The 265,374-nt window shown below is 51.7% G+C and overlaps 77 protein-coding genes and 5 non-coding genes across 82 annotated transcripts; 35 read left to right on the forward strand and 47 right to left on the reverse strand.

The window, feature by feature from the left end:
• Window positions 1-879: 879 nt before the first annotated feature.
• On the reverse strand, window positions 880-1,960 carry BDP81DRAFT_411674 (Chloroperoxidase; the record flags this gene model as incomplete). The annotated part of the gene is made up of 4 exons (XM_060589167.1): window positions 880-1,022; window positions 1,090-1,423; window positions 1,532-1,713; window positions 1,774-1,960. 4 exons carry the CDS (start codon window positions 1,958-1,960, stop codon window positions 880-882), a joined length of 846 nt encoding a protein of 281 aa, XP_060437901.1.
• A 1,574-nt stretch (window positions 1,961-3,534) lies between these two features.
• Window positions 3,535-5,749, forward strand: BDP81DRAFT_442459 (peptidase family M28). The gene is made up of 2 exons (XM_060591674.1): window positions 3,535-4,609; window positions 4,675-5,749. The coding sequence occupies exons 1-2, from the start codon at window positions 3,831-3,833 to the stop codon at window positions 5,384-5,386; spliced, it is 1,491 nt and encodes a 496-aa protein (XP_060437902.1). The 5' UTR covers window positions 3,535-3,830; the 3' UTR covers window positions 5,387-5,749.
• A 1,089-nt stretch (window positions 5,750-6,838) lies between these two features.
• BDP81DRAFT_411676 (uncharacterized protein) lies at window positions 6,839-8,564 on the forward strand. Its single transcript, XM_060589168.1, has 2 exons — window positions 6,839-7,238; window positions 7,325-8,564. Exons 1-2 carry the CDS (start codon window positions 7,092-7,094, stop codon window positions 8,201-8,203), a joined length of 1,026 nt encoding a protein of 341 aa, XP_060437903.1. The 5' UTR covers window positions 6,839-7,091; the 3' UTR covers window positions 8,204-8,564.
• Window positions 8,565-8,801: 237 nt separating this feature from the next.
• Window positions 8,802-10,688, reverse strand: BDP81DRAFT_442463 (uncharacterized protein). The gene is made up of 6 exons (XM_060591675.1): window positions 10,319-10,688; window positions 10,163-10,258; window positions 10,067-10,103; window positions 9,943-10,010; window positions 9,476-9,876; window positions 8,802-9,397 (listed from the first exon to the last, which is right to left on the reverse strand). Exons 1-6 carry the CDS (start codon window positions 10,427-10,429, stop codon window positions 8,923-8,925), a joined length of 1,188 nt encoding a protein of 395 aa, XP_060437904.1. The 5' UTR covers window positions 10,430-10,688; the 3' UTR covers window positions 8,802-8,922.
• Window positions 10,689-16,278: 5,590 nt separating this feature from the next.
• BDP81DRAFT_400696 (uncharacterized protein) lies at window positions 16,279-21,969 on the reverse strand (the record flags this gene model as incomplete). Its single annotated transcript, XM_060588725.1, has 2 exons — window positions 16,279-19,880; window positions 19,935-21,969. The coding sequence occupies 2 exons, from the start codon at window positions 21,967-21,969 to the stop codon at window positions 16,279-16,281; spliced, it is 5,637 nt and encodes a 1,878-aa protein (XP_060437905.1).
• Window positions 21,970-25,007: 3,038 nt separating this feature from the next.
• On the forward strand, window positions 25,008-25,331 carry BDP81DRAFT_169113 (uncharacterized protein). Its single transcript, XM_060582143.1, has one exon. The coding sequence runs from the start codon at window positions 25,055-25,057 to the stop codon at window positions 25,271-25,273; it is 219 nt and encodes a 72-aa protein (XP_060437906.1). The 5' UTR covers window positions 25,008-25,054; the 3' UTR covers window positions 25,274-25,331.
• A 1,111-nt stretch (window positions 25,332-26,442) lies between these two features.
• Window positions 26,443-27,511, forward strand: BDP81DRAFT_335593 (quinone oxidoreductase; the record flags this gene model as incomplete). Its single annotated transcript, XM_060585860.1, has 2 exons — window positions 26,443-27,189; window positions 27,257-27,511. 2 exons carry the CDS (start codon window positions 26,443-26,445, stop codon window positions 27,509-27,511), a joined length of 1,002 nt encoding a protein of 333 aa, XP_060437907.1.
• BDP81DRAFT_169137 (UDP-glucose 4-epimerase) lies at window positions 27,495-29,429 on the reverse strand. Its single transcript, XM_060582144.1, has 4 exons — window positions 29,089-29,429; window positions 28,706-28,940; window positions 28,194-28,644; window positions 27,495-28,144 (listed from the first exon to the last, which is right to left on the reverse strand). Exons 1-4 carry the CDS (start codon window positions 29,115-29,117, stop codon window positions 27,741-27,743), a joined length of 1,119 nt encoding a protein of 372 aa, XP_060437908.1. The 5' UTR covers window positions 29,118-29,429; the 3' UTR covers window positions 27,495-27,740.
• Window positions 29,430-31,848: 2,419 nt separating this feature from the next.
• BDP81DRAFT_400699 (uncharacterized protein) lies at window positions 31,849-35,613 on the forward strand (the record flags this gene model as incomplete). Its single annotated transcript, XM_060588726.1, has 2 exons — window positions 31,849-32,398; window positions 32,474-35,613. The coding sequence occupies 2 exons, from the start codon at window positions 31,849-31,851 to the stop codon at window positions 35,611-35,613; spliced, it is 3,690 nt and encodes a 1,229-aa protein (XP_060437909.1).
• Window positions 35,614-35,979: 366 nt separating this feature from the next.
• On the reverse strand, window positions 35,980-38,541 carry BDP81DRAFT_335585 (DEAD/DEAH box helicase; the record flags this gene model as incomplete). The annotated part of the gene is made up of 2 exons (XM_060585858.1): window positions 35,980-38,298; window positions 38,401-38,541. The coding sequence occupies 2 exons, from the start codon at window positions 38,539-38,541 to the stop codon at window positions 35,980-35,982; spliced, it is 2,460 nt and encodes an 819-aa protein (XP_060437910.1).
• A 1,326-nt stretch (window positions 38,542-39,867) lies between these two features.
• On the forward strand, window positions 39,868-41,392 carry BDP81DRAFT_510485 (beta-lactamase/transpeptidase-like protein; the record flags this gene model as incomplete). The annotated part of the gene is made up of 4 exons (XM_060595746.1): window positions 39,868-39,952; window positions 40,249-40,844; window positions 40,944-41,204; window positions 41,258-41,392. The coding sequence occupies 4 exons, from the start codon at window positions 39,868-39,870 to the stop codon at window positions 41,390-41,392; spliced, it is 1,077 nt and encodes a 358-aa protein (XP_060437911.1).
• Window positions 41,393-41,927: 535 nt separating this feature from the next.
• Window positions 41,928-42,552, reverse strand: BDP81DRAFT_169161 (uncharacterized protein). The gene is made up of 3 exons (XM_060582145.1): window positions 42,116-42,552; window positions 42,000-42,055; window position 41,928 (listed from the first exon to the last, which is right to left on the reverse strand). Coding segments are annotated over exons 1-2 (357 nt in total). The 5' UTR covers window positions 42,472-42,552; the 3' UTR covers window position 41,928; window positions 42,000-42,054.
• Window positions 42,553-47,247: 4,695 nt separating this feature from the next.
• BDP81DRAFT_485803 (glycoside hydrolase family 28 protein) lies at window positions 47,248-48,852 on the forward strand (the record flags this gene model as incomplete). Its single annotated transcript, XM_060595178.1, has 3 exons — window positions 47,248-48,028; window positions 48,129-48,733; window positions 48,766-48,852. The coding sequence occupies exons 1-3, from the start codon at window positions 47,401-47,403 to the stop codon at window positions 48,850-48,852; spliced, it is 1,320 nt and encodes a 439-aa protein (XP_060437913.1). The 5' UTR covers window positions 47,248-47,400.
• A 195-nt stretch (window positions 48,853-49,047) lies between these two features.
• On the reverse strand, window positions 49,048-49,601 carry BDP81DRAFT_455762 (uncharacterized protein; the record flags this gene model as incomplete). The annotated part of the gene is made up of 3 exons (XM_060593093.1): window positions 49,048-49,319; window positions 49,372-49,438; window positions 49,500-49,601. 3 exons carry the CDS (start codon window positions 49,599-49,601, stop codon window positions 49,048-49,050), a joined length of 441 nt encoding a protein of 146 aa, XP_060437914.1.
• A 2,744-nt stretch (window positions 49,602-52,345) lies between these two features.
• BDP81DRAFT_266599 (uncharacterized protein) lies at window positions 52,346-53,032 on the forward strand (the record flags this gene model as incomplete). Its single annotated transcript, XM_060582895.1, has 1 exon — window positions 52,346-53,032. A coding segment is annotated over one exon (687 nt), but the record flags the coding sequence as incomplete, so codon positions are not given.
• A 659-nt stretch (window positions 53,033-53,691) lies between these two features.
• Window positions 53,692-55,359, forward strand: BDP81DRAFT_387111 (GPI anchored protein-like protein). Its single transcript, XM_060587021.1, has 2 exons — window positions 53,692-54,725; window positions 54,784-55,359. Exons 1-2 carry the CDS (start codon window positions 53,785-53,787, stop codon window positions 55,094-55,096), a joined length of 1,254 nt encoding a protein of 417 aa, XP_060437916.1. The 5' UTR covers window positions 53,692-53,784; the 3' UTR covers window positions 55,097-55,359.
• Window positions 55,360-55,599: 240 nt separating this feature from the next.
• On the reverse strand, window positions 55,600-57,468 carry BDP81DRAFT_387114 (Reticulon-domain-containing protein). The gene is made up of 6 exons (XM_060587022.1): window positions 57,112-57,468; window positions 56,974-57,054; window positions 56,877-56,908; window positions 56,707-56,824; window positions 56,446-56,642; window positions 55,600-56,392 (listed from the first exon to the last, which is right to left on the reverse strand). Exons 1-6 carry the CDS (start codon window positions 57,185-57,187, stop codon window positions 55,703-55,705), a joined length of 1,194 nt encoding a protein of 397 aa, XP_060437917.1. The 5' UTR covers window positions 57,188-57,468; the 3' UTR covers window positions 55,600-55,702.
• A 1,393-nt stretch (window positions 57,469-58,861) lies between these two features.
• Window positions 58,862-59,812, reverse strand: BDP81DRAFT_285229 (uncharacterized protein; the record flags this gene model as incomplete). The annotated part of the gene is made up of 3 exons (XM_060583023.1): window positions 58,862-58,942; window positions 59,279-59,400; window positions 59,512-59,812. Coding segments are annotated over 3 exons (504 nt in total), but the record flags the coding sequence as incomplete, so codon positions are not given.
• A 4,895-nt stretch (window positions 59,813-64,707) lies between these two features.
• Window positions 64,708-66,235, reverse strand: BDP81DRAFT_411686 (uncharacterized protein). The gene is made up of 2 exons (XM_060589169.1): window positions 65,535-66,235; window positions 64,708-65,352 (listed from the first exon to the last, which is right to left on the reverse strand). The coding sequence occupies exons 1-2, from the start codon at window positions 66,062-66,064 to the stop codon at window positions 64,905-64,907; spliced, it is 978 nt and encodes a 325-aa protein (XP_060437919.1). The 5' UTR covers window positions 66,065-66,235; the 3' UTR covers window positions 64,708-64,904.
• A 1,557-nt stretch (window positions 66,236-67,792) lies between these two features.
• Window positions 67,793-71,449, reverse strand: BDP81DRAFT_476705 (helicase associated domain-containing protein; the record flags this gene model as incomplete). Its single annotated transcript, XM_060594787.1, has 1 exon — window positions 67,793-71,449. Exon 1 carries the CDS (start codon window positions 71,390-71,392, stop codon window positions 67,793-67,795), a length of 3,600 nt encoding a protein of 1,199 aa, XP_060437920.1. The 5' UTR covers window positions 71,393-71,449.
• Window positions 71,450-72,881: 1,432 nt separating this feature from the next.
• On the reverse strand, window positions 72,882-74,176 carry BDP81DRAFT_335621 (inositol polyphosphate kinase; the record flags this gene model as incomplete). The annotated part of the gene is made up of 2 exons (XM_060585863.1): window positions 72,882-73,992; window positions 74,103-74,176. 2 exons carry the CDS (start codon window positions 74,174-74,176, stop codon window positions 72,882-72,884), a joined length of 1,185 nt encoding a protein of 394 aa, XP_060437921.1.
• A 3,354-nt stretch (window positions 74,177-77,530) lies between these two features.
• Window positions 77,531-79,350, forward strand: BDP81DRAFT_169260 (argonaute siRNA chaperone complex subunit Arb1). The gene is made up of 4 exons (XM_060582147.1): window positions 77,531-77,715; window positions 77,774-77,840; window positions 77,899-77,916; window positions 77,971-79,350. The coding sequence occupies exons 1-4, from the start codon at window positions 77,640-77,642 to the stop codon at window positions 79,085-79,087; spliced, it is 1,278 nt and encodes a 425-aa protein (XP_060437922.1). The 5' UTR covers window positions 77,531-77,639; the 3' UTR covers window positions 79,088-79,350.
• A 294-nt stretch (window positions 79,351-79,644) lies between these two features.
• On the reverse strand, window positions 79,645-80,261 carry BDP81DRAFT_335514 (uncharacterized protein; the record flags this gene model as incomplete). Its single annotated transcript, XM_060585855.1, has 2 exons — window positions 79,645-80,111; window positions 80,204-80,261. 2 exons carry the CDS (start codon window positions 80,259-80,261, stop codon window positions 79,645-79,647), a joined length of 525 nt encoding a protein of 174 aa, XP_060437923.1.
• Window positions 80,262-80,849: 588 nt separating this feature from the next.
• On the forward strand, window positions 80,850-82,825 carry BDP81DRAFT_442489 (pre-mRNA cleavage complex II protein Clp1). Its single transcript, XM_060591676.1, has 4 exons — window positions 80,850-81,225; window positions 81,306-82,101; window positions 82,161-82,427; window positions 82,522-82,825. The coding sequence occupies exons 1-4, from the start codon at window positions 81,190-81,192 to the stop codon at window positions 82,791-82,793; spliced, it is 1,371 nt and encodes a 456-aa protein (XP_060437924.1). The 5' UTR covers window positions 80,850-81,189; the 3' UTR covers window positions 82,794-82,825.
• A 1,276-nt stretch (window positions 82,826-84,101) lies between these two features.
• Window positions 84,102-86,349, forward strand: BDP81DRAFT_476709 (uncharacterized protein; the record flags this gene model as incomplete). The annotated part of the gene is made up of 3 exons (XM_060594788.1): window positions 84,102-84,146; window positions 84,199-85,421; window positions 85,533-86,349. The coding sequence occupies 3 exons, from the start codon at window positions 84,102-84,104 to the stop codon at window positions 85,852-85,854; spliced, it is 1,590 nt and encodes a 529-aa protein (XP_060437925.1). The 3' UTR covers window positions 85,855-86,349.
• BDP81DRAFT_t375 lies at window positions 86,282-86,354 on the reverse strand. Its single transcript has one exon. It is a non-coding gene; the product is annotated as a tRNA-Lys (tRNA).
• On the reverse strand, window positions 86,303-88,453 carry BDP81DRAFT_442493 (S-adenosyl-L-methionine-dependent methyltransferase). Its single transcript, XM_060591677.1, has 8 exons — window positions 87,959-88,453; window positions 87,813-87,903; window positions 87,718-87,759; window positions 87,504-87,658; window positions 87,413-87,450; window positions 87,222-87,359; window positions 86,750-87,166; window positions 86,303-86,680 (listed from the first exon to the last, which is right to left on the reverse strand). Exons 1-8 carry the CDS (start codon window positions 88,037-88,039, stop codon window positions 86,644-86,646), a joined length of 999 nt encoding a protein of 332 aa, XP_060437926.1. The 5' UTR covers window positions 88,040-88,453; the 3' UTR covers window positions 86,303-86,643.
• A 1,849-nt stretch (window positions 88,454-90,302) lies between these two features.
• Window positions 90,303-91,170, forward strand: BDP81DRAFT_400715 (uncharacterized protein; the record flags this gene model as incomplete). Its single annotated transcript, XM_060588727.1, has 2 exons — window positions 90,303-90,333; window positions 90,410-91,170. The coding sequence occupies 2 exons, from the start codon at window positions 90,303-90,305 to the stop codon at window positions 91,168-91,170; spliced, it is 792 nt and encodes a 263-aa protein (XP_060437927.1).
• Window positions 91,171-91,494: 324 nt separating this feature from the next.
• Window positions 91,495-93,386, reverse strand: BDP81DRAFT_455775 (acyltransferase family-domain-containing protein; the record flags this gene model as incomplete). The annotated part of the gene is made up of 2 exons (XM_060593094.1): window positions 91,495-92,616; window positions 92,691-93,386. The coding sequence occupies 2 exons, from the start codon at window positions 93,384-93,386 to the stop codon at window positions 91,495-91,497; spliced, it is 1,818 nt and encodes a 605-aa protein (XP_060437928.1).
• A 2,571-nt stretch (window positions 93,387-95,957) lies between these two features.
• On the reverse strand, window positions 95,958-98,657 carry BDP81DRAFT_335567 (uncharacterized protein; the record flags this gene model as incomplete). The annotated part of the gene is made up of 2 exons (XM_060585857.1): window positions 95,958-96,649; window positions 96,791-98,657. The coding sequence occupies 2 exons, from the start codon at window positions 98,655-98,657 to the stop codon at window positions 95,958-95,960; spliced, it is 2,559 nt and encodes an 852-aa protein (XP_060437929.1).
• A 3,215-nt stretch (window positions 98,658-101,872) lies between these two features.
• BDP81DRAFT_387143 (kinase-like domain-containing protein) lies at window positions 101,873-103,912 on the reverse strand (the record flags this gene model as incomplete). The annotated part of the gene is made up of 2 exons (XM_060587023.1): window positions 101,873-103,284; window positions 103,346-103,912. The coding sequence occupies 2 exons, from the start codon at window positions 103,910-103,912 to the stop codon at window positions 102,313-102,315; spliced, it is 1,539 nt and encodes a 512-aa protein (XP_060437930.1). The 3' UTR covers window positions 101,873-102,312.
• Window positions 103,913-113,200: 9,288 nt separating this feature from the next.
• Window positions 113,201-113,971, forward strand: BDP81DRAFT_270763 (kinase-like domain-containing protein; the record flags this gene model as incomplete). The annotated part of the gene is made up of 1 exon (XM_060582929.1): window positions 113,201-113,971. A coding segment is annotated over one exon (771 nt), but the record flags the coding sequence as incomplete, so codon positions are not given.
• A 1,223-nt stretch (window positions 113,972-115,194) lies between these two features.
• Window positions 115,195-116,708, forward strand: BDP81DRAFT_335508 (heterokaryon incompatibility protein-domain-containing protein; the record flags this gene model as incomplete). Its single annotated transcript, XM_060585854.1, has 2 exons — window positions 115,195-115,931; window positions 115,988-116,708. The coding sequence occupies 2 exons, from the start codon at window positions 115,195-115,197 to the stop codon at window positions 116,706-116,708; spliced, it is 1,458 nt and encodes a 485-aa protein (XP_060437932.1).
• Window positions 116,709-118,254: 1,546 nt separating this feature from the next.
• On the reverse strand, window positions 118,255-121,187 carry BDP81DRAFT_169418 (uncharacterized protein). The gene has a single exon (XM_060582148.1). The coding sequence runs from the start codon at window positions 121,018-121,020 to the stop codon at window positions 118,288-118,290; it is 2,733 nt and encodes a 910-aa protein (XP_060437933.1). The 5' UTR covers window positions 121,021-121,187; the 3' UTR covers window positions 118,255-118,287.
• Window positions 121,188-124,707: 3,520 nt separating this feature from the next.
• On the forward strand, window positions 124,708-127,318 carry BDP81DRAFT_442510 (uncharacterized protein). Its single transcript, XM_060591678.1, has one exon. The coding sequence runs from the start codon at window positions 124,909-124,911 to the stop codon at window positions 126,913-126,915; it is 2,007 nt and encodes a 668-aa protein (XP_060437934.1). The 5' UTR covers window positions 124,708-124,908; the 3' UTR covers window positions 126,916-127,318.
• A 1,855-nt stretch (window positions 127,319-129,173) lies between these two features.
• Window positions 129,174-131,345, forward strand: BDP81DRAFT_442513 (aromatic and neutral aliphatic amino acid permease). Its single transcript, XM_060591679.1, has 3 exons — window positions 129,174-129,761; window positions 129,821-130,254; window positions 130,314-131,345. The coding sequence occupies exons 1-3, from the start codon at window positions 129,577-129,579 to the stop codon at window positions 131,108-131,110; spliced, it is 1,416 nt and encodes a 471-aa protein (XP_060437935.1). The 5' UTR covers window positions 129,174-129,576; the 3' UTR covers window positions 131,111-131,345.
• A 132-nt stretch (window positions 131,346-131,477) lies between these two features.
• BDP81DRAFT_169453 (threonyl and alanyl tRNA synthetase second additional domain-containing protein) lies at window positions 131,478-133,092 on the forward strand. Its single transcript, XM_060582149.1, has 3 exons — window positions 131,478-131,820; window positions 131,887-132,364; window positions 132,431-133,092. Exons 1-3 carry the CDS (start codon window positions 131,598-131,600, stop codon window positions 133,053-133,055), a joined length of 1,326 nt encoding a protein of 441 aa, XP_060437936.1. The 5' UTR covers window positions 131,478-131,597; the 3' UTR covers window positions 133,056-133,092.
• Window positions 133,093-133,128: 36 nt separating this feature from the next.
• On the reverse strand, window positions 133,129-134,588 carry BDP81DRAFT_335535 (putative serine dehydratase domain-containing protein; the record flags this gene model as incomplete). Its single annotated transcript, XM_060585856.1, has 2 exons — window positions 133,129-134,319; window positions 134,397-134,588. The coding sequence occupies 2 exons, from the start codon at window positions 134,586-134,588 to the stop codon at window positions 133,129-133,131; spliced, it is 1,383 nt and encodes a 460-aa protein (XP_060437937.1).
• A 1,104-nt stretch (window positions 134,589-135,692) lies between these two features.
• Window positions 135,693-137,950, forward strand: BDP81DRAFT_335646 (heterokaryon incompatibility protein-domain-containing protein; the record flags this gene model as incomplete). Its single annotated transcript, XM_060585865.1, has 2 exons — window positions 135,693-136,439; window positions 136,496-137,950. 2 exons carry the CDS (start codon window positions 135,693-135,695, stop codon window positions 137,948-137,950), a joined length of 2,202 nt encoding a protein of 733 aa, XP_060437938.1.
• Window positions 137,951-138,061: 111 nt separating this feature from the next.
• Window positions 138,062-140,814, reverse strand: BDP81DRAFT_335506 (glycosyl hydrolase family 3 N terminal domain-containing protein; the record flags this gene model as incomplete). The annotated part of the gene is made up of 2 exons (XM_060585852.1): window positions 138,062-140,009; window positions 140,066-140,814. The coding sequence occupies 2 exons, from the start codon at window positions 140,812-140,814 to the stop codon at window positions 138,062-138,064; spliced, it is 2,697 nt and encodes an 898-aa protein (XP_060437939.1).
• A 1,163-nt stretch (window positions 140,815-141,977) lies between these two features.
• On the forward strand, window positions 141,978-142,072 carry BDP81DRAFT_t371. Its single transcript has one exon. It is a non-coding gene; the product is annotated as a tRNA-Ile (tRNA).
• A 2,794-nt stretch (window positions 142,073-144,866) lies between these two features.
• Window positions 144,867-145,817, forward strand: BDP81DRAFT_400726 (Caleosin related protein-domain-containing protein; the record flags this gene model as incomplete). Its single annotated transcript, XM_060588728.1, has 4 exons — window positions 144,867-145,050; window positions 145,105-145,226; window positions 145,277-145,640; window positions 145,699-145,817. The coding sequence occupies 4 exons, from the start codon at window positions 144,867-144,869 to the stop codon at window positions 145,815-145,817; spliced, it is 789 nt and encodes a 262-aa protein (XP_060437940.1).
• A 566-nt stretch (window positions 145,818-146,383) lies between these two features.
• Window positions 146,384-147,500, reverse strand: BDP81DRAFT_387170 (uncharacterized protein; the record flags this gene model as incomplete). Its single annotated transcript, XM_060587024.1, has 1 exon — window positions 146,384-147,500. Exon 1 carries the CDS (start codon window positions 147,494-147,496, stop codon window positions 146,384-146,386), a length of 1,113 nt encoding a protein of 370 aa, XP_060437941.1. The 5' UTR covers window positions 147,497-147,500.
• A 3,871-nt stretch (window positions 147,501-151,371) lies between these two features.
• Window positions 151,372-151,878, forward strand: BDP81DRAFT_400728 (uncharacterized protein; the record flags this gene model as incomplete). Its single annotated transcript, XM_060588729.1, has 2 exons — window positions 151,372-151,413; window positions 151,471-151,878. 2 exons carry the CDS (start codon window positions 151,372-151,374, stop codon window positions 151,876-151,878), a joined length of 450 nt encoding a protein of 149 aa, XP_060437942.1.
• A 444-nt stretch (window positions 151,879-152,322) lies between these two features.
• Window positions 152,323-154,320, reverse strand: BDP81DRAFT_510595 (uncharacterized protein; the record flags this gene model as incomplete). Its single annotated transcript, XM_060595747.1, has 5 exons — window positions 152,323-152,786; window positions 152,846-153,420; window positions 153,572-153,894; window positions 153,959-154,243; window positions 154,306-154,320. The coding sequence occupies 5 exons, from the start codon at window positions 154,318-154,320 to the stop codon at window positions 152,323-152,325; spliced, it is 1,662 nt and encodes a 553-aa protein (XP_060437943.1).
• A 12,069-nt stretch (window positions 154,321-166,389) lies between these two features.
• On the reverse strand, window positions 166,390-168,200 carry BDP81DRAFT_442527 (5'/3'-nucleotidase sure). Its single transcript, XM_060591680.1, has 2 exons — window positions 167,606-168,200; window positions 166,390-167,534 (listed from the first exon to the last, which is right to left on the reverse strand). Exons 1-2 carry the CDS (start codon window positions 167,784-167,786, stop codon window positions 166,810-166,812), a joined length of 906 nt encoding a protein of 301 aa, XP_060437944.1. The 5' UTR covers window positions 167,787-168,200; the 3' UTR covers window positions 166,390-166,809.
• Window positions 168,201-169,330: 1,130 nt separating this feature from the next.
• Window positions 169,331-170,521, reverse strand: BDP81DRAFT_455790 (glyoxalase; the record flags this gene model as incomplete). Its single annotated transcript, XM_060593095.1, has 5 exons — window positions 169,331-169,362; window positions 169,417-169,526; window positions 169,600-169,850; window positions 169,903-170,055; window positions 170,108-170,521. 5 exons carry the CDS (start codon window positions 170,519-170,521, stop codon window positions 169,331-169,333), a joined length of 960 nt encoding a protein of 319 aa, XP_060437945.1.
• Window positions 170,522-171,693: 1,172 nt separating this feature from the next.
• On the forward strand, window positions 171,694-171,775 carry BDP81DRAFT_t372. The gene has a single exon. It is a non-coding gene; the product is annotated as a tRNA-Ser (tRNA).
• Window positions 171,776-172,084: 309 nt separating this feature from the next.
• On the forward strand, window positions 172,085-173,072 carry BDP81DRAFT_455791 (acid phosphatase-domain-containing protein; the record flags this gene model as incomplete). The annotated part of the gene is made up of 2 exons (XM_060593096.1): window positions 172,085-172,104; window positions 172,244-173,072. 2 exons carry the CDS (start codon window positions 172,085-172,087, stop codon window positions 173,070-173,072), a joined length of 849 nt encoding a protein of 282 aa, XP_060437946.1.
• Window positions 173,073-173,472: 400 nt separating this feature from the next.
• BDP81DRAFT_335605 (CRAL/TRIO domain-containing protein) lies at window positions 173,473-174,965 on the reverse strand (the record flags this gene model as incomplete). Its single annotated transcript, XM_060585861.1, has 3 exons — window positions 173,473-174,080; window positions 174,133-174,647; window positions 174,760-174,965. 3 exons carry the CDS (start codon window positions 174,963-174,965, stop codon window positions 173,473-173,475), a joined length of 1,329 nt encoding a protein of 442 aa, XP_060437947.1.
• A 3,119-nt stretch (window positions 174,966-178,084) lies between these two features.
• BDP81DRAFT_510620 (uncharacterized protein) lies at window positions 178,085-179,401 on the reverse strand (the record flags this gene model as incomplete). The annotated part of the gene is made up of 1 exon (XM_060595748.1): window positions 178,085-179,401. One exon carries the CDS (start codon window positions 179,399-179,401, stop codon window positions 178,109-178,111), a length of 1,293 nt encoding a protein of 430 aa, XP_060437948.1. The 3' UTR covers window positions 178,085-178,108.
• A 7,303-nt stretch (window positions 179,402-186,704) lies between these two features.
• On the forward strand, window positions 186,705-188,008 carry BDP81DRAFT_400736 (uncharacterized protein; the record flags this gene model as incomplete). The annotated part of the gene is made up of 3 exons (XM_060588730.1): window positions 186,705-186,861; window positions 186,916-187,331; window positions 187,397-188,008. The coding sequence occupies 3 exons, from the start codon at window positions 186,705-186,707 to the stop codon at window positions 188,006-188,008; spliced, it is 1,185 nt and encodes a 394-aa protein (XP_060437949.1).
• Window positions 188,009-189,059: 1,051 nt separating this feature from the next.
• On the forward strand, window positions 189,060-190,352 carry BDP81DRAFT_169667 (uncharacterized protein). Its single transcript, XM_060582150.1, has one exon. It carries the CDS (start codon window positions 189,500-189,502, stop codon window positions 190,196-190,198), a length of 699 nt encoding a protein of 232 aa, XP_060437950.1. The 5' UTR covers window positions 189,060-189,499; the 3' UTR covers window positions 190,199-190,352.
• A 3,154-nt stretch (window positions 190,353-193,506) lies between these two features.
• BDP81DRAFT_455796 (uncharacterized protein) lies at window positions 193,507-193,842 on the forward strand (the record flags this gene model as incomplete). The annotated part of the gene is made up of 1 exon (XM_060593097.1): window positions 193,507-193,842. The coding sequence occupies one exon, from the start codon at window positions 193,507-193,509 to the stop codon at window positions 193,840-193,842; it is 336 nt and encodes a 111-aa protein (XP_060437951.1).
• Window positions 193,843-194,906: 1,064 nt separating this feature from the next.
• Window positions 194,907-196,149, forward strand: BDP81DRAFT_335503 (R3H-associated N-terminal domain-containing protein; the record flags this gene model as incomplete). The annotated part of the gene is made up of 3 exons (XM_060585851.1): window positions 194,907-195,306; window positions 195,413-195,905; window positions 195,981-196,149. The coding sequence occupies 3 exons, from the start codon at window positions 194,907-194,909 to the stop codon at window positions 196,147-196,149; spliced, it is 1,062 nt and encodes a 353-aa protein (XP_060437952.1).
• A 1,270-nt stretch (window positions 196,150-197,419) lies between these two features.
• On the reverse strand, window positions 197,420-198,581 carry BDP81DRAFT_335609 (ATP synthase F0; the record flags this gene model as incomplete). Its single annotated transcript, XM_060585862.1, has 3 exons — window positions 197,420-198,125; window positions 198,186-198,443; window positions 198,508-198,581. The coding sequence occupies 3 exons, from the start codon at window positions 198,579-198,581 to the stop codon at window positions 197,420-197,422; spliced, it is 1,038 nt and encodes a 345-aa protein (XP_060437953.1).
• Window positions 198,582-200,516: 1,935 nt separating this feature from the next.
• Window positions 200,517-201,893, forward strand: BDP81DRAFT_466442 (WD repeat domain-containing protein; the record flags this gene model as incomplete). Its single annotated transcript, XM_060594392.1, has 1 exon — window positions 200,517-201,893. One exon carries the CDS (start codon window positions 200,517-200,519, stop codon window positions 201,891-201,893), a length of 1,377 nt encoding a protein of 458 aa, XP_060437954.1.
• A 1,800-nt stretch (window positions 201,894-203,693) lies between these two features.
• Window positions 203,694-204,981, forward strand: BDP81DRAFT_455800 (peroxidase; the record flags this gene model as incomplete). Its single annotated transcript, XM_060593098.1, has 2 exons — window positions 203,694-204,692; window positions 204,769-204,981. 2 exons carry the CDS (start codon window positions 203,694-203,696, stop codon window positions 204,979-204,981), a joined length of 1,212 nt encoding a protein of 403 aa, XP_060437955.1.
• A 749-nt stretch (window positions 204,982-205,730) lies between these two features.
• Window positions 205,731-208,558, reverse strand: BDP81DRAFT_400741 (uncharacterized protein; the record flags this gene model as incomplete). The annotated part of the gene is made up of 2 exons (XM_060588731.1): window positions 205,731-207,851; window positions 207,908-208,558. The coding sequence occupies 2 exons, from the start codon at window positions 208,556-208,558 to the stop codon at window positions 205,731-205,733; spliced, it is 2,772 nt and encodes a 923-aa protein (XP_060437956.1).
• A 1,190-nt stretch (window positions 208,559-209,748) lies between these two features.
• Window positions 209,749-210,506, forward strand: BDP81DRAFT_335590 (DJ-1/PfpI family protein; the record flags this gene model as incomplete). The annotated part of the gene is made up of 2 exons (XM_060585859.1): window positions 209,749-210,322; window positions 210,382-210,506. 2 exons carry the CDS (start codon window positions 209,749-209,751, stop codon window positions 210,504-210,506), a joined length of 699 nt encoding a protein of 232 aa, XP_060437957.1.
• BDP81DRAFT_169711 (subtilase) lies at window positions 210,497-213,106 on the reverse strand. Its single transcript, XM_060582151.1, has 3 exons — window positions 212,869-213,106; window positions 211,748-212,815; window positions 210,497-211,677 (listed from the first exon to the last, which is right to left on the reverse strand). The coding sequence occupies exons 1-3, from the start codon at window positions 213,013-213,015 to the stop codon at window positions 210,619-210,621; spliced, it is 2,274 nt and encodes a 757-aa protein (XP_060437958.1). The 5' UTR covers window positions 213,016-213,106; the 3' UTR covers window positions 210,497-210,618.
• A 611-nt stretch (window positions 213,107-213,717) lies between these two features.
• Window positions 213,718-215,007, reverse strand: BDP81DRAFT_442550 (inosine/uridine-preferring nucleoside hydrolase). Its single transcript, XM_060591681.1, has 3 exons — window positions 214,810-215,007; window positions 214,314-214,749; window positions 213,718-214,278 (listed from the first exon to the last, which is right to left on the reverse strand). Exons 1-3 carry the CDS (start codon window positions 214,917-214,919, stop codon window positions 213,850-213,852), a joined length of 975 nt encoding a protein of 324 aa, XP_060437959.1. The 5' UTR covers window positions 214,920-215,007; the 3' UTR covers window positions 213,718-213,849.
• A 232-nt stretch (window positions 215,008-215,239) lies between these two features.
• BDP81DRAFT_387201 (cytochrome P450) lies at window positions 215,240-217,389 on the reverse strand. The gene is made up of 3 exons (XM_060587025.1): window positions 217,135-217,389; window positions 216,291-217,073; window positions 215,240-216,227 (listed from the first exon to the last, which is right to left on the reverse strand). The coding sequence occupies exons 1-3, from the start codon at window positions 217,350-217,352 to the stop codon at window positions 215,486-215,488; spliced, it is 1,743 nt and encodes a 580-aa protein (XP_060437960.1). The 5' UTR covers window positions 217,353-217,389; the 3' UTR covers window positions 215,240-215,485.
• Window positions 217,390-219,455: 2,066 nt separating this feature from the next.
• On the forward strand, window positions 219,456-221,548 carry BDP81DRAFT_455806 (amidase; the record flags this gene model as incomplete). The annotated part of the gene is made up of 2 exons (XM_060593099.1): window positions 219,456-219,486; window positions 219,825-221,548. The coding sequence occupies 2 exons, from the start codon at window positions 219,456-219,458 to the stop codon at window positions 221,546-221,548; spliced, it is 1,755 nt and encodes a 584-aa protein (XP_060437961.1).
• A 39-nt stretch (window positions 221,549-221,587) lies between these two features.
• Window positions 221,588-224,277, reverse strand: BDP81DRAFT_169769 (uncharacterized protein). Its single transcript, XM_060582152.1, has 7 exons — window positions 223,958-224,277; window positions 223,870-223,893; window positions 222,943-223,788; window positions 222,620-222,885; window positions 222,412-222,568; window positions 222,116-222,360; window positions 221,588-222,059 (listed from the first exon to the last, which is right to left on the reverse strand). Exons 1-7 carry the CDS (start codon window positions 223,994-223,996, stop codon window positions 221,627-221,629), a joined length of 2,010 nt encoding a protein of 669 aa, XP_060437962.1. The 5' UTR covers window positions 223,997-224,277; the 3' UTR covers window positions 221,588-221,626.
• A 4,939-nt stretch (window positions 224,278-229,216) lies between these two features.
• On the reverse strand, window positions 229,217-229,927 carry BDP81DRAFT_455808 (uncharacterized protein; the record flags this gene model as incomplete). Its single annotated transcript, XM_060593100.1, has 1 exon — window positions 229,217-229,927. One exon carries the CDS (start codon window positions 229,925-229,927, stop codon window positions 229,217-229,219), a length of 711 nt encoding a protein of 236 aa, XP_060437963.1.
• Window positions 229,928-230,239: 312 nt separating this feature from the next.
• Window positions 230,240-231,331, reverse strand: BDP81DRAFT_361820 (trimeric LpxA-like protein). Its single transcript, XM_060586429.1, has 2 exons — window positions 230,822-231,331; window positions 230,240-230,739 (listed from the first exon to the last, which is right to left on the reverse strand). Exons 1-2 carry the CDS (start codon window positions 231,160-231,162, stop codon window positions 230,394-230,396), a joined length of 687 nt encoding a protein of 228 aa, XP_060437964.1. The 5' UTR covers window positions 231,163-231,331; the 3' UTR covers window positions 230,240-230,393.
• A 342-nt stretch (window positions 231,332-231,673) lies between these two features.
• On the reverse strand, window positions 231,674-233,704 carry BDP81DRAFT_442565 (defects in morphology protein 1). The gene is made up of 2 exons (XM_060591682.1): window positions 233,275-233,704; window positions 231,674-233,214 (listed from the first exon to the last, which is right to left on the reverse strand). Exons 1-2 carry the CDS (start codon window positions 233,624-233,626, stop codon window positions 231,953-231,955), a joined length of 1,614 nt encoding a protein of 537 aa, XP_060437965.1. The 5' UTR covers window positions 233,627-233,704; the 3' UTR covers window positions 231,674-231,952.
• Window positions 233,705-234,435: 731 nt separating this feature from the next.
• On the reverse strand, window positions 234,436-235,988 carry BDP81DRAFT_411719 (uncharacterized protein; the record flags this gene model as incomplete). Its single annotated transcript, XM_060589170.1, has 3 exons — window positions 234,436-235,011; window positions 235,070-235,566; window positions 235,625-235,988. 3 exons carry the CDS (start codon window positions 235,986-235,988, stop codon window positions 234,436-234,438), a joined length of 1,437 nt encoding a protein of 478 aa, XP_060437966.1.
• A 981-nt stretch (window positions 235,989-236,969) lies between these two features.
• On the reverse strand, window positions 236,970-238,604 carry BDP81DRAFT_455811 (uncharacterized protein; the record flags this gene model as incomplete). Its single annotated transcript, XM_060593101.1, has 1 exon — window positions 236,970-238,604. One exon carries the CDS (start codon window positions 238,602-238,604, stop codon window positions 236,970-236,972), a length of 1,635 nt encoding a protein of 544 aa, XP_060437967.1.
• Window positions 238,605-239,470: 866 nt separating this feature from the next.
• Window positions 239,471-239,542, reverse strand: BDP81DRAFT_t374. Its single transcript has one exon. It is a non-coding gene; the product is annotated as a tRNA-Arg (tRNA).
• A 265-nt stretch (window positions 239,543-239,807) lies between these two features.
• On the forward strand, window positions 239,808-240,335 carry BDP81DRAFT_466453 (uncharacterized protein; the record flags this gene model as incomplete). The annotated part of the gene is made up of 1 exon (XM_060594393.1): window positions 239,808-240,335. The coding sequence occupies one exon, from the start codon at window positions 239,808-239,810 to the stop codon at window positions 240,333-240,335; it is 528 nt and encodes a 175-aa protein (XP_060437968.1).
• A 209-nt stretch (window positions 240,336-240,544) lies between these two features.
• BDP81DRAFT_400754 (major facilitator superfamily transporter) lies at window positions 240,545-242,165 on the reverse strand (the record flags this gene model as incomplete). The annotated part of the gene is made up of 2 exons (XM_060588732.1): window positions 240,545-241,885; window positions 241,959-242,165. The coding sequence occupies 2 exons, from the start codon at window positions 242,163-242,165 to the stop codon at window positions 240,545-240,547; spliced, it is 1,548 nt and encodes a 515-aa protein (XP_060437969.1).
• A 1,271-nt stretch (window positions 242,166-243,436) lies between these two features.
• BDP81DRAFT_442570 (adenosine deaminase) lies at window positions 243,437-244,900 on the forward strand (the record flags this gene model as incomplete). Its single annotated transcript, XM_060591683.1, has 1 exon — window positions 243,437-244,900. One exon carries the CDS (start codon window positions 243,440-243,442, stop codon window positions 244,532-244,534), a length of 1,095 nt encoding a protein of 364 aa, XP_060437970.1. The 3' UTR covers window positions 244,535-244,900.
• Window positions 244,812-246,418, reverse strand: BDP81DRAFT_466456 (major facilitator superfamily transporter; the record flags this gene model as incomplete). Its single annotated transcript, XM_060594394.1, has 4 exons — window positions 244,812-245,204; window positions 245,258-245,924; window positions 245,991-246,122; window positions 246,180-246,418. 4 exons carry the CDS (start codon window positions 246,416-246,418, stop codon window positions 244,812-244,814), a joined length of 1,431 nt encoding a protein of 476 aa, XP_060437971.1.
• A 1,247-nt stretch (window positions 246,419-247,665) lies between these two features.
• On the forward strand, window positions 247,666-249,208 carry BDP81DRAFT_476741 (TfdA family taurine catabolism dioxygenase TauD). Its single transcript, XM_060594789.1, has 3 exons — window positions 247,666-248,187; window positions 248,247-248,788; window positions 248,846-249,208. Exons 1-3 carry the CDS (start codon window positions 247,744-247,746, stop codon window positions 249,045-249,047), a joined length of 1,188 nt encoding a protein of 395 aa, XP_060437972.1. The 5' UTR covers window positions 247,666-247,743; the 3' UTR covers window positions 249,048-249,208.
• A 5-nt stretch (window positions 249,209-249,213) lies between these two features.
• Window positions 249,214-250,272, reverse strand: BDP81DRAFT_335636 (cytochrome P450; the record flags this gene model as incomplete). Its single annotated transcript, XM_060585864.1, has 2 exons — window positions 249,214-249,549; window positions 250,102-250,272. Coding segments are annotated over 2 exons (507 nt in total), but the record flags the coding sequence as incomplete, so codon positions are not given.
• Window positions 250,035-250,112, reverse strand: BDP81DRAFT_t373. Its single transcript has one exon. It is a non-coding gene; the product is annotated as a tRNA-Gln (tRNA).
• Window positions 250,273-250,766: 494 nt separating the features above from the next.
• BDP81DRAFT_335507 (benzoate 4-monooxygenase cytochrome P450) lies at window positions 250,767-251,204 on the reverse strand (the record flags this gene model as incomplete). Its single annotated transcript, XM_060585853.1, has 1 exon — window positions 250,767-251,204. A coding segment is annotated over one exon (438 nt), but the record flags the coding sequence as incomplete, so codon positions are not given.
• Window positions 251,205-254,489: 3,285 nt separating this feature from the next.
• BDP81DRAFT_510689 (uncharacterized protein) lies at window positions 254,490-256,085 on the reverse strand (the record flags this gene model as incomplete). Its single annotated transcript, XM_060595749.1, has 1 exon — window positions 254,490-256,085. One exon carries the CDS (start codon window positions 256,083-256,085, stop codon window positions 254,490-254,492), a length of 1,596 nt encoding a protein of 531 aa, XP_060437975.1.
• Window positions 256,086-256,461: 376 nt separating this feature from the next.
• On the reverse strand, window positions 256,462-257,112 carry BDP81DRAFT_400759 (uncharacterized protein; the record flags this gene model as incomplete). The annotated part of the gene is made up of 1 exon (XM_060588733.1): window positions 256,462-257,112. One exon carries the CDS (start codon window positions 257,110-257,112, stop codon window positions 256,462-256,464), a length of 651 nt encoding a protein of 216 aa, XP_060437976.1.
• Window positions 257,113-257,234: 122 nt separating this feature from the next.
• Window positions 257,235-258,298, reverse strand: BDP81DRAFT_455820 (polyketide synthase dehydratase-domain-containing protein; the record flags this gene model as incomplete). The annotated part of the gene is made up of 2 exons (XM_060593102.1): window positions 257,235-258,105; window positions 258,156-258,298. 2 exons carry the CDS (start codon window positions 258,296-258,298, stop codon window positions 257,235-257,237), a joined length of 1,014 nt encoding a protein of 337 aa, XP_060437977.1.
• Between the last annotated feature and the right edge of the window lie 7,076 nt (window positions 258,299-265,374).

The raw sequence follows: 265,374 nt of genomic DNA on the forward strand, positions 1-265,374 counted from the left end.
GTTGCCTCGGGCTAATGTTGCCAACTACATCGCGTTCAAGTTCAGCTCGGAGGAAGTAATTCATTGACATTGAACGGCCAGAATCAAGCAATGATCGGGAAATGACCGGAAAATTTCTATGTAAAAGGTTGTTCCAAGTCGAGCCGCCATTTGATAGATCACATGTAAACTTACTGCTACATCCATCTCTTCACTTCAGTTGTCAAAGGTTCCACAGCATGCGCGAACGTCATAGACACAGTCTCAAATGCCCTCAGTCTCAGGGTTACTGAATGCAGCTGACCTCCGTACTATTATCATTTCCTATCACACGTAACGTTGCAGCTAGCAGACGAGCGCAATTCCCGGTCTCTTTTGTTTGGAGGCTCCATTGCATTGCCTGACATTCTCGGTCTCTGTGGATTTTACTTAGTAAAGTATAACATTTAACGCGATTCAAGAACTGAATATGTGACAGAGGCCATGCTTGAGAGTTGCCCAAGGAGCCAATTGTACAGAAAGGTACTACGCAGACGGCCGGCGTCTTGCATAATGTAAGGTAGACAGACGTACGCTACGACAGGTAACAATGGTGATTAAAGAGATCAGATATATGCAGTATGAAGGCACTTGGAGCATGTGAGATATAAATAATTGCAGACATAGGTGTACTTTGTGATTTTCAGAAGCTCGAGGCCTACGTGAAACTTTTGTGTATTTATACTGTCAAAGGCTCTAACGCTTTGGTATCCTTGATTTAGTCCCCCTTTTTCCTCGGCGCGCAGAACTCATTTATCCGTGCAAGCATCTCTGACACACAGATATTGTACATCTATTCCCAGGCACGATGGCCATCCGATTTTGTGACACATAAAATCATCGCATATTTCCACATATTGCTTAAGAATGCTGTGCCGTATAAGTTAGAGGGACATCAGAAGGTGTCTGCGTGGCGATATCGTTGGCGATCTGTGAGATGATGGCTGAAGTGATGGGGGTATCGTTTGGAACCCAACCGAGTACTACTGGTAGTCTCTCGTTTCCTATTCGGTTTTAGCGCCTGGGCGATGAATGTAGGTTCTGACTTTTGAAAGGATAACTAAGTCTTACTAAAAAAGTATTCGAGGAACGACCTATTGGCCACTGGCTTATTCGGAGAGCCCCAGACAGCCAACATCAGGGCTGACTCGCCCAGGAATAAGGGTGCGGATGACTCAGGAAGAGTGAATGTCGGGTTCATCTGACTCATGGCCAGAGCGTGTCTTGCTCTGGCGTTGGCCATGATGGTAGTGCTGATCGTCGTTCCATCGCCGAAGTAGGCAACGAAAGCGTCGAAGGTCCCCTTATCGAAACGGTTGGAAGGGTCAAAGTACATGTCTCGGCGTGATAAGCTGCCATCGTGTTCGATGACGTTGTGCTTATTCAGCATGTCCAGGTCGATATACTGGATTACACAAGATATCAGTACAAGGTTCACCAAGTTCATGGCAACGACCAATGATCGTCGCCGAGGCTTTGATAGAACATCTTCAGCAAAGGTATGGCATCTCACATTTGCGTTGGATATTGAGTTCAGTTGCAATGCTGGTGTGAAGGCAGCCGTTGCTAGTGCTTCTTCAATATTCATCGCATCTTTGAGACCTTTTATGACAATATCGAGAGTAATATTTCGACCATCGTGAGGCAGAAAGCCGTGGTTGGCGAGAGTATTCAACGTCGGACAGGGTGCGCGCACTGGGTAACTTCAATGTCAGTAAGGGAGACTTATGGCAGACTGATTCAAGCTTAACTCACCGTCTCCAGGATCCGGTGGTGTCCAGGTAAAATGATTTGGCTTGAGCCGGCATGCTGCATCAAATCCCGGCGTTGACGTTGACGGCGGTAACATCGACTGGAACGGGCACCCACTGCCGGCGCCCGGGAAAGTAGGAAGTGCGAATGCAACGGGCAGTGAGCCCAGTACCTTCAAAGAAATCTGCATCTTTGGCAACTTCTTCTTAGTTACCCAGAGATTAGTCGAGGACACAACGAGACTACCCGTGTGAAGCAAATGTTTAATACAGGTGTGCGTAAAGTCTCGATGGATCAACGGTTGGAGCAACAACTTCAGACCATTGAAAAATTTCTTCTTTGCAAGTTCTCGACGGTTCAGGATGTTTAATATACCAGCAGCAGCTGGATAGCGAAGACCTACCGCTCTTTCCGTTCATTCTGGCAATGATGAAAACCCAATCTTAGTCGAGAGTCCGTTGCAACGGCTCTCTTCCGGTGCCCTTGTTCAAATGCCGATCTTCAACGTTAGTCCATTTTGTGGCTTGAACCCCTGGTTTCTATGGTCTCTTACATGAACTACTTTCCCGGATCCTCCACGAGCCGCAGTTCGCGACTAGCTTAGCGGCTCCTCAAGTTCCCAAGGTCGTAGCTTCTTGCAGATGAAAGCTTGCAAGCCCATCGTTGGGTTCGCAGGTTTTTGTAATTATTCCAACGGGCCCTTTGTTCTCCTTTCCCGGTTGAATATTCCTTGATCGAATTTCATGTTACCCTTGAGTCAACAATGCCGCGCAGTCCTCAAGTCATGACAAAGCAGCCGCCAAGGTCGGAGGACGGTAGGCTTGGCGCATTGATCTCCAACTCAATCTGAATGATGCCACCTGGAGAAGCTCAACCTTATTTTCGTAGGCCTAAAGATCAATCGCATCGGGAATTTTTTTCCACTCAAGTTCAAGGATACAGTAGCTCACCTGCCACATCAAACTCAATGTGTATTTCTCCATAAGCCCTCAGTGCTGTGTTCGAGAGCTACGAGATAGCGCCCCTCATATGGTGTTGTCAAACGTGATGGTCTACATGGACTCAGACGGGGTAATTAGCAATTTGAAAAAGGCAAAAAAACACATCGAAATCGTGATGGTTGACGGTTGATGTAAGTCAGACATTCACGCTAACTCACGTGATGCTGATGGCGTGTTGCATTGACACTTTCCCTAACATCAGATGGCAGATGGCCCCAAGACTTTGGAGACACGGACCTATGGCCGCTGCCTACCATTTCCCAATTGTTCACTTTTTGTGCCTTGAGAAACCAAACCGCCTTTATCCATGCAGCCGTTTCTACAAGATTGGCTAATTAAAGAAACATCCATGCACTCCGTGACTGGAGTCGTGGCCTAAAAGGGGACTTGTGTATCCATACTGACTTCTTTCTGAAGACTCAGCCACGAGGTCACATATGCCAACCAGGAGTCAAATCTCTCACGACGAGCGAAAGCGAGCTTTCACGACCTTCGATGACTTACTGAACGAGGAATGAATCATGGAAAATTGTGGCTGGAACTTTGTGTTATTGTCATTGGCGCACCGGCGGCTCAACCTTATTGGGTTGCAATGCCAAGAAGTTCCACGGCGTAACCGAGCTGCGCAATCGCATTGGCGCGTCAGGCCGTTCCTGTATCGGGCAGGTCGCGATACAGTCGCAATGGAGCAGAAGAAAATATTGGCTCTGGGCTTCCTCATTAAGTCCCTCGTCCCCGCGTTTCTGGGGAGTCTAGTACGCGTCGAGGTTAATTGACAGTGGCTCCGGTCGGTGAGTTGCCAGCAACATCACCAGCTTCCTTATCTATCGCCTTGGCGGTGATCACGCGAGCGGAGAGATGCATGCGTCGCTTCCAATTCCGTGGTTCAGGGAAGTCTAAAAAACCATCGAGCCGCTGCTTTCCGGCCAGTTTATTTGGAGCACCTCCTCGCTCGCTAGCTCACCGACTAGGTTCTTGTCTTCAGTCAACACACGACGGTCTTCTGCCACCTACAATCTTGTCCAAGGCCCAGCCAGTCGTGTAGCAACAGCCCACAAGATGAGGACGGCCGCTCTCGCATTGGCCCTGCCGGCGCTGACCAGCGCTGTCAAGTGCAAGCCCTACGTCGAGTCCGAGAAGCTCCAGGAGCTCATCAACATCGAAGACCTCCTGGCCGGCTCTCAGAAGCTCCAGGACATTGCGGACGCCCACGAGGGAAACCGCGCCTTCGGTGGCGGCGGTCACAATGCGACTGTAGACTGGCTAGTCGAGGAGCTTGAGAAACTCGACTACTACGACGTCTACAAGCAGCCCTTCACCGAGGCATTCGCCGGCGCCAAGGCGACTCTCACCGTCGCAGGTGATGCCATTGACGCCCGCCCTCTGACATACACACCCGGCGGATCCCTGACCGGCGCTATCTTGGTTAACGTCGCCAACCTTGGGTGTGAGGCGTCCGACTACCCCGCCGAAGTCTCTGGTGCTGTTGCGCTCGTGTCGAGAGGCACCTGCAATTTCGCAGTGAAGGCCACCCTCGCCAAGTCTGCCGGCGCTGTTGGAGCTATCATCTACAACAACGATGTCGGCGCGCTTTCCGGTACCCTAGGCGCGGCATCAGATGGTTATGCCCCGACCGTGGGCATTACCCGTGAGGAGGGACAGGCTCTCGTTGCGTCCCTCGCAGCTGGCCAGGAGCTCACTCTCGATCTCAATGTCATTTCCATCATTGAGAACCGTGTCAACTACAACGTCATTGCTGAGACAAGGGGCGGAGACCATGACAATGTCCTGATGATTGGAGGCCACTCCGATTCAGTTTTCGCTGGACCTGGAATCAAGTAAGTCAACATTAATTACCCTCAAATCCGATCACAGAAAGAAACTAACCAACCTTCTCTTCCAGCGACGACGGATCCGGTACCGTTGGTGTTCTCACCGTCGCCAAGGCCCTCACCGAGTTCACCACCAAGAACGCCGTTCGACTTGGATTCTGGGGTGCGGAGGAGTACGGCAAGCTCGGCTCCTACTTCTACGTCAAGTCTCTCAACAGCTCCGAAGAGGAAATCTCAAAGATCCGCGCATACCTCAACTTCGACATGATCGCCAGCCCCAATCCCAAGCTCGCCATCTACGACGGTGACGGCAGTGCCTTCAACTTCACTGGTCCCGCCGGCTCCGACGTTATTGAGAAAGACTTTGAGCAGTTCTTCGAGTCCAAGGGTCTGGGCCACGTTCCTACCGAATTCAACGGCCGCTCCGACTACGCAGGGTTCATCGAGAACGGTATCCCGTCTGGTGGATTGTTCACTGGTGCCGAGGGCCTCAAGACGGATGCCGAGGCCGCGCTGTTTGGTGGCGAGGTTGGTGTTGCCTACGATGTCAACTACCATTTGATCGGCGACGACATTACCAACCTGGACAACGATGCTTACCTTGTCAACACCAAGGCTATTGCTCACAGTGTCGCCAAGTACGCCATGAGCTGGGAAACTCTTCCTGCTGTTGAGTTGAAGAAGCGCAGGTGGGCTGCAGACACGGCCCAGCACCTCAAGCGTGCTGCTGAATTGACCGGTCACTCCCACGATGGACCTTGCGGTGGCGGCTCGCACTTCTAAGAAAGATGCACGCATCCGACCTACTGACTCCCATTAGGGGTATCACTCAAGCCGTGGGTGTTTAGGTCATCCTCGGAGTAAAAATAGACGAGAAATGAATGGATGACAGACTTCATGATATTTCCCCTCTCGTTGCGTGACTGAATGCAGTGTGATACTGTTACAGGCTTGACAGGATCCTAGTTAACCGAATCCTTCGCCTGTCAGCATCGAACGACACTTTGGAAGCCGTAATCGTCGATTAGGCACTCCCTCCGACCAATGGGAACACTCAGACTTCCTAGTCTTTTCGTAGAGTAAGTAACAAACGGTACTTTTGTGGTACTTTTGCACAACCAACTCTCTATCACCAATTGACATAGAATGAGTCAAAATATGGCAGACACAGACAATTGTGGCAGGCCAAGATGTTGGAGCCTTGATCAACATGTCGGAGGGTGCCTTCAACGTCCGCGACAAGACATGGACAGTCTAACCTCATGCATATCTCGGCTATCGCACAAAGTCATGTGGGCACCACTTTCGAGCTGTTGGAACTTGTCATGCAGCTGTCCAGCAGCCCACTCAGGGTTCTCCTCTACTCAGTGTGCCCCATCTTGTCAGGCAACAACTTACTGTCTCCTAAACGAGATAGCCTTGTTCAATCAGCCCAAGACGTGACTGTATCATCGTGATCTTACTAACGGAGGCGAAGCAGTGTGGCACAGACTTGCCCGAGGTCTAGGCAAGGAGCAATTGAGAATAAGACCGCACCGGATAAGTAGACTCATCACATTCCTACACCAATCACGCCCTCGAATTGGCAACATCCTTCAGCGTCGCTACGGCCCTTCCCACGGCCGCAAGTCAGCCGCCCCCCTTGTTTCCTGTTGGGGGCCGTTTCTCCCCAAGAAACCCTAGGAACACCGTTGGTTGACCCCTGGAACGGGCGCGAACCCTGGTTTTCCAGGACCCCCAAAGAAGGTTAAGGTCCTTTCCGCTGACAAGGAATCGGAACACCAGGCAGGCTCGCACTCCGTCTTCTTCGCCGGGCATCTCCGGCCGATGATGGCGAGGCCAAATCCTTCAGCATTGGCAGCACTGCAACAGGCTGTAGGGCGACCTATGAGGCTCGGGCTTGGCACCTAGTCGGGCACCGGTCACCACAGACTTGAACAGGGTACGGCGAACACAACCGCTTCCGCGATCACACCGGGCGGCTTCGTGGGGGCCGAGTCTGAATCTTGTTTCCACTTTAGTTTAGGCAACCCTTCAGTTTCTCACGAGGAACCGGATCAAGACCAGTCGCACTGCATGTCTCAACTTGAGAGATCATGGCAACTTGCATAGGGCTGCAGCGGCTGTGTCGTATTGCTATCCGGGCTGAGAGGGCCGGTGGCCGTGTATCTTCGTACTTGGTGTCTGTGCCTCCTACGCCTCAACTTTTGAGTGTCTTCGTTCTGGTTTGCCTTCCAAGAGAAAACTGTTTAGTCGTCTATTTATACTAGTGTTTCTCGTTTCTTTGTTCCATTGTACTCTAACTTCATAAGCTTCAAACGACTCCTTACTTGATATCTTGGTCATTCATCTTGCCTAAGTCTCTATTATTACTTGAGAACCAGCTCAAAGCTCTATATCGCGCCTTGTCTACCTCATTCATACTGTATCCTGCGCAGCGAGCTTTGCTACCCTCACCAAGCATAATTTGCTGAAATCTTTATTCAAAATGAAACAAGACACCATCCTGCCGATCCATGGGCCTATTCCCAATGCTCGTCCTGTCCGGCGCCCAGCTGGACGTATCCTCATAGTTGCTCTCTATGCCACCACCTTAGTCTTGTCTTTCCTTAAGGGCGAAACCATTTTGTCAGCAGTAAGTTCCATGTAGCCCTTCCAAAGACCTCTGAGCTTGCATCATCTCTCCAGCTTAGCGACTTCATAACGCTGACTTTACACCAGATCACAGAAAAAGTCAACAGCTGTGAACGTCGAGCTCACGGAGCAACAAATACCGCTACACCTCGGATCCGAGACGTCAATCTCCTGCAGGAAGACACGGTTATCTCTACAGATGGGCGCTCTGGGTACAACCGCCGGGATGAGAGCACCGCTATTACCACAGATGGACGCTCCGGTTACAACCGTCGTGATGACACTGTTATTACTATGGACGGTCGCTCTGGCTACAACCGTCGTAACGAAGAGGCGACTGTTAGTACCGATGGACGTTCCGGATATAATCGCCGCAGCGAAGACTCAGTCGTGACCACAGACGGTAGATCCGGATACAACAAGCGCGAAGAAGAGACGGCTATCACGACCGATGGTCGCTCTGGGTATAACCGACGCAACGGCAAGGGGACGTCAGATGTTACCACGGATGGTCGTTCTGGATACAACCGCCGCGAACAAAACACGGCTATAACTACGGACGGACGATCTGGGTACAACCGTCGCGAACAGACTACTGATGCCACTACCGACGGACGGACCGGATACAACAGACGTGGAGAGGAGCTGACTTCTACTACTGATGGGCGTTCTGGATATAATAAGCGTGAGGAAGTCTCTGCTATTACAACCGATGGACGGTCGGGCTACAACAAGCGAGAGGAAGAGGACGGCCGCTCTGGTTATAACGGAGTGGAAGACGGAGCTTCCGGAATCACCCGTCGCGAGGAAGTCGCCGACGCATCCACTGATGGGCGTTCTGGATATAACAAGCGCGAGGACACCTCTGCTGTTGGTACCGATGGGCGCTCAGGTTACAACAAGCGCGGTGAGGAGGCCTCTGACATCAATACCGACGGTCGTTCTGGCTACAATCGTGGAATTTGAATTTGGGGGAAATGGCATACCGCAACGCGCGATATGCCCAAATTAGATACAACGAGCTCAGGCTCCAGCATCAACTTTCACTAGCTGCTTAGACTTAGACTGGTAGCAGACTTTACATACTTTACTTAATTTCATAACAATAATTTCTCTGTTCGACTCCTTGCGTAATACACTGTTTATCTTTGAACGATACAACTGTCTGCTCACGCTCATTCGTCTGGGTGACCTCATGACTTGTAAGCCACAGCCCCGGACGCTGCACACCGTTGAGAAGGTCCTGAAATAGATCACCTGGACTTGTGGTGTAACACGGCCGGACTCCCCCATCTGCTATGCCTGAGTACTTGGAATACTGTCGAAATCAACGATAATGAAAGGTCTGACCGTGTATGACATAATAGAGGGATCCTCCCATAGATCCTTCTGTCTCTAGAATCATGCGCCCCCTATCAGAGACCACGAGCGCCAAAAGACGCCAAGAAAGGCCAACGGGATTTCTCTCACACAAAGTCACGGAGCCACTCTTGGCCAAGGGACGCGGCCGCAAAGTCACCGAAGGAGAATGGACCATGCTTAGTAGAATGGAAGCCACATCATACCGCCAGCGGTGGATCTGCTCTGGACCAGAGAAGTCCCTGTGGATGTTACTGTTTTCATTCCGAACAAGCTGGTGTGTAACCAATCTGCCATGAGCAAAGCCTGCAGTCCCCTCACGTTCATCACCCAAACCGACCCTTCTGCCACCAGCTCCCCTGAACCTCCTCACCGGCCTTAACCTCGGTCACCGTACTCTTGGCCTTCCTCAGTGGATCAACCTGGTTCGCGATGAATTCGTCCATGTATCGCCCGCCCGCCCCTCCGCCCTGATTCACGTTCTCTTGCCGAAGACTCGCTTCGCTGCCGACCCGCGACCGCCGATCCGGCTCCATCTCCATGTCGTCCTCGAGTTCCACGCTCTCCAGTCTCCGGACCTCCCTCGTGACCTCGACCTCCTTGGTGACAAAGATACCGGGGAATCGCTGCCGCAATTCGGGCCAGAATATCGGGACGCTACTGGCTATCATGGCCAGGTCGACTTCGACGGCGGATAGAACGATGCTGAGGGGGCCGTACCACATCGGGTCCAGGGTCGGGCGCGTGGCAGATCGATGCTGGATAAGGGAGTATACTCGGACGACAGAGACGCCGTTGACTCTGCAACCTGTGTTAGCGTTCTTGAGATCTTCAGAGTAAGGTGTCTCCATAGGTGGACCAATCGGGGTCAAGACGTACGCAATGCCAATGACCAGCAGCGCAAGCAGTCTCAACTTCGACCTAAGCGACTGCTGAGGTCTGAAGTAGAGGGGAACCGGGATAGCGAGGACGAGAACATCCAGTACGAAGTTGACTGAAGAATGGCTCTCGTACGTTCCCGAGAAAATGTCGGAGTTGAGCGAGCCGTAAGCCCAGCGCTTGGCCGGGATGAGCCAGTTCCAGTACGCCGCAACCGGCACGCAGGGGACCCATCCCAAGAACGAGTAGGCGGTGGCCCATAGGCCGATGAAGACAATCAGGTAGATGCAGAGTGATCGTATGAAGGATGGTCGGTCGAATATGCGGAGGTACTGAAATAGGAGAGAGATTTTGATAAAGGCGGTTGACATTTGGTAGGATGCGTTTGCGACATAGAAGGTCTAAGAGGGGCGGTCTTTGTTAGCACATCGAGGTCGTTGGCGACTATCGGCTGGTTTATTTCGTACTCGGAGGTAGTTTTGGATCTCTATCGCAGAGAGGGTATAGATATGTCTTCCCATTCCATACTTGGTAGCTATGCACCGAAACATTAGTTTCACAATGAAGAAAGGGGAGATTGAGTGGTCTTACCAACGCAGATTCCCACGGATCCAGTCGTTGTGGTCAACTATGTTGAAATCGTGTGACATTATTCGTCATTAAAAGGGGTCAAACGAGGTTACGCACCAACGACATTATCACGAAGCAATCATCCCACCCTAATGACTGGACCAATTTGGCCCGTACGTACATCCGGAAGGCGACACACATCCATGAGATAATCTAGGAAATATCGTCAGTAGCGGTTTCTTTGGAAATGCTTCCATATAGCTAGGACCTTACCGCAAAGGCGATGACAACGCCCAGAATAGTAGAGGGCTTGTTCATCAAGGGCTGCGGCTCGCCCGAGTTGTCGGCCGTCCCATACAGCGCATGAATAGTTGCTCCGTCCATGGCGATCACCACGGACGCAAACCAGACATTAGCTTAGGTTGAGATTGACGAAAAAGGGGCTGGAACACCACCTAGACAAGGCAAGACGTCAAAATGGAAGCGAATGAGATGTCAGAATCGAAGCAAGCTCCATTCATATCTCGAGATTGTGGGAAGAAGGGGGAAAAGAAAAGATAAACGCCGGGTTCCAAAAAGAGAGATCGACTCTAGAACGATTTGACCCGTTCCACGGACGTGGTAATATATTCTGCTCACAGGAATGAGAAAATGGGCCTGGGTCATCGTTTCTTCGTCGTGCCCACTTTGACATATGCCAAATGCACAGATAAGACCGGGGAAGGCAAGGCGTAGACTTGGAAAAGGGTCCTGTCTCTCATGTTCCTTTCCACAGTCGAAACCATGCCCCCTTTTCCCACTACGCCAGGAAGATTGCTACAATAAAGACTTACACAACTGTTGTTGGTGGGCGAAGAAAGCTGGACAAGCATCATGGGCTCTCAAGCCCCGGCGGCCCACGATGCCGTGCTGATCTCTCTGTCTGGTCCTGCTTGAAGGCGTCCGTGCGAATACAACCCCAACCCTCCCCCCTAGTTGAACTAGTTCCCACCAAGAGCGACGTTCGCAAACCGCCTCCTCGAGTCGTCCTCCCATGTCCCCGGTCGTCGTCCGAATGAGTCTTAAAGGGCCAGAGAAACAGTTGGCCCCGGCAGGCAAGAGCTTGGACAGCCACGTTGTCACCATTCCACACCTTTTCTTTTGCGCCAAAGTTGCAGGCTAGTTCCTCTTCTGTAGTACGATCAACCTTTTGCAAGCATTGCATCCAGGTCCAAACCTGGTCTCACATGCAACTAAGACATGCAGAGCGCGCCTGTGAGGCGCCTAACCTCGAAACAGCGAAACATGGCAAGACATCCCACGAGGCACGTCTTTCTCCCCGATGCGCCACGGATTTGCCGCCGGGGAAAAGAACAAGTACTGGATCAAAGCCTGTGATCGCTGACACGCACAACTACAACGCTGAAGCCTGGAAAGGAGAGTGGGAGGAAAGGAAAAAGAGGAGATTGCAACCCCACGATCTCGAGATTTCGCGTTGGCGTTGCTGAAGTGAGAGGCGCCAACATCCCGGTTCCTTGCTCTGCGACGAGAGCTCGAGTCAGTGTAGCGCACATCATTGGGGGCGAACCGTGTGTTTCAGCGAGTTTTTGCGCCGTAAGCTTTTTCTTTTCTTAAACACTGACTGGCGATTAACAGAAAGAATTAATAACTAAGAAGCGCTTCGTGCGACGATTGTGACAAAAGCCCCCCTTCCTATGTGACGGAGCCAAGATGCCATCGAGTCGTCCCAACTCGCCAATGAGGCAATAGTGGTGGCCTGTCAAGCCAAGAAACGTCAAGTCGCATTGTTCAATGCATCCCAATCCTCACATCACTCTCGCCAGTCACCACGAGGTTGCGCTCGCATCGGCTACTATCTTGTCTGCTCAATCGCAGCGAGTCACGTCCCCGAAACGGTTATAATTCTCGGTCTAAATGCCTTCAATAGCGGCAGAGATATTCTGCCTCCCAAGCCTCATAAGCAACCATCATTGGCTTCAAATGGCCTATAATTCCGCCGTTCTAAGACCGAAAGCAAGATCTCAGCTGGCTATCGCGGATGCATCCCACGGTTCCCGGTTTGAAAAAGGAAGCCGCATCGCCGCACCATGTCTTTGTGTAACGATTCAGATCATGACAAGTGACGTCCTCGGGTGATTGGCAGTTTCTAGTGAGGTGATATCAGCACACAGACCTCGGTCCAAATCACCCACGTGGACTGTGATGTAGTTTTCGCGTTGCAACGAGACGATGTGAACGAGGGGAAGATTTGCCGGCTGATGCGGAAGTGAAGGTTCGAGTTTCCTGGACGTTGAGACTTTCGTGAGCCTCCAAGTTGCGAGGCTCGACCTTAGTGGTCGAGTTCTCAATCCCCACCATCTTGAGATATAGTATTAATCGCCGGCCGACTTATGACGTGCAATTACTATATCTAGGTAAGTTTTCAACGTCTGCCTGCTGAGAGCGAACTATTGCCGATAGCCAGCATTGTTCGATGAACCAGCAATTCTAACGGCCACTCTTGTTGAAACGGAGACATTTAATGGAGTACGAGCTTCCTGTATCCTCATTGCCGCTGCAATCTCAAGACTTGGCGTGTTGGTCCCCGCCGTAAATCAGACTAATATTGAGATCCCCGGTGTGCTCGGACATCTTATATTAGACTCCTCTCTGAAGTCCCTCAAAAACATGCATTATCCGGATCACGGCGTCTCCAAGTACCTTATTATTAAAGAAAAGATTTTATATAAGTCATAGATACGAGAATACAGTTTTAATAAAATAAAATAATACTTGCTTATATTACGGCCAGCTAGTCGTAGTGAGGTATGTTTGCAGAAGTTAAGGCTACGGAACTGTCACGGGCTGGAGCCCTGTGTGGGCTTAGGCTACGCCGTAAGCCTTACGAGCCGTGCACACGTACTTAAGTGCAGCAGAATGAACAGAGAGGGATCTGTTCATTACGTACCTTTTGGCTGAATAAGCCCGGGTGCGCATTTAGCGCAATGGTTTGTTGTGTCTGCTGCCGCATTTGCCCTTGTGGGGCCCACACCGTTACAGGAACTACTAAATAGTATCGTAGGCGTAAATAGCTTTAAGAAAGCTATATTTATAAGTCTTAAGGTAAAGAAGGCTTGAATAATTAATTATAGTCTTATTAATGAGGTTTTTAAAGAAAAGAATTCGAAGCGATTATAAGATCTAATACAAAGTTAATTATTAAGAAAGCTATAAGAAGTCTATTCAAAGCCCAGCTTAAATCTATTTTATATATGAGTCCTAACACTAAATGTATCTTTTACTTACTTATTTGCTATATTCATTAATAATTATCAAGTAGATACTGGTAAGCGCCTACTTAAGATAATTATTATAATTACTTTATTATTGTTGGAAAGATAAATCTTTTACCTTAGTATTTGCCTTATTATTCATATTACGTAAGCATATTATATATCATATTAATCTATAAGAGTTATAGATTAATATAGATATTAATTACGTAAGCAAGATTGGTTATGTAAGCTTACGTGAGCGAAAGAAGGCACTGGAAGGTAATAGAATGCACTGGAATTTACTTGAAAGGTATTACGTATTACGATTACGCATTCACTTACGTATATGCTTATTAATTATGATATAATTAATAAGCAATGAAATATTCTAGTCGGAGGATCTTATGCCTATATAAGGGCATCTTTTTACCTACTTAGACCTTTCGTTAAGCAAGCAACTTCTCATATAGTAATCTAACTATATACTCTCTTTACATTTATCAACCTCTTTTATATACGCTTAACTACCCCTATATTCATATATTCTTGCTTCTATATGAATATTTACCATTTAATACTTTTGTATAAGAGTCTTATCACTTACTTCTTAAAGCTATCGTGCCAGAATTATATATTTACTTTCTTTGTTATTATATAACTTATATTATTGTTCATTTGTTTTATAATTTAAGAATTAATAACTACTTTAAATAATATTAAAAGTTTATTTTAAAGCTTATTTGAATATTCTAATAAATTTATTATTATCTCTATGATAATAAGAGTTTTAATATTTTATAAATAAAATTAGATTAACTTATTTATTTTTAAATAATAGTTAATATTAATTTATTAATAAAGTATTGAAACTGTAATTTTAGCAATTTTTTAATAAATGAAGAGGGTAAAAAGAAGAAAAGAAAGGTTAATTTATAAAAAAGGCTAAGGTTAAATAGTACGGAAACCTAGGGGTAGGGTCACGCCTATATATACTGTAATAATCTTGTAGTAATGCAAAACAATAGTGTTAAATAGTGGGATCACGCCGTCTCGTACCTGACATGATGAGCCTATCTGACCAGTGACAACCACTTCATGAATCGTTGCAGTATTGGGTGCAGGTTATGTGTAAAATGGGCTTAAATTGGAGCAGTAATTCTCCGAGCGCTTGACTCAGGTTACAGTGGATAAAACTCTCCCTGACAGCTGTCAACACAGGTTTGTCGCAAATTGCAATCAAAATTCTAGGTGCTTACACCATGTCAATCACCGGCCCGGCGGCAAAAGCGTCGTGTCTCTGATGACCAGATCGTGCCCGTGCCAAATGTTCATGAAAAACGAGGCGGCTAGTTTGGGAGAGCAAAACGACGAAACAAATTTGCCGAGCGCGCCAAGTGGGAAATCTGATCACAAAAACGGCGTCAGCCCTCTGAAGGCTATCTAGTTTAAGTTTAAAAGCACGCTGTTACACGCGAACTGTGCCATCCAAACGAAGCTACCAGACAAAAGAGTCTAGCTTCTTCAAAGAAGCTTTGTGTTACGAGCAGGTCAAGGCAACCACCAGTCAGAACAGTTGCAGAGAACCAGCGTCACTCGGAAACCGGGAGGCATGCCCACGAGTAAGTCATCACTTTCTTTCGCGCCCCCAGTCCGTGATCCAGAAAAAAGGAGGCCCGAGCAACGACCAGGTAGGGTATCATTATTCCCATGCAGCCTCTGGAATAAAATGTCCTAACAATGCCCCCATCCTGCATCCTACAGTTACATCCGCAGCATCGCAGCGGCGCAGGTTCCGTCCAGATACCGCGAGGTGATCGTCATGTCAACCGCACCCCGCCGCAGTGGCCACATCAGAGACAGGAGGTCTCCAAGTCCGTGGTCGATGTATCGGTGGTTCAACGGTCCTGATCGATTCCCACTCTGTCGTGCGAAGAATGCAATCTTGAATTCACAACCCGTTGAAGAATAATGTCCCATTTTCTCCACTGAAAGGATCATCAAAGTCTCAGGATGCAAGACACTGGCTTGCTCTGGAATCCGCCCAAACTACAACCATGAGCCTTTTTAAACATTCTCCACGAGCGAGACAGAGACACGCGAATTGAAAACGCTGACTGGTTCCCTCCCTCGAGTTCCTCCCATACACCCTTTCCTCCCCGATGCGTGTCACGGTGTCACGCCCCCCATCTCGCCAGCGACCCTGACAGAAAATCCGACGATCGGCGTTGAAGAAAGAAGCCAAGACCCGGGAGTTGTGAAGGGGGGATCCATATCGGATGGCACCCGACTCCATTCTCGTCTCGCGCCTCTGCCACCGACTCTGATCCCGAACTCCCCGTTCGTCGAAATCGCCTGGCACTCTTGGCTCCTGTCTACTGCGCAGTATTCTTTCCCCCCTGCCCAGTGTCTGGCCCCCCCAGCTGACTTCTACACACCAAGCATCGGGAGTTCACTCCGTTCGTAGCAAAGGGGCCGAAAGAGGCAACAGGGTCTTGGAGGGGGCCAGGAAACAATTCGCAAGCTAGGCACCTTTTGGGACAATTGCGAGTCTTGTCCACTCTGTATCCGTCCTTATCCAAGTCTATCAGTCTTCACAGCCTCAAAGGTCGTGAACTCCTTCAAGATATGGGACCATGAACCTGATTTTCATTAACTCGCTTCAATGCGTTCAAATTCTCAAAATGAATCCTATGTTGAATCAAGAGAGAGCCCCATTTGGATCCCCACCTATGCGCCCGTCCCGTGAAAGTATGGGAAAACCATCAAACGCCGATTCCTGTCCGACCCGTATCCCCCTCTAACTTTTTTGTTCTGCGGAAAGCCAGTTGCCAGAAATATCACAGTACTTGGTTAGTCGCAGTTGTAAGTCGAAGTTGTGACTGTGCCCACCAACAAGCACGTTCATCCCCCGAGCCCAGAACCTCCATATCTCGAAGGCATGGAGGCGGCCAAGCGCGAAGATCCATCTCCCACCCTCGATTAATCTCTAATCTCCCCCGTGATGTACCCAATCTGCCTCCTCCCATTAACCCCCGCGTTGGTAAGCTGGCTCGCAAGGTTCGTCTGCCCATCAACAAGCCTCCTCTGCTCCGCCAACCGCGCCCGGAACCTCTCCTCCTGCTCCCGGTCCAGACGATCCACGTCCTCTCTCTCCGCGACGCGAATCGCGCTCAGCGTCTTGGCCTGGTCGACCTTCTCCGTCGCAATCTGCTTCTCCCACTCGAGCATCATGCTCTGCCGCGCCATCGTCAGGTCCGACTCGGCCAGCTCCACGGCCCGCGCCCGCGTGATGCTCGCCTCCGTCAGCGCGGCCTGATGCTCCAAGTCCGCGCTGCGCTCGTTGCGCTTGCGACACATTGCGGCAACAAAGTGGTCCTCCTCAATGCGTGCGCGCTCGTTGAGCGCGACCAGCTCGTCCTGCACCACACGCTGCCGTCTCGAGTCCTCGAGTTCCGCTTGCGCAGAGTAGATCTGTGCCTGTACCGTCGCCAGCTCGCGGTTCCGCGCGATGGAGAGGGCGTGGTCTTCCTGCTCGAGGTTGATGCGATCGAGACGGGCGCGGCGAGTGCGTTCTTGGGCTTCAATGTCCTCGGGCATGCCGACGGCGCCTTCGGGCTGGGGCCCCATGTTGGCGTAGTAGACGTCCTCGGCGCGGTTGGCGCGGAGGAGCTTGATGAGGGCGTCTTGCTGGTCTGATTTGGGGAGGACGTGCATGACGTACATTGTTGGGGAGTAGGTCATCTTGCCGTCCGAGTAGTGGTTGAACTTTTTGTTGATGTATTTCCACATGCCCGCTTTGAGGAGCGTCCTACAGGTAACGAGGGCGTCCCGGGACTCTAGTGCGAGGAGGAGGATAGACTTGCCCTCTGATCTCAGGGTCGTGTCAGATCCAGCCTCGATGAGGAAGTTGATTACTCTTTCCATCAGCTTTTGTCGCGCGGCAGTGAGTTCACCGCTGTCCGCACAATGTCGAGCGAGCTCTCCTAACGCACTGCGGCCTCCGTGAAGAGTACTCGGGAAATCGGGCTCGTGTCCATACTGTACGAGGACCTGGCAGGCTGGGAGGTTCAATTCGCGAGCAGAGTTGTGAAGAGATCCGTCGTTGCGTGAAGCGCCAGCTGCTAACAGGTTGGACATCATCTTGATGGCGGTGTCCCCTCCAACTTCAGTTGACAGTGTAAGGGGCGTGTTTCCCTTGATGTCGCACACGTCCACTTCCGCGCCTTCCAATAGCAGCATCTTGACAACGTCAGGTCGACGATTTCGGATAGATAGCATGAGTGGCGTAGATTGGGAAACCCGTGATTCGAAGTTGACCTTGGCGCCGGTCTCGATTAGCATCTGCACGATGCCACTGCTAACCTTCTTCTGCGGCTGAAGTAGTGCCCACATCATGAGCGTGATAGGTTCTTCGTCAAGGTCTTCCATAATCTTGCAAGGCATCATCTGATCGTAGTAATATCCGGCGTCAAGGAGGGCCTTGGTAATCCGGATTGAGCGCGGGTGCTGCTGCAGGGCGAGAAACATCAGGGGCAATGAGTTCGGCGGCGTGTACATAACGTCCAGCCTCGTCTCTCCGTCAGCGTATTCAGTAAACATTGTAATTAATTCCAGGGCGTCGTCTTCCGAGGCCGGGTTGTCAAAGATGCGGTAAAATGATCGGGATATGGACTCGGTGTTTGGCTTTTTCTCTAGTAGCCTCTTGACCAAGAACGAGTTGCAGGCAGCGGCGGCAGACTGCAGTAGCTTGCCGTCGGCGTAGTTCACGTCGACTTTGTGATCTAGGAGGATGTCGACGAAGCCATTGGCGAGTGCTAGGCTATCGGGCTCGCTCTCAGTTAATGGTAGATCGACGACCTGGGTGAGGACGGAGCTGAGACCGTCGCCGTGGGCTCCCTTTTTCAGGAAGCTGTGTAGAATGGTGAAGCCGGCTTCTGAGAACCAAGCGTCCGTGTTCTCTCTGGTGAATCCTTCTCTAATGGCTAAATTGAGATCTGCTGACAAGATTTTGGACTCGAGCATGAACGCAAGCGGCTTCACCAGGGCTCTCCTCGTAGCATCGACTAGGGTCTGGCAATCGTTCGCGATCGGCGAAGCACCATATCGGAGCAGAGACCGGATGATCTTAAGGTCGAGCTCCTCTTCGTTAATCGCGTTATTAAGCACTACGTGCAAGTCGTCGGAAACGGGCAAACCGGCTCGGAACAACATATCGATCGCGGCGGCACGGGGTTCACGGCTAAGTTTCCAAGCAGCCCTCAACGCCCTATTAAGCGTGGCGTGCGAGGGCTTGTGTTGCTTCCTTTTGTTAGACCCCTTGAAGGAAGCGTGGGATTTGGCGGAGGCAATAGATCTCAGCGACGCGCTCGATGGTTTACTCCCTAGCCGCGACCCGAGGTCGACCAGCCCCAGCATCATTTTCAGACTGCTCAGGTAGGCACTCCTCATGGCCGCCCAGATGGCTTCGCCCTTATTGTGGTTCGGGTCCGCGCCAGCTTCCAGTAGGATCTTGACCAGGTCGTCGCCTTCTTCGCCGAATCGGACCGCGGATGCGAGCTGCGCGTCGAGTGCTTCTCCTTCTACGCCGTGGACCAGGAGAGGTTCGAGGATGGCGGCTCGCGTCTTAAGGTTGCCGACTTCGGTGGCGGCTTGGAAGCCCCTTTCGATCGTCGATCGCTTGGGTGTCGTGGTACCGCTGAGGAGCATGTTGAGGACATCGGCGGCGCCCGAGCGACATGCTTCTACGATGGCATCTTCGTCAATCTGCGCCCCGTGGCTAACGAGGAGATTGCCCAAGACCAGATCGCCGTCCGCCGCTGCCGCAAGCAGAGCATCTGAAAGTACGGTGCCAGATGCGCCATGCTGCAGCAAGACCTCGCATATCGCCGCCCTTGCTTCTCGATTCGATAACAAAGCAGCCTCGGCGAATGCATCATTGAGCACAGGGAGCGGGTGCTTCTGAGCTAAGACCAATTGAACGATATCAGGGCGCTCCTTCTTCACGGCCGAGACTAGAGCTTCTCCGTCGCTCGTGTTAGCCTTGGCGGAAAGGGTTCGGAGCAGCGGTATATCGTTCGTGTACGTGTTGATGGCGAATCCGAGAGCCCTGTTCGCCTCGGCACTCGGTGCGCCAGCTTCCAGAAGCTTCTCCGAGAACTCGAGACGGTCCATCGGGTCGGCAATCCGCAGAGCGTGGGGCAAGGCCGATGCTAGGGACGCCGGGTTCGGGCGGGCCGCGAAGAGGAGGTCAGTAATCTGCGTATCGCTAGCGGCTACGGCGTGGCAAAGAGCGGCGGCGTTGTGAGAGTTGACGTCGGCACCGGCACTGAGGAGGACCTTGACGATGGATAGTTGTCGATGCTCGGGGAGGGTTTGAAGCAGGGCGTGGACTTCCTTCACGAGGACGTCATTGAAGGGAGCCCTGTCTTTTGTCTTTTGCAAGAGGATCTCCAGCTTGGCAGCCTTAGTATCTGAGAAGATTAGTTGTCCAAACTCGCTGACGGCCCTGCTGACTGTCGCGTGTGAAGGTTTGCCGTGCATCAGCAGCGTCTCTAGAACCGGTGGATCATGGCTGTGGATTGCTGTCATAAACAGTTAGCACTTCCTTCCACTCCCCTCAGCTGACGATGACTTACCAGAAGCCATGGCAATGCCGTTGTCGACGTTGACATCGGCATGGCCCTGCACCAACAACACTTGCAGAAGCTTCAGATCAGCTGGCCGGTAGTTCAACGCGTTGAGCATCGCCTGGGAGACCTTGACGGGGTCCAAGTCCGGCACTGACGTCAACAACAACGTTGCCATATCCAACCTCGCCTTGGGGTCCTGGGTCGCAATGATCCTGGGCAATACACCGGCAGCAGTATGTGGTGTCACGTTCTTTTTGAGCAGGGCATTGAGTAACCTCACGTCCTTTTGAGACACAGCAGCCACTAGTGCCGAACCCTCGTTCGTGTTGATGTCGGTATTGTACTTGAGGAAGAGTCCGATCAGGTCCTCGTCGCGGTGTGGTGGCTCCTCGTCGATGGCTTCTTGTAACGCGTCGTGAACAATGGGCCCAGCAAGACCGCTCGTGAGAAAGCATTCCACCATGCGATACCTGTTTTTCCGTGATAATGTCTTGGTGAGAGGGAAGATCTGAGCCAACGTTTCGCTGGATGGCTTGCTCATGAGAAGCTCCTTCGCCATCGCCGCATCACTCCTCATGACCGCGATCTGTAGAGCCAGGCCGCCCTTGTGGTCGACAGATGCCGTCTGGTGGCGGTCATACACCATTGATCTCGGTCCTTTCTTCACGTCATGTTCGGCAATGGGTCGGCCTCCCGGGAAGACTGCTGTGAGAAGCAGCTTTGCCGAGTCAACGTCGCCAGCCTCCGCCGCCTCGATGAGCATGTCGTGTAGCGCAGTCCCGTTTGCCCCTCTCCGTAGTAGAAGATCTAAAAGTAACCGACGACTCTCTACACCCATATTTTTCGGTATTAGCTCGACGCACTCCGAGGCATGTGTTGCGCTGAGTTCTGCGGTGCCGGTGAGGATGATGTGCGCGACGTCTACCCGTCCATTCTGAATGGCTTTCCGGATAGCCATTGCGTCCTGGTACTCTATTGAGACCCCGTACTTGACCAAAAGACTGACCATGTCTTGGAATTCTGCTGCTGCAGCGTGAATGAGTGCCATGGCGGGTGCATCGCCGTCTGTGCCAGCGCACAGTAACAACTCAGCAACGGCAAGCTTGTCTCTTGGGTTCATGGAAGGGTGGTCCAACAGATTTGAGAAAGCCTCATCCAGTCCCGGACGTTTCGGCGGGTGGTTTCCCATCAGAATCGCAAGAGCAATGTCGTGACGCCCCTGGCTAATTGCTACTTTGAGCGCCTCCGCCTGGTTGTAGTCGCCGTCAACATTGGATCGACTCAGTTGAAGCACCGTTTCCAGACACCCTGCCTTGGTCGCGTCCACCATGCACTGTGAGAGCCATGAGGTTGGTGGCCGGCTTTCCGATCGGAGAACGATTCCCACCAAATCCGCCTGTCCACCCGCCGCGCACGCCTGGCGGAACGATTCCTGAGCCTCAGGGCTATGCGCCACACCGGCGCCGTACCGAAGAAGTAGCTCGACGACCTCTACATTTTCAGACTGCATGGCTACCGGTAATGAGGCGTCCAGGGCAAATGTGTCGGCGTGTGGTAATAGGACCTGAATCATGTCGATCTGGCCATTGTGAACGGCATGCTGTAACAACTTACTCCGCTCACCAAAGCTGTCGAGACTTTTCCGGCGAGGCAGGATACTCGTCTTTGCCTTTTGCGCCATGTTGACATCTCCACCGGATGAGACGAGCAGTGTGATGAGAGCCTCCGCCACACCGGGCGATCCGCGGTCGGCGACATGCTTGTCGAGGGTGTCAAAGACGAGCTTGTAGTCCCACGACTTCTTCTTCCCCGTGAAGGCGCGCCGCAGGTTGGTGGTGGACTCTGTGCGGCCGTGTGACATTTGCTTGCGCTTGAGCAGCTCCTCCGCCTTGAAGTTGTCCTCCGGGGTCCGGAAGCTGGGGGGGCTGGAAGGCCGCGTCAGGGGCGTCGGCGACGGCGACGGCGGGGGCTCGAGACCCCATTCCTCCGTAAACTGGATGATCCGCCGCTGGCGGTCATCTTCTGTCGGCGGAGTCGGCATCGGGGGTGAGCCGGGGGGAGAAGATAGGAATGGAGACAGTTTGGCGATTTGTTATACGGCGGTGAGCTGGCCGTATGATGCGAGGGAAAAGGGGGAGGGGGAGGAAAGGAAGAGGAAGGGATGAGAAACAGCTATGAGCGAGTAGCTCCCGTGAGAATGAGGTTGAGTGAGGCGGAGTGCTACGTGAGGTGAGCTGAGAGGAAAGAGAGAGAGAGAGGAGACGTGCGGCGCAAAGTTTCGTTTTCGTCCCAAGATGATGTTGCACGCTCAACGGCAGAGGGACGGCGGAAAAGACGGCCTAGGGCCCGGTAGCAGCGGTAGGCGGAATAGCATGAACGGAGGAGGTGAGAACAAGCATCCAGGATCGATGGTAGGCTGACATAAAAAAGATACAAAGTGTGGTGGTAATGGCGATTGGTGGTGGTGGTGGTGGTGGAAGAAGAGACGTTGGATGAATGGACGGATCGTTCGTTTGGGGGCCTGGGAAGGGCTTCTGTCTGGGGTTCGCGGATGTTCGGCCCAGAACGACTCGTATCGTATCAGCTACACTCTCAACCCGCTCAGGAAAAGGCCAGACGGGAGATGGCAGACACATGGGTTGACCGCGGAACTGAACTCAAAGGAGAGTGAGGGAGAGAAAGGTAGAATGATGCAAGCTGAGGTGAGGGTGAGCGCACAGTTCCCTAACGGCCAGCCGCAGCAGCAAGCAGTAACACTATCCAAAGCCCGTGTCCTTCTGCAGAGGTTGTCGAAGACGCGGGTGTGGTGACCTTGTGAGTCTACGGACAGAAACTCGAGGCGAAAAGCACCACGAAAGACGTCGGCGAAGAAAGATCGAAGCTGCAACGGGCAGAGGACAGGGGTCGCGGGTTGAGTTGAGTTGAGGTATCCCGAGGTCCTAAGCCTTGTGGCGACAATGCGTCGCGTTTCAGCAGGGTGGAGTTCAGGTTTTTCGTCTGTTCGTCCTTTTCTCTTTTTCTCTCGGAGACTTGGAGGACTTTGGCCACTTTTGGTCCCCTAGTCTTTTTCAGATACGAGTGTCACAATAGAAAAACGGTTAGGGTGGCCGGGACCTTGCGAGACTGGGGGCTCGGGAGACAAGCGTGACAAGCGTATCCGTAGGCTAGGCGGTTAGCGGACAGGTCGAAGGAAAGGGTGTGGCTGGGGCTTTATGAGGTCGGACGACGGCAGGCCCCTTGAAGAAGCTACACCAAGGGACAGTGACGTCGATCAGGTTGATGAATGATACCGTCGGCCTTGTCCTTGGATATCGTCGTGATGAAGCTCCGGGCTGAATGATTAAAGGGGATATCGCAGTCGACTGAAGCTTGGATAGCTGGGGACATCCCCCCCCCTGAGAGTGGAGATGATTGACAATTAGAGGCAAATAAGTCAATGAAGAAAATGGAGATTCGACAGCAGGGCATAGGTACAGGATAAACGGCAGAACAAGTCCAAGTATGAATAGTCATCCGCCCAAAGCCAGTTATGCAAACAAGCCTCGAGAGACCGGCCATTCCTCGTTTAAGCTTGCTGAGTGACCCGGGGGGAACAGCTGCCGCCTGCGCCGGCGCGTGTGAGTGGTGAGGATAAATGGGCTCGGTGAGCAGTCGACGCGAACGTGGCAGGGCATACGCGGACACGTCGACGATCCCTGGGCCGCTGAAGGTCCCCGTACGAAGCGTGGAGGCGTATGGAGTGGGGAGGTTAGAGAAGCAGGAAAAGGCGGAGGAGACGGCACAGAAGTGGAGAAGATGAAGGAGTCGAGCTACGAAGGGGACCGAAGGGTCCGTTGGAGTACCCGAATGTCTTTTAAACCTCAACTTGAACAGCGAGTCCTGGGCCAAGATTTGCCCAGAGAGAATATAATCCCTCACACGTTGAACACCAACCAAGCTTCATCTTTCTTCACTTGAACACCTATGCAGACCGCAACTCAATGGGCGATAGTCTCCGTACCTAGTGGAAGGGTAGCATGTGCTTCTGCCAAACATCTCTCGGGGCCGAGGGCAGAAAGACTCCAGAGCCAAGGAATGCATGGTCACCAAGCGGCTCTTCGTTTGGCCCGAGTAGGTATCCATCCATACAGGTGGTCTTGAAAATTCACCCTAAACTCTCCAAGATTCTGGGGCAAGATGAACCCCGATTGTTTGAAGGACGAGAAGGGAGAACACAGGCGCCGCGACAATCCCTGACCCTAGAACGTGTGTATGGCTACCAGTCAGTCCATCAGAAAAAGAGGCACGAAGCATTCTGAACGGATAGGAAATGTACGTATCCGTAAATTACCTTGCAAACTGCCTTACCGTTCCGGCCGCTCGCTGTGCGTTCCCGCTTTGGCTTCACTCGACTGCCTCTGCTGTGTGGCGCCCGACGGACGCATCAACCCACGCGCAAGAGAAGGCTAAGAAGGTTCTTCTGCCACCCTTCTTACGTGGCGTGCATGGCTGAGGGGGTACACTCCCGCAAGCTCATTCGTCTTACCGAAACATTCCACCGTAGAAACGAATGCACGCTACTACGCTGCCGTACCTTAGCAGTTAGACCAAGGTACACACAGAAGCCAAGGCGGGCTGAGCCTCATTGGAGACGCCATCGATTGCGTCCATGATGTTCCCTTTTTTGACATGTCTGAAGATCGATTGGGGAGAAGGAAATGTAACCCACACGTTGGGACAGATGTGTTAACAGCTTTCGATATAGCCATGCGTGCCATGCTGCTAAGAAGAAGCCAAGTGATCAAGACCGGCACTATAGAATGGATGAGATCATTAAGAAAGGGACTGACGAGTCTGAAATGGGTCACATCTACAATGTCACTGCGGGAAGAAATATGAACCCCAGGCAGAACCGATTGGCGATCATCCGGGTGCCCCGACGCATTGCTGTCCGCACTCAATCCGAGTCTTGGCAACTGACTAGCTTCACAGATTCCCCGACTTTGGGAGGGAACATGCTGGTTCACCGATTGATGCTTGACGACTAACTGATCCAGCAACCCGTTTCTTCCCCATGATGTATCCGCACTAGCAAGCCCATGTTGGACCGCATCAACCCAACGACCATGAATGAACAACGATAGATAATGCCGCGATTACCGGCCCAGTGGCGGCGTATCGTCCAGATCCGGGCGCCTGTCATCTCTGCTCTAGCAGCTTCGCTGCCCGCCCCGCTGCTACGACCAGCGGTTCATGCCAAGGGTGTTGAGGTGACGCTCAATCCATCATCAGACTTTCAAGGTTTGCAATGCCATGCCGTGGGTGGAAGCGCCCGAGCACCGCTACGGTGTAAAGTGGGTGAGTAAAACATTCGCCGCTCGATACCTATCTTGCAAATCTACGTATACCTTTACCACTAACTAGTCATCTTTATTCAAGATATTGAATCTTTTAACGTGTGTATGATTTTCAAAACTACACTCAGAATGTCAGTTTTACGTTGATCAGCAACATGTTTTGTCACCTACCTCAGTATTATGGCAAGTCTTATGCTCAAAATAATCACACTGCCCTCCAATTTCCCTTCTCCATCAAATAACCAACTAAGAGCACAGCGCTTAAGTGGTTGCCTTTGCTGTTTCCCACTCAATGCCAGCTAGGGAGCTTTCACTTTGAAGCGAGTAAACTGTCTCACTCTCTCAAGCCATAAGTAGTGATGTTTCCCAAACTCGATTAACCATCAGGCACATCAAGACTAGATCTTTCGAGATGACAATAATAGTGATCATCGTCATCACATTGCTCGGTTCTTGAATGCGTCACCATGAAAGTGGAGCAATGAGATGAGTGAGCATGTAGTGTGAAGCCATACCATCTCTCAGCCTCATTCTTACCCTCCAATGCTTTGAATCTCATACTCATACTCACTCTCACTCCTAATCTCACTCACACCCCAAGACCGGCAAAGAACTCACCCACCTCACAATGACGGCTCCCATCGGCAAGCCGACCCCTCCTCTCACCCGTCACCCGAAAAGGGGCAGCCCCGCCTCCGGGTCCCCCGCCCGCCCCTCATAGCCGATCTGAGAACGAGAAGCAACCCCGCCATCGTCTCTCTCAGAGCTCATAGCTCCCGCGCGCGAATGGCTGAAGCATTTCCAATCACGTCTTTTGAGAAGAAAGCCCCTCACCTCATCGGAACGCTGACTAAACCACAATTGTGACCTCAAGCGCAATCGGAAGCTATTCCAATAACGCCCCTCCATCGTCCCATAGGTTCAGACCAAATAAGAAAAGAGACTGAGACCCTTAACCGCCTTTCCCATCGCAAATGTCCCAATTCCTCCTCTCGCGACCCTCCACATCCATCCGCATCCTCACCAGAAGCTCCAACCTAACATCCGCCCTCACCACAATCACCAAGTCCACCCAAATCCTCCCCTCGCAACCCTTCAAACATCCTCACCACCATACCCGCCCCTTCACCCCATCACCATCCCATCGCACATCCCTCTCCCCAGCCCCGCACTTCACAATGGCCTCCTCCTCCTCCCTCCCCCAAACAATGACGGGAATCCAAATCCCCCGCACAGGCGGCACAGAAGTCCTAACCCACCACACCGACCTGCCCCTTCCCCCCCTCGGCGAGAACCAAGTCCTCGTCCGCAACGAATACGCAGGCATAAACTACATCGACACCTACTTCCGCACCGGCCTCTACGCCGCGCCCCTCCCCATCACACCCGGCCGCGAAGGCGCCGGCACGGTCGTCGAATCCCACCCTTCCGTCTCCGGCTTCAAGGAGGGCGATCGGGTGGTCTACATGGGCCCCTTTGGGTCGTACTCGGGCTACTCGGCCGTCAACGCCGCACAGCTCCTGCACATCCCGGACGCGCTTCCTACGGATAAGGCTGCTGCTGCGCTGTTGCAGGGACTTACGGCGTGGACTTTTATCCGCGAGGCGGGCGAGGTGCAGAAGGGGGATTGGGTTCTTGTTCACGCTGCTGCTGGCGGTGTTGGATTGCAGCTTGTGCAGATGCTGCGGGCTGTGGGGGCAAAGGTGATTGGTACGACGAGCAGCGATGAGAAGTGTGCTCTGGCGAAGAAGAATGGCGCAGAGTATATTGTCAACTCGCGCTCGCAGGATCTCGTGGAGGAGGTGAAGAAGATTACGGGCGGGCATGGCGTTGATGTCATATTCGATGGTGTTGGTAAGGCTACGTTTGATAGTGATATTGAGATGGCGGCGCGGAAGGGGAGATTGGTTGTTTTTGGCAACGCGGTAAGTTCTACCCTGAGACGCAAACGATGTCTTCAAACTTGCCGTCAAGCGCTAACATAGTTGCCAGTCCGGAGCTGTTCCTCCCTTTGACATCCTCAAGCTGGGTCCCAAGAACTTGAAGGTTATGCGACCCATTGTCAACGGCTACACCGCGACCAGGGAGGAGCTGGAAAAGTACAGCACGGAGCTGTTTGACATGATCACCTCGGGCAAGGTGGAGGTAGCCATCCACAAGGCGTACCCGCTCAAGGACGTCAAGCAGGCTCACGAGGACCTTGAAAGCCGCAACACGACGGGCAAGCTCATCCTCAAGCTCGATTGACTGAGGGCACCTCTGTGACAATATCGAAAGCGGGCCAACTAGGGTCGCTGCAAGGGAATGTTATCTTGAACTTTTTTTTTTTAATTAAATCCTCTCTATGGCGGACGTCGTATCATGGCTCTCTCGCTGCGAATAGCACTAATTCTATCATCTATGATAAGCAACCAAACTTTTTTCTTTTTCTTTACAAGATGTGGCTGATGCTCCGATACATTTCGTCCTCCCTTGCTTAACCGCTCGTGGGCTTGGCGTTGGCAAGGAGCTCAGGGGGGGGATCCTGGCGGTAACCCTTGGGGTTGTTGCTGACCCAGCGCCAGAGGTCCTCGCAAGCCTTCTCCAGCGTCTCCTCAGTCTTCCAGTTGAGCTCCTTGTTGGCCAGAGACGGGTTGGCAGTCAGGTCGAGGACGTCGCCCTGGCGCCTGGGGACAACATCGTAGGGCAGATCGCGGCCGACGACGTGGCTGAAGGCCTTGATCATCTCGAAGACGGTGCTGCCACGGCCGGAACCGAGATTCCAGACCTTGACACCGGGCTTGTTCTCGCGGAGGTAGTTGAGGGCGCTCAGGTGACCCTTAGCCAAGTCGACAACGTGAATGTAGTCGCGAATGGCGGTACCGTCTCTTGAAGAGTAGTCTACTTATGGTCAGCGAGGCCTCTGCATCATGTCATCGTGTGTACATACCGTCGCCGAAGACGAGGAGCTTGTCGCGGTCACCGGTAGCGACCTTGCCGAGCAGAGGCAGCAGGTTGTAGGGGACGCCCTGGGGGTCCTCGCCCATGAGGCCAGAGGGGTGGGCACCGCAGGGGTTGAAGTATCTCAGAAGAGCACCGTTGAACTGCTCGTAGGACTTGCCGGCCTTCTTCAGCTTGTTGCGCTCGGCGTTGATGTGATCGGTGATGACCTGTTCGACAAAGGCCTTGGTGTGGCCGTAGGTGTTGGTGGGGCCAATCGGGCAGCGCTCGGGGATGGGAATCATGTTCTCGAAACGGGTGGCATCACCGTAGACGGTCGCCGAGGAAGAGAAGACGATGTTGGGCACATCGTTATCCGTCATGGCCTGGAGGAGGGAGACGGTGCCGGCAACGTTGACGCGGTAGTACTCGAGAGGAATCTCGCCAGACTCGCCGACAGCCTGGAATCGATCATGTTAGTTATTCTGGTGGAATACGTCGCAAAGGAGGAAAAGAGCTGACCTTGAGCGCGGCGAAGTGGATAACACTGTCAATCTCGGGGTGCTTCTTGAAGACCTCATCGAGGCCGGCCTTGTCGGTGACATCGACCTGGTAGAAGTGGGGTCGCTTGCCGCTCAGCAGCTCAATGCGGTCGACGGCAACCTTGGAGGAGTTGTACAAGCTGTCGACAATGACCACATCGTAGCCGTTCTGGAGAAGGGTGAGGGAGGTGAAGGAGCCAATGTAGCCGGTACCACTGCAAGCCACCAAATCGCGCGGTTAGCCTTTGTTCCGTACTCGGACTTGCGCCAACGAACAGCGCCACGGCAGCGGGTGTCAACGGTGCCAAGAGCAATCGGATTGCAATGGACTTGTCAGTCAGGTGGTAGGAAGAGGTAGCTTACCCGGTAACCAAGACAGTTCCAATGGCCATCGTGAAGAAATTTGCGGGCGTCGATCGCAACTAGATGCGGTGAGGGGTAATTTGGAGGTGGAGGGGGTAGAGCAGAGTGAAGGAGAGTAGTGAGAGATGCGCGGTCCGTCGGGGTATCAAGTCGTTAGGGTATGAAGGAGAGCGCAAGTCTGTCGTGTGTTTTGAGTTGGAGGAATGACGAAAGAGGAGAGTTGTAAAGGATTACGGGAGGAGGCGAGAGATATATCTGGTGGTTGATGTGAGGGGTGGGAATAATGAGGCGACGGTCGCAATAACAGAAAAAGTAAACGGGGTCGTCTGTCTGTAACGTCCAGGCTGAGTGATGATGTGGGAGAGAAATTGGCTCGGCCTTGAGTGCCACCGTCCACGCCAACGCCCACGCCCACGCCCACGCCCACGCTCACGCCCATGGACGCCCATGGACGCCCACCAGTGAGACCAAAGCAGTGAGTGCATTTGGGGCCATTTGGGGCCATCCAATGTTCCATTTGCAACGGCCAATCTGGCGCGCCAAATTGGAGGCGATGGCGGGGTCTTGCAGGCGGGGGTGGCACCAATCTCAATCGTTGTGGCTGGCTGCGGAGCCTAGTAATTTCTTCCTCGATGTTCAAGCGGCGCAATTGTTGGCACGCTGAAACTTGCAATGACCGGGGATCGCGGTGCCGTGGAGACTGATCTTCATGGACGGTGGACGGGCCGACAAGGTCCCTGATGATTGATCATGTTGACTGCGTTTCCATGACTGTCACGCTATCGCCGGTCTGTGGTTCTTCTCTTCCAAGACGGACTCGGTGTATATGTTCAGGTAGACTGTGCCTGACAAGCTGACACGAGAGTCAAGAGACAGATCGGATGACGGATCAAGAGGTGGATGATCTGGTGGGGTGTCTCCCCGGCGCATGTTCCCCGTATCCGTGTTATTTAACCCTTCCCGGATGTCTCTTTGCTGTTTGTTGGAGCGGCTGGGTGGTTGGCAACTTGACCGGCCTAGCCTCGCCGAGTAGGTGCTTTACAGCCTGAGTTCCTCATCTGCACATTTGCGGGATCCAATCTGGCACTGCAGGTTTTCCATTCTGTCCGGTTGTTCACCCGAAAGGACGAAGGTGAGGGTCCGGCGGGTTCCCGTGTTTGTAGACGGCAGCGGAATCAAAGTCAAGTCTGGGCCTAGGCTCATTGGTTTAGCGCAGACGATACGAATACCATGGCTCGAGGTTAGTCATGGCATGTCTGCTGTGCTAGCTGGCTCATGTCTTGAACTGGGTCTAAGACTCTGAGTGCCCTGCATAACCTCGAACTTTTGCGCGATATTCCAATGGCAGGGCGCAGAGTGAGGTGGAAAAAGCACGTGTCGACAATCGCACTTCGATGGATCTCTCCAGGATGAACCAGCAATTCGGGGTGGAGTACTCAAGGTTGTGGGAAGGGCGTGGAGCAATCGGTGACGTACTGCGTGGTCTGGATTAATGAGCTTTTGCAGCCTCAGGTTGAAAGCCTTATCTGGTAAACAATCTTATCAGACTTATCGATATCGGTGCTTGCCTTATCACATCCTCACGCGGTCGCAAACTTCGATTGCTTACCTAAGGCCAGCAAGGTTCTCGCTTATGTAAGGTTATCAACTCGGCGCGCGTAGCACTGGCGGACCACCGTGGCGGGGACCGTCCTGAGGACCACAGCGCGTGCGCGGGCAACGGACACGCTGCAAGGGTCTGAGCTTTCTCTGCGCCCGACCCCCGGTTGCTGGCTGGCGGTTGGCGGTGGGCGGCTGTCCGTCGCGAAAACATTCCCATGCCCGGTGTGTGTGTGTGTGCGTGTGTGTGTGAAGCTCCTCAAGTGAACGCTCCAAGACAGCACAAAGAAACTCAACGAACCCTCGGGACATCCCTTGCCTTGCATCGCCGCTGTCGCAAAACTCATTCTACTCGACCGACAACTCATTGACCCGCTCAAACCGCAACGGCAGCCGCATTCCTTCCAGCTCGTCTATCTGGTCCTCCACACCGACGATCCGACGCGCGCGTGGTTTGGCGCGACTTGTGCCTGGGAAAGATGGTCGTTGCGACCAGGGACCGCTCCTCCTCTCTTTGTTGACAACCCGCCTCCCTCCCTTCCCGATCCGGCGGGCCTGTCCCTCTGGAATAGCTTCACTTTGGGATTCTTCTCCCAGTCCAAGCTCCCGTAACCGTCTCCCTGCAGCCTTCACAAAGGCTCATTCACATACGACCTCCAACCTCTCTCCAATTCTTCTCGAGGCTTTCCTTTGGTTGCCGCCTCCCTTGTAGCTCAACATAGATCTCATGCTTCATTGCGCCTGCCATTGTTGATGAGACAAAAGAGACCTCGACTTACGACAAACTGCTTTTCAGAGACTCGTTGACAACTGCAGTGCATGTTTACCCAAACAATAATAATGTGAGTTGCGTCTTTGCAATCTTTCATTCAGTCTACTCCTCCCGTTGCTTCTTTCCTTCAACGGACTTTCTTCTCGCGCTTGCCGTCTGTGAATTTGGCCATATCGTCACTTCCTACTTCGACATTTTTCACTACTCTCTTGGCCTTTTCATTCTATTCCTCCTCATACACCGTATCTCTCCTCATCTTCACCAACTCAACACGATCTGTCTCATCTCACTATTACGTGGTGTTGAGTGACCACATTCTGATACACAACCCGCCATTTCACCTCATACTCATCACCTTCGCAGACTTTCGCCCGTCACACTGCACCAAGATGCCCCCCAAACGAAGGGTCCGTGACGATAACGGTGAGACACCGACCACCCTGGCCGGGGGTGCTGCCGTCAGTCGAGAGCTGCCTCCGTTGGCATCACGACTCGACACATCTTACGGATCTGCGCCTTCCACGATTTTGCGAAACACTCGCCGCGGTCAAAAGCGCAATCTGCAAGACATTATCAAGGAAACTCTTCACGACAGCGACGATCCTGATGACCCGGACGACCCGGACGATGGCAACAACAGCGATGATGGCGATGCCAGTGCGAGCAGTAGTGAGAGCAGCAACAGCAAACAGCCGCAACCGCATCCTTCGCGACACACAAGGCAAACAAAGTCGCCAACTCCCAAACCGGCGCCAAAGCCGAATCCACCGCGCAGAGTGCAACCAAGTCCTGATCGAGGCCCTGACCCTGACCCGGACTTCGACCAAGACTTCGGTCCCTATCGAGAGTCGTCAGAATCCCCTGATCCATTAAGGGATGCAACGCCAGACCCGACCCCCGTCCGCCGCTCACCGCGACGACAATCGCCAGCCAAAATTGGTAAGTGCTACCACGTGCGCGACACCGGGTCTTGCATTGCCGCGGTCTCACTTCCCTTGCTAAACATCGTCTCAGCTCCCTCTGTCGAACCTCCTTCATTCCAGCAAGGCGCTCTCGTTCCACCACAGCAATTCTTGCCAGGAGCTGCACCGCCGAGAGGGCAGTTCTCAACTTATTCACAGTCCATGGCCAGGAGAGCCAGCTCGGAAGACCCTGCTCAAGGTTTAACACCTGCTAGACGATCCCTTCCTGCTGCAAGCTGGAATTCCGTCTTCGCTCGAGCCATATCCGAAGAGCCTTATTCCCAGTCTCGCTCTCAATTCGCTCAACAACAAGGCCCTCCGGAGCCGACTCCGACGCCAGACTCAGTCCGCACCTTTGGCCAGGAAAGCTCACTCTTTGGGGGTGCCGATATTGGTTCGACCCCGTCGCAGTCAATTTCTTCAGAGCGTGGTGGTCGCATGCGGTCCATAGAGGAGACCGAGGAGCCCTCTCCACCGAAGGAAGAGACGAGGGGCATAAATCTCCTCAGTCCATTGAGGCGTTTGGCACGCGATCCCCGGCACAATCTCAACCGAAATTTGAACCAGGCGGTCACTCACCAAGGTGTGATACAAGCCCCGATCACCAAGGTTTCTGATAGGCCTCCTCCCGAGCTGCTGCCTTTGCTGCCCTCCCAAGGTACCTTCCGTCCACCTCAACAGGAGCCACCAAGCACACCGCCCTCAGATCGATTTCGACCGCGCAGCAGTAAATCTCCTTACCAGGTTTCGCCTGCTCGTCCTGTCAACCAGTCTCCTGCTAAGAGAGACCCACCAGGGTCAGTAGCAAGCTCGCGTCAGCTCGCAGCTAACAAAGCTTCGGTGTCACCTTCTCCTGCTGCAAGGTCGAGCTCGACACGTCTATCAAGTCGTGTCAGCGAAGAGCCAATACTTAATAATCAATCTCCTCAAGTCTCAGCCCGTCACTCTTCACCTCGCAAGCCAATGCAGGCCACCAACTTCAGTCCTGCTCGGAGAGGGCCCCTGGCTGGAGAACAGAACCCAGCACCTCCTCGCCCCCTGTTTGGTAAACCTCTACCCGTAAATGGTAACTCAGCATCGTCTCGCTCCTCTACCAACGCTCCGCCAGCCATCAGAGTAGAAGCACCACCGTCCACAGCGGGCGGAGCCGCTTCAACAAGGGTCTCCAGTACAAGTGGTCTTTCTGGCAACAGAGACGGTCGGCCGGCACTTGCCCAAGGCGGGGCCGGTATGTTCACTCCTGAAATGCGAGCAAGGATACAACAAGAGCATCGGCAGGAAAGAGTTAAACAAGAAGCCCTTCGAAAGGAGCGCAATGCACGATTGCAGGCATGGCCGCGGGTCTACAACACAGTGTACGAATGGTCCAATGTCCCTCGACCGGATAGCCCTGAGACAGACGACGGTTTTGAATCCGACTCGGACGGTCACATGAATTCAATCACGACTTCGCGACAGGTCCCCTTGAGCGAGTTCTCGTGGGCAAATTGGATCTTGTTCAAGATCGCCGATTCGTTTGTGGACTTGCTCAACCTTGTCTTTTCCCTGAACTCATGGATCTTCAAGGCTTCGCTCGGCGCTCTGCTTCTTTCACTCTTAACGTGGGGCGCCTTAACAGGACTGAACTCGACGCCGGCTCTTGGGCTAGGCGGCATCCAATGGTACGGTCTGTCCGACTTTTCACACAATCTTGGACAATTTGTGCCACTCTGGATGTCGCGGCCGGCAACGCTCTTCGGCGATAATGACGCTAGAGAATACGTCCGCCAGCAACGCAACCACGAATACGAAATCACCAAGTTGACGACGGCCAGCAAACTTCACGAGGGGTCGCTGTCGCGCTTGACGGAGATTGTGCCCAAGGTTGTACACATGAAGTTGGACAAGAAAGGACGGCCCGTCGTGGGAGAAGAATTTTACCACTCGCTGCGTGATCTCATGAAGAGCGATGCCGAAATCTTGACGCTGAGCCGGGGTCATGGTGGCTACCACTTCATCTCCGATGAGAACTGGCTGGCGATCAAGAGCAGACTCCAGAAGGATCCCGTGTATCAGAAAGCTGCCGAGCCGCCTGCGCCGGGACTTTCTACTACGGACGTCGAGAACATCTCACAGTCCAAGTTTGACAAGACCTGGGAGAAGTGGCTCGTCAATAATAACAAGAAGGTCGCCAAGATACTCGAACCTCAGTTCAGCACGTCCATTCCGGACAAGATTGGCAAAGACCTCGAGTCCAAGATTGAGAAGTTTGTCAAGAACCAGTTCAAGAACAAGGACACCAAGGATGTGGTGGTGACGCGCGATGAGTTCATTCGCCATCTCAAGGGCGAGTTCGCTACCCACCGGAACGAGGTCAAAGCTGAGGCGCAAGAACTACAGAAGAAGCTGGAGCAGTACATCAACAATTCAGTTGAGGGTATTTTGAAGAAGAGTCCGCCAAAGGGCGTCACCCGGACCGAAATGATAACAGTTGTTGATGGCATGATCCGCCAGGCGATTGCGAATGCTGGACTGGAAGCGCTTGCACAAGGCCAGATTGGAGCGGTTTGGGACAAAGAACTCCGCCATCAGGTCAATTACTTGGCCCGTGGCAGTGGTGCTATTGTGGATGGGGATGATGGGACGCCGGATTATGTGCCTCTCATCAATGCCAGACCTGGCACCCTGCTTTATAAGAGAGAAACATCGCGGGGTCCTAATATCCAATCCAAGGCTGCAACGCAGGTTGGCTGGGAGGACGAAGGAGACTGCTGGTGCGGCATGGCTGTCGTGGACAGAGACGGGAAAGAAGGCGGTGTCCGCATCGGCTACATTCTCAGTCGAGAGATTGTCCCCCAGCATCTCGTCGTCGAGCACATTCTACCTGGGGCTACGCTCAATCCCGACGCCAGGCCAAAGGACATTGACATTCTGGCATACATCCCCGATCTTCACACGCGCAACCGCGTTGCCGACTTCGCTGCAGCCCACTTCCCAGGAAGTAGACTCGAGGATGGCTGGGTCAAGATTGGTCAATTCACTTACGAAAGTAAGGACACGCTCAACGGAGCACACGTACATAAGCTCAGCTCAGAGCTGCTTTCCCTGGGAGCCTATACGGATCACATTGTGCTCCACGTTACTAGTAACTATGGTTCCGACCATACTTGCTTGTACAGAGTGCGCCTCTATGGCGTAGAGAGCGAGGCGTGAGGGGGGACCGAAGCACAGGCGAGGAGGATACAGTCTTTTGGTCGTCGCACATCCGGCGTTTATACGATTGGGTCTCGCTATATATGAGCGTAAGACACTGGTTTATGGGTGGCTTTTTGCAAGACACGACGTTTTTCAGGCATTCAGGGAACGAGGGGTTAAAAAGGTCACTTGGCGTTGGGGGTTGACGATACCCCTTGGGCTTCTTTTTGATGCAGTCCTTAGAGAGAGTATTTAATGCATAACGTTTTAAAATTACATTTTTGCTGATGAATGATGCTCGCACTCTACATAATCAAGTGCTTTAAGTATGGCATACTAACTTTTGTCCTTCCGATTCAATCCTCACAACGGGGTATATATCTTTTAGTTCAACAAGCCCGAAGCCAGCGCCTCGAGGTCCTCCAACGTCTCGGGCTCGCGGTCAATCTCGAGCACCTTGCCGCCCTTCTTAGCCTTCTTCTTCTTCTCCCTCTCCTCGTCAGAGTCGTCCTGGAACCACTTCTTGGTCTTCTTCTTTGGCCTCTCGTCCTCGCTGCCGCTGTACTCGTCGCCGCCTTCACCCGCAATCGGCAACGACCGCAACAGCGCCAACGGATCTTCATCACCGTCATCTCCGCCCGCAATCTGAGGTCCCTCGGCACTCTTCGAAACAACCTCCCCGCGCTCCTCAGCCTCCCTCTGCTTCCTCTTCAGCCTCTTCTCCTTACGCCGTCCCTTGGCTGTAAGCTTATCATCCACATCGGCCTCCTTGACGCGCGCCGCCTCGCCGGCAACGAACTTTTGCCGCAGCTCCTCCGCGGGTCCTTCCCTCTCGAAATCGTCCTCGTTCTGCAGCTCGTAGATCTGGTGCGCGTTACCTTCCTCGTCGAACACGAGCTTCTCGCCGCGGCCCTTGAACTTGAGCATCTTCTTCTTGGACTGGAGGGCCTTTTCGCGGCGCTTGGAGTCGACGATGAAGTCTTGGCCGCCGTAGGATAGTACCTTTGGCTTGGCGCCGGGGGCGAGGGCGGATTCGGCATCGAGGTCGGCGTCGCCGAGGACTCGTTTTACGGAGAGGAAGTCTTCTTCGTCGTCGGCGGCGGCGGCGGTTCCGGTGGCTGCTGCGGTGGGATCGGTTGTGTCGCCGGTGACTTCGTCGCCGTTGGCTACGAGTTTGGTGTAGTGGCCTGAGAGGACGTCCTGGTTCGTGCGCTCGAACATGCGGTCGTATTTTGTCCTGACTTCGGGCTTCTTGGGCTTCTTGGGTCCTGCGGCGTCGTCCGAGTCCTCTTCGTGTTCGTCGGAGGACATGCCCTTGCGGGGCGCGTTCTTGACCTTTTTGATGTCCTCACCCTTGCGCATCTTGATTTGCGGCGCACCGGGGAGTCCGAGGCTGGCGGCGAAGGCGTCGAGGTCGAGCTTGTTGAACTTGAATACTTCCTTATCCTTTTGCAGGTAGATGGAGCGGACGTAACTGATGAAAGCTTTTTGACCGAGGTATTTCAGGTCCGGGTTGGAGAAACACATGCTCTGGAGCTGATCCTTGATGCTCTTCTTCTTGCTTTCCTTGACGGTGATCTTGTTGATGGGCACCTTCTTCAGCTCGAGGCGCTTGAGCATGCCGGCCTCTTCGCTGGGCTCGAGGAAGAGGACGGCCTTTCCGTCGCGCTCGTAACGGGCGGTACGCCCGACGCGGTGAATGTAGGTGTCGACGTCTTCGGGACAGTCGACCTGAACGACCCAGTCGACGGCGGGGAAATCGACACCGCGGGCGACGACATCGGTGGCGAAGAGAACTGAGGCGTTTGCGTCGGCGAAACGCTTTGTGATCTCCATGCGCTGGAGTTGTTTCTGCTTGCCGAGGAGGTGGAGGAGCGGGACACCGGGTTGGAGGTGCCGCATGCCTTCGTAAGCGAAACGGACTTGCTTGCCCGAGGAGAAGAATACGATGATCTTGCTCTTGAGGTTGGCCTTGATGAAGCCGAAGAGGGTGTCGAGCTTCTCGTGGAGGGGGGTGACGATGTAATGCTGTTGCAGGTTCTTGGGCGTGGATTCCTCGTGGACGGCGACGTATTCGGGGTCCTTGAGACTCAGGCGCGCGAGGTCGGAGATCTTCTTGCTTTGCGTCGCACTGAAGAGGAGAGTTTGTCTCGTGGAGGGCAGGTGGTCTACCAGGGCGTCGACGGCGTGCTGGAAGCCCATGTCCATGATTCGGTCCGCCTCGTCGAGCACCAGGATCTGTAGGTTGTCGACGTCGAAGCCGGCGGTCTGGTCGAGGTGCTGCAGCATGCGCCCGGGCGTACAGACGAGGATGTTCATCTTTGACAGACGCTCGGCCTCCTCCTTCAGACTCTTGCCGCCAATGACGAGGCCGGCAGAGAAGTTATGGTAGCGGCCGACCTTGCGGAGGACCTCAAAGATTTGGGCGGCGAGCTCGCGGGTCGGGGAGATGATGAGGGCGCCAAGGCCGTCGAACTCTGTCCATTGCGCGCGGTAGAGCTTCTCGAGTACGGGGATGATGAAGGCGAGGGTCTTGCCGCTGCCCGTCTTGGCGGCACCGAGGATATCGTTACCCTTGAGGGCGAGGGGCACGGCGCGGGACTGGATGTCGGTGAGGGTCTCGAAGTGGGATTTCTCGAGGCCCTTTCGGGTTGTTTCGCAGAGGGGGAGGTCGGAGAAGTTGGTGTATTCGCTCTTGAGATCCTATTATTCGCGCAGACGCAGGGTCTTGGGTTAGTCTTGGTCCAAAGGTTCGCCAATGTCGTGTGCTTGGTGTGGCGGGCGGGCGCGCAAAAAGAGACTTACAAAGTCGGCTACGGCTTTCTCGAGCTGCTCAATTGTTTCCAGCTGTTGCTTTCTCTTTTCGAGGCGCGAGTCTCTCTTCATGACCTTGGGCTGCTGTTTCTTCCCCGATCCCTTTGCGGGAGCCTTCGTGGGAGTCGCCATTGTCGTTCGTCTGGGTTTTGTCGAGATCTTGCACTGCGGAGGATCTTCGCCCAGAAAGAAGTAAAAAAAAGTTCCGACAATACTTTGGAGGAAGCGCCTGGAAATTTTTTGGCGTCGGGTTGCTGCGGTGGAGTGAAAAGTTCGGCATTCGGCGACAGGGGATGCCGGGCGTGGGGTTGAGAGTGGCAGCCACTAGCAAGCCCCTCCACACCTGGCACCATCTGGCCACTCACTAGCATTGAAAATCCTCTCTTTCTGAGTGCCATTGGCATCAAAGAAACACTCCCATTCTCTGCGTAATTGTCTGGATAAGATAGATCCATGTCTGTGCGTCAACCTATGTTTGAGAATGATTTGTATTGGGTTACTGTGAGCTCTTGGGGTTTCTAGAGTGTTTGGGTCACATCAGATTATCATCGCTGAATTGCAACTTGTATGATAGACTTTGAGAGTGAGTTGCTCGAACTCTGAGTTGAATAAATGTTTTTCTGACATCACCTCAAATCTGTCTTTCAACCTGAATATAATTACTGAACTGACATATGCGGTTTCATTTTAAACGATGTGGAAACATGATCAACGTGAGAAAGTGCAAAAACGCAAATGACGACCGTGGCTGACATTGTCACATCATTCCTCTTTGAACCTGTCGTGGTCAATGGTCGCGAAGGAAGCTCAAAGGAAGACTTACTGGGGAGGCCCGTCGAAATGACCCCCAACCAAAGCTCAACAGCAATCACAGACTTGAGTCGACCGACTTTGAAAGTCTGACCCCCACAGATGCGAAAACGAGCTTGGGAAGCTTCCATTGCTGGCATTTCTCACATCTTTCAACCACGCTAATACGCCCCGTTTCCGGTGCAGATTGGCGATGCGAACACCACAGAGCTACCCTCGTATTGCAATTTGACTTTCTCTTTCTCAGATATCCTATTCAACAATCTGCATTGCGGAACGTCCGGGCAAACCAGATGCCCCCCACTCAAGTGATCACTTATCTAAGGTAGGCAGGTATTTTACCTGATGTGATGGTGAATATTGGACTCCATACTAGTACGTGATCAAATCCGCTCAATGAGGCAGTCCTGATGAATCTAGAGCTACTTACCCAGATCCACTACACCGATTGTTCTTTCTCGCGCACCCTTTCGGAGTTTCTCACATTGAAACCGTTACATTGAGTTTTTGAACGCGAGTTTAAGGCGTCTCAGTCTCCCTCCCATTCCGATATAAAATGGTCGATCTTCGTGAGATAATAGCCAATGTAAATAACCGCCCAGCGCTACTTAATCAGTCTTTCTATATCTGGGGTATAGCCTTGCCTAAATGAGACCATTCGAGAAATTGCTGCGTGATTCTTTGCAGGATGACGTGTTCTCTTCGTTAGTACTCTTCGCCAAACGTCTTGATGGTTAAATAATCTCAATCAGACCTCCCCTCCACAGACCACAGCTAAACCAAAGACGGGATCTGTTGGATCTCTGAGCAGTCGGCAGAAAAGATGGATCCGGAAGGCAGTATGGGCACTTACAAACGGCCCTTTCACTTATATACCACTTCTGGGAGATCGTGGGCTCTGCCCACAATCTCCTCCTTCCACCTCTAGACGCAGCAATAATAGACCATTATTGACACTTCGTTCCAACCGTACGGTTGCCCTGCTGACGTGTATACCAACAGGATCCGATATCGTATCCGAATGTTTAGGCGGCCCATCACAATCATGGCTTGAACAAGCCCCCGTCGACAAGCAAACAGTCTTCACGCTAGCTTCCAGCTCAAAGCTTCCAACCACAGTAGCTGTGCTGCAGTTCGTAGACAGAAGGCTCCTTACCCTAGACACCGACGTGAGCACTTTGCTTTCTGCTCTGAGCCGCCAGAAAGTCTTGGTGGGCTGGCGTCCAGACGGCTCACCTATCCTCAATGAGCATCGCAACCCGATCACCCTCCGCCATCTCTTGACTCATTCCGCGGGTACTAGCTATTACTTCCAAAACAAAAGCCTTAGACGACTTCGAAGTCTCCAAGGAAGACTCCCGGAAATTCTGGGGTCTACTATTGAAGATCGTTTTGACGACCCGCTCCTATTCGAACCGAGGGAAGGCTGGGAGTATGGATGCGGACTTGATTGGGCGGGCAAGCTGGTAGAGCAGCTTACCAGCATGTCGCTGGAAACTTACCTGAGACTATATTTATGGGCACCCTTGGAAGCATCTAGCGTCAATTTCTGGCCACACGCCAAGGGGAGACATCACAAGGTCGCCAGCCTCACGGAAAGAATTGAAAATACTGGGAGACTTGAGGTACATCCCGAAATACTATTTTTGAACCAGGGAGTCGATAGGGAGTGTTTCGGGGGTCATGGGGCTTATTGCAGCGGAGGAGACTACATGCAACTCTAGTTTTCCATCTTCAGCAATGATACGCGTGTACTCCAGCCCGACTCTGTGGAACTGATGTTTCAGGGCAACTTGTCAGATCAAAGTCGAGCAGCTCTTCAAGCGTGGTTCGAAGGTCGGAAATTGACCATCGGCGACTTTTACCGCGGCGAGCTCTACGATTGGGGATTGGGAGGGATGTTGATCGACGGTCGTCGCTCAGAGGCGCAGTGCCCTCGGGGTCAAAAGACTTTGGCGTGGGGTGGTGGAACAAATCAATTTTGGGTTAGATGTCTGTCATGTCTCTCTAAATTGCACTTGCTAACCGTCAGCTACAGTTCATTGATCGAAGCAACGGCGTCTGTGGTCTTATTATGTCTCACGTCATCCCACCTCAAGACCCTCAGATCGAGGAAATCATCGGCGCATTTCAGAGGCACGTTTACCGTCACGTTTTCCCAAGCTTTTTGTAGTATGATTATGTCATCGCAATGCTCCAATGCTGGTCGATGCTTTTAGTAAGGAGTGATGAGACGGGACTGGGTTTGAGACACTTAGAGTTCTTGTGGGCAGTACACACTGCTCATCTGGATCAACGAGGCAAGCAATGAGGCAATACGACTGGTATTGTTGGTTGGTTGGTGATGTCGTCAAGAAGGTGAAAGGTGGCTACGGTGGGCTAGATCAACCAGGAGGTGGATCGGGCAGCTAGTGCCTGGGGCACCAGCTGCTGCCTCAGGTATCTACAGTCCCACAGTTCTTCAAGAGAGTTCGACGGGAATCGGCGAGGGTCACAAAACGGCGAATTCGAACCATTCTTGGGTTTTCAACATTGACCTCATGGTCTAAGCTCATAATTCATTGTTCCAAAACAATAGTGCCATCTTGCGTTGTCAAAGTCGGATCTCAGGCCCTCTCAGTGAATCAAAACTGGTTCCTCTTTCGCCCATAGCAGTACTTTCCAACGTTCGGGTTGGTGTTACTGCAAGCACAGGTGCCGGCGGGAGCGCTGAAAGCTTGTTAGCTCTTGTTCCAAGCACCTTAATACTTGGCAGACACCAATGCCCTAGAAGAACCTACGCATGTGTCAGGCCCATCCCAGTACACTCGTTACAACGATTGTCAAACAATATGGTCTTACACAAGCATGACTAAGTTTGCCAAGGATATGCCAGTATAAAGGGTCTTCCACTCACTATATAGATAGTCGGGATATTCCCATAGCCACTCGTTCTTCATACTCATCAATACATCCCATTGACCCCCTACCTGATAATCGCTGCCCAACAGCATGCTTTTGGAACTTGTAGACGAATCCATCCGGAGTCTTCACAGATGCAGTTGGGCACTGCTCGTTGCAAGTCTCGTCAATGGGGACAGAGTTCTTGGGGTTGTTGACGCAGATGGCCGCGTTGGTCCAGATGCAAGCGTCGGCACCTTGCTCGTGGCAAGCCTTCAGCTGAGCGATGCAGCAAGAGCCGGTTCCGACTTCATAGGCGAATGCGGGCACAACCGCAGCCAGGAGAGCAGCCATAAAGAAAGAAGTTTGCATTTTGAAAAAGAGAGAATGGTCAAGTTGAAAACTTTCAAAAAAGAATGTAAAGAGTGTTTAATGATTGTGATAGAATGAGTGTAAGAGCTGTTATTCAGATGATTCAACAAATCTTAGACTCGGTGCAGCTGGTAAGTTAGTCATATTTAAGGTAGTTCGTGACTGCAACAGTATCGGATGAACTCCTACCACGGCACGCGCGCGTAATCACAACAGGGGAGCATCTCCAGGCTCCGAGCCTTGGCATGACTGGCTTGCAGAATCACCATCGAAGCTTTCTACTCTTTTGGAAGAAAACGGGGCAAGTGGGAGCCGGCGAAGCAGTCGAAGCCGAACTAAGCACCGGCGAGTATGTCCCACTGTAAAGTCGAGATCGTCTCATGGTTCAAGATTAAAGTTTTGGTTGCACTCTGAATGGGCCTAGCGGCTGAAGTCTAAGTTCCTGACAGTCGGGATCACCGAAGAACGCCTTACGGATACGCAGTAAAGTAAATAACAACGGGAATCAGATCACGCCGAGTACGATCATTTTTATGGAGGTAGCAATATCCAGTTTGATTGATCCTATGATATCTTCTAGTGATTCTGATACCTCTATTACATCTAATACTTCTATTACTTCTATACGCAACTATGTAGTAGTTGAGTGTTACGGCCAGCTAGTCGTAGGGGTAGTTTGCAGAAGTTGAGGCTGCGGAACTGGTAACAGTAATCGTAGTCGGGGATAGCTTCAGGGAAGCTATGTCTGTCAATCGTAAGGGTAGGTGAAGGCTGCGGTGATCAATCGTAGTCTTATCAAAGAGGTTCTCAGGAAAGATAGCTGAAAGCGATCATAAGATCTGATACGAAGTTAATTGCTGAAGAGCTATGGAAGTCTGTCCTAGAGTCCAGCTCAAGTCCATCCTTATATACAAGTCCTGATCCTGAACATGTCCCTTGTCCCTTGGGTCGTCTTGGGTCATTCTGATCCAGAATGATCGTTTAGCCCCCAATGATGATGATGATGATGTATTTAACGTCTGGTAACAAAAGGACGTGCCGGGCGCTAAGTTTAGCCCCCAAGTCGTGTTGGATCATATTGATCCCAAATGATCCTTATCTTATCATCACGTGACTTGTACCATAGTTCTTCCGTTCCGTGAGAGGGTGCCTTGTGTCCCCTTGTCCTGTGCATGTATGGCGTATCGTAACCGTCGTAAGCCTGCGGGGCAGGCCCTGTTCTTGGTCGTGCATGTTGGGTCGTAACATTGAGGTCCTTCCAGAAGACCTTACTACTACCTGTAATATAGATTATACGCCCGAGCGCTATAACGTAGCGATAGTCCGGCCCCGCGAACCTCCGGCTACTAAGTATGGTCTTCCGGGCTCCTTCCGGCCCTTCGACGTACCGGCCCGGGCCCAAGAGGTATAGGGGCTGCGGGTAAGCCCGCTTAAACTATTTCTTTAATACGTTCCGCAGAGCCTCGTAGAGCAGTAGGCATAATAGATAAATACGGCGCCCTTATCTAAGGAGGGCCCTAGGGCTAGAACCTCTAGAGCAAATAAATAGAGGAAGACTTTAGCCAATAAGATCTACCTCTTTTTAAGGATCTTATTATATATAGGGATCTATAGGGAATCTAAATTATTAACCTACTGGTTAACCTAGCAGGAGAGGGAGGATCCCATCCACCTATTTACGCAGTTTATATCCCGGGACCGTTTTCAGCTACTACTCCAGCAACTACGGATATTTAACACTGCTGAATTCCGGCCCAGCCAGCCAGCCCAGCCTAGCCAGCCCAGCCAGGGCCGGGGCCGGGGCCGGGGCCAAGATCAAATGCCAGATGTATACCGGAAGGTTAACCAGTAGCTAGCCTATATCCAAGAGACTAGGGATTCTCTTTATATACCTAGTTTAGACCTTATAATCGACGAGGCTATAGTCCGATTTACAAGTCGATCTCTTGAGATAACAACGATTCCAACGAAAACTATCCTAACTAGCTATAAGATCTAGATCCTTGCCCAGTCTGGCTACTATATACGGTGGCTGTGGCACGTACATGGAAAGGGCCCATACTCATTAGTCCCCCAGGCCCAGCCTGCCCAGCCCAGCCCAGGCCGGTTGGCTAGGCCTGCTGGGCTAGCTGCTGGAAAGCTGGCTCTGTTGACACCAACGCAGCAGGTAGTAACTACCCTTATTTCCCTACTTCCAGCTGCAACCTACCACGTATTTCTTAACAACCTCTTCGCCTCTATACGTCTCTTTCGTACCCTAAGGAATTAATAGATTAGAGCTTCTAGTACCTACCGGAAGAATAGTAGGATAGATATGATCTTAATTACTAAGAAAGAGACTAAAGGACGGGGTATCCCCTAGGGCGAAATATACTATATCCCTATTTTAGATAGGGAGGTAAGCTACCAGCCCGCCCAGCCCTACTCAGCCTAGTGTTACGAGCAGGACAAGGCAACCAACTGTGGCACAAAGCAAAAGCTTCGATAATGATGACTCCGGCATCATTGTCCCTTGTTCTGCATTATATAGCTACGCGCCCACAGTGACAAGTTGCGGCGGGCGTCACACCTAGCTAACTAGGAACTAGGTCAACCAATTCACCTCGAAGGATAATGCCCTCGTACTCTTCCTATCAACTGTCTTCCAGGACGGCTAGGAAGTTATTTGTAACCGCCGCCGCCCAGCGGGGGATACTATTACTAAAAAGGCTAACTACCCGGCAAGTGTTTAGCCTAGACGTCCGCAAGGACCTTCTAGTGCCTAGGGCAATCGATGAGTATAATCACAAGATGAATGGGGTTGATATGAGTAACTAGATAAGGTCCTACTATCAATACAGCCACCCTATTCGACAAGGAGGTTACTCGAAGTACTAGTTATAAATAGCTTTTTACTACAGCTCTAGGGCAGCCCTAGGTAGTAGAAGGTAAAGACCTATTACCGCTAGTAGTAACTAATTACAGCACAGCTTATCTAGTAGTTTAGACCATTCGCATAAGGGCGGCAGAGGTCACGGCCTAGACAGGCTATAGATAAAAGGAATACCTCCATCCCATAGGAACACCATATAAAGGGGTTATGGAAGGTTAACTCCCCTTATTCTTATTATAGTAATATAAAGGTATTAAGGGCCCGCTAGATGCTAGGTAAAATATCTAGGAATAGCATCATATAACCGCATAGATACACGAGGAAGGGCTGTTTAGACTGTAACGTACCCTTATATATTCAAGGGGATTATTGGTACCTCTGGCATACGCAGAATATATAGGCCATTTAGGTACTATAACTCTATTGGTTAACTCAATAGATTCACAACCCCTGATTGGGTCTACCCCGCCCTTGGCAAAAATGGAGCTATTCCGCACCCGATGGGATAAGTTAAGTGATGTACAATCATCGATGACAAGGCCTTTGCTTGTACCTCAAGGCTTTCTACGACTTGACTTACTCATTCATCACTTACTTATCTGCTTTGGCCGACCTATTTCACAATCCAATAATGAAGGGAGGCATTTTCTTCACGATCATATCTCTGGTGGCGGCGGCTGCCGCTCTGGTGGCAGAAGACCCTTCGAAGGTTACCCGGGATCACCCCCATTCAGTTCGCGCTGCTTCCGAACAGTGTTGCTCGATGAGTATGGCAGGATGTGTACGCTCCTTCTGCCTCCATACTACCATGTTTCAACCGCTAATGGATTGTCGTTACAGACCTGTGTCGCGTACACTGTTGAGGTTCGTAGATGAGGACGCAGTCACTTTGCCAATGCGATGCTAATAGTTTTGTAGCAATGCAGAAAAGGACAATGTTACTGAGGTCACATCCAAGTCTCGACGCCACAAGGCCATTTTTGCCGTTGAAATCCCGCTCGTCGAATTACAAGTTCGCGAGAGACCCAACTGCATGAAAAAGATCAGGTTGAATGTGCAGTCCGTCTACTCTGGCGCTAAGCATATGAATATGGGACAGTTAATTAGTACGCTAGGAGAATAGCAGAACCATTTTTTGCAAGTTTAGGAGATCTGGAACTGAACGTTTGCTTCCAGAAGTGCGGGAGAGAAAGATTTCCTTCTCGATAAATCCGCCATGGGAATGATGCACGTGATTATCAGCTACTTGTACGTGAAACCAAGCCAAAGTAAGATTTGTGCATTGCGGTAAACCGTACGAGTCGTCTCGTATGTGACCCAAACCCAGTAAAGCCCTAGGGACCTTTTCGGAAGGCCTTGTTCCTGTGCTTCTAGTGTCGTGGCGAAGAAGACTTCTAGTTGTGGTGTGACCAACATTCTGAGTTGGGACAAGCATCGTAGCAGATGATTTCGAATTTGGCTCAGGATCTGCTGCTGTTTGACAATCTTTCTCCATGGCTATTCTTTCTTGCAAGAGTATTACTCCGTTGGAGATGGCTCCAGTGGGACCCTAGACATTTCATACACCTTTGGCGAAACGAACCGCCGGGGAAAACATCGGGGAAAGCTACGAGACTTGACTTAACATGTGGCCCAATGAGAATTAATCGCCGCCGTTTCATTTCATACTCGGCGTTGACATTTCCGAAGAACCTCACTGACACGCAGACCAAATCTGTTCCACGACATCTCATTAGCGGGGCTTGAGAGCAATTCACGGAGCTATTCCGAGAGATGGCCCGGCTTCAGAAGCCTGAGAAAGAGACCTGCATTAGCTCAAGAACCCTTGTTCCATCCCCAAGTCTTTTAGCGACCACCTTTGAAGAACACCTCCATTCCACAGATTCCCCTGCAGAAGCAGATTCAATATCATCTTGAAGTGATTGAAGCGTTGCGATTGCGGGAACAGCATACTCTCTCTCGCTCTTTTACCTCAACTCTACAGACTCACGCTGTTTCATCGACATCTTCCCACACTATTCTCGGACAGACTAAAATACTGTCCGTATTCTACCAAGATGGCATCGGAATCAATCGAAATTTACGAGGCGCCTTCTGGTCTCCCCTTAAACCGAGACTTCATCGTTGAAGCTCGCCCGTTAGTAGAATCGAGAGATGATCCTCAACAATGGCGCTCGGTTCCGGCATATGCAGTCGACGTCGCAAACGCCAACACCACGAGAAATGCATTCGACAGACACACGGTGGCTCTGGCTTCCTTCGATTCAAGCGCACCGACAACAGTCAGGGTGAAATATAAGGCGAGTGCCATTGAGACGGTTGCCATACGGCCTCTTTCTCTGGGCATTACAGCGCAAGTCGAAAACGACACGATTGTCTTCAATCTTGATCAGCCACGGGATGTAATGATAGAGCTCAACGGAGACAAGTGGAAAGCACTTCATCTCTTGACCAATCAGATCGACAAAGATGCGCCAACGGCTGATTCCGAGGACATCTGGTACTTCGGACCGGGCATCAATCAGGGTTCGGCATATTCTAAAGTCACCGACGGGGTCAACTTGATGGTGCCTTCAGGCAAGACAGTGTATCTGGCCGGCGGCGCTTTCATCACTTGTCGACTGAACTTCATTGACGTATTCAACTCTTCTGTAAAAGGTCACGGCTTTATCCTCGGGCCAGAGGGTTGATACGTCTACCGAGAGCATGGCGGCGCCATCCACATGAGCCGAGCAAGCAACATTCAGGTTGAAGGGGTTACTTCTCTTGGAGCCAATGGCTTCAGGAGAGTGTAAGAACGTTCTTGTCAACAGGTATCGATCCTTTTCGTTTGCAGGCAATGGCGATGGAGTTGACTTCTTCTGCTCTTCGGACATCACTATCGAGAACTGTTTCTTACGAAACTCGGATGATACTATCGCGCTGTACTCTCATCGTTGGGACTGGTATGGCGACTCAAAGAACATCACGATCCGCAATTGTGTGTTATTGCCGGACATTGCTCATGCCATCAACATGGGTACACACGGCAACCCAACAAAGCCAGAAACCACCAGCCATGTTCACATAAGCAACATCGATATCTTGGACCACGAAGAGAATCAGTTGTGGTACCAGGGGTGTATCGCTATCAACGCTGCTGACGAGAATCTTCTCCATGATATCCACATCCAGGATGTCAGAGTTGAGAAAATCACAAAGGGACAGCTCATCAATATTCGCGTTATGAAAAACGCGATGTGGACCACTGCTTCGGGTCGCGTCGTTCATGACGTTCACGTCAAGAACATGTCGGTCAAGCTACAAGGCTCGAAGGTTGTCAATCCATCGATGATTATGGGATATAACCAAGATCGGATGGTGAAGAACGTCACGTTCGAGAACTTGAGGGTCGGGGACGAGATCATGAAGAAATGCCGAAGCCTAAGTGTTACATGGTGGAAGACTTTGTACCCCTTTTCGTCAATGAACACGTTGAAGGGGTGAAATTCAGTAAGTCAGCAGAGTAGGAGATGTATTATCAATTGGTTTTGATAATAATCGCTCGGCTAGTGCACTTCCAGGTTTCAGAATACTTCGAACTTGTGTTGGTAAACTTTGAATGGTTACAGTTGTCCTCCTTGTAACGTAGTAAACCCTGACAGGAATCTGACGAAGTTTTGGAGTGAATATGACCCCTGAGAAAACGTATCCCTGAGATAGTCCTACATAATCAATGCCAAGGCAGCCAAAATTCCCGACAGCCAGGACACAGGGTTGAACTTCTCAGAACCGGCCGTGGGAGCCTGGACGATTGTAGTTCCAGAAGGTGAGGCTCTCGTAGTCGATGAAGTACGGATAGTCTCGGAACCTTCCGAAGCAGAACCTTGGCTTCCCGGTAGGACTGCTGGTCCTGAAGTCGGCACCACAATTATTCCTGACGCTGTCGAAACATTGTCAGACGCTGTGACTGTAGCTCCAGGATTGTTTGATGGCCCTATTTGACGATTAAAAATACGGAAAAATGGGGCATCCATTCAGTCGCTTACCGTTGATAGCAGAAGTTCCGATTTGGCTGACTGTCGCCGTTGGAAGATTGTTTTGAGGGGACATGGACTAGGAGTTATGTAATCAGAATGAAGAAGAAATCCGGGATTCAAGCAAGACCAAGACTCACAGAGCAATCAGCTGTCTTAGTTGATAAGGTCCTAGCTTCTGTGCTCAAGGTCACAGACGTTGCTGCAAAGATTGCAACGGCGTACGTAAATTCTTTCTTCATGGTGTCTCCGAGGATATGATCTTCGTGAAGATATCAAGAAGTTTACAGAATTAACGATTATGGAAGACCAAACGTGTGGAAGAGGCAAGAGTACTATGGAGAGGAAGACGATGGCAAGCTCTTTGTTGGACTTATGTACCTTCTTGCTAGTCGGCCTTGAATCTCAGACATATGCATTTGCATCAGCAAAGATCGAATAGCTGACAGTGAGATTCAATCTTGGTTTGGGTCCTTGGCACAAACTTCGAGCGGAATCTAGAATCCGGAAACCTCATTACAGAGAAGGTGTATCCGGAGTACTCACCGAGTAACAACCGACATGAAGGTTTGACTCGTTATCCGCATCCGTCTTGCAGCTAATCAGGAAGAGTATTTCATCGGCATTACCCAGTCTCGGTGAGTCATGCAAAAGTTCGTCCGGTGAAATTTGCCTGACTCACGAGAGAATAACATTTTGGAACTCATGTCTGAAAATTGCGTAGCTATGAAAATGTCAGTGGGGAATGGAGTACATCGAATGACGTCCGACCACGAAGCATTAGAGTCTGAGACGCAGCTGCGATGTGCCCTCACTAACTCTGTTGTCTTTAGCAGCTCGTGTGTTCTCTTGGGTACTAAGACATAGGCAATTCTTGAAGCCAAGCTCATGTCTAACAGACGCCGCTTTCAGACATGAAATGAGATGGAAAAGTATTGTCAAGACCGGCTGGGACTGTTCATTCCATTTCTCGTACGACTTCTTTCCCCTTGCGAGTCCAGCGGCCTGCCCTCGAAACCAAGGTTAGGTAGTTTTCGTCAGCCTCAGCTCAACGCCAAGAACGATCTCTTTCCGACCTTGAACTAGCCCAGAGCTCGGGTTATACTTTACCGCATAACAATCGCGAGATGCAAGTGATATCTGATAGTCATGGGGGGTGACTCTTGGTACGAGTGCATATGAGGTATTACCTACTAAGTAAAGTACCTGTAGGGATATTGTCACTGAAAAGTCTGCATCAACTGGATGCAAGACCTACTCCACTCCTCAAGAAGAGTGATTAAAGCTTAGCCAGTCCAGTCAATTGACTAGATGGTGTGGCGATATTCTAGCCGAAAAAGAGCATACTGCCCTGTTAAATTCCTTCACGGAGCCTTAACTTTGAACACAAGACACAATGACACCTAACTAGGAGAGACATCGCAGTCCATAATAGCCATATTCATCATCATTCTACCTTGGCTGAGTATCCCAGTTCTCCTTTTCGAAGTCCCTGAAGTCTCCGCATAGGAGTATAATCCTAATCTCCAGATGGACACGCGTTATACCAAAACACCTTAGATACACCTTATCGGCATCCTTATTACTCTTGATTGATAGATACATCTAGTATGTTCCTGCCTGGGTCTAATGGAGGGCCTCCTACTGTTGTCACTTACCTGACAAGCCCTCCGCCGGTAAAGTTCACCTCTACCGCCAGTACAACGGGCTTGACCACTCTTCCTGGAGATCCCGGTGGCCCTCCTACGGTCATCACATACGTGACAAGCCCCCCACCAGTCACCCTGACCTCAATCGCCAGCACTACCGGCCTAACCACAATTCCTCCTGGAAGCTCTGGTGGTCCACCCACCGTCCTCACCTTCGTTACCGGTCCTCCGCCTGTGACCTTGACATCCACCGCTAGCACCACCGGTCTGACAACACTACCCGGAGACCCCGGTGGCCCTCCTACAGTTCTCACTTTCGTTACAAGCCCCCACCAGCCACTCTCACATCTACGGCGAGCACCACTGGCTTGACAACTTTTCCTGGCGGCCCTGGAGGACCCCCAACAATTGTGACCTTCGTTACTGGCCCTCCGCCTGTGACGTTAACTTCGACAGCTAGCACTACTGGCTTGACGACTTTACCTCCTGGCCCTAGTGGAGGCCCCGCAACTCTAATCACATTTGTCACTGGTCCTCCACCAGCAACAGTAACGCTCACATCTACGGAATCTACTACTGGTCTAACAACTCTCCCACCTGGCCCGAGTGGTGGCCCTCCTACCATTGTTACGTTTGTCACTGGCCCGCCTCCAGCTACCGTTACGTCGACTGCCAGTACGACGGGACTGACAACAGTTCCACCCGGCACCGGTGGGGGACCTACTACCGTCATTACGTTCGTACCTCCGCCCACCGGGTTCGTCACAACTCTCACTTCCACAGCTACCCGGATCGGAGTGACAACGATAATCCCGAGTGACCCGGCCGGCACAACGAGTGTCATCACATTTATACCTCCTCCAACGGGTTTCCTGACAACCCTCACTTCTACGGCCACTCAAACGGGGGCAACTACGATTGTCCCGTCTGACCCTGCTGGAACCACAAGCGTTATTACTTTTGTACCTCCTCCCACCGGATTCTTAACAACTCTGACGTCGACGGCCACCCAGACAGGGGAAACTACAATCATTCCAAGTGACCCAGCGGGCACTACGAGTGTCATAACCTTCGTTCCTCCTCCCACTGGCTTCCTAACAACTAAAACTTCCACCGCCACTCAGACGGGAGTAACGACAATAGTTCCATCTAAACCTGCCGGGACTACGAGTATCATTACATTTATGCCCCCTCCAACTGGGTTCCTCACGACTTTCACCTCCACGGCTTCCCAGACGGGCTTGACAACAATCGTTCCGAGCGATCCAGCTGGAACCACGAGCGTCATTACACTCGTCACACCCAGCGCCACAAGCACATCATCCAGCTCGAGTACGAGCTCTGTGCCATCTGGTGCTTGCGCTACACCGCCGGTAAACTGTGCCACATCTGGACTGACTCTCAGGGCCTATGCCAACTCTGTTCAGGTTGCCAGTGGATACGGAGTGTCCGATGGTCGATCAGGTGTTGGTCCTGACTACTACCTATCTCAAGCACCCTTGGCTCAGGGCAGCACAAATTCACTTGGGGTTCCTTCTAAGGGATCAGCTGGCTCGACCGCAACGCCATATAACCCGCAGACACCGGGCTCGTCGGCGACGTTCCAGTACTACGATGGCTTGACCCAAACCTACGGAGGAATCACGTACAACGCGAACAACTTTACCCTCGTTTTTACAGGTTATTTCCGTCCTGACCAGACCGGAACATACACGTTCTGCTACGCACCTAACGCCGACAACCGCGACGTTCTGTATCTCGGCAGCATCAGCGCGTTTCCTTGTGGCCAGCCCTCCAAAGGAGCAACCCCTCGAGGAGCCACTCCACTGGCTCAGTACTGGTTCGCTGCGTCCGGGAACACTGGTTGTGTCAGCACTAACCTCGTTGCCGGGTTCTTCTACCCAATTCGATCAGTCTTTGGGAACTGGGGTACTCCTTCGTCACTTTCTCTTGTGTTTTCGGGGCCTGGGCGAACGACAAACTCGTCCGATATATCGGGGCTTGCCTACGCTGAATCATGCTAAACAGCCATTCCAATCGCTTCTCCTACTTCTTATTTGTCAATGCTAAAAAATACGGCAGCTTCACCTTCTCACTCATCAACCCGGCCGGACGTGTTGTTATCTCGAACTCTCAAGCTGTTGTTGGCGACCAACTCATCGCTAGTTGCTCCAAGGACGCGAATGCGGCGCCGTTCGGTTTCTGCTGTGCTTTTTCTTTGTTTTCTCTTTGTAAAGCTCACTTTTAATCTTATTATTATCTTCTATGTAGACTTAACTGATGCGATCCTAATACAGAACGTGAATGTTCTTCAACTCTTGCCCGCGATTCTATGACATCTTTACATCAAATCGGAGACGTGAAGCGGCTGAGCGTACATGTACTGTGTATGTTGACTAAGATGTGTGTTGCGACTTAGGAAATACTAGGCTTCAACCGAGGGGCTCAGCTTTGTCTACCTTCAACTGAATATTGCTCCCCGGAAATCCGGGAGAGATCTCGGTGTCGCCCGCGCCGATCGTAAAAGACGGCCACGCAACGCAGCGGGCCGGGTCGTGTCATCCCGCGTTTGTGGGGTAGAGCAAGGATCGACTGTCAACCGGGGGAGATCGCGCCGGTGCTGTGAACGGGTATGCACTCCTGTTGACTGCAAGGTTATTGATGATGCACCTTCAGGTTTTTTATGTTGCTTAAAAGCCGTCAATGGTTATACTCGATGTATCAAACATCTGGTCACTCTTAAACGATCAGAGTTCTTCGGTCTCAGGCAGTCACCATGCATTTCAAGGTCGTTTTTCTCCTCCCTCTGTTATCATGGAGCGCGGCAGCTTCACCCCTTGAGCAGCTGCATAGCCTTAATGGCACATCATTCGCTCATCCTGGCGCCTTACATTCCTCCAAAGACATCGCAAGAATCAAGAGCCATGTCCAAGCCCAAGATCAGCCCTGGTACCGAGCTTGGCAGCATCTGGAATCTGGGAAATTAGCTCAAACATCTTGGAAGCCAACACCGCAGTCAACTCTTATTCGCGGCACAAACGCAACATTTGCGCCCACCAACAACTACGGCTATGCTTATCGCGATGCCCACTCGGCTTACCAGTTGGCCATTCGGTGGCTGGTCGGAGGCAACACTTCCTACGCAGACCACGCAGCCAAGATTCTCGACGGCTGGAGCTCTTCTCTCGTCGATATCAACGGCACCGAAGACAAGTATCTCGCGGCAGGACTTTACGGCTACCAGTTCGCCAACGCCGCCGAGCTTCTCCGTGGATACTCCGGCTGGCCCAAGAAGAACCAGACAGCCTTTGGCAGTATGCTGAACGGCGTCTTTGCGGTGTATAACCGCGACTTCCTCGAGCACCACAACAACAAGCCAGACTTCTACTACGCCAATTGGGATCTCTGTAACATCGCATCGTTGATGGCCATTGGTATCTTCAACGACAATAGAACCATGTACGACTACGCCGTCAACTACTTCAAGAATGGGCTTCCGGGCCAGCCCGAGGTTGTAGCCAATGGTGCCCTGCCCTATCTCTCAATCGCAAACTTTACGGAGGAAGCCAGCAGAAAGACTCTAATGCAGATTCAAGAATCTGGCCGTGACCAGGGGCATGCTCTGCTCTGCATCGCGCTCATAGGAGTTATCGGACAACAGGGATGGAACCAGGGAGCTGATCTTTATGACACCTTTGGCCGCCAGATCCTGAACGCGTGAGTCCTTATCCTTTCTCAATCTGAGACTTCCAGCAGGTCACTAACTTCAAGATAGCGCCGAGTATGTTGCCAAGTACAACACCAACCACACTGTTCCTTACACGCCCTATCGCAGCTGGGAGGGCGTGCTGGAAGTCGTCGCTCCCAAAGCTCGTTTCGATGTGCGGCCTGGCTATGAAACAATCTACTCACACTATGCGGAAGTCAAGGGTCTCAACGCTTCGTGGTCCATGGAGTTCCGTGACTTTGTCAATGGCAACTTAACCGCCAATATTGAGGGCGGTGGTGGTGACTACAGCCCCAACTCGGGCGGCTATGATTCATTCGGACATGGCACTTTGCTGTATCGTATCGAGAAAGACAGCTGAACTCCAACCCTATTGCAAAATGAAAGCAAGACTCGAGAAAGCGAACCAACTAGCTTGAGATTGGAGTACCTTTGGTCACCAAAAAAAGGTGCAAGACTCATCGAGAAATGAGTTTGTCGCTAATTTACATAAAATTAATTTGCGGAGGAATCTTTGTATAGAACACGCGGTTACAGCTTAGTTTAGGGACTGAGAAATTGAACCCTTACCTCTAAACTTTTAGTAATTATCGCGCAGTGAGAAACTTCATTAGCAGTAGAGGAACGTACGATAGTGATCATTTCTAGACACTAATTCGTCCTAGACCATCCTACATCGAGTTTCAATCTAGACTTTCCCCTATGCCTTAGCACCATAAATCTCTCTAAGGGAGTTGCGAGTCCGTCGATATATTGAGAAGCTCGTCAATCTTGGTTTTGGCCATTGCATTATAAATATTCAAGCTTCTTCCCATGTCAGGCCTTCAACAACTATAGTGCACAACGTTGTCAATCATGTGAAGAGGTAAACATTAAGCTTCTATTTTATAATCGATCTTCGTGAAACTAACTAAGACCATTCCTCTCTTCTTCCAATCATGACCGAGAATTGACCTGATGCAGTCATCTATCTGAGAATCGTAGCCGTTCCACTCCCCAAATTTTCGATGTCAGACTTGACAGGCAGAGATCTGGGAAGCGTGGGAAGACTAGATTGCTCGGCAGACAGCTGATCCTCAAGATCCAAGGGCGCACGTCTCGGGATCTCAGTCTCGTTGATTGACGAACGAGATAGTCCATCTGTTCCAGTGCTAGTAACGTATCCAGAAGGCTGCTGACGAGAGCGCTCATCTGCGGGGCGGTTGTTGTTGTTGTTGCTTGCCGACAAACCATTAGCGCTGTGGTTTTCGTCTCCCAAGATCGATGTAAGGGAGCCAGGGGCCTTGTTGAGAGCATGTGTGGCTGACTGCGGCAAGTTCCTAGCCTGTTCGGTAGCTGTGCTGGTCACATCGGACGCCGTCTGTTGACCACTTCGAGCAGCGTTGCCGAGAGTTGTGCTGGCATCAGAAGTCGCTTGTTGGGCCTTGGAGGACAGTTCAGCCGCCTTTGCTTGTCCATCGCGAGCAAGCTCTGCGCTCTTTTGAGCGGTCACGTTGGCCGCGTTTTGAGCCTGTATAGACGCGTCTTGGGCAACCTTTCGTCCCTGAGGCGAGGCAGCGAGAGGAGCGACGAAGATGGCAGTCACTCCAACCACGGCTAGCCAAAACGGAGAAAGGACTTTGATGAGCGCATACAAAGATGCAAAGCCGACAAAAGCCTGAAGATGTGTCAGCCAGGACGTCCTGTATCAGATGATGCATCTGTACTCACGCCAAATGTCTTGCCCAGGTCTTCGCCGTAGATAACCCGCTGAGCTTCTACCACTGCATATTGAATCAAGTCGTGAACATCTCTAAGAGTGTTATTGAGGGCGGACTCTGGCAGTCTTCTGTACTGCCTCGGTCGCAGACGGGTGGATAAGGAGTCGGAACCGAATGACCGGCTGGCATATTCGGCAGCCGAGACAACTAGCGAAGTTCAGCATTCAATGCGCCTGAGAGCATTACTGGGTTGGTGTGCTTGAGATCTTACCTCCGAGAGTCGTTACTGCGGCCTTCAATGCCAATTGAGTGAGAGGCAAGTAGTGTGCCCCGAACAAAACGCTCAAGGCGCCGATGTACACGCCGAGTGTACGAAGAGGGTCTTCCCACTAAAGTTGTGAGTTAGCAAAGCTCGAGTAACAGTACTAAGTGAACACGCACATTGATATACTTGTAGAAGCTATCTTGTTGAGCTATATTAAGACCTTTGTTAGAATGTTTGCTAGTTATCGTCGACAAAGTAGGATACACTAAATACCTAGAACTTGCCGCAATGGGCCATCTTGTGCCGATCTTGGCGACTGTCCTTCACTCAAGGCATTCTGGATCTTCAATGCAACTAAAGAAATGTGAGTCTTCCAGCTTACCAATGTTGATTGGTGCCTACCAAACTTACTCTGCGATCTTTCTTGATCAGTGTGATGGGAGCCATCAGCCGCGCCGGGCAAAACGATGACAGTTGGGTCAGCCATGACAATGACGTCGATTTGTGGATGACGAGAATTGGGCGGGTAAATGTGGATAGGATCGCGAACTCCACACAAGAGGAGGATTATGAGCTTTTACTTTGCGTTGATGAGAGAGCAAGAACTGCAAATGTCCCGTCCAGCAGCTGAAGCAGCGCTTTATGACAAAAGTCAATGTTTGAAACCCTCCTAGGCCGCTCGTGGCACGAAGGCGCAATCTGGTGTATTGCACCACCGGTACGCGGTAACACGGTGAGGGGAGGGGGGTTACGACACCCAGCGTTTGTGACGTACGTAGCTGGTCATCGCGTATACGCTAAACTGCGGTAGGATTCCCCAAATGTCAAGAATACGGCTCGCATACCCGCTGGAATCGAGATACCGTACGCCGCGCTGTCATAAAGTTGACCGAGGTGAGGGGGAAACCTTTGATGTTCGAGGTCGATTGACGTCGTTCGGCGGTCATTTGGAGTCCGTTCCACTTGCAGCCCTGACGCGCTTTGATGACGAGGAGATGGGGTGTCTCACCAAGAGATCACGGCACTGGCATTCCGCTAGGCTGGCTAGAGCCAAGATGCTATTCAAGGGATGATATACACACATACTTACGCCAAAATAAGTGCCCAGACTACCGGTAGTTTATGGCATTGCAGAAATTGAAGTAATTAGATGACAGCAGAGACTTATGCTCCTAGCCGGAGAGTCGGCGAAGCCAGCCTCAACAGACCTTCCACCTACTTTACCCAAGCACGCGGGTGACAAAAAAAAGGACACACCTTAAGGCACTTAGTATCATCAGCTCCCGTACTTCCAGCACACTCTATACTACTTTAATACCTTAAATTAAATACATAAAAATACTGAAATACTTTCGAGGTAAATAATAACTATATGAAAATTTTATTATATTTAATTCACTAGTTACTTGATGCTGTAATAAGGTAGTCTACATGAGAGGAATATGTTATGTCCCTTTTTTTGTCACCCGCGTGCCAAGGTACATACATGAATGATTCGCACGCTACCATTCTAGACAGGCTACATATGGAGGCGTTCGGTCTCACGGTACGGCCCGCTTCCTAGTGTGTGTGAGGTACCCATCTGCCCAATAACTCGTTGAGTTGTTCGGATGCAACCCTCCAAACCAGTGCATAAAAGATGTACACATTCGGACTCAAGGCCGATTTCGTTCCATAATTAGGATCTTCACCATTCGCTTCAACAGTAGGGAGGCATTTGCATGAATAGACATGCTGTATGAACAGTTGAAAAATACATTGGTAGGCGCTTTTCCAACGCTTCCCATGCTAACCGAAGGGTATATGCACTCTATGAGAACCATATAGTATACAAATAAGACAGAAGGAAACATTCTCTACATGAAATGGCAGATTACATCCCACATTAGATGACCAGAACAGCCAACGCCGCTGCAGCCGCAATCAGGCCGCCGGAGCTAAGCTTACCAGCACCGGCCTGAACGGGACCAGTGGTGGTCGCCGGGCACGCGGCGCCCACACAGGGAGAGGTAGACCCAGTTCCAACAGGGATCACGGCGGTAGTAAGAGTGCCGTTGAACCCAACCGACGGTGCAACGACCAAGGTCGTAGGAATAGGGGGAGGACCGCTAGGGGTGCCGGAGGCTCCCGGGGTCTCGAGGACGGGCTTCTCGGCGGAGACGGTGCTGCTGGAGGCAGGGACACCGACAGTAGGGACACCGGCGCCAGGGGCGGTTGAAGCTCCGGAAGTTGCGGGGACAGGCTTCTCAGACACGGCGGTGCCGCCGACAACGGGGGTGGTGACAGGCTTGGGGACTGTGGTGGAGATGAGCTCGCTGGTGACGATGGTCGAGGTCCTGGCCGGGCAGTTTGTGACCTCTGCGGCGCAGGAGGTAATCGTGACGAGGTTGGTCTTGTAGGTGGTCAAGACGATGGGGACGTCAGTGGTAAGGACGGGCTTCTGGCCTGCCTCGGTGGTAGGCTTAGGGACGACGGCGCTAGTGATAATGGTGGAGGTTCTCGCGGGGCAGTTGGTCACTTCTGCGGCGCAGGAAGTAATGGTGACGATGTTGGTGAGATAGGTGGTGATTTGCTCGACGGGCTCGGTGACGACGGGCTTCGCGGACTCGGCGGTGGTGGGGACGGCGGGAGCACCGGGGATTGTGGTGGGGATGACCTTGCTTGTGACGATAGTGGACGTCCTGGCCGGGCAGTTTGTGACTTCTGCAGCGCAAGAGGTGATTGTGACAATATTGGTCTTGTAGGTTGTGATGGCGGTGGTGATGTCAGCGACGGGCTCTTGGGAGCTGACAGTGATTGGGGCATCGCCACCGGCTGGCTTTCCAGGGGTGTAGCTCTCGACGGGGATGGCCACAGTCGTCGGGATGACGGCCTGGCTGGTGACGGTGGTCTGTCTGGCCGGGCAGTTGGTGACCTCAGGGGCGCAGGAGGTGATGGTGTGGACCTCAGTCTTGATGACGGTCAACTGCGTAGGGACGTCGACGACGGGGCAGATGGTGGTAGTAATGGGGACGACCTCGGTAACAACCTGAGGGGTCTCGCGGGCCGGGCAGTTAGTGACTTCGGCGGCGCAAGAGGTGATGGTCTTGATGTTGGTAGCGTAAACGGTGGACGTCGCTAGGCGGGTGGTCAAGCTCTCGACGGCGGCGGCAGAAGTCGCAACGGGCTTCTCGGAGGCCACGGCGGTGGAGAGAACGGAGCTGACGACGGCGGTCTGCGCAACAGTAGAAGCGGCAACCTGGCTGGAGATAACGGAGGCAGTCGCGTTACCATCCTTGAGGTTGTAGTACTTGATGGAGCTGATCTTGAAGAAGACATCGGCAAAGGCAGTCGGGTTGGCAGCAACATATTCCTTGCAGGTCATGCCAGTCTTCGCCTCACAAGTCTGGGTCCAGATACCATCGTTGCCGGCCACACCGCAGAAATCAATGTTGGCCACGAGCTTCTGTTCCTCGAAGAGCTTATCGGCAGCGCAGGTGCTGGTGGTGAAGCTGGGCGTACCCCACGCGTCGGGGTTGGGGTTGGCGCTCGCGATGTCGGCGGGAACGTTGGCGTGGGTGAAGCCCCAAACGCGGATAGCGGTATCGGTCCACTGCATAGCGTAGACTCCTCCCTCGGCGGATCCAAAGGGGGCTGCGGCGTCGAGACCGGCGCAGCCCTCGTTGTCGGACTGTCCCGCGGCGTAGTTTGCGCAATTGGGCTTGCTGATGGTGCCGGTCATGTTGGTGCCGTCGATGCGGCACTCGGCGATGGTGCCGTCGGTGTGAAGGACAACCTTGTTGACATTGTCTTCGTTCCAGGTCTCGACGATGTCGATTTCGCCGGCGGCGGGCCAGGGGTTGCCGACGGTCCAGCTATGAATATCTCATAAGCATTATGAAGGGAGAGGGGAACATGAGATGAAGCAACTTACACCGCAGGCCAGGCACCGCAGACAGGCTTAGGAAGATGAGAAAAGTTGATGACGAAGAGTCCCTGGCCATACTTGGCTGTACTCTCGATTCTTACACTGCTTCTGCCGATACCAGCGGCATCGAGGGTAGATGTAGAGTCGACACCGAGGTAAAGGTCACCACCCTCAGTCTTCACGAGACCCATGCTCTGAGCATCCGCTGCCGACTTGTAGCTGACATATCCACCGGTGGGGTCAACATCGTTGTAGTTTCCGGTAGAGTGATCGCTCTAAAGAAACAAGGTCAGTCAAAGATCTTGCGCCTCGCCCATTGATTTGGTACATGCCGTGAAGAAACCAAACTTCTCAAGAAAGTTGGTCGAGTCGTAGCTGTCGGCGAGTTGGTAGGTCTGCAAGGCGGTCGCGGATGACGTGAGGAGGAGGGCGGAAGAGAGCGTGGAGAAAAGCGAAGGCGCCATTATGGGCTAAAGATTGATATGAGAAACAGAGAACGGGGTTTAAACTAGAATAAGACGACAGAAACTAGAAACATAAAACACGGTCAAGAAACGACAGAAATGGGTCTTCGAACTGTAAAGGGAGTGAACAGAATAGAATGAAGGATCACAAAGGCTTTGTTTTGAACAAAAGAATGACTTAAGAGACCAGAACAGGAATCTTGAAAGAAGGTGAGAGGGAGGACCTAGACGCGCAAGGCGTCTGCTGCCATGGGGTTACCGTGAGTCTTATACCGAACCGAAAAAGACGATCGACCCAGATTTGCTCCTGGCCATTCGATTCACCCGCGGAACGACGGGCTGAGATGTCCAGGGGGGCCTATGGCCTACCTGTTTCTCCAGCAATCTCATTGTCATTGGGTCTCCTCATACCGACTGAGGCTTGGTGAGAAGTCCGGGAAGCAGTGGTTCGTTCAGGGGCTCTGGATGGAGAACGAACTAGAACATACATAGCCCGCTCCTCTTCTCGACCCCTTGACAGAGTCTGCAGGTTCTGGAGATATCTCAAGGGTTCTTGTGCATCGTCTGCCAACATACGTAAGTAATCGTGGTTCCACCCCATGTCTCTATGCCACTTGTGCATTGACATATGCGCTTGTGAGTGGACACAAGAACATGTTTCCTGCAGGCCCAGAGAACCTCAAACACACGAACGCATGCACTAAGTCCGCATTTGTTCATGGGACGCCAGGAACGGCACGGCGGTTGGCTGGCGGCTCAGGCACAGTCCGCGCAAAGGTGTGGTTGTCCCGAGGCCAATGAAGCGGAGGGCGCATGTAAGCCCACCCCCTGCTTGACATCCAGGAACAGATCCTTGATCGGGACAGGTTGTACTCGAAGTGGATTGCAACGGGGGCCGGATGGTGGTCTGAGTGGATGCCGTGAACATGGTGGATTGTTTTTCTTTGAACTGACGGGCAGGATTCCGCCGTTCCCCTATTTTATTCTCCATTGACCATTCGAGCCATTGTCCCGCGCTAGACAGCGCCAGACAGGGGTTGTCTCACTCAAGCCGCCGAGATCTTGATGGCGCTGGTCGCTCTTGGGGGCGTGATTGGCAAAGATCTTCTGCACCATTGCATCGAATCCTCTAGACCAGCGGCTTTTCTTCAAGTCGTTTTCTCTACTTCACTTTCAGTGTCTTGGTGTATGTTTCAAGTCATGACAACTCATGAACAGTCCTAAGTGCCGCCGGTCTTCTTTTAGTTCCGTTACATCAGAGCGACGGACTGTCTTTGGCCACTTGGCCACGCGGCGCGTTAAACCCGTCAAGTTCCCACACCCGTATACACACATCTTTCGGGATTGGAGGGCTCCAACTCCCAACTTCCAAGGGCAGAAAATACGTGTCGCCTTGATTGCTCCCGCTCAGGGGCTGAGCCTCCCGCTTCGGAAGTCAACGACCAATCCAGACGTTCGCAGGGCTGGTTTCTGCGGCGTAGCGCCCGGCCGTCGTATTCGAATATGTATTAGCGAAGGGGTTCGCCCCGGTGGAGTTATCAGAAAACCCGGCACGGATTTTGGATGTGGATTCCCTGTCTTGTTAACTTGTGCTACCCGGGTTATGGTTTTCGGAGCATTCCACAAGGCGAAGCTGCACAGAAATAAATATTAAATTGCAACCCATACTCTTGGGAATGCAGACTGGATAATTCGAATCGAGAGCTATTTTGTCGACGCACGACTTTTTGTGGTTTTCTCGTCTCTCGAATATGGGATGGCAGCCCTCGCTTGATGGCTGCTTTGATCCGCTTTTGCCTCGGCTACGTGCCCCTTGCAGTTTGGCCTTTCAGCTTTGGCTAAGACCGTGAAGACAAGTGGACCGTAGGATGATATCAAGGAATATTTCCCGATCCCTGGGCCCGCGTACTAAATAAGGCGTCCCTTCATCTCCTTCACCTTGGTTGACCGTTGACCGACTTTCTTCTTGAGCTGGGTGTCCTCTAGCATCTTGAAATTCGATATTGGACATGCGCCTCAAACTAAATTGAACCAAACATTGGTGTGTCAAGACGGGAATAGAAACTCAAATATCCATATCGTCAATCATTCTCGTAACAACCATCTACTCTTCGGGCTCTTCTTTTCTTCCATGAGAATAATTTTCGTACTCCATGCGGCATCGCCCAATTTCTATGTGCTCAACGTGAACAGTCCATCCCTCGAGGTTGTACACGATTATGCAGGTTAGATAGTAACCCTGCGCCAGATCGAACACCGGCAATGAGTACGGAGTATGGGTACTCTCAGCCGTTCGCGATCCACAACAGATTTCTGCATCTGGTGGTCCCATCCACTGGAGAGCACTCGCTAACGATCTTGCGGTCATGCTAGACTCCCACATGCCCGGGTGAAGTCTGTTGATCCAACGACCCAGGTCTTCAACCCAAGTTTTCCCAGTCCCTCTGTACGAACAATCAAGTATCCGAACATCGACTCTGCCGTGTCTGCTTGCTTGCATTGATCCATCCGCTTGACTTCACATCTGGACTGCAGGGCTTGGTGGAGTCTGCCTTCTCGCCTGCGAATACATCCCCTTGCACTGTAACGGCACTGCTTCGGAAGTGCCACTATTCGGGCTATGATCGGCCCTTGCCTTGATTTCAGCTTGGCTGACGTTGCATTCCATAACCTTGTGGATTCTCTCTTGTCCAAGGCAGTGGCATGAACGAGCATACCGGTGTGGCTGTGAGAGTGACCACAGCAATCCTTAGGTTTATACTGTATTTTAGCAAGAAACAGGGAGCAAGAACGTTGCGCAATCGTGTCCCTCGACTTATTTCTCATAGAATCGATTAAGATGCAAGTCCATTGTCTACAATTGTTTCGTCGTCAATACAATGTTTCCAGGTTGTTCTCTAAGAGTGTAGCCATATAGTATTTCCTCTTCCCCTTAGCACACTGAAATGCAACAACCATTAGATGTGTATATTCAAAGACTATCATGCTCATGAGTATAAGGAATAAATCTTCCAATGGCACCTAGTTATTCCACTCGGTCTGTGGAAAGTTCAAATCTGAATAGAGTTTTTCTAGACAGCGGATATTTCTTTGGATTTCGTCAGGGCGGTCTAACAATTTCCTCCTCGATAATAGGCTAGGAATAGGTCAGACATATGCCAAATGACGTATGGCATCGAGCTGTTGGTTGTTAATAAATCGATTGCACGGGCTGAGTTACTTTCCTCTAAGGTAAGTAGGTTCCATACGATTCAAGTCCTTCAATTCCCTTCACAGCTTGGAGCATGTCGAAGCTCGTTACTCGAGATTGACAAAGTCCGGAGAGTTTCTTGGCAATATTGTAGAGACAATGAACGACCAGAAGGAACCATGAAACGAGAGCTGAGAATATCCTCCTGTTCAACGCAATACTCAGTAATATCAAATATCTTACTTCAAGTACTCACCACTCTGGTAGCACGTGGTAGGATGTCATCGTGTATGATGATATTCAGGTCAACTGGACTTTTTCACTTCAGATTCGGGACTGAACGTGGAATCACGTGTTGACATGGATCTTTCAATCAGGGCATGTTAAGTTTGAAGGAAGAATGGAAGAGTCTTTTGATCAGTACGTCATGTCTAGACGAAGCCGTTCCTGTGACCACCGTTCATATAGTGATAAGTTCAGACCTTCCCATCAAGATCATCTTAGTCTTCAACTCAGAAGAACAAAAGCCAGAACAATCACCCACGCACCTCCCTTCTCCCACCACCGAAGCATCCCAAACCCTCCCATCGCACCACTCATCTGGTTCCCATTCGCATCAGGCAAAGCAGGCACGTCGCGGAAATCATTCGGAGGCACAATGGACGGCAACGTCTGGAAATTCGGCGGAACAAACACCGTCACAGGTGTGATGGACCCCGAAGACGGCGTCGAGGACGCCACATTGACGGGCGGTACGGAGGGCGGCGGCGGGGGAGTTGACAGAGGGGAAGTATGTACTGCCGATGGGAAAGTCGGCGGCGGTGGAGTTGTTGAGGTGGACGTTTGAATGGCCGGTGGTATGACTGGTGCTGGTGGTAGGGGTATCGATGACGAGGATGAGAGCGTAGACGAAGATGGGAAAGGCTGGATGGGCGCCAAGTTTGCGGGTAATGTTGTTGTTACTGCCGGATTCAACACCGGTGGCGGCACTATCGGCGGAGAGGTAGTCGTAGTCGTAGAGGTGGTGACCGGCGGCGCCGGCGCGGCCGGCGCGGCAACGAAGCCGCATTCTCCAATGATCTCCCTGATATCTATCCCTCGCCGTCAGCAAACCCTACTCCATCCATAAACCGAGTCTCTTCAATACCATCGACTCTCGAGAAAGGTAAACTCACCCTCATTGGCCTCCACAGCCGTAACATTCCGCGAAACACACGACAAACACCCAAACGCAGCCCCAGCAACATCGAACCCCCTCTCCCCACAAACACACACCCTCGAAGCATTCTTCGTCGCCGCCTCAGCAGCCTCCTTAGCAGCCGATTCGCTCGCCGAGCGTCCGACGCCCAACGTAGGCGCCGCTACAAGCCCCGACCCGGGAGTCAGGTTCGCTGTCTCCTCTTCCTCGTCGCTGCTATCGCCGTCAGACTCCAGTTCCTGTCTGCTGCTGAGTCTCCGCCCCAGCATCCTCTGCAAATCCCTTCGTGTTCTTCTCTTCCCAGACCCTCGCCTCAGATTTCTTTCTTCCACATCTCTGGTGTCCAAGATATCTTGATTTTGTCGAGTCGATAGATCCCGCTTGTCCGTCCCAAATTGCGCCTTCACTTGTGCCTCGCACCGGGCCGTGAGCTGTACGATGGGCGCGCAAAACTGCGCGCACTCTGGCGGAACGTCCTCGGCCTCCAGATCCTCTATCGCCGCTACGCCAGTCACGAACATCTGGCCGGGCAGGTTCGTCGTGGCGGAGAGTAGCGCGAGTACGGCGGCGAGGTGCAGCGCCGCGGGCCGGTGGTGGCGTGTCATCGCGGCGTCGGCTTCGTCGAATGCATGCAAGGCGTGTAAGCAGATATCTCGTTAGTTGCTGGTGGCGCTTCTTCGTCTTGCTGGAAGAGTTTATCCAGTTCCCTATTGTCGTCGTCGGATCTGTCGGTCTTCGTCTCGTCTCATGACACCTGGAAACAGCACTGCAATTCTGACAGATGCCATCCAAACTTTGGGTCGAGTATCTGCAACTTGTCCCAACTCTAACTTCGAGACCCGCCCTCCATCCATCAAAGAGAACTAAGACTCCAGACCGGTCTTTTCCAAACGCAGGATGGTGGAGGGGGGAAAATCAACCTTATTGTAAAAACAGCAACCCTTCGTTTCCCTTCTCCCCCACTATCCGACCAACTCATACTAGAATCCCTCAGGTCTTAATGTAACTGTAATACCTTCTACATGATCTACCCCTCGGAAACATCAGGCCAAACGCCGAAACCCAACCCCTTAGACCACTGCCGGATAAAGCACTCGCAAACGACTGCTGAACGGCATCCCATCCCGAAACGTCTTGGCGGTATCACCGGAAGACGGTGCGGAACCACGAAAATCAGAGGAAACCCACATTTCCGATGGACGCTGCCGTAGGCTTTATGCGCGCGGCTCTTGTGATTTTGTAGAGTTCACGCTCGCAGCGGGAAGCATCGACAGTTAATATACAGGAATTAACCACTAAATTTGGCAAAAGAGGGTTCATTTGATTGATCGCCTGCCAGGATGAGTTCCTTACCTAAGGCAAGGAGAGTGAAGACTAGAGAATGGAAGAAAAAGAACACTGAGAGAACCCCGCTGCGAGTCATTCCGATCGTATCATTTCCCATCTCTTACCGATAAAGTCTAAATAACCGACCTCTCCATCGCCAGATCCTTAAGGAACTGGAGTTAAGTACCCGTAGGACTGAATCTCAAGCTAGATCTCCCCGTCTCTACGGATTATGCATATCCGACACCCTGCCAAGTTTTCCGTTCTAGAATCCTTACCAACCACTTACATCGCCGAGTCGGGTGCAAAGAACGGCTCCGACTTACCTCTCCGGTTCCCCTTGTGCATATTATCGGCCGAGTCAAGACGAGTCAAGACGAGTCATTCCAGTCTCCATCGATATGAGACCCAAGAGTCTTGGACACAGCCTACAAATACGCAACACGGCGTCAATCTGCTCCCGGAAAGGGCCACCCTCGGACTTCAGTTCGAGACAACGCCAAGGTTCAGTCATCACGAAAGCCAAGTCCTCCTCAGTTCGGCGAATGCTTATCGATGCTTGACCATTTCTACCGATCCATTTCCTACGCTCCCGACGTCTTGACTATAGAACTGACTTGAACCCCCCGCGTACCACATGGGTTCAGTCCTCGGCGGGTTGTCTCTCCCGGCAGTTCCGAACTAGTTCCGAAGAGGCTCTCGCTGAGTCTGTAACTCTGTGCTCCAGTCTTGGCTACCATTCTTCGCAACATCAAGAAGAAGATAAACATCAAGCTGACAAATGCCGGACACCCCTCGTCGTCAGTCTTGCGGATCACGGATGACGCGTTCGCTATCCCAGAACACGTACGGATACCGTAGATGTGTGCATCAGATCTCTCTTCTTGGGTATATTCACTGAGCTATAACAACCTGAATCCTCACCACCCTCGCCATCCACATATCCATACACCCGCCCTGCTCTTCCCTTGGCCTCCCCTCCCCATAGACCATGCCCGCCGGGGAGTTTAACCCCACGTCCCGCCACCACCACCCCCACGACCGCCCTTCCTCTGCGCACTAAGCCTCCAATCGTCCTCTCCAGCATACTTATTATGCAGCGGCTGGATCCTCTCCGCCTGCTTCCTCTTGGACAACCGATCCGTCGGCGCAACCTTGAAGAACGTCGGCGCCGCATCCACGAGCCACTTGGGCTCGATGCTCGTCGTGCAGTGCATGTACTCCTTCGTCGTCAGCACGAGCGTGTGGTAAATGACCCACTCGGCCTGCTTCCCAAACAGCGCCGAGCTCGGGTGCAGGTACACCGGCGTCCCCTCGATGAGCGTCTTGTACCCTTCCTGCGGATCCTTGCGCGCCGCGTTGCGGAAGAAGCCAGAGCACAGCGCCTGCCGCACAATCTGCGTGTGCCGCCCGCAGCTGACGACGGGATGCCGGTACCGGTCCATGATCTTGACGAGCTGGTCGTGTACGTCCTTGGCGCGCTTCATGGACCTGGCCTGGATAAAGTTTTCGAAACACCACGGGCTCGAGTAGCTGCTCTGCTTCCACGAGTTGTAGACGTTGAGCAGAGTGAGATGGTCGCCGTGCGGGTCGTGGAATTTGGCCTTCTTCTGATCCGCTTGCGATTGCTTCTCCTTGGGGCGGTAAAAGACGTTGGGCAGGTTGAGCATGGCGACGATGATGAGCATTTCGGCTGAGCACTTCATGTCGATGGAGATGATGAGCACCTTGGCCAGCGACGGTTCCATGGGGAAGTCTGCCATCTTTCGTCCCAGACGCGTCAGCAGGCCCTCGTCGTCTAGAGCACTGAGCGCGTATAGCTCTTCTAATGCCGTAAGCATAGTATTGATAGGCGGAGGGTCCATAAAGTCAAAGTGCAACAGGTCGTTGATGCCCATGGCCTTAAGCATGAGAATGACGTGGGACAAGTTCTGTCTTTGAATCTCAGGAATGGTCGTGGGCAACATCTCTGACTGGTACGCTGCTTCGGTGTACAGGCGGAAACACTTTCCAGGTCCGGTACGTCCGGCACGGCCAGCACGTTGATTTGCCTGAGCTTGAGAAATCGGGGTGACGACCAATGAGTCCATGCCCAACTTGGGATCGTAGGCGTTCTGTTTGACGAAACCAGGGTCAACGACGAAGTAGATGTTATCGATTGTGATGGAAGTTTCGGCAATATTGGTTGCAATGACCACCTTTCGGCAGCCGGGGGGCGCGGGATCGAAAATACGACTCTGCATCTCGTTGGGGAGTGCAGAGTACACCGGTAGGATGATAAGCTCTGGGACGTTGGGTCCTAATGCTTTCATCCGCTCGTATAGAATCTCGGCCGATGTGTCGATTTCTTCCTGACCCGTCAAGAAAAGCAAGATATCTCCTGGAGGCTCGGTAAGGTGAATTTGCATGACGGTGACGAGCGCGGCATCGAGGTAATCAGACTCGGGCTCGCGCGAGTACAGCACCTCGACGGGGAACGTGCGACCAGGGATCGTGAAAATGGGACAGCCGTCAAAGTACGACGAGAATTTGTCGGCATCGAGGGTTGCTGATGTGGCAATAACCTTGAGATCCTTCCGACGCTTCATCGTCTTCTTCAGAAGCGCGAACAAGACATCCGTAGAAATGGTACGCTCGTGGGCCTCGTCGAGCATAATAACCGAGTAACGCCTCAGATCGGGGTCGACGAGAATCTCACGCTGCAGCATACCATCCGTCATGTACTTGATCTTGGTCGCCGGGCTAGTCTTGTCCTCGAATCGAATCGTGTATCCAACAGCCTCACCCAGCAGAGTGCCAACTTCCTCGGCCACACGCTTCGCAACAGACATGGCGGCGACACGTCTGGGCTGTGTGCAACCAATGACTCCGTCGTTGGCGAAGCCATCTTCGGCGAGGTATTGCGTAAGTTGTGTCGTCTTGCCTGAGCCAGTCTCTCCGATGACGACCATGACTTGGTGCTCCCTGACAGCGTCCAAGAACTTCCGCCTAAAGGCGAACACGGGCAACGACTCTCGTTGATCCTTGATGCTCATGTTCGTCCGCTTGCCGAATGCCTGATCCTTTGGCGCCACCGCTCGCTTCCATTCCGGAACAGCGTCGGGCTTGCTCTGGGCCATCTGTGACTTGGCGTTTCGTAGATCGCTGGCGAACTTGCGCTTGTCTGGATCTGCCATCGGGTCGTTCCACTGCGCAGAGAGGTCGACCTTGGAGTCTTCCGCCGCCGCAGCCTCCGCTTCTTGTTGTTTCAGCTCCTTTCTCTCCTTTGCCAGTGCAGTACCTGACATGGCAGCTCTGTTCATAGAGCCATCGGGCGCTTTGACGACTCGAATGGGTGACAATTCCAGGGATTGCTTCGTTTGACCGGCCAAGAACGGCGGTTCCTCCTCTCGAACCTCGATATCGACATCCTGTTCCAGCTCCAGCTCTCCGTCGCCCGTCAGCGTCGCGTTGTAATCTTCTTCGAGGTCGGGGTAATCGGAGGCCTTTGCGACACCGGATGCGATCAGCTGACGGATCTCCCATCTCTCCGGCGACGTCATGCGCTTCTTCTGTCGGCGAGGTTGATGCTGCGGTGGCGGCATCGGCCCGTCATCAAACATGTTACCGTTCCGGCCACCACCGCCGCCCAAGGCTTGCATATTTGCACCCGAGGATATCCTGTCCTCCGGGTAGAGATCCATGCCCGTCTCTTGATCCACCTCTTTCATCGACAGCCCTATCCTGTTTGCCTCAATATTGACGACCTTGACCTTGACGTCCTGTCCCTTTTCCAGCAGGTCGGACGGGTGATTAACCCGCTGGCCTTCCACCAGCCTGGAAATGTGTACCAATCCATCTACCTTGCCACGAACACCGTGGAGGTTCACAAAGGCGCCAAAATCCTTGATGCCAGTGACGTGTCCGCTATACACCTTGTGCAACTGAGGCGCATCGTCGACTTCGGGCTCGGGCGCCCTCCTAAAGCGGCCATCGTCTTCGTCGTCGTAGTTGCGTCTCCGACTCCTCTGCTTCAGTGAAGGGCCGCTCTCGAAATCGTCGTGCTCCCGTGATCTCGACCGGTACTTGTCGCGCTTCCTCCGCTCCCTTGACCGTGACCTCCCCCTCCGCTTCCGCCTTGAATCGCGCCCGTCGTCTGGACTGCGGCTCCGCTTGCGCGAGTCCGATTTATCTTTCCGCGCCTTGCCCTCCAGGCCCTCCAACAGCGCCAGCGTATCGTCAATGGCGTCGACACCGTCTCCTATGCTATCGTACGCCACCGGCTTGTCGGGCACCGAGAGGCCTCGGAAGATCTCGTCCTTTTCTGCGGCGCTGCGGTGGTGGTGTTGGTCGCTGGTGCCGGCACCGTTGCTGTTCTTGTTTGCTTTGCCCCTCATCTTTGGGTGCATAGTGAGCACCAAGCGGTCGACGCTCTCGACTAAACTCGGGGGGAAGTCGGCGCCCATGCCGGCGAGCTTCTTCTTGAAGCCATCGTAGTCTTCGGCGTCGACTCGCTGGGCAATGATGAACTCGGCGAGCGTCTTGTCGGAAACACCCAAATGGTTCTGCAGTTCGGAGGTGACCTTGGACACGAGCGACAAGAGCTCGAGATTCAAGAGGTCATCCATGATGGTCGAGAGTTAGGGACCTGCGGGTGAATACAGGATCTCGGAAGTGCGATGGTCGCTGGTTGAGGCCTCAAAAAAGTCTAGGTTGCTGCACGCTGCGCGCGCGACCGAGACATGACAGCACTGACAGGGAAGCATCGGAGAAAGCACTTTCCGCTCCGACGTTGCCCTACTAAAGACCTGGAACCGCCACCCGGCGCTCTCGGCCAGGTACGTACTGTTTGCGGGACGGGACCTGGAGCTCTGCCAGAAACCTTTCTCGAGCTACCTTTTAATTGATGATTGACCTTCCGATGCTTGTCCATGGATGAGTGAAGTACTTACCATCATTTGAATATGTTGTTCTAGAAAGCAGAATTGTAGCCATGGCTGGCGTGTGGACATTCTGCGGCTTTTTCCTCGTTTAACCACCCTATTCGCGTCACTTTCTCATTGATTTCGGTTATGTCTTTTAATTTCTCTCCATTTCTCTTACCACCAGACTTTATGACAATTAAAGGTGCTCAAAGGTAGATTGTTGAAGGGAAATTAAGGAAAGGGCAAGCGCGTAAGTATGACGGGGAGTCAGAGACATTGACGGCGAGAGAGAGCCAAAGCCAGATCTTGGCACCAACATGAAGGTCTGTAGAGCTACCTGCCTGTCTCGAAGCTCTGAACAAGTACCGAAATCTCAGCGGTGGAGCTCCAGAAGATATCACTCCACAGTCTCCAGAACAGAGTCTCCCAGAGTTTCCATGTCAGTTCAGTTATTCGCGACGATTCAGATCAGTACCGTAGGTCTAGAACAGTGCATTACTTTGCAGGATTATGTGTGATATATACTATTACTAGACTGGGGCTGTTCTTGAGCCACGAGATCGTGCCATGAAAATTGCTTGACGATACCGCTACTTCCGAGCATTCGTCACGCCCAATTTCCTTCACCTGAACGTCAACCCACCCACCACCCTCCCGCATTGCCAGAGCAACATCTGGATGTGGGGTTCCCGCAATTTTAGTAGGTGTCGTCCGTGTTCTACCTGTACAGCCAGCCTGCATTGGTTCCATGCAGGGTCCATAGTTGATGCTAGGTAACCTTTGGGTTCCCTGTCGTTAGCACGCGGCAGTGATACATTTGAGACTACGAAGCAATAGACGCGCATATTGTAAGAATAAAGTAATGGTATTGAATGAATTTGCAAGGTATCCCCGACGCCTGGTGTGATGATGATGATGATATATCTCAAAGTCGTTATCATGGATGCGAGCCTGTTGTCCTCCTCAGGAGCGGCTTCTAATTCGCACCAAACTCCGCTCGGCTGTATCTGGGTATTGTATTCGTTGAGCAAACCGTGCTCGTCTGTTGCCTGCTGGTAGGTGATGGTCTTTGTTTATCGCACAAATCATGGCCTGCAAAAACTTTTGGTGCCTATGCTGCGGAAGCCGAGGGCCGGTAGCCTCTGTGCCCCGAGCACTTTCTATCGAGCCGGCATGAGAGAAGGCCTGGACCTCACTCTTCCTTTTCCATTTCTTCGAATATCTTGATCAGACTTCGCACACCCTTGAGTGCGTTTTCGTCAGGACCCTGGCCGGGGGTCCACTGCGCGTGGGCGAAATCGATGAGTTTCAACGTGAAAACCTTGGACAGTTGGTCGTCGGAGTCGGAGTCTGAAGCGTCACCGTCATCGGGAATGTGGAACGTCACACGGTCTTCCTCGATCAGCTCGATGCCACTATCGACGCGGAGGGTAGTTCTACCAGGCTTCTCGCCATCTGCCTGAAGCTTGGCCTCAACCGCGGCCTCGATACCATCGACGGCCGCGTTGTTCAGCTCAATGGCTTCCCTGAGCTTCTCGCCATCTCCCTCAAAGACAAACAGCAAGCTGGCCGAGTACATCCTGCTCTCTTCCGAGGAGAGAACACGTTCAACGTTTCGCAGATCGTGGAGGAAAGCCGAGACAACGGCGCGCGCTAGGTCGTCATCGATACCGGCGGCCTTGTTGAAGATGAATTTGCGGAAGTTTTCGACAACGTTATCGGTGTTTACGTAGGTGCGACCATAGTCCTTGTCGTATACCTTATAGTCGTTGTGGTCCAGCTCGGACTTCATGGTGGAGCCGCGCCATACTTTCATACCGGCGATCCTGAAGCCCAGGGGGGCGTGTGTGGTCTTGCTCGCGATGTCGTCGAATCTGCGCTTCTTCTCGGCAGGCGCATCGTCGGCCCACAGCCTGACGCCCAACTTGACGTCGAGAAAGTTGGGCGAGGCAAAACCCCAGCCCGAGTTGTTAAGGACGACCGACTGATCAGTCTTGATCTTCTTTGACTTGTTCTGCACCCACTTTCCATTCTCCTGATGCGAATCGGCCGGGGGCTGTCCGGTAACGGAGGTTTCGAGCTCCTTCTTGGCCTCGGGTGAAGCGACGGGACCGGGAACGCCGTCTTCGACAGAGCTGAGTTCGAAAGGGTCGACGAGGCTCAGGGTTCCCCAGAATTCAGGCATTAATTCTTTGAAGTCGGAATGCGCGGGGTCTGAGTATGCGGATTGGTAAAAGTCGAGCTCTGCCTGGGTGCAGGGCTTGATGAACATGGTGCCATCGGCAGTGGTCATGGTTCCAGCACTGAAAGTGGCAAACTAATGTTAGAGTCTTGCTTCTTTCATAGCGCTTCGCAGCGCACCTCGTCGGTCGGCAAAGGAGGGCGCCGAGGACGAGGCAGAGCAACTACTTACTGGCCAGCAACAGTATGATCGTAATCGATGAGATCAGAGAGATCAGGGAGATTAGGAATCTTTGATTTACTCATCTTGTATGCGCTGGGGAAGTTTGAAAAACTAGAGGGGATCGGTGGGTGTCGAAGAGTGTTTATGGGCGATTCGCTTGCCCAGGGGATATCCTAGATGTGCCTGGCGCGTCAAAGTCGGGGTGACTGGAAAGTTTTGTAACGGATGTGATGCTAGATGGTCGTAGCGCAGCGTGGCGAACTGATTTGTTTCTGCGCGTGTCTGTCTTCTTGGCTTTCTAGTCTTCTGGCGCTGTCTATTGAGTAGATGTCGGTAAACGGCAGTCGGGTCGGCTTGGCAAGGGAAGCGAATGGAGGCGCGAGGGTAGTGGATCGGCAGTGGTGAGAACTTGAGAAGAAACGAGGCTCCAGTGTCGAGATGAAGGGGACGGGGAGAGGTTAAAATGCAGCTGGTCTGGTCCGGAGGTGTGGGAGGACGGTGACAAGGGAACAAGGTTAGATGACAGGGAGGGGGGGAGGAGGAGGAGGAGGAAGAAGAAGGAGGCGTAGTCACGAATACACGATGAATGAATGAGTGTGTTTGGTAGGCGCTGGCAGCCCAGCAGCAGCCAAATTGATTTGGGCGCGAGAGCGAGATTGAAAATGCCATTCGCGAAAGGGTACGTATCTTCGAGGCGCTGCGGTGTTGTACCTCGAACTGACTTCAAGTACTGCGAAGCCCACAGCTGGAGTGTCAGGTACTTTCAGCAGCACAAGGTACTTTTTACAGTGGATCGTCGTGCCCCATCCCCTGGCCTGAGGGAGGGTTCTATTGAGTACGTACAGTCAGTCGGGTGCCAAAAATAACGGTACACCCATTAAAACACACCTTAAACCCGACTTTTTCACCCCTTTTAACTTACTATATCAAAATCATACTAAATTCTAATAGATACGAAAAAAATCTTAAAAGCTATTAATTTTTCATTTTATATTATAGATTTCTTATATAATTAATAGAAAATATTAATAAATAAAGTAGTGTATTAAAAAGTATAAAAAAGCTGAAAATTTCAAGCGCTATATTTGAGTGGCTAAATTAGCGCTCGTAGCGCTAAAAATCCAGATCTTCTAGTGAACTAAGCGCTAAAAATATAGTGAAATCCACTATAAAAAGAAAAGTTTTAATTTTAATTCTTTTTAAAATCTAATAACTTGGAACATAAGATAATTATTATTAAAAAAAAACCCTTAACTTAGTTATAATAAATAAAATATCAAATTTTAGCTTTATATAAATATTTTCTATATAAATTAAAATAAGATACTTAGTTAGATGCACATCTGTAAAGTTGGCTGTTTTTGGTGTAAAAACGACGATTACCATTGTTTATGGCGACCCACTGTATCTATGGAGTACGGAAGTAGGTACCTCCTTAAAGTACCTTACCTTGTGCGAGCGGCATTAGGTATTGGCGGACAAAAGAAGGCAATCAGCGCTGTTCTCTCTCCTCCAACTCGGCCTGGGATGATCATGGATAGAAGAACACAAGGACACAACGTCGCAACGGTGCTGGCGGCAGCAGCAGGCATGATTTACCACGGGGTGAGGTGGATGGCACGGGATGGAACGAAGGGGAAAAGGGACCAGAACAAACGCAAAAAGACAACCACCCCGCTGCGCTACTTCCTCTTCCGCCCCCCTCCACCTCCAGGCTCTGTGTGCCCCTCCAAAAAAGACCCTTGCCGGCCGCTGCGGGAATCCCACGTTGGAAAACAAAAAGGTGGCGGAAGCTGCGAATCTTGCTCAGCCACATCACCAATGAACTCTTCCTCTCTCTCTCCTTTTGGCTTCAATTCAGCCCTTTTCCTTTCAAAGTCCGCCTTGTCCAGCCGCTGGCCCATGTCGCTCCCACATCCAGGCGCACACACGAACCACTGGCATCCCACACTCGAGCCACTCCGTGAGCCATGGGCCTCAACCGCCTGTCCCACAGTCGGCCGAGTGCCTTACATACTCAAGTTCCTTGTCTCTTCCCCTCTGTTCAACCTTGCTCCAAAGTTCCAACATGGGCCTGAATAGGCGCAGCTCATTTTCCCTTTATTTGCACGACACAGCAAGTCGAGGCTTTGATCAAAGGCGTCGTTGTCAACGAGCTAACCCCCACTTGTCGTCAATAGACTGAGGTATCTAGCAGGCCAAAGGATGATGCGTCAGCTGGACTGTGACCTCGCTTACAGCGTATCTTTCCGAGTCTGACTCTGGCTTCCATGGAAACTTCGCTCTCGGGACTTGTTGAATTTGAATGACCTAGACGGTATGACTGTATCCCGTCAATCGGCGTCGACATTACACGAAATACCAGTCGCGAGTTTCGCCATGGCCGAAGATCTGGATCACACCGTTGGACAGGTTATCACGATGCCGTCCACCAACACAACCACCAAAATGGTGCATCGCCTCGCCTGTGAGATCCAAATCGAACCAACGGCCCGTATCTATCTCTTTTTACAATACCACCAGCTGCTCGGGTCATGTCGTGTTGGCTGCATTCAATAATCTCACCGCTGCCTCTCCAGCGCACGAGAAGTTCCCCTCCTGCTCTCCTGTGACAGGACCGAATCATGTCAGCTGGGCTTTCCACGCAGCAGATGGAATATGCAGCCCGCCGCCTTGGTCAGTCATCATCCATCCTCCTCCTCTTCCTCCTCCTGCGGCGCACGCCATACGAATGCGACGGGACTTGTCATGCATGGTGATTGTAACTCCGCCTCACGTTTTTCGCCTCAAAGAAGCGAAAAGCCGCGCTGCAACTGCAAGCCATCCTACAATTCCAATGACATTGTGCCGCGTCCCACGTAGGCACGCACGGCACGCAGGCTTCCCACCAACCCGCCGCGCTTTCACGTTGCAAACCCCTGAGCAACCCATGCTCTCGGAGACAATTGGCTCGCCGTCTGCGTTTGTCTGGAAGATCGTCTGCAGCAGGCCTCTGATAACTGGGAGTGCCTGAGGTGATTGGGTCGCATGGATTCGCACAACAGGCAAAGTTTAGATCGAACCCACGATCTGCGCATGTCGACTTTCATGCCTAAACAGTATCTCATGTTTTTTGAAAACACTTTTGTTGTATCAGTGCGGAACAGAAATCGGCTTGAGAATGCATCTCTTCATAACCGTGTGTTCTTCTTCAACTTTACTCTGGATGTGAGTCGTGAGGTGAGAAAGGTGACGATGCAGCCTGACTCCTTCCTTTTTAAGTGGAAAGAGGAGGAGAGGAGCCTGGAATTCAGATTGGAAAGAACGAGAAACGCGCTTTCTGTGTAGGTAGATACCTAACCCGTAGTTGCCTTACTCTTCAGCGGACTATTCAGCGGACTATTCAGGACTTCAATGACGTGAATCAATCGCTGCTGCTCTTCTTCACTTCCAAAGCAACCAACCTGCTTCTCTTCGCTTCATTCTCAAACATCTTGAGGACTTGCTCTTCCTCTTCTCATGCAATAGGACATCCATCTTCAACCTCAACAAGAACATCACAACAACATGGCAGGCAAAAAGGCCAGCACGGCGGATCGCGGCCCAACTGCCATGCACAAGTATCGCGGTACTGGTTTCGAGGGTATGTCTCATTGGAGAATAATCGATCGCGGCTGTGCTTTGCTGACATGGTCTCCCAGAATTCTATGCCGACCCTCCCATGACTCCTGCCGAAGCCCAAGAGGAGCGCGAGAATATCTACAGCCTGTAAGTGATTCTTGTCATTCTTCACTAGCCCCGGGCAATGACTGACGTGGGCTTTTAGAGACCTGAACTTCGCCGAGTAAGACTATTCCTTCCTCATATGGCCATTCACCTTCAACTAACGAACGGAAAGACGCATCCAATCATGCATCCAGCGCTACCGCGCTCGCCGCCGTCTAGGTGCTTCCGACCAGATCTTCAACAAGTACCTCTTCCTGGGAGGCATCGACTCCACCCCTCGCATGTTTGGCGGCAACCTTGATGCCGATCTCAAGGACATGACACCGGCGGAGAAGCGGGAGGCAACGGCCATTGACACGGTCCACAGCTCCGGCGGTGGCGCTCGCTTCTACAACGAGGATGATCCTGAAGGTTGGGATGTCGACTTTGCCGGTGTAGTCGCGGGTTTCTGCTCCGAGACTCTGCCCAAAGAGACGGCCTGGAATTACGCACACATGGGCAAGGCGGTTGGCCTGATTGAGAACTTTCTCACCTACATCCTCCAGCACGATGTATGCCCGGAGTATGACGCCAATGTCAAGGAAGCTCTTGATTTCTGCCAAAAGGCCAAGGTCGACCTGCCGTTGAGTCACCAAGCTCTCCTTCGGTTCCCTGGTCAGTTCAACCTGGCGCTGTCGGAGCTGTTTTGCAAGGACTTTTACTTCTTCGGAGACCGCGACGAGTTCCAGCGTCCAGAGAACTTCTCCCCCGAAGCAGTCTTTAAGATTGCAATGGCAATGACTGCCACCAAGGAGCAGTATGATGCCGTCACCAGTGTTCTGAAAAATGGCACCATTGAGGTCATCGGCGAGGAGGAGTGCAGCGTCGAGATCATCTCTATTCACCGGTCCACAGTCGAGTCGCGCAAGCTCACCCGAAGCATCCTCTTAGGCAAGGGACACCGATTCGAGCCCGTTGGAACAATAGTCACAAAGCCCTGCGTCATTGAGGATGGCTATGACTACGGAGAGGACATCAATTTGTCCGATGGACAGCGAGATACCTTCTATCTGGAAGACTCAATCCTGCAGCGTCTGAAGCCAGGCTTCAAGCTGCAACTCTGCGTCTGCGAGCTCAACATTGGCATCAAGTTCATCAAGCAGGCTGGCCAGGTCCTCGTGGAGTGGTATACCTTCCTGCCGCAGAACCTCATGCGACACTACAAGGAGCCCGTACCCAATGAGCGCCCTGCCCCTTCTGCCATCAAGGTAGACGAGGAGACTGGAAAGGAGAACATGATTGGGAAATAAGTGCCTGCGATAGTTCGTCAAGGTAGTCAGAACAACAGCTGGATGTCACCACGAGAGTATCACCAGAGTTGGCCCTCTCACAGGGAGGATGGAGGTCACTGGATAGAAGGCTCACGAGCAAGGTTGCGGCTTGAGGCTGGAAACGGGTCATTGAATTAGACTTCCTCCGAGGTAGCTACGTCACGGAGGCATCGGCGTTTCGGAAAGATTGGACCAAGATACCCCTTCATAGTGATGAATTGAGAGGATCTAGTGCCTAGTGTATATGAATAATGCAGTGATAATTCCCACCAGTGTCTCGCGTAAAACTCGTGCAAAACGTTATTACTTCGTCAAACCCCCCAACTCCACATGGCGACGGGATCCAAATTCCCCGTGCTCATACAAACCAGAACCAATTTACAAAAGCCACCAGTAGAATAACAAGCCGGGCAAGCCTAAGCGAAGAAAAGCCACGATGGCCAAAGAGAAACAAGAACAAGAATCTCAAAGGTAGCAGTGGATAGCAGCAGCAGAGTCAAAGACCTTACAACGCCACTCTAAATCCCAATTCTGCTCTAATCCCGAGTCTGAATCTTGTTATCCCCAGCCACGACCTCGGCATAACTAGGCGGCACAGCACCATCACTGCTTCCCTCCCCAGCACCCTGCTGCTCAGAGTGCTGCTGCTGAGGCTGCTGCTGCGGCTGTCTAGAGGACCCTCCAGCGTTGTTGTTGCTGTTGTTCGTGGTACCGTATCCGACGGCGCCGCCACCCTTGCCATTGTGCTGCGAGGGGCGGGGCTGCTGACGCGGTTCCTGGGTGTGAGGACCGTTACCGTTGCCGTTTCCGTGGACAAAGACGTATGTGACGCGGCCGTTGCCGCCCTCGCGGTCCTGTTGCGGGACGGAGTCGTATTCGTAGTCTGGCTCGGGGAACTTGGCGATGATGTACCAGGCGTGGATGAGGCCTGGGATGTAGCCTAGGAGGCAGAGGAGGATGTTGATTATTGAGTCTGCGCCGCAGATGCCGCGCTTTACCCAGACTATGAAAGAGTAACCGGTGTTAGATATGGTTCGATGCGCAATGGGGGAGTTTGTGGGAATGCGCTGGAATGCGCGATTACGGGGGACGTACCTGGGAGAGGCGGGAAGAGCAGGGCCAGGAGGCCGAGGAAGATGTCTGCGGAACACATTCTGGTGGGCGTGATGCTCGTGTGTATGTGTATGGAGTGATGGAAAGAGACTCTTGAGGGTCTCTGCGGTGTTGTTGTAGTGATGTGAATGTGTCGCTTTTTCTGAAGGATGCTAAAAAGTAAATGGTGGGTGACAGGACGGTGCAAATAAGGTGACGTTTGCGCCTCTTTGCCTCTCAAGGTTTCGGTCCCGCGGGCTCAGGTGAGGTCAGCAGGCAGCGAAGTAATTGAGCCGGGTACAGTAGGTACGTACATAACGGGTGGTACGGGTGGCGGAGCTGGGGTGAGGCGCGAGCGACTGGTGAGGCGTGGGGGGCTTGCGTAATTGTTGCTAGTTAGGTCCGAGGTAAGACGGCGAGATGATTGGTTGATGCGGAAGAACATGCGGCCGAGGCGGAGGCAGCGGGGGGATCAGAAGTGGGGCTGTGAGGTTCCTGAGGGGCATCGCCGCACCGAGGTGGATCCCTGGATCGTGCGCTTTTGCCGATGTTTCTGGACTTCTGTAGCTGTTTCTTACAGTCATGCGTAGAGTCTTTCTCGAATGGACTGCAGGTTTCAGACATAACTACCTAACAGTTTAATCAGTCTGAGAAGTATACACGATGCGCACCATTATTTCTTCAGTCCCGCTAGACCTAGAGAATATGCAGGAACATGGAAGCCGCATGCGACAGTGACGACGACCCTGAGAATCGCAGCCCCGCCAAATAAACCCCCCGCCAGGTGTGGGAAGCTCCCGCACGGACCATTCCAGCATCCCCCAGCCGTGATGTCAAGGTCCCCAATTGAAATTCCCAGTGGGCGCGTTGGCGGTCACTTTCCACGCGACTCTAATTATTGTATCTTTGACGATTCCTCGATCCCTCAGAGGTCGCAACGCCTACCCCTCTCAGTACCCGACGCCCTATGATTATCAAATAATCCAACCATGTCGATCCCCGGCTTGGGCCACCTCGTGGCGCCAGTAAGCAAAACAACCATCTCTTGAAATCACACAATCGAGAGAGCTTGAGAACAGCCAGCTAACACACCCACCCACCACAGCAACCGACATCCGCAAACCAAACCCGCACAATCCGCCTCCAGCCCTTCTGGGAATGGCGCTTCCAAGTCGCCTTCGACACCCAGATCACCCTCAAACTCCTCTCCGGCACGGCCGAAAAAGACGGCACCGAACTCGCCCTCCAGCACATCTACACCTTTGCCGGCACCAAATCCAAGATCCTCACCCTGCAAGGATGTGAACTCGAGGTCGAGGGCGTGCTGGCAGACGAGTCCGTCGCAGAGTACGCTAAACCACAGGATTCACCCGCAAACTCGGTCCTGAACCTACACTTCCAGCTCACCGCCATGCGCCAGCGCGCCGCCGCCGAGAGGAGGGAGGGGCCGCGGATCGCCGTCTGCGGACCGCCGACGACGGGGAAGACGAGCTTGACGAGGACGCTGACGAGTTATGCTGCAAGAGTGGGCGCGCAGCCGTTGGTAGTGAATACGGATCCCAAGGAGGGGATGCTGAGTCTGCCGGGGACGTTGAGCGCCAGCGTCGTCGGGTCGTTGTTGGATGTTGAGGCTGTTGATGGGTGGGGCACTACGCCGACGAGCGGACCGAGTCAGGTGCCGGTGAAATTGCCGCTGGTGTATTACTACGGCCACGCGAGCTCTGAGGAGGACCCGGCGAAGTACAAGGAGCTCGTGAGTAAGATGGCGGCGACTGTGACGTCGAGGCTGGGGCAGGATCCTGAGGTCAAGGGGTCGGGTATGATTATCGATACGCCGGCCGTGACGGAGACCAATCAGGTTGTTATGGAGAACTTTGTGCATGTTGTGGAGGAACTTTCAGGTATGTTTCCATCTCCACTTGCGGCACTGTTTCTTTCTGCGGATGCTAACAGAGTACAGTCAACATCATCATTGTCTTGGGCTCAGCGAGTCTCAACGCCGAGATTGCTAAGCGCTTCTCAACGGAAAGGACCAGCCTCGGCGAGCAGTACAGTATCCTCCTCTTGGAAAAATCAGAAGGCGTGGTCGAGCGCGACGTGGGCTATACGCAACAGGCCTGCGAGGCGTCCATTAAGGAGTACTTTTTCGGCAGCATCGGCCAGACGCTGAGTCCCGCCACGCAGCAAGTCGATTTTGACAGCCTGGCAATATACAAACTAGGAGACAGTAAGTTATCATGTCTTTCAAACGCCTCTGTTCCCCCGGAAGAAACCTCTGAGAAGCACAGACCATCATTTACTGACCCCGCCTGCCCAACTAGACGCCATGTATGGCGGCGGTGCCGACGAGAGCCTGATGCGCGTGGACCCGGCGCAGCTCCTGGCCCATTGGACGCTGGCCATCGTCTACGCCTCGGTCAAGGATTCGCCAGAGACGATACGGACGGCTAATGTGATGGGGTATGTGTACATTGCCGACATTGACAAGGAGAAGCGCAAGCTGAGGATTCTGGCGCCGGTGAGTGGTCGATTGGGCGATAGGCCACTGTTGATGGGCAAGTGGCCGGAGCCATTTATCAACCTATTGGGATAGGATACTTTCAATGATACCACTTTACATCGCCATTGCTGCCAAGGCCTTTGTTGTCTCCCTGCTACTTACTCTACAGCCTTGTTCCTGATATTTCAAATTGTTACTACATGCTCGATCATCAGCTCTTCGCATTTGCCAACCCTTGAGCAAACAGCTTTCCAAGTTCTGTAGGATGAGGCTCAGCTAGTCTCTTCTTCTCGTACCCGCCAAAGACCAATCACTCTTCCTAAATGGAGAGACTACGCAGCTCGGGCGCAATTCAGACCTAGTTCTGGTCTAGTTGCCTAGTCCAGACCTGAGACACTTTTGTTACCTTGCTTCTGAGTTGACTCTGACCACGGCTACCAACGCCGATAACCACTTACAGGTGAGTTGCACAGTTTCATGTCCTTAGCCAATCTACATCTGAGTTAGACGCCACCAACACAACTTCAGAAACCCTTTTGCGCCCGACAGATGTTGAGTCAACTGTTCAACTACCAATAAGACCTATCATTAGTTACGTTTTTCCTAGCGCAGACATAACTCACACGTTAAGCCTGATGAAAAGGAAATGTTACATCGTGTCGTCTGTATATCTGCACGGAACGACTGACAGGCTGAGAGTAGGTACTGATGAGTGATCAAGTTCGGTGACGATTAAGCTCGTCTTTCGCCTCGGCAAACGCCCTTGGCCATCAGGTACTTAGACTTGAAAGACCTAGAGGACTTGCTGAGCGCCATCATTGGAACTAAGTCTCTCTTTCCTCTCTCTAATTTAACAACTTGCCACGCCATGTCTCAGAGTAACAGCAAACATCGCGCCAGTTTGATAGCGAGACTCCAAGGTTCACCAGCTTTTCAACCGCCAACTCGACTCTGAGCTACATTTTGTGGACTAAACAACCCCCCATTATTAGTTTCGAAGGGAGGGAGGTTGTATCCAGCCATTGGCGTCAAGCGCCAATGACAACATTCGATCTCTCTTTCGTCTTATGAAAGGTCATAACTCACATACGCCAAGTCTTGAGATCCAAGCAACCGTTGTGCTTTCCAACAAATCAGGCTGCGAGACGTTCCACAGCTTCGCGCCCTGCACTCCCTTTTTGGTCTTCAATGCCCCGTCATCGAGCTGCAAGTAAGACTGCAAGTTGGGAGCGGCCCACGTCAAATGCTACAATGAAGTCTTGGACTATCACTATATAATTGAGGGTTCATTCCCCCCCTTCCATGTTGCTCTGCTGGTGGAGACCATGAACGTGGGTTAAATTACACCCGCCCACGCCACAAGCCAGTCCACAGCCTGATCTGTTATCGCTGAAACTCAAAATGTCTTCACTTCAGTTCTTCTATCGCCTGGTCCCTGCCATGGAAGTATTGTCATCACTCTTGAGGGGCAGACTTGGGCAGCAGACTTGGGCAGCAGCCTCCGCAGCCCCTCCAGCAACAGAAGAAAAAGACAACCCCCAAAGTCGATGTGTATAACCTCCACCCAACAGGCTGGGAATCCGACCCAGAAGATGAATACCACCGTCTCTGCACGCTAGACTACTGCTCCGGCACAATCTACTGCGCCTATGCCCTCTTCTTCAAACTCGACCAAGACGGAGACAAACACAAAATCGTCGACGTCCTCAAGCAAGGCCTCGAAATCACACTTAGCCAATGCCGCCGCCTCTGCGGGACACTGAAAGAAAATCCCGACGGCAGCGGAGACGGCGACCTGTGCTTCCACAAGAAGCGTGGCGACACGGTCGAGTTCCACGTCCAATGGCTCGACGGCACCAACACCAACACCAACAACACCGACGATGATGATGAAAAGCATCCCTCCTACGCCGACTTTGAACGCCAACACTTTAGCAACCGCGCCTTCGGCCCCGACCTGAACCTATGGTGCGTCGCGCCCATGACACCCGCCGAAAAGCCCTCCAACCGTCCAGAGAACAACCCCAAGGCAGCCTCCTTCAAAGCGAGCTTTATCCCCGGTGACGGGCTGGTGTTGATGATGATGCACCACCACCTCGCCAACGACGTCACGGGGTGGGCGGGCGAACTTCACCAGTTGGCTGAGAACTGTGCCGCCGTCTGGGCTGTATCGGCGTCGGCGTCGGGTGCGAAAGTCGCTAGCGCTGCTACGCTGCCGGAGCTGCCTCCGTGGGACCCCGCGTGCGTGGACCTCTCGCGCGTCACGGCCCCGGACCCGCCCGCTGATCAGCTCGTTGACGCACCGCCTCGTCCTTCGCGACATCCTGATCAGAGGGCTGCTTCAAGGTTGCTTTTTCATATTCCGCGGAGTAAGTTGCTTGAGTTGAAGCGATTGGCGACACCGGTCCCGGCCCTGGCTGCGGATGAAAGCAATAGCGACAACTGCAACTGGATCTCGAGCTATGATGCTCTTAATGCGTACCTACTGAGAGTTATGCTAAAGCACAAAGCCCGATTGCACAAGTCTGATCCAGAGGCGCTCGTTGAATGGGTCGAGGCTGTTGACGTGAGACGCTTGTGTGATGCTTCGGGGAAGCCGATGCCGGCGCGCACGCAGGGGAATGTGATTGCTGTGGCTATCGCGTCGAGGAGCACTCAGATTGTGCCGCAGTTCACAATCAAGGAGATTGTTGAGGAGGCGCCTTTCTCCAAGCTTGCGTGGTGAGTTCATATTTCCCTTACTCATCCTTCCCCTGCGAATCTCGTCCAACCAGCCTTTGCCTTACACCAGATGAACACAAGAAATTGAAAGTCACTGACAGTGTCTTCCAGGTACATGCGCCAACTCACAGACAGCATCACACCAGCCGCCATAGACGCAATGCTATCCGGCATCGCCCACATCCGCAACAAGCTAACCCTCTACGCCGGCTCCGACATCTTCCCACCCACGACCCTCCTCGTCACGGACTGGCGTGACGCCGACCCGTACACCGCGGACTTCGCCTTCGGTCGCCCTAGCGGGTTCCGGTGTCCGTGGGACTCTGTGACGGGAGGGCTCGTGGTGATTTACCCGCCTCATCCTGCGGCTGTGGGGGTGGGTCCCGGTGGAGAAGACGAGGGGAACGAGATCTCGTGGGCGGTTGAGAAGTAACTTGTGTGGGATTTGCTTGCGGATCCGGAGTGGAATCGGGTGTTTGAGTTTAGGGGGGTTGAGGTTGAGGATGAATGACGGGGACAGTAGGGTGGCGGATGTGAGGGTGAGGTGGTTAGGATTTGGTGGTTCCATAGCATACTTGCAGATGATTTCTTACGATTGATTACCGTCAGTACGATGGGCATATTCCATACAGCCGCAGTTTGCGATTGCTCTTCTTTTCCATTGTCACGGTAGACTTTGAGCATAGTACTTCTCTCTCTTGCTAAGTATCTCCTACGCTTCTATGAGAATCGGTAGTAACAATGAATTAAAAAACCAAAGCCCCCAGCGACAGAAGGCGACTGAAGATACCAGCAGACAAGACAAAAAGCCAAAAAAAAATAACCCGAAGAATGATTTGGTCAATCGCGGCGAGGATTTGAGCCTCACGCGGGGGTCGAACCCGCAACCTTGAGATTAAGAGTCTCACGCTCTACCGATTGAGCTAGCAAGGCGGGTTATTGATTGTTGAAATAACCGGCTCCGCGTGGTGCTATGGAGGGAGATGGGTTGGGTTGGCAGGTGTGTGCGTGAGTAGGGCTCGCTCGGTCAGTCCGAAATCTCGATGACTTCGTCCGTGAAAAACTTTCTCGTCCGCCTGCTCGGGAAATGTGGATCAAATCGGGGTAAGGATGGCTGCGTTTTCCAATGTTGGAGAAATGTGCTCCGTGCGGAGGAACCCACCCGGCCCGTCCTTCACGGTTCCGGCCCGGACAGATCGTTCCTTGATTCCTTGGCGTGGTCTTAACCGGAGCCAGGCTTTCTCCCATACACCACGATCCTTCACGAGTCAGTAATCTGCCCCAGGTCACAACCATCAGACAACTGAGGACACAAAATGACAACTCACATGGGCCAGTATGCATGAATACTCCGGTCCCCGACATCTTTTCTAGCCTGGGCGGCCAACACGTTCACCTCGTCCGACTTCCAGCCCAACCCGCGAGTCAGCGCCGCCAAGAGGAACCCTTGCAGCCCAGTTGTGATGTTCTCGTAGTTCCAGGCGCCGAGCTCCTTGAACTTTGCGTGTCGTGGCCATGTATTGCTGGGCCACTTGAAGCGCAGTTCCGACACGTCGACGAAGCCGGCGGCCTCTAGCATAGGCTTGAGTGCGTCGAGGTCGACAAAGGCGTGGTCCGTCTTGGCTGCCGCCTCACCGAGGTGTTTCATGGACTGATAGAGAGCGTGCTCCTCCTTCAGGGTGTCGTCGTCAGAGAGGGGTAGGCCGAACTCCTGGAGCTCGAGCCAGCCGCCGGGGGTAAGATTCCTGTGATGATGCATCAGAGCCTGGCCCGTAGAGAAAGAGTCAAGTCTGTAACTACTCGAAAGATTGGCGGATGTATTCCTCCCACTTGGAAATGCTAGAGTTCATCATCCGGCTGTGAATGTAGTCGAACGGACGCGAGTAAGTCCAGCTGTCCTCGATGTCGTCTACCTCGAACTTGACATTAGGCGGCACACTGTATGCTCTGTCAGTAACATGCCTGTGGTGAAAGCGGTTGGAAATACTGACAATTGCGGTTGGATGGGTGACAGATCGACGCCAGTGACCTGCGATATCAGCAAAAGAAGACTATAGGCCATACTGCTGTGTCAACACCAACCTCGGCCCCAGGGTGCTCGTCTCCAAAATCCATGGCCCAGATGCCCGTTCCCGTTCCCAGGTCCAATACGCGGCCAACGTTGGATTCGGGCTCGTTTGGCGGCGACAGCCCGAGTTTGCTATCGAAAGAGAGGTCGAAGATGTGATGTTGAAGGTCTTCGGGCGTTCGCTTAGTATCAGTCTTGCGAATGGAGGAGGTGTTCAGCAAAACTAACCCAATCTCTCGTTTTCCTCTTCGTCGTTTGGAAAGTGGTACTCTCACAGGGTGTCAGTGAAGGAGCAAGGAGCATACTGAAGCGTCACTACTGACTCCCATCACGGAACTTGTGATAGGTGCGGCCATTCTCTTTGCGATAGTCGAGAATTGAGCTGTTCAAACTTGCGGTTGAGGAGGTTCCATCCTACGGCCACTATCAGTCACGAAAGCACCTTGGCGAGGACGTGGAGGGATCGTACGTTGCCGACATCTCCTAGAGAAGAGTCGTTGTCATTGAAGTCATCCGGTTCCACTACGACGTCTTGTGCTGGCGTAGCCATATCGAAGATGATTCAATTCTATGGTTTGAGTCCTTCACGCAGTAATTGGCCCCAATGTTGAAGTAGAAGCAGTTCAATAGTCGACACTAGGATGGAAGGGTGCGATGAATTCCGCAAGCCATCAAGCGGGGTCCTCCTGGAATGTTGGGATACCTGATGTCACTGCTCAGGCACCCTGAGGGAGGGGGGATTCGACTGCTTCCAGCCAACGACATGTCTTAGCTAGGATCGGCCGACGGATCCAAAGATGGGATAGGGCGAGATTAGGGCGATGCAGCTTTGAGGTTCAAGGTGCGTCTTGGGAGGTGTCAAATGCAGGTTAGCCGTTGGGAGTATTCCAGGAGCCAGATCAACACCGCGGATGCGCCGGTAGACCCTGGGCGAGTTGCTGCAATGGAAGAAGTGATGCAACTGAAGCCTGTGTCGTGGTCCAATCAGAGTTGCCGGGGAAGCAGCGAAGGATGCAAGCCAACAGCCACTTTGCATGGCTAAGCACCCAGTCCCTGTTGGGTTTTGTGTGTTGGGGATGCCGGAATTAGCTTATTGCGCGGCAATGTTTCTCGTCATGGCCTCTGGAACGAAGTTCGGTGATGAGATGAAGATGCGATTCACAAGGTCTCGCCCGATGGAGGAGGGAGGGACACCTCGTCACCGGTGGAGAGGAGATAACGATAAGATGGCCCATCGATAAGCGATAAGATAAGAGAGGCTTCGCCAGCAGCCCACCTCAGGGCAGGGCACCTCACCTAAGGTACCTAAGGTACCTTAGGTAAGGTAAGGTAAGGTAGCTCAGCTCAGGGCAGTGGAGTGGACCTCGGGAGGCCTTGGATCCCCCGAAGCTGCCAAAAGAGCACTGAACAGGAGAGCCCCTGCGCTGTAGGAAAGTCAATTCCTCCTCACAGGGCACCGCTTGGCTGATCCTCGCAACTTCGCGAAACTCTGCTGAACATTTGACATCCAACGACGTCTGTCTTCTTCTTGGCATGTTGTCTTAACAATGCCACGGGAAAATCATTCTTCTCGAAAGATGATTTTAAACACTGAAATCGGCATGATGGTTAGCCCGTCGCGTTCCTTTTACGTCACGTCGTGAAGCAACGTTACTCGGGTTTGCCCCTTTCAAGGATCTCGCCCAGGCAGCACCACGGATTCCCAAACCTCCTTTTACGAGATGTGAACAACACACTGCGAGGCTTAGATCAGGTATTACATATGGCCGTACTGGATAGTCGACGGGAATTTCAATGCTTTGAGGCGGGCCAGACATCCATCCGCACCATGTCCCCAGACTACAACTTCTCTCACATCCAACCCCAGAAGAATGGGGTTAGATGTTGGGTCACCGTGGAGTCGAATCCATCTTCGCGAATAATAGGAGAGCCTTCGCTTCAAACGGCCCATCATCGGACAGATCACACCAAGCTGACAGCCTCTCCCGTTTCGCAATGCTGGTCTCAGCCAGACCAAAGACAACAGACGAATGAGCTGCCATTACGGGCTTGGACCGCACGCTACCTGTGAAGATGGGGAAACCTGGATCGTCGGAAGATCGTGGCAGGGGAGGGGCTCCTGTGCAATGCAGAATTTCTACGGATCCCATATTTTGCTTATTTTCTTCTGCACCGAGGCAAGTCGACGATTCTTTTTCTGCAGCTGTCGGTGGCCCTGATTCAGGGGCTCGAGAGCGCGTTTAGGCCCGTTTGCCGTTCGCCGATGTTTCGTCCCATCCGAAACATTAGCACGACAGGGACGGCCTCGTCTGCGACCCAGTTCTCCAACGTCAGCCTCGACAACCTCACTGGTCCACGCCGCGCCATGGTCTCTGATCATCTGGTCTCATGGGGCTTCGACGGCATCAGGATCCCCGGGTGGCGGTCCCGAATCTTGACAGCATTCCTACGCAACGAAAAGAGAAAGATGTTGGTCATTCAGCTGCATCTTTTCTGGTTGCTCACTTGCTCAGCCTCAGTTGCAGAAACGTGCCCCTGTGACAAACCTGCGTCGCATCTTTGACTAACCTGCTTGTCAGACGGGAAGCATCAGCAAGTGCGGAGAGCCCTGGCAGGTGTGCAGGAATGTTCGGATTGATATATCATCGTCAAAGAATGGAGAGACGGGGAACATACTTAAGATGGCAGATGTCCGCGAGCTGGACTTGAATCTAACTCAAAGCGCCAGCATCGATCACTTACATCTCATTCTTGTATTTCTTATACTTCAGTACTTTGACAGTACTTCATTCTCTTCTTACTCTCATTACATCATGGTTCGCTTCTCTCTTGCCGCAGCATTCTGTAAGTTCTCTCTCCCGCATCTCCCGTCTCCGGGTCGTCGTCACCCCAATATCCAGCTCTGACTAACATACCCCAGTCGCTGCTTCTGCCCTTGCAATCCCCAACCCCCTGACGCCAGACCCATCTGGTGACAAGAACGTCGGCAATGGCAACGGCGTCCAGTTCATCGGCGGAGCCTGCCTCAACAGCAAAGACTGCGCGTCGACCTGCTGCGCAACCCTGAACGGCGCCGGCATCTGCTCCGGACTCGGAGCTCAGTTCCAAGCAGGCAAAACAGGATGTGGATTCGGTGATGGTGGCGCTGCTGCTGCCCCTGCTGCGTCCCAAGGAGCAGGTCAGGCCACACCGTCCATGGAGGCAGCCGCTGGGAGTGGAGGCGGCGCCGGATCAGGGACATCGTCGAACGTGGGTGCCGGTAACGGCCAGCAGTTCATTACGGGGCAGTGTTTGTCTGACGCGGACTGCGCCTCGGGCTGCTGCAATGGTCCCAAGGGTGCTTGTGCCGCCAGAGCCGTCGCAACAGAGAATGGCAAGGCGGGGTGCGGCTTCACCGGCACGGGAGCGGGTGCCGCCATTACCTCCACCGGCGGCGGCGCCGCGGCTAAGGCTGCGGCGCCGCCTCAAACTGCTCCGTCTGCAGGTGCAGGTGCTGGCTCTTCGGGCACTCCTGGCTCACAGAATGTTGGCAAAGGGAATGGGCAGCAATTTATTACCGGCCAATGTCTGTCGAACACGGACTGTGTTTCCGGATGCTGTGCCGGGCCCAAGGGAGTTTGCTCGGCGACGGCGGTTGCTAATGAGAGCGGGAAAACTGGATGCGGATTCACGGCGGCATAATTTGATGACAAGCTTGGAAACTGGTAATTATGAGTACAGCGGGCGTAGACAGCCTCGGGGTGATCACTTCCTGTATAAAATGAAACGATACTATTGAGAGGCGTCACCGCAACCTGTCTACGTGTGGATGAAAAGAGTGCATGGTCTAATGTTGCATGAGTCTAGCGAGCGATTTCTAAGCCAGAATACTGCACATGAGGTTGGGGAACTCTCCGACGTACTTCGTAGGGCCATCGAGTTAAATAACATGGCTAAACTTGATTTGATAAGGCTATGCTGACACGAATGCAAGGTTAGCGAACTAGATTAGACTACCCCTGGAAATCAATCCTTCCTCCAAGCCTTCTCGCCAAGCCAGCGAGTCAACCTCACAGCATTCACATCGACTATCCGATTAAACACATCGCTCGCCCAAAACAACGCCAGTGTATTCACCAAGGACCCCCAGAAGAACGCAAGCGCGTACGCACTCCATGCCTTGTTCACCATCTCAGCACCAGCAGCGGCGTTACCACCTTCCGTGAGCACCTTGGCCTGGGCACCAGCGAGCTGCAACGCTGTGTGCGCTGGTGATAGCCACCTGACTCCGACCATGTGATTAATGGCGCCGTGCCATAGATACAACGAGTAGGAAATCTGTCCGAGGTACTGGGCGAAACTGGTGGTGAAGGGGCGTTGAAGGAGAGGTTCGGCTCTTTCCATGTCTGCTTCGGCCTCTGTGGAAGAGGAGGACACAGCCGCCGCAATCTCTTCTTTTTCGGTGTCGTTGAGGTCTGAACTTGTCTGATGCCAGGGCAGCCGGATATTGCGACCCCTGAGAATCATGGCCTTCAGGTTGAAGGATACATGTACGGGCGGAGAATACATCATGGCGAAGATGAAGATTATGGCACCAATGGAGTTCCAGAACAGTTGGGTGCGGTCGCCCATGGCCTTGTAGTAGTCCGGTACCCATTGCGAGATCGTGATGAAGCCAGGGGTCGAGGCACCGTAGTACTCGGGATAGGAGAAGAGATGCAGACCGAGGAAGAATAGGGCTATTGTGCCGACGTGGCGGATAATGTGGAGAGATTTCGAGCCGACTCTTTTGACGACGCGCAGTTTGTGACTAGGGAGCTCATCTTCGGGTATCTCTGCTGTCGTCGGGGTGGTGCTGGGGAGGATAATGGAGAGCTCTGCGAGAAGGAGTCCGCCACAGAAGAGAGCTTGGTCCCAATCGCCGATACGGACTAACCAGATTGTGACGCCTGTGACGCCAACCATGTGGATCCATCTCTTTGCTCGAGCGAAAATAAGTAAGAGGAAGAAGACGAGCAACGAGCCCTTGAATTCGACGGGGATCGTCCAGAGATGCCCATCGTACTCGCTTCCCTTCATATTCTCCCGATTCACGATAACTCGGAAAGGGTTCATCAAGTCCACCGTACTCCAGAACCAGTGATGTAACTGCTGGTCGAGAGTCGGGCCCCGGGGGGTACAGGTGCTCCCGAAGGGTCCCGTATGTACTCCCCTCCATATACCAAGAGCGCAATAATAAACGTCGACGCGAAGATAGGGAGGTACAGTCGAAACGGGCGGCGGAATGCTGAGCCGGCCAATGCGCTAAACGCCTGATACATTTTACCCTTGTGGATCATTGTGAGCGTCTTGAGTGTAAGGACGAATCCCGAGATAACGAAGAAGACGGTAACGCTGGCGCGGCCGGAGTGTAGGGCCCGGATGATGGGCATCTGCCAGAACATCTCGTGGCCGAGGCCATAGCCCCAGCGGAGGTCGGGGTACCAGAGGTAGGAGAAGTGGAAGATGTAGACGACGAAGGCTGCGACGCCGCGCAGACCGTCTAGGTACGCTGTTGGGCCTAATTTCTTTGACTTCGGGCGCTGGGTTGAGGATGTTGTGAAGTAGTTGAAGGGGCTGACGAAAAAGGTGGGGAGGAAGAGAAAGATGAATGGCTTCAGTTTGGTGAGGAGTGTGAGGAGGCGATCCGTCCATGTTAGGTCGCCCCCGAGGTGAAGGTGTTCGTTGAGAAACGAGGACACTGAGTTCCTTGCGGATCTCACTGAGACCAAGAAGGGGTACTCATGCTTCTCGATGTCGATGATCTCGTCCAGCGATTCTGTTGAAGGCGAGGCTCGTCCATCTTGCTCTGCGGTGATGAGAGAATGTCGCTCATAAGTGTCCCGTGGAGGATGCGAGAATGGGTTTGTGAACCGCATGATGACCGATGATGGCCCAGCACCCTGTTAAGAGATGAAGTGTCCCTTGGCTAGGGTTGCGGAGAGAGCAGAGTCAATAATTAGGGGACCAGATAAGTATGTACTCTGGACGTCGAGAAAGGTGGTTCCAGACCTGTTATACAAGCTTCGACAGGCTGCCGGCGCAGTGTGTATGTAATGATCGTCCTCCTTGAGCCTCGTCTGTACAAGTGCGGGATGTAATGCTGCGTGCCGACGTCCTCGCACCTGGTATTAAGCCGTAAATGACGATGCCCTCTTTGTATCCGTAACTGATTAGCGACGATGGCCAGAACGCAAGCCGCATCAAAATCCGTCTCGGCCTCCGAGCCACAAGCCTCTATAGGGAAAGCCCTCTTCGCATCGATGACCTGTGGCAGCTTTTGGAGTGAGGCGAGCGATGCGGCTGGTGTAAGTGCGTGTAAGCCAGCCGGTATGACAGCGTAGTGCCTTCGGGTAGGCCAATCTGCTTGAGGAACGTTGTTTGCAGCAAGCTAAAAGTGGCGGTAGATCGAGGCTATTTGATCGAAAATCGTTAGAACCGGGCACTTTATCTATGTCATTTTAGCTTTCCGAATAGAGTTGACGCTTTCGTTCGGACGGGCTGACACCTCACACTGAATAAGTTGGGGTGAACCTGAAAGTGGAAATCGGCCGGAGGCGTTTTTTGTCTCACAATAGCTTGGCCCTGTCTCTTATTTGCGCCGAAGAAGTTCTCTTTACTCCGATTCCGAACTGTATGTCTCTGATTGTGGTCTCGCAATAAGACTTGATGATTTCCGGACGTGTGTAACCATGGATCGCGAGCCACTGACACCCTGATTTTCAGATGCTTGTTGAAGCTGCCCTTCTGCCTGTGTGAGTGGCGAGCCTCCCACAAAAGTGACATCACATCAGGGTGCCAGTGTTCAATGTCGCCAAAGCTCACTCTCGACTCAGAAGTGAGATAAGGAATCAAAGAAGGGTTCAATGAGCCATGGCTTTGCTTGAGCCATGACCCATGAACTTGGGGGAGTCGGGAACCCTTCAGCCTGATTGAACCCGGAAAGCGGATACAAGCTCTTTGGCAAAGGAGCGGATCCGGGATGACTGACTAAACCCTTCGATGCTGAAAGCGTTTAAAGTTGGGGGGCCTGGACCGACACTTACTTCCGCCAGACTTCATGAAGGACATGGTCACACGAAGGATAACGACCGCGTTGTTAGAACGCCTCCGTCCTGCGGTTGCAAATACGGCCGCACACGCAGCCATGTGTAGAAGCCTCATGGATTCGGGATGAATCATGTTTCTGGGAGGCACCACTTACATGTAGACGCCATTCTCCTTTTTGTTTTCTGGAATCGGATTGGTATTTGAGTCAAAAGGAGGTGTACTACGTGACTTGCGGAAATGCCACACTGGTCGCGCTGCTGGTTATTTCAATTTCAGAATTCAAGGCGTTTTCCTCCAAATGATCTCAAATGTAATCAGGATTCAGGAGTCAGGAAGCATACGTTCAACGTGCCTCAAAAGCAGTGCGGCTTGCGATACACTTGCGGCTGAGAAGGCTAGTGTATGCCGATGCTCGATCGCTCGCTCGACTTCCTGCTTCCAATAATAATATGGGGTATCACTCAGAGGGACCAACCGGATGGTTTTGGTAGGTATCGCCAGATAAAACTCACGTGAAGATAACATTAATTACTTTATGATATCTCATCGGAAGCTATTGGTCCGTGAGAGACACCGTTCGATGCTGGTGTTGCTCATAGGCAATTCCCCCTCAACGTTTCTCTTGTCCAACGCTGTTGCCGTAACATCAATATACCTAGTATCACAAAGCGAGGTAGCAAGTAGAAAACATATATAGTGGATATTGGCTTGATTTCTCAAGTAGGAGACCCGTATGGGGGTCGTATCTATTTACCGTATAAGACGGGTAATCGGCTTGTGGAAAGCGGTATCGTACGGCAGTAGTCGGCAGCGCTATATCTGGCGCTGCGACACCTAGGTAGTCCTCTCGGCCTCCATTGCACCCGATAATTGACTTTACTTCTAGGAACCTGATCTTGTGCCAGATTCTCCCTGTGCATAGCGCAAGATACCCTTGAGCTGTCTGCTTAGTGCTTCACGATGGACGATAGATTCTTAATGGGATCTGGTAAGTCTCATAGATGACTATGAGATTCGCGCCATCAGAGCTCTTGAAAGGCTTTTCATCACATCAAGGGCGGCTGGCAATAGAGCACGAGATCGTCGGTAACGACTGAATTCCCTACTATCCACCCCAACGCCTTGCATTCCCCCAATTTTGTAATAATCTACATACGTACATGACTTTTACTTTTGCTGTTGTTTCCTCTTGGAGGACTGGTGCTATGATCGCTTTGGAAGACCTTGAAGTAGGGCAGGGGCCTCTACCGGTCTGGTTCTGGTTGTTGAACTACATGGAATGGTCCAGTGGAGTACGATGGACTGAAAGGCTAGACATGATGCTAGAAAAGAGAACAGGACTTGAAGAGAAGACTACGGAGTTGCAGTTGAATATGCCGTGCGTGGAGCGTGGTATACATTCAGAAACTGAATAGACCACTGCGGCGCTTGCCGAGCGGGTAGATAATCAACGCGCTGATGAACAGGCCAACGGCAATACCGATAGCAATCTGGATCATGGAGGCGGCGACGTTGAAAACGACCGTGTTCAGAGACTCGCCTCCGGAGTATTGAACAGAGCTTGTACCATTGACAGCGTGCGTCGAGTTGGTGATCGCATTGGCCGCACTCAAACCACTCAGCAGTCCTCCGGTAGATGCCAGACCTCCGGGCACCTGAGTAAAGATGGCCGGGATGAGCGTGGCTGCCGCAACGCCATGCCTCAAACGCGAGTACAGGTTCGCCAGGACACCGACGGTGAGCGCGCCAAGGGCATTGGCGACCTGCGGCGCGGCGCTGAAGCGCAAGCTGCTAAAATAATTGACAATGTAGCCGGCGAAGGCAACGACGAGCATGACAGGCATCTGGCGCCATTTTGCCTGATACAGAATACTGATGCAGAGGACGAAGAGGGGCACGAAGATGAAGGTGTAGTAAGTAGGGATCGAGTTGGTGCAGCTTGTCGTGGAGACGGCGTTTTCGTCGAACATGCCGTAGAGGACGGCGCCGATGGTGATGCCGAAGCCGAGGAAGAGGGAGTAGATGATGGCGTAGACGATGCGGATCGAACCGGGAACGATGGCGCGGGACTGAAGCTCGAGGGCGGAACACACTGGGCCATCAGCGGCTTGTCCTAGGGTTTTGGTGCCCGTGGGCAAGTAGCATCCCCAACACGTACGCGAGAAGCGCAGAGACAAAGGAGATACAGCTAGGGTGGGATAACACGGTGGGGTATTGCGAAGAGTTCACTTACAAACTAAGTATCCAGGTAGAAGCATGACGATGCCTCCCTGGGCCATGGCCGAGAAGCAGAAGAGCTCGCCGCCCTTGATACTGCCGAAGGCTCGTGCCAGGAAACTTACCAAGACAGTTGCCGTTACTTCGAGAACGTTGCTGTACAACTTGGAATTGGCGGCCACAATGAGCTGTAAGAAACCGACGAGGCAGCCAAAGAAGAAGCAGAGCGGGAGATCGATCATGCGAGCGCCGAACGAGAAGGGGGCGGCAGTCGCGCTGGTCAAGCCAAAGACGAGGACTCGGATCCAGGCGTGGAACTTATCCTTGGCTTCGATGAGGGTGTCCAACCGCTGGATTCCATCGTCAACACTGACGACATCGTGAATGACTTCTTTGTATACGTGATGCGCATCCCTGAGCTTTCCGAGGTCGATACCCTGGGCTACGCGGACGATACGGACTTCGGTCGTATGGGTGGATCGATCGTCGAAAGAGACAATCATGCACCCTGGAAGATACAAGAAATGGCCATCGATCTCAAGAACCTTGGCCGTTGTGCTAAGGTACTCCTCAAGACGATGAGTAGGCGCACCAAACAACATCAATGCCTTGCAGAGCGTGATAATGTACTCCTGTCTGGAAAGCGTTTCGGCGATATGGACGGTGATCTTGGCCTCTTCTTCCTGTCTGGCCAGGTACGCGGCGATGGAGTTGCTTGCAGTCCGCTTGTGCTTCGGGCGTGTCTTCTTAGCTGGCGCTTTGCCATTCTTTGGTGACTCGTCTGGCTTTCCTTGCGTGTTGGGGTTAGCGAGGCGGGCGGATGCTTCGATGAGGTTGACGAGAGTCTCCTGAGAGCGGTTCGCCTCGTACCACTTCTTCTTCTTGGGTGTCGTCGGGGTTGCGGTGCCTGAATTCGAGCCTGGCGTGCCAGCTCCCGGCAGCGGTCCACCGAATGAGAAAGAAGTTACGGAGCTGCGGTTGGTCTGCCCGGACGACTGGTACTGATTGCCTGATTCCGCAGGCTTGTAAAGCTTCAGCAGCTGTGAAAGAACACTTCCGCGGTACTCTGTGGGTGCGGGGACAGAGTAGACGCCATCGTATTGACCATCGTTGATCTCTTGTAGGAGGTGTTCAGTGGCCTTGTGCATTTCTGCATCTTGGGCGTTGGATGGGCCGGCGACGCTCTCGGATTTCTCGGCAAGGCGCCAGGTGTGAGCTCTCACAATCTTGTAAGCCTCGTCGTTGAGGGCGGCCTGGTGCTCGTGAGCTTTCTTCTCGGCCTCGGCAGACTTGCCGTTGAGTGGCTGACGAGAGTGAAGGTCTTGGAGAGCAATGTACCCTCCAGCTCCCTCCGCTCCTCCGAGGTCATACTCGCTTGCGGTGGTGGTGGTCGCGGACTCGAAGGAGTCTCGATTCTCGCGGGTCGGCGAGCCGGAGTGAACATTTTCTGCCATTTGCCGGGCTCGTTCTTGGGCTGCTGCTGCGGCAGACTTGGCTTCTTGGCGTTCATTTTCATCCGCAATATGGGGTTCCTCTTTGGCAAAGGTAGCCACAGTAGGGATGGAACTGCCGGAGCCGCCTCGTAAGATGGATGGTCTAGTAGGCTGTGCCGGAGCAAGCTTGGGTGTAGTTGGAACTGGTGGTGGTGATGTTGGAGGCTTAGTCGCGGCTGCATTACTGTTAAATCTGACGCGGCCTTTCTCTTTTCTTAGGGCGGCTGCAGCTGCGGCCTCGGAAGGGGTGCTTGTCCCGGCCGTGTCGGAGCCGGATGTTGGCTCGGAAGCGGATTCCACCGGCTCAGGTGCTGCCGTTGAGGCCGAGCCGACACCGCCGGGCTCGGGGCCAGGGTCGTCATCGGGAGAGGACTGTGAGATTCCCGCCATTGCATCGACGTTCAGAGAACGAGCGAGTATCTTCCAACTTGGCAGCGGAGTAGGATGGAGCCGCGAGAAGAAGAAAACCAAGATACAAAAGCACAATATATTACCAAAGAAAAGTTCAGACGGCACAAGTGGATCGTGGGGAAAAGTATGGGGGAAGACCCCTTTCTTATAAGTCGAACCGGACCGGCGGTTCACGACGTCGGCAGCTTGTCACCCGGACCCTCCGGTAACCTGGAAAGGTTCACATACCGGAAATACTTTCTCGTATCCATCAAACTCCACTCGAAACCGCTCCACGAGAAGCAGCAGATCGAATTTCCATGAACGTGCTAGCACACCATGGTCTGGCGCAAGTTCGTCGAGGCACCGACTTCCTATTACCTAACAAAATCGGGGATGCTTGCCGTCATTCGCCAGGGGACTCCCTGTGAGTCCCTGCGCGGTCTTGGCTTGCGGATGGTATGCAATATGAAACTATGCACATGTCGTCATGGGGTTTCCGTTTTCTCTTTGACGCGTCTTTCGGCTGATGTGCTGGCCTTCGGAAATGGTGATAAACCGCCATATCGGTCGAGATGACACAATAGGTATCACGGAGCTGTCCATGAGGTTGCAAGAAAACTAGTGCCGTAGCACGGCCTTAGGCCCTGATCTCCTCGCGGCCAAGGCCAATTGCCAGTCGCCAGAGGGTACAGCGCCACTGGAAGTGCCACGGCCCCGCAGAGCAATTGTACCGCCGTATTGGGCCGTAGCACCGGGCCACTGCCGGGGCGCCGTTGAGCCTCGGGGGGAATAATACGTGTTTCCAGCGGCGGGAAGGGTTCTGGCAACAGAACTGGCAACAGGCACAGCTTCTCAGAAAACCAGTTCTGAGCATGGAATCAGCCCTTTTGGCAACAACTATACCATCTCCGGCCTGTCTCAGCCACTGATTCAGAAAAGAACATTGCATAACTTTGGCGTAGATGAGAGACCGGATCCGGCAGCCAAACTACAGCCAGAAGAGGTTTGGCATCACGGAAAAGGGGTTTCCGTTGATTTTATGCACCGATTACATCAGCACTGGCAACTGGCAATTGGCTTTGGACGCGAGGAGATCAGGGCCTAAGGGCCAACCCGAAGATCCTGCATAAGACTCAAGAGTTCCCCTCGATGATGTGTGTCCCACTCGGAAGCACCCGATTCGCTGTAGCGTGCTGTCATCCGAGCTCAGCCAACCAGACGTCTTGTTTGTGTCTCTACTGCCGCAAATATCTGTTCCGTCAGGGGCTTAAACCAAGGGTCTTCCTATAACTCCATGCCCAGTCCTACCGCCTCATCGAGAGCAACATGTTCGGTTTCGGCGCTATGTTTGGTTTGCGCGGTCCACTGGGGGCGCGGTCTAGACTCTTGAGTTAACGGAAGGCTTAGGTCATGAGTGGCAACCCCTTTTGAAAAGAGGAACGTGGACCTCACTCGCCTGAGTCATGTAGCTGGTCCCCACGTGCCGGAGCCCTGGACCGACCGGCAAGAAACGGGTTTCCACTACACGTGAGCAATGGAAATTTTGTATCACGATGCTAGCGAAATGATGAAGACTTTTTGCTTCAGTAGTAGAAGCTGAGTAAAAGGGGTATGTATTTTTTTTTTCCGCTTATGAGATGCTCATCCTAAGATGGGGCTCGTTAGTTGAATGATTCACCGCAGTTCTCCACTTCGGAAACAGGCTTGCCCAAATATATGTGTGCAAAAAAAATATGGTCCAACAGGCGGTCAGCCGGATTCTGCGTGTGATTGGAAGTTCGTCATGCGTTCGGACGAAATTAGGTATTAGCGGCGACTACGGATATCTCGATGTTCACAAGTGTCGAAAACAGAATTGGAGATGGAAAACCAAGGGCCGTCAGTTTTGACTTAGGGAACTGGGGCGAGACTAATACCTGCCACAGCTTGGAGATTCCGTATGATTGTTCTGACAAGAAGTAGCTTTTATCTCAGAAATTCGGCTACGGTCTCGACCAAGCAAGCGACGAGCCTGTACAGCTGCCGGGCCTATTTCCACCCTGCCTGTATCAGCTGAGCGGCGAATTCTAACGCCAAAGGCGTCCGTCCCCGTCGAAAGTATCCTCTCTCTAGTTTCATCACCCATCATCCTATCCGCCATATCAACTACTCTTTGGTATGCGAGGAGGCAACCTGCGCAACAGTCTGCCAGGCATTCCCTAGCGCCGAAGCTCTCGTTCGCGTCAGGAACAGCACCGTCGTTGACGACGGGACAAAATGAAGCGCAATAATACTCTGCACAATGCCCAACCCCGTCAAGCACAAAGCGATAGAGGTACTTCTTCAAATATAGTAGTAGCGGGAAATTATAGTGTTGGAATAGGCCTACATTAGGCAGCAGGAGGTTGCTGCCGCGGTCCGTTCCAGCCACGGTGGTCCGTGTGGCTCAGCCACACGAGGTGGTATACCCCAGACTTCCTGCCGCCGCTGGCACCTGGTTAGACTTCCACTCAACAACAACAAGAACAAGCAATATCACCACTACAGTCGGTGATCGTTGCTACCCACGATACTCGAGTATTTTCCTTTTCGACCTGTGAATCCAACATATAGATTGTACCCTTTCTTAGACTCATAGCACATCATTTAACGCAACTGCGCGACCAGCGCCTGCACCTCCCGTAATAGCTCCCCCGTCGTCTGCAAGATGTTATGGAACAGCGTAAAATGTCCAAAGCGCCAGGTCCCATTCTCTTGCTTGCGCTCCGGATTCGTCGTGCTCCAAGTCACGCGAAGGTGAGCGTCATTCAGCGAATTCCAGCCCCTGGTCTCCAAGACTCCGCCGTCAGTAAATCCCCGTGGGTCACGAGGTAAGTTTAAAACAATTTGACAGCACACATGTTCCAGAATACTTTGGGGACCTAGACTCTTTGATTATTTTACCCATTATTTGATACATTGTTTGTTTGTTTGTTTGTTTTATATTTAACGCCATGGCGGCAAGGGCGCAGCCGCCCTTGCGGCAGACCTCCCGGAGGGTATGTGGCGTGAAGGGTCGCAGGCTCTAGCTATATACTATATAGTACACGCCGTATCCTGACGTCCTCCAAATCTTGCTCGTGAGCTACTATGTGTTCTATCCATCCCTAGTTCCCACTGGTACCCTAGTTCCGTTATAACCATCTGGTTTCTTAATAGAGGTAGTTTGTCGTTTGGAGGATAGGTTATGACCTATCTCCTAGTACCGCGGGCAGATCTTCTGGAAGAAGTCTGTCACGCAGAGGAAGGCTTATTTGATACATGTAGCTATCGTAGTTAGGCAATGGAACCAAGACTCCATTAGCTTTTTTGACTAGGTACCTATGAGAACGACTCGCGCTTGACGGCTATCATGTGCTACCTTAGCCCTCGTTGAAATGTTGCGAGCGAACTGTGTGCCGTAATATATTGGTGAAGAGAAAGAGATCACTGTTTGTTACTTGTATCGCGGGCTGGTGCCTAATCATCCACTCCGAGAGAGTATTACTCATTTGAAAAGTGAACTGAACACATCGTCCCGAACGTCCGAAAAGTGCCGATCAGATTGAAAAAAAGAAATCGTGCCTAGGTCAAAATTTTCCGCCGAAGACCTCGGTCAAAAGTGAAACACAGAGAACAAAACATATCCTCCAGCTTAAATCTCCTGTTGCTCCCAGCTGGTGGCTTTTCTCAACCATGCGGGAATCTTAACCGGCCGCCCGAATACAGCTGGTTTCTCCTGGGGAGCTGTTGCTTGATTCATTATGAAAGAGGGGTCTGTGGTAGCGCGACGGACGATTTGTTCGAGCTTCTCGTACAAAATGTCTGCGGTAACGCGATCGTCTACTTGAACCAAGAGCAAGTGCTGGGTGATTAGATTGATGACGGCGCCTAGCGCTGTGTCATCCCCGCAGCGGGGATCGCCTCGCAGAGCTACAAACGCCTCAAGTACCGAAGGATGGATAACCGCACTATCTCCCCGAAGCGCGTAAAAGTTTGAAGTTGGGATAATGGACGTCCTGTCCTCCCTGAATTCGGCAAAGCTATTGATGGCACTGAACCCGTGAATCATCCAGATAACAAATTCGAGATAAATGCATGCCATTGACCAAATATCGTATCTGCGAGGTCTAGGCTTATTTGTCTTCTGAGTGGCTTCTGGTGCTTCGTATGAAGGTGTAGTCGCTCTGGTGAAGGTGCTTATGGATCTCTCATATGTAGCAGCTGTGTGGACCTTCGAAATCCCGACATCTGCAACAACAAGATTACCTAGCCCGCCGTGTGGGAAGTGAAGGATGTTCCCGGGCTTGAGGTCTCCATGACGGAAATTGATGTCGTGGAGCTTCCGGAGAGCACCACTGAGTCCAAGCATCTGTTGCAGAGACCACAGCATGTACTCCCGATTTGACGTATGTAGCATCCAGAACTCCTGGAGATTCCCCCCTTCTGCCCATGGGAAGGCTATGAAGTAAGACTGACCTCTCTCGCAGAAGAACAAGTGCCGAATGAGATGTCTGTCTTCGATACCGCGAGTCTTCAGGAGGTTCTCCTTTTCCTTCTCAAATAATTCAAACCCTTCAGACCTGTGAAATACCTTAAGTGCGATTACCATGTCCGTATTTTGCGCCTTCGCATACCAGTTGTTAGCGCCTGGATTTTTCACTGTGGGAGCAAATTCAGGGACTCACCTCAGAACCGGTTTGGTGAGCTGCATGTAGCTCGCTCTTGTAGACAATATTGCTGTGTTCACCCCGAAGTGGGGCTGCCCTCAAGAATGGCAGCGGGCATTTTGAATCCACTTGAAAGACCGCAGATGTCCCCGAGACATCCAATGTTGGGGCAAGAAAGTCCCATTGCTTTTCCAGAAACATATCCACCTTAGCCTCGTTGTTCCAGTCTTGAAATGACCTGACTTCCAGTCTCCCCTTTGTCTCCAAAATACCACCGTGATGGTCATGAGTTGGCCTAGCAAACGGCAAATCGTCATCGGTAAGACCATCGCCGACCAGCTTTCGAATTGCGGAAGGCTCTCCGATCATCACAAGGGTTGCAAATAGCCGTCTTGCGTTCTTCAAGATTTTGCTTGGGAGGCTATCAGGGAGCATCCTATTGATGAGGCTTCTAGGGAGCTCCTTTTCGACGGTCTCCTTGGTGATGAGATCGTACAGACTGCTGACTGGCAGGTAGTCCTGGCCAATGACAGAAGAACGTCGATGAGCGTCTTTCAACTTTGGAAAAAGAGATGAAGAAGTCATGGGTCGTTGAGGTGCCATTTCTGGACGTCAGGTATTAGGGATGGCATTCACAGATGACTGGAGTTCAAAGCTGGTTTCAGCAGGATCACCGACAGTCGCGGGGGTTTTATGAAACTCTGAGTATTGACCATGAGCGGCGATTGCACAAGTCAAAGCAGGCTGTAAATTGAGGCGGCCATGAAGGCAGCCACATAGGCATCCGCCACGCTGGACTAACTATCAGAACGAAACTGCCGAAGGGACACCCACGTCTTTCTGGGCTGTTGCTTCGACATCTTCGCGCTCTACTGCCCGAGAGTTGACACATTCCATGTAGAACTTGTACATAGAAAGGCCACCCAAGACATATCTGGGGACTCGCTGGGAGCCGCTTCGCTGATCCGCAGTCATACAGTCGGGGGTGCCCGGGGTCAGCTGGCACCCCCTTCATGGTTGCGCCGCAGACTGGAGACCACCTCCATGGCACTGTAGTCCAATGAAGAACTCTTGTATTGACACCCTACACAAAACGAAAGATAAGCTGCTTGGTTCAGCCTGATCTGGCGCTGGAGAGAGTCTGCAGGTTCTGTTAGAAGATAAGATGCACCTACCCCGCCTCCTTGGCTGTGCAGACACACCAACTTTGGGCAAACTCACGTCATCGCAGTACATGCACGTCAGGGTATTAGATGCCATGCCCACAGCCTGATCCCAACACAAACTCCATCACAGGGCTGCTTTTCTTCTGTGGAGACTAGCAGGCACTTCGAGACTTTGGGAGGTCTGGAAGTTTTCGTGGATTGTTATGGCATGTCCTAGGGCCTATGTCGATCTCTTGTCCAACTCTTTATAATAATCGCGTATTCCGAAGTAAAAGTCTAGTTCACCAAACCATGATCTGTGTGAATGGGGCTAAAGTATTGATAGACTATTAGTCAATGCTCACAGCTTCCTGATCTGGCGCCATGCAGTCATCACACTATTACTGGCAGTGAACGCATCGGGTAAGTGTTGCAGTTGGCATGCCGAGTCTGGAGAACATCCGTTTCCTCTCGACTCCGAGCCTGATTGAGCTTGATCCATGCAACAAGCGTGCGAACCACGCGCACCAGCTTCAGCGGCACACGGAGGCCAGGTAACATGAAGCTGTTGGATGAAATGTGTGTGCATGGGAGATGGTATTTCGGACCTGGGTCAACTTATCTTGTCTTTGCTTTGCAAATCATCATGTTGGATCCACAATGTATAGCATCTTTGTGCTCCATACGTTCCCAATATCACCAACTATTGAGTGACGAAATCTTTCTGGAGCCTAGTATCGATAATCCATAACCTACCTAGTAGGTGCTCACGACGCTGCATTCAGTACTGCAAGTCTGTCAGAAAGAAGCTGGACTTGAGTCTAGGCACGATGGTGTACACCAAAAGGTGATCTGAACCAATAAAGTAGTCGTGGAGGGTGCGGGCCGAGCACAAGAGGGGAAAGTCGTAATCTGTCATGGAAACGGGAAACATCAACCACTAAGCCCGCCAACTCGTGTCTGCATAAGTACGTTGCTGCATGCTCAGGACAAGTCCAATCGCACAAGATCCAACTTCTCCTGGATCCATCGTGTGGAGGCTATGCCACTCGTCGAAGTATCTCTGAAATGCGAGGCTTACCACTGCTGTGTGGTAGTTGTTGGGTACCATCACATGTGAGTAGGACCCATTAGCATGCCAAGACGCAGAGATTGGCGACATAAAGCTGAACGTGTTGCCAAAGAAAGGCGAAGTGTCCGAGCACGACTATCGAGTCACAAAAGTTCACAGGCAGCCCCTTCGGAAAACTCTAGCAGTAGACGCACCGCACAGAGACCGGGACCTCGAACATTCGCCTAAACCGATTTCGCGCCGTGTATCTTCAATCACCATATATGCCAGGAGGACATCGAGCATACCGTCACAGTTGTGGAAGAAGTCATCTATTGTCAGTCTTCGGAGAAGCAGCAACGGAAGTTGCCATAGCAGCGAGATGGCCGATTTCCAGCGTCAATTGATATCGGCGCAGCTTCCTGCAGGAACATGCGGGGGTAGTAAATTTCTCCCATGCTCCGTCCTAGAAGAGAGGGTAACTACGGAGTTTGTCACAAACAGACTATCCTCCATATATAAAACGACCAAGTCGCGAGAGACTATATCAAACATCGCCTCCTTCGTCTGTGGAAAGCCCGGTGCAAGGAGGGTTTTTGCGATCCTTGCCTGCCTTGGCCACCCGGAACGGATTGACCTGTTTTACGAAAAAAACTTTGTCGATTCTATTCTACCTCTCTTTATCGACGAAACCAGCCAAGTGAGAACCCGCTCCACCGAAACCGGCCACTCTGAGATCACCAAAAGAGTTTTTTCCGACGACTTTTGGGAACATGTTACTTCAGCGTGGGTCTTTTGTGACGCCCAGTGGCGATTTCTTGGGCCGGTCTTCAACGAACATCAATTCAGATACTCGTTTAGCAAGAACCACCCAATGCCGTTCTTAGAGCAACCTGATGGATATAGAGAAAGTCATTTTAGCACGGTGGGAAAGTGGTCCATTCATCAATCTCATTTTGAGAAGAGCTCAAGACTTGTAAGTGCACACAGACCCTCGGCCAAGTCATGGCTATTGTCGGATTGGAAGTCCAATTCGGCCGCGAGTAGGGGCAGAGCATGGGCCACCTCGAGGGGGTACACTTAGACCTCGACTACCCACCCAACCTCCGGTTGGAATCTCCCTTCTACTCCTCACGCAGAATCAATCAATACAGAGATATTGATACTTCGTCACCCCCAGGACCCTACGGTTCGAACCAAATTCCCTGTGAGAGGAATACCAACACTGATCAGTGGTTAAATTCCACTATCGCAGATCAGCAAGGCATCCCACGAAAGCAGAAGAGGCGACCCTCTAATACCGAACGGGATAGAGGAATCGTGCTCCCTTGACCTCTCGAATCTCACGAGAGGAGGCGTCCATCACGTCAGCAACGCCTTTGACGGTCGACCGGCCAGACGCCTCGAGCGCCCGACGACCGACGAAGGACCCTTTACTTATACCGACTTCATCGCGGGAAGACCGCTAATTTAAGTCTGTCAAGTACACCAACCGCGACCAGACCGCGCGACAATTATATCTATTTTCCGCAGCCTGCGACTTACGCCCGCGAGACAATATACCGACTATACCTTCCAACGCGTGAAGTACGAGCCCTTCGACCAAAGCACAAAAGGGCACCACGCGACCAAGGAAGAAGACCAAGATGGCGGCTGAGCCCGAGGAACCCACGGCAACGAGGCCAGGAGTAACGACGAGATCTAGCGCCCGTCAGCAAGAAGAGGCGGGATCGAGCCAGACCCCGTCTAATCAGGCCAGCGACGACAGTCTGCTGCTGCCACGCCCGATAAGCGGCTCGACCCCCAGTCCACCAAGATCAAACACACCGACTGTCTCTGATACGAGCACTAGCCAGGGTACGGTTATAAGCGAGTCAACCAGAATGGCGATGACTAGGGTACCCATACCTCTCAAGTGGCTAGACATCAACAACTCATACTGGGGAAAGTGGACCTTCAGACCATCGGATACACCAGATAACGAGCGGGTCGACGCTGCCCTCGTTTTCTTAATGGAAATCTACGCTAAGCAAGGACTCGAGGGGCAACCCCTGTTTTACCAGATTACCGATGATATCGGCCACTGGCCAGGCAAATGGTTTGCAAGCGCCAACGACGGTATCGTCAGAGAAGTCGTCAGATTCCTTCATGGCCGAGGCATATTACCAGATTCGTCAGCTACGAGAGAACCTCACGAGACCCTCGCAGCCACACTGTCGGCATCAGAATTTACGCCTTGGAACCAACAGCAAGTCGACCGCGCAATATACCGGCTTAGCGAGTTCAGGCAGCGCATTACCAAGCCAGAATTTCTCTTGATGATCACCAATGGCGCAATCGGCCCCTATATGAGACAAGCCAACAGCGGCCCACCTCCAGAAGTACGTCAAGCAACGGTTCCTCCAATTGCAATTACAAGCCCAAGGTTACCGTCGACATCGCAACCCATGGGCCAAAACGGTGATATGCGAATAGAACCACATTCAACTACACAGAGCCAACGATTCAACTCGACACCACGCGAATCACGCGAGGAGCAGGATCCAATCATCGCTAACCCACGGCAATTAACGGACCTCACGAAGATATTCCCAAAAGAGAAGAAGTATGCAGGGGGGAAGTACGAGGTCCTACAAGAGACCCTGACCATGTTCTACGACTACTGCGAGAAGGCAGGAATCAAGGAACACCAATACCACTCAGCTATCACGATTGTACTCACGGGTAAGGCAGAGGAATATTACTACCTCGCGGTGCGTACACTCGACAAATCAGACTTCCTCAGCGTTGTTGACGCAATCCGAAGCCGCTTCGAGACACACGATAGGAGCCTCGAGCTCCTCGCCGAGCTAAGGGCACTTTCATATGGATCTATCGCTCGCGGAATGGAGGGCAAGCCACGCGTTGAGATTCTCGAGGAGCTTATCGACAAGATCGACAAGTTGGCCAAGACCCAGCCAACGGAGGGAACCAACGAGAGAAAAGTCGGATATCTCTGTACAGCGGTCCAGCGAGTCCCCGAGGCAAGGATGACTTTGCACGCACCGCCAACCGACTACGAGACCCTCTGCTCACGGCTGAGGTCGAGTTTCAACATCGAGGCCAGGATGCCCAGACAACAGCAATTCCGAGCAGTTGACGCACCATATCAACAACACTGGGTCGACCGTACATACAACGGCAAGGGAAAGGAAGCCAGATACGGCAACCGATCCAATGAGCAAGAGACACGAGGAGGATCAACAGCAGCCACAAGATTCAGGCCACGCGGAAATCAGCCTCGCGGAAAGTGCTGGGTCTGCAAGAAAGACGGCTGTTGGTCGACAAGCCATACCCAAGAGGAAAGGGATAAGTCGTACGAGAAATACAAGCAGACGAAAGGCACTGAGGGCAAGTCGAGCCCGGGCCAATTCCAGCAATTCCTCATCGACTACGAGGGAAAGGGCCCTTCCACACAAGGGGATCCTGATCACGAATCTGACATCGATGAGGACATCAATCCCTTCCTTAACAGAATCGACGATATCGTCGATAACGATTTCGACGACGTCGACGAGGTCCAACACGTCTTCTTCGCTCCCTCATCGTCAGGAGGATATTCCACTCTGAATGACAGGCAAGCGGTCAATACCCTCAACGAGGAGGCATTCTTCCATGGTTGTCAAGGCAGATTCGTACGAAGTAAGGGATCGTCGGCCCTATACGAAGGAAGCCAAGGATCTAGCGAAGCCTTGAGTGAACACAACCTAGCTGAAGAAGCATTAGGTGATCACACCCGTACCGAGGGAAAAAGGAAGACAAGCTCAGGGGCCTCACTACTCCCTTTTTTATATCCACCAGATGAGCCAGACGAGGGGACGGCCCAGATATACCATACCCAGGAAAGGTACGGGCCAGACGTCTTCCAAGGGATTATCCCTGATACCGGAGCATCGCATTGGTCTACCGGGGGACAGGGCCAGTTGGAAGCGCTACAGAAGATCTACCCAGCAGCGCTCGACAGGTCGAAGGCAGGCATCGCCGTTATCAGCTTCGGCCCAGGGGACCAACTGGTGGGAATTGGTACGGTGAGCATCACCACCACCTTCGGAACCATGACCTTCCATATCCTTCCGGTCAATACACCCTTTCTGTTATGCCTCAGAGATATGGACCGGTTAGGCATCACATTCAAGAACCTCAAGAACCAGATCTCCAATGGCACGCACTTCGAAAAAGTAGAAAGACGATGGGGCCACGCATTTATGAAGCTCGAGACCGCAAGCAGGTCGGTATACTACTTGACCGAGGTTGAGCTCAGGAGATTACACAAGCGTTTTGGGCACCCATCCGTCCCGAGATTACAGAACTTGCTCAAGCAGTCGGGCAACGACGTCGAGACCGAGGCCTTGGAGCACATCACGAAAATCTGCCATCAATGTCAAATGAACGCCCAAAGGCCGCGGAGATTCCGCTTCAAGTTGCAAGATGAGATTCACTTCAACTGGGAGATCGTTATCGACATCTTCTACCTCAACGGCAAGCCGGCTCTTCACATCATTGATGCGGCCACATCATTCCAAGGTGGACAGTTCCTCGACGACCTCCAGGCGAAGACGGTGTGGGCAGCAGTCAAAAGAGCGTGGATCGACACGTACCTCGGCCCACCTGACGGCATAAGAACAGATGCCGGAACCAGCTTCAAGTCCACGGAATTCAGGGATAATGCGAAATCATACGGCATCCAACTGAAAGTGGTACCAGTCGAGGCACATCACAGCATCGGCAAGGTGGAAAGGGCACATCAGCAGCTGAAAAGGGCATTCAAGATAATCAAAGACGAGAATCCCGGTGCCCCTGACGAAGACTGCCTCCAATCAGCATTCAAATGCTGCAATGATACCATGGGACCAGAAGGACTAGTCCCAACGCTCCTCGTCTTCGGTGCTTATCCAAGAACGACCACAGCCTCGCCACCGTCGCTAGACGTAGTCCAGCGCGCGAAGGGCATCGAGAAGGCCATGAAGGCGCTACGCGAGGTCAATGCGAGGAGGCAAGTCAATGAAGCCCTGGCTACACGTAATGGACCAGACATCTCATCGAACCTCGACATGCCACTAGGCTCAGACGTGAGAGTCTGGAGGTCAACTACAAATCAATGGACGGGACCATTCAGACTAATCTCCGTCGACGAGCGATCGTGCGTCGTAGCCAGAGATCGAGACCAACCGTTGGAGGTATCGATCACTGCTGTACGACCCTACTTGAGAGACGACAACGAGGAGATCGCAGATCAACCACAAGAAAGAGGAGAGCCAGGGGAAGACCTACCTCCACCCCCTGAGATTGAGCAGGAAGTTGTCCTCGACGAAATTATCGTCGCAGCACCCTCAGACGATGAGGACGACGAACCCGACGACCAACAAGCAGAAGACGAAGAGCCACCTACCCAGCACAGTCCATCGCCGACGCCGCCGCCTCGACGACGAAGACGGACACGACGTGCCCCTATGAGACAGTCCTTTACCAACAACGATAGGGCCATATTATACGTCACAATGGAAGATCTTGCGAAGGTCAACGCATATTACACAGCGAAGGAAAAGGCCGACTTCGCGCTAGCAGTCAAGCTAAGAAAGGACGGTATCATTACCACTGAGGGAAGGCCATTCGAGGGATCCGACCTCGTCGAAGCAGATACATTGCGCGACAGAGGGGTCTACCGATTCGTTCTATACGACCCAGACAAACACGCAAACCTCCGCATCTTCAAGTCGCGTATGGTACGTGAGGTTAAGGGCAAAGGAACCCCAACCCCTTACGAGAAATCACGACATGTAATTCAGGGATACGGCGACGTCGAGAAAGCAGGACTGCTCACGCAGTCGCCCACCGTACAACGATGTAGCCAACGACTCATGATGGCATTAATGGCATCACTTATACGAATGGGATTCCACGTATGGAGCCGAGATATTACGCAAGCGTATACCCAATCGGCAACCAGGCTCATGAGAAAGATCGTTGCCCAATTGCCAAAGGAAATGGCCACAAAGTACCCAGAAGGCACAATTATCGAAGTGCTCAAGCCATTGTACGGTCTTGCGGAATCGGGCACCCATTGGTGGGCAACCTATCACGACTTCCACATCGTCCAACTATCGATGATCACATCGACGTACGACCCGTGCCTGCTCATCTCTGAACACGCAGACGGGCCCTTTGGCATGGTTGGCATGCAGACGGACGACACCTTGGGGCTCTCCAACGTCGACTTCATGAAGAAGGAAGACGATGAGCTCCAGAAGGCAAAGTTCACGGCCAAGCCCAAGGAAATCCTCACTGCCAACCAACCGCTGGCATTCAACGGCGGCATCCTCACTATAGAAGGGGATAATGTCGTCTTCCGGCAAAAGGGGCAAGGGGAAAAGATTACCAAGGTGGACCCGACATCGAAGGATCGACATCAACGATACCGCGCAGAGCTCGCGCGCGGCGCCTACATCGCCAGCATCTGTCAACCAGAAGCCACCTTCGACTACGCCAGGGCAGCACAAGCCACGGATCCAACAGATGAGGATATCGCGGCTCTCAACAAAAGGCTCAACTGGCAGGCCAGTCGCCTGGATAGGGGATTAACCTACTATCCCCTGGAATTGGCATCAACCCGGTTATACGTCTTCGTCGACAGGTCATTCGCGAACAACGCTGATCTGACTTCCCAACTGGGTTATATCATCATACTGGCCAACGAGACCATGATGGAGGACAGTTTCTCCATCCACGGCAATGTGATCCATTACTCGTCGACAAAGAGCAAGCGAGTCACCAGAAGCGTCCTCGCGTCGGAAGTCTACGGTATGGTCAACGGCGTCGACCTCGCCCACGCGATATCGACGACATTAAAAAGGATTACCGATCGACTAGACTTACCCACGATACCTACGGTAGTTTGTACAGACTCATACTCGCTATACGAATGCCTCGTCAAGTTGGGCACCACCAAGGAGAAGAGGCTTATGATCGACATCATGGCCTTACGGCAATCGTACGAACGACGCGAGATAATGGAGATCCGTTGGATCAATGGCGACGACAACCTCGCCGACGCCTTCACCAAAGCGAGCCCCAACCAGGGATTGGAACACTTCATCGACAAGGGGAAGGCCACGGTACGAATGGAGGGATGGGTCACACGGAAGGGACCTCAGGAGGAGAAAGGGGCACATTAGACAGCACTGGTCTTACACGCCTGATACACGACTTCGCAGCGTTCGAATTATCCTTCCAACCGTACCAGTTAGACGTTAAAAGAGAGAGATAGTCAGTGTCGGATTGGAAGTCCAATTCGGCCGCGAGTAGGGGCAGAGCATGGGCCACCTCGAGGGGGTACACTTAGACCTCGACTACCCACCCAACCTCCGGTTGGAATCTCCCTTCTACTCCTCACGCAGAATCAATCAATACAGAGATATTGATACTTCGTCACCCCCAGGACCCTACGGTTCGAACCAAATTCCCTGTGAGAGGAATACCAACAGCTATAGAATTCATGGATAAGACACTCACATGATACAGCGCCTATCCGTCGACACAAACGGACATCCGATTGTAGCAGTAAAAGAACTGAAAAATGTCAATATGAAGGCTGACGAGTACGAGCGCGTAGCCGAGGCTGAGGCAGAAGTTCTGGAAATGATCCGTGAATTGAAGCACCCACACCTCATCAAAGCGATCGCTTACTACAGAAGGGGCGATCGATACTATATTATTTTCCCGTGGGCCGGAGGTGGAAATCTCCGAGACTATTGGGGAAGGGAGCCTCCTCGCAAGCTTGATGGGGATTTTGTTAGCTGGGCTCTCGGCCAGCTCTGTGGCCTGGCTGGTGCGATGCAGAAGCTTCATTCAGCACAGAACTCTGCATGTCGACACGGAGATCTCAAGCCAGAGAACATTCTCTGCTTTGAAGACACCAGAAGATCTTATTCAAGTTCTCAGCCATTCCTCGTCATTGCGGATGTTGGTCTGGCTAAAGTTCACACCTTAGCGACCGAGATGCGGAACGAGGCTACACGCACGATGAACGGGACAGTCATGTACGAGCCACCTGAGGCTGTATTGCTACTAACTAAGAAACAACCACGATCGCGACGGTATGACGTCTGGTCCATCGGATGTATCTATTTCGAGTTTCTGATTTGGCTTTTATACGGAAAGGCCGAACTGGTTCGCTTTGGCGATGACATAGCTCATCCTGTGAACAGAACACGGCAATTCTTCGATGTATCTGGAGCTGGAGTATCTGGGGCGGCCAGGATTAAACCCAACGTCCAGAAGTGGATGGAATGGATCAGAAGGGACCCAAGATGTCCACCAAATACTGCCATTCGAAAGGTTTTGGAGCTCATATGCACACGACTCCTAGTCATAGAGGTAAGTAAGCCGAGGACAGATTCATCTGGAAGCGCCAGTGCTCAAGGCAGCACTACCCTACATGCGACCGATGGCCCAGATAACCCAAGCATCATTCGATCGGACACCAACAGCAGCTTCAATGGGAATCTCGTCGACGACCTTCGTTATCGAGCGACATCTACTGAAATGCATGAAACGCTGGCTGGTATCATAGCGGAAGCTTCGAGCAGAAAGCCCAAAATTGCGTGGATGAATTGGCAGGCCGCGTCTCCAAAGGGGCCGGGACAATACGGAGACACTTTGAGTGTTTCTCAATTAGGTACAGGGGGTCGCCGCGGCCTTAGTGCATGAGGTGAAGAGTAACATTCCTAGGATCTCGATCCCCTCCAATAACCAATTCGCTGGTAGACATCGACGCCGACTTGGCGGGTGCAAATGACAGTGGCCATTCTAATGACGTAAGAACCCCCTGTCTCACAGATTGCAATGTTGTATACTGACATCGACAGTACGTACGTCTGCCCATAGTGATCAAAGGCTGAGTGATCATGGCTAATAACTTCCGTGGCATAGATGGTATGGACTCTGCTTTGACAACCTTCGGATATTGATGATACACGATCAAGAGCTAATATCCCATCTAGTTTGTATGTTAGTAGCCACCAACGATATGTGACCTTTGCTAATGGTCACTGATTCAACAGACGGTATGTCTTGGTACTCAAGGTTGAAAACCTTGACCTGCGCATCTGGTTGCCTGACCTTTATGCTGACAGTGTACCCCTACTTAGCCAGTAAGCTCCGTCCAGTCTCAACAGGAGCTACAAATTCTGATCAGCAATGTTCTTCCAGCTTGATAATGAATGGGAGTGCAGTACGGATGTCAACACAGCACGAGAGTTGTCCAAAGTCGATATTTTTCGCCAACTACCACTGTCAAACACGATCGCCACCCTTTGTACTCGATGCGAAGACCTTCAGCAGCGGCTCTGGTCCCATCGATTCTTCTTTTCTGATAACATCGAAGCACTGGCGAAAAGGGCGGGAGCATGTGATCTCTGTCGCGTAATTTATGTTTCACTTGAATCTATGGGAGCCAAGAGCTACGGGCAGATTCACTTTGAAAAGTTCAACAGCTATTTGACGTCAAGTGTGAGACCTGGACGGCCAGTTGCGGTCTTGTACAGTCGGCCAGGTGAGGGCAACACAAGTTACATTCGTTCATCTCGTGCTGATTCTGTGTTTAAGACAAGCCCTTAAGTGGTGCACAGATGGGAATGCCATTCCTTCCGGCTGCCGGCAGTCCGGCGCACATCGCAGTATTATCGACGTGGATGCGTGTCTGCGACGATACGCATGACTGCAGCCCAACATCAGACGACACCTTTCTTCCAACACGAGTTATCGATGTCAGATCTGAAGGCTCTGAATCATGCCGATTGCTTTGCGCGGATCGTGGGCAAACGAACCCGGGAAAATATCTCGCACTATCGCATCGATGGGGGGCCCCGGACCAACACAGGAAATTCTGCACTCTGAAGGAAAATCTGGGAAGCTTCAAAGAGGAGATCAAGATTACGGAGCTCCCTCAGACCTTTCAAGATGCCATCAAAGTCACACGAAGCCTTGGTATTGAGTATCTTTGGATCGGTTCGCTCTGCATCGTCCAAGATGATCCTCGAGACTGGGAGAGGGAATCTCGGTTGATGGAACAGGTTTACAGTTCAGCCTACGCGACTCTAGCAGCTAGCTGCGCAAGCGGTACCGAGGACGGCTTTTTGAGATCTCGTCCGGATAGATATTGTGTTACATTAGAGTCTGACAGGTGCTCTTACTACGTCTGCGCCTCTATCGATGAGTTTGGGCGTGATGTTGAGCAGGGAGAGTTGAACAAGCGGGCTTGGATTCTGCAAGAACGAGCTCTGTCCCGTCGCACAATCTATTTCTCAGAGAATCAGACGTACTGGGAATGTGGAAGGGGTGTACGGTGTGAAACTATGACGAAGATGAGAAAGTAAGCCTACCTAGGTCTGATTTCAGCTGGTCTGTAACTGACTTTTCATACCTCAGCCGAAAAGCCTCATTTCTGGGAGACTCAGACTTTCCCCACTCCATTGACACCTACGTACGCGGAATGAAGATTGAGCTTTACCAAGATCTCTACCAGAAATACTCGGGGTTAGCGCTTAGCAATATTGGTGACAGGCCAGTTGCCATTCGCGGGCTTGAAACGCGTCTCATCCGCACTTTCAAAACTGTTGGCGCTCATGGAGTTTTTGATACCTTTTTTCATCGATGTCTGCTGTGGCAAAGAGCAAGCCGATGCCTAAGTCGGATCGATTCAGGACTACTTAGGGGAGTTTATGTTCCATCATGGTCATGGATGGCTTACGAAGGTGAGATTAGGTACATGAATGTTCCCTTCAACAAGTATGCTTGGGAAGCGGACATCATCTCGCCCTTTCGGGCTTGGCCAGATCAAAGCATGAAGGAGAGAGGTGAAAGAGAGGGCGCATGCGAGATCAAGGCGCCTGTATGGGAATTCCAGGGCTCTAATGGCCTTCTTCTGGAGCTCGACAATCCAGATAGAATGCTCTCGAACCTCAAGTGTGTCATTGTGGCGAGGAGGAAGGACTTACAAGGCAACCCTCAACAGTCACACTACATCATTGTTGTGGAGTTTGTAGAAATTGACGGAGTCAGTGAGGTGTATGAGAGAGCTGGTGTTGCGGAGGTTAGAGGAGAGCAGATTGCATTCAACAAGGGAAGTCGGAGCGGCGTTCTTAGGTGATCTTGGGACATGGCGACAAGCAGTAAACTGTCTTCTATCTTTTGGCGCCTGATTTAAAGTGCATGCAAGCCGAATCGGGCTTTGATGCTTTGTCCCTTCTCGATGTCCGCGGTGCTGCTTGTAATATTTTATTCTGTCACAGTCGTAAGCCAAGATCGAGAAACTTTGAAACTTCTGAGTTTAAACCCTTGTATTGACATACGTGATATCCTAGAGGAGGCATAATTTGCTGAGTTTCCACATTTACTCAAGACCTTTCCTGATTCTATCGTTTCTGAGGTCAGGTGTTGAAATACATGAGGGAAACGGAGTTGAATCAACATAAGATGGGCAAATGACCATGCTATCAAGATGACCATGAGATTCTCACGTGAGTTCCTTCCCGACGGGCATTGCTGAATCCACCTTGACGCTAGAGAAATCATCTGAGTAGTGAATCATCCACCCACCCACGCATCCGTATATTCACTCCGAATACACCCCCGTGACCAAGGCTCAAGCCTATATACCCCTCCTCAGTCCCATTCTAGTCACCAGCACAGCAGGCGCCTTCCTAGGTCGGTTGGTCAGGTCAAACTGGCTGGATGGTGGAACGGTCAATGGTCGACAATCGAATTTACGCCAACCAGCCTACTCGACGACAGGCTTAGCGAGAGTACCCGAGTTCGAATCCCAGCATGAGCACGAAGAGATGTAGCCACACCTGTGGTGAACTCTTTTTTTATTTCATCAGGCTATTAAACACTGGCGCCATGCCAAATTGGAGATAGCGACAGGCCTGGGCCGACCGGCGCCCCCGTGGCTTCCGGTGGAAGCACTCCGATTGTGTACTTGCTGTCTAGGTCACATTCAACCACGGCAGAAAAGCGCGATGAACCATGGGGTCAATGTATCGAGTACACCAACCTTTGCCACGATCCAAGGCCTGAATGCGGCAAGGGCACTTCATTGCAATCCTTCCTCATCTGGATCATAATCTCACATTCATTTTCTTACGCGTGGCTGATGGGCAAAAGTCACTGGTCTACTTACCAAGTTATCTTGGTATCGAAAATAAGATATCATGACAGTGAAGACGCTCCGCTATGCAGTTTACCCCAATACCCATCCTCCAGACGATGGATCACTATCTCAGACCAGCTCTCAATTTTCTTCCTCCAGGCCAAAGGCTACAGTACTCGCACCTTGCTTATGCAACTCCCGTTGAATAAAACTTAGACGCTTCGTTCAGTCCAGTCCTGACTTTCCAGAATACCACCCTGTACGCTTTCCAATGCCTGGAAGTTCGTATCCTGCGACCCGACCACCACTCCAAGGCGCTTTCTCCTACTCTTGTGATTCTCCTCCAACGAGCATATCGATCCACCAGAATCCATTTCACGATATCAGGAAACGCCTTGACGTACACGAGAAAACTCTCGAAGACAAGAAAACCGTCGCTCGTTCATCTCACAAGCTTCCGTCGAAGCTGGGCCCCGTTCTCACCCATCTGCGTCAATGTCTGAGAAAGTAGCGTAAGGGTGCACTTCAGCTGGTTGTTGAGCACGACATACTCGTGAACAGGCACCCCCGAGCCCAATCATTCCTCGGCAAAGCCAGGGTTTTCTGGCTCATCGTCCGGTGAGATGAACTCTATCAAAGCTGGCGATTCTCTCAGTTGGTCTAATTTCGTCGTGGCTTCGAGGGTTGTCAACAGTATTGCTCGCAGCCACTTGGGAAATAGTTTTTGGGTGCCAGAGATCTCCGTCCACCTCGAGAAAATTGGGATTATACCGCACTGTCCACTCTCCTCTTCGTACCTGGCCAAGGCCCCTTTCTTGATCAAGCACTCTACAGCAGTTTGTAGAGACGGTTGCGCAGTCACTCCTACTAGCCATCTAGGCGCATCTGTTGCCATAACAGTGAGAGAAAACCGCTCCCAAAGCCCCATGTTGGCATCGTCGCGGCTGGTGAGAATATTCTTGTAGTCAAGCAGACGGCTGTATACGCCAGCATCGAGGGTGGCTAGTCTGGCGGGGTGTATGGCTGAGGTGGGACCAAACAGGGCCCTGTCATTGAAAACCTGGAAAATTGTTTCCGCCGGAGATTTTCTTTCGGCATTGAGGATGGGTTCAAAGTCCAAGTTCAACAGAATATCGATCAGAGGCTTTCTGGCCGACACGTTGAGGAAGTGCAGGGCATTCTGAGATTCTTCATCAACTTCGAAGGGGTCTGCGCCGAAGTCAATTAAGCTGCGGAGTAGATCCGCTGAGCCACATTCAACAGCCAGAAAAATAAGAGATTGCGGGCTTTTGAGGTAGGCAAGATCCGGCTTGCAGGTCTGGAGCATGTGAATCGCCCCTTTGAGAGCTTCGGGTGTTATTTTCCGCCCGTGCCTCATCGAGTTGAAGGGATAGATGACGGCCTCGGCAATGGGGGTCTGGCCGTCAGTCATTACACCCCTCAGATTCTGGTCTTTGTGCTTGTCGTGCTCTTGAAGGCATTCCAGTAGGACGGTGTCTGAATTGGCGGCTGCGAAGTGCCAGATATTACGCCCACTCTCATCGGTATCTGTAGTTCTTGCTCCATGGTCCAAAAGGAGTTTCAAGGTCTCGGGCGATTCTGACAACATCAAGGGTGTCTGGTCTTTGTGGTTTCGTATATGCACATCGACATCTTCTCCTGATGTCAAGATGGCAGCCACTAGAGCTATTTCATCGGTCTCGACCGCATGATGTAGTATTGTTGTTGCCTTTCGAGGCTCGTCCAAGGCGAAGTCATTGTCGGACGATGCACTTGAGAGTGCTCTCTGAGGGGCCATATATGCGTTTGGATCCCAGCGAGGATCCAAGATAAGCCTTCTGACAACTGCCGTCTCGCCATCTTGGGCTGCTTCTCGGACGAGATCCACATACAAGGTGTCTGAGACATCAAGAGGTCGAGACCCGGCGATACTCGAAGGACGAGCTAGGTTGAAGTGGTCTAGGATCTCATAGATGCCTGTAGCCAATAGTGAAATATCATTGTAGATGTCGTATTCGGGGATTGCTCTATCAAGAATGGCGGGAAGCATTCCTTCCAAGAACGAACGTGTTGGTGGCTTGAGAGGAGACGGCCAGTAATGCAAAAGAGAATCCTTTCCGTGGAAGAGCTGGATAAATCTCATGTCGAGAGCGATCCCCAACTTTAGAAGGCGAAGTAGGATCTTTGGAGCACGGATTGCCTGGCAAATCAGAAATGCCAATGTTGCCAGTGAAAATTGTTCGTCTTGACAGGGTCCAGCTGTTTCCGCGGAACACGAAGCACCTGAATCCAAGAGGACCCGTATTGTCTCTTCCTGGGAGTCGGTAGGTTTGCAGTCACATACTAGTTGCGCAGGGTCGGCAGAGCGTCCTAGGAGGGCCGTTTGACCAAGCAATGCGCAATAAAGAGGTGTACCCAGAGGGCTCGGCTTGTTGACGTCTACTCCCCACGATATCATTTGCTCGCAGAGCCGAGGCAGCCCTAATGAAGCAGCAACATGGAAAGGGGTGACCGACTCATCCTCGAGTCTCGACATCAGCAGATGCAGTGGTGCCATCGACAGGGCACCGGAGCTGAGGTTGAAAGTCTCCGGCCATACCTGCCTGGCGTATTCCAATAGCCATTGGAAAAAGTGCGACGACTTTCTCGAGTGGAAAAGCACGTGGATTGGTGTCTTGTAGTCGGTGTATCTTTGGCGGGCTAGATCCGGCAGAAGCTTTGCTGCTGCACCATATTCGGGGCGATTCATATCTCTCTCAGCGACACATTGCCTGTGCGTGAAGCAATCAGCCGGCTTGTTGTCGAACTCGGCGCTTAGAAGTAGGGCAATGCATGTGTCGCTATCGATCTCTGTGGGTTTGGGTGCAGAGTTGAGTGCATGATCTAGGTGTTGGCTTTGAACATCTTTGCGGTGACCGTTCGTCGACAAGCGTACGAGCAAGGCAGCCCAAGAGTCGCATCGGACAAGAGAACCTAGCTGGCCCTGGATCTGGTAGATGCTTGAGGTAAATGCTGAAAGAGAAGGGGGTCCGTCTTTTGGTGATGCCGAGCTTGTCGACCACTCAAGGCTGGGGTTATCAAGAAGATCGGTCAAGTCGTCGAAAAGGGTGTGGTCTGGACACGCTGGCGGAGTGCCTTCTTCTGAAAAGTCTTCAAATAATAGCCAAAGGCTGTGGAGAGTACCAAGGAGCATTCTGACAGCTACGCGTGCCTCGTCATTGACGCCGCGGTCACGCAGAAGATGGTACACCGATCGAGCTTTGGATCGAGCCTCTGCAAGAGTTTGTCCGAGGCGATGGCTGAGGGGCATTGTGATGAGTGATATTGAAAGGTCTGCATATACGACGGATGATCTTTGACGTTCCTTGGGACTCGAGGGGAGGATAGCAGGTCCATGAGGCGGGATGACGATGATGAGAATTGAGTTGTGGTTGCAGTCGTAGGTGGAGAACGTCGAATTTCGGCGACGTTGAGGTGTCACGGCGTCCCAAGCTCTGCTAGGTGGGTCCCTCGCCGGCCAATGCAGTTGCTTCCAGCGCCGTTAAAGTCCGTTCTAGCGATTTAGTGCCCGCAGGGAAGCCTTTATAGCGGCCTTCCGCCCGGGCCAGCTGGCGAGCTCTTTTCTTTTTAGGTAACTACTGCATCCAATGTTGCTGACATAATACAGGATGATAGTGAGATCATGGGCCTAGAATCCTCTCGTCGTGCATCTTCTTTCAAAGAATTGATTGAAAGATGAATGTCAGCCACGGGACGTAAACCTCAAGAGTGCTATCTTTTATCTGAAAAAGCAAAATGTGGCCAAAATGCCCAGATAGTAATCAAAGACTTGAGTACACCTTACTAGCTGCACTTCTGGCACATAGAAATGCGCAATAAGCATCAAGAGCCTTGGAGCTCACGTCGGCAGGGGTAGATGATATCTCAACCTCTTAACCAATATCAACTTCCTGAGAGCTCATGTACATGTATGCTCCATGCCACCAGAGCATTCACTTTAGAGATACGGTTCAACTTGCAAAGATATTGCTGTCTAGATCTCAATCTTGCCGACGGGTTCTCTTGAGCAGCCGCATGGGTGATCAAAATGATGAAATCCATCTTCCAAGCTTCAATGATGACGGAGAAGTCAAGCTGATGCAATATGAATTAGATTGCACTCAGATATACAGTGAAACAGGGTCATCTGAGAGTATTCCTGGGCTTTGGCATCGTCCAATTCTGAATTCATCACGTCTATTTCTCTCCTCCTCATCACGACTGGGCCATTATCTCATTGACTCAACGTGAAATTTATGCTTTTTGCCGGCAATTGTTGGACGATGGTAGTACTTGCGGCGGCTTCCAGCTAACTCAAATAGGCGATGTTGACTGGTGCGTTCCTTAGTTTGATTGGGATTGACCGAACTTGGAGCCTGAGCATCTGGCCAACACCTGGAGCCTCAGTGAGATCCCGTAGCTAAGGTTTGAAGCGGACTCCTGATTCTATTAAACTTCGTTCGTTGATTCCGGTACTGAAGAGCTTCTACGGGCAGCTTTGTGATTTGATAACTGTAAGGATCACGTTGATTTTCTACTCCTACCAAGCTAACTTTCCTGCTATGAGAGGACTCAGAGGAGAGGGGTGACTCAGCGCTTCATCAAGTACATTGCCTAAGTCCTCCACTCTCTCGTGACAGTCACCGGCTTGAATGAGCTATGCTTCTTGAGCCCACAGCTTGTGAGCTAAAAAGGTCTGGCCGAGAGCCTGAGGCCGGCTCAAATATGCTTTCTTTTCTCAACAGGTTGTCAGCCACTACGCTGCTAAGCATGAGGGTACCGATTCCTGCATGATTTCCTCACAGTGTCACTGGCTTTCACGCGGATGGATGGCGGTAGGCGGCGAGCTGTTTACCGATCAATATCATGTCCTTTCAAATACTGAATCTGGGGTAATGGCAGAAGTTCAAGCTCGCCACATCAAGCTCGGGCGTGTCACGACTGATCCTGACGCCATCAAGATTCACCGTTCGACAGCTGAATAGCAAGTTAACCGGACAAGAAGGAGCGTTGCACGGGAGAAGTTTAGAGCGGCCGTTGAGGCTTGACGGATGTCTGAGGCGCAAACGACGAGCGTTGGCGGTACGTACCCTTTGAAGCCGGTAGGTACGTACCGTCAGCAGTTCCCGTCCGGCACTGTGCATCCCGGCCCTTCCATCTCTCCATCGACTTCTCCCATCCTCCCTCTCCTGTGCATCTCTCTGCATGGTCCGAGGAACATAATCAGCCAGTTAGGTCACACAGACCACAGTCTCTTTCGTCTGAACTCGTTCCCGCCATCTCGCAGCCCGCTATCCATGCAAAGACCGTCTGATCATCATGCCGCCCGGGCGAGACGATGGAATGCCGCCAAACTTTGACCAAGCATAGACCTCTTTGTGTCTCTCGAAATTCCGTCCGTCGTCCTCCCGCGCGTGTCGTTTGTGACGACTCGTCAAGTCGACGATCGTTCTTCACCTGAAAACGGCTCGATGTTGACCATTTAGAGCCTCCCGCGAGGACTGATACCTGATACACCTAGCCATGAGCTAGACGCACAGTCGGTTTTTAACTGCCCGCAGTTCTTCTCACGCCCCTCCTCTTCAAGGTCCCCGCCGCTCTATTAGCTGTGATGGTCACCGGGCCACACCAGCAAACACCAGAAGCATTAGGTGGTGTGGCGACGAGATCGCGGATACTGTTGGTCTCCCGTCCAAGGAAGATGCCGCGGTGCACGCCAACCACGGTCCACCTACCGAGCTCGGAGCCAGTACTGAGCTTCAAGGAGCGACATGTTCTACTCGGTCTGCGACATTCACGTCGATGGTATCCGAAACATTCATTTATACTGAAACGCCAACGCGGAAGTCCCTCCTTCTCGCCTTTCTGTACGGATACCTAAATTGCCGCGTTGACGTACGGCCATGGATCCTGTCAACAGAACCCCCAATGACAGCTGCAAGGCCAACGTTCATCGTCGCCCTGCTTTTTCTCTCGTCTTGTGCTGACCGCCGCTTTTTGCACAACGCCATTTCTTCGTGCTCGCCTTCAGAAGCCTACTCACGCTACCCTACCGAAAGCAGCATGCGACATCCAACCGCCGCCACCGGCCAAAGCGTCGCAATGGCGTCGTGCCCCTTCATGAACCCCCGACAGGGACAGGCGTCCCAACCAGGCGGTCTGGGAGGGACCCAAAATAGGCCTGTGCCACTCCGTCGTCACGCAATGGCGGGAGATCGTCTACCATGTGGACCATGATTCAGCCAACATTTCCTGGTCAACATTGGTTGTTCCTTACGCCTCCGTCGCTCCGCTCATTCTCGACACCAGATCTCGGATGGCATGGTGGCCCTCCGTTCATCTTAGCTCCAGCACAGTGGTGTTAGGCGAGGTAGAAACGCCGTGTGAAGGAGCTTCTCGACGCCGCCACAATCAACTCGCCAACCAACTTTGACGCACGACCTCATTGCTTTTTTTACGCTCACATGCAGTTTGCTCCTGGGTGACCCCTGATGGTGAAGCCTGGAACACCAGACCAGCAACTAGTCCAGTCCTAATCGGCGAGGTCGACAGGCCCATATTGGCAACTCATTCATGGAATGGCCGGCAGGCATTGATGACGGTGATCGACGATGCGCACCTGCAAACGCAAGCAAAGTCGCATATCGGGCCTCAACGTTGCTCTACGCCATGGGACAATGGACCAAGGAAAACGCTCGGCAGACGCAGCTCATTATGTGTGTTTGTTCCCAAGCCCCAGGCTCTAGCAAGCCAGGCCTTCCCCCACAAGTTCGTGGCGTCGGCCTAAGACATCCTACTGCCCACGGCGTTTGACAAGCCTGGCACAACACCAAAGAGACTGTCCCAGTGCGAGTCAGGGTCCGTCCGCCGGCGCGTTTGCTATAAGCACCGGACGTCGGCCGTCTTTTCCATCTCCAGAGGAACCCCTCCAACTCGTGGTGGCATGTGTTATCGGTGTCAGTCACTTTGTTTCTTTGCATCACATAACATGCGCCGTAGTCGTTGCTAATACTCGGGTACTCTTTTCTAGAGTTATTACTCTTTTGCTTGTAATCGAGCCTTTCTGTCATATTCCTACGTCCGGCCGAGCCTGCCAGAGGGCTGTCACTTATCACGTTCCTTTCTCGTCGCTCATTTTTTTTTTTACCAAACTACCAACATGGCCTCTTCCATGTCTCGAAGGTCACCCGTGACGCCGCCATACGACGATGACTACAACCAAAGTCCAAAGGGTCTGCGGGGTTTGGCAATGAGGAGCAGTCCAACATCGGCCTGCCTGCCTGTTCCTACCATGACGTTCTCTCCGCCCGCGACGCCTCGAAGCTCACGACCGAATAAGATGTCCTTGCGGCTGAGGAGCAATTCTGGCCTGTCCTTACACACAAACGAAGACGCCTTCCGTCGATACACCGACTATAACCCCGATGGGTCCCCGAGATCCCCGACATTTGGGCCCGGTATCTGGTCCAGTCTCGACAGCGTCTCAACAAGTTTGCGCCAAAGCTTTGGACCACCAGTCATGGAGATCGAGCCAGAAACTTTGTCTATACCGGACTTCCTTGGTCGAGAGGTTTTCCAAATGGTTCTTGCCAACGCATCCGTCTCTCAACGTTTCTTCCATTTCGCCCAGAATCAAGGCTGCGGCTCGGACATTGAATTTCTTCTGAAGACCCAGGAATATGCGAAATCATTAGCACTTTTTGGGAAACAAGCCTCGTCAATGCCGACACCAGCGAATCTGCCTTCAACCGTCTCCAAGTCACTGAATGCCGACATGAAGCAGATGGCGAACTCTGTTCTCCCGGGTCTCGAGTCGATGTTTGCAGAATCTACACGATGCGTCGAGCAACGAGTTGCTCGGTCTATCTACCCGGTATTCGTGAAGCACCAGCTTGCCATCTCCACCTCGGCAGCTCTATCCGGTACTCGTGTCTTCAAATATCCTGGTCTTGCCGAATCATTCTGCCTGACGGACGCCTTGAGCCCAGACTACCCCATCATCGCGACATCAGATGCTTTTGTTTCTGTTACTGGGTATCCGAAGATTGAAGCTCTATCCAGCAACTGCAGGTTTTTACAAGGGTCACTGACAGACCAGGACACAGTCAAACGCATCCGGGATACCGTCGCGCGTGAGGAGGAGTCTTTGGAGCTCGTTCTCAACTACCGCAGAGACGGCACCCCGTATTGGAACCTTCTATTTACCTGCCCGCTTGTGGACTCTTCCGGCAAGCTACGATACTACCTCGGTGGGCAGATCAACGTTTCGGAGAACGTTGGTGACTACAAAGACCTTCTCCGGATTCTCAACTTTGGGCCGGCCCTAGAGGAGGTCAAGGAAGAGACCTCGGGTCGGGAGTCCCGAGTCAGTCGCCGAATGAGCCGTACGAGCAGCCGAGACAGAAAACAGGAACGGCGGACAAGTCTCCGCAATAGGGATAGTCTACACAACAAAGGACCCAAGAAAAGCCTCTTCCAACCTTTCCGAAAGCATGCGACACACAACAGCAACAATCAGGAAAACACGTCACCGTCTCAGGGCGTTGGCCTTGGCTTGGAGCAGTTGCTAACGGTTTCGAGCTCAGAAGAGCATCTTCCGGCACCCACTCAGCTGGACTCTGTTTATTCTGGCTACAGCCGATTCATTGTTTTGCAACATACCGACGGACCTTCCGCCTTTCCGCCAAGGTCGTCTTCCCTACCTGCCGACCCTAACAAGAGGAAGGCCGCTCAGCTGAGCGTTGCCTTTTGTTCGGCCACCGCGTTGGAGGCGCTCGGCCTCGGCCTTTTTGCCGACAGCATTACGCACCGAGATATTTTTACCGTCCTTTCCGACCTCGCAGACTCGCCGTCGATTACCAAGAGCTTCAAGAACACGGTGCGTGAACGGGTGATTCAAAACGGAAAGACCGCCACACTAGATATCATGCTAGGTGGCGGCTACCTCGCGCGGAAGGGTAGTCTCATTGGCCTCGGTGGGCGTTCGTCCAAAGACGAGTCGGACGGCAGCACGAAGAAGCATGGACGACCGGTCAGCAGGTCCGGCTTTGCCAGTCTGGTGAGTGAGGCGGGCAAGATGGAGAAGCTCATCAGCCAGTGGACCCCGTTAAAGAATGCTGAAGAGAAGGTCGAGTGGATAGTTGTGATCATCACACCGATGAAATGACGAGACACACCCTGACGGTGTGTACTATTGCCTATTACATACAACTAACACTGTAATTATAATGTATATGAGATGAAATGAAATGAAACGATAGCTTGGATGAAAAGGGGTGGGAAGACTGGATAAGATACCTGGGATCTATGATCCCTCAATGGATGATGTACCAACATTCGTCAGACATTTTTCTTCTTTTAAAGCTAGGCTACCATTGGAAGTGACGAAGAAAACTCATGGTCTCGAATTGGCGTGCGAGAGGAGCTTTGTGTAGACCGAGGTAGGGACGATTAGTGAGCTTGGCTTCCAACAATCCAGTCAACACTCCAAATTTGATCTGAAACCCAAATCAACTATGGGAAACCGTGTAGACCTAAGTTGGCATTCGTAGCAATGATTTGAGTATCTGGCACAAGCGCCCAATCGTCGAACAGTCACACCACACCCTACATATACTCATTACTTACCAGTACTGCCTCAGTGCCTCTCTAGAAGAAGGCTCCAGTTTTTCCTCACAAACAACAAGCACGCCATCTCGATCATAGGGAAACCCCCTCCCCCCCTCTTAAAGTGACAGGAACCCTTCATCAATGTTGCAGATTGCGGGGGACGGGAAGGGCAAGAGAAGGGTTTGATCCGTTTAGCACATGGCTTGGGGGAAAGTGAGTAGATCCGGGGAAAAAGTGTAGGCAAACGGGTAGGAGATCTCAGATCTCGGTTACTTGCGGGTGAGTAATGATACGATTAGAAGGAAGAGACCATGAGTAGGCATTCCTCTCGTCCCAAAAGGGTAAAAAAAGGAGGGAATGGGAAAGGTGGACTTCGGGAGAGCCGTCGTGAGCCGTCGTTGGGCTTTGCGGTTGACGGGATCTACGAGGAACGGACTCCCGCGTTTCTCCAGATCCACGTGTGTGCGCGTTAGTATGTGGCTATGGAATACGGGGAAATGGAACGTTGTCTTGATTAGCTGCTTCTGAGTACCTAGTTCTTGAAGACTTCCGCGTTGTTCTTGTGGTTATGAAGAACAGCAAGCACATGCCAAATTGTCGGCGGCCTGGCTGAATCCCGGAGCGTCCAAAAGTTCCCTTCACGTGTTTCTACTTACCCGGATGCAGTTTATGCATAGTATTCCAAGCCTTTTCCGATATGAACATTGAATCTACTTGAGAGGTTACGAACAGGCAACTATGGTTATGCCTCCAAGTCTCCGACGGCAGGATTTAGGAAGAAGGCATGAGGAATGGAGTCGGCCGGTTGCGAGCTTCTAGAATGAAGCGGATTGTGGCGAAATAAGCCATTCTATGCAGACCATGCAGACAATGTATACCAGAGCGGAGTCAAAGGGGAAAGTATCCGTTTCCATAGACCCAAGAGTCAAAAGCAAGACACCAGGAAACCCGTTGGCGAACAAATTTGCGTAAAAGATTGACTGCATGCGCCGGCCCCGGGCATGCGGGCTGCGGCATCGGCTGCGTTGCGTGGATCATGAGGAACTACGCGGGGAAATAGGGCCGAAAATATTTCCAGACTTTTTTTTCTGGAGGTTTTTGATAGGGGACTTTTGGGAAATTCTTTTACGTGAGAATGGGCAACGGGCAGATTGGGGGACTTGCGTTGATGTTGAATTCGAATAAACTCCACAAACCAACTGGGACGTCAACATTAGTAAAACCCGTGCCAAGTGGATATAATCACGTAAATATTGGCCAACGTGTGGAACTTTTTGATGGGTTGAGATGGCACGGATGGGTAATGCGCGCTTGAAGACTTTTTGCACGAGGCGCGTTCCGGGCAGAATTTCCTGTTCTTTGTCTTTTTGACTGTGCATCTTTTGGCTTTGGGGGTGGTTGATCAGCCCATTGACTTTTTTTCTTCTTCCTGAGCTTGGGGGGTTGGGGTAGGAAAAAGCTTGGTGTCGAATGATCGATTTTTAGCTGCCGTAGTGGGACTCATGCTCGCCTTACGAACTTCAGATTGGAGCAAGATGTAGACGTTGGTATACTCAAGAGGCATGAACTTTCACATCGCCAAAGAGTCGGGAATCAACGGCGAAGAGTCAATGGCAGCGGAAGGGTTTCCGTGGGATGGTTGTGGTTGTGGTGGATGAGGCTCCAGAGCCGGGCAGGGGGGCGTGTTCCAACGTCCAGGCACAAGTCCCCCAAATCGCCACAATCCCGAGTGGGCCGGAGGTGCGGGCCCCGAGTCATTCTGCTGGGAAAGGTGCCGTTGCAAGTTCGCAACTTCTCACACCCCCGTGGGCCGTCTGACGGCTCTGGCCCTGCGCGGTTCGCCATTGCGGACGCGCCGAGATCGCCTCGGCAGATGTCTCGTATGACCAATTCGCCCTGCGCGGGTTCCAGTGAGGTTGACGAGGCCGATCGCGGCGTGGTCTGGGTGGATTATATCAAGAAATCTGGTCCCCCCGGATGGAATGACTCTTCTTCGAATGAGAGAGAGATTTTCTACCGGTTTCCCTCTCATTTCTCTCACCTGACGTCCGTCGTGGTTCAACTTTACTCTGAACCAACTTCTCAACTTCATCCTGCTTCTCTACAAGATCTGTGACTAGATCGCGCAGGACGACGGACGGACTTACTGACAGCTTCAACGCGTCAGATACAGCAAACAGTGAGCGACAGAACACACTTGTGTGTACCTAGAGACAATATGGGCAACGCCGCAGACGTGACGAATAGCCCCGAGATGACGGAGGCTCAGAACCAGGCCAAGAAGGATGCAGGCGACCGTGAGGAGGCCGCGCCGGCCTACATACCCGCGACGGCAGAGGAGAACAACAGCGTTCTGACAGGAGAGGACGGTGAACTGATCGACTACAAGACTCTCACCTGGTGGTACGTGTCGCCCACCAACAACATCATTGCTATCGGTTCGCTGACTCACAACTTTTCAGGCAAGGCGGCATCGTCCTCATCGCCGAGACCGTATCCCTGGGTATCCTCTCGCTGCCCTCCGTGCTGGCGACCGTCGGTCTCATCCCGGGTATCATCCTCATCCTCGTTATGAGCGGCCTGTCGACATACTCGGGCCTCGTCCTCGCCGAGTTCCGCAACGAGTACCCCTTTGTGCAGAACTTTGGCGACGCCGTCGAGGTCATCGGCAAGTCCATCGGCATGGGCGCCATCTTCCAGGAGGTCTTTGGCTGGGCGCAGGTCATTTTCCAGGTCTTTGTCATGGGTAGCCACTTGTTGACCTGGACCATCTGCCTCAACACCCTGTCCAACTCGTCCACTTGCACCATTGTGTGGGCCGTTGTCGGTTTGGCTGTTTTTGCCGTGCTCAACTTCCCGAGAACGCTCAAGTATACCAGTTATATGTCCATGGCTTGTGAGTTCACCCCACGTCGGAAACCATTGGCTGAGTTTCAACTGACCACAAATTCGCAGCATGCTTGTCCATCACCCTGGCCGTCCTCATGACTCTCGGTGACGTCGCCGTCACCCGCCCCATCGGCTCCGGCAGCATCGAAGTCGCCCGCCAGCTCGGCTTCACCGGCGCCTTCCTGGCCGTGACCAACATCGCCATCGCCTTCTCGAGTCACTCCTGCTTCTTCAGCGTCATCGGCGAGTTCAAGAAGCCCGAAGACTGGCCCAAGGCTTTGGCCCTCCTCCAGATCGCCGACACGACGCTCTACCTCCTCGCCGCCATCGTCATCTACGTCTTCGTCGGCCCGGACGTCCCCTCCCCCGCCCTCTCCGCCGCCGGCTCCAAGACGATGCGCAAGGCCATCTGGGGCATCGCCATCCCGACCATTGTCATCGCCGGCGTCATCTACGGCCACGTTGCCGCAAAGTACATTTTCTCGCGCTTGTTCCGCAACACGAAGCACATGATTCGCCGCACGAAGCTCTCGGGTATCGCGTGGATCGGCATCGTCGTCGCCATCTGGGTGCTCTCCATGGTTATTGCCGAGTCCATCCCCGTCTTCAACTCGCTGCTCGGCCTCATCTGCGCGCTCTTCGCCTCGTGGTTCTCGTATGGTCTTCCCGGCATTTTTTGGCTGTGGATGCACCACGGCAACTGGTTCAAGGACGGAAAGCAGACGTGCAAGTTTGTTGCCAACGTTGTCCTGTTCCTCACGGGCTTCCTCATCTGCGTGCTTGGTCTGTGGGCTTCCATTGAGTCGATTGCCAATGAAAAGGGCACCAAGCCGTGGACGTGCGCTTCCAACGCTGCGCGATGAGAAGTAGGCGTTAGTCTTAGTTATCGCAACATCTAATGAGTATAATATGTTAAAGTATGACCGTCCGATCCAAGATCATCTCGTGCTCAACCGTGACAACTCTGTTACGACCGACCACAGCGGCAACAGAACAGCCTCGCAATGGGCAAAATGGAGGGCCGTTGGCCCATCGTAGGTGAGTATGGAGCCATTTCCAACGGTGATCAACGCCACTTGTCGTCACGGTTCCAGACTACCTGACTCGTACATATGATGTATTTTGGCCGGAATGGAGTGATGCTGCCGTCGTCGTTGACGATGGCCAAAACGGAGGATTCTCGGAATGAAAACCACGTGAGTCGAAGCCCCACTCGGAGCCGAATGAGCCCGAACACCGACGTCCATTCCAAACAACGTCTCCACCTCTCTTATCTGCTTACCTCATCTCAATGATGAAACTGAGCTTCACTTGAGCTAAGCCGTAGAAGTCGCGAAAACTCATCGGAAGATGGCAGTGACAGAATCAACTCGAGCCCAAGTAGTCGGGGCACTAGCTTGTCAAAAGAACTCGTATCTTCGCACGCTAGAAGCAGAGGTCATCTCATGTGAAAAGAGACCTCCACCACCAGCAAAGAAGAACGGCAAGAACAAAACTGCGGGACCAGCCGCCGATAGCAGCGACGCCGACGTGTGGTTGATCGAATTTGCCGACTCCGTCCTCTTTCCCGAAGGTACCGCACGGCATATATGAGTGAATTGGACCTCTAAGCTAACCCGGCTGCGTTTTTTCTTTCCAGGCGGCGGACAACCGTCTGATCATGGATCAATCACTCCTATCTCAAACCTAGATGCAACCGCCATCCCGATACAGTTTGTCGAACGTGTTGGGCTACGATGCGTCTATCACTCCCCCCAACCCCTGAATCCCGGTGAGAAGGTACGCCAGGAAGTCGATTTCCAGCGCCGATGGGATCATATGCAGCAGCATACGGGCCAACATCTCTTGTCCGCCGTCATGAACACCCACGACTCCCTCAACACTCTCGGCTGGGGTATGGGAAAGACTGGGGCAATGAACTACGTCGATATTCCGCGGAAACCTTCGGATGCGGAACTACAAGCCATCCAGGGCCGATGTAACGAGATCATTCGCGCCAGCTTCCCAATCACAGTTGAGACACCGGACGATGCTAAGGTCCAAAAGATGCCGGAGGACTATGATCAGAGTAAAGGAGTTGTCCGTGTAATTCGGATCGGTGACATTGACCGCAACACGTATACAAACTTCCACCCCATCATACTTTTCATGAAATGTCTTCACTGCTGACACTTAGATCGCAGATGTTGTGGCACTCACCTTTCCCAAACATCCCACATCTCACTCATCCTCGTCCACCACGGTGAACCAGTCCACGGGAAGAATTACCGCCTGTACTTCTCCGTCGGAGATCGAGCCATCAACCTCGCCACAGCCTCTCTTGGTGCAATGAGTTCCCTCTCAAAGCTGCTGTCATGCAAAAACACGTCCGATGAAGTAGTTCAGACCGTGAAGACTGTGCAGAGCTCCGCGACGGATCTCAAGAAGAGGGAGAAGAAGCTACTTGCCGATATTGCCGAGTTTGAAGCAGACGCCGCCAAGACCAAGCTGCAGTCTACCAAGAGTGTCTGGGTTCACCGAGCGGATGGCAACGCGGACTTTGTGAAGTGGGTTACCGTCGGTGTCAAGGACGCTGTGATGGCTTGCGGTGGGGCTGTTGTCTTGGCTACTGGCGATGATGGTAACAGCGGACAAATCTCCGTTCTTGGTGGGAAGGCTGCTGTTGAGGCGCTGGTACCAAAGATCAAGGACGCTGTGACGGGGGTAAAGGGCGGCGGTGGTGGGGAGAAGTGGCAGGGAAAAGTCACAACATGGGAAAAGGGGAGCTTGAAAGCCCTGAAGGAGTTGGTGGAGGCACTTGAAATATAAAGACGTCTTCGATTTGATCCATAAGAGATATGGCCCTTGATCTGTCATGTTCACGGGCTCCACATGATTCCTCTCACCATCCCGATCCTCGAACCCAAACATCCACGATCTCGGTCTTGTTGGACTTGCTTGAGTCAACTACGAGATACCACCCATACAGGGCACCAGTAACGCAGGCATGGTTCGGGTAGATCCTAACAGACTGACCAACCTCGAGCGGGATCGGTGGCAGATCGGAGTCTTCCGCGGGGCCAACCTCCCACGAGAGAATGGAGTGCTCCTGGCTGATCCGATCCACAATTAGCCTCCGTTCTCCCGCAATCTCAAACCCTGGCTGACGCCCGACGATGCCCCAGCCTGAATAGGAAGGGCAAGGCTCCCTTCCGAGACCCAGCACGCCAACAGCCACGAGCGCCTCTGGTTTATCCCGCTCGCCATCATTGTAGACGCTGCACACCTCTGCTACAACAGAGATGGCGACCTCGTCTTCGTAGCTCCCTAGCGCCTTCCGCGAGCGGGTAGACATCTGCTGCATGTCGAGGAGAGCATATACGCCAGCGTGGAGTTCTAACGTGGACTTCACCGTCGGCGACCCATCTCGAACCTTGCTGATCGCTGTCCGGAGACGCAATTCACCGGATCCATTTGCCGCAGTATCACCCATCAGGTTCTCAATAGAGGTGACTTGAGGAGACGCCCCGACGCTAATGGTCATTTCTCTCGAGGCGTTGGCCGCGAGTAGACTCTCGTTGGCGTGGAGGGCTTCCAGACAGCCTTCAATTTCCCCGGCGAGGTTGTGCATCGCCTGGTCGGCGGTGTCATCCTTATAGCTGAGACTGCTGTGTGAGTACAGTCCCACCAAGACTGCTTTGCCTTCCGCGTCTAGCTGCGTGAGTTGTTCCAGTAGGCCGCCCTTGTTCAGAGCTGTGGCTGGAAGACCTGCTCTGTGGTAGCCTGTGTCTACTTTCAGATAGACCCCTACCGGGAGACCACTCAGAGCATAAAGGCGGCGGATTGAGTCTAGTTGGGAAGGGTGATCGACAATGACTGTGAGTCCATCTTTGCCGAGTTCCTTGCTCAATAAAGCGAGACGCTCAATCTGGGAACCCAGGAGCGGGACACCGTAGAGAATGTTGACGGGGCGACCGGCTTGTGTGTATTCCTTGAAGGTTGGTAAGAGGTGGTCGATCTCTGCTACAGTTGATACAATGCAGTTGATCTTCTTTGTATTCTCGCCTGCCTGAAGCTTTGTGACTTCCTTGGTCTGGGGTAGTCGTCAATATCTGCAGGTCTCGTCCACAAAGCTCATCTTACATATCACTTGATTATTCAACCACTTACCTTATGGGTCTTGACATGAAAGCGAAATCCAACTCTCAAGTCATCGACAGCTTCCAACATTGACTGACAGTGCCTCCGGACCTTAGCAACGTCCAAGACCACCGCCGGCTTTGGAGCGTCATTCACATCCTTGCCGACGTAAAATTCTCTCAGAGTTTCGCTAGACGGAGCGATTCGCTGCGGGACAGGCATTTCGCGGACCGATGCTTGAGAACGTCCCAAAAGGATGCGGTGAGTTGAATACGCCAATATGTTGCAAGTGCGCTTTTGGGAGTGGTTTGTTGATGTTTAAATAAGATTATGATGTCAGATTCGGGCCGCGCTTAAAAGATCAAGCGATGGAGGACAAACTGGCGCACGCTCGTGTTCGGACGTCAATTTTCGCAAGCTTGATTGGCGTTCAGTGGAAAATGACTCATTGAGTTACATTTGTCCGAACATATTGCTCTGGCGCATTTTTGACCGAATTTCCTTTTACGTTGGGTTGCATCGAACTCAACAGCTTTTAACCTTCCTAGAGGGGTCATTCCAGCGGTCGAAGCCTACCACAATATTCTATTGCTACCTCGACCTTCTTGTCAATGCCTTATTCATAGCAGTTCCTGCACAACTTGCCGCGCTGGAGACCAGACTCTAGCTCTTTGAATTATTACCCCCGGCTTCTCCTGGACGTAAGTCTAGAACGGAGCACACAGCCGAACTAAACTTCTCTATTTAACTCGGCCCCAACGCGTGTCTGAGACGGCAAGAAGCGGACAACTGGCGATAGAGGCTTGTCTTCCCACACGTTGTATGGCTACCTTATTAGAGAGCTAGTGCAATGAATGTTCTTGTTTGATCGTAGCTACAAGGTAGTTGTGCTCCAAGAAGCTCATGCGTTGAAGAGGTAGCCAGTCTCAGGGGGTACGTCGATAGCAAATAGCTGCTAGTGGGAGGATTCTTGCACGAACCTGTTCTGTCATCGGTGCAGGGAGCACTCCGCTTAAACTTCAGTGGGACTCCCGTAAATCTAGTCCAAGTGGAAAATCATCCAGCAATAATCATGAACCAGGGTTGATGGGTTCAGCCAATCCAGATCGAGTAAGATGACGCTTGCAGGTGCTTCTACTAAGCTGATGCCTAGCACAGCCCTACTGGAACCGAATGACAAAAGTCACCTCTTAGGAGACGAGATTAGTTTAGGAGTTGACATATATCGGGACTGTCTTCCTTATTCCTAGAGGATTGTTTCTGGTCACAAAATCAGACATAGCAGCCAGGTGGTTTCTAGTTCTAACCACTGCTACGCTAAGAAAAATGGCAACTTATCCCTACCAGCCTTTAAACCTCCCTAACGAAACCCGCATTCTCACCGTCCAACCCGGCAACTTTGACGACAAGATTATATGCGGCATCTCGCACCTTAACCTCCTCTCACCGGACGAGCCGTACGAGGCATTGAGCTATTGCTGGAGCAAAAGCATCGATGCCGCTAAAGAAATCGACCCAGAGTCTGATGTCCCCTGGGCCGTCTACGGCAAAGACGATGACGGCAACACAATTTCCGAGTCTGGCACGTCCAAATGGAAAGACCTGTGCGACCATCCCTATCACGGCGAGCAGTACATCCGAGGAGGTGGCCGCATGCCCGATGCCCCCATCACATGTGACGGCGTGGAGATCATCGTCGGCGGGGAACTCTTCCGCGCGCTTCGAAGAATGCGAAGCGAAGAGGGAGGAGAGCCGCTTCGGATTTGGGTTGATGCGCTGTGTATCAATCAGCAGGATATCAAGGAGCGGAACGAGCATGTTCAAGTCATGAGACGGGTATATGCTGGTGCGGTAAGGACGCGGGCATGGCTGGGCGAGTCGACGGAGATGGATTTGCACGCTATCCGCACGCTGTATGCTATTTCGGAAGTGTTTGACGACATTTTTGTTCATCGCAAGGTTGTTGATATGGCGAGCGCGACGATGCAAGAGGTCCAGTGGCATTTCCTCAACAATGCAGATACACGTCGGCTTGACTGGGGGCTCTTGGCTGATTTGCTGAATCGGTCATGGGTAAGTATCAACGTGCGATGATGACGATATCTCTGCTCTTGCTAAAGGCCTTCTAGTTCAAACGTACCTGGATCATCCAGGAGGTCGTCAACTCTCGCGAGGTCATGGTTCATCTTGGACCGATACAAATTCCCTGGCACTTTATGGCGGTCGTCATTCTCGCTCTGTCAGACTTCAAACTACAAACACTGATTAGCGAATGCAAGGGCTTCAAAGCCATTGGGTTCATGGAGCAACTCCGCAAAGAACGTGTGGATGAAGCGGCGACGTTCACTAACACCCCGCTTCTTACCTTGCTAGAAGAGTTGAGAGACTTTCAAGCGACGATCCCCAGCGACAAGATTTACGGGGTGCTTGGCCTCATCAATCAGAAGGGAGACTATGTTGTCGACTATTCTCAGACTTCCGAAAAGGTATTCACTGACTTTGCGGTCAAGAACATAAAGACCGGATCACTGGAAATTTTGACACATTGTGTTGAGTCGTCGAAGCCGACGACCCTGAAACTTCCGTCTTGGGTGCCTGACTGGACTCGTCCAGGCTGGACTGAGCCGCTTCGCATCCGTGGGTTGAAGGCCTCGGCTACCGGTGATAGCAAGCCGATCATGCATATCGATGAGGATACAGGAGTCTTGCATATCAAGGGCAGGATTGTCGATGTGGTGGCTCAGGTGGAATGCAAGAGACAGATTCCTGGGCCGAATCAGCAAGGCCCAATGGGAGGCGGCAGCACCGATGAAGTTGAAAAAGGCGTCGCTGAAAATTTAGGCAAACCTAGCGACTCAAAGGCCATAAAGATGGCAAAGTATGGCGGCCCAATCTTCAAACACGAGGAGGAAAACGATCAACAGAGAGCGGATGGTAGCAGAGCGGAGGACGACGCCGACAGACCCAGGAGCCCCATTAACGACGCCGAGTACAGACTCAACGAGACAATAGAAAAGATGGGAAAACATGCAGAACAGTGGTACCGCAGCGTAACCGACGTTGCCTTTCCAGACAAGACGGCTACCCCCAAGACATGGGAAAACCTCTGGCGGACCTTCATGTGCAACCAAACGCGGGATAACAAGCGACCTGGCGAGGATTACGTGATTGGCTTCGAGATACACTACAAGATCGCCTTGGAACCGGGTAAGGGACTTGCTCGCGTTCTCCAGGAGCGGACGGACCACGAGATCGAGTTTCACGGGTTGGCGCCACAGGATGGGGTTGCGCACTACATGAAGGAGAAAGAGACTGCAGAGAAATTTATTGGTGCGCATACGAAGTGGACTTATGATCGAAGGTTCTTTCGCTCGGAGGAGGGCAGGTTCGGGTGGGCTGTGGATGGGGTAAGGAAGGGTGACTTGGTTGTTGTGCTGTATGGGTGTGACTATCCCATCATTGTCCGTGACGATGAGCAGAAGAAGTCACGGATAGTCGGGGACTGTTACATTCATGACCTGATGGACGGTGAGGCCATGGAGGAAAGTCTTGCGTTTGCGGAAACCGAGTTTGAGATTGTATAGAGCTGAGAGGCATGAAGAGTCAATTGTTGCTATACTGCATTAGGTACCTGCTTCAACCTTTTGAACCATGCTCAGAAATCCAGAACCTTCTTTCAACTCCAAGACCATGCCCTAGGAGGATAAAACGACCTGTTTCGCCTTGGCCTTGATATCGCGAGAGCTGAAGCCAACGCGTAACTCAATTGATCCAGTGGAAATTACCCACGTCTGCGACGCCACATCCCAATAGCTCAAATCACGACGCAATAACTCGAATTCGACCGTCTTTGACTCCTTTGACTCCAAAAAGACTTTCTCAAAACCACGCAAAACTTGAATGGGAGTGCCCTCGGGAACAGAGTCCTGCGGCAAGGCTACATATAGCTGGGGAACAGTAGCGCCGGTTACGGCGCCGGTGTTTGTCACACGGGCAGTGACGCGGAGGAGAGGCTCCCAGAGCTCTGGGTTGCCTCCGGGGGAGTTCGGGGTTGTGGGATCAGGCGTAGCGGCAACGCTCTTTGCTAGCTGTTTGATCTTCAGGGATGCATCCAGGTTAAATGTGGTATAGCTGAGACCGTAGCCGAACTCATATCTGGGGTTGATGCCCTCAGCATCAAGCTGACGGTAGTCAATGAGAAGACCTTCTGTGAAATCGGCTTGCCATGCTGTAGGGGACGTGATTTCTGCCTCGGTGAGGTTGACAATGGGGATATCGGTGTCTTTGGCATCGAAAGCAATAGAGTAAGGCAACTTTCCAGAGGGATTGACGTCTCCCCAAAGCACATCAACAATTGAGTTTCCAGACTCCTGCCCCGGCAAGTGTGCAGCCAAGATCGCAGTGACGTTTGGGTTGTCTGCCCAGGGCAAGGTATTGATACCGGCCGAGTGTGTAACAACAACAGTATTAGGACACCTTCGTGCGACATTCTCGACAGCCAGCGTCGAGTTCCAGTCGGCTTCGTGGCTCGTTCTATCATAGGCCTCCGACGCGAACGTGTTGAGGAAGACGAGACAGACTTCGGGGATAGGGTACAGGCTGCTAAAGTCATCAGCAGCCAGGACCTTGTTGTCAAGTATGTACTGCACGCGAGAGCCTGTCGTACGCGCTTTGGCTTTGATTGCTTCGAGTGGGGAGATGAGGTAGGTGTGACGTCCCGTGCCCGAGCCGCCGCCGACGGAGAGCGTACCAATTTCGAAACCGGCTCCGAAGACGAGGCCGTCCGCTGGGTCGGCAGCGTCGTTACCGAAGACGCCGATATTAGTTGGCTTCTTGAGGGGTAGGGTCCCATTGAGGTTCTTCAGGAGGACTGTTGCTTCGGCACCTAGCTTGCGGATAAGCCTGCCGTGATCTCGTTGGACATCGCGGCTTGGTGGTGGCTCGAAGGGAAGCAGGTCTAGAAGATTTGACTGAGCTGCGATTGTGAAGACGATGGATGGGTCGACAGTGGGATAGTCGGAACTGTCTTGGTCGAACAAATAGTATTGTGTCATGATCAGCCGGATCATCTCATCAAGACGGTCTTCTGTGACTGAACCATTCTTGATCATATCGGTAATGTTGGGACCCCAGTATGTCTCGCCCGAGACAATTTGGGCATGGCCGATGGGCCCAGGCATATTCATATCCAACCCGTTGTTGATAGACTCGGCCCCCGAATGCGTCGCGAACCAGTCGGACATGACGTATCCCTCGAAAGCCAGCTCCGTCTTGAGGATGTCATTCAGCAAGCCCGAATTCTCGCACGCATAGGTTTGATTGAGTCTGTTGTAGCTGCACATTACGCTGGCAACTCCGGCACGGACGGAGTCTGCAAAAGGCCACAGGTACAACTCATGCAGCGTGCGATCGTCAATATTGGACGAAATCGCTGCGATTTCTGTGCCGTTTGCGAGCCACGAGTTGGTTCGCTGGGTTTCTTGTTCGTTCCCGATGAAGTGCTTCGCGCACGCTTGTACGCCTGCTGATTGCATTCCTTGAATGGTGAGTTGCATCGCGATGCCCGTGAGGTAGGGGTCAACTGAAAATCCCTCCCAGTTGCGGCCTCCCAGGGGCTGGCGTCCAAGTGGACCGGCGACCGGGCTGCGCAGCTAATTAGTATGAATGTTGAGCTAATGTTGAAGGAATGCAAAACTCACCCAAGTCCAACATGGACGCCTTTGTCGTGAAACTCCTCGCCAAGCGCCTTTCCGCGCTGGTAGATGAGCTCCTTATCCCAGCTTGCGGCTGTGGTGAGACCGGCGGGGAAGACGCTGACGAGATCGGCGCGGTCCAGCGCCGTGGGGCCGTCGAGCAAGCAGAGTCCGGGGAACCCGACGCGCTCGATCGGCACAATGTTGCCGATGCAACCGCCGGCCTCAAGCCCGAGCTGACCAGTGACCATCAGAGTCTTTTCGGTGAGGTTGAGCTGGGCCACAAAGGCCGCCGCCTTGGAGGCGGCCGCATCCCAGTTCCGGACTGGGGAGGCTGGTGAGACCCGAGAGGGCGGAGAAGCAGCTGCTGGCGCCGCTGGCTGTGCTGGTCGATGGGCTAGCCAACTGCCGGCGTCGAATAGCTTGCTGGCAGAGTAGGCCGAGATTAGGATGAGGCCCGTGAGGTACAACGCGAACGCGCCTGTAATCCATGGTCTCGTACATCTCTGCAGCCGGGGAAAGAAGGTGGCAAGTCTGGTTGGTTGTTTGGTCGTAGGGTGCTGGTGCTGTTGGCTGGCGTAGTCTGCTTCCTTGGATTCCTTGGTAGTGTGAAGAAATTGAGTCTGATCGGGCATGATCTCGTCGGTCGAGAAGCTGCAGGGCTGGCCATTCAAATGGAGAGAGATCTTCTCATCTTCTGCAGCTCGGGGATGCGAAGCATTGATGCACGTTGGCTCCCGGGCCCCCGAGTCCATGATGGCGGGATCAGTCTTGTCCATTGTCGTTCGTCACTTCAGCGAGAAGAAGTGCACAGCCTTGTCGATGTTGAGCGATGCTTTAACACATGGCAGGGCGAGAGCACATCCGGGCGTGGGTTGGTTGGTGTGACCGGGTCCAGGTTTCAAGAATCCGGGGTAGAAGCAGAGATGGCCGGCACAAACGTTCTATGCCTTTGAGCTCGACTCTCCGTGGCCGTTCGTAGGAGTTGGGGGCATGTATTGAACAAGGCGTGTTCGAGGGTAGAGGTCGTGATGGAAGGTTTCCGGATGGAATGGATGTTTTAGGAAACGGAGAGTAGAAAAGGGCTCCCGATGGGAGAATTAAGGCACAGACAGACGCCTCTCCCTCGGCCGGCGGTCAGGGTCATTGCGTGACACTCAGCTTTGCCTACTTTGGGCTGCCGCTGGGTGACACGAGTGAGGAGCTTTCCCCCTTGATAGGAGCGGGGGACTTGTGCCTGGTTCCTGGTGCGACTCTAGCCCTGCAAGGTCTGGGGGAGGGCCACATGGCGCGCCCTCCGGAACTGAGAACCATCGCGGATTGTCGGGTCCGGATCCGAAGGGAGAACCTGGCACCATGGGGCTTTTGCGACGTCATGATTGTCTGGCGGTCTGGCTTCACGCGTATGAGTTGCTATGCTCTTTGCTACTTCATGCTGGGCTTTACAGATTACAGACTAAGTACCTTGATCCCTTACTAGACTCTTCTCTTGGACTGAGGCTTCTGCTTACGCAAGGCAATGCCGAAAAGCAGCGTGTCGACACAGGTTATCCATCGACCTAGGATTACGATGATCGTTCACTCGGATGTCATTCGCCCGATGATAAGTGGCCAGTCGATCAACCCCCAGCACTCACAGAAAGCTACCGTTGACGAATTTCAAAAGACAAAGTCGCCATACGTCTTGAGACCAGCAGGCTGCTCTTTTCTAACTTAGCACTGCTTCTACAGGTAACAACTCGATACGAACGTTATTAAACCCGAGATGTTCCCGGACTGTCTTGGCAGTCTGCGCAAGACACTGAACGCCCCCCCCCCCACCGCGTTATCAAGACGATTCTTGAAATGACTCACTCACGACTCCACCACCAAGCTCCATAAGAAGAAAACTCTGCAATCACATCAACAACAACCAAATGGTCGGTTAGCTCAGTTGGTTAGAGCGTGGTACTAATATTTCACCTGAAATGTTAAGTAATGCCAAGGCCGGGAGTTCAAGCCTCCCACTGATCATATCCTTTTGCTACTTCACGTAATGATGCCATTGAACCTCTCTTTTTGCTCGGGAGCCATCGAAGTGGTCAAGCGGATAGAGCCGAAGTGGCACCGTCTCACTTTCAGGGCATACGAATTGTCAAAAAACGTTGACAGACCTCTCCAATGCGTGGGTTGCTCACGATTTCAGAAGATGGTCTGTCTGATCTGAGCCGTAGGCAATTTGACGCGTTACGACGACTCAGTCGCCGAAACGAAAGTATCAAGTTCCATGCGAGATGCAAGGTCGTCGTCTGATGGTCGTCAACTGTTTGCAGGTCTTTTTCCACGTTGCAAGTCGAAAGCCGTTAGATCTTCTAGATCGCGAAAGAACACTGTGAATCTTCGTCAAGTTCGATGCCAGCGCGTGTGATGTCTGATCAATATCATTCTCACAGAGTGTCTTCTTAATTTCAACCGTCTGAATCGATCATTCAGACATGTCCCGAACCAATATCGTATTCTTATTGTGGAAGCAATGGCCTTTATGCTTCACGGTCCTTCCGAAGATGACCTCGCCACGGGATAATAGCTAGCCCCAAACACCCTCGCAAGCTCGCAAGCGATGAGTTGGGATGAACTTGACAACCAGTGAAGTTTCGACAAATAGGCCGCCTCGCGCTCAAGACGGCCAGACATTGTGCCCCGGAAGAACCTGTCGAATCAGTGTGAGATCAAGGCTCAACGGTCGTGCATGCCGAACGCCTCAGTGTCATTGGGCCGCACTGACGTGTGAGATGGACTTTTTCGCGATCACTTGGTCGATACAGCTGTGGTGTTTGTGCTATGCCGCCAAGAGACGAAAGTGTATCTTCAGTTGGTCGGCGAGGGCAGACAAGACAAACTGGCAGTCGGCAGGACGCCGTTTGTTTATTTTCAGCTCGGGGACGTATGTCTGCGCGAGTCTTGTTTCACCAGGATGACAAACGGATGTCTTTTGTTCATGACGGGTAAGCCGTTGCCGCTGAGTGGTTCGAGCCTGAGCACTGTCCAAGCGTTCACTAACTGCGCGAAAGCCAACGATCAGGACCCCAAAAGAGGTACGGCAGGTTGCTGGTGTCTTCGGGGACCACACCGGCGGCAGCCGTGAGAGAGCTGATGTGGATGATGACCTCATCGTCCCATAAAGACGGGCCTTGGCCCGAATTCCCACCAACACGCCTGGGCATAATGGTTCATGCTGACGGGTTTCGCGAATAAAGGCGGGCAACCCCCTCGCGACCCGTTCGTCTCGCAAAGATCATCATGGGGTCTGCTCTGGCCGTTGCACGAACTTGCACGAACAGCATGATGGCCGTGGCTTAGAGAAAAGAGACGATAGGTCCTGGATATAAACACTCAGTCGTAAACTTCCGTTTGCCCCCGTGCGACTTTTCGGTCACCGAAGAACTTACTATCATGCTGAGTTGTGATCGCATCGCAGCTAAATGCGGACGTGGTAGTCGTTTGAGTATGACAACTACCGGTATGTTGACGATGCGACGGATCCTAATACTCAGCCGAGAGCCAATTTCTATGTGAAAATTCCATCGTTGGCTGATGTGATAGCCAGCTTTAGACTTTCACATCCTCTGTCTCTCGATGTACGATCTGACTTGGAAATAGTTTCTTCTTCGCCACTACATTACTTTCTCTCAATTCCAGAGGATATATGAAGCCATCCTTCCACATATGAATGCCAAAATCGACAACTACAGTTACCTTCAAGTCGATGGCTTCATTTACAAGCACTTCTTTGAATTATCGTGCCGATTAGCAACAGTGACTTTAGTCTCCCTTGCTGAACTACCAATAGGCCGCAACATATGGAATTATTGCACAGGATTTCAAGTGGTGGGTTTTAAGAACTGTGGCCCGGGGGATGGCCATGAGAATTGGGCAGATATGAGCGCTGACCATGTCAACATCCGAATTCCAAATGCGATCTGAGGCTGTTTTGCCTTACTTACTTTTGAAAATTTGTAGAAATAAAGAACCAATGACGAACTTTGTTTGCTAGATCAGGAGTTGGTTGCAGTGACCAGTGCTTAATCACGATGTTGGTAGGTTCACCCTCATCACTCACTCAGCCATCGTTATCATTGGGTACTGCGTACATGTGACTTTCCACCTCAAGCGCTTTGAAAGTCTTTCCTTTTCCTGACTGCTGGGATCTTAGGGGATTTTCTTACGGTATATCTAGTCACCAATGAGTGCACGCATGTGATCTCTCAGGAATTGACCAGGGCATTGGCGGACGTTGGCTCGCCGTACACTCAATGTCTTCCAGGTTCGAGTTAGTACACCAACCAGGTGCAAGAGGCATGATGTCTTATTATGTGACTGGTGGGGGACATCCTGTCACCAGGACAATGTTAAGGTACTTACATCTACAATTGTGTTGTCTCATTTCTCCAACCAAACCGTCATGGACGTGTTCGGCCCGAAGTGGTTCATCCATGCAGGAATGAGGCTCGAAGCGACCTATCATGAGCAATACTCGAGCTCATTTGAGTAACTGTCGACCAAATCCGTCAGCAACAGGCCGATTATCACATGCAGAAGCGACACAGGGGAGACACGACGGATTATGGCCTGAACACCGCGATGGTCTGAGGTATTTGAACGGGCTCAGTGACGTCACGATGAACAGCGCATGTTCGGAAATGTCTTAGCTCACGAAGCTCAAGATAGCATGATATATGCCACCACGAACCAGGCGTTTTCTAATACGCAAGTCCTGACTGGCTCACGTTTCTCTCACTCATACACCACACATCCAAGCATCGTGACCATGGCCACCCTCGAGGATCATAACTACACGAAGATGGAGAAGCCGCAGAAGCCGCAGAAACCGGCTCAGAAACCGGCTGAAAAGCTGGGAGAACCTGTCGTTTGGTCGATTCCGGAGGTTCCGATCACGCAACAGCGCAAACCCTTCTTGCAACCTGAGAAAGATCAGAAGCTGGCACATACTGGTATGATCACGATCTAGTCACGTCTTACCAGAGCAGGCCACTCATGATTGGCAGGTACCCCTAGGGCGAACATCGCTGCTACCTACGAGAAGCCCAATGGTACGACGGAACATGGCTGGGCGCGGAGACACCGTCATCAAACTGTGTTGCAGCAGCACTGCGAGTTCTTCGATAGCGTAAGCTCTCCGTATTCCGGCCATAAAGCGAAACTAACCGAGAATTTTAGGACAAAGATGGTGTTATCTATCCCACTGACACATTTTGGGGATTTTACGCTTTGGGGTTCGGCATTATACTCTCAGTTCTGTCCGTCTTCATCATCCACGGCAACTTTTCCTATCCGACCGTGAGCGGATATTTGCCGGACCCTCTCTTTCGCATCTTTCTCGACAGAGTGCACAAGGACAAGCACGGTAGTGACACCAACACGTATGACACCGAGGGGCGATTCAACCCTCAAAAGTTCGAGGACATGTTCTCCAAGTATGCCGAGGGAAGAGACTACATGACCATCTGGGACGTGTTCGCAATGTTGAAGGGGCAAAGGCTTGTGGCTGATCCGATTGGATGGGGCGGTGCATTCTTTGAGTGTGAGTCCTCTACTGGCACTTTTGCGAAGACATTTGGCCGGTACTAACCAACGAGCAGGGTTCGCCACATATCTTATGCTGTGGCCAGCAGACGGGAGGATGACTAAGGAGGATATCCGTGGCATCTACGACGGCAGCCTCTTCTATACCATTGCTGATCGCAGAGCTCAGAAGTAGGGAGAAGTACAGTGTGTTATGATGATATTGAAGTAAGTATCTCGCAGTTTGCAACGACTTGGTCTCAGGGGCAGGCATGGCTGAGAGCGGAGATGGTCATGGCGCGATTCTGTAAAGGCCTGATGAAAAGGTCAGACGGCTCGAAGACCGGTTTTTGAGTAGAAGGATTAGCCGTGGGCTGATCATAAGATCGGACATAGAATGGCCGTCTCATGACTTGTGTGGGACAGCCAGGAAATCTGGTATGCGATCTCATCAAGCGATCCCCTATTTTTCTCAATGTTGAACGATAACCAGCTGTGCCACTTTAAAATTTGAGAGGAACTAATAAACATGACCCACGGCGGGCCATGGTTACTCAGCTGACGCGGTGCCCTCGGACGTAGGCTGAATGTTGCACCCTTGGGGTTTTCTCGTCCGCGTCACATTGCGTAAGAGGGACTGGAGGCCGTGTGTTATAAGTCATTAAATCATCAATTATAATCTGAGTCGGTATCTAAACTCTGTTTACTTCTGGTATAAGCCCCAACCCCGTTAACCCCTGTTCCTAATTCATAAAAGTGTCGTTAATAGATTGATTGCGAAGGGATCTCTGCCGCCTGGTTCGGATCCTTTACATAAGGATCGACCGGGTAGAACTCCATAATGATGTACCACTGGATTAGACTGGCAATCAAGAACCCTAGTCCGCTCATAAGAAACAGTGAGGTAATTGCCATAGTCGCAGTCTTTGCGAGTAAGGTCACAACGCCGATAGCCATAAATCCACTTGCGCCGACCAAATTCCAGAATCCGTTTTGCCAACTGGCGTCCAGCAGCTTTGGGACATACCACTTGTCCTGGGACAACAAAATTATGAGAAGGCCGGCAAGCACGAAGAGGCTGCCGCCAATAAGTTGAGGTGCAGAGACGAAGATGATGGAGGCGTCCGGGTGTGTGAGGTCGAGGACGCCGGGGAGGACAGCTATTGAGGCGATGGTGAAGAAAGACCCAGCGAGGAGTTGAAGGATACCGGCGCGGAAAGCTGAGCTTGGCCAGAAGATGTTGCGGAATTCGTACCAGCTGGGCCACCAGACCCATTCTTCGCTGCCGAGAAGCGCTGGCTTGTAGGCATCGGGGGCGTCTTTCTTGGGGTCAAGCGTGCCTCTGTCGACGTTGAATGCAGCGAGCAGGCCCATGAAAGCACTGAGAGCAAGCAGAGAGCTGCCTAGGGTAACAGTGACCTGAACACCTTTGTCGCGGCCAGAGAAGTCGAGTTTAGGGCCGAGCAGATGAATGAGACTGAAGATGCCGTTTAGAGCGAGGCAGATTCCGGCCCCGATGAAAACCATGGTAACAAGCCATCCCATATCACGGTATGGGTAAATGGTAAGCATGGCACCCAGTCTTGAGAAGCCTTTCCGTGTTCCGCTCGAGGTTGTGGAGAAGACATCAGGATCTCGTTCCGGCTTGGCTTCCCTCTCGGCATCGCAGGCTGCCTTGTACGCTGCGTAGTCGACATGGTTGAAAGTGCGTTTCCAGACAGCAGATGCGAACCTCTCATCGGCCGATCTTTCCGAAGGGGGGTATCCGATCCAGGAGCTGAGCGAAGGGTGTGGCGACGCCCAAGACTCGCGCACCTCAATGACCGTGGTAGGCGGCCTGAGGTACGAGACCCGACGAGGGTTGAAGGTGTTCATGTTGAGTTGTTGAGTGTAGTGATCGTGATCAGGGTCCCTTATCCCATGGTTGCTTGGCACGCCCTTGAATAACAGAGTCACGCTCGGGACGAACAACAGAGCAGAAGAACGGGAGCACGATGACTCTTATTTACGCCTCGTTTTCCTTCTCCCGGGACGTCATGATCCCTCACCATCTTCTAGCTTCGACCGTGCCTTGCAGAGCCCAACCCCTCTGGCGGTCTGAGCATTGATGGTTAGCCCACGTCGTTTCAGTGCGTGCGTATTGGGGGGAAGAGACGACATACGGGGATACATCTAAAGCTTCTGTCCTTCGTACGCCTCGAATGCAAGGGGGTGCTAAGTTCCGACTTGCTGGTGACTGCTGAGCTAGAGGGCTTCAGACACTGATCTCGATGTCGCTCTCGGCATGCACGGGGCACAACATTTCAGACGACGTACGTCCCCGCGTACATTCACGACGGGCTGTACTTGCCTTTCACCTTTGGGTCAGCCGAATTTACAGCGGTCTTCCTGAGACACGCATTGCCTTGAGTCCGGTTGATAAGCTGTCGTCCAGAAGTTTAGGACAGTCATTGATGGGGGATGGCCGCGAGCGGGGATTGGCCGCGAGCGGCGAACTCTGTCCGGGGGTGAAACAAACCTTGGAGTCACCCTTCTCTTTCTCATCTTGCCTTTGGGATGCACACGCTCTCTCACTTCCAACTTTCACTGCCTTCTTCCAAGGCCTGGTCCGTGAAGTCACGCCAGGATGAACGCAGTAGGGCCGAAGAGCACTTGCAACGAGGTCCCCGAGGGCTACGACCACACTGGCCTGGTTTACACTTCTAGCATGGCGTGAACGGTAACAGTTCATTCTGGTTGCATTTTAGCTGTTCACTGACCAGTAGACCGCCGGCGCACACCCGCGGACCCGTTGCCGGCACTACGCCGTTTAACCTTTCGGCCGTCGCCTCGCTCCCGAGGCCCCCTGGTGAAGAGTCATTAGAATACATGTAATAATACGACGTTGTTTTCCCAGATCATCGGATCCACTAGACTTGAATCCACCTTGATTAATGATTGATCTCCATCATGGGAGCTTCATAGGAGTTACAAACTGGCGCAATTTTGACTCTCACCGCCGAGACAAGTAACGGGTGAGAGCCGAAGGTTGGGCAGCCCTGAAGCTGCGCGTCATCTCAAATTTCCGCCCTCCTTATCCGGAGATACCGCAACTTTGACTTTACTGTTGTGCCTTTCTCGCTGTCGAAGAGCAGTAAATAAGTCCCCATTGCCATATCAGCAAGCTCACCACCATTCCCACCTGAGAAGGCCCAGCCGCCCTAACCAAGGGCAACCTAGTTTGTTTCCAGCTGTGAACATGTCACCTTCCAGCAAGTCAAAGCTTTGCGGCTACAAGTGGGATTTTGTTTTGGTGTTCGGACATTTTCAGTAGCTTCCCCTCCATACGGATCCTTGCTGCGCATAGTCCAGGTCGGCCAACACCAACCAGCGCGCGCGCGGGCTACGCACGGCACGAACTCGGGTTTGTGCTTTGAACTACAGTTTTCCTCCCCGATTCAAGAACAAGCGGGCGTTGAGCCAACTTTCAGGCTGGGAGATTGGGCAAGGAAAGCAGCCTTTGTGTCTGATGTTTTTCCCTTCATGCCTTCTCAATCGCTGTCGGCTGCATCCGCGAGCCTCAAGGTGGCAGCCAGCCCAATCCAAGGTAAGGGAAATGGCTAGCCGGCGCCGAAAGAATAAGCCAGTCTAAACACAGGGGCAACTCTGTCATCTCGGCTCCGGGCGATCAGCGAAGGCAAAATTCTACGAGAGATCATGAAGTCGTATTTGCAGCGAGAGGTTCCGAGACTCAGAACAAGTCACACAGGACAGATCAGTCATGGGGCCTGGTGGCACGAACAACTTTGAGTGGCTGTGTGCAGGCGTTTGCAAATCTGCTGCGAACTTGCGCTTGGAGGATTATTTATGGAAAGCCAAGAACCAAGCGCCAAGCGTTGCCAAGTAGTGACAAGCCCCCATTCGCAATGCTTGGTGTGGTGAGGCTCTTCTGCGGTAGTGTTCGTGAGATATCTGCAGCTCAAATCACCACACGCCAAGAGCACAGCCAAGGCGGGTAGACAGCCTTGGCGGGGATGAAGAGCCACAAACATTCAACAGATGGTGCGTGTGCTGGTCCTCGTAGACGAGGTTGAACATACCTTTTGTTGAGACCAAAGGCACTTCAAGAAGGGTGTCGTATCCGCCCACCCGGCTCCTGTCTTGGCAGCTCTACTGATAGTGCTCTATGAATGATTCATCTTCACAGGGATCATCGTTGGCCATGCGGAAGTTTATGGGACGGCGATGGCCTAGTCATGTTGCGATCATTCTGTTCTGCAAGCGGGTAAACGGAATGTAACATTAAACCCCCTCGCTCAGGGTGTTCGAAGCTGAAGAAAGTAATTATCCTTCAGGGGCGCATTTTAAGGATTAGAATCAAGCTCAAAAGAAGATTCGACTAGAACTTTTGAATTTTAAGATTATTGGTTAAGGCTATCACGATTTGGATTCTCGGCGATGGCCTCCCGAGAAACAAGCTGGCAAAACGGTGTCCAAGACCTCCAATCAGCTCTCAAGTTGGACTTCTCGAGAGTTCGAATCTCTGATGAATCGGAAAGTGGAGAGGATTCAACGGCATTGACCGTTGGGCTAGTAAGCTTTTGCTTGCAAAGTCAAGTTTGTCTGTGCATGAGCAGACATCCCGATTCGGACGACTTGACAAGCGTCAGTCGAGGCCAGCCAGGTTGTGGTAGTTCAGCTTGACTCAGGTATGCTTCGCTTACTCCCTTTTTGTTGGATACGATAAAATTTATCTGCCACTTCGCGAGGGAAACTTGGCTTCAAATGTTATATACACGTCAATGATATGTTGTAGCGGGCGTCTCTATGTTTCGCTCGTACCGTCAGGAACGTTTCCCCCGTGATTGTTTCGATAGGCATCACCAGAAGAACTTACCATTTCTTACAGGTGAAGAAGACCTACTAAGGCATGATAGTTCCAGCCTGGATGGTATAAAGGACCATTTTGTCCGCTTGTTGCAACAAGAGGTCAAACTCGGATGGCGGGTTGTGACACATTCATCAGACCCCGTCGTGATCAAGTGGAAGGTCTCGAATCGAAGTTAGTGGAAATGGCCGAAGTAAAGTGAACACCCAGCGGCTAAACCGGAAATTTTCTTTACGTTTAAGGCCCGCCTGTCTCCGTAGGCAGCAAAGGAAGTTGCCGTTTGTTTATCTGAACTTCGTTTCGCCGTCTTTGTCCAAAAGGGGTAATTGTGGGACTCTGTGAGGCTTCACTCCACCATCAACTTCACCTTTGCATATTTCGAATACGATCACCAGATAAACAATGGATGAAGGTGAAGTGATTGGGTAAGGAGGTCTCAGGGCTCGATAGTCACGCGCATCATGTAGATATCACATGAATTCGTGCCGTACCTACGTGTAAAACCTCTGACTGGCGAGGTGGGAGGTGAAGGCAGCCTTGGTCACCAACACAACCACCCTCGTCTCCTACAAGGGGTGATCTTTACCTTCCGCAATCTCATCCTACTCAGTTCTTCCCATTCTCACCATCAAGAGCACCCTGAGCCTTTCTCGCGACATAGCACTCGCGATATAGCAAAAAGCCCCTGCCAGCTCACTGTCAACCGCGCAACGCGCAGGTCTTCTTCACTCTGCACGACTCTTGTACACCACAAAACATCATACGCGACGAAAATTATTTATCGGCAGGCCCGAAATCTTTTCTGATGGCATCTAGAGAGATGGACCGCCAACCTCCTAACAACAAGCGACAGCGTGAGACTACAGTTGGAGACTGGCCGAAGATGCCGGGACACTTCCCAGGAGCTCGTCCTATCCCTCCCCTGGTATTTAACAAGCCCTGTATTTCTGAGCTGCATGATGCTGACAACAACTCTCCCTAGGTACAGACGAGCGCTGTCAAATGGCCCGATGTCCGACCGGCAGATACCTCCTCCAAGACGCCGGCATCTCCTGGTACCAACCCTGAAGTAGAGGAGTTTCGCAAGTGGCGCAGCGGAATTGATGACTCCATGGCCGAAATCAATCAAAAGCTCAACTTTCTGCTTTCTGAGACCCAGGCGTTCCGCGCGATGGAGGCACACTACAAGGGTCTTCAGGAGAGCACACCGATGGGCACCACTCTGGGCAACTCTTGTCACCGTCTTGATCTCCATCATCAAACCATTATCGAGACTGTGCAGAAGTTGGACACCACAATGAAGCAGGTTGACGATCTGACGCGTGACGTCAGTCAATTGAAGGATGGTTCTGAGGTCACTGTGTCGTTCAGGTCGTCGGGTCGCAAGTGAGTTGTTAGTAAATTCATTTTTGACATCAGGCACTGAAAATAAAATGGACAGTAGACAGACTCACTGACGGCACATATTCACGCAATATTGGAAGCAGTCTGCTCATGCATTTCCCATTTGTGGGTTCCACGAGTGTTACATGGTGACTGGGGCTTAGCGAATTCTGCTTCATTGTTTACGGTAATGACAACACCCATTGTGCAAGGGAAATAGCGTTGCTTGGGTACCATGTTGGGAATGCATGAAGTAGCGATGCATGGAGAAAGGAAAGAGAAAACCATTGTGGTTTGGGAAAGGCATTTTCTTGATGAAGTGATACCCGGAGGAGCTCCTGCTGTGTCTGCAAAGGGCAAGGTGCGATTGTCCCGTGCGATTTCATGATGATAATGAGGTAGACCAAAGAATGGAATGAGGTGCTACAGATCCTGGGAGTCTCAAGACATTCTAGCGCTGAAATGGGGCGAGAAGATCTACTCTATCGTCTACGACATTGCCCAAGGTTGATGTAAATCCATGCTGCTTGACGCCCTCTAATGCAGAAGAAGATGGGTTGGTTTCCTTTGTCCGTGTCTGTGGGCGTTGGCCTGATGCAACCTCTAGCACTTCTCTCACATCTGTTCCCTTCCCGTCAAGTGGCGACCTCCAAGCTATGTGATCATCAGGACGGATAAGGACGGCGTCTATACCCCAGACTTTTCTTGCCTGGGCCTCTTCTGGCAAGTGAACCTTCGTAAGCGGAATTTCGAGCTCAGCAGCTGCGGCTCCAAACTCTTGACTCCAAGTCCAAGCTCTTGTGAAGTCAATGATCGAGAACTCTGCCCCAAACAGGTGGAAAATACTGGTGTCCCCGTCCTTGAGGTAGACACGAGGAGCACGACCACCGGGCCAAGAAGATGGCACGAAGGTTCCTGTTCCACTTCTCCAGCTTCATTCTGGAGAATGACGGGTGATCCGTTATACCAATAACCCATTTCGATCCCGTGGTCCTTATTCTCGCCTTGGTGGGCCTCGGTATGTGTTTTAATGCGATCAAACAGACTTTTACGCTCTTCCATCTTGGAGAGGATATCTGCCCCTTCATCGGTCACCCACTTGACGTATGTCTGGTGAACCTGAAAATGTTGACCAGAACGTTCAATGTTGCGGATGGCAACCGGTTTGCGTTCAACTTCGTAGGAGCGCAACAGTTCTTGGCCTCCCCAGCCATTGAGAACAGCTGATAGCTTCCAGCCTAAATCAAAGATGTCGCCGACAGCTGTATTCATGCCGTATCCCCCAGTAGGAATATTTTGATGAGCTGCGTCTCCAGCTAAGAACACTTTGAAACTTTCCGACGCAAAACGCTCTGCGATGGCAATATTTGGGCGCCACAAGCTGCACACGAGGATTTCGTCGATCTTGATAGCATAAGGGGCCAAAGAACCGCCCAGACCTCGGTATATAGACTCTGTTGGGTCAAGAGATTTCCAATCCGTGTCAAGAGATATAGGAATATGGATGGTCCAAGTGTTGATTTCGTCTTGCGATATTATGACGCTGCCGCTGGTGAAAAAGATGTGCCAGAATTGACCTTGCTTATGCAATGCCGTAAGATCTCGTGATTTGAAGTGGATGAGATACATCGCAGAAGGGCTGAGAAATTCCTCGTCAGAGACTCACAGTTGCCAGCAATTTGAAAATCATGCTAACTCACACAGGACCACCAATCATCTTGATGTCGAGTTGTCGACGGACGCTACTGCCAGCGCCATCACAGCCGACCAGATACTGGCTGGACACTAGGTGTCGCTCTCCAGTGACGACGACGACGAGTTCCGACTTTACACCGTCGGGGGTTTCCACACAGCTTTCGAATTTGAGGCCGAAGTGATCCTCAATTAGCTCTTCAGACTGTAAGCGACGCTTTAGCCACGCTTCAAAGATGGCCTGGCTGCAGCGCTGATATGGCTCTCTGGGCATGGTTCCATCATTGCAAGTGTGCATCCGTTGTCGCCATTCGTCTGGCGAAGGAAGATCCTACCATCTCGTCAGCACACGACATTATTGGCCAGGAAATATTCCCGGAAAGATAATGGCATACCCATTTGTCAATGAGCTCCCCGTTTTCTGAGAGACCCGTGCTGAACAGGACATCGAAAGAGTAGTGCTGTGGGACACCTTGAGCCCGCAGGTCATCAGCAATCCCGAGTCTCCTCAGTAGCTCCATGCTTCCACAATTGGTGATATCCATCTTTGGCCATTTGGTTGAATCTAGGTTTCGTTCAGCTAGTAAGCTCCGAATACCATTCTTTGCCAGTTGCAGTGCTAGAAGCAACCCAGCAGGGCCAGCGCCCACAACCAGAACCGGGACATCTTGCTCAGTTGCCTGCGGAGTCATCAGTAATAAACACTTTGAAATAAGCAACTTTGCAGCAAAACTTGACATACAATCTTTGAACTCATCGTAAACTTTTTCAAAAACAAGCTGTGTTAAAACAGCAAATCTTCGATCGATGTCACGTTTATCGGACTAGGATCTTCCAGGCCTGGCTCAAGACTGTGCCAGGTCAGCATACAGTCGTATACTCAGACGGCTCCAAAGCTCCTGACGGGGCTACAGGGTTCGGCTTTGTTATCTACCGCAACAATAAACGTATAGCCCAGGGCTGCGGCCGTCTCGGCTTAGCAGAAGTGTTTGATGGTGAGGCGGAGGGGGCGAGGGCTGGGCTCCGACGGGCCCTTCAGACCTCCCAAGGCCAGCCTATACACATCTGCATCGACAATACCAGCGTTATTCAGGGGATTCGCGGTAAGGTCCCAGACTCCTCACAAGCGGCCTTCCTTGAGATCCAGGAGGTAGCTAGGATACACGATATACAAACCCATTGGTCTCCTGGGCACCAAGGAATTAAAGGAAACGAAGAAGCAGACAGCCTAGCTAAGGAGGGAACAACTCTACCAGTCCTTAGGGGCCAACTAGCTACTCTATCAGGTATCAAGTGGCTTGCTAAAGAGCGGCCAAGACGCCAATATAGACGATGGTGGAAACAAGAGGCAACTCCCCGCTATACCCAACTAGGGCTCAAGGCTACCCTTGCTTGCCCTCCTGAACTTGGCCTCCCTAGGGCTGCCCTTCATCACCTCCTCGCGGCACGGTCAGGCCACGGGGACTTTAAACAATATCACCAACGCTTTAACCACACAGAAGCACTACTCACCTGCTCCTGTGGATGGGTTAAGGAGGCAGACCATCTAGTCTACTGCCGAAAGACCCTACTGAGGAGGCAACAGTGGCCCACCCTCTACCCCTACAGCCGCCAGGAGCCCGTAGGACCTATAGGGTCCCTCGATCGCTACTTCAAGGGGCTAATCACTGACTCTGAAGGCTTCCAGGCCTTCCTCTGCGTGACAGACTTCTTCCAGAAGATCTGCCCGCGGTACTAGGAGATAGGTCATAACCTATCCTCCAAACGACAAACTACCTCTATTAAGAAACCAGATGGTTATAACGGAACTAGGGCACCAGTGGGAACTAGGGATGGATAGAACACATAGTAGCTCACGAGCAAGATTTGGAGGACGTCAGGATACGGCGTGTACTATATAGTATATAGCTAGAGCCTACGACCCTTCACGCCACATACCCTCCGGGAGGTCTGCCGCAAGGGCGGCTGCGCCCTTGCCGCCATGGCGTTAAATAGAACAACAACAACAACAATAGTTCGTTAGTATAGGGCTAGGTTATAGCCTAGCCTTTAATACCGTAGGTAGATCTTCTAAAGGAAGTTTATTATACGGAGGAAGGCCTAGAAGCTTTATAGGTTAGTAATTAATCCCTTAAAGTATCGTTCTAAAGATCCTATAGGTCTTATAAGTTCGAGCGGACTAGAAGGGTAGAGGATAGGCCACTATTACCTCTTTATTAAGGTCTTTCGGTAGTAAATTAAATAGTCTATCTGTTTTACCTCTTTATAAGAGTAGGAAAGCTATATATTTATATAGTTAAATCGTTAATAGTATTATTCAAAGTCTCTATAGCCTATTCGGGCTATTAGGAAGTAATAGAGGATAGGCCGTAGTAAAGCTACTTTAAGGGGATAGATAAGGGTAGTATTAAGCTTTAATCTAGTATATCGGGATATTACTTTTTGTTTTTATTAATGTTTAGATTAGCGTCGTGGTGTTACGGCCAGCTAGTCGTAGGGGTAGTTTGCAGAAGTTGAGGCTGCGGAACTGGTAACAGTAATCGTAGTCGTGGAATAGTTTCAAGGAAACTATGTCTGTCAATCGTAAGGGTGGGTAAGGCTTCGGTGATCAGTCGTAGTCTTGTCAAGGTAGTAGCTGAAAGCGGATGTTAATCCTGATACGAAGTTAATTGCTGAAGAAGCTATGGAAAGTCTGTCCTAGAGCCCAGCTCGAGTCCATCCTTATATACAAGTCCGATCCTAACTGAACAGTGCTGAACAGTCCACTTTGTCTGGATATGTTGGATATGCCGAATATCCAACATATCCTTGACTCGGTTGGATATGTCGAATATCCAACATATCCTTGACTCGGTTGGATATGTCGCATATTCAACATATCCTTATCCCTTATCATATCTCTTATCATCGCGTGACCTGTACCATAGTTCTTCCGTTCCTGGGGTTTCCCCAATGTTCCGTCCCGTCCTGCATATATGATGCGCCGTAGCCGCTAGGCGTCAGCGGAGCACGCCCTGGTCTCATGTTGGGTCGTAACAAATAGCTTAGTAGTCAGGCCCTACGTATCCCATCGAGTGCCAATTGGCAACAGGTACATGCCCTTGAGGGGAACTGACCACTCAGGAGACAGCCAAGACTTCTTCTAGCCAACCAAAAAGCCTAGATTATGGATACTTCTGTTGTCTATATACTCTGACTATGAAAGAGGTACCAGCAATCATCCGAGTTACAAAGCGCTACTCCACACTGCAGGCACCCTGACCTCGTCTTTTTTCTGTGGGATCGTGAGTTTCCTGTAGTCTCGCCTAGTGCTCTTTTCTGTTGAGTACAAGCTACACAAGCCGAGGGATTTTTCCGCCTGTCCCTTACATGCTGTTCCGACGGAATAGAACTATTCCTTTTATCTGTCGCTCGTTGGGGCCGGCTGTATTTCCTTCCATTACTTAATGGCCCAAAGTGTTGAATTAGCTGGGCAGAAAGGGACCGCCGCCATTCATATTGAGAGTTGACTCGTGCCCACCCTGGCTCTCCCCAGCGTTGTAAAAGGAAACTATTTACAAGAACTACTTCTAGAAGAAAGTTCCACGCAAGGGATTGCCACCCACCGCGACGAACTGGTCGCCCATACTGGTTATAAGACCTCATTTGATCCCCTGTATCTACGCCATTCATATTATGGTTATATTCGTCGATACAAAGTGGGATCGGTAGGTTCTTCCTGGCTTCGGTGCCAAAAACTTCCCGGGCAGCACGAGCTGCCGCAGAGGATTTATTCGGTCGGCGTCGGCTTCGTATGATCTCTTCAGTACCACGAAAGACGGTTGTTAGGAAAAGGACGAGAGCGTTGTCCTTCCAGCTCAGTTGATTGATCTAGGGATATGTTAGATACTATGATTACGGCCTATTCTTTCACGTACCTGACCATCTTTCGTAGGGATACAGTGGATTTCCCCCCATGGGATATACCTCCCTTCATCTTCTTTTTCATCGACAAGTAATCGATCGATTCCCCCATCCTTCCGGCAGGTTCCCGTAGCCCCTATTGAGTTCAACCGCAACGCCCTGAAGAGCTTGACAGAGGCAAACAGATTATCAAGAAAAACGTGGTATTCAGCAACTGGCAGTAGCGTTAGTAGTGTGGTAACTACGCGTTGGGTTGGCGTAAGGCTAGTTTCATCCCTCTTCTTTTGGTGACGCTGTGAGCGCTGCTGTGGAACGAGCCCGTAGGGTCCCTTGCCGTGAACATGCCACAACCAACGTATAAAGTAACCAGACTGCGCCAAAACCCATACTTTATAGCCAACTGGTGTAGGCTTTCCAGGTATTGTTGTTTTCTCAATTGAACGACCTGTAAATCGAACCATTGCCTCATCAACCGTGAGGTTACTACCAGGTATGTAGAAAGAATCCCCTACTTCTTGTATGTGGCTAGACCACTGGTTGACTTGCCTGTACACTTTAGGCATGAGGTCCTCACGAGTCTGGGCTTCGCTGCGGCGCCGTTTCTTCGTAGGCGGAGAGTCTGGCTGGCTAAAGTTGGCAGTATCGAAGATACATAGGCGGCGTAATAAAATCTGGAAGCGGTTGCGTGATATAAAGCGAGTAAACAGATGAATGGGGTCTTCGCTATTTTGAGAGGTTGACCAATATTGCGATATCTTGCTCTCGACGTGTATTCCCATATAGAAAAGAATACCTAGGAACAGGTAGACCTCGTCTACAGAGGTTGGCCTCCAGTTGCTGCTTCGAGAGTGTTGTTGAACAGGGCCTCGTACTGCGGCTTCATTGGTCCACTGTACCCACGATTCAACCAGCCTCAAAGGCACATACTGCTGAAAAAGCTCTAAAGGGGTAGTAGATAGACCCCGTACTGTTGCGGCGCGGTAGGGCACGTCGAGGGGGTTGAATTGGCCCGGTGTGCCCCTTTCTAGCGGAGGCGATTCGTGTGGGCGTACAGTTGCGTTATCACACCTCTCGGGCCTACATTGAGCTGTACAGGCGCTATCAAGGTCTTCGGGAAGTACTGCGACGGTGATATGTGAAAGCGCTGACGAATCAGACGCATCAGAGTCGCTTGAGGACATCGCGACAGTTGCCCATCTGTAGAAATGTTAGTTGTGGTGGTGGACGCAGCTGGGAAAATATAGGGGTTGATGACGTACCGTCATGTATTCCCGCGGTGAGGGGGCAAAAGTGGGTCAAAACTGGGCATAATGTACCTGTTGCCAATTGGCACTCGATGGGATAGGTATAAGCTAATGTAAGCCTTAATAAAGGGAATATTTAAGAAAATTAGGTCAAGGGTATACTTATAAGTATAGGTAGGGGCCTGTTACGACCCAACATGAAGACCAGGGCGTGCCCCGCTGACGCCTAGCGGCTACGGCGCATCATATATGCAGGACGGGACGGAACATTGGGGAAACCCCAGGAACGGAAGAACTATGGTACAAGTCACGTGATGATAAGAGATATGATAAGGGATAAGGATATGTTGGATATGCGACATATCCAACCGAGTCAAGGATATGTTGGATATGCGACATATCCAACCGAGTCAAGGATATGTTGGATATGCGACATATCCAACCGAGTCAAGGATATGTTGGATATTCGACATATCCAACCGAGTCAAGGATATGTTGGATATTCGGCATATCCAACATATCCAGACAAAGTGGACTGTACAGCACTGTTCAGTTAGGATCGGACTTGTATATAAGGATGGACTCGAGCTGGGCTCTAGGACAGACTTTCCATAGCTCTTCAGCAATTAACTTCGTATCAGGATTAACATCCGCTTTCAGCTACTACCTTGACAAGACTACGATTGATCACCGAAGCCTTACCTACCCTTACGATTGACAGACATAGCTTCCCTGAAGCTATCCCCGACTACGATTACTGTTACCAGTTCCGCAGCCTCAACTTCTGCAAACTACCCCTACGACTAGCTGGCCGTAACAGGGCCCTAACCTCCCTAATAAACGAGAGATCGTAGCCTTTAGCCTACTCTATAATATTATCCTCCCGATTCTGTCACAGACCCGCTGTCCTAGCCCCCAACCTTGAGGTTGGTGTTGAGTAATCCGGTGGCCGGGTTACGTAAGCCTGAGGCTGGATAAAACTCTGCATCCTGTATTCTGTCGCGCATGTCCAGAAACGTAGCTCCTTGAGCTACGTCTTGTCAACAGAGCCTGTACCTGCTTAGGATAGAGCCTGCCCGTAGCAATAGATTGTCTGATCCGCCTGCCCAGCATCCACCTGCCAAACAACCTGTCTGCTACCGTGACAGATTCCGGCTAGGGGAACTATAACATTTCCCTTAGTTTACTTTCTTGAGCACGGTCACGTGCCAGACGCGACCGTGTACTTAAACGCTTAGACCGTGTCCCTTTCCTAAGGGGGATAACAAGGACACTACACGTTTAACTATACCTATCTTCTTTTTGCTTTACTTTTCCGTATTACTCTTTAATCGTTTCACTTAATCGACTAAACTACCTAAGCTATATAATAACCAGGCTCGGCCATAGTCCTACCCTCTCTATTAAAGACGTCTTTATTAAAGAGACTATATTAAATAGGGAATTGATATACCGGCGTCGCAAATTGATACACCGGCGTCGACCTTACACCGGCGTCGCTGTTCGACCTTTTGATTGGCTCAAAAAAATATTGTTAGTGCAATCAAATTCTGCCAGATACCCACAAAGTATCTCAACCCTTTTTGTTCCTTTGCTCCCTTTCCTCTAAGATTACATCATCAAGCCTCTAAGTCTGACTTATGCTATTTGCTTACAATGGCTTCTCTAACTGGAGTTAGAGATGTTCCACAAGGCCAATCTCAAAGCAATACCACTACTAATAAACCTCCCCCTATACGAGAGCGACTATTATTTAAGTACGACCTCCCACCATTATCTAGCTAACCACCATCATCTCCCTTCTTAGAAAGCAGCCGCCCTAACGTTAGCCAATTCTATAGAGTTAGTGATCCTCAAGGGCAGCGCGACCTTATCACCAAGCTCCCAGCCAACATACTATAAGACACGCGACCTCTTACATACGATTATCCTAATATAGAGCCTACGCTATATCTTACTCATTATTTGCCTAAAGGAATAATAAAAACCCAGCGGACTACTCTCCCACGACTTTCTCCAGAGCATAGCCCCTCTCCTCCTAACGAACAGTCCCAGTAACCTTCCCATCCTACAACAGAGCAGTTCAATAGTGCTCTTTAGCTTGTTCTACAGGTTATTAGGACTAATCAACAGCTAACAACGGCACTCCTCCGACAACAAGAGTATGTCCATCAATAGCAAGAAACATAGGGTCCCTAAGTCAACCCACCACCCTATTCACCCCCACGGCAATCCTCCCCTCAAAGCGAAGCATCTTTCCAAACTGCAGCCTCCTACCACACTCTAAGCAACCGATCCTCCTCTCCTCCTATAACCGAAATCCCAAACCCACCGATTCCTGGCGATCCAGAGCAAACCTATAATGCCCTCTTCGACCGAGTTAATACCTTTACAAGAGCTAATGGATTTGGCATTATAAAGCGGAATAGGTATAAAGCTCGAGGCCGAATCATTCGATATACCTTCCAGTATGATCGGTTTAGCGAGCCTGGGCCTACATAAGGTGCTGGTATTCGATAGCGCAAGTCTCGTAAATACGGTTATAAATGGCAAGTTATTGCCGAGGCTCAAGAGGAGGGCCAGTGGCTCTTACGTTATCACCTAGACCCCCAGTATAGTCAGCATAATCATGGCCCTAGCCTTAAAGCTACTACATACCCTTTACATCGCAGGCTTACCTAGCTACTTTAGGATGCTATTAAAACTACAAGCCGACGAGTTAGGATTCGGGCTCGCGATGTGCGTGCTGTTGTCCAGGAGTAGTTCCCAGAGTCCTCATTCACCCAGCGAGATATCTATAACGCTAGGGCTCGTATAAATCGAGAGAAACTAGCGGAATATTTGCCAATTGCAGCATTAATCAAGCTGTTTGATGAGCAAGACATCCTATACGTGGTGAAATGGGCAGACGCCGAGCCAAACCGCCTTATTGGCCTTGTCTGGACCTTTCCCTACTGTCTCCAAATGTGGAAGCGATTCCCTGAGGTGATTAGCTTTGACAACACCTACAACACCAATCGCTTTAAGCTCCCTCTCTTCCAAGCTACTGGGCAGACCTGCCTTGGATTTATTTATAACGCTGCGTTTGGCCTTATCGACAACGAGAGACTAGAGGGTTTCCAGTTTCTCTCAGCAGGGATCCGCCAACTCATGGACCAACACTCAGTCCGTTACCCCACTGTTATTATTACAGACTACGACAAGCAGATGAAGGCTGCACTGAATGAGCAGTTCCCAGACGTGCAGCAACAACTCTGCATCCACCACATCAATTCTAACGTTATGCTCAGGGCTAAGCAGAAGTGGGTTAAGGACCGCAGCTGTAGCAGTAACAGCAGTGGGTCTGATGACGAGGGATATCAGCTACCAATACAAGCAATGGCCACGCTAAGTGATGAGGATGAGGCCTATATCAACACATCTATTGATAAGCCCCCCCTCATACGTATCGTGGGGTCCTTATGATGTGGAAGCTTGTTGTTTTTGCTGAGACTGAGCACGCTTTTGAGAGAGCCTGGACCAAGCTCTGTAAAGAGTTTAACGACCAACGCCCAATCCTCCAGTACCTCCACATAACATACCTACCTTTAAGAGCACAGTGGGCCCGCTGCTCTATCCGAAAATACCAGAACTTTGGTGTTCGCGTCACCTCTGGCACTAAGTCAAGTAATAACAACATTAAGAGTTATCTCTTAAATGATCTTAGTCACCTATATCGACTTGTTGATGTTATGTAGGACATGATTGGTGACCAGGAGATACGCTTCAGGCAAGCTTATGCTAAGGATGAAGTACTTACAAGCCGGGAGTATATAGGTACTCGCTTTGAGTACCTAGGCGAACTTCGAACGATGCTTTCCTCGAAGTGTCTTACATTAATTGGGAAGCAATACCGGCTGGCAAAGAAGGCAATGCCGTCTGGCACGAGGCCATTCCCAGCCCCCCTTGGAGACTGTGGTCCAGACTGCACTGTTTCAATTGAGCTAAGTATCCCATGCTGCCATAAGATCTACTCCCAAAAGTTAAATTCAGCTACTTTCAGTAAATGGGAGGTACACCCTCGGTGGCGTCTTCGAGAGACGTCTTCCTCAGATCCATACCGCCGGATCCTTGACCCTAAGATTGCTGCATCCCTCCGCGGCAGGCCAAAGAACACAGTGCAGCCTGTCCCATCACAACTAGCCTTACCTGCAGAGGGCCAGTCAGCCAGACAAGCCCGCACTACCTACAGCAGCCAAGGCGCAAGTAGTAAGAAGCGAGGCCGCCCACCTGGGAGCAAGAATAAGTCGACGCTAGCTGGGCTTACACAAGAGACAAGTCAGCCAAGTCAAAGCCAGATATCAAGCTCATCCCAGCGACAAACAAGGAGCCAGTCTAGTGTTCTTGGTAAGGGGAGGACAACAGGGAATCATGCAAGTGGACGGCCGATGCAGCCTAGTGTTAGGAGGAAACGGAGTCAGTGGGAAATGGTCTGTAGTGACGATGAATCTTTGCAACCACGTCGTAAAAGGTAGTTAGGTAATAGGCCTTTCGAGGGGTTATATAGTCCCTATTTGAGATTTACAAACCTGGGGTATAAGTAGGCTGTAATACGTACTTTTAGAAATCTCAAATCCGAGCTTAGTGTTACGACCCAACATGAAGACCAGGGCGTGCCCCGCTGACGCCTAGCGGCTACGGCGCATCATATATGCAGGACGGGACGGAACATTGGGGAAACCCCAGGAACGGAAGAACTATGGTACAAGTCACGTGATGATAAGAGATATGATAAGGGATAAGGATATGTTGGATATGCGACATATCCAACCGAGTCAAGGATATGTTGGATATTCGGCATATCCAACATATCCAGACAAAGTGGACTGTACAGCACTGTTCAGTTAGGATCGGACTTGTATATAAGGATGGACTCGAGCTGGGCTCTAGGACAGACTTTCCATAGCTCTTCAGCAATTAACTTCGTATCAGGATTAACATCCGCTTTCAGCTACTACCTTGACAAGACTACGATTGATCACCGAAGCCTTACCTACCCTTACGATTGACAGACATAGTTTCCTTGAAACTATTCCACGACTACGATTACTGTTACCAGTTCCGCAGCCTCAACTTCTGCAAACTACCCCTACGACTAGCTGGCCGTAACACTTAGGTTAGAGAAGAGGGCAGGAATAGCCATGTTAGTGCAGTCACCCTCACCGCCTTTATGGGGAGGTATTGTTTTTTTGAGCCAATCAAAAGGTCGAACAGCGACGCCGGTGTAAGGTCGACGCCGGTGTATCAATTTGCGACGCCGGTATATCAATTCCCATTAAATAATAATATGACCCTACCTTAATTTAAAAAATCTTTAATTCTAAGCTAGTCCGCTGTAAATATATAGAAATATTAAAAATATAACCTCTATACTAGCCTACTTAATACTTTTTAAACCTAGTAACGTTAAAGCGTACTAGAGGCTTATGTTACGCCCGCCGCAACTTGTCACTGTGGGCGCGTAGCTATATAATGCAGAACAAGGGAAAATGATGCGGAGTCATCATTATCGAAGCTTTTGCTTTGTGCCACAGTTGATTGCCTTGTCCTGCTCGTAACAGCTTAGTTTATAATTCTAGGTATGTCCCGACTTTATATTATTCCGCCCGCTAGTTAAGTAGTTATATATTAATAACTTTATAATATTCTACTATGCGGACTAGGATAAAGAATACCGCCCTTTTTATAATAATAAAAGACCCGAGATTTTAGAGGCATACCCAAGCTATTAGGATATCAATCGCTCCGCCCTATACATTGAGATTAAAGCCAGCTAGCGTACTATACGATAAGCCCGAGATATCCCCGCCTTTATAAAAAGGTTATTCAAGCCACTATTACGGCCATTATTAACAGCCTTAATATAAAGCGAGTACCCGACCATACCTCCGGGTAATTGTATACCGCCATAACTAGGTCCGCCTAAAAAACCACTAGTAGTTAAGTAAACTAGCCCGATGGTCTTATATTACCCGGATATTAAATATAGTAACGTATTAGAGGCGGGGCTATCAAAAGGAAAGCAGGCGGTTATATAAGAAAATCTTTAAATACTTGACCTTATTATAAAATAGTCCCTAAATAATAACACTAGCTTTAAATAACTTATCCTAGGCCCGGCCTTGGTTAAATTAGTATTATTTATAGTGGTGGCCTGTTAATATACCCCGGGCTATTATAATACCGGAGCACTAATATAAAATAGTATATTTCTTTAAAGGTTTTATATAATATCTAGTTAAGATTACTAAATTCTAAGGCCCTTAGGAGAATTAAATTATATCTTAAGACTAATCCTTAAAAATATATCTTTTAAAAACCTCTTAGAATATTAGCTATTTTTATATTCGAATACTATTATTCCCCCGGTACCTACGGCGGCACTAGGGAGTAATCCTCTTATAAGCCTCCTATACGGCGGATAGATAACGTACTTGATAAGCGAGCTGCCCAGACAAGCGAGCTGCCCACCCAACCGCGTTCATCCTTCCTCCTCACTTCTAATGCGTATCACGCCACAAATAATCATGTCGTCACAAAGCAAAGAGGCCCAATTGAACTTAGCAGTCGAGGCTATCCAAAAAAACCCTAAACTCAGCATTCGAGCCGCAGCAAGAATCTATTCAGTCCTCCCTAGGACCCTAGGCACCCGATTAAAAGGCACACCTACACGACAAGATGCTATACCTAACTCACGCAAATTAACGGAGCTTGAAGACGAGAAGCTAGTTGAGTATATCCTCGACCTGGATTCCCGATCGTTTCCTCCCCGGATCAGTAGTATAGAAGAAATAGCTAATCGATTACTCGCCGACCGCGACGCGCCCCCAGTTGGGAAGCGCTAGGCTTCAAACTTCGTTAAACAACAACCACAGCTCCGGACGCGCTTTTTTCGCAAGTACGACTAAGTTAGTACTTTTATATAAAAAAAAATAATTTAAGAGACTTCGTTTATAATATGGTTTATATTAAGTTAGGACTTTCGGGCCCGGATAGGCTTATATCCCGTCTATATTAAGACCTCCTCTTACCAGAGTAGCTAGGTCGAGGGTATCCCTATTAAAAATCCATAACTTAACAGGGCATTATAGGACGACGTAAGTAAACTATTTAATAAGGTGTTACGGCCTAAACAGTTGGTCCTGTCATAGCGTAGCTATATAATGACCCTGCGTTAAGGGGTTGTAGGTTCAATTCCCGCACGCTGCGTCGATAGTGTAATTATGCCTCCCACACTATATAGGGCGTCCCGACCGTAGGCAGCACGTATTGGACTGGTTACCCCGTACCTCTGCTGGAGTTTCCCTACTTATACCCGCGATTTGTCCTATTGGTCCTCGGCATAGGGACATGCCTCTTGGAGGGGAGATATGGTATTACGGCCTAAACGATTGGTCCCGTCATGGCGTAGCTATATATACAGAACAAGGGAACCAGGACATGAATCCAGGAGGAAACCCAGTCGGAGCGCCAGAGTCCACACGTTGAAGAGTAAGTAGCTCATACCAGAGGGCGATTGCGGTGAGGACTCTTAAGGCCAGCGAGTACTAGGTTCTTAATAATATTCAACCCATTTCTATACCTTGTTATACCATTTTGGGCGGGTCTCACGCAGTATTCCGCCGAAAATACTATGAAAATGGGAAATAATGATGAGCCGTAGATTGTGCGGTTGAACTAAGTGCATATGTCTAGTATTGCTATCATGATTGGTTACATACAGTAGCAATTACGTTCACAGCAATAGAGGTACCTCACTCTGTAACTTCGCGGTTGGTCTCGCCCTCGCCATTGTCGGTGTGTGGGATAGAGCCTCCGTCTCATCCAGTAGGAACCTTTTTATATGGGATGCGGCGACCAGCCCTGCACCAGTTCATCCATGCACTTTCACGCAAACGTGACCGAGTCTACTCGAAACTTCTCCGCGAGAATCAAGTCGACCCTTTCAACAACGGCTCACAGCTCGAAGCCCTCGCATGACTAAATCATCCCTGCGTCATTTATAACCCGCCATACAATGACACAACTATCTCGTTAAGAAACCCGCCTTCTCTACCGCTTCAAGGCAAGCAAGACAAGAATCCTGACAACCGATCCAGCACAGGCTGTTGCTTCTCCTTGGACGCCGTCGTCTTATCATTTGAATCACCAACGCTGACTGAAATATAGCATCCCGCCGTGCCGACGACCGTGTTCTCCTCGGGCAACCTCGCGTCGTCACCGCACGTGCTCACGTCCGGACCGGACAGCAGACCCGGGTTGATCCGGCTCAGGACCCACTTGAACTGATCCGGGTCATTACACTCCGTGTCGCTAACTTCCGGGAAATTGACATTCAACCATGTCTTCTCCGGTAAGTACGGAGCGCCCCCGCTCACAATCTCGTCTACCAGCCGGGTCGCGAGCTCGGCGTAGACTGCGCTGCGCGTAGGCACAGGAAGCGTGTTCCACGCGAGAGTGCCATTCGAGGAGCCGGAGAAGGCGATGGAGGGGATACCCTTTGTTCCCGAGGCGTAGACGGCGGTACCGACAGTGCCTGAGAAAGGAACCTGGAGCCAGAGATTGGAGCCAACGTTTGGGCCAGAGACGGCGAGTTCTACGGCGGCGCCATTGAATTGCTCTGGAGCAAACTGCTCGATACCGTAACGCATGGAGGTTACTGGGTATGAGTTGACCCAGCGGAGGTCCTTGCGGGTCTCATTGAAGCCGACTGGTCCGCTGTTGGCTGCGCAGCTGTTGTATTGGCAAGCGCTAGTGCGCGGGCTCGGCTCAACGTCGAAGGAACCTGTGATGGATCTAGTGTTAGTGGATGTATCCTTCTTGAATGAACCTTGGAATGAGATTAGCTTTACATACTGGAGCCGGACTTATTCTCAGCAGGTGCCGAGAGTAGGACGTCATGACCCGAGGCTCTCAGCGCATCGTTGAAGGAGCGAACATAGAGCTCTGCCCACCCATCGTCATTGGACTGGACGATCCGCACGCTCTGGACGGCGAGAGCCTGTGCAAGGAACGCAAAGGTGGTGTCAGCGCGCATGGTGATATGAGATGGGTGCACGCTGTGGCACGTGGTCCGAGTCCGGGGGTGAGACGGAGGTGCGGAGTGGATGGGAGAGCGGGCGGCTTGCGGCGGGAGTCTTGAGGGTGCGGGATGAAGGGACGGTGGTTCTCGCGATGTGTGTGGCAATCGTCAACCTTAAGTAAAGAAGCAAATCAATACCCCAAGGCTTACCCCTGGGCCGCTCAGGAACGTCTTGTGCGAACCACGTCTGACACGTGCCACTGGATCGCAGACGAAGAGGGGGAGGGAGGCCTTTCAGGCTTCAGCTCTCCGTCTACCCCGGTTGCGATGTGAAGCTGGCCGACGGGAGCCGCAGGCGGCGAAATGATCATCGACCGCAATATCACCCTAACCCCCGCACACCAATGGCTGTCAGATGCGCCGATGCCCCTGAATCAGTGAAACCTGCCCTAAAGAGGCAAAGGGCCAACCGAGACAACCGAAGCTTGTTTACCATCGCCCCAGTAGAGCTGCAGCTCGTCAATCGCCCCTCCTTGTTGTAGGCCCATTCGACCATCCAGAAAGCCAGGAGACCTGTCGAACTGCTTAAGCTCGAACACGTGGGCCTCTTGGCCGTTGATTCTTGACATTGTGCCGGCGACCGGTGCCGCAAAAGGGAGGCAGTGCCGATACAGAATGCGACGCTAAACGGGAAGACTAGGACAAGGGTCCGTTGGCCACTCTTCTCCCTGAGAAGCTTGCATCGTGGTGCAGGGGTACATGCTCGTCACGTCAAGGTGCAGTCGAATAACCTCCGCCATTGGGGCACATCGGTTGCTGATGACTTCAGGACGGAGTACTGGGTGTCCAGGGGCAGAAAGTCTATATGTTACCAGATGTGGTCGTGAACTTTGTGCGTAAAATGGATATTTGATGGTGGCGTCGAGATAATTCCGTTCAACGGTCAGTCGAACATCGACTAATACTTCCGAGGTGATATGTCCTAAGTCTTCGATATGGTTCTATTTTTTCGACTTTTGGTAATGCATCATGAACCAAGAACCTCTCTTTTGGGACCTTGGTTACTTCGGGAGAGTAGTACCAGAGCACAGTCGCAACTAAAGATGGACACCATTTCGAAACTGCGGCAGCCCCAAATAGCCAGCTCTCAGCTCTACAACAGGCCGGTGCTTGTCAGCTGGTCGATCGCGGCGAAGCCACAGCAAAGCCACACCTTGTCTCGTCTCATCTTCCTCCGAGTGACGTCAAAGTGGTATACCACCGGAGAGATGTTCAGCCAAAGCCAGGCGCTTGCGTGTAGAGGTGCGGTGGGCCTGGGTTCGCGAACTCCAAGGTCTGGTACAGGATCAGAAGAATGTGCGGAAGGGCGAAGTGCGGGCTTCGGAACAGCTGGATATTTGCGACAATACTGAGGATCATTGAGGGCCGTTACATTTCGAAAGGGCGCACAGGAACGTGATTGATGTATGAATGACCTTCTGCTGGAAGTCTATGCTGAATTGCTATGCACTACGATACATGTTCTTGCTACAAGAAAGACGCCGAGACCTCGTCCGCTATCACTGCAGGAAAGTCGCAGGCACCTCCGGACCTGTAGTAAATCAGTCAGCATAAGTTATGTCTCCCACCTACGGTTCTAACTCACCCCAGATGTGTAGGTTGTCCGGCGCGGCGGGGGTATGGTGCGTCTTCTCCGTGTCGTCGAACAGGTCGCCATCGACGTAGTGTTCCATGATGAAGCCCGAAGGGTCGAACCTGTCCTTTTGTCAGCTTTCCATTCCGCTTTCCGAGTATCGGAAAGCCACCGAAGCTCCCATCGCGGACTTACCAGTAGTCAAAGATTTGACTCCCCATAATATGACGGCCCACACCCCAACAAATCTTATAGCCCTGTTCTCTCAGCCAGTCGTGGCCCAGCAACTGAGTATCAAAGTCGTGCGTCTCGAACGAGGAGTGGTGGACGTGGAACTTGGGCCCCTCAAGGAAGAAGAAGCAGTGGTGGTCGACGAATTCCTTGCCGCGTGCCAGGCGGAAAAAGACCATCACGCTCTTGTCTTTGTTGTCGGGGGCGTGGACGAGCTGCATATGTTAGAATGGCTGCAGTCCGGTTTCGTGCGCTTGGGATACTCACCTCACTAGGGTACAGGTTGAATTTGCTAGTGTAAAACTCGTACGCCTTGTCAAAGTTCGTCAGGCACACGCCGAAGTGGCCCATCTTGTGAACCGGTGCCGGGCGCTTGGTGAAACGCTGCATCTTGTTGACGTCGCGATGCATTTCTTCCGGCTTTATTGTAATTAGCATGAGCACCCTGGATTTCTTGGTGCGATTCGCTCACGAAATTGAACTTGAGATTCGAGAATCCCGGATCTCTCTTCTCGACTGGCGTCTGATTGTACACAAGATGCAGTGGCCAGCCGTCGACGGGGTCTTTAAATGTCACACATTTGCCGCCACCCGGCACGTCTTTGAGGTCGTGGATTTCTGTTGCACTTGGCAACGTCTTAGACGCGTACTCGAGGTCCTCCAAGGACTCCACAACGAAAGCCGGACCTCCGAACTCGTCCTCCTCCGCCTCCTCAGCACACAACACGAACGGCTCCGTGCCATAGCCGCGGTAGAATGTCTTGTTGCCCTTGCGCTCGAGCTCGTAGAAGCCGAAGTCGTCGTAAAACTTGCGAGCTTCTTCAATGTTCTTGTGCTTATAGAAGACGTGCGCCAGGCGGACAAGCTGGATTTTTCTGTCAGGCATGGTGGGCGTAGCTCGTCGGTGCTGTGATTGTGAAGACCTCGGGAAAAGCTTGACTGTTGGTGCAGAGCTTCGGCGTCCGATGCTGCTTGTAAAAGGCAAGCAGGGAGAGAGCTGTCTTATATTTAGAGCTGGAGCTGAGATCTCACCGGCACAAATGCCGTTGGATGGGTGATTTAGCCATGTTTGTTCCCCCGCACTACCCCACTGCAGTCCATCGGACGTCACGCACGCTCGGTACTTGCGCTGGGGGCGTCTAAGTCCGGCGCAAAAGGAGTTGTAGTGGCTGCAAGTCCCGAAACTGAGACGGCGGTTCGGGGGTCGTGGCGTTTGGTGAAAGCCCTGGCTTCCACTAGGATGTTTCTCGAGAGAATCCCGACAAGCCCGAGGCGCCAAGGCTGAAGCTGTCGCTCATCTTTCTAGTATCATGATTCATAAAGTTGAAGATTCAACGAATCGTATCGTTCTCCCTCATTTCAAGTGCCGAGTGACTCTACCGCTTGAGTCGTTGTGTATCAGAGCTTCCTCGGCACACCCACCAAGACAGACGCAGGTGAAGGGTGGGCAAAACATGCTTTCTGACGGATGGCCATAGCTCTCGGAGCCAAAAAGTAGTCCCGAACAGATATAATCAACACACAAGGTTCCTACACTTTGCCGGGAAGTAGCCACTTGATGAACAATGGCCAATCTTTGCTGCCTACATTCGATTGTTCTCTTCCTATCATCAGGACGCGGGGTAGCGGCATCGCGGGGTGCATCGTCGGCATGTTGCCGGCGGGGTGCAGAAACCCGAAAGTCCGTAAATCCGCGGGTTTCTGGGTCGAGTTTCAATAGAAGGAACAGGAGCGGCTGCCGGGAGCCGTGTTGATCGAAGCTGTGTTGCCGGACGTCGTAGTCGCAGGACAATGCCCGGCCGGACCAGTCGCCAGTCTTCGAAGCTATCGGAGCCGAAGTTCAAGTCGGCTGTCTGCCGAAAGAGGATAGGAACGTCCGACACCAGGCAGCATGTGCGAGGGGCGGTCAATTCGGGGCGCAATTCCTTCACCGCTCCGTTGACAGGATCATGGCCTCTCCAATCGAAGCCCCAATCCACCACACGATGCAGAGCTCCATCCTTGAACTCCTCGAGGCGCCATTCCTAGCATCCCCGCTTAAAAGCGAATTCCTCCTCTGGCGTTGTGGCAGAGTGGTCTAATGCGCAAGACTAGAAATCTTGTTCCTTCGGGAGCGTCTGTTCGAATCAGGCCAACGTCGGGATATCCTTTTTGCCTGCTAGGACGACGGTCTTGTGCCCGAGGGACGCTCGTGTCTTGTTGGTTGAGTGAGGTAGATCCCGTGGACATGGAGAAAGTCGATAGTAGCAGATGCCGCGGTAGGACGGAATGCCGGCATTGTTCTACGACTCAATACTCTTCGTCTTCGTTGGAAACAAGTGTCAAGACGGCCGAGAATGAAATGTTGATAGATGGGAATTGGAAACTTCCATGTTTCCTTCGTACAACTTTTCCTTTTCGATTTTTCCGTACTATTACGGAGTACTTTCCCAAGGGACCAACTGCCACGATGCCACTGTGCCACTCTAGGTACGTACATTAGTGGGCCCAGTATGGATGAGTAGGCACCCGCCACAAAAGCACGAGCCAAGCAGATACGTACTCAGTGCTTCGCTCCCCCCACCAAGGAAGCTGACCCAGACGGAGTGACGAAACTTATCGCGATCAGTCGCGATTGGGGGCACTTTGCCCCTCCTCCCACCTTGAAGCTCGTCGGTCGCTTCTCCAAAAACTGCAACAACTTCCCACGACCTCTGTTTTTTCACCTTTCTCACTGTCTCGGAACTACTTCCGGGCTTACCAATCGTCCCTCCTCCGCCGACCAGATGCCGAAGAAACTCTCAAAGAACCCCCAAGGAGGGAGCACCACAAATCTCGGGACGCCCTCGACCTCAACGACGAATTCGACCTCCCTCTCCCTCCCTAGAATCCTGACCGACGAGCTCCCCCTTCCGAAACTCATCGTCTTTGACCTGGACTACACACTTTGGCCCTTCTGGGTCGATACCCACGTCTCAGGGCCATTGAAAGCCAACGCGACACACTCGGCAGTCACAGACCGCCACGGCGAGTCCTTCGCCTTCTACCAGGACGTGCCGCGGATACTCTACACTCTCTCACTAGCAGGTATCAAGATCGCAGTTGCGTCACGGACTTCGGCACCCGATTTAGCAAGGGACATGCTTAAGCTCCTGCACGTTCCGCCGCCGAGTGCCGAGGAAGGAGGGAGCGGCAAGAAAGAGAAGACGAAGAAGGCACTCGAGTGCTTTGACGCACCGTTGGAGATATACCCTAGCAGCAAGATAAGACATTTCGAGACGATATTCAAGAAAACGGGTATTCCATTTACAGACATGCTCTTCTTTGATGACGAGAGTCGAAATCGGGAGACGGAGAGCTTGGGGGTGACTATGCAGCTGGTCAGGGACGGTGTGACGTGGAACGAGATCGAGAAGGGTGTGGGGGAATGGCGCAAGAGGAGAGGCTACTCGGGATAGACGGGCCCTGTGCGACTTAGGCGGTGGACCGGTTTGGCACATAAAGGCGTTTGGCGGGTTGAATGATAGAGTTTGGTTCCTGTTGCACTTGCGCACTGGCTAGACCCGATAGATGGGATAGGGAGACGGGATGATTCAAACCTAGATCTACTTGATGTAGGGTCTTTGGGTAGATGGGACGGTACAACGCAATGATACCAAATGCTTTGTTATTAAATAGATGTCTGAATTAAATCGATGAATATGTAACTCCAGCCCATGTTGCCTTGCCCTGCCAGACCGACTCCATCACCATTGGGGGTATTAGATCAAACCACATCCAAATCACCGAGCAGATTGATACTGCCATATCAAATATGCAAACCCCAGTCTCAAAGTCACATGCTCCTTTACCACTAGTCTATGCCAGTCCTGACGGGGGCGTCGACGTGCTGCCCTCGACGTGCTTCTCTGCGATCTGCTTGTCATCGGCGATGTAAAGCTTCTGCATGCCAGCCTCCGGTGCATCAGCGGCCTTGACAGGCTCCTCGGTCTCCGGCCTCGGGGTGGTCTCTTCCGTCACGCTCCCTTCCTTGGTCGCAGGTGTTGCGATCGGCGTCGGTTCAGCGGCAGGCACCTCAGGCTTGGGCGGCCACGTCTTGGGGACGGAGCAGATCACCTCCTTCTGCTCGACGCCCTTCACGCTGCCGATTCCAATGCACTCAACGCGGGTGCCATCTTCGGTCCCACGCCAGATAGCAGGGCGTGACGTGAAGCGGTCGTGGCCAGGTGCCCACTCCACGATTCCCTCCCACGCGGGATCGACGGTTGGCTGGTCGCCAAACTTGAACTCGAGCTCGCCGCCGTACTGCTTGGGGATGTTGCGGGGTTCGATGAACTGCTCGAGTGTCGGGCGGACCTCGTGGGGGCTGAGGATGAAGATCTTGGAGACCGTAATAGGGTCGAACCAACGCTTGACCCAGGCCCAAACTGTTGAGAAGAATGCAGGGGCACCGATGATGAAGATGCCTAGTCACGACCTGTCAGTATAGTCGTGCGCTGGTGATGGATGTGTACTCACGATCGAGAGTCTCTGGATAATGCGCTGTTGCAAGCTGACTAGCAGCCTGCATGTGCCCCTTCAGATTCCAAAACTGCTTCAGACTGACCCCAGAAATATCAACGATATTCGTGCTCAGCGTAATGGGGGCCTCGCGGTGTTCACGGTCTCGTAACTGCGTTGACAGCGGCTGCGTGAAGCGGGTGAGGTTCTCATACAGCGCAAACAGGCGCATCATGCCCGCGGGAGTCTTGCCGTCAAACTTGGCCTTGCTAAAGGTCGATTCCTTCCCCAATTTCTCGTAGGTGGCAACCGTCTTGCTATCAAGCTTCTGGACCTCGAAGAGGTAGATGGGAATGCCGCGGCGGTCGCGACGGCCAAGCCATTGTGGGTAGAGGCGACGGGACTGCTCAAAGGCGTCGAGCTCGATGGTCTGGTAGAGGACGTCAATGTCGTTGGCAGCACGCCAGGCTTCCGTGTCCTTGAACTGCGTAAGAGCGTCTTCGGGGACCCATCTTCGGGCGCGAAGGTATCGGCTGCAAAAATAGGCGCGAAAAAGTCAGCAAAAATGTTCCTTCTGTCTGCTTCCGGGTGTTCCGGCGCAGTAAGGACTGCGGCTGAAAAAGAGGATCTTGCTGAATAACTCACAGCAGAGTCGGGTCGTCGTGGGAAGCTGGCGGGCCTGGCTTGTACAGCCCCTTCTCCTCGAGCAGCGTTCTGAAGGCGGCGAGCTGTGTCTCCTCGTGTTCGTTGAGGTGACCAAGGTGGCCGTGAGGATACCCAACGTCAGACACCGTGGATGCGTGGGACTTAACCCTGGTCGCGGGGTCAGAAGCTGCGGTATCGGTCGTCATTGTGTGTGTGAAGTACTGTAATATCTGGTGTCGGTTTCGCAGATAGGAACAAGTGATGTGTTACAAAGAACGCAGTCCTCGTTGCATGCGCACTTTTTCCAATTTGAAGAACTTCTACTCGTCAGCGAAACGGTGCGAGGTCGCTCGGAGGAAGGGTCTGGAGCGTCAGCCCGGCATGACGGGCGGACAGCGGCATGGGGTGGGCACGCGGGCACGCGGGATCCATCCATAACCCATCTGGATCCAGTGTGCCAGTCCATCTCCCTTTGATGTGGTAATCGACCTTGGAGTGAGCGGGAGAATCTTGCGTGCGGCGTGCCTGGTGCAGCCTGCAGCTTTCTCAACCAACCCCTGTGACCAATCCTTGTCACCTGTCGGCTTACCTTATCATCCGCCGCCTCCGGCTCCGTCAATCCGACGATCCCGGCCATCGGACGGACTTTTTTTCCCTTGTCTGTACGTATAGAGTGTCTTACGTCATGTAGTAGAACCGTTCGACCTCGAATTTTTCGCATTTTGTATCCCTTCAGAAATACCATCATTTCGACAACGCGACTGAACAACAAGCCTTGATGCCGCCGTCGCCTGCTTGAATCTGAAAGAACTGGCAGGGTCCCTCAACAATTTCTCCCTCGCTGCCTCGCATCATGCAGGCGCCCCATCGGGCCGCCAGCCTTAGGGCCTTAGTGCTCATCGCACCGCATCCTTTGGCGTGTCGCTAGCCAATAAGACGAAACTGAATGGCCAAGGCCTGCGAGTCATGGTGGAGGCGGAACTTCAAACAAACGACGGCTTTGAGGGAACCAAACATCCATTACGTTCACCAAGAACCAAGGTAAGACAGCAAACGCGATGTTGCTGTGTTACCGGTGAATTCAATCAAGGTTGTCCTTTGTTCACTCGGCAGCTGCGCAAACACACCGCCCTCTGTTTTCTAACAAAGGACACAATCCCAGGTGTGATTTCTGGGGCAAGTTCATATGCGTGGAGGCTTGATCCTGCGATTCAAGATTGCAAATGTTTCTGTTCAACCAATTACATCTGTCTATGGTGAATCCACTTCACCTAATCTGGCAACCTCCTGAGATCAAGTCTCGGGTTGACTCAGCGGGTTCCGAGGATACGCGGACGGCATCGTGAGCGGCGCGATCCGAGAACATGGCGTTCAAGTTTACTCCTCATACGTGGCCTCCGCCTAAGATGCCAAAGACACTCGATTTCTTCTATCCCAGTCATCATTCAATTACTCTGGCGTCAGCTTACTCACTAGGTATACATGACAGATGGGTGTCAGAGATGCCCATTGCCGGCTAGAAGTGAATACTCCTTGAGGCTTAGACCATGGACATGTATATTTTATTAAATCATTTAACAACTAGCCTGTCCTTTCGTCGTGTTCCACACATTTGGATGTGGGCCGTTCTAGATATGGCCATTAGACCTGTGGTCTGACAACTGAAGAAATTCAGCACCAGCAACTTTCTTAAATACCAAATTGACCTCAGCTTCCCATAGCCAGTTCGCCAGTCCTGCTAAGTCGAATCGTGATTGGCGGCGACCCAAAGACGTAGCGCTCGTGAAATTGCCCATCTCTTCCATATCTTATGCATGCATACATGGCGACGTGAATCCGATGAAAAGTGCTATATACTTACCATTATGAGTAGAATCAAAGGTCGAGCTATCGTCTTCTTACTTTAGAAAGTACGAGCGATGATCTGTAATTAAGCATATCCAGAACATGAAAGATTCATAGCACTGCCGTGCTACTCAGAGTCGCATAAATAGTCATTAAACAATATTTTGCCAGTCACCACTCGCCCTTTCTAGCGCCGGTGTATTCGTCCCTGTAATACTCTGAACAGCCGTGGGATACTAGCATGTGTTTAGGTTGAGGCCCTTAAATAGTTTTTCAAAACGAGTACTCTTAACTAACCCCCCTGTCCAGTCTGCCCTCTTATCCTTGTCCATTGCGCCGGTTGCATGTGGGCTCTTCTAAAGATGACCATCAGGCCTGTTGCCGTGATGATTACTTCCTGCGCCAGAGCCTCTCTTAAATACTCCTCTATGCTTAGCTTACTCTACCAGTGGGTGTGAAAAGACCACCATCGGAGGCGCTAGCCGTTAACGACGTAAACTTCGTGTATCTTAACATTGTTGGATTTGGGAGGATAGTGGGTGCTTTCGAACTGCAAGCGATCTTACCAGCGCTCGGGAAGCTCATGGAGGGAGAGTGGTGTTCTCGAGAGACTGTCTGAGTCCTTGGGGCCTTCGCCGGTGGGAACAAGAAGAGGCAAAGCAACTAGAGGGATTTCAGCAAGCATCATATTTTCTCTGCGTTTGTCGTCTGTGTCCAGGGAAAGGGAAATTGGCGATGTATTAGTTGTGAGGGCCTTCAGTGTAAGTTCTTGCCGTATGCAACGTATACAATCTCCGATTGGTCTAGCCCTGAGCCCTCAAGTCCCTTATGATCCTATCTTCGTGACTCAAAAACCTTGGGCCCCAGCTTGTAGTGGGTCTCTCGGGCTTACTTTGAGGCTTGATATGGTTCCATTCTCCTGACCTATGCGTCTAACCTTTCATTCTAGGTGGATGGCCTCAACGCCAGTTTCGCTTTAGAGGCATCGCTGATATGGTTCTGGAACGTTCATCGCGGATCATGGATCACCAAAGTATACACAAGGATGTGGATAGAGGTTTGAGGGATTGATCAGATGTTGTGGGATTGATCATAATGAGGATTAAAGCGGCTGTGTTGATACTTGGCACTACTTAGTCAATTCATGAGTAGTCAAACTTTCAAAAAAAAAAAAAAAAAAAAAAAAAAGAACAGCAGACTGCTATTCTGCGCTACCACATGAGCTGATTCGTTTTTGTGAATTGTGAGAGTGACCTACAGTACTTAAGCGACGGAAAAGAGAAAGAAGAATAGAATTTCTCAACAGTGTGAGAACCATTTTTGGGCATCAACATGGTCAGATGAGGTCTTGATTGCTAGAGCGACTATGTTATAGATTTGGTGGCTTTTAGACTGTTGATTGATACGAAATGTTGACTCTGGCTATGAATGGCTCAGGTCTTCCCAGATGAGTCAGATCCAAGCTGACTATTGTAGGCTTGCTCCTCTACAGCACGAATGCTTCTCACACGAGGTGACGAGGCAGAAAGTCCCTGAACAGCTTATCGAGATTTTGGATGGCTGTTGGCATTGATTCCTTGTCAACCCACTCTCTGAAAGTGGGTGACGGCAGTATCACCAGGTCCCGAAAGTGTTTGAGTGCAATCTGATTCGATAAGGCCACTCGAAGTGGCTGCAGGGATTCGTCCGGCTCGTTAAAGATGAGCTCGAGCTCCCGCCTACCATCGGCGTTGTCACCATCAGCACTGAGCAAGCCACAGTAATCCTCCGTTCGAGGATAGTCGATGATGCAGTTAATCTGAACAGTTCCGATGCTGAGTACTAAGGATCTCAGAGTGGATTGTGACCAGTGTAGGCATCCCCATGACTCCAAGTACTCCATGTAACCAAAGACCTTGTTCGTGAAGGCGCTGCCTTCTTCAAAGTATTGAAAATTTCGGTATAACTTGCGGAGGAAAAACTGTATCGGTGTTCGCGTGCCCTCCCAGGTCCAGACCTTTGTCGAGTCGACATCATGAAGAAGGAGCCAATCCACCTTGGCCTCGAAAAGAGCCGGTATCTCCTCGTTCAAAGCATTGTGCCAGGCTTTCCCAGCAACCTGCGGCGTAGATTTGCAGCTAACACTCGCATCATTGTTGAAGAGAAATCCCATCAGTTCGATGGAGTGCCCATCCGCATTTGCAGCTTCGGCAAGTGCCATGTCAAGTTCCCTCGCGTGGATCGGATCATGTTTTGGAATCTGAATCTCGAGTTTTTCCAAAATCCTCTTCATGACTTTTCTCTTGCATTCCCAAAACTCTTTCTCGGAGGCGTAGGGAGCGCACCCCTTGTACCAGAACGTCATGTGGTATCGACTTCTGGCTGCGAGGGCGAGAGATCCGAGTCCCGTTGCATCATGAGCCTCCAGCCACTCCCTTGTCTCAGGAAATTCTGAGCGAACTATAACATCGTCGCTTAAGACGATCTCCGCCCCGTTGTTGATAAGGGCGTCGGCAGCTTTGACGTGACCTCCCAGGAGGGCGTCGTGGAGGCAGCTGTCGAGATAGTGTTGGGGTGCAGCCCATTTCGGCTTGACTTGAGAGTGAAGAATCGGCTCGAGTATATCACCTTGGTCGTTCCGCACCAATTGCTGGAGGACAGTATAGTCCTGAAGAGCTTTGCGGTGCAAGAAAGGTTCCGCAAGTTTCGATAGGCGGCGACACGTAAGCTTGAGATTACGAAGGTACGAATAACCATAGTTTAAACAAGAGACAATTTGCGAGAGAATTTCAGGTGGTAAAGTTTGAAAGCTGGTCATCTTGAGATATAAGGTTTTGTTCTGTATGATAAGGGATACGAAGTAGGTAATGAACAAATAATTTTATACGGAACAGGCTTTTTGCTCTCGTGAGGAGCCATCATCATAGAGTAGATGCGGACAGCTTTATCTACGAATTTGTGATTTCCAAGTAGGACTCGGCGCTGACGAATGATCAAGTCTTCGACTTTTACCATGTTCGCGATGAACAAAGAAGCTATTCACGACGAAGTTTACCGCAACTTGAACAGTTTCTTTGTCGGGCCGGCCACAGGTACGTTGCCAGGTTTTAAGTGGGACCGCTTTCTTTGCTCCAACGACCTGGAAACACCACCACGACGCACATGCGGAGACCATCCATCTAAACGCAATCAAACTCTTTGAAAGCTTGACATGCAGTGGAACTTTATGCAGGAAAACGCGGTCACATTCATCGTCGTATTACACGTCAACAGGTCGCCGTTTCACAAGTTTGCAGCACCTCGACCGTAGATGTCGTCCAAGACAAATTACATCCCACAGTCCCCTATTCCTCCATTTGGCATGCACTGAATGCGACAGAGAGTAGCAGACTGGAAGCCTAGCTACCTCTCAAACACGTACCTCTTCAAGCTGAGGCCCGAGAGGCGGGGACGTTCACTGGACGATTTATCGCTTGTAGACTGCTACTCATATGTCTGTTGAGTGACCTAGCGCTTGCGCTTGCGGTCTATTTGGCTTGTTGAAGAACTTCGAAGGTGAGGAAAGGTCGAATAATCTTGGCTAGCCACAAAATCGCAATAAAGGCAAGTTTGACGGGCAGAGACTTGCTTCCTACGATTGCTCTCGTAAAGATGTGGTAAGAAGGTCGGAACCTGACCTTCCTCCACGTAAGGGATTGAAATGAACGTACCGGGACGCTCTATCTCCGCAGCCAGCGGTCTGGCGGGCTAAAGGCTTGTCAAAGTGAGCATTCTGTGAGGACCCGCGGTCTGACGGCCAAGTGACACTGTGACTGTCGAAGAGCTCTCTCGGCATTGATGAGGTACTTGGCGGAAAGACGTGGCGAAATTGAAAATCTCCACGGCGAGCCCTGGCGGAAGGAGTCGGGCGTTGGCGTATTAAACCACCATTTTCTCAGCGGCCAGTAACCTGGCTGCTGGGAGCTTTCCGGGTTTCTTTTGGGGCGGCGGAAGGACGTAGTCGTGGAGCTCTTAACAATTGAACAAAGTAACTGACGCTACGAGTCTGACAAAAGAGAGGGCCAGTTTTGATTTTTCCACAATGGGCCAGGGAGAAGCAGGCAATCGAGGCACCTTCTCTCGCTTTGGTCTGAGGTGGCCAACTGGTCGTCGACTAGCCGTGGCAGCCGAGGGCTTATCCAGGTGACCTGGATAGGCATTGGTAGAAGCAGCGCCGGCAAGAAGAGGTACATCTCTCACAAGTGTCTGCTTGGTCCACAGGTCGTCGTCATCGGCCAACTCAGCGAAAGAGAGATGAGGTAGGTAGCGCAAAATCGAACCTGTCTCAGTCTTTCGGAAGTCACCCAGACGGAACGGATCTGATGGGCCGGATGGAGATCGCTATTCGTCCGTCACTGGTTCTTCTCTTGATCGTGTCCAAACTGGACGGACAAAGAAGGCTTTTGAACAATGGTCAGTGTAGCAATTCGCGCCAATGGGATCACGAAGCCTTTCGGTTGGCGAAAGTTCAGGAGCATATTTGAGCCTGCGTAAGAGGGATGCGGAAGAAGGAGAATGAAACTCGAGATCCCCCCGAAAGGTGGAGGGCCACCTGGACGTCCTATCGAGCCCGACAATTTGACGAAAAACGCCTTGGAGGATGAAATGAGAAACCTACGCGCAAACCAGAGAATCCCCCATCGGATTGCTCATCAATCTTTACGCCTCTACATACCCCTCGGTTATAGGTAGGCCCACTTACCTTATAAATCGTCCCTTACTTACTCAAGGACAAAACCTATAATATCGGTTTTATCTATAATTATTACGACCCAATTGTAAGGGGCTGGCCCCTAGGCTTGTTCAACGTAGAGGTGCCGTCGATTGACTATTCTAAGCTGAGGCGGAAAAGAAGGGATTACAGGGGTGTTACGGCCAGCTAGTCGTAGGGGTAGTTTGCAGAAGTTGAGGCTGCGGAACTGGTAACAGTAATCGTAGTCGTGGAATAGTTTCAAGGAAACTATGTCTGTCAATCGCAAGGGTAGGTAAGGCTTCGGTGATCAATCGTAGTCTTGTCAAGGTAGTAGCTGAAAGCGGATGTTAATCCTGATACGAAGTTAATTGCTGAAGAAGCTATGGGAAGTCTGTCCTAGAGCCCGGCTCGAGTCCATCCTATATACAAGTCCTGATCCTGAACATATCCTTTGTTGCCTGATCACCATGTTCGTTGGTGATCACTAAGTGGATACTGGTGAGCGCTCACTTTGGGTGAACACTGTGATCACCTTATCGTGTGCTCACTTTCCTTATCGTCACGTGACTTGTTCCATAGTTCTTCCGTTCCATGAGGAGTCACCTGAGTTCCCGGATTCTCTGCGTATATCAGGTAGATAGCCGCCGCAGGCCTGTGGGGCGGGCCCCCTGGCCTTGTTATGCATGTTGGGTTGTAACAAGGGGTTCGCGTACAGCTATGGCATGATATGCCCGGACTCGGCGGTGTACTGCGGCAGAATGGTGGCTCCGGCAAAGCCGGAGATCTCAACCGGGCTCCAGCCCGTGACAGCAATATACATAGTTAAGTTCATGCCTGCCCGGCAGGCCATAGCGGCTATAACGCACCATATATACAAATAAAGCAGGAACACCAGTAACTTTCTATAAAATATAAGAACTAGTTATAACGTGGTTTACCAGTCAGCCGCGCATTTCCTTATCGTATACTAAGTCGCCTACATTATATAATTAATATCTTTTTCATTGTTGGTTATATAACGTTAAAATTTTTTCATTAGTCTTTGATAAGAGTTACCAAACTAAATAAAAAGTTTTAAAAATTAATTTCTATTTAGAGATAGTTAACTAATTATAGTAAAGTATATTTACAAAGGTTAAGGCTACGGAACTAATAACAATAATAACCAAATATAATAACCAGATATAATAACGTACATACATAGCGAGTCGCCCATCATAGCGAGTCGCCCACTTTCCTTTTCTTCTTTACCTTCCATCTTAATAACCATTTTTCTTTACGTACGATAATGAGTTCTTCTTTAAATAAAATTCGCATTATCCTTGCACTTCAAGCAATTAAAAAAGACCCAAAACTATCTATACAAGAAACAGCCTTTATTTACAACGCCCTAAGAACAATACTTTACGACCGACGCGCTAGCTTATTACCTCGATATAAAACTCATATAAATTCAAAGAAAATGACTTCAATAGAAGAAACCGTGATTCTTAAACGAGTTATTAACCTAATCGATCGAGGATTTCTACCGCGACTTAACAATATACGAGATATAGCCGATTGCCTCATTAACAAACGCAACGTAACGCATGTCGGACCGCAATAGGCAAAGAACTTCGTACGACGCCAACCATAACTAAAGACGCATTTTCGACGTAAAATTAACTATCAGAGGGCATTAGCTAAGGATCCTATAATTATACAAACCTGGTTTGCCCTCGTACAAAACACGATTATAAAGTACAGAATACATAATAATAAAATCTATAATTTTGATAAGACGGGCTTCTTAATAGGAATATTATATTACATAAAGGTTATTATAATCTCTAATCATTATAAGAGGTCTCGTACGAAGTAGCTTAATAACTGTAAATAGGTTTCTATTATTTAGGGTATATATGCGGATAGCTAGGCGCGACCTCTGTACATCATTATTAAGGGTAAATACCACCTTCTCTCGTAGTATACTAATGGCCAATTTCCCCCCAAATAGCGTATCTACCTTAATAAAAATAGATAGACTATAAATAAAATTAGCCTAGATTAGCTAGAGCACTTTAAAAAATATATAGAGTTTCGTACGAAGGGTATTAAGCGGCTCCTGATCCTTAATAGCCATAATAGCCACAAATCGACCAAATTCGACGATTACTACAAGGAGCACGGCATTATTACTCTTTACATACCTCTCCATTTATTGCACAAACTTCAGCCTCTTAATATTAGCTATTTTGGTCCGCTAAAGGCTTCGTACGGCAAGGAAATCGAGAAGATAATAGGGATGCAGATTACGCATATTACCAAGGACGACTTCTTTCCTACCTTCAAAGCAGCCTTTTTTACTTCAATAAGTAAAGGAAACGTACGAGCTGGTTTTAGAAAGGCTGGCCTTGTACCCTTTAACTCAGAAGTAGTTGTTTCCCGCCTTGATTTTAAGCCAAAGACGCCAACACCATCCAACTCACGCCCAAGCAGCCAGGGCTCCTGGGACCCAAAGACACCAACCACAGCACATAACACCGTACAAAGCTCTAATTCACTTAAGAAAAGAATTCATAACCATCAACATAGCTCACTAACACATTTATACAAAGTTATTGACTTATAAGCCAAAGGTATTAACAAGTTAGCATATAAACTAGCTCTTATTAAAGCTAAGTGCCGCGGGCTTCGTACGGCAAATAAGGTACTAAGTAAGCGCCGGAGGGCTAAAAAAACCTAACTACGTCTTAGAGGGTCACTTAATATAACTAAGGCCAAGGTAATTCGGGCAGAGAAGGGGGTTATTAATACTAGAGGCGAAAATATACATTAAGAAGATACTCGTACAGAGGGGGGTGAATCGCGCGGGCAGCAATATAATAACTACGGAAAGACTAGACATAACGTACGAACATATTAGGTAGTTTAGGAGACCTCTAAAGAAGAGGCTAATGAGTAGTTCCAATTGATTTCGTACGATGCGGCTTAATTGACTTACACAAAGGGCTGGAGGGTATTTGAAAGTGGGCGACTCGCTATGATGGGCGACTCGCTATGCATGTACGTTAGTTAAATATAATAATCAGATAATTATTACATATAGTCCAGTAGTCTCAGGTTCGTTATATTTATAAGGTAAGTAAGGCTTCGGTAATTAATTATAATCTTATTAAAGAGGTTCTTAGGGAAGATAGCTAAAAGCAATCATAAGATCTAATACGAAGTTAATTATTATAAAGCTATAAGAAGTCTATCCTACAGCCCGGCTCGAGTCTTTCCAATATGTGTCCTGATCCTATCTAAATATATCTTTTATAATTAGGACCGATATTACCGTATCGGTCCTTTAGGGATGGACCGCTTTTATCCTATCGGTCCTTCTTATCATCACGTAACTTATCCATAGTTCTTCCGTTCCATGAGGAGTCACCTGAGTTCCCGGGTTCTCTGCATATATCTGGTAGATAGCCGCCGCAGGCCTGCGGGGCGGGCCCCCTGGCCTTGTTATGCATGTTGGGTCGTAACACGTAGATCATTTCTCAGTACTCGCCTTTTATAACTGCAAGCGCTTCAACCCTCTCAATAAACACATAATTATGGAGGAAACAGCATTAAGGAGTACCTGAACTCAGCATGGTATGTCATATGATAGGTAAATAATGGACAGCCCAAGGTTCCTGGGTTCGGCGAGCATTGCACCTTAAGGTAAGGTACCTTCCATGATTTGGGTAACCAGTCGGCATGTTTCCAATGGGGAAGGCGGTGGAAATTCGGTTGAAGCACCTGACCAATCACAGTAGCTCATTTCAACAGCCGACGTACCTGCCTCATCACAGGTGCTTAGATACCTCGCCTTCGGTCACTCTGCAATGCCCGGGAAGGACAACGGGCTCATGGCTCCTTCCTCTCTCTGTTACCTTCTGGATTCGACACTGTCACCAAGTCGACCCTTTTCCCGAACCAAGCGCTCGGCACCTCTTTGGAAGTCGGGGGTCCAAGGTCCAGAAGCGTGGGCAGCATACCTCAGGGAAGGGAGGCGTCATTTCATCACTTCCCGGGCAGCAATGTATACCTTAGACTGCCACCGCCCTTCCAGGGATTGATGCTCCAATGCAGCACAACGCAATTTCTCCGTTGATTTGGCGGACGTCTTCCTCTTGGATTACTTTACTACCTTACGGACATTATATCAACCCTCGACCGGGTAAGGCAGTCGCCCATGGACCACGTAAGCCCGATTCCCGGGCTGATCACAGGGCGCTTTCTTGACGTACCTTACCTACCTTACTCAAGGTAAGGTAGGTACCCAGAAGGAGCACGTATCCGAGATCTAAGACATTGAAGCAACAGCTGCCGAGGGTGCTTGCCTTTTCCGTTCATTCCACTTCACACGTAAAGCGCCTGCCTCCATTAAACTACCTAGGTACTTTAGCTTCCAAGGACCATTGGACCCTCTGTGATACTGTCCCCCCCTGTCCCTTCCGTTGACAGTTTCTTGAAGACTGGCAGAAAGGCCAACCATAAGGAGGGAAAGAACGACGTTGGCGGCTAAGGTAAGGTAGACTCAGAAGATTAAGAGACGGCAGGACGACTGATAAATCAAGAGCAGATACCTTATCAGTTCTCTTTCCACCTCTTGATCACCTCAGGACCGAACCTGGACCTGTGGCCTTCACAGAACTTTCAGCGGGACAAAGAGCGAGAGTTCAGAAAAGGACCTTTGCACATGGGGACCTAACTACTTGTTGATTTGACAGGCACAGCCAAGGACACAAACCGCCAAAGATCATGAAATGTGTGTCTAATACATAAGGGATTCTTGCCTGACAGTCTTCGTGTCCTGCATCCTGGCACCAGCAATCCCCCAATCTCTCGGATGCGTGAAGAACATGATTTCTATCTCCCCTGCCTTCCCACTTCGTGGATGAGGGCATTGATGATGATTGATAGCTGTTGCAATTCCTTTCATGGCGTACTTCCTTCCTACATTGGAACGCTGCTTGAGTGTGGACGTGCCTTCCGTCCCTCGCTATGTCGTACCTTCCCTCGCTGTCCCTTCCACTCGTGTCGTCATTGTGGTGCCTTCATGCCTGACGAGCCAGCTGACTTTTGAGAAGGAGGAAGGCACGACAGCTCCAGATCAGGTCAGAGAAGGAAGGAGGCCCGGAAAATCTCTCTCGTGGGCGTCGTACTTAATCCTCTTCTCGCCCCGCCCCCCTCTTCTCAACTTCTTCTCTTCTTCGGACCACGAGCTTTGTTGTATGTTGACCCCAAAGGATGATTTTTTCGATCCAACTTCGCTAACTTGACTACAGGATATTCAGCTGAACTGCCTCTTCGCTTTTGTTTCATCGGCTCTGTCTTTCCATCCAAAATCTGCCACCTTGACGCCGCCGCCGCCATCATGAACGCCCTCGAGCGCTCCGCCACCGCCGCCGCCTGGGTGGTTGCCGTCGGTCTCGCCCTCGTCAACGCCGCCTTTACGTGGAGTTCGTCCTGGATCCCGGTGTTGTTGGTTTTTGACTTTGCCGCGACCACTTGGTGGGTCTCTCATTCTTTGGGTTCGTCTCATGTCATCCCCTCATATCATCCGTTGTTTACTGACCCAATCTAAGCGACCATGTACTTCATCCCCGCCCTCCGAGATCAGCCAGCCTGGGCTGTTACGGTTCCGATCTCCCGCGACCTTGCCACCGCCTGCGCCCTCATGGGCATCTTCGTCTTCGTCCTCACCAACTCGGCCGGATGCCTCGTCTCCCTCTGGTGGTATTCGTACCGCATTATACGGAGAGGATATCGGATCCCGAGAGGCGCCATCACCCGCCGAAAGACGGTGATGCAAGCCCTGCCCGACGCCGCCGCCGCTCGCCACTGGTTCGACCTGGGGTTCCGACCCAACCTCTGCCGCCACTGCCTCCGGACCGCCGACTTGGAAGGTAGGGAGGGCCCTGGGTCGTTCCTGGACCGGATGTACCACGGCAAGACGAACAAGGGGGTGGACTTGGGGTGCATTGCGCTCTTTGACCACTACGTAAGTCATCTCATGTTTCCCTCGTGGTGGCAGGACTCGGCTAATGATTTTGATCTACGGAGTAGTGCTGGTGGCTTTGGTGTCCCGTCTCCTTGGAGACGCAGAAGAGTTACCTGCTCTTCACCGTCTGGGTTTTGGTGTTTCACCTTTACTCTTTGGGGGTTCTCTGCTGGCCAATGGCTTCCTTTGGAACCAGGTGGTCACTGCCCCCAGTTGTCGTGGCTGCCGGATCTCTCCCCTTTGTTATTCTGTGGGTGAAGAAGGCGCCATTCCGGGATCAATGGGTTAACCAGGGACTTCGGAACCAGACGCACAAAGAGACGACGGCGTACATCCGGAACCTCCCCCAGCAGGCTTGGCCGATGGGGATTGCCGGGTCTAACGGCCTGGAGCATGTGACGGTTGGATTTAACCCGTGGGATCTCGGCGCAATGGGAAACCTCCGCGCGGTGCTAGGCGACAACATCTGGGAGTGGCCTTTCTTCTGGCGTACCCCTCGCCGGGTGCGGGAATTCGGTGCTCACCCCGACTGGGATCTCCCTTTCGGACCTCGGTGGGACCAATTCATGGAAGATCGTGCTCTGGTTTTACCGGATGGCATTAGCCTCACTCTCCCCCCTCCCGCCCTCCGAAACGACAGTTCGCGGCGCCGACGCGGCTGGACGTCGGAGGATTAGGCTGGCCGGGGGCCGGCGACTTGAGGTCGGTTACTCGCCTCGTCACGCCCTGGCACACGGCTGGTGGGCGGTTACGCGCCCCGCTGTGACGGCTTGAGGTCGGATTTACTCGCCTCGCCCAGTCTACTCTCGACAAGATATGCTGCCTGCCGTGCATACAGGCTTTCTTGTTCGACCTGATCGGGACTGATGACCCCGACAGGTTTCGCCCACCCACTCGAAATTTCGTTTGGGCTTCGGAGGAAGACAAGCTCCTTAACAAATAAGGCCGACAATGTCGCACCTTCACGCTGGTGTCGGCTGTCAGTAGTCGAAATTGCGATCGGGCAATCGAAGACGACGAAGCTAACGCGACGGCTGGTTGCTGTTCTGATCGTGTCATTGGAACTCAATCTGCCACCCCTGGGTATCTCAAACTCTCGACAAGTCACACTCTCACTCTCACTCTCAACCTCAACTTCAACAAACACACATTGTGACTTCGAACTCTTGCCTACCATCAAACACACGCCAGGCATTGTTCACCCCAGGGTTCCTTGCAGTCTCAACACTCTACACTCATCTCAACACACCGGACCCATTGCACATTCACCATACCATCTGCAATGTGGCTTCGATACAGGAAGCTTGCACAACTACCTGCTCGAGACTGCAATCAACAGAGGCTCATCACCTCGGTCATCAATCTCGGCGAATATCCACACCTAGCCTTGAGGTTCGACCATTACTGTTCAACAACATTCTCTTTCGACAGTGTCTTCACAAGACTCTTGACACAACTCGATTCTTCCGACACAATCATGCACATCGGATGATACATCAGTCCATCGAGACATCAGTTGAACGACACATCAGTCGAACGACACATCGGTTGAACACCACATCTATTGAACAACACAGAACACACCAGTCGAACGACATCGACAGCATCTTCGCTTCTCTATCATCAAGATTCCTGGACTTCAGTCCAGATCGGCACATGTATGGTTCCTTGTTTACCAACGACCCACCTTGATCCATCACTGGTCAAGCTTGGCTTTCACCCATACACTCTGACCTTCCTCCCAGAATGTTTCTGGGCAGCAGAAACTTGACCGTCGGTCCTCATCCCATTCTCACGAATCGTGGACCTTTGGTTGACCCTTCGACATTCTTCAGACGTAACATTCCTGAGACGTATCATTCACAAATCACGTCTCTCAACCGAAGACTCTCGTTTCTGGGGCAGCAGAAACTCGGCAAACTGTTTTCACTCGGCAGTTCTTACATCTTTGATTCCAAACTCTTGGCTCTCGATTCACTTCATGTTTCTTGGGCCACAAATACTCGGCATTACACTCTCAACCAGCTCCTTTGTCTCATTCGACTTTTGATCTTGGTTTAGTGTTCCTGGAGCAGCAGGAACACGTCACACTTCTTTCACCAACACTCTTGGTTCATGATCCAACTTTCAGCTTTCATGCGATCAATCATCGACCTTTCTTTTCTCTCATGTTCCTGGGGGGCAGCAGGAATATACAGCACTTCTCTCTTATCAACACTCTTGGCTCGCAATTTGGCATTTGCGAACTCAACTTTCATCTCTCATCTTGTTTCTGGGGCAGCAGAAACGCGTCACTTCACTTTGACGCATCACTCCATTCTGGGTCATCACTATATTCCCTTCATTTCAGGTTCCTTGGGCGGAGGAACTCGACAACTCACATACCTTTCTTCTACTCTTCAGGCAAACCATGCCTTAATTCCACGTTTCTGGGGCAGCAGAAACTCGGCAACTCATTGTATTCAACACCTTTGAATTCTACATCACTTTCCTCTGGCGGGAGGAAATCAACTTTTTACACCTCTTACTCTGGCCATTCTTGGCTTTCCTTTATGTTTCTGGGGCAGCAGAAACTCGGCACTTCACTCCGAGTCGACAATTCAACCCGACTCGACTTTCACGTCATGTTCCTGGTTATCGGGAGCTTGACACACAAATATCCTTCGACTTCTTTGGCACTATCTTGTCTTCACTTCACGTTTCTTGGGCAGCAGAAACTCAACACCTCACCTGGTTCAACACCTCTGAACTTCACTTCACTTTCCTCTGGCGGGAGGAAAGCAATACGTCGCACGGCACTCTCTCAAATTTCGATACTTTTCACATCAACCCGGCATTTCTGGGGCAGCAGAAATCCTGATACTTGACTTCAATCTCTTGGCCACCTGAGCTCGGCACTCCACACGTCGATCACTTTGTATGGAAATCTCCCTTTTCCTCTTGTCTTCTTCTGGGGCAGCAGAAGTAAGACGAGTCTTTTGTTTCAATACATTTGACTCTTCACTCCTTGTTCCTCTGGCAACAGAAACGCAACAACACACATTCTTTTCTATGGCACTTACCTATTTGCTCCGAGGTAACCTTACATAAATACGTCATCTCTGATTCATCTCATTCTCCTGGCCACAAGAGCTCGGCACTCATTCTTCAACTTGCTTCTGAGGTAGCAGAAGCTCAACGCCCAACAACTCTTCGACTTTTCTTTTTGACACTACCGAGCGTACCTCTAATTGCGTTTCCGGAACAGCAGAGACGATACACAAACCACTTATCTAACTTTTTGGTATTGCTCTTTGAGCTTTGCACCTGCCTCTTGGAGACGGTCTCGTTCACTGACTCTCGACGACCGTCTTCGGGGCCCACGGCGGAAATTCCCCGGCCCTCATTCGACAAATCAACACTCATCAACGTCCCTCGTTCTTTCTGATGCTACCTCACCACTTGAAACTCTTCGCACCAGAGACGCTTACCGGCATTTGAGAGCGGGTCCAAGCTTGCGCCAAGCTGAGAAGTATTCTTCACAGCGCACTTCTTGCAAGGATACTTGAGCGCCCCCCCCCATTCTCTCCAGAACACGAGGCGATTCACCCCGGCTGGGCGGTTCGTTTGTCTTTTCCACGCATCCAAGTCGCGTATGATCGGGCGGCTGAAGCATGCGGCCCACCCGTGCCCACTCAAAGGCTTGTGCTCTCGTGATGATCCAACGTTACAGCTGCTGATCAGCACAGGTACTAGGACGACACACCCCGCAGCGCTGTTGCCTTGCTAATCCAGTTACCTTGGACTTGTAGACTGGAAGAGCAAAGCTGCAATCGACCGATCAGCGCTATGGATCTTGGTACTGGATCGAAGGCGAGTACGTCATGTCACGATTCATATGCCATACGTGACAAATACTGATGTTCTGGCACAGGAGACTACGGATCCACTGATCTGCAAGCCAACAAGTATTTCGGCTTCTGCTCGTGATATGGTTTGGGATCGCTGACTGGTGGTTCAGGTTCTTAACCTTTCCTGCGTCCACAAAGATGTCGAGGCACCAGCTGAATCCAGCGGGCCCACAGAAGGCGCGAAGATGCAACACAACATCAGATATCCACTAGTGACCGCAGGGTATGTCTCACTTCAATCACTCGATGCTACAGCTTGACCACTAACCAGGACTCTCCATTCAGTTCCCATACAATCGCCAAGCCCATACAGACTGGAGTTCTTGAGGATAGAGAGATGCTTTGGCGTGACGATATCGCGTGCGGCTGTGGAAAGCGACAGGGTCGCTTCAATGTGATGGGAGTCAATATTACATACAGGATTGCCTGGAGGGCGAGGGGGGCAAGGGGAGGGTAAGGGGAGATGGTTGGGGGATAGGACACATCGCAAGGCATACCAGAGCCTACAATCATTGAGAAGGCATTCAGATTTGGACACATGTACTTGCAGTCGGTGAGAGACACCCTGCCTTGGGATGACTCGGTGAGCTTGAGTGAACTCAGCCAGCCGTCGTACATTCATACCCAGAATCAACATCGCGATGCTCCAATCCCAAGCTATGGAGAGTGAAGTCAAGGCCGTAACCATCGAAAGTTCTCAGTCGAATGAATGCACCATATCCCGAGTTTTGTTCGGTTACATAAGGTAGATGTTCGTGATTCATTGCGGTGTCAGGCAAATGATGCTGATCCTTACACCCGCTTCTCCAAACAACACGGGCTCTCAAGCTACTTGTTGTGCCATGGCGAAACAGGTGAATAATTCTAGGAACAAGATAGCGTTGAGTTAAATCTATGATTTGAGACGTGAACCTTCATGCTTTCGCGTTGTTTCCCAAGGTCGTAGCCCTCAGGGTTGTAGGTACTCAAAGTTCAACGACGTGTTGGGACTCACGGCGACCCCAGAGTTGCGGGTATTTGGTCAGGGCGCACAGCAAGATCTCCGAAAGCCATAAAAATTTCAGGCTTTCCCACTTCAAAATGATTACTTGGATGTTAGGCAGTTCACCCACAGACGAAATTCGTACTTCTATGTCTTCTGCCCGATTTCTCTCCAGGACAGCAACAACCCACCAAGCACACATCTCAGCACCAAACAAACCACCACAGTCCCCTCTACCAAAACCACTATTCAATCAACAGCCAAAATGAAGTTCACAGCTATTCTTCTTGTCGTAATGCCTCTTGTTGCCGCAGGCGGAGGCCCCAAGGACCCAGATGGTCTCCCGAGAATACGACTTCCCCTTCACGAACTGCCCGAGAGTAATTATAGTTAGAGAACAGTCACTACCCTCCCAACATCAACAAGGTCAACGTATACGACTTTTACGTTGACGATGGCTACCACCTACGATGGTGGTTTATCCACACTCTCGCTACATGCACAGCGGGCAAATGCAATTGGGACGAAGCCATGCAGTCACAGGCATGGATCTTCGATCTCTGCAAGATGAACTAGTAACAGAGAGTCGATTACATGACGCACGCAAGCGGTTTAAATTATTCACCTCCACTGGATTACTACGACGATACTCCCATGGACCAAGGCTAAGGTGTCAACATGGGCCGGTACACTGGTAGAGTAAGCTGAGCATAGATGAGTATTTAAGAGAGGCTCTGGCGCCCTGATCTAAGGTAGAAAGCAAGGACATGGAACATTCGAGCTGAGTATCTATCACGGTAGAACAGAGCCTGATCAAGTGTGAATTCAGCGGCTCTCTTCATGATGGTAAACAACAGATGGTGTCGATGGAGATTTTCTCACTCCAAAGAGTTACCTGTGGCTTAGTAGGGTCAGAAGCTTCGAAGCGAACCATGGCATCGAGAAACTTTGTATAGAAAGGGACCCTCGGAGAAAGGTTTCAGACCTTGAGTACCAGTATGGATAGATGGTATGGGCAGGTAAATAATGAGGACAATTTCTCCCAGACGCCAGGATCTTTAGAGAGAAACAACTCTTCAACTTCCACCATTTCCGATCCCAAGGAATCCCACCCACAAACTTCATCTACCTACAATTGACAGGCTTCATCAATCACTCACGATTATTATTTCACCCGAGTCTCCATTCTCATCCAACCTCACTTCTCGGTCAAGCTTCGTTTTCCACTCAAGCTTCTCCGCACAGTACATGGAGCCAACACTACGAGAGACACCATTTCACGATTATACAACCAACCGTCAAGATGAAGTCTACATCAATCCTCTTCGCCATCCTTTCCAGTGCCTCCCTTGCAGTTGCAGGAGAGCTCCGAGGCCCCAAGGACGAAGATAAGCTCTCAAGGGGTCCGCTTCCAATTCACCAGCTCCCCGAATGCTGGCAGGGCTGTCTCCAAAGCGAGAATTACTTGTACCCCCCCAACATCAACAAAGTCAGCGTCTACGACTTCTGCATGGACAAGATGTTCGACATGCGCTTCTGGTCTCACCACGCCCTTGGTGCATGCACTTATAGCGCTTGCAGTAAAGCTGAGGCCTACGTAGCACAAGACTGGTACTATGAGATCTGCCATATGAATTAGGCTTTCAACGCGATCCGGTCAAAGTACCTACAGCTCATCTTAAGAGAAGCAGCTACTGGAATAGCTATCTTCCTTACATCAAGGCAAATCCAGACATCATTCACCGTACCCTGGCAGTGGTACCACGCACACTTGTGACTTCAGCGACACGGACAAGATTGTAGGAGGAAAGTGATCGAAGAGAATCACATGAATGACAAGAAGACGAAGGGTATCGATCCGAGACAACACGGAAAATATTGTAGGAAGGTAGGGATTGACGAGAATCACATGGAGTGACGAGAAGACGAAAAAATATCGTTCTGGGAACGATGTTCTATGGTGTTTGGATAATCACCCGCCCAAAGTAGTGAAACACAATACAAACAACTTCACTATGCCCCATGGAAATGCTCAAAAGTGCCGTTCAAGCCCAGAGAGAAGGTATTGATAGTCTTTGACTCGTCTATTGTCGGTCTTGCGTGCGAGGGACAAATGAGCAAAGACGAGTCGACGTGATTCAAGGGTCGCAGAGACAAGCCCCAATGAGTTGGATCATGAATCACGCCGAAAAAGAAGACGTGGTTGCGCTCGCATCGTGATTGGCCGAAGCTCCGAAATCGAGTGTGTCATGCACACCACTTCCCCCGGAGCTAACCCAACCCCGGTCCGCATCAACCTGCCGTCCCCTGACAAGCCCATTCCCACTCCGTCCATCATCCTCCTTCCAACTATCATTGCCGTCCATCTATCCATACTAGACTCCTTCGCGTTGTTAGAACTGCTCGCCGGTTGATCCCTTCAGAGCAACGACCTGATCCTACAATACCTTACCTTAGACGCCTCAAAGACTCGGCCTGTGTTCGCTTCGATCCCCTCAATAGACCATCTCTTATCAGCAGCATCCAGCTCACCCCGCGATCGCCGCCCTTATCGCCTCATTATCGGCAGCCCTGAACCCTATCTCACCTTACCTCTCCTCTCCGCGTTCTCGACACCTAGACGTCCATTCACCTCCAATTCCCGATCCAACCGCTGCCTCCGAAAGTCATCCCCCTACGCGATTACCACTCCATCCGCCCAGCATGGCAATCTTCAGCGCCGTCCCTCCCCCCGAGACCATCGACCACCAGATCCCCAACACCGTCTCCTCCCCGCCGCCCCAATCCCAGACCCCGGTCGCCGCCCACGTCGCAGCCCAGAGCGCGACCCCCGGCTCAGTCGATATCGAGGCGTGGACAGTCTCCGCCCTCGAGTCCCTGAGCGTCAGCCCTGTTGCCCGCGGCACGGGTACGCCACTGGCCATCAACCTCGACGAGCAGGTCAAGAAGGCCTATGCCGCCGCTGTCACGATTGCCACCGAGACGACGACTGTACAGCAGACGCCTATTCGGCGGCCTTTGAGCAGGCGGGATAGTCAGAAGAAGAGGGAACAGCTTCTGAAGGGGAATGAGGGGAGCAGGGCGCGTCGGCGGTGGGAGAATGGTACGTCTCTTTCTCTTCTCATCTCGAACAGAATCTTTGCCAGACCAGCGCACCCCTGTGACACCCCTTTGTCTCTCAACCGCTAACCACATTGTCCCCTTCATAGACCGCCTCATCGGTGTACCAAACGCCCAACCCCCCCTCCCAAGCGACTGGGAAGTCCACCCGACCTACCCAGTCCAAGTCGTCCCCTACCAAGTCGCCCAGTACTGGGACACCGGCCTCCGCCAGCGCATCGAAGAGAAGACGGCCAAGCTCCAGGCGCAGCGCAAGAAGCAGCAGCGCAAAGACGGGTCAGCGACAGGTTTGTCTGTCGGCGAGGTGCCGCGCGACCTGCGCGACACGGCGAAGCGGACGCCTGCTGTGCGCGGGTGGGTGCGCGTCCTCGAGGAACCCGTGCGGAGTTTCTTGAAGGAACGAAGCGAGGCTAGCGACGCGGAGGGGGATAGCGAGGACGAGGAGATTGTGTTTGTGGGCAGAAAGGGAATGGCCTCTGCTGGCAAGGGGTGGAAGAAGGCGAGGAGGGAGGTGGGGAGTGAGAAGGTTGATGACGGGATGGTGTTTGATTCGTTGGGGGATGACGAGAGTGCTTCGTTCAAGTAAGACTTTTCCCATTTCCTATCACCCTTTTTTGAGGCGTTGGACGGAATTTTGCTGACCTTGTTATTCCACAGACGATGGTTGACGCATTCCATTTCGGATTACTACGGTCTACAATCCCACTCCGTCACTACAGGCGAGCCCGCCCGCCGGGTGGTGTACGTGACGGTACGGGAGCCCGGCAAGCGGTCGAGTCCGAAGAAGCACACAGTCTTGCCGCGCCCTCTTTGGGAGATGTGCTGAGCTATGTGCTATTGGCCCCCGGGTCCCTCCTTGCATAGTAACAGTTGTTTTCGGCATAATACAGTCATTTTAGAGGTGCTTACTCTCCGGACTATTTCTCTATACCGCATCGTTGTAAACGGCACCATCCAAAGATACCCTTGTAGGCCTTTCTTGGAAGTCGACGCCTACGAAGAGTTGAGGAGGAGGAGGAGGGCACCTGCCGGCTAGATACGTTGGAGATGCTCGAAATTCTAGAATAGATCCACGCATGTGGCATAGGGGGTGAACGAGCTGCGGGACTGCTGAACCAAGACTTCGGAACGGATATCTCGGATGGTGTTATTGTTGGTGTATTTCACGTCGGCGAGTGCCGTAGTAACAGGGCATTCGCGTCGCCACCTAGCCGAGGAGATCTCAGATGAAAAGGCATGGTGGACTCACTAGGTACTTAGTTAAATTTCCGACTTTGGTCACTTAGCTCTGGTTCTTCAATCAGTTCTAGATTCTTACCACGCCCACAGTGATTCACGAAAAAGCTCCTGGTCCGATCCCAAATAGATGGAACGTCATCGTAACGTCTAACGACACCGCAAGTCCACTTCAGCATACACCACACGCTCTATCCCCAATCCCAGGGTATGCCACCACTCTGTACTCGACATCTCTAGCCTCGTCATATACGCGACTGAATACTCTGCAACCGAAAGCTGTTCTTCAGAGCTTCCTCTTCGCTTTTTTCGTCTACTCTTCTGTCCTGGTCGTGGGCGTCGCCCTCGCCCTCGCCGACGCCGCCTTTGCGTGGGTTTCCTCCTGGATTCCCATGCTGTTGGTGTTTGACTTTGTCGCGACCACCTGGATTGCGATGTCCAAGAAACTTCACTAGAGGTGCCAACTCGGCTTATTTATACTCGTGCAGCGCGATTCTTGTATGGAGTACAATACAAAAGGCGATACGTTTTGCAACTTTGCAACGTTTAGGTTTCACCCGTATTGCTCGCTTTCGTTATGGTCGTTTTCGGGATCATTTTTCGTACTTTCTCGGCTTTTCCTCGGCAGACATGTCATTTTGGCTTCTGCTTCGCTTGGCAATGGGAGTGTACTTCAGGCGTCACAGTATCACCGATCAATAATACGTAGATGACCGGACATGTCACGCGACGGGGATTCCTTTCAGCCTGGCGGGGAAAAAAAAGAACAATATTTGCAAGGTCTCCCCATTATTAAAATAAGTACCTATACAACTGACGGGGCCAAGCTAAAGTAAAGAAGAGCGGTCTATTCGAGGCACTCAATCATCTGTGGCATTGTAGTTCTTGTGCGGGTCACCAATACCGCCGGGGCGCAGCAGAGGTCTTGTCTCCCGCTCGACCTGCCGCTCCTCTCTGTCTTGTAACCGCTCCAGCTCCTCCTCTGTGTCGGCGTACCGTTCGGGATGGGCGGTGTAAGGGCCAGGAAGACCTTGCTCCCAACCTTCCGAGTAGGTTCTGCTCGGGTTGGGGCGTCTCGGCTCGTCAACGAGGGTAGGAGACTGCGGCTCTCCGTGGTGCTCCTGGAACTCGTAGTAGATGGCCATGGCAAGAAGGACGCCCTGGATTGAGGCAGTTAGGACGAAGACGCCCCACGTGCTCCATCCTTCCCAACCAAGGCGGGCAAACAGGCTTCCGGCGAAGAGGAAGCCGCCGGGGGTCTGGATGCACATCATGGGGATGCTCAAGCTGCCGACGTGCTTGATGTGGTAGGTCGTCCAGATCTGCGGAATGTACTGGACCGTGGCAAGAGCGGCGGCCATGACGCCGAGGAAGTTTGCCCACAAATCGAGGTGATCTCTGAGCGCGGTGGTGAAGACCACAGTCAGGATGATGACGAGCAGGCCGTGGATCAAGCACACAGAGCCGACCATGATGGCAGTGTGCCACGAAGGCGGCTTATCGACGAGCTCCTCCTCGGGGACAGTCGCATTGTCGTATCGGAAGAAGATGAGGAACAGGACAAGGCTGTAACAGGCAGGAGTCAGTGTATGTCACTGATAAACAAATTCGAGGAGGGAAGCTCACATCAACGCAAAGGAGATCCACTGCATGCCCAGCTGGGCAATTCCGAGCAGACCAGCAGCACACTCGAAGGTGCCCAGTTCGCCACAGCAGGCAATGTCGCGTCTTGAGGGCGGAACGGTCAGGATATTGGCGAAGCCGGCAGTGGCGGACGTGACTCCCAGCAAGACGAACCATGGCGAGATGCCTTCCGAGGTACCTCTGGCGATAATGCGGTAGTGCTGCGGCAGGTAGGAGACGACGAGACCGATGAGGATGATACTGTGCGGAAGGGATTAGCTAGTGTTTGGCAGATTGCAGGTACCCTCCGTGGAGCTTGACTGACATGGAAATTGTCAGGTTGAGGAAGCCAGGAGCGCGAAGCTCGGCGCAGCGGTCGTCGAAGATTGTCACAACCATGCTTGGTGTAGAAAGACCGTCCGGAGTATGGTGGTTTGCGGGCTTCGGTCTGAAAGGTGAAGCTTCTCGGAAGTGGGCTACAATGGACAGCCTCGGCTGTCGTGGTAGGCAGTGACACCAGCTCTTTCTCGGGTACCACCACAGGCAGGTTATCCGTCGCGTCGCAAAAGGTAAGATGTCGAAGGTCCCGGAGACCCAAAGCAAAGCGGCAGGATGAGAGAGGAAGCAGTGGCTAGGCGTGCATTGCGTAACCGTCGGAAGAGCAAGAATAAGTAGCCTCGGGAGTTTGGGATCGCCTTGGTTTCGCTCCTGTCGGTGGTTCGGTGATTTGGGTGGGGATGAAGCTGAAGTGAAGGAGCAGTCGTCGACAGACAGAGACGAGAGAGACGGGACGATGGAGTCAGCAGTAGCGAAGATGGGCGCGAGAGAGTCCGGCCCCCGGCAACTTGGCTGCAAGTGGTGGTGGTAGTGGGTGGAGGAGAACTGGAGTCTGGAGGTGGCCTGCCTGGCTCAGATTGATAGGTGTGTATTTGTACGGAGTAGGTAAGGTAGACTGCAGAGATGATGAGTCGACGAGCCACGGGTCGGGAGAATGTCTCCAAGGTCTCACCTGCTGAAATGCGCAGTATTGGAAGGTGAATCGAGCTGTCGAGTCGGTCAAGTGGTCGTACCTTGTCCTTTCTACTTGTGCCTGTGGTGCTTTGGAGGAATAAAGTCCGGTACCAGCGGGGTTGGAGATTGGGTGTGACTGTCGGGTGTGACTGTCGGGTGTAGGTATTGAGGGGAGGAAGCCACACTGGCCGAGGACGGGAGAGGCACGGAGCACGGGGAAACAGTGGACAGGCAGCCCAGCGCAACCTGAGGTGCCCTGCAAAATTCATGTCACAGCAGCAGCCAGGCAGTGGAGCAGGCACACCTGGAGGGTCACTGGAGTGTCAGCGCGGTGCGGCGTTGCAGGCGGCAAGTCCCTTCCCAAGGCCCCAATCAGCGCTAGGACCAGGAACATGCATCGCTAGCTTCCCCATGACGTCGATGTCTCAGAGACCCGCTTCACTGTGCACCTGCCCACAGAGATGTCCGTACCTGAATCTGCTCGAACTGAAACGCAAGAGCGTTGCTTACCTTGGTAGGTACCTTACTTGTTTACCTAACGGCGCGGAAGGAAGGCACTCACGGTACCTACCTTACCTTTTGGACTTTGCTTTACTTTACCAGGTACCTTACCTTACCTTGCTGCCATGATGCTTATAGGGAAGGGAGCAGCTTGAGGTCCTTGAGTTGCCGGCACCTTCCACAATCCTGCCGATCCGCGTGCCTGCCCTCCCCTTCTATCCGTACCTTACCCGGTACCTCCTGCCGTCCTCACCGACAGGGGAGACGGGCCACATGACGACCCGGCCTTCCCCTTGCACACCCCCTTGGCCGGTGAAGAGGGTGGTGAGCCCATTTAGGCCAGTGGTGAAGGCAGGAAGCAGGCCGTCTCACCGAACTTGTCTCCCCACTTGCCAGGGCCCTGATGGAAAGTGCAGAAATGGTGCAGATGCAGCGCTCCAATCTTCCCTTTGCCGATTCGCCCGACTCGATACTGATATTCGACCTCAGATTCAAGGCAAAGACGTTGCAACGCTTCAGGACCCAGGCATCACCGCATCTCTTCTTGCCATCACCACCAACACTTACATCCATACTCGCCAACACGAGTCGGGGAGCATCCCATCCCTCCCACCACATTCCTTTGATTCCTTCTCAACGGCAAATATCTGCACATAGCGTCCCGTTTAGCTTCCCGACCATCACTGCGATCTTCATGCCTGCAGAATCTTGATTCTTCAACGCCCTGCGCGATCCAGCCTCACTTTACATCGCCAATCACACCCGCCACCGAGTAATGCTAGTGCATCTTCATTATCGCGTGCCCGCCAACCGTGACCAACGATGCATCCCGCGGCGGAAAACAACGATGCAAACCCTGCACAGCAACCCTCCGACCTAGCAAACTCGGCCAAGGATCCCACTGATCTTTCCGCCCCTTCCATGGACCTCGTAGCTTCCACCGGGCTAGCCGCTAAAGATTCTGATGCACCGGGAAACCGCGAGAGTTTCTTCCGCCGAGTTCAATGGACTCCTGACGGCACGACACTAATCGCCTCAACGTCTGACAACCGGCTGTCGGCCTACGTACTGCCGCCAGACCTCCTCGACCCAAACGGCCGGCCCCGGACGTTGACGCCGCAGGGCCAACTGCATCTACCGGAACCCTTCTACTCGGCAGCCGTGTCACCCTACTTCTCCTTGGCCGACCCGCAAACCCAGCTTGCACTTCTCAGCTGCAAAGACCACCCTATCCAGCTCTACCACGTCTTTGCAGACTCCCGCTCTTCGCCTCCGCTATGCTCCTACAAGCTCATCCGACGGGAGACGGAAGAGTACATTTGCCCCGAGTCCCTCTTGTGGTCGTGGCCTGGGACCCATTTCCTAGCCGGCTCGACAAATCGCCTCGACCACTTTGACGTATCACGGACCGGCTCTGATGGTCCCATCTTGACCATCCCGACCATCCCCTCCAAGCGGCATCTCCTCAAAGGTGGCGGCGTTGGCATGAAGGGCATGGTCTCTGCGCTGTCAAGCCAATACCCGGACGAGTCTGGCGCTTCGATCGTCGCCGCCGGCACCTGGTCCCGCTGGATGGGTCTTTACGACGTGACTCGGACAAACAAGGCCGTTGCGAATTGGAGCATTCAAGGCGTTGACAAGTCTCACTTCGGCCGAGATATCGGAGGCAACGGCATCGTCCAAACCATATGGAGCCCATGTGGACGCTATCTGGCCATCAACGAGCGACAGGCAAACGGCATCCTCGTCTACGACGTGCGTGGGACAGGCCAGCCTCTGAGCGTCCTGGTCGGCCGAACCACCAACACCCAACAGAAATTGACCTGTGACGTCTTCCCTGGTACTGGTGAATCGTCCGGTGGTTTCGAGCTTTGGGCGGGAACAGAGACTGGCCAAGTTCTCGTCTATGAAGCCGTAAGCTGCACAGAGGGCGTTCATGACAAGTCATGGGACTGGACCGCTCATCAATCACCCGTCGGGAGCTCAGGGGTCCACCCCACGGGATCAGTAATCGCCACTTGCTCAGGCGGATGGACCAGCCATGGAGATGAAGAGTTGAACAATGGCCTGGGTGTCGCGGGCAAAGATGGTCAGCCTCGTCTGGCATCAACATGCATCACCTCCGAATCGTCGCTCAAAGTCTGGACCTTAGCCCAGAGCCAGACGGACCAGTCGGCCGATGACTCCAAGGCCCCATGAGCAATTTCGGAGGCTCTTCGCTCTGTATCGGACAAAGTGTTCCGAATCGATGCATAGGATCATCGATACCCTCGAACGATAGAGCCAACCACGACTCACGAGGCACCCAAGTACTCATGATACCTCTGCTGGCCAAGAGCTGCGTCTTACTGCAGGGCTCCAAACGTTCCGCGCAAGTGAGACGCCCTAGACGTGTTGTACGCGAAGGATTCTGCCCCGTCTTCAGGACATGATGGTGTTTCCGGCCTGACATCACTAGTCCAGAGATACTAATCTTGCGACAATTACGGCTACCGTGATACGGGCCTAATTCCTCCGTTGTAATGGCCGGATCAGCGGCTCTGTCTGTACCTGGTTCTGGCCGAGGTACCAGCATGCGTGTCAAACGACAACAGAATTTCGGACGACTATGGCCAAGATCTACGAATAGCGTACGTGTGCATCCTTCTGCATGGTATACTGCAGATGTTGCTTAAGCATGCGGCCTAAAACCACTGACGAGAAACCAAGGTACACCCACTGCAGATCGATATCCACGTCGCCCTCTGCAGACCCGGTGTCGCCGATGCTCGATAGGACCGTCGAGTCATACGCATAGAGAGACCGATGTATAGGCTTCACATGCCATCGTATTCTTATCCATGCAAAGTCTCTTCGGCCGAACGGGTAACATCAGCGTATACAACTCAGCAGGTGTCGTCATCGCCGACCTGGCCGGCCGATACATAGACTGAGCAAACAACTTTTCAGTTGAGTCCTGCAAGCCACCATCACCATGTCGCCATTTCTTCATATTGGAAGGCCTTGTCAGTTCCTCGCTGGTTCCGTCACACGGACCGTCGGCAAGGCCTTCAAACACAACTTTCTCTGTCTGACTTGAACGGCGCCATGACCAAGCGTTCTCGCCATTAGACTATTTCCCATCCTGGACAGACACTGCCGTTCCTGACTAGCATGCCCCACGTAGCAGCCTTAGCCCGACGACTACCAGAATCTTCGGACGAGCGACTGTTTCCCGCTGTTCAAGTCCTATTTGGTTGGAATCGCGAGGCTCCCCGTTGACTTTTCGCATCGACCGCCTACCAATGGCCGTGCGGACTCTTCTCTCCTGGCTTCATTGTGTTACGAGAAGAAGCAACGGTCGCATCCCAATGGCCATCAGATCCCACAAAATAAGGTCGTGATCTATCTACTCCTGGTGGGGCGCTAAACGAAACAACCCCGCCGATTGCCTGGGCACAATCGTCAACGTCGATGGCATCGACAGCGCGGATGCCCATTATCGCATCGACAGGGATACTCTGAGCGGCTTCTAGGAACCGCTTTTCAACTTCGATACCTAGAGCTAACGGCGGTACCGGCCGAAAGCAAAACGCTGAATTCCCGGACGAGAGGATTGCTTGGATCGCCGCTGCCGCGGGGCCCGTCTCAGAGATATGTAACATGGACGGACTTGAACGACCAAGTGTGCAGCTGCTCCATCTGCATCTCCTCATGTCAGGAGTCAGACTTGGGATTTCGCTGTCCTAGCGGCCGGCTGTCTATGAGCCGGAAGTCAAAGAAGCTTTTTAGAACATTCCGTAACGCACTTCGCCAAACTTCTCTGCCATAAATATAGTCGACGATGGCAATCGCATTCGTTACGGTATCTTGAGCCAGCACTGCATCTCTCGCTTCCAGCTCTACCACCTTTCGCTTCAACTTTCAGCAGTCCTGACCTTCGGGCGGGGTTCGATTCATTCCAGTCGTTTATATCCATTCTTCTTTTTTTGCTCTCGTTGGTCTTGGACCATTGCAATCATGAAGACTACGTCTCTCCTCACTGCGGCCTTAGCCGGCGTTGCGATTGCTCGCCCTGGCATGGATATCAATAAGATGATGGCTGATGCCAAGCTCGAGGCTCGCCAAGCGGACGGTGGCGGCCCTTCGACAGAGCTCATTGGCGATCTTGCCACGCTTCGGGGCCGCGAACTCACTGCGACCGGCCAGGCAATCAAAGATATCTTGACTGCTGAGGCTCCCGGCCAGGACCTGAAGGCCTCTTACGACGACTCCGATCTTCCCCCTAAGAACTCGGCGGAGTGTAGAGAAGATGATTGCTGCATTTGGAAATACATTGCCGACGATATGGCCGCACAGATGGTGGGCAATGCCGGCCGCTGCAACAACGTCGCTCGTGGTGCCATTCGTCTTGGTTTCCACGACGCAGCGTCTTGGTCCAAATCTACAGGCGGTACGGGAGCTGATGGCTCCATTATCCTTGCCAACGAGTGTAAGACACGCTCCGACAACAAAGGTCTCGAGGAGATCTGCGATACCATGGAGGGCTGGTTTGCCAAGTACAAAAAGTACAAGATCTCCATGGCCGACTTGATCCAGACTGCCTCCAACGTTGCCACCGTCTCCTGCCCCTTGGGACCCCGAGTTCGCACCTTCGTTGGCCGCAAAGACTCGACTACGTCCGCGGTGAAGAAGCTCCTGCCGGATCCGTCTGACAGCTCTGCTAAGCTATTCAAGCTCTTTGCAGACAAGTCGTTCACGCCGGCCGGTCTCGTCGCTCTAATGGGCGCACACAGCACCAGCCAGCAACGCTTCGTCGATCCTACGCGCGCCGACTCGCCTCAGGACAGCACGCCAGGAACTTGGGATATCGCCTATTACCAGCAGACACTCAATCCCAATGCCCCCCCGGCCGTCTTCAAGTTCCAGAGCGACATCAACGTTTCCCAGGATCCGCGCACCAATGGCGTGTGGAAGGCATTTGCAGCAGGGCCGCGCGGTCAGTTCATGTGGAACGAGGTAAGCCTTATCCCGGCAGCGTCACACGTTCGTCCCATCTGGATAGACTTCCCGAGACTAACAACCTAAACCTTAGGCGTATGCAACCGAGTACGTCCGCATGTCCCTCCTCGGGGTCAACAACATCAACGACTTGACCGAATGTACCAAGGCCCTGCCACCTTTCCGCCCGGCCTTCCAGCAGCCCGATGAAGATCTTTTGACAAAGGTCATGGGGAGCGTCATCAACTCTGACGCCATCAAGCAAGCTCTCGAAAAGGGAGACAAGATTCCGCCCAATGCCATATAGACTGCAAACGGATTGATGTGACGTTTTCTTGCAGCGTACATAAGGTTACCGGCTTTCTCGTCGTTTTTTTTCTTTCTTTCGCACCACCAATTTGTACCATATTATTACATGTAGAACAGGGCCAAGGCGTTTCCGGTGTTGCGTGCATAGACCACCAAAAAAGAGTCACGACTTACATGGGCCGAGGCTGGCCTCAACATGGCGTAGACCAAGACTGTTGGAATAGGAGTTGAGCTTCAGGAAGCATATTCTTTGTTATTTTTACTTCTAATCTCATTATTTTCTTCTGCCGTGTTTGATCAGATATCAGAATACACAACGCTAGAGTTGCAGAAGATTTGCTCAAAACATGTCTTGACTCTTGGTCTCCTCGGCATCACGATTCACACTTGGAAGGCAAGGCCACCACCCGTAGGGAAGAAGTCTGTCTGCGTGCCTGACACGGGTCTCTCTCTGGGCAAGTTGGCGGCCCTGTTCTCGGCGGACCGATGATGAGACGTGAGGTCCAATTTAGATCACCTGGTGGTCCCAACTCGCATGCAAAACCCTCGCCCGAGCCAACCGATCGTCGTCTGCAGCGAAGGTTAATCGCACGCACCATGCGGGTTCGACGCAAGGTACGTATGGTTAACCCACACCATAACTCAACACCTTCTTTCCAGAGCACACAAAGAATCCATCCGAACTCTGTGCAGATGGGTTCGCCGGGTTCCGAACGCCTTTCCCTTGCAGCTAGCAAACTCCAGCATTCAGCCCAGACGCGCATTGACTCTGTCCACGAGACTACCACCACCAAGAAAGCCCTTGAGGGCGCTCGCCCTCTCCGAAGAGCTCATTCTCAGGAACCGTACGAGTGTTCGGTCTTGGTGATTGTTACCGCCGCCGTCACCGTTTACATCTGCGACTGGATGACCCCCCTTGACGACTGCGAGAGCGACCTGGGCCGCGTACATGTTGAAGCCGGCGTGTCGGAGAAAGACTTCCCACTCCGTCTCTTCCGACATGATGACTTGCTGCACCTGGTGGGATGCTTCTTTGAGGTGCGTCGAGACGAGGGCGCACGTCCAGTGAGCTAGTGTCTTTTGGCCGCCGGCCACATAAACCACGTCGATGGTGCAGCCGCTGCTGTTGCTGACGGAGCATGCGAAAGCGACGAAGGAGGTGTACACCGCGGCATCGGCTGCGTTGAGGGGTCCGATGTGTTCCGCAGTGGGGTTGCCTTCCGAGACGAGGATGAGGAGTTGTTCGTAGAGCGGTGCGACTCTCGCTACGCGATCGCGAAGTTGGGAGAATTGCGTCTTGGATCCTGGGAGAGGCCTTTGTCGGACTTTGAGGATTGATGTGATGATGATGCCTGTCGTCGGGGAGGGGATGATGTCGGCCTCGTAGGATAATGTGGATGGCTTCTCTACGGTCTTGACGCTCCCGGGGGACCAGACACGAGTGTTGTGTCGGGAGAAGTCACGGTCTACGAGATCGATGTCGGGTAGCTTGGCTTGGAGGGCTGATATGATTTCTCGCGGAAGGGTGGTAGAGATGATGATTCGCGAAGGGCCGTTTGTGTGCCCGATAGCCGGGATCGGTGCGTCTATGGGGCCCTTCTTTGTTGTCGGCTGTGTTGTTTTCGGCTTCGATGGCACCTGTCTAGCGATCGGCGCGGGAGCTTGAGAAGCCTTCCGTTTCGTGGTCGGGAATAAGGGATCAAATGGGCTTTTGACTCGTTTCGCGCCTCGTAGGTCCATGTAGTTGGCCAACAGCTTTCCCGCGGCATTGCTCTCGTTTTCGCCGAGGAGCAGGCCTAGTCCATGAATCTTTGTCGGCTTCGATTGTGTGCTGGTCCGACGGTGCTTGACACCCACAGTGGGTGACTCCTGATCTATGGGATCATCCATTGCATCTTGTTCCTGTTTGCGTTTTCTAATAAGCTGCATGAAATCCTCCCTCGGCGTAGGTGAGCTACTCTGAGCTTGGTCTTCTTCCCAAGGCATCGGAAGCTCCTCGTCGTCATCCTCGGGACGTAACACCTTGAGGGTGCGTATTTGCCGCACGTAATCCGCGCTCGTTGGCAGTGCTGTAGACCGCCGTCCGTTGAGTAAATGTTGCAACACTTCGCCATCTCCCACTGACTCCCTGACATCCACAAGACCCAGTGACGATGGGAAAGGGATCCATCGCAGATCCGTTTGTTCTTGCCGATTCCGTGGCCATGCTGATGATGTGAACAGGACAATGTTCTGGTTGCGGATCCAGAAGAACATTTTGTCTGGGTCATGGGCAGCTCCTTGCCAGTCTGATGCGGGTATGCTGAAATCGAGGACTGGAGGCTGCATTCTGGCGATGGCGTCGATGACTTCGACTTGTTCTTGTTCGAGCTTCCGGGTCATGGTGTCTGCTTTTTCCGTCAAGAGAAGATTAAATTGCTCATTGAATCTAGATTCTTCTTCTGAGCAAGGACTTGACCTTGACGGTCCTGGAACATTCCTCAAGGTGAACTCTGCGGTATCACGCATTATTGCCCGAAAGGCTTCTTCCCCTTCGCTTCTGGGTATGGAATCATCGGACTTGGGAAGGATTGGGGCTTCCATAGCCGGTGCTGTAATCTTCCGTGGAGGAGGCGTGGGGATGTCGAAGCTGGGTGTGTCTGAGGGAATACCGACAATGTCCGACGTAGAGGCATCGAGGAATTCGAAATCTTCGTAGGCTTCATCCAGGATATGTTGAGAAAACTCGATATCCTCCTCGAGAATTCTTTCCGGGTCAGAAAATTGATGTATCTCACAGAAATCAGCGTCTGGAATAAATAGCTCTGCGTTGTCGGTTGCATCGAAAGGCGTCATGATCAACGGGGGGGTCATGGCTTCAACCCGCTTCTAGCCAGACAAGCTTAGCAAAAACCATAATGCGAAGTTTGACTGTGATTGCTTACCGCCATCATGCCCGTCTCCAGGGCAAACAGCTGCTCAAAGTCTTTTTCGGACCATTCAACGTATGTAGACTCTGCAACGTAAGCCAGGTCTTCCTCGGTGTAGTCGAGTTCATCGGGCTCGGCTCCCCTCGCAAGCTGACCGTGAAAGTGTATCGCAGAGAGCGGAAGACCGAGACCCTCATCCTTCGCATCATTGACAGGCTCATGAGGTAGTGTGTTGGGCTTGCGGAAGAAGTCTAGACACTTGGTCTCGGATTCTAGCCTACCGAGGGCTTTGAAGTCGTGTCTCGGGTCACTTCTTAGAGACGGAAGCTCAAGCTTCAGGATAGCGTGTGAAAATCGCGTGTGTGGTATGGAGGCTTCCATGGATAGCTTGAAGATGTCTTCCGGAGGAAAAACTTGGATGGACTTTGCAAGCATATCGTCGGCACTCTCGTCTTGTAGATCGATCTCGGGGGTGAAAATGGGTTCTGGAACTGCGAAGAATGGTAATTCTGGCGTTTCGTCGAGGTGTTGCGTGTATTTGACATGTGGTGATTCTTGCAAGCGCTCAGCGATATTCTTCGGGTGTGTAGGGAGGTAGATCTTGGGATTGATGAACAACTCCTGTATCAAGGCATATTCGGCTGGTCCAATGGCTTCGTTGGCCATATTGTACGAGGGCCTTCGACAGAAATCTTGAACTCAGTCGATTAAGGGAGTCTGATTCTAGACGCGAGAATACCAACAATCAAAGGACAACATGAAAGCCAAGCTTCAAAGTCCCACGCGGAGAGGGCTGCGATGGTCTGACACTGAAGATGCGGCCTTTTGGCGGATCGAGAATCAATATAGTTGCAGAAAAACTTTGGAGATATTATTTGTGCGATTTGTCTCGAGCGTCAGTAGCAAGGAAGGTCTTCTACTGTTGTCGTTCTGCCTGCCTCAGGACGAGAGGTAGCGGGTGTCGTTCCAATGTTCCTCCGGGCTCCCGGTGGGCCCACTTTCACCGCCGTGCCTGCCACTCGAAATTGCAGTCCCGAGATACGTAACTTCCAGGCAGCCAACGGGACAGACGGGAAAGAATGACGGGGGAAGGGACGACATGTCCGTACTGCCGGCTAACCAAGTTCGGCGTGGGGCCGCGTCAGGCCTAATCGACTCGGGTCGCAGCAAGTTAGCCATGCCGTCTGGGAAGAGCGATGCCTACCGACAACTTAACTCAAGGAGGAAGTAGTCTATCTGGGTGCGAGTATGCCGAATCAACCGGAGTCTGTTGTTACCTGCGCAACCATCATCTTGGCATCCGAGCGATGCCTGGTCCTCGACCGAATGAGCGAACTGTTGTTAACTTCCGATACCCTTCGGAGCTAATCACGGATCGGAGCCGGCGTAGTGCAATACTGGACCCGTTTCCCCCCCCCTCATAGCGCACGGTGCAGCGGCCGCCAGCAGTCACGCAAGCGGTGTGCTTGGTTTAGGGGAGATCTGCCCCGAAGCTACTCGGCTCGGGGGGTGGGGATTGGGTTCGACGATCGGATGATAAGCGGACTTAGAGCCTAGCGTAAGGGGAAAATGGAGACCAAGGTAACCTTACAGCGGTTCGAGTTCCACGTTTGAAGATGTGCGAGGGCGGCTGAGTAAGACGTTGATGGGGGAAGCCGGAGGGAGGTGGATGGACTCCATCAGTGCGGAGACAACAGGTTTCTGTTTCTTGTGTGGAAGTATAAAACCACCTCTCATGGCTGATACATCATCCTCTGGCTTGTCTTGATAGCTAGCTAAGTACCTGTTTTGATCCACGTTTAACTCGACCGCACACCCCAAGCCTCTTCCAAGAATACAGTCTTCAAGCAGGCAAAATGGCGACAACTCTAGGATCAAAAAAGTCTATCCGCATTGGCGTCATGTTGGAGGCAGTTCAGCTGAGCGATATCATGGGCATTGACCTCTTCGGCAACCTATCCCGCGAATATTACAACAAAGTCAAGGACTTTGACCCCGAATTCGCACAATGGGCCGATCACCCAGTCGACACCAAATTCTACTTCATCTCATCCACTCTAGAGCCAGCCGAGATGACCCCCGGCCTCAAATTCGTCCCCAACATCACCTACGACGACTGCCCTAGGGATCTGGACCTCGTCCTCATTGGTGGGCCACTCCCTAGCCACCGCCCGCCCGCTGCCGAACGCTTCATCAAGGAAGCTTATCCGACGACGAAGGTCTGGTTGACGACGTGCATCGGTAGCCCTTGGTTGGCCAGCGCCGGGGTACTGAAGGGCAAGAAGTGCACGACGAACCGCGAGTTCTTGCCGTTTGCGAGACAGGTCCACCCCGAGACTGAGTGGCTTGACCAGAGGTGGGTTGTGGAGGAGAAGGAGTATGAGGGCGAGGAGAAAGGCGAACTCTGGACTGGGGGCGGAGCCGGCGCTGGTAAGACCCATCTTGTTCACCCTTTTCATAGCTGGCCAGTGATGCTTACATGACTGAAGGTCTTTCGATGATCATCACGTACTTGAATAAGAACTTTGATCCTGGATTTGTCCAAAAGATGGCACTGGAAGCTATTGCCTTTGAAGAGTTGGCGCTGAACCAGTTTTACAAGACTTCAAGGTAGACTCTATGAGCAGTCGAATGAATTGATCGAACAGCTACAGGAACCTCCAAATGGTTCATTCCCCACGAAGTTGCTCTATTTACCTGGCCTATGTGCACTGAGCAGTTGCCAATCATGCATTCACGTAGCCAATGATGAACTCTGGAGAGTCATAACGATCCCAGCTCTCCGGCAGGCTTCTATCCGCCATGATTTTCAAAGCAAAGATGCTGAGCTGATATTTACCAGCCGGCACCCAAGAGCCATCCGCCAAGCTCCCATCCCACGGGCTCATCCATCCAATGGGCCTAACGTAGGTCATCGGGTACCCCGCCACGTTTCCAAGGCTCATCACACCAAGGCCATTGTCCTTGGCATCCGGGTTGGGCTCAGATTCCAGCGATGCAACTGGCACGGCCTCGAGACGAACCTCGGAGCTTCCCATGACCAACCACAAAAACTGGTTAGGAAAAGCTCCGAGGGGAAGAATAAGATCCGAAGTGTTGGCCAAGGGCAGGGCCCAGTCAGGATGCGCAGCTGGAACGGGAAGCTGGAACGTGGTGTTGGCGGGTACATCTGGGCTTCTCGGATCGTCACTACGGCTGAAGATGAGGCGTTTTGCAGCAAGGACTGTGATGTTCTTCATAGACGTAGCAGCCCCGATGTAAGGTACCGAAAGTGCAATCTCACCATCGCCATTGGTACCATTAAGAGCGACCCAACCTGAGTATAGCGGGAGAACTGCCGCATCCAAACCTTTGGGAGGAACCACGCTGATGCGAACTTCACCGGTGGCATTGGGCTCCAAGCTAAAGCTCGATGGTTCAAATGTCAGAGTCGCGTACGTCGTGAAGAGCTCGGGAGAGCTTTGACGATAGATGTCGGTGAGAGTTGTGGCAGTCAAGGCCGGGATGTGGGACACATTGTACGTTGCCGTTGTGTCTCCAACGTTTGTCACGATGAAGGTGGTCTCGGAGATGAAGTTGTCGGTGTCATTGAATGACAGACTGGCGACGCTCAGAACGGATGTTTCGTACGCTGCGTCGTAGGCCTGGACCATACCGGCTCCTTGTTGCGGCACAGGGCCAAGACCGGCTTCGATGTTGTTGACTCCGTAATTCTGTGAGAGGTTTGGCTTTGCGGTTGAAGCGAGCAGCCTCTTGATCAAATCTGGGTCTCTGGTTCCTCGTGCCTGTACGGTGTCAGTCTAATTATCCTGGGCAGGATATGGTCGGGACGCCCCGGTTGAGGTAAGAACCTACCTGTGATACAAGAGCCACGATGCTGGCAACGAGAGGAGTTGCCATGGATGTGCCTGATGCTTCGGCATATTCCCCAAGAGCGACAGGCCATGTACTCAAGATACCGGCACCGGGGGCACCGAAACTCGGCGCAAGCTTAAGCTCAAAGGTCGGACCCCAGCTCGTGAAAGCAGATACCTTCCCCTCGCTATCCGCTCCTTGACTCTGGTAGGATGAGATGGACATCACACCGTCACCAGTGCTCGGTGTACTAATGCCGAAAAGGCCCTCCGTACCACCAACCTCGTTGCCAGCGGCGAAAGTGCAGGGAACGCCGGCATCCACGATCCTGGAAACAGTGACGGCAAACGCCTCTCCAGCCCAGCCGTTCGGCCCTCCAATGGATCCGGTGATGATGTCGCTACCATCTTCGAAGGCCTGGATCACACCAGCGAGCAGGACATCGCCAGTCGTCTGTCCGTTGCAGGCAAAGGTCCGGTACATACCCAATTTCACCCCGGGCGCCGCACCGGTAAAACCCATGGGGTTCTCCATCGCAGCAATGATGCCGGCGACATGTGTTCCATGGCCCAGGCAGTTCTCAAAGGGATCCGCGTCTGGGACGGGCGCGTTCGTACCGTCGTAGGAGTCACCCACGATATCGGATCCGAACTCGACGAGACACCCTGGGCCGAAGCAGCCGCCCAGTGCGGGGTGAGTGTAGTCGATGCCCGTATCGACGATGCCGATCTTGAGGCCTGTACCGATGAAGCCCTTGGCGCGGAGCTTGTCCACTTGCGTCATGACGTGAGGGGGCCAATCATCTGTGGAGTTTGTTTGGCGTTTGTATTTGGATGAGGTCTTGTCTTTGCCGGTCCAGGTGATCTCCAGCTTAGGTACACTGATCAATGGGACCGGCCAGAGTTTCTTGACTTGCGGGAGTCCGGAAATCTTTTGGGCTGTCTCGTTGTTGGAGCCCTCGATATGGATGGACACGCCCTTGAAGACCTTGGAATGGAGGTTGAGACGCTGGGAGACCTCAGTCGCGCCGGTTTCTGTCTTGAGCTGGTTGAGGAATCCGGCACCATCCTGCTGCGTATTAGAGCATCGCCAATGGGCACAGGTCAAGTTGGTGGACTGACTTGGTTGTCGGCAAACTCGACTATGAATGCGCCAGGAACATAAGTTCCCTCCAAGACCGGTGTCACCTCATCTCTCTCCACGGTCAATGCAGAGGACAAAGCCACGATGCCGGTCAATGCCGCAAGCGATGCTCTCAAGGCGACCATGATGAGCTGATTTCTTGCGTACGAGAAACCTCAAAGTCCTGTAGTCCAGGGCTCCGAGGAAGCCAAGGCATAGTGTGCCTGTAGGATATGCTTATATATACGTCTAAACCTCGAACGACATGATGGGCGCGCTTCGAAAACCCATGCCCGTGGTCATCTGGGTCGCATTTGACACTATCGCCATGTTGTGTTGAGGGGACATGTTCTCCACCCAAAATCGCCCAAAACTGACATTCGGATAGATGAAGTGACTCGAGGGTGCGGGGCAACACGAGCTTTCTGAGAGCAATTGAGCAAGATAAGAGCGCGATAGAGGGCGATACTGAGGTCTCTTCGCAGTGACAGTGGAGGGATCCCCCATCACGAACTCGGAGCCTGTCAATTCTGGCCAGGATTCTTGTCTGTGCCGCAGCATTCAACCGCTTCGTTGCAGCGGTGCCGATGGCTTCATAAGAAAAATCCGGAATTCCGTCAACGGGGAACGAGGGGGGTTAAGGAAGGTGGTATTAGGCACAACCCCATGTTGCCCTCGCCGGCGCGAATGCAACGTGATCTTGGCGCATACAGAGTTGCTTCAGTTGGCGCGACTGGGACCGCGACCGATACTGAGAGTGCCCAAAATGGAGATTTCACGGCGATCAAGGTGTGGTGAGATATCGGGAAGGTTACCAAGCCTCGCACTCGGTCGAGAAACTTCAAGTACCAGAGTCCGTTAAACTTGGCAAATGCAGCGCACGTATAAAGTCCGAAATGCAACATTATTAAGGACAAATACTAAGCTTACATTTACTCGGATAGTCGGTGTTCAGAAGAGAACGTGGTGCTTGAAGCTCTTCATGCCGAAGTCCCGTTCACCACCGACCACGCCCCCTCCAGATAAAGCTTGTCCAGCGCCGCCGCCGCCGTGACATTGTCCACCCTGAGGTTCAACCAGTGCTGATTAGTGACGTTCTTGTCATAAACCCACTCGTTCGAGCCATTGGCATAGACAAAGTTCCGCCCGTTCGTGTTGCCGTATTCAAAGATGTCTCCGAGGCCATGCATAGCATACAACACCGTCAGCGGATCCCACGACTCCCGAGGCCGGTAGAAGTTGTAGTAGATGTACGCCTGCCGGACCGGATCCGACAGGGGGCCCTCTGCAAGCAGCTTCGCTCCGGACAACACGATCGAGCCGACTTCAGTCCCGCAGAAGACCATGCGCCCCTTCCAGTTGTTCACGACGTGCGCCGTGTGCGAAGGATTATCCCCAAAGAAGTTGAACTCCCGACCGGCCGGGTACCCCCGCCCATAACAACCAGCTCCGAAACCTTGCTCGCAATCAGCGCGGGCCCCGTGAGGTTGGAGACGGCGTCAGCAGTGGAGTTTAAGAGCGCGGAGAGGTTCTCAAAGAAGCCGATGGAGACGATGGTCACGGGCTCGTCGGCCTCAGCGAGGATCCTGCGGTAGACCGTCACCGCGTCGGAGGCGTTTTCGGCCTGGCCGAAGGGGAGCGAGCCGCCCGAATAGTGGTACGAGATCTTGCTTGCGTACTCCCCTAGGTCGTAGGCGAAAGTGTCGAAGAAGGGCTCATCTGTCATAGGTCTGCGCGCACCTATGGGGACGTCCGCGAGGCCATAGTGAGCGAGGATTGCACAAGTCGCGGTGACTGAATAGGTTGATGGGTAGTTGACGTTGACTCCTAGGAGGTTCACGTCTGGTGAGGTTGCGGCGAGCAGGAGGGCGCCGGTGTCACTGTTGCGATGTTAGAGTCCGGGTGTTTGGTGAGTTTCTGGGGGCAAGGTTGGCACTGACTCGCAGTCACTGAAGATGTCAGTATCAATGATGATGTTCTTGCGCGCTGCCAAGGCCGGCTGCACAGCCAGCGCGGCTGTCGCAACTTTCACGATGAACGAAGAGGCCATGGCTGATGAAGGCTGTTAACTCAGATTGAGCCTGGGGGTCAGGCTCATGAGTAAACTCCGGGGCTGAAAAACATCGGACGAACCGGTGGTTGTACTCTTTAAGTTGAGGATCCTTATCTTGACTCGGCAGTATGAGGGGAAATATTGCTCTTCTTGGCAGGGATTGACTCCGATTTTAGGAGACGAGTGGAGACTCTCAAATCAATTTAAGATGGATTTTCCACGGGAAAAATCCTCATTGTCAAGGTTCACCGTTGAAGACTGACCTTGGGTGAGAGAAGCGAGCTGATAAGGAAATCCTTAGCGTTTGCTGCGTTGACCAAGCTCTTGGAGACCTCAAATTTGAAGCAGATCGACAATCGGCATGCAGCAAACGGCGAGAAAGAAACATGCTTTCTGTACCAAACACGACACTAGGCCATTTCTGCTTTATTTCTATCATATGTAAATCTACGGAGTACCGTGTAGTATTATAGATCATGCGACTCCTTTACAAAGAAAAAGCGCCGACTTGAATAAGGGAAACGCCAAACTCCACTCATGTCACGTTCTAAGGGATGCTTTCTTCAACCTCGCTTGCGAATCTTCACCGGCACCTTTCTATCAAAGGCATGAGATCCAAATGGCATAGCCCGGTGATGTGAACGAGCCTGAGCCGCATCCGCCGGGTCCAAGATCTCCACCTCAAAGTCCCTCAAAATGAGAAAAACGGAGACAAGAATGGTTTTCTTCGCCAAAGTCTCCCCCGGACACCTCCAAGCGCCTCCTCCGAAGGGAAAGAAGTGCCCTCGCAACAAGGATGGATTCGACAGCTTGGCTTTCGAATCATCGCGCACGTACTTCTCCGTCACATCGTAGTTTTGCGGCACCGAGTCGGGCTTCCGGAGCGGGCCGCTTGTCGGATCATCGGGGTACTCGAGAAACCGCTCCGCCCAGAAAGTCGAGAGAGAGTGCTCCGCGACCCCGTTGATTGTCCGGCCCGTGTTCCAGATGGATCCGTCCAGACCGCCGAGCCAATTTGCTGATAAGGCGGTGGTCCCCGATGGTAAAGTGGAGAAGGAATCCCCATGGAGACGGAGGCCAGGACCCACCGATTTACGGCCGATCGCGCCGGCAACGTGAAGTCGCAACGTTTCTCGGTAGACTGAGTTCAGCAGCGGAGCCGATGATAGTGCTGTGCAGTCTAGCGATGCCTTTTCTCCGTTGTCTCGGATGCTCAACTCGTGCCTTAACCTCGATGCAAGGGACCGGTCCAGTACAGCATGTAGGACCATCCAGCAGGCGGCGGGAATGGTGTTCGCCGTTGTTCTGGAAATGTGGATTAGTCTAAGTCCCCGAATAAATCACGTAACTAGCAGGAGGTAGACTTACACAAATAAGAAGCCAAGGATAACACTTGAGATCCCGGCTTCGGAGAATCCAAGATCCTCATAGCGCCGAACCATGTTCCTCACATAGCGGGTACCCCAAACAGGATCAGACTCCGCGTTGCCCGGTTCCGCATCGTCATGGTCACTGTTGGAGTTGCACCAGCTCCTCCACTTTCTCAGGTTCTCGAGCACAAGGTCTCGTGTGCGGTATTGAGAGGGGTACATCCAGCGTGGGCTTCCACGTGAGACGACGGGGAATACATCATAAAAGGCCCAAAATTCGTCACAGAATGATGGGCAAATCCTAAAGATGTGCTTCCCGTAGAGAGCCTCGACTTCCGCCCGGAAAATTGCATCGCGGACGAACTTATATAGATCAGGAAACACAACGGGACATTGGTCCGTGATAGAAGCGTTATGTAGCCAGAGTTGATGATTGAGATTAGATGAGAATCTGTCCATCACAAGTCTGAGATTCTCCCCATTCAGGAAGGTGATGAAGTCTTTTCGTTGATGTTCCATGATTCTTCGGGATGCGTCTGGATGGGAGGTTGAAAATCCTGCGCCGTCACGCTTCTCGAATGACGAGACGTGGTCATGTTCGAACACATGATAGTCGGCAGTCTGCAAGCCAAAGAAGATTGTCAAGGCATCGAAGATCCCAGGTACCGGGACAAGCTCTCGAGGTCCCTTGAAAAGTAACCGCACGCCTTCGCCGGGGAGAACGTAGCAAAGCGAACTTGCAGGTGCTGAGAGGGATAGGACGGAGCCCTGTAGGCGAGACCTGAGACTAGTATTAGACTGGCATTGTAAAGTTGATGTAGTTTCACATCGTTTCCACATACTGTAGAGGACGAAGAAATCTCTCGGCGTTGAAGAGGATGGAGTAGGCATGGCCAAGTCCCGGGACGAAGTATGGAGGTATGGCAGGTCGTATGGCTTCTGCCCTACTGCAAGGTCGGGTCTGCCAGAGGAAGCGGATGTAGGTGAAAAGATAAGTGAGAAGGAAGGGTGTACTCAAGACGAAGACAGAGCATGCGGACTTTGCAAAAGCATCTCGCATTCCACCTTCCAGGCGCGATTCTCCAACCACTTCGGTAAACATCTTGGGGGCTTCGACTGGTATCAAACCAACACGTCTACATAAAGTAAGGTAGAAGGAGAAAAGAGAACACCAATGATCCATGGACCATAGAGTATCTGGCTCCCTTTATCACATCACTCGAGACTCCAGGGACCCAAGGACCCATTATCACATGGAATTCTTGACAAGTCAAATATCAGCCGGTAGTCGCGCGAGTAGTCATCTATTTCAATGGTCGCGGGTGGAAACAGGGTGACAATGGGGGCCAACAGCACCCGCTGCCTTGATTTTTCAAACTCGTCACGCAGGTCGTGTTGGTTGTGAATATGAAGACTTGGCTCAAAGGATTGTGGCAGAATACCCTTGCCGCGGTCAATGACTCCTTTTGGCAACTCTTCAGCAAAGAATCTTCATTTTTACGGCGCGACCGCCGCAGAAAGACATATATCACTTATCACAGCGCTTCTTCGACTCTAGGTGGCTTGGGGCCCGGATTGCATGCCTCTCGGCACTTGGTGGATCCGTGCATCTTGTTTGTCAAGAAAAGAATGACATCAATCTAGGTCGGAGACCCCTCGAAGTGACTTGCCCTCCATGATGTTACGAATTACGATTGGACGCCCGGTTTGTTTGCTTGGTGAGGTGGTTTTGGGGTGAAGGGAACGTCAGGCGCTGAGCCGCCGCTCCTCCGGGTCTACCGCCGGCTTTCCATGGAGACGGGCGGTGACTCGACTTGCATGGACACCCGGAAAAAGCATAGAGGGCTACCGATATAGACGTGGCGAGCCTTTGACTACGACACCAACCCCAATTCTTAGCCCCGGAGTTTTGGGGCCCGGGATCCTGCACACAGCTTCGGAAATGGCCCCCAGGAATGGTAGGGCGATATGTGGGACTCCGTTGTGATGCCGCATGGGATTGGGCTGAAGTCTTTGTTTGCTAAGTGTCGTTGGAAGATACAATATGGTCGGGCTGGATTCGATGGGTTCGATTGGGTCGGCGGGTTGGCTTTGCCGCAGGTGAGGAAGAATCCATGTTCCAACGGGACGGATGCACTGTGACAGTCTCTTGCAGTCAGTCACTTGGCTGAATTCAGCTCGCCACGGCCTCCGGGTGACAATAGGGAGTAGACGCCACTCCCGCGGCATCCTCCGTATTTGACAGATCTCTTCGAGTAAACAGGAGGGTTACACATAATTCCTTCTAGACGGGTGGCTTGATGTGATGACTTGGAACTTTGCAGCCATCCTGCCGGTCTTATTATTTGCCCTCTATCGTGCATGCGACATCCGTCTGCAGATTCACCGACCCGGTAGGTACAGTATACTAAGGTACTAATTACATGTAGTATTATAGTACCAGGTCATTGGATCTGATGCAGGTCATTCGCACACCATATCGCGGTGAGGACTCCTGTGGTGGTATTGTTCGAACTCGATATGCATTCACAGAGCCTGCTTGAAGGTATTAGCGCAAAAGGCTACCTAGCAGTCCGATATGCTAAGGCGGGAGACTCTTTTCCTCTTCGCATGGTATGGTCTTCTGGAATAACCAGTCTCGGCAACCCCATTCATTCACTGCAGTCTTGACTCGGCGAAGGGACAGAACAATAGGAACAATACGCGGAAGCTCGAGGTTGAAAGGTTCATCAAATCGATGACACTATTGAGGGCAGTCACGATTGATTGGGCACCAACCGAAAAACTCGGTGTATTTACCAGCCTCGAATTTGAGTTACTTTTCAATTACGGTGTGTAGGTGGGAGCTTTGGACAGGGCTCTATCAATGGGGCACCTGGACCTGGCTTTTGAAGACTGCAGAGAATCAGTCACCGATAGATAACACATGGCCCAGGTACACAGGCAGCAAGGATGATGCGCCGAGGACTTCTAGATCGTTTGCTTCCGCAAGATTCTCGCAAATCGACCCAGACCGGGTTGATAAATACGCCGTTTGCTCAGTTTGCTGAACCTCGATATCCATGCCCCGCAGGATCTCTATGCCGTGCTAGATTCGTTCCGTACCGTAGGAACCGCGAGCTCGGGGCTATGCGGCTGCCCATCCCCTCGGGCCACGGTCAATATGATTGAAATTACCCCACAGGGACCGGGCGGTCCGTGAACACCAACCAGAAACCGGGCGTATTCAGCTCGTAGACGTTGAAGTTGGGGTACCGGTAGTTGTTAAGCGTTCCCCGCGTTCTGTCTACTAAGACGTAACACAGCAACTCGACGGTTCACACAATTGCCGGCTCGATCAGCAGTGGGATAGAATGCCGAGGTCCTGGTGACAATTCATCATCAACCCCACCGACAGTCGGGCCTGCATAGATAGCAAGTCTAACAACACACAACTTGATCGTCCACCACCTCTAAGTTCCATTGTCATCAAGAGCCGAAATTCAACTTAGGTGTTACAACTCGTGCACAAACATACCTCCTCAATCTGAAGAAGCCCCGTGGAAAGCCATTGCTCGACGTAAACAAGCCGAAAGAGCAGCACGCATTCCATCAAAATGGCACATCCCAACCAGATCCATCCCAAAAGACCCCCCTCAACTAGGCGATGGGCCACAGAAAGTCCTCGACATACCACGCCAATTCTTATCTCAATCCGAAATCTCAATCACCGAGACATACACAATCTCAACCCTGCTCAAAGCCATAAGCACGCGCAAGCTCTCAGCCAAACAAGTCATCGAGGCCTTCTGCCACAGAAGTGCCATAGCCCAGCAACTCACAAACTGCTTAACGGAGCCACTATTCGACACCGCCTTGAAGCGGGCCCAGTTCCTCGATGACTATCTCCGTGACCACGGCGCCCCTCTCGGCCCCCTCCACGGCCTGCCCGTCTCCGTCAAAGACACATTCAACGTCGCAGGCGTCGACACCTCAATGGGGCTGGCGTACCTGTGCCACAAGCCAGCAGCTTCCAATGCGCCCCTGGTCGATCTCCTTCTCTCTTTGGGGTGCGTCATCATCGCCAAGACCAACATCCCGCAAACTCTCGGAAGTCTGGACTCCGTAAACAACGTTTTTGGCCGGACCATGAATCCTATCAACCGCCTGTGCACCGCTGGCGGATCCTCCGGGGGCGAGGGCGTCCTCGTGGCCATGAAGGGCTCCATGATTGGCATCGGGACCGACATTGGGGGCAGCATTCGTGTGCCTGCCACGTGTAACGGGGTCTATGGCTTCAAGCCATCCAACGGACGCGTTCCGTACGGCGGGCAGGTTCTTACTGGCATCGACGGTATGAGCCGCACTTCCGTACAAGCTGTTGCGGGCCCTATTGGCCGCAGCGTCGAGGACATTAACGCCCTCATGCGTGAGATTGTTCCTCGGGCTGCTCTATGGGGCGAGGACTGCATGCCCGCCTCATGGCCTTCCAGCTCAAGAGGATCGTCAATCTCGGGCTGCGGTAGAAACGGGGAGTTGGTTATCGGTGTTCTTCGCACCGATGGAAATTGCAGCATTCACCCGCCTCTTGCTAACATGCTGGATGAGATTTCCTCTTCCCTTTCACAAACGCCTAATATTAAGATGGTTGAGCTGACATGCCCTGCGGCATTCACAAAAGCGCAGTCAGTCATGAACAAGCTCATGGGCGTCGACGGCTCCGTCACAATGGCGGAGATGATTGACGCGACGGGCGAGCCGCTGGTGCCGTGGACGGCGGCACGCTTCAAAAAGGGGAAACCGCAGCCACTCACGCAAGTTGCTGAGCTTCAGGCACAACGCGCAACGTTGGAGCGGGAGATGCTCAAGATGTGGATCGAGGACGATGAACACGGCCGAAGAAGGCAGAAGCTGGATGCCGTCATATGCCCTGTTGCACCGCATCCTGTGCCGCCTATTGAAGGGTACAATGCTGTCGGCTTGACTAGCAGCTGGGTGATGCTTGACTATCCTGCAGGAACGGTGCCAGTCCGTGATGTTAGGGAGAGTGATCTGCAGCTGGGTCAGCCACAGGGTGGGAAGGTTCCGAGTAGCTGGGATGAGAGGAACAGGGAGCTGTGGGACGAGAAGAAGATTGACCGAAAGATATATCTGGGGACGCCGCTGAGTGTTCAAGTTGTTGTACCGAGGTTGCGGGATGATCAACTGGTTCAAGTTATGGCTTGCGTGGACGCTGCTTGCAAGGGTAAAGGAACTGCCGTGAACGCAAAGCTTTGAGTTGGATTAGTCTTGTAGCCAAGAGGCTCAAGCCTACATTTGAATTGCCAAATAGTCTAGGTCGCGCCGCAGGATATCTCATAAAATCCTCCCATCAAATGGTATGTAAGGTTCTACAAAAGAAGCCAATGCCCCGGCCCCAGTGCCCAAATCGAACTCATACATGACAGCATCCCAGTCTTGAGGAGCCATGATGTGATCGTACGAAGGTGCAGCAAGATTGACCTCCGGCAAAGGAAGTGTATCCTCAAGTGCTCGCTGTCCACACACCTGCTCTACTCGCTGCAGTCTCTTACCTATCGAGTCCTTTTGCTTGACAGAAAAGCTGGCGAGCTCATAGAACGTCTTGCACACATCGTACAGCTTCTTGGCCGAAAGGGAGCTGTCTGATGTGGGTTCAATGGCAGAGATGGCGCTGCAGAGGAGCGTTAAGTCCTCTTCGGATGCTGTTGCCACGGTATTCCCCGCGAGTACGACGAAGCAGGCAAACGGTACTAGAGAGAACATCCTACTGAGGTATCAGTGAATTTGCATCAATAATCGTAGCAGCATCATGTGAAAGCGTACATGTTGAGGAGCATTGTCCACCCAGTGATTCTGAGGTGCCCCCACGATTCGAATGCTCTCACAATTGTACGAAGAGCATTCCGAGCAGCCTCTGTGCATTCGTCGCTGCACTTTAAAAGGCCATCGCTTGGTTCATGGCTTGGGATGACGCGATAAGCTATCGTAACAAGACCGTACATCATGAAGTCGAGCAGCACGGTAAGCGCTTCGTAGTGATCGTTATTTGAGGGATTATCTTCAACGGACTGTGATAATTAGAGAAACTCCTTATGAATGGTATTAACAGTTATATGCACCTGTTTGATACGTCCGTTGACTTCAAGCAACTTCGAAACTACCTGCGTGGCATTCTGGCTCCGTATTTCCAGCGGCTTACGAAGCGCGGAAGCAGAAAACAGGTCCACGTGCATATCGCCAACGATAAATGCATACTCGATAAACCCAGCATAGAGACTCACGATACTGTTAGTATTCGAATGCTATCAGAAGGAGGGGACGATTTACTATACTGGCACGCCCGGAACGTGGTCCTTGGGTATGAATGGCCGTTCAGTTGACACGTCGTAGGGATGGATCGACGGCGTTCTGCCCATTGTGAAAGCCATGCTTTTGTCGTGGACATAAACATGCCAAAAAACTTGCCGCCTTTTGGAGAACTTCGGCTCATCGCTAGATAGTCTATGCCAGCCGAGGTCGATGCACATCCTAGATGCAGCCGATATCAACTGCCATGCGAGTGCACTTCGACCTATTTTGTTGCAAAACGTGTACTTTTGATGTCAGTGCTAGGAATTAATAAGCTTCAGCGGCGGTTGCGCGAGACTTACTAGGACCGCCAGAGCTTGGCATGCTTGCATAGAGGGGTCGCTGCAAAGCCTCAAAGACTGTATCGCAGCTTCAATATTGGCCTTCAATAGTTCAGAGTATGTCTCGAGGTCCATTTGCGTGATGCCAACATGAGAATGATGATGTTGATTGAGCCCCTGTAGTAAGAAGAACAAACCGGCGTTGACGATGACCCAATCCGAAATGGAAAAGTTGGTGATGGCAAAGCAAACCTTTTGACAAAGCTCTCCAAACTTTTGTTCGTCAATCACAGGGACATCGATGAAAAACCGCTGTTTTTCAGTCTGACATAGTCGAACCAGCTTCAGAACGCGCTCAATCGGTGGAAGAGTCCTGCTGTCCAACTCGGGATGTTGAGCTTGGAAAGACAGAGGTGGCATGTGAGCCTGGGCGGAACTGTTTTCCTCACTGAGCGTGGCATGGTCGATCATTTGCACGGTCGCAGAGAGCGCTGTGGCGTCGCCCAGGGTCGACTCCAGATCTGTAGCAGCATTCTTGAGTGCATCGGTGACCCGGCGAACATGCGCTTTGAAAGATGAATCGCCTCTATATCCCTCAGATAAGCCAGAAATGCTCGGAGAGTGGCTGCCGATGAAGGACGGCGGGGACACCAGTGGTGGTGAGTGCGACTTTTGTTGGTTGATTTCGAGCAGCTTTTGCACCGCCTGTGAGACTTCCTTCAGTGAGCGGTCCACGCTCTCTATGGCCTCATCATAGCGGGGCGAGATAAGGACGCGCTGCCGTCTCTCGGACGAGCGATGCGTCAGGCGGCATGCGAGGTTTGAGGCCACGCAGCTTGAACATGGTGTTTCGCGGTCGCATTTGGTCTATCATTTCTCGTTGATAACATAAGTACTTTACTGTGCGGCATTTGGATGATATGATGGCATCGGGGATGTAGAGCTTACCTTTCTGTCCTTACAATTATCACACTTGCAATGACTGGTTCAGCATACAGGCAATGCAGTTTGGGCTGGGCGAAGGTAGGGAACTCACCGCCGGTCTCTTGCTGCTGGTCCTACCGGTGGCCTCCATGATGCGCGAGGCAGGTGATAGTTTCTACCCGCGACAGGTCAATTCAACATCCTAGATAGAGTTTAGAGAAGAGTGAATGGGAAGGACCCAAGCCAAGTGGACAGAAAGGCTCGGCGGGTGGTCGCTCGTCATCATGTGTTCTTTGTTGATCTCAAAGGCCACGAATGTTTAGAGAAGTAATGGTTGGGGGAGTAATAATTAGGGGACGTCAGTTACGGCTGCTAGTGACTAATCTCAGAGGAACATGCACTAGTGTCGATCGTTTACGGGCCAGAAGTGACGGGGGAGTTCAGTATCAACATCAATTCAGGCTACTTGTTCCCTTCCAAATGCGACACAAACAGGTGCTTTACGTTATTGGACATATCTTGATCATCTGGAATGGGAAATTTTTGCTTATTATGAGAGAGGTCTAAGCGCTGTGCCACTTGGAAATGGTTAAGTAGACAGAAAGTTTTACGCAAGCCTCCGCACGACAGCGGTTGCTGTGAAACGTTTTGTTTTCGGCCAATCATTGTTCCCAACTGATTGTTTCTCTAAGGAATGCTAATACAGTGGGGCACCAAAAGAAACGGTAATCGCCTTTTTTACATACAAACACACCTACTTTGTACCACGATAACTTAACGAGTTTTTATTCTAATATTATATAAAAAAGGCCTCTATATATTTTATATATTTAACGCTTTTTGTACTCTTAGAAGAAGAATTATTTTGTTATTTAAATATTAAATTAAACAGTTAAAAAGTAATAACCGTCGAAAATTATGTTATAGTGGGTTATAGTGCATTTATAGTGGACGTAGTTTTTAAAAAGCAGACACTTACTTTTTAATACTTCCACATATACGCTCAGAACCTCTTAAAATAATATAAAACATTATAAATAAGTTAGTTAACTAACTATTTTAAAAGTTATTTATAAGTAAGAATAATTTGACTGCATAGTTTGACTAAATTAACTATATGCTATTGTTAGACGGGACCTACTTTTTTTTTAGCTAATTAGCTCAATTTACTTAATTACTTCATTTAACGTTACTTTAACTTAATTAAGCTAAATTAATAGAAATTTGAGATTTAAGTTAATTTATCAATTACCATACTTTTCGTTAAAATAATTTCTCGCACGATAGCTTGAAGAGATAGGTGGTAATATTCCTATAAAAGAATATTAAAAAAGTTAATGTTCATATAAAAGCAAGAATATATGAATATAAGAGTAGTTAAGTGTTACGCCCGCCGCAACTTGTCACTGTGGGCGCGTAGCTATATATGCAGAACAAGGGACAACGATGACCGGAGTCATCATTATCGAAGCTTTTGCTTTGTGCCACAGTTGGTTGCCTTGTCCAGCTCGTAACACAATGATGACTCCACCCTGCGTAGAGGGGTTGTGGGTTCGATTCCCGCACGCTGCGTCGATAGTGTGATTGTGCCTCCCACACTATGAAGGGCGTCCCGACCGTAGGCAGCACGTGTAGGACTGGTTACCCCGCACCTATGCTGGAGTTTCCCTGCTTATACCCGAAATGTCCGATTGGTCCTCGGCATAGGGACATGCCTCTTGGAGGGGAGATGTGGTGTTACGCCCGCCGCAACTTGTCACTGTGGGCGCGTAGCTATATATGCAGAACAAGGGACAATGATGACCGGAGTCATCATTATCGAAGCTTTTGCTTTGTGCCACAGTTGGTTGCCTTGTCCAGCTCGTAACATTAAGCATATATAAAAGAGATTTATAAAGGTAAAGAGAGAGTATATAACTAGTTAAATTACTATATAAGAAGTTGCTTGCTTAACTAAAGGTCTAAGTAGGTAAAACAATGCCCTTATATAGGCATAAAATCCTTCAACTAGAATATGCCATTACTTATTAATTATATCATAATTAAAAAGCATATAACGTGGTTCATCAGTCAGCGACGAATATCAGTCAGCGACGAACTTTTTCCCAAATGCGGTTTGCATTAAACCACTCCAACCTTTGACGCGTAATAACTCCACAACCATTATGCCAATTTACACACAAGAAGACAAGATACTTCTAGCCATCGAGACTATCTGATCAGCCCGCGCCGCCGGCCGAAAACTAAGTGTGTTGCGTGCTGCGAAGACTTACGGTTTCCCCGAAAGTTCCGTATGTTATAGAATGAACGATCGACCCCGACGCGAACGTGCCCAACCCCAACGACATAAACTTGATGCGATCGAAGAGAAAGCGCTTCTCTAATACGTTATTAAGCAGGATCAAAGAGGGTTTCCCTTATGTCTCGCTGGTGTGGAAGATATGGCCAATCTCCTACTACGAGCGCGTAATGGCAAGCCTGTTAGCAAGCGATGGGCCAGGCGGTTTGTGGACTCGCAGCCTGCTCCAAAAACCAAGTTTAATCGTCCATACGATTATCAAAGGGCTCTCCAAGAAGATCCTGAGGTTACATCAAAGTAGTTTGCGCTATTACGCAATATAATGGCCAAGTATGGTATCCAAGAGGGGGACCTATATAATTTCGACGAAACTGGCTTTATGATGGGCATGATCACCGCGTTAATAATAGCGCTGATCGACGCGGCAAAGCAAATTCTATCTAGCCTAGCAACCGTAAATGGGCTACATTCATTGAATATATCAATTCGGGCGGGTAGTGCATCCCTCCGTTGGTGATTATCAAAGGCGCATATCACCTTACTAGTTGGACCACGGAATCAGGTTTTCTTAGCGACTAGGTTATCAAACCTACCAATAATGGATAGACGGATAACGTTAATCAGACGGGTCTTAACTAGATTAAACAATTCAACAAACATACTAAGAACCAAACGAAGGGCGTCTACCGGATACTTATTATCGACGGCCACGAGAGCTATTTATCGGCGGAATTCGACAATTACTACAAGCAGAACAATATTATAACCGTCAGTATGCCTACACATTCGTTACATCTACTACAGCCATTAGATATTGCCCTTTATTCGCCTTTAAAACGCGCATATAGTGATGAAATCAACCTATTCGTCAAAGCCTCCATAAACCACATCACCAAGTCGGAGTTCTTTATTGCCTTCTACCAGGCCCACAACAAAGTTTTTAATAAAGAAAACATTAGGGCTACTTTTTAAGGCGCTGGAATTTCACCATGGAACCTAGAGCATGTTATTGAAAAGCTTGATATACGTTTACGGACGCCTATACCTCCTATGGCCAACCCTTCAACACCACCACCTTGGCAGTCGCAAACGCCCTCTAACCTACAACAAACCGTCTCGCAGTCTAATTTTATCAAAAGTCGGATCACTGCTCATCAAGGAAGCTCACCAACGCCAATTATTGCTATGGTTAAGCAATTGTCAAAGGGTACGTAGGCAATAGCGCACTTAATCACTCTTTTGACTGATCGGCTTCGTACCCTTAAGGATGCGAATATTTCACTTGGTAAGCGCCGGAGGGCTAAAAGGACGCGGGTCCAGCTTGGAGGGGCGCTTAGTATAGAGGAATCTCAGGTTTTGCTTGAAGGGAAACAAAAAGGGAAACGTCCAGCACCTCAAGAGGATGAGGAGGGGGGTCCATCAAAGAGAGCCCAGCCAGCTCGGAGACGCTGTGGTGTGTGTGGCGAGACCGGTCATAATGCGCGAACCTGTTCTAAGGATACGGAATTGTCAAATGATTCGAGTAGTAATGAGGAATAGTTAATTCAATGTGTTGTGGTTGTGCAATAGTAAATACCATTACGTGCATGGGAAAAAGTTCGTCGCTGACTGATATTCGTCGCTGACTGATGAACCACGTTAGTCCATAGTTAATATAAGTATTAACTCATTCATGATCGGCTCGTGAACTAGGTCTTTATAGTATAATCGGTCTATTCGTGATATAATTAGTTAATCGTTCTTCTATTATTATCTACATTCTGTGTTCTCCTTTCCAGATGCAGCCAGGAATATCCCTCATCTAAGGCACCTGGATTACTGTATTTTCATTGGTTGGTCTCACCCGGACTATTATGGGTCCAGATTGCTCGTTCTGGTCCGAGCATACCCGCCCAATTCCACTTCCGCACTTCAACACTATTATCTGACTGATGGAATCGCGAATTGCCTCTCTTTTGACTGTTTGTTTGGCTGATTGAACTGATAGATCTGTTACGGTAGCTGCGCTGGTTAGATATTACGTGCTAAGGAACCATCTTATCTTCGAGACGCTCGACGCCGGCTATCCCAATCTCCCATCGCGCTGTAGTCTCAAATCATCTGCATCTTGACATGTACATGGAAAGCGCACTGTAGATGTCCGAAAGAGACACTCGTCCGCCCCCGATGGTCCTGTTCCTTTGGACTGCGACTGGCCTTTTACACTCCAACGAACTCTATCATACATCTTAGAGCCCGGACAGCCGTCCATTGTTGTCGTGGAGGTCGGTTTGAGGGATATGGGTAGACCAAGAGTACGACCTGATGTTCGTCGGCGGGTCGTCCGAGCTTGCGAGCCTCGCAAGGCCGCAAAGAGACGCTGCAATGGACAAGCTCCGTGTTCGAGATGGGCCAGAGAAAATCGTGTCACCTACTGCAGCTACCAAATGCGCCCGATCAACCTCGAAGACCGCCAAGAGTCCCATCCTCACACTCTGAATAGGGAATGCTTACATGTACGGAAAGGACATCGGGGCTGGCCAGCAGCTACGGGGAGACCGAGCAGATGTTTCGCGTGACGTTTCTCCTCCCCAGAACTCATGACTTGGACCCTTTCATACTACGTTACGTACACATGTTCTTGACCCCGAGGAGCGAAAGAACCAAGTGTTCACTTTCAGTAGCGAACGAAATCTTGGTTATCCTTCGTCAGGAACGTTATGTCACAGACCAATATTTATTTGTAGGAGGGACTCGGTAACGGTTTGCAATGGTGTAAACAGAAATTTCCATTTACGCCTACAAAAGGTCAACTATCTTTGCTAAGTACCTTAGAGGGAAGTGAAGTAAAAGTCAGGTCGGGCAAAGATGAGTGACAGAGACAAGAGCAGCGAAAACGAACCGTAAGGACAGGAAGGTGTCAAACAGAGGAGCAGATCTGATGAAAATGAGGCGCGGAATAGAATCGTTGCGCGGAAAAGTGCATACTGAATTGGGGACTGGGTAAATAAGTCAAAGGCATCGTGACATTCGGGCTGACAGCTCAATAAGCAACTCGAGGTGTGACGCCAGGGAGAGTTCGCGCCAAACAGCTCAGGTAGACTGCTGCTGCTCCTGTTTCCGCTCCTCGGCTTCTCTCTGAGTGTCGGAATGTCTCTGATCATGGACTGCTCTCTTCTTTTCGAATTCTCTACACATTTTGAGTTCTTTCTGCGCATATGCGTCCTGGGTACCAAGAACACCATCCAATACCTCCTTTTCCCTATTCCACGCCTCTATATCGTTGAATTTTGGAATCTCAATCTGGTACTTTTTCGCCGCTTCCGGAATTTCTTCCATCTCGTTGATAGGCTTCCACATCAAAAAGACATCTTTGATCCTTCGTACTGTATTCTTCATAGATGCAGCTGATTCGGGATCTGGGTTGTCCTCATCAAGAAGAGTGGCGGCGATTTGAAAGACGAGATTAGAGTGGTACAAGCGAATCATTGACACGAAATGGTCGAGGTTCCTGTGGCGCTGAAAATATTCCTCCAATATCTCAGCTGTCAATTTACTCTTTTGGAATTTCTCCCAGATGGCTTGGTGCCTTGCCTCGCGCAAAAGTACGCAAAAGGCTTCGAGCCTTCCAAAGGCTTGCTCTTTCAGAGTGAAGGCCATCCAATCTCCCATTTCGTGCATTTTGAGCGTTTCAATCCAAGGGAGGCCTTTTTCATTTTGTCGCTTGTAAGTTCTGTAGCGGTGGTTGCGCTCATGGTACAATTGTATCATGTCGAACGAAGGGTAACGAAGTGCAAACGCCATGTTCGATTCCGCTTTCGATTCCATTGTATAGAGCTTTCAATGTGAAATAAGGTGAAGGTTTTGAGTGATGAGCTTGCTGGGTGGGTGCAAGATTGATAAGGTGATGATGTCTATTGGGCAAAAGATGTTTTCCGGAAAGAATTAGAGCGCAGCATCTTATAAATAATTAGTGATGAGTCTGTGACTGATAGAGAGGCCGTTCATGCCAGCAGTGACACTGAGAGGAAGTCAAGAAGGTCCAGGAAACGGTTCAAAATCTGCGAATAACTGAATATCAACAAGAAAGGGCAATTCATGTGCGATGTTTCATCAGTCAGGTCAACTTTCTTTCATTCCTGGGCTCGTGAGAGCTCTGTATTACATCTTACTGCCAAAGCTCATCAACCCCCCTGGACGGTAAAGCTTTTTTATGTTACCACTCGTGACTTGAGGCCTCTTCATACCTCCGTCAAACCTCCTGATCGATTTACTCTTTGTTGTTTTCGTTCAGACTCACCTTCTCCTTCTCGAGTGTTTGCACGTTCTTGATGACTCTGGCAGGATTGCCCACCGCCACCGAATGAGGCGGCAAGCTCTTTGTCACGACAGAGCCAGCACCAACAGTTGTGCCCGATCCAATGGTGACACCAGCCAGGATGATTGAACCGCCACCAATCCAACAATCGTTTCCAATGGTCACCGGAAGACCATACTGCTCGCCTTTCGACCGGGAAAGCATGCCGGTCTCGTGGACTGCAGTGTAGATGCTCACGTTAGGTCCGATGAGAACATGGTCGCCAATGGTGACAAGACTGATGTCGAGAATGGTCAGACTGCACACATTCATTAGAACTCCGTCTTTCTCCCTCGGAGGTATTCACGCGATGAGATGTTTGAAGCACCAGGAGGACATACTTGAAGTTGGCAAAGACCCTGGAGCCAAAGATGATGTTACAGCCGTAGTCGACCAACAAAGGACCCTCGACGAACGACCGCTCGCCGAATTTGCCCAGAAGCTGCTGCAGAATCTCTTTCTTCTTCCTGGCCACCTCCTTAGAAGTGTTCTGGCGGTGGTCAATCTCGTTGAAGTCGCGCATGAGGCAGCGGGCTCGGTGGCGGGCTTGGTCGAGGATCGGGTCGAGGGGGTTGTACATCATGCCCGATACCATGTGCTCGTAGTTCTCGCCAGACGGTTTGTCTTCGATGGATTTCAAGATCTCGAGGACCTTGTCATCCTTCTTGTCTTTGGCGACCATCGTGATGATGTTGTGAGTGTCAATTTTGAGGGATGTTGGTGTAATAGGGAAGGGTGGAAATGGCGAAGGGGAAACGAGGAGACTGCTCGTCGAATTTAGACTCTTGTTGGGTTGAAAGTGGTTGCGTGGGGGAACTTTATGGGCGTAGGTCACGTCTCGCGGAGCCGATAGAGAAGGGAGTCAACGTCGTTCTTGCCCTTTCACTGCTCAAGGAAATAGGTCAGGCACTAGGGTTGGGCCTCAGGCAGTGAAGATTGAAGAGATGTTGATGGCATTCACTGTCACTGCAGGACCTTCACGGAAATATTGGCCTATGAACTTATAGAAGCGGCGGAATAGGCCCAACTGTGAATATGTGTTTTTTTAGACGAGCCAGTAACACCGTCCAGAATTAGCTGGACGCAGACCCGTGTTCGAGGCTCTTCACTTCGGATTCAGCCCAATGCATGGATGCCAGGATCCTCTGCAAATGGGTCAGTAAGGACTAGGGAGAGGGCTTAAGCAACAAAGGAGCAGCTCGTATATATGTCACACAGGGAGCACACGTCTAGCTAGGGGGCAGATTTCAGTAATTCATCATTTGGACCCTAACAGCAGTTGGTCTCTGAGAGCTTCCACCCTGTGTCACACTATTATTTGACAATGGATTAGCCATCGTCTGTACATCAGAAACTCATATTCATAAGCTATCTTAACACCCAAACCAGATGTAACGTCGCTCCCAGCCAAACAATGCGCCTCGCAAGGGAGAAATTGCCATTTCAAAAGCCAAAGAAGCAATATCGCTATATCAGCCACCTGTAACATAGTTCCTTCTACTCTCCAAACGCTGTCGCGTGTTCTGCAACCTCTCCTCATCCATGGCAGACCGCCACGTGCAGTCTCCAGCGAACTCGCACATGCGGCACTTGTACGCCTCCTCAATCTGCACACCCCGCGGCTGCCGATCCGCTCGCCACCACTCCATCGTGCTGCCCAAGTAGAGGTTCAGCGCCCGGTCGTCCATGGGGAAGACCTGGCTGTCAATGAGCGAGCCATCTCCACGGTATCTGTACTCCACAGCAAGGAGTCGACCCACGGAGTCGGCTCCATGGGGGAAGGTTTGGCGCAACTCCGATATGAGAAGTAGCAGCAGTTCTCGGAGTGTCCTGTATTTGATGAAGTCCGGTGCCGAAGTACCTCGGTTCTCTTCATCTGCTTCAGTATCGAACGTTGCTGTGATGGGAGACGGCGGGATGTAGTCCCCATCAGGCGAGGAATCCACATCGAAGAATAGTTCGTCGTGCAGGCTGCCAATCTGGGCAATGAACGAGTCAGAAAACGGCACGTCTGGGTCCAGACCGTAGCGCCGGAAGATACGAAGGTAGTCCAGCTTATCCGCTGCCATTTCTGACAGGAAACGCTGGTACAGGAAGAGCTGGACCTTTGCGGGCCGCAGCAATGCAGGGCTACTTGGTGCCTTCATGGACCCCCGCGTCTTCACATCCGTCAAGTAGATCTGGGGTATGTTCGCCTGCTTCTTCGAAGGGAAGTAGTCAGTGATGCTCGACTGGTTCTGTTCAGACTCCTGGCTAAGCTGCTCCATGAACTCTGGGTCCGGGTTCTCGTAGCTCAGACCGTCAATGACTCCATTGACCAGGTTCCCGTCGGCGAATCCCCAGACCTCGAGCTCGCGGGTCATACCGGTCTCGCGAAGTGTTCGAAGTCCCTGGATTAGGTTCCACATTCGAAGACCAAATCCATCTTCTTTGCTCGCTATCTCGACGCGGACTGTTTTGTGTACTTCGTCTTCGAGGTCTTGATGTACCTTTGTCCCCTGCTTCATCGCCGCCGTCCGAGTCTTCCGGCCGTAGGGCAGGCGTGTGAGGGTGTAGAAGTATTGCAGCTCGCACCATGCGCCGGAGGTCAAGTCGGTGACGGTGAGTGGCTTGCGAGGAAACGAGCGGAACCGCACAAGCGGCGATCGGGTATCATTATCTGGCTCAGGCGTGGCCTTCTCGGATGGTTTTGGTGATGAGGGAGCAGCATTGCTATTCGAGAGGGCTCTGCTCACTAAGCGCTTCCGCGTCAGTCAGTTTCCAGCAGAAGTTCTTCTGTCGTTATCACACTCACAATCCGGGTAGGCGACGGAGTGGCCAGGTGACGCCGGGGGAAGATCTGCCTGCTTCGTATTGTCGGTAATGGTTGCCTTTGAGCGACTCCGGCTAGATCGTAAAGGGCCCTTGGCTGTGCCAGTCGTGCGGTAGGAGAGAACCTCGGCGGGAGCATCGTCAAGGCGGAATTCCTCTTCGGTAACGGTATCAATGCCAAAATCTGAAGCGATTGAGGGAGCAGCGGGGTTCCGCGATGAGGTAGAGGTGGGGGCGGGGTTGTCGGTAATGAGCTGGCTCAGCAAAGTCTCGTCCTCCAAAGAAAGATCGTATCCATATTCGTCGTCTGAATCAAGTGAAAAGGAGGAAGACATCGCAAAGTGAAGTGGGAGTCATGTCGGGGTTGCGAGGGGAGAGAGCACCCTCATTCACGGCGTCACGACTCGGTGGGAGGGATCGCCGCTAAATGGGAGAGCGCGTCAGGAAAGTGGCGATGGGTGTCGCGAAGTCCAGTGACTTTCAGGCAGTCGAGGCCCATATAATATTTAGGGATAGCCAATGAGGCCCAAGTGAATAATAATTGCCGAGGCGGATCACATAAGCAAGCAACGTCTCACTCAATCTCGGCTCATTTGCAACATAAACAACAACACTTCAATCGAGGGAAGAGATCACCTCAAGGCTTCCTTACTTACGCAGGAATATTGCAGAGAGTGGAGGCTATGTGTACGTATTATCCATGTGATCTATAACCAACGTTGAGGAGAGCTCATGTCGTTTTTCTTCTTTCTTGAGACTGCTCACTCCCAACCTTCGCGAGAAGAGTTGCCCACTCACAGTTGAGGTCCGCTTGCTTTTTGAATCATTCGTTTTCGATTTTCCACCTAGCTAAGTAGCAAAGCGACATCGTGCGAGAACAACCTTCAAGTCATAGCCAGCGGTCCCTTCCTTCTCAAAGCAATCATTCCATAGCCATCATACGTTCCCACATGCCTACATCCTCTCATGCCCTTGTCCTCACTCTCTACCATTCCAAGAGCATCTTTCAACCATGTTCCGCCATCCAATACTGACATACGAAATCCTTCTCGATCGCCAAGACTTGAAGTGTAAGCAAGCACTGGAGAATGTTGCCACTTCTTAAAGACCTAACCACGTCGCTCAAGCTTAAGCATCCTTCGACTTAAGTCGCTTGAATAGTATTTCGCGAAATGTTGAAGCGAGGCGGGGAAGCCAAGTTTGGATGCTGCAGACCCGAGGCCGAAGGCGGCGCACCGCGTACAGGAGAAGTGTCGTTGAACACGTCATCAGACATGCAACTGCTGGGAGAGAATTTGAAAGGCTGACTTCCTTGCTTTGTCGGCGAGATATGCTGATCCATCGTGTTCTTGGGCTGCTTGGTCTGGGCGGATTGCTTGGTCGTCGTAGGCCTGGGCCGACTCCTCTTCTTTGTCGGCGTATCAGTAGGCTGTTCCTCTGGATTGTATTGTGCTAGCTGCCTGACTTCCATGGGCCGTTCCATGGGTTGCTGTGTGGGCTCTGTTGGCTCTTTGGGCTGTATCGGATGCGCGAGCTGCGGGACGTCTTCGACAGAGTCATTGATGCGCTGATAAACGTCATTCATGATCGTCTTCGCCAGAAAAATGTGAGACTCAAAGTCCCCATCTTTGATGAGCTGCAAGGTACACTTCTCCAAGTCATCCCAGCCTGAGCTCTTCAAGTCTTCGATAAAACTGGCGAGGGCAATACGACGGACGGACTCGTCATGGTAATCTGTCAAGCATGGGGGCGTTCTTCATATTCCTTGCTAGCAGGACATTGTCGATCGGCTGCTGTCGCTTCGCAGCTGCGGCGCTCCGAGTCTGTCGAGTCGGAGAAAGCTTGGCAGACGATGTGGCAGCTCGTGTCGGGGTCTTCGCGCCGACCTTGGGGCTCTTGACTTGTGCAGTAGATTTGATTCCAGACCCACCCTTTCTCTTCTTCTTTGGAGTGGTGACTTTCTTCTTCGGACCAACCGACCTGATCTTCTTCGCGTTGGCCATCTCCTTTTGCTGAGCAGCCTTCTTCTCTCCCGGGGAGTTGGATTCCGCCTTCCGTTTCTTGCTTGGCGGGGATGGAGTCGTGGACTTGGTGATGGAGCGCGTCCAAGGTCTCAAAGCCGGCAGAGAGGGAGGATCCGAAGTGAGCTGAGAGGGTTCGGAAGATTTGGTGCTTGTCTCCTTCGATGCAGAGAAGAAGCCGTCTGAACTGTCTTGTGCTGGTACTGCCGATTGAAGCGCTAAAGCTGCCTTCAACATGCCCTCCGACGAGTAAACTTTGAGGCCATCAGCACAGTCTCGAACATATCGCAGAACACCAAGTGGTTGGTTGACACATGGTATCCCATTCCAGCCAAGACGGCGGAGGCTCCAGCTTGTAGATGAGAAGGGCTGAAATAATGGCAAGTCTGGCGGAAGGCCGCTTGCTCTGACCCATCTCCCGCGCATGGTAGACAGTTCTGTGGAGGGCCTGCGCTCTGCACTGATTGCCGAAGGAGGAAGCTGTGATTGAGAGGGCGATCAGCGCTAGAATTTCCTTCTTCTCTCCAGAGGTCACAAGGATGTCCAAGGTGTCGGTGTTGAAGAGCTTAGCCGCCAAGTCTAGCCATTCTCGCTGGAAATTCGGAATGGGGTACGCAGGAAGGATCCAGGCGAACCTGTTCGCTCTCTCGGGGTCCTTCCCGCTGCTGGTTACCATTCTGGACGTTTCTGGTATCTTTCCTCAATGAGAGAATAGATTCCGATTCCGATCTTAGCGACGATGTATGGAAGAGTGTGTTCTGTGAAGGATGAAAGAATCCGCAAGTTGCAAGAGGTAATGTGGAGGGAAAGAGAAAGAAGCTCTGCAGATGCCTCGGAAATACCCTCGAAAGGGGAAAACAGTCCACGGCTCCTTCCTTCAGCATGGAAAAGTCGGAATAATTGCAGATCATGTGGGTGAACCTGGCTTCATTCTCTTGGTTTGTCATAGAATTGGTCTACGGCTGAACGTACAGGCGTGCAGGACAAGGAGCCAGCCGGCAAGATCATGATTGGGACTTAGGCGGAGAGATAAACGACCAATGTAGGCACACTGCTTCATGATATGAATGGATCCTTGGCTTGAATCCAAGGGGCCTTCAGCCTCGTTCCCTGGGGAGAATCTTGTTTTTTCTGGAAGACACAGTCCGTGTCATTTTCCTGCGTTTACTCGGCAACAAGGCAAAAATGCATGACAGACTAGAGCAATCTAGCAAATGGGTATGATTTTTCTCGTTCTTCTCCAACTTGTTATTTATGGCCCATCCACATCCTCTCGTAGTTTGCTCAAATCGAAACCCACGCGTCAGTATCGATCCCACTCTGATTTGGCGATGCCGGGCCATTTCTCGAAGATGTGACATACAAAAGCTGGGTGTGGCGTGATGGTTCCCTGTTTGCGCACCAATCCCCACCCCGAGAATTAGATCTCTCTCCTGTTTTCCTTCCTCTGGACGTCACCGATGAGGGCTCTAGGAGGAGCTTGTTAGTCATCCATGCTACATGGCTCGGGGGAGGATGAACCACCTACATCCTATTCATCGCTAACGGCTGGCAATCTATTCTTCAACTTCTCTTCGAGGGTTTCCGCGAGCAGTACGCGAATATCTTCACCTGCGGAATCCACAAGGTTCTGGGCCAAGGCATCGAACTCAGACATTTACGTAGATGTCAAATGCTTCCGAAATGTCTCGAGCATGATACAACGCGAGAAGGCATCCGGGAGGCGAGCAAACAGCGTCAACTTTCCCGCTGAGATGAATTCCTCGACAAAGCGAACGCTCTTGCTGTCGCTCAGGGCATTGGTCCGATTCGCTACTTCAGTGTCACCGAACTTCTTCTGGTCCCTCTTGGCTGGAACCTCCTTGACGAATTGAACTTCATCGTCGCTATTCTCAACAACTTCGTCCTTGGCTAAAAAAGTAATCTCCGACTGCAGGCTATCTGACCGGTCCAGGAGTGTCTGGCGGGCCTGTCCAGGTCTATGTTGCTTTCGGGGTGGCTCAGTCTGAGATCTCCCATATGGGTTGGTTCGTGTTTTCTTCCTCTTTTGCGGGCTTGAGTTGTGGGTAATTGAAGAGTCTCTCTGAAGATGACCCAGATTGGGCTGGCGGATTGGAGGGCTTAGAGCATCGTCGTCCAAGCCACGCCAAGAAAGCGCTTGAGGGCTGCGCCGGCTCGCATGTCTGCTTTGAGGGCTTCCTCGCGATTCTCGGTGAACTCTCTGACTCCTGGTCAGCCTTCTGGGTAGAGCAGGTGAAGTCTTTGAATGTGAATGGGAATATCCCTGCACAGACTCGTATGAGTGCCTGCGCGAGTACCTGGTGTTGGGTGTAGAGTAATCTCTGGTCGAGTTGCTCTTCTTTCTGTAATGTCTTATCGCGGTCGGAGGTTCGCTGTCAGAAGAATCATTGTTCATGTCAGATTCATCTGGTAACCAGCCGTCGCTTGACGAGTAAGAATCCTGGCGGACGAGCTCGCCTCTAGATTTCTCTGGTGCTTGATGCAACGTTGACGGCGGAAGTAACCCAACAATGGGTGCTGATTCTTCCTTTCTGCTTCCGATGTCATCATGCTTGTCAGATCCAGTCAAATTGCGTGAATACCATGACGACGGTTCCAGCGCCGTTCTTCTCGCCAAGCTGGCCTTCCGCGCTCCTGCCTCGGCCTTGTTCATCCAGGTTGCTATTCGATTGTAGCGGCCGCAAACGGTGTCATCTCTCCACTCTTTGAAGAAAAATACATTTGCTGCGCCGCCAGGAACAAGCTTGGCCTTGCAGAGGCCATCCGCGTTGGGGGAGTAGAGCGCGTACAGCTCTAGAGTGAAGTCACTGCCCAATCTGTAGACGACCTTGAAAGCCTTTTGGATGATGGCATTGTTGATGGGGGGTGCGGTGAAAGTATCCACGCATAGAGGTCCTCCATACCTGGAGTATCTGTGACCATATTTGGAGATCGAATGGATGTTTTTGGGGATGAACCAACCAACCCAGAGACCCATGGGATACTCTGGGTGGCTTTCCCAGTCCTTTTCGTTGTCGACTGGCAACTTCCAGCTGTCTTCGAGAGCCAGCGAATTCTTCTTGAAGCTATCGATGTCTTCAAACTCGTCCTTATTCTCGGTGAACTCGGAGAGCAAGAGTGGCATGCTCTTTGGTGGGGATTCACCGTAGCTCAGACCGTCGTGGAAGGTCTCAAGCCACGGAGTATGGCAGACTTGGCCGACGCTTTCCTCTTCGGAGTGCACCATTTCAGCGATTGACAGACAACCCTGCAAATTGATGCTTGAAAACATGTTAGCGAGAAGTTCGCTTTATCATGCTTGGGTGGAAGAATTTTGCTTACCTTGGCTAAAGTTTTGTATGAAGATGCGAAGGTAGGCTTTCGGCGAAATCAGGAACGAGGTGTAGGATGCAAAAGATGAGAGTTGTGCGAAGAAGTCAGAAAAGCCGAATAGAACTAGTTAAGGTAAAATGCGTCTATGGACAAGTTCAGAGAAGAAAACCGGAGGGTCTCTTGAATCATTAAAGGGAAAGAGTGATGAATGAAGGAAGGCACCGTCGAAGTAGGATACGACAGCGGTGGTTCACGTGCATTGTAATGGTTGTGATGGGCCTAGTCACGTAAAGTAAAGAAGATAAAGAGGGAGGAAGCAAAGTGATAGTCACCACAATGGCAGATTTAATACCTGCTTATTTGTTGAGTGGATTTCAACTTCTTGATCCTTCAAAGCGCGATGATCTTGCAAAAGCGATCTTGATGTGAGTTTCATCTACCTACCTACCTTACTTACTTTTAGTAAGGTTGGTTGGTTTCTGGAAGTACATCAAAATGATTCTATGAAGACAGGTAAGGTAGGTAGGTACCTTACTAGGTAAAGTACTATCAATACGGGCACCCAACAGAAGCTTGTGCAGTGCCCGTCCTTAGCCAGAATATCACAATGAGTTCGGCCCAATAACCGGCTCGGGGTGGGTACCCAACGTAATCCTCCAAGTGGCCCGGTTGGCTTGCGAACGGTTAACCTTAATTAAGTTAGAGTTCATTGACCACACTTACCATCCCCTAGAGCACCTTGAGTTGAATCTGTCGACAAAATTAAGGGCCTCATGGGATCTAGCTGGTTCTCTACACAGAATATGCTCAAAAATCAAAACAAATCGACCGAGCTGGGACTCGAACCCAGAGCCTTTGCCACCGGAAAGCAACGCGCTGCCATTGCGCCACCCGGCCCGATTACTGAAAAAGATTCAATTTTTGCGCGGCCATGGAGCGCTGCCACTAGAGCCGAGAGCGGACGTTCAGCCGATTCACGGTCGTTCGCGCCGCAGAAGAGCGCCACACCCACTTGGGTGCGTCATTCGCTCATCCACACTCACATTTTCTGTAGGATCCCCAGGAGCAAGAACACGCACCACCACTTACACCACCTTACGAAACACATCACGATCTTTCCAACCACCACGATCTCACACGTCTCATTAAAAGCCTCGCCAGAATGGCCCGATTTCCAACAATAGCCACCGTCGTGCGCGGTGCAGGCGTCAACATCGTACTCAAAGCAGACCAGCCCACAGGCCGCACCGTCTCCGGGACAGTCCAAGATGTGCTCACGCGCGGCAACCACCCCCGAGGCATCAAAGTCCGGCTCGCCGACGGCCGGGTGGGACGAGTTCAGTCTCATACCGACAGTACACAACAACAGCAAGACCAGTCATCTGCATTCACCGAAGTCGCTGAAGGCTCGACGGGCTACGGAGACTCACGTAGACCTCCCCGGCGCGGTGGCGGTCGTAGGCAAGATGCCGAGGCTGAGTTGCCGTCGGCGCAGGTCGGGCTTGAAGCTTACATTCGGCCTGCTAAGCAGAAGAATGGTGGACGCGGTAGGGCAGCTGTGAACTCTGGTGCTCAAGTACAGGAAGCGGCGCCTGCTGTGACTTCTGAGATTGTGACGTGCCCGGTCTGCGGTGAGTTTGAGGGGGATGCTGCTGCTGTTGAGCATCATGTTGCTGGTCACTTTGATTGAAGCACAGTCGCATCATCTCATTTCACATCACCACACGACACTGGGCCAGTCCAACGCGGGTCCACTTGTTCATCGAAGTTTCTATTCAGGCCATCAACTCTAGCGCCTCATCTACCAGGAAGGATGACTGAAGAGCTCCCAAGGATCTATCCAGCTATCGAGGCTCAACCAACATAGGCCTACGCCCACCAAGTCATTCATCTCACCTCTTACAAGCGATACCTGAAGCCGGCAGTCTTCCAGTCCGTCACGTCCTCGTAATCCTCAGGACGCAGCTCAACCCGGCCAACCATATCCGCAACATCACCAGCAGTACCCTCAGCCTGCATGACCTTACCGCCGCCAACAGCACCAGCACCGCCAGCGCTGCCCTCGTACCCCTCTTCCCTAGTGCGCTTGTCGTTCATCCACTGCAGGTAGAACCTCAATCCCAGCGCAAGCACAACGACGAGCGCATAGCAGATCATGATGGTGCGGAAAGCGGTGTTGTAGTGCGGCTCCTCGGAGGCCTTGAAGAATTGCGGGCCGGCAATGTTACCAGCGCAGTAAGCAAGGAACAACAGCGACGACATGGTCATTTTCTTGGTCACGCCTCGGTAGTTGGCCGAGACGAGGGACATGGCGAGCGGCATGGCGGCAGGTCCAGGGGAGAGGAGGAAGTAGCCAAACAGCTGGACGCCGCTGCTGACACTTTCACGGGAGTAGATGATTGCGGCGCCAGTGATGCACGGCAAGACGACGATAGCGATCAGGATGCAGTTCATCTTGCGGTAGCGGCCTGCGATCCAGCCCGTTCCCGTAATGATGGCGGCCGAGAGAAGCGAGTAGGGGATATTGATGAGGGTCGACTGCAAGCTGGTGAAGCCAAACGACTTGATGACGAGGTTGGCAAAGTTCTGGGTGCCGCCGTTGGGGATCTGGGTGATGATTTCGAGGCCAAAAATGAACCACGTCTTGGGGTCAATCATGCACTCAACAACCTGATCCCACTTCCAGTGCGTCTTCTCCGTGGATCCCGTGCCGGCGATGACAACGCGGTCGGCGGCGTACCGGCGCTCCTCGGGCTTGAGGAAGCGGGCTTTGGAGATCGTGTCGGGCAGCCAGATGAGCAGAACAAATGCCCAGACAAAGGTGAGGACGCCGAGGATGATGTACATCCAGCGCCAGGGGCCGACCTTGTCATCGCTGGAGATGTGGCCGAAGCCAAAGGCGACAAAGGAGGCGACGAGCCCGCCGACGCTGTTGCCGGCGAACCAGATGCCGGTGCGGGTGGGGATCTCGTCACGGGTGTACCAGGTGGCAGTGAGGAACATGAAGGCGGGCGTGATGGTGGCCTCCGCAACGCCGAGGAGGAAGCGGACGGTGAGGAGGCCGCCGTAGTTTGTGCAGGCGGCTGTGAGGGCGACAACGGCGCCCCAGAAGAAGGTGTTTGCGGTCATGTACTTTGCGACGGGGAGGCGGGCGATGAGGAGGGAGGTTGGGTAGGTCCAGGCGAAGTAGCCAAAGTAGAAGATGCTTGAGACCCAGCTGTAGTTTTGCCCTTTGAGATGCTATTCACGAGGTTAGCACGCTGTACTAGACATCTGCAAGGTAGATCAGATTTCATATGAGAAAACGACATACCGTGTCAGTTCTGAGACCAAAGACAGAGGCGCTGGACAGGATGGTCTTGTCCATAAAATTGAGCATGTAGGTGATGAAGAGCAGCGGAATGATATTGAGATCAATCTTGCGGACAATCTTCTTGGCCATGTCGCTGTCAATGTGCTGCCTCTCCCCATCCTGCACCTCGGCGGGAGGGTTCTGCGGTGCGTCCGTTGATGACCCCATGTTGGCGAGCAAGTTCTGCCGTTCGTCAGATTGGTCGTCTTCGTCCTGGTCGTTGTTGTCGTCTACTGCACGAGAACTAGAAGCTCCTACAGAAAAGTCCAGGGTTGCATCTCGAGAACGGCGTCGGGATGTCGTCGCCCTTTTGAATGAGGCGGCCATTCAAAGGGTCCCTCCCGGGGGCGGGGATGGTCGCGACCTTCCCGCGGCCAAAAGAAGCAATGCAACGAAAAAATACGTTACGTGCCTTATCTTCCGCCGATCTTCCCCGACAGTGACAGGCCGACGCGTTCGCCTCTTCTTCCCCCTCTCCTCCGGTCCCTTGTCTACTCCGTCCCAAGCGGTCGTAACCACCGCGAACCGGTAAATGGACCGACCAGAACGTCTAGACAATGACCGATAACAGGACGTCAGAAGATAAGACGAGCAAACTGCATACGTCCGTCCGCGCGCCGGGAGTGGGCGAACGGTTTAGCGACCGCTAGACTCCGCTGAATAGACGGTGTTCTCCAGTGTCTTGCGTGGATTGGCCTGGAGATATCGTCCCACCTCGTGTGCTGTCGGCGAATATCCGAACCGACGAGATACGGCGTTACTCCGCTAGTGCCACTGCAGTGGTTGCGCCCTTCAATGAGCTCTCGTGGTGCCGTCGCGATGTGGGGAGAATAGAGTATGTTCAACGGATTTTAGAGATGAAGAAGACAACGTTAGTGGACGAGCACAGAGCTGCTGACATTGACAATGCTGTTGGATTACCGACCCGGCGGTTATGGTTGGCCGATGGGCAGAATCTGGTGGGATCAAAACTTTAGTCTTTGACTCTCTTGTTGCTACTAATTTCCTTATCGAATCCTTCTTTACCCCACATTGCTGCGAACATCGGCCATCAGACTCCGTTCACTATATTCTCGTCTGATATGATTCGTGATTCTCGTTCGCCCAGATCTACAAACGTTCCAGAACTAAGCTTATTAAGAAATGGTTTGCTGATTTATATTAGCCGACGAGGAGTGTTCCGTCGTCAAGCTGTCGGCCCATGTCCGACGCTGGCCGCTGGCGGGCTATTTACCACGCGACGCCCAGCCGGATCGGCAAGCACGCCCGCGGAGGCTAACAAGATATCAAAGACATCCTAGTCTCGAGCCGCCATATCCCGCACGCTTGATTGGCTCTCCATTTACACGATCAGACCTCTCAACTCTCACTGTCTTCTCATCTTGACACCAGCGACCGGGAACCTGGAATCTGACAGCGGGCAAACCCAACAAACCCAAAACATGAACGGCCTCGAAATTTCACCCTTCATCGCCTCCCTCCCCAAGGTCGAGCTACACATCCACATCGAGGGAACTCTCCTCCCCGCCCTTCGCTGGAAACTCGCCAAACGCAACAACGTGCCCCTCCAATACGAAACCTACGAGGCCCTACTGGACTCGTACAAGGTCTTCTTCAACCACCGCCCCGAAATCAACGGCCGCGTCCCGGGTATCCCAACATTTCTCGAGGCCTATTTCGCAGGTTGCGAAGTCCTGAAAACTGAAAATGAATTTTATGAAATGTCAATGGACTACTTCCGGCGCTGCGCCGAGATGAACGTCCGTTACGTTGAGCCATTTTTTGATATTCAAGCACATACGCGCAGGGGGGTGCCCGCGGAGGATGTTCTGAATGGGTATCTGAGGGCTCAGCGTGATGGCGCGAAGGTGCATGGTGTGAAGTCGAATTGGATTTTCTGCTTTATCCGCGACGAGAGTCTTGAGGATGGGTTGGCTGCGTATGAGGCGGCTAGACCGTGGGCTGCTGGCACCGTCGAGGGTGGCAAGGGTCTCTTCCATGCTGTCGGGCTGGCGAGTAACGCCTTCAAGAGGCCGCCGATGCTTTTCGAGGAAGGGTTCCGGAGGGCCAAAAAGGATGGGCTGCATGTTACGATGCACTGCGATTTCGGGCAAAAGGATGCGTTCGAGCACGTCCACGAGGCAATTTTTGAGGTCTGTGATGGCGCTGGCGCGGAGCGGGTTGACCACGGGCTCGATGCGGCGGATAAGGAGGAGTTGCTGCAGGGATTGTTGGATCGGGGGATCGGCTTGACGTTGTGCCCTCACGCGTATCACCGGCGGACGGCGACGGAGGTGCTGTTTCCCAAGATTCGGACGTTGTGGGAGAGGGGCGTCAAGTTCAATATTAACAGTGATGATCCGGTGTATATGCACGATGTTTGGGTAGATGGGAACATGCAGAAGGCGTACACCTATTGCGGGTTTAGTAAGAAGGACATGGTTGAGCTTGCGAGGAATGGAGTTGATATGTGTTGGGCTAGCGAGGAGGTCAAGAAGGATTTGTACAAAGAGTTGGACGCAGTCGATACTGACTAGAGTCAAATCTGAGAACTGGAAAGACCTTCTGGGCTTTCGGTCTGGATTGCTTAATCTAAAGTAAAATAGCAAGCAAAGTCTTGAAGAGTCTTCGAAGATTGAGAGTAGGTAGCCGGAGAACAAACGTACGGTAATGCCATCGTAAAGAGGAGGGTCGGAATACTGTGATTGAATCTCATTTCAAGCTAAGTAGACTAGGATTTTCGGGAAGCTCTCGCAACGCACCCATTGCTAATGCATTCTACCCCAACTGTTGGCATTCTTTCTTGGCCTTGAATCAAGCAGCCGGTACTGCCAGTTTCTTCCCCAATTCCCTCCGATGCAAGAACCTGATCAAGAGCGAAGTGCCCGCCATACCAACGGCAAAGGAAATCATCGTGATGTAACCCTTCGGGTACCGAGGTGCCTCGACCTGCTGCCAGATAAGCAGCGGCAACCATGCCTGGAAAACGTACGCCATCTGGTTCATCGAGCCCGTCACCAGCGCCCTCTCCTCGTTATCGTCCTTGCAAATCTCATGGGCCCACGCGAATGTCAAACCGCTGATGCCACCACCAAACCCGACCAGCAGGAAACACCCCCATTTCCAGGAATCGGAAATATTCCACACCGCCAAAATCGAGTAGAGCACAACGTTGAGTGTTCCGGAGAAGACTATCGGCGGCCATCTCTCCCCTTGAAAATGGAGTCTGAGGACCAGGCGTAAATCCACGTGGTTATCACCGTGATAGCGGAAGTAATCGTCGGGTAAGTGTTGTACTCCTTGACAGAGTATCCCTCTCCTTTCAACCACAGCTGGAAAGCAGGTTGACTCAGGATTCCGCATCCGTTGTTGAAGAAAATGTACAACGTAGTAAGGGCATAGATATGCCAGCTCGTGAAAATCTTCTTGATCTTGGCTTTTGTAAATGGCTGCCGGTTCGCCCTCCCCTCAAGCTGCATCCGTTTCTGCGCAAGCGCGACATCATCTTTGGTCAGCCACCAGGCTTTCGTGATCTCAGGCACGTCAGGCAGGAAGAAGAATCCAGCAATCGCAATCGGCAGAGAAATGACAGTATCGACGATGAAGAGCCACTGCCAGCCCTTCCATCCGTGGACACCACTGAGATTGTAGACAGCGGCCATGAGGTATCCAGAGAACATAGAACCAATGGAGCCCGCGGAGTGAAAGAGGCAGGATCGTTTGGCGAGTTCGTCTTTTCTGTACCAGCATCCGATGATGTACTGCATGCCCGGGTAGAATGTACTCTCGGCGAGACCGATGAAGAAACGGAGGACGTAAAGCTGTGTGACGTTTGTACATTTGATCATGAGGATTGTTAGGATGGCCCAAGTGCATTCGCAGGCAGGAATCCAGATTGATGGGCGGACACGGGTGAGGAGGATGTTGCTGTGGGCAATGTCGTTAGTGCCTGAAGAGATGGCACGGGTGCACGGAAACTGATGTTGGACTAACCTGGGGATTTCGCCAATGACATATCCGACGGTCCAGCAGGCTTGCATGTAGTTGAGCTCGTTGCCAAAGAGCTTCATGTCTTCTTTCATGCCAGACACAAAGGCATTGTTGATGTTGATCTGGTCAAGATTCCTGATGAAATGTCAGTACAGACGATGAGCTGTTAGCCAACATGGAGGGCCAACTTACTTGATGAAGTATCCCAAACTTGCAAAAGTCAGAATCACAGCGTCCAACTTGAACATGAACTTGCGTTCCTCAGGCGACTTGTCCAAGGTATCCCAGACATATGACCGCCATGTGAGCTTCGGCTCTTCTTGGACAAGTTCCACAACGGTAGGTTGAACCCCTCGTGCATCGATGGAAGAGGGCGACTTGTTCCGAGGCGATTCGGCGACCGTAGTCTTCTCGATCTCTGGGACTCCCATACTCGGAGCTGGTTGGTCTCAAACCCAAAGGAATAAATGGTCAGCTGCGCGTCTGGATCGACATAATCATGAATAATAACGACATTCAGCAGCAAAAAGCCAGACTTTATAACAGAATATGCGGAACTTTCTTCCGTCGACTTTTCAAGTTTTCCAGGGTCTGTCGGACCAACATCGGAGCAGACGCGCATGGGCAACTAGGTAAGAACTGGGCATATCGCTGACGAGGTTTTTGGATACGATGGCGTGCTGGACACAGCTGAAGACACAGGCGCGCGTCTGTCACCCTTGATGCGGACAACATCCGATGCGCATCCTGTCATTGACGTGCAGAAAACAGTCTTGAGATTGATAAAACCATGCATGATGATCGATTATCCGAGGCGGTCCGGAATTCATTGGTCTCAATACACCTTGCCTAGACGGAAATTCCCATGGCCCTACAGATTCAAAGCCATGAGCGCCAAGGTTGTTAGCTGGCGTATAAATTTGTCTAGCTAGTACAATGATCTCTAGATACTCTTGGTATCCCGTCGATCAAAAGCTTCGCACAAAGCTTTCTGGGCAGTCAACGTAGCCAAGGCCTGAGACGGACTCCAGAGTGAGGGGAACACGGAGTTAAGAGAAATGAAAGCTTACACACGCACTCCAGTGATTAGATTCCCCCGCATGAGTCAAGCCCTTCAAGCCGATTTCTTCGGGTGATGATCTCTTAAAGGGGATTGGGCTGATGTTGTTTGACGAGCACACAATCGGGCCCTTGTATCGCGTAACCCCCACTCGCGAGCGCCGCCATCGCCGATGCGCCCCGGATCCGCTTCCGCGGGGGAGGGTAGGGCGAAACGTCGAGCCAACAACTGACTGATTAAACCCTTCATCACCTTTGGCTAGATTCGCATCGTCGAGCCTCTGGAGAGTTTGGGCGACGATCGCGTGCTGACGACGGATTTTGGTTGGAGAATTAGTCCTCCGAGTTCCGTGGCGCGGTGGTTCGATGCTACGCATCTGTTGCTGGATTCGTCACACTCGATGCAGATGAAGCCATAGATAACCTCTGCTAAAAGGACCATTGACCCCGCGATTATTGGTAATCATGGCATTGTTGGTTAACGTGATCAGATGAGGAGGTCCCGTGGGATTGGGTCTGGAGAATCACGTCGTATCAGAGGCCGTGTATTACAAGATTTAAAAGAGGCTGCCCGTGCCTGTTCGTTTCAAGTCATATTCAGAGCAGCTGATAGTTATACAACATTTGCAAGGCCTTGATAATAATATATCCATTCTCTCAATTCGTTCGCATCCACACATCTTTCAAGCAGATCATCATGGTTCCCGCCCCCATCGACCCATCAATCACCGACGTGGCGGAGTCGCGGAAGGACACTCTTGGGCTCCCCGAAAACACAAAGGCAAGACTAACCAAGGCTGGAGTGGACTTGTCAAATGGGTACCCATACCGCCCTTCGCGGCCTCTGTACCTGGACGATGCGTACAATATTCGCAACAAGGAGCGGGAATATGTTGACGCTGGCTCGAGGGCGGACAAGTCCAAGAAGAACCTGCTCAGCGCAGCGACAAAAGTTACGAACCTGACGGCCCACATTGGAACAGAGATTGAGGGTCTTCAGCTCAAGGACCTCACTCCCGAGCAAAAGGATGAGCTTGCGTTGCTCATTGCTGAGCGCAGTGTCGTCTTCTTTAGGGACCAGGATCTGTCGCCTCAGCAGCAAAAGGAGTTGGGAAATTGGTATGGTGAAGTTGAAGTCCACGTAAATGCATACCAATTTACCAAATCTCTCAACACGTGAGCATGCTGACGTATTTGAAGCCTCAAGTTCCACAAGTACCTGGCGTTCTGGGTGTCACGGTTATCTGGCCAGCCTTGATGGCCACCGAGAGAAAGGCCAACTTCCGTAACCCCGGCGGCGCCTCCAAATGGCACACCGACCTGGTCCACGAGCGTCAGCCGTCTGGTATCACTCACTTGCACAACGACGCTGTCCCGCCCATCGGCGGCGACACCCTCTGGGCCAGCGGCTACTCGGCATACGAGAAGCTCTCACCCGATTTCCGCAAGATCATTGACGGAAAGTACGCCGTCTACCGCTCTGCTCACACGTACCTTGATCGGAACGACCCCGAAGCTGGACCAAAGCACATTGAGCGGGCGCATCCTCTTGTTCGCGTCCACCCTGCGACGGGCTGGAAGTCTCTCTATGTGAACCGGCTGTTTACGTCGCATATTATTGGGCTCGATAAGGCAGAGAGTGAAGCCATTTTGAACTACCTCTTTGATGTGTACGAGAAGAACGTGGATATTCAAGTCCGTTTCAAGTGGACTCCCAACACTAGTGCTCTCTGGGATAACAGGTACGTGATATCCCAAAGGTTTAATGATGACGCGAGTGTATAACTAATTTCATCCAGAATCACTATCCATAACGCCAGCTGGGATTATGAGGGTAACCACCCTCGTCACGGAACTCGCGTGACATCTCTTGCCGAGAAGCCGTACTTTGATGCCGCTGCGCCTAGCCGACGTGAAGCGTTGGGCTTGCTGGGACCGGATGAGAAGGAGGAGCTTGGTACTGGTGGAAGAATCAAGGGGCTGAAGGACTTCTCCCTGTAGATGAAGTCGATGTACGAGAATGATTGACTACGTTTCCAATTGTTTCTATGTGTACCCTGCCGGCTCAGCTCCTTTGTCTCTGTGGCCTATGAAGCGAAGGCAATAATCGGACTCTGTCTTAGACGTTTTACGAATCCAAGATACCATCAGGCTTGTTGTGGAACTTCTAGTTTGCCCCTTTCTTCACCAAGACCTGGTAATCATGCCAGACGTAATCGTTGCCTGCATCCCTCTCCCAAACAAAAGTCTCCTTGTTAGCCATTTCTAGATCGAACGAGAATACTATCTTGGCGACAGTCAGACGAGTAGACTGCAATGCCATCTCGCGACCAATGCACACCCGAGGTCCGACGAGGAATGGCCGGTAGCTGGTCCGGACATCGTGCTCAAAAACAGTGCCCGGGCCATTGTCAAGCCAGCGATCAGGTCTGAACCTGTCGGCGAGAGCCCAGTACTCGGGCTTACGCTGAATGGTCCAGATATCGGCAGAAACATTGACGCCCTTGGGCACGTTTGTTTGTTTGTTTGTTATATTTAACGCCGTGGCGGCAAGGGCGCAGCCGCCCTTGCGGCCGACCTCCCGAAGGGTATATGGCGTGGAGAGCCGTCGCCCTATAACTATTGCTAGATACAGTTCAAATCGTCCTCCAAATCGTGCCTTATGGCTACTATGCGTTCTATCTGTCCCTGGTTCCCGCTGGTGCCCCAGTTCCATTCTTGAATTTTTGCGGCTTAAGGCCGGATATGTCTGGAGAGGGCGGCCTGCCGAAACAGGCCCCTCGTACATGTTCTGATTTGTACAAGACCATTCCTGCCCCAGTACTTGGTTGACGACGTGTACTCGCCGCATATCCACTTTTTCTTGGTCGGAGGGTGTGGATATGAGAAAACCCTGGCGAGGGCCCGGAAAGGGTCCTAGGGCCCGGAAAGGGTCCTAGGCCCCGCATTGGGCTCTGCCCTACCCTTCCCACAGGTAGTTAAAGCAGTTGCCGGCGGCTGGAATCGAACCAGCGACCTCTGGGCTCCAGAGGCCTTGCCAGGTGTATGCCACTACACCGCGCCGGCCCTTGGGCACGTAGAGCCCATCAATCGTGGCCCCAGGCGAAATGCGATGGGACCCGCGACCATTGATGGGTGGCGTGAGACGCAGTGTTTCCTGGATGCAGGCATTCAAGTAAGGAAGGCGAAGCACACTCTGGGCTGTGACTTCAGAGACGGAGGAATATGGCCGGGGTCTCGTAGCACGTGGCAAAAGACTGCTGATAGAGTTGTAGCCGAAGTGTCATAGCCAACCATGCTGTTTCCAATCATGTTAGAATCAGGGACGGGAGGGTGATGAGACGACAGGAATTGAGGGGACCTTACGCGAACAAAGCCGAATTACTCAACATCTCCGGCTGCGTCAAGCCTGCAGATTCTTTGGCGGATAAGATTGTGGTTAAAAAATCTTTGCGCCCGCCTTGTCGCTCGATATAGCTGTAATGGTATAGTGTGAGTTTGACCTTATGTTGGAGAATGGGTTCCGACTAGCTTACCCTCTAAGTTGGTTCATCAAAAGAAAGTTCTTGGGGATGCGGAAAATGTGTGGAACAATCATGACTGGCAGTTTTGCAAGCCCACCAAAGATAGGAGTTTCTGTGAGAAACTGAAAGAGCTCTAGAAGGGGTGCTCCTTTCCCGTAAGTGTACTTCATCTTTTCGTACGTGCCTAGTGCGATATTTAGCTCGAAGACTTTTGCACAAGACGTACGTTGTACCTACTCATTTGGTCATGGAGGAGCGGTTCTCCGAAAGACAAGTCTCCAACAATACTCCAAATCATCTTTCCGACATGGTCGCTGATACTCACAACCTCATCCTCTTGAAGCTTAGAACCTAGCGACTCGACAGCCCGATTGACGTGGTGCTGAACAATATCTTCCTGTTCCATCAACGCCTTGGCTGTGAAAGCTGGTTGCAATGCCGTACGTAGTCTCTTGCTTGCGGTTCTATCGGTGGTGGTCAAAAGGTTCGGCGCTGCCCAAATGAGTTTCGCTAGCAGAGACTCAATCGTGCCCTGCTTCGTGAAGTGACCACCGTCGGGACCGGGGTTATGGATCGTCTTGAGGGCACCTTCTGTGGCAAACGAGAGCTCATTTGGACCAATGCGCACGACAGGTCCTGTGGGCCTAACGACTAGCAGAACTCAGGAAGATGCATTGATGCATAGACCTGCTCACGTACCATATTGAGCATGCACCCTCTCGATATCATTATTGAGTCAATGTCCCGACACCGACCGAATGAGCCAGATCTGAAGCCGTGATTAGCGCACAGTAGTGTAGTGAGAAGAGCTTTTGAGCTTATACTGGAGATATGGATGCGATGAAAGGTCCTTTCACGTGCGCGATGGGATGAAGATAGCAGTTATATAGAGCCAAGATGACTGGACTGACTACGGCCTAGAAACAATGTTAGTTGGTGAGGCTTCGCTGAAGTTAGACGGCAATCATTCAGAATCTTTCGTACGAAGAGCCCAAGGTAGAAAGCTAGTGTTCCCCATGTGGTCCAAAGATAGAGCGGCGCAGTAACCCATGGCAATGAGACTATTCCAAGCTTGTCATTTTGAAATGTAGCGATCGGTGAATCCATCGTTTGTTCTTCGGTGTTGTTGACTCGACGAAAGGAGTGAAATTGGCGGGGTCTTTCGTCAATTTCGATTTCAATCTTGAGATTTGTTGAACTAGAGCTTTCTGCCAACAGCCTACACAGGCAATCTTAAACCGTTTCCAAATACGTGACTACTTCTGCACATCAATTACGTCCTGATGATTAGCAATGCTCCCATCTGGTCGTTTCTGTGTCCTCACTAGATTGACATGCCCCTATCATTGCTAGCTGTTGACAACGCTGCCTTCGCAACCGAGGAATGACCTGATTCGGACTTGACTCTGCCATTTTGGGCAATGCCGAAAGCTAAACAACCTTACGAGTCCGGGCCGAAGCCGTTGACAGCAGGTCAGAATAGCGGTTCAGAACAATTTGGGTAAACTCTCCGGTCTCGCTTTCTACTGCACCCTATGTCACAAAAAAACAACCGTGCTGGAACAACATGGGCTACCTGGTGTCGCTTTTGGGTTTGCGAGACCCTGTTTACAATCAACTTAGCCGCGTTATCTCTCCAAACATCTTGTCTTGGAGGCTCGTGTCGGGCAGAATTCCGGGCAATTGTAATCGTTCGCATCTCGATGAACATTTTGCCCCTCACGTCATATTGCATCAGAGTCACTAAACTTACCCACGGTCCGAGTCCGCTTAGACACCTGTTAAGGCTACGATGAGAATCGACCGTGGTCCTACAGCCATGATAACTAAGTATGAACGCAGATGTGAGATCCCTTCAGCGGTTACGTACTCAGTAAGATCTTTGCGACGTAAAGTATCGATGCGAGCTGCTCGGAGCTTGAAGTAGAGTATATGACTTGAATGCAATCATTTCGTCTTACTCTGATCTCAGACGACTTGGTACATCTCTGTCACGATGCCGCAGGTCGATAGCTCAAAATAGCTACCGGTAGGTACAGCAGCACATGCTTTCTTGCAGGAGATTATCAACGGCCGATGTCTGTCGCGTGGTAAGCATGTGTTGCAAGTAAGCTGAGATGACCTGCTCGCCAATGTTGGCAACTGATGGCTACATCCCGTCAACTTCCAGCTCGGCTCATGCATCGAAGAGCCATGACTCGCCTGAATGTAAGAACATCCTTGAACTATTGCTTGACGAGAATTTCCCATCAAATCTTGTGATTCCACCAGTCAATGCACCAACCTCTACCAAGATGCAGCCCAGCCTCAAATCAACGCCGGTGGCTTACAATATGTCAGCGCCAGCGACAAGCCCTCTGACTGCATTGCTAAAGGGTTCTGATACTGCGGTTGAAAAGAAGAGTGAGTGCAGGTGCTTGAGGCTCGCCGCACATTTGCTCGAGCAGCTTGGCAACCAAGGCGCCAACACGGAATCTGCCACTACGGATGTTCTTCTCAATTGCTGTAGAGAAGCGATAAAAGGCTGCGACTCAATCCTGAGTTGCACTTTGTGCAAGTCACGGTCAGAGAGCATGATGCTACTTGCCATGGCTGGGCAATACCTGAGCAACATCTGCGAAAAGACAGTTCGCTCCTACGTTGATGTTGTTCGGAAGCTGCAGTCGGGGAACTCTCAGCTTACAGGAGACTCAATGTGGTTCCAGTCATACAAAATCGAGAGCCCAGTGGAGAGAAACCAGGTTCTGAAGTGTCTCGTTACCGGACAACTCACCGAGTTTTGCCTGCTCATTGGAAAGATCAAGGCTAGGTGGGAACGAGGAAACCGCACTTGGCGCCGTTGTTGGGTGCAGAGAGGAAGATTCAGTGTATGAGGACCATGTTGATGCAGTGTGAAAGTTACCGTGGTTCGCGAAGCAGCAATGATTCAAAATCATTGGTGAGATAGCTATTTATGAACATGCTTACCTTAGGTAGCAAACTTGTTATTGAATCGGATGATCCAATTACCTACCTCAGTATCTCCCACTCAAGGCAGAAATATTTCGGAAGTCTACCGGCAGAGGCAAGGTCATCCCCACAGAGGGTTGAGTCTCCTGAGGTTTGCGTCCAACTTTCTCCAACTCGTCTGCCCTGGCCCAGAGCTTAAACGAGGACAAGGGTCTGAACTGTGTTCAGATGCCCCAACCGGATGGTAAAGTTCGTGTCTGCAGAGTTCAACATTGAGGTCAGCCGCGGAATTAAGTATCACAACGTGTCGTATGTGGACATTGTAGGCGAGGCTCGATGGCATGACATCTCGCCCACCGGTTGACGAAAATATGGCACATCTTCACGCCCTGTAGCTTCGCGTCGTAATCACTGTTATCCCGCCGGCAGCGGGGTGTGCTGTCATCAACATTTCCATCATACGATATGCAACCACATGCAATAGAACTCAACGAAGTACCACGATGCACAATTTATATTTTCTAAAGAAGATTGAAAACAAACTCTACGAAGCCTTGACTAGAGTTGAAACATAGCGGCTCTTTTCTCCCATCTTTCCAGCCAGAACGCTCAAGCTCGGACTCATTCGAGACGTCGCAATTATGAACAATAGCTCTGCAGCCACTTGTCTCAAGATCGGTCATGAGAGCCGCGCAGCTTGAATGGGTACGCGCGTTGCGCGAAAGGATGATGAGGTTCTTACAACCGAGGTCCCGTGCCATCCATCACGCTATGAACTGACCAATACCACCCATACCACCAGCAATGAGGTAAGATGCATCTTCCGACAGACGAGCTGGGGCTGAGGAGGGAATAGCCTATTTAGCTGATCAACAATTGGCCAAAAAACTGATAGGTGAGTCTCTTACCTTCACTAAATCTGTCTGCTGTGGTCAAACCACGATCTTCCCGAGGTGTTTGCCGCTTTGCATTAACCGGAAAGCTTGGTCAACCTCAGATATAGAAATGTGGTCATGGGAGAAACCACGCGTAGGTCCCCTCGGCTGAACATCTCCATGACACTCCGAAGAACGTCTTGGACAACGTGACCCCTGAACTTGCCAAGTTGGAACAAATCGACTGCCGCAAATGTTACTGCACGGCGGAGGGGACTCATGTCCAAATTCTTGGCTGCCTCGATGTCTCTCTTACCAATCTCGACAAATCGTCCAAACCTCGCCATGCACGCCCAAGTCTCTTTGAGCAACGGCCCGGCAAGAGAGTTGAGCACAACGTCAACGCCTTTGCCACCAGTGGCAGCCATTAGAGCAGGGCTAAAAGATGAGTCTCTACTGGAGAAGATTTGGTCTTTCGGAATGCCATACTCCTTCATGACGAAGTCTCGTTTGGCTTCGGTGCCAACGGTGGCGAAAATTCGGGCACCTTGTTGCTTGGCGAGCATCACAGCAGCCTGGCCGACACCTCCTGTTGCCGCATGGATAAGAACAGATTCGCCCTTCGAAAGTCGGCCGATATCGAAGAGGCCATGGTATGCGGTGGCAGAAACCATAGGGATTGTCGCAGCCTCCTCGAACGACATGCTATCTGGGACACGAACAGCACAAGGCCAGTTGATCAAGACTCTTGACGCCCAATGTCCGCGTAAGATGGCACAAACTCGGTCGTCAACCTTCAACCCGCTGTTCTTCTCTGCATCCGGGCCCAGTCTAGTGACAATGCCGCTGCACTCATAGCCCATAATGGTTTCGTCGAGTTGACCCAGTGCCACGAGAACATCCCTGAAATTGAGACCGAATGCGCGAGGCTCGATCTCAATCTGATCCTCATCTAAGTCTTGAAGGTCGACTTCCCTAAAGCGTAAGGATTCTAGAAGACCAGGCGTCCCGACTTCCATTTGAAGGTTCAAGCCTTCACCCCGGGTACCAAACGGTCTGATTTCAGGCACTTTCTCAGCAGACTCGGGCGCCAAAGCAATGTTTTCCGATTCGTCGTTGTAGATACGCGTCATGTGAAGGGTGGAGTCTTTCACCGCGTACTCGCAATCGATCACGTTTGAGTTGAGGGAAAAGTCAAAAGAAGCTCTGAAGACATCCCCGATCAGCTCCGCGTTCTTGGCGGACCAATACGGCTCAGTGCTCTCGAGATCGAGGGAGATGTATCGGCGCCCCGCATCCTCCATCCTGAGGGTGCGAAGTAGTCCAGAGTGCAGCGCCATGTCAGGATCAGCGCCGTCGATAAGGCTACCTCGTGCCACCCACAGTACACCCCTAGCAGTTGTCAAGAGCCGCTGAACACGAGTGAAGTCATCCCGACTCAGTCGACTCAGGAGGGGGGTGACTGCTTCTTCAAGCATAATGCAGACTTTGTCGGTAGCATCAACTGACCGCCGGTCTGTGGCTTTGCAACTGACGCCGGTTTTGGACTGAATCTGACACTCCAAGTCATGTACCCAGTCAACAGAGACTGACTCGACTGAGTTGAGCAGGAAGACTTCAGATGGGAACGCCGGTGGTGCAACCGCAGTTGAAGTCATGACACTGAAGGAGTAGTTCGCGTCATCTACCATGTCTCTCACGTCCAAGTCAATGCCACTGAAACCCGTCTTGGCAAGAACCCGCCCCTAGTGATCAAGAGTGAGGTTTGGTCCACCCTTGCGCTCAGCTTCTTCAGCTAGCCACCAGCCAGGAAGGGCTCCAAAGATCAGCTGCACATCCGATGTGTCTTTCGTAGTCTCAACGAGGATGAGTTGTCCGCCTTTCTTCAGGAGTTTACGAACATTCCTCATCGTCTTCTCCATATTCTTTGTAGCGTGGAGAACTTGGCAAGCGACAATGAGATCATAAGAGCCCGCCTCGAAGGATTGCTCGACGGGATCCACTTCGATGTCGAGTTTTTTTGAAGCTGATCATGTCTCCAAAATCATCGAATTTCTTCGCTGCAGCCTAGAAGAACCCAGCCGAGACATCGGTAAAGGTGTATGATGCAAAGCGATGCCGACGATCAGGGGTGTCTCCAGACAAGCCGTTTAGTACTGATCTTCTGCATCCACCGGTACCTCCTCCAATTTCAAGGACTCTGGCACGAGGGTGCTTCATCGAGTACATGTGAACAAACTTTTGCACCTGCTCGTAGGATCTGTTGCATCGCAGAGCCTTTTCATAGAACTCGTACATCAAGTTGCCTTCCATCATCACCTCCAATGGAGCCACTTGCCCCCGGAGAATCCGAGGCAAGTTCTTGCCTACGCGACATAGAAGGCGCTGATTTACGCTCTGGGCAGCAACTTCATCAAAGAGCATGTGCCTCATGCCTTGACTTGTCTTGGCCCATGAAGCACTTCTACGAGCGAGCTTTCCATCAAGACCAGCTTTGTAGTTGACTTCCATCCAATCATAGAGCGACCTGTGATACCGCTCCATGTTTCCGAGCGCAGTTTTGTCGGGACCCAAATCTTGTATGGCATCTCGGATGAAATACCAGGCTGCTCTAGCGAGCTTCTTGTTGACGGACAGCACGGATGGATCAACATCGAATCTGAGTGGCTCTTTGCGCTGATCCTTTGGCATGAGAGAAAAGTCAGGATGCCAATGCATCTTGAACAGCAACTTAGGCGGCTCTTGTTCTTGCTGATTTATGCCTGCACCGCCCACTGCCTGACAAAAGAGACCTTTGACTTCCAAGATTGGGGCCCCCGGGTTGTTCAGCTCATGTGTCGTTATGGAAGACCGAAAGCCCGACTTATCGCAACGATCATTGTTGCAAAAGACTCAAACTTGTAGTGGGGAGTCGAAGTAATAGCCTGCGAGACGTAGATGTGCTGGATGGCTCTAGGTATTACCATCGAATTCTGGAAGTCTTCGGAGGAAAGTGCAGAATAAGCTCCTTGGAAGATTGAATTCAGCGTGGTGGGGTGGAGAAGATTGTAGCTCGAGTTCACATTCGCTACTTTGAACTGAAATTTGGAACCAGAGTCGTTGGCCTGAATGCTAAGCATGTTCTGGAATGTCGGACCATGCTGCAGACCCATCTTCCTCAGGCGAGCGAACAAATAGTCGATTTCCACCTTAAGGGGATGAGCTGAGTTGGCTTGGCCGATAGCATCACCTCCATCTACAACGGAGGGCAAGGCGGCCTTTGATTTTTGTCTCTGGGAGATGCACCCGCGGATATGCTCATTCCACGAATTACCGCCGCTGCTAGGTGATTTCAGAGAGAACTCATACCATCCCGGCTCCAGATTCTTGTCGTCACAGGGGTGCAAAGACAGCCGAACCTCGATTCCGGCTTCTGTATCCGGGATAACTAAGGCATTGCTGATCTGGATATCCCTCAGATAATAACCGTCCAGAGTCTCGGTCGGAACTTCAGAGTATTGACATAGAGCTTCTACCGGCATGGAGATTCCGCCGGCTCCCGGGTAAACGATGTCAGACTGGACCAGATGGTCTTGAAGCCAAGGAAGATCGTTCGCTTTGAGGAAGTGCCTCCAAATTGGGTTGCTCGAAGAGGGGCCTGGCAGCAAAGACCCGAGTAGCTCATGGCGAACATGCTTCCGCATGCGATGAGCAACGTTCAGGCGCGACCACCTGTCGGGGGCGAAAGCGGGGACAAATCACCTAACAGCGAGGTGACTGACAACATGGAGATGAAGCACCAAGATCTCAGTCCGACTGAGTCCGGAAGAAACGATGTTTTCAATAAGCGTAACGACACCATCTGAGCGCAGCATGGGTCGAGGGAGCACATAAACTGAAGAAGGTAGAACGGAGTCGCATCCATGTAGTTATCATATACTGTAGATGAATAAGGTAGTTACCATACCGGGGTCCCTGAAAATCGGAGTTTTAGTGTCGTATCGGCTCTCATCTATTTGGACTTGCCAACGTGAAATGCAAAGGGCAAATGGAGTAAAGGAAGCAATATTGGACAACAAAATTGAACTCAATTCAAAACGTCAACTCTGTCACTAAATACAGTAATTAAGACTTTATTTGTAGTACAACCATCTTGACGCAGTCTTTGGCCGAGCGTGTGGAGCAACACGGAGCCAATGTGGGGCCGATCATCGAAAGGCCGCCGGAAGTGCCTCCGAATCAATTGCGCTTGCATTCGACGATGTAGAGTGGGAGGGAAGGCTGATAAGATGATGTGGCAGGTGCAGGTGGGTCACGTGAGGCAGCTCCTTCACATCTCGGAGCTGCCCCACCTACACCTTGCCCAGATATCCAGCCCGAGCCTCTCTTCTATGCGAATGGATAGAGGAGACTAATTTCTTTTCCGAAATTTGCCCGAGTCATTGAACAGGAACGTTAGGTGAAGACGGTAGCCTGTAATATAGTTTAGATTAGTATAGACCATGTCGGCATAGCGCCCGGCACGTCCTTTTGTTACCAGACGTTAAATACATCATCATCATCATCATCATCAGATATCCAGCCCAGCCAGCGCTCAGCTTTTCCCATCATCATCATCAGATCCAATACAGTAGTATTGCCTCCACACTTGTATATAGGATGGACTCGATCCGGGCTCTAGTACAGACTTCCCATAGCTCTTCAGCAATTAACTTCGTATCAGGATTAACATCCGCTTTCAGCTATCACCTTGACAAGACTACGATTGATCACCGAAGCCTTACTTTACCTTACGATTGACAGACATAGCTTCCAGGAAGCTATCCGACCGTGACGTGTAATAATCGATTATTACATCGGTTATTACATCAACCAGACTTACGACACTGTTACTGAGTATCGCAGCCTCAACTTCTGCAAACATACCCCTACGACTAGCTGGCCGTAACAGTATTCATCTTAATAGTTTTATATTAGATTGTATTACGCCCGTCTCTAGCTTCCACTCTCTATATAAAAACCCTTGCTTCTACTCAAAGTTCTTCGCTAGCAAGCTGTCAGCCAGCATCCCAATAGCACGGCATTCTGTGTCTGAGTTTTACCTGGCTGTTTCTTCCCGAGCGCTTGTATCTCTCACTGAGCCTACTTTAGATACATCTCCATATGATCGACTTTATTCATACTTTGTTTACTTCGCTTTCTATATCTCTTTATTATAATGTGGATATTCGTAAGTAAATATGTGGCGGATGAATACTAGATCCTACTGGAGCCCTATTCGGATGATCGTGTCCGTTGAGGGACGGCCTCGTCACTGCTACTAATCAACATCCCCCACTCGCACCTCCTCCTTCGAATGCTCGCTTGTAATACCCGTCCACTAGCTCGCACTCCTGTAGATCTCCCTGTACCGAGTTTGCTAGACTGACTTCTAGTATGTAGCTATGATAAGGCCGCATATTAGTTACTCTCTTGCTGCCCTACCTCTTGTGTAAGCCTTGCGATAGTCGCCTTATTACGACTTCCTGGTGGACGGCCTCGCCGAGTTATCTTTAAGGCTGCCGGTGGCGTTTTCCCGCGCTAAGCCCCTAGACTATTATCCTCTCGTATGGCTAATCGAGCAGGGACAGGCTGTGCTATGTTCTTCGGCCTACCACGGAGGGAGGTAACGATCTTAGGGTCTAGAATCCGACGGTATGGATCTCTAGAGGATGTTTCCCTTAGTCTCCAATGAGGATGGACGTCCCACTTCGTAAAAGACGTCCCAGCTGTAAGCCTTGCGTAGATTGTATGGTAGCAAGGAATACCCAGCTCTACCGAGGTAGAACAGTCGTCTATACAATCTCCAATAAGAGGGGGCCGTGGACGATTGCCGGTCGGCAATGCTGTCCTTGCTTTCCGGTATTGCTTTACAATCAACCCTAAGCACTTTGAAGAAAGCATACCTCGGAGTTCACCTAGGTACTCCGAACTAGCTCCAGCGTATTAACGGGCAATTAGCACCTCATCCTCTGCACAGGACTACATAAACCGTAACTCTTGGTCTCGAATCATATCCTACATAACATCAACGAGTCGGTATAAGTGACTCAGGCCATTAAGGAGATAGCCTTTAATATTATTGTTACTAGACTCGGTCCCTGAGGTGACGCGAATACCAAAATTCTAATATTTTCGGATATAGCAGCGAGCCCACTGAGCTCTAACGGGAAGGTATGTCCCGTAAAGATAACGTAATATTGGCCGCTGGTCATCGAACTCCTTATAGAGACTAGCCCATGCTTTCTCATAAGCAACCTCGGTCTCCGCAAAGACAACGAGCTTCCATATTGTAAAGACTCCGAGATATATATAGGGGATTAAATCGTTGGTGGGCGTGTGGATATACGCCTGGTCCTCGTCGCTTAATTCCGTTATGAGTGTTCTCGAGGGTTCATTATCGTCTTCGTGGTCCGAGCTACTGCCGGCACCCTCTAGCCGTTTTCCCTTTACCCACTTCTGCTTAGCCCTAAGCATAACATTGGAGTTGATATGGTGAATGCAAAGTTATTGCTATAGGTCGGCGAACTCGTAAGCTAAGGCGGCCTTCATCTGCTTATCATAGTCGGTAATGATAACATTTAGTAAGCGAATCGAATGCTGGTTAACTAGTTGACGGATGCCTTCTGCGAGGAACTAGAACCTTTCCAATCTCTCGTTATTAATAAGGCCGAATGCTACGTTGAAAATAGATCCAGTACATGTCTGGCTAGTGGCTTGAAACAGCGGAAGCTTAAAGCGATTTGTATTATATATATTACCAAAGCTAATTACCTCCGGGAAGCGCCTCCACATTAAGAGACAAAATGGGAATGTCCATACTAAGCCAACAAGCCGGTTAGGCTCGTCATCAGCCCACTTAACAATATAGGGCACCTCTCGCTCGTCGAAGAGCTTTATCAGAGCGGCTATTGGCGAGTGGCCGTCTAATTTCTCCCTGTTTATAATAGCTCTAGCATTATAGATATCCCGTTAAGTAAACACGGAATCTAAGAATTGTTCCTGAACAATAGCACGAACGTCGCGGGCCCTAATACCAACCCGGCGGCTAGTAGCTTCAATAATACTCTTAGTCAGTAGTATAAGCCTCCGATACAAAGGATGTGCCGAGGAACTAAGGCTTAGCCCTTGGTTATATTAGGCATACTCGGCTTTAGCATGCCGTCGTAAAAGCCAAGCACCCTCTTCCTTCGTCTCAACAATAATCATCCACTTACAGCCATACTTTCGCGATTTTTGTTAGCGTAACCCCGTACCCTTAGTAGGCCGCGGTTTACTAAAGCGGTCGCATTAAAACGTATTTTTTATCTTTTTACCTTTATATATAACTTAACTAGTTATATCTATATCGACGTATAATGCCAAACCCGTTCTCTCTAGCAAATACGTTAACTCGGTCGAATAGGGCATCGACTATGGGCTCTAGTGTTACGACCCAACATGCATGACCAAGAACAGGGCCTGCCCCGCAGGCTCGCGGCGGTTATAATACACCACATATGCAGGAGATAAGATGATGATGATGATGATGATGTATTTAACGTCTGGTAACAAAAGGACGTGCCGGGCGCTATGCCGACATGGTCTATGCTAATCTAAACTATGTTATAGGCTACCGTCTTCACCTAACGTTCCTGTTCAATAACTCGGGCAAATTTCGGAAAAGAAATTGGTCTCCTCTATCTATTCGTATAGAAGAGAGGCTCCCTTAGCAGAACCTAACAAGAAATCAATACTTGCTTTGCCTATACGTTGGCGGAGGTAGCGCGGTGTAGCCTTGCGTCCACGCTTGCAGAAGTAGAAATGGACTGGTGTCTTGGGTTTCCCACAGCTGCAGTTGAGCAACGCATCTTGATGAGCGAATCTCTCGTGGTATGCTGCAAAGTCTCCATGATGGGATCTTGCTGCGTATAGCCTTCTTAGTAAGTGCCGAGGGAGGCGGAGTTCGGGCGGCTTGGGGTGAAGAATTATCTCGAGGTCGGCATATTGCCGAGGGCATTGGGACAGCCATTTTCTGGCAAAGGCTTGGAAGGCAGCTGCTTTAGCTTGCCTTTCTAGGTGCGCTAATGAGGGCTGTGGTTGTGATTTTGGGATTAGTTTGCAGGCTTCCTTGGCTAGAGCATCCGCTTCTTCATTTCCTGGTACTCCCGTGTGCCCAGGGCACCACCAAACATAAACCCTGCCGGGGGTTGTCCAGCTCTCTCTTTGTCTCCGAGTCCAGGAGGAAGAGAGCCTATTGAAGGCCCTAAATCTAGCCTGGCTGCTTCCTGTGCTCTGGGAGTATAGTCTAGCCGCGACTGCGAGGTTGTCGAGGTAGATGTGGACGTTATCTGCTATACGAGCCGTAGGAGCCCGGGTGGCTTCTATCAGGCCGTGATACGCAGCATGTGCCTCCGCGTTATATACCTCAGTTTGGGAGCCGAGTGGTTCGGATCCGCGGAAGATCTGCCGTGTAGCTTGGTACCCTACCCAGCCTGCTCCGGCGGAGGTGCTGCTGCCGTCCGATATTTAGGACCCGTTAGTGTAGACAACAATGTCCCGCTTGGAGAAAGTTGCCATCCTGCCTGCAAAGGAGAGGGCCTGTTCTTCTTTGGTCTTATTAGGTTCGTAGCCGACTCTGGCGAGGGCTGTCTGCCAGTCCGCTAGTTGCTCCCAAGGGGGGAGTTCTAACGGATCGATGTATTCGGTATTTTTGCTTACGAGGCTTGCCATTCGTCGTAGCCGTGAGTCTGGTCCTGATTTGTCCCTGAGTCTCGTTCGGAGAGGGTGTCGCTCGTCCAGACGATGGATTCTGGTGGACGCTGTGTGGAGCTTCGCGTCCAGTATCACCTCTGCTGGGGGTAGAGCCGCCTCGCGCTATAGGATCGGTATAGGCGTCGTTCTATATACGGGGACCATCGCTCTGATGGCTTTGGTTTGCGTCGCGTCCAGTTGGTATAGCAGACTACCAACCCCGTTTGAGATAGTACGTCCATTCTTTATCCGGCTCTTGCCGGGCCACCATGCTTCAGATATATAGTACTGAGTAGGTAATACATAAGAGGTGATCGCTCGACGAAGTAAGTACGTAGGCGCGCCCCAGACAGTATTCCCTAGTCCCCGTAGTCCATTAACTACTTAGCATGCTTTTGTAGAGAGGTTTCTTACGTGACTCTTAAATGTAAGTTTACGGTCGAAGTAAACGCCGAGCCAGCGTAGAGAAGAGCCTTCTTTGATAGCCTGAACTGTATAATACCTCCCATCCGGCAAACCTACTATAATTAATAGGTTTCCGTCTTTTCGTCTCTTAGTAAAGTGGATCAGTTCGGACTTATCGAGGTCAAAAGTAATTCCTTCCGTCGCGCCCCATCCTATAGTTTCTTTCTATTCCTTAGTTAGGATATCACAATTATTCTCTAGTAATGTTAAGCTTATTAAGATAGCGACGTCATCGGCGTAGCCAAAACAAGATCGCTTCCTTCCTAGGCGAGCTATGCCTAGCTTAAAAAGAGGTTCAATATAGAGCATAAATAGAATAGGAGACACGGGTGAGCCTTATAGTAGTCCGCATTCGAGACCGAAGACGTCTCCTACCTCCCTATTAAGCTTTATTCTTGCTCTCCTTCCGGTAACAAAACTTAAGACCCAGCGTACAAGGTTCTCTGGCTATCCTTGTTCGTAGAGGCGTCGGACTAGTCGTCCTGGGAGTACGGCGTCGAAAGCCCCTTTTATATCGAGCGTAAGTATAGAGGTAACCAGGCCTCTTTGCTAAGCGTACTCGATATTATAGATAGCCGTTGCGATAAGGTCGCTACAAGAGCGAAGAGGGAGTGCTCTAAACTATTGATCGTACAGAATACGATGTTTAACTACGATCTAGGCAAGTCGTCTAGCGATGAGTCTCTCTAAGCCTTTTCCGAGGACGGCCAAGAGCGCAATTGGCCTATAGGAGCGCGGGAGTGTCTTATCTCTTTTTCCCGGTTTTGCTAGGATCACGAGAGTTGCTTCTTTAAAACAAGTAGGATACCAACCCTCGCGTATACACCCGCTATAAAGTAAGAGGACAATATCCTCGATAACTGGCCATGCTATTTTCAAAGCAGTCGTAGTGATTCCGTCGGTCCCAGGAGTCGTGTTTCCCGCGGTGAGAACCGAAGACCGTACCTCGTCCTTCGTAACCTGCGGGAAAGGAAGCGTAGCTTGCCTTTGTAGGACTGGGCTTTCTGTTGGAATGTCCTCGGAGATTGCAGCGTTTCTAAGGAGGACGCGGGTAAATAAGTCGCGCTTCTCTTTTGGTTGTGAGACAAGCGTGTCTTGGTTGTCTACATCTCGGAGTGGCGGGGTCTGAAAGGATCCTGTGGCTTTGTGCCAACCGACCATTTCAAATATGTCTTTGCTTGAGGAGGCTGAGGAGATCTTATCTTTCCAAAAGGCATCCTTGGAGCGTTTAAACTCGTAGAGGAAGTCCTGTTTTAGAGCTTCGACCTCCTCTTCTTCCCATTAGCAGTTCACTCCGGCTGCGCGGAGTCTTGCTAACATCGCTCGCTTACTCGCATAGGCTCGGTGTTTACGTGTGCAGCTCTCGCTCCAGTATAGTCTCCCTATACCTTTCCCGAGCGTGCGCTTTGTGGAAGCCGTGAGTGCTTTAATAAGACAGTCCGTAAGCTGTTGTGCTAGGAGATCTAAAGACTGTAGGTCTTGGATGTTGCTTGCAGTGCGGCGCATGGGTTGTAAGTTGCGTTTAATGATGCCGAGGAAAAGCTCCTCGTCCATCGTGTCGAGCCGAAACCTTCCCGGGGTCTGGCTGGGTGAATTGATCAGGGCCAAGGGGACCCGGGTAAGCAGAGATTCGTGGTCTGATGTCGTGTGTAGTGACGTTTCTATGCTGGTGGAAGCCCCATGGAGGTTGCTGGACGCCCAGCATAAATCTAGGGTGTTGCCGCCTTTGTGCGTGGGTTCACCTATAGGTGACATTAGGACAAG

This window comes from Colletotrichum phormii (genome assembly GCF_030913505.1).
Source record: "Colletotrichum phormii strain CBS 102054 chromosome Unknown BDP81scaffold_41, whole genome shotgun sequence".
Taxonomy (NCBI): Eukaryota; Fungi; Ascomycota; class Sordariomycetes; order Glomerellales; family Glomerellaceae; genus Colletotrichum; species Colletotrichum phormii.

Excerpts from the sequence above, each read along its gene's own strand:
- BDP81DRAFT_442459 (XM_060591674.1), top strand. The coding sequence starts at position 3,831 with ATGAGGACGGCCGCTCTCGCATTGGCCCTGCCGGCGCTGACCAGCGCT. Across the intron at positions 4,610-4,674 it reads TTCGCTGGACCTGGAATCAA|CGACGACGGATCCGGTACCG; the intron begins GTAAGTCAACAT and ends CTTCTCTTCCAG.
- BDP81DRAFT_411676 (XM_060589168.1), top strand. The coding sequence starts at position 7,092 with ATGAAACAAGACACCATCCTGCCGATCCATGGGCCTATTCCCAATGCT. Across the intron at positions 7,239-7,324 it reads GCGAAACCATTTTGTCAGCA|ATCACAGAAAAAGTCAACAG; the intron begins GTAAGTTCCATG and ends ACTTTACACCAG.
- BDP81DRAFT_442463 (XM_060591675.1), bottom strand. The coding sequence starts at position 10,429 with ATGGACGGAGCAACTATTCATGCGCTGTATGGGACGGCCGACAACTCG. Across the intron at positions 10,011-10,066 it reads ATCCGTGGGAATCTGCGTTG|CTACCAAGTATGGAATGGGA; the intron begins GTAAGACCACTC and ends TTCGGTGCATAG. Across the intron at positions 9,877-9,942 it reads AGATCCAAAACTACCTCCGA|ACCTTCTATGTCGCAAACGC; the intron begins GTACGAAATAAA and ends CGCCCCTCTTAG.
- BDP81DRAFT_169113 (XM_060582143.1), top strand. The coding sequence starts at position 25,055 with ATGCCGCGATTACCGGCCCAGTGGCGGCGTATCGTCCAGATCCGGGCG.
- BDP81DRAFT_169137 (XM_060582144.1), bottom strand. The coding sequence starts at position 29,117 with ATGGCCATTGGAACTGTCTTGGTTACCGG. Across the intron at positions 28,941-29,088 it reads GGAACTGTCTTGGTTACCGG|TGGTACCGGCTACATTGGCT; the intron begins GTAAGCTACCTC and ends GGTGGCTTGCAG. Across the intron at positions 28,645-28,705 it reads TCCACTTCGCCGCGCTCAAG|GCTGTCGGCGAGTCTGGCGA; the intron begins GTCAGCTCTTTT and ends GATCGATTCCAG.
- BDP81DRAFT_169161 (XM_060582145.1), bottom strand. The coding sequence starts at position 42,471 with ATGCAAACTTCTTTCTTTATGGCTGCTCTCCTGGCTGCGGTTGTGCCC.
- BDP81DRAFT_387111 (XM_060587021.1), top strand. The coding sequence starts at position 53,785 with ATGCATTTCAAGGTCGTTTTTCTCCTCCCTCTGTTATCATGGAGCGCG. Across the intron at positions 54,726-54,783 it reads GGCCGCCAGATCCTGAACGC|CGCCGAGTATGTTGCCAAGT; the intron begins GTGAGTCCTTAT and ends ACTTCAAGATAG.
- BDP81DRAFT_387114 (XM_060587022.1), bottom strand. The coding sequence starts at position 57,187 with ATGGCTGACCCAACTGTCATCGTTTTGCCCGGCGCGGCTGATGGCTCC. Across the intron at positions 56,909-56,973 it reads CCCATTGCGGCAAGTTCTAG|CTCAACAAGATAGCTTCTAC; the intron begins GTATTTAGTGTA and ends GTCTTAATATAG. Across the intron at positions 56,643-56,706 it reads CGCAGTAACGACTCTCGGAG|TTGTCTCGGCTGCCGAATAT; the intron begins GTAAGATCTCAA and ends GAACTTCGCTAG.
- BDP81DRAFT_411686 (XM_060589169.1), bottom strand. The coding sequence starts at position 66,064 with ATGACACGCCACCACCGGCCCGCGGCGCTGCACCTCGCCGCCGTACTC. Across the intron at positions 65,353-65,534 it reads ACGAAGAATGCTTCGAGGGT|ATATCAGGGAGATCATTGGA; the intron begins GTGTGTTTGTGG and ends GGCGAGGGATAG.
- BDP81DRAFT_169260 (XM_060582147.1), top strand. The coding sequence starts at position 77,640 with ATGGCAGGCAAAAAGGCCAGCACGGCGGATCGCGGCCCAACTGCCATG. Across the intron at positions 77,716-77,773 it reads TCGCGGTACTGGTTTCGAGG|AATTCTATGCCGACCCTCCC; the intron begins GTATGTCTCATT and ends ATGGTCTCCCAG.
- BDP81DRAFT_442489 (XM_060591676.1), top strand. The coding sequence starts at position 81,190 with ATGTCGATCCCCGGCTTGGGCCACCTCGTGGCGCCA. Across the intron at positions 81,226-81,305 it reads TGGGCCACCTCGTGGCGCCA|CAACCGACATCCGCAAACCA; the intron begins GTAAGCAAAACA and ends CACCCACCACAG. Across the intron at positions 82,428-82,521 it reads AATATACAAACTAGGAGACA|ACGCCATGTATGGCGGCGGT; the intron begins GTAAGTTATCAT and ends CTGCCCAACTAG.
- BDP81DRAFT_442493 (XM_060591677.1), bottom strand. The coding sequence starts at position 88,039 with ATGGCTACGCCAGCACAAGACGTCGTAGTGGAACCGGATGACTTCAAT. Across the intron at positions 87,659-87,717 it reads AGAGGAAAACGAGAGATTGG|ACCTTCAACATCACATCTTC; the intron begins GTTAGTTTTGCT and ends GAACGCCCGAAG. Across the intron at positions 86,681-86,749 it reads ATTCATGCATACTGGCCCAT|GATCGTGGTGTATGGGAGAA; the intron begins GTGAGTTGTCAT and ends TGACTCGTGAAG.
- BDP81DRAFT_169418 (XM_060582148.1), bottom strand. The coding sequence starts at position 121,020 with ATGCCCCTCAGCCATCGCCTCGGACAAACTCTTGCAGAGGCTCGATCC.
- BDP81DRAFT_442510 (XM_060591678.1), top strand. The coding sequence starts at position 124,909 with ATGGCCTCTTCCATGTCTCGAAGGTCACCCGTGACGCCGCCATACGAC.
- BDP81DRAFT_442513 (XM_060591679.1), top strand. The coding sequence starts at position 129,577 with ATGGGCAACGCCGCAGACGTGACGAATAGCCCCGAGATGACGGAGGCT. Across the intron at positions 129,762-129,820 it reads TACAAGACTCTCACCTGGTG|GCAAGGCGGCATCGTCCTCA; the intron begins GTACGTGTCGCC and ends ACAACTTTTCAG. Across the intron at positions 130,255-130,313 it reads CAGTTATATGTCCATGGCTT|CATGCTTGTCCATCACCCTG; the intron begins GTGAGTTCACCC and ends ACAAATTCGCAG.
- BDP81DRAFT_169453 (XM_060582149.1), top strand. The coding sequence starts at position 131,598 with ATGGCAGTGACAGAATCAACTCGAGCCCAAGTAGTCGGGGCACTAGCT. Across the intron at positions 131,821-131,886 it reads CTCCGTCCTCTTTCCCGAAG|GCGGCGGACAACCGTCTGAT; the intron begins GTACCGCACGGC and ends TTTTCTTTCCAG. Across the intron at positions 132,365-132,430 it reads GGTGACATTGACCGCAACAC|ATGTTGTGGCACTCACCTTT; the intron begins GTATACAAACTT and ends CTTAGATCGCAG.
- BDP81DRAFT_442527 (XM_060591680.1), bottom strand. The coding sequence starts at position 167,786 with ATGCGCGCTGACACCACCTTTGCGTTCCTTGCACAGGCTCTCGCCGTC. Across the intron at positions 167,535-167,605 it reads TGAGAATAAGTCCGGCTCCA|GTTCCTTCGACGTTGAGCCG; the intron begins GTATGTAAAGCT and ends GATCCATCACAG.
- BDP81DRAFT_169667 (XM_060582150.1), top strand. The coding sequence starts at position 189,500 with ATGTTCCTGGGGGGCAGCAGGAATATACAGCACTTCTCTCTTATCAAC.
- BDP81DRAFT_169711 (XM_060582151.1), bottom strand. The coding sequence starts at position 213,015 with ATGGTCGCCTTGAGAGCATCGCTTGCGGCATTGACCGGCATCGTGGCT. Across the intron at positions 212,816-212,868 it reads TCGAGTTTGCCGACAACCAA|GATGGTGCCGGATTCCTCAA; the intron begins GTCAGTCCACCA and ends AATACGCAGCAG. Across the intron at positions 211,678-211,747 it reads TCGTGGCTCTTGTATCACAG|GCACGAGGAACCAGAGACCC; the intron begins GTAGGTTCTTAC and ends GACACCGTACAG.
- BDP81DRAFT_442550 (XM_060591681.1), bottom strand. The coding sequence starts at position 214,919 with ATGGCCTCTTCGTTCATCGTGAAAGTTGCGACAGCCGCGCTGGCTGTG. Across the intron at positions 214,750-214,809 it reads GACATCTTCAGTGACTGCGA|TGACACCGGCGCCCTCCTGC; the intron begins GTCAGTGCCAAC and ends ACATCGCAACAG. Across the intron at positions 214,279-214,313 it reads CGAGCAAGGTTTCGGAGCTG|TTCAACTTCTTTGGGGATAA; the intron begins GTTGTTATGGGC and ends GCCGGTCGGGAG.
- BDP81DRAFT_387201 (XM_060587025.1), bottom strand. The coding sequence starts at position 217,352 with ATGCGAGATGCTTTTGCAAAGTCCGCATGCTCTGTCTTCGTCTTGAGT. Across the intron at positions 217,074-217,134 it reads AGATTTCTTCGTCCTCTACA|GTCTCGCCTACAGGGCTCCG; the intron begins GTATGTGGAAAC and ends TACTAGTCTCAG. Across the intron at positions 216,228-216,290 it reads ATCCTTGGCTTCTTATTTGT|AACAACGGCGAACACCATTC; the intron begins GTAAGTCTACCT and ends CCACATTTCCAG.
- BDP81DRAFT_169769 (XM_060582152.1), bottom strand. The coding sequence starts at position 223,996 with ATGGAGGCCACCGGTAGGACCAGCAGCAAGAGACCGGCG. Across the intron at positions 222,886-222,942 it reads GCCAAGCTCTGGCGGTCCTA|TACACGTTTTGCAACAAAAT; the intron begins GTAAGTCTCGCG and ends TGACATCAAAAG. Across the intron at positions 222,060-222,115 it reads TGGACAATGCTCCTCAACAT|TAGGATGTTCTCTCTAGTAC; the intron begins GTACGCTTTCAC and ends CTGATACCTCAG.
- BDP81DRAFT_361820 (XM_060586429.1), bottom strand. The coding sequence starts at position 231,162 with ATGGTCGCCAAAGACAAGAAGGATGACAAGGTCCTCGAGATCTTGAAA. Across the intron at positions 230,740-230,821 it reads AGGGTCTTTGCCAACTTCAA|TCTGACCATTCTCGACATCA; the intron begins GTATGTCCTCCT and ends GAATGTGTGCAG.
- BDP81DRAFT_442565 (XM_060591682.1), bottom strand. The coding sequence starts at position 233,626 with ATGTCTTCCTCCTTTTCACTTGATTCAGACGACGAATATGGATACGAT. Across the intron at positions 233,215-233,274 it reads CTCCGTCGCCTACCCGGATT|TGAGCAGAGCCCTCTCGAAT; the intron begins GTGAGTGTGATA and ends GGAAGCGCTTAG.
- BDP81DRAFT_476741 (XM_060594789.1), top strand. The coding sequence starts at position 247,744 with ATGGTTCCCGCCCCCATCGACCCATCAATCACCGACGTGGCGGAGTCG. Across the intron at positions 248,188-248,246 it reads ATGGTGAAGTTGAAGTCCAC|CCTCAAGTTCCACAAGTACC; the intron begins GTAAATGCATAC and ends ACGTATTTGAAG. Across the intron at positions 248,789-248,845 it reads AGTGCTCTCTGGGATAACAG|AATCACTATCCATAACGCCA; the intron begins GTACGTGATATC and ends AATTTCATCCAG.